The sequence below is a fragment of the Manis pentadactyla genome, chromosome 14 (genome assembly GCF_030020395.1).
Source record: "Manis pentadactyla isolate mManPen7 chromosome 14, mManPen7.hap1, whole genome shotgun sequence".
NCBI lineage: Eukaryota > Metazoa > Chordata > Mammalia > Pholidota > Manidae > Manis > Manis pentadactyla.
Genome location: NC_080032.1, coordinates 25,750,363 through 25,992,462, shown reverse-complemented (window position 1 = coordinate 25,992,462; position 242,100 = coordinate 25,750,363). Strand labels below are relative to the sequence as shown.

The window sequence follows — 242,100 nt, the reverse complement described above, 5'->3', positions numbered from 1 at the left end:
AGATGCTCCACATCGCTAATTATCAGAGAAATGCAAATTAAAACTACAATGAGGTATCACCTCACACCAGTAAGGATGGCTGCCATCCAAAAGACAAACAACAACAAATGTTGGCGAGGCTGTGGAGAAAGGGGAACCCTCCTACACTGCTGGTGGGAATGTAAATTAGTTCAACCATTGTGGAAAGCAGTATGGAGGTACATCAAAATGCTCAAAAGAGACTTACCATTTGACCCAGGAATTGCACTCCTAGGAATTTACCCTAAGAATGCAGCAATCAAGTTTGAGAAAGACCAATGCACACCTATGTTTATCGCAGCATTATTTACAATAGCCAAGAATTGGAAGCAACCTAAATGTCCATCGATAGATGAATGGATAAAGAAGATGTGGTACATATACACAATGGAATACTACTCAGCCATAAGAAAAGGGCAAATCCTACCATTTGCAGCAACATGGATGGAGCTGGAGGGTATTATGCTCAGTGAAACAAGCCAAGCGGAGAAAGAGAAATACCAAATGATTTCACTCATCTGTGGAATATAAGAACAAAGGAAGAACTGAAGGAACAAAACAGCAGCAGAATCACAGAACTCAAGAATGGACTAACGGGTATCAAAGGGAAAGGGACTGGGGAGGATGGGTGGGTAGGGAGGGATAAGGAGGGGGAGAAGAAGGGGGGTATTAAGATTAGCATGCATGGTGGGGTGGGAGAAAGGGGAGGGCTGTACAACACAGAGAAGGCAAGTAGGGATTCTACAACATTTGCTATGCTGATGGACAGTGACTGTAAAGGGGTTTATAGGGGGGACCTGGTATAGGGGAGAGCCTAGTAAACATAATATTCGTCATGTAAGTGTAGATTAATGATACCAAAAAAAAAAAAAGGCAGTTCCTGTGTGGAGACCTCCAATGAGTCCTACACAAGGGTATAAACGGCATATAAAAGTGTAGGCAAAGGGTCTGTTTGTGTTTATACAGAGGATCAAAGCCTAATTGGGCTACCCCGAAAATGAACTAAGATACGATATGAAAAAGAACTTCCAACATCTGCACTCTCTGGAAGACTCATGCCAGAAGGTGATCATCAAAAAACCCCAACAAAGATCCACGCACTGCTACAGGTGTAGATGCACTCATCCCACCAGTTCCTGGACTTGCCATGGGAATGAGGAAGGAGATATCTAAGCTGGCCTGTGCATACAGTAAAACAACAAATTTGACTGGATCTATACTGTTGGAACTCAACCAAGAATTAGGAGAAGTGCAAATTGTAGCACTCCAAAATCTTACAACTACAGACTATTTACTGTTAAGAGAACATATGGGATGTGAACATTCCCCAGGAATGGGTTGTTTTAATTTGTCTGATTTCTCTCAGACTGTTCAAGTTCAGTTGGACAATATCCACCATATCATAGATAAGTTTTCACAAATGCCTAAGGTGCCTAACTGGTTTTCTTGGTTTCACTGGAGATGGCTGGTAATTACAGGTATGCTTAGGTTATGTAACTATACTCCTATTATGTTAACGTGTGTGTGCAATTTAATTAGTAGTTTAAAACCTATACATGCTGAAGTTACTCTACAAGAAGATATGTCAAAGAAATAATCAATCTTCCCATGTTTTCTTCCGCCTGCTACTTCTATAGCTTTCCTTCTTCCTTCCTAATTACAACCCCTAAATAGAATTTGTGCCTCATATCGAATTTACCGAGTATCATAATTCTTCCAAGTGGTAAAGATACCTCAAGACAAATGCTGGGCATAGAAGCCACAGGGCATAAATATGCAAAGAAGTAAAAAGCTAACCATTTCAAACAATAAGGCTTCCCTCTCACTTACCAACTTTACATTTCTCTGTATGGCCCCTGAAGATGACTGGTTAGCCAGAGACGGGTAAGATTCCTCAAGGGAGGAACAACCTAAGACAGGCACAGTCGCAGGGGGGGGCCATCAGGTGAGAAATTGGGGATCAACAGAGGTGAGGCTTAGAACCTCACCCCCCCTGTTCTGAGAGAAATCTTCTGCATACATGGATGTTTTATTGCCCTGGTCTAGCTTGGATTAACACATAGTCTACAGGCACACACCTGATCATCTACATTTGCTCTCTTACAACACTAAACTATGTTTTCTACCTTTATCTTGTATCTACCTACCACTTCAGCATTTTATTAAAAATAATAATAATAAGGAGAGAAGTGTGGTATCCACATATAAATCAAGTATAAAAATCAAATGAGTATTCATATTTGAACTGACTGTTTATAGTTCATAATGCATGAGCAAAACAAAGTTTCTGTGATGACTGCCCTTGTAATGTTCACCATGTAACTTATTCATTAGGTAAGAATTTGTTCTCCATGTAAGAACTTGTTCGTTATGCTTCAGAAGATTGGAGACTGAAGAAAATTAGGCTTGGGGTGGATTAATGATTGTGCATTGAGCATTGACTCCCCTATACAGAATTTTATTGTTGTTAACAACCATTTGATCAATAAATATGAGAGATGCCCTCACAAAAAGAAAAAAATGTACACACTTCCAATTGTAAAATAAATAAGTAACCGGGATGTAATGTATAGCATAAGGAATATAGTCAAGATATTGTAACAGCTTGGTATGGTGATAGCTGGAACCTAGAATTATCATGTATATAAATGTTGAATCACTGTGTTGTACACCTGAAACTAATGTAATGTAATACTGTGTGTCAACTACCCTTCAGTAAAAAATAACTATCTACAAAAAAAAAAGTAAGTTTCCGTTGAGAGGTGGCTTTCCATCCATATAAACGCCCTGTTAGATTAAAAGAGAGTCCTCTACATCTTCCAGGACTTGGTACAAAATCTCTTCGTTCAATGTGTTTTCACCAGTTGACACGCCTGCTTCCTCCACTGGAGACCCAGGAGTAGAATACCACTCTGGACAGAACCATCTGATGAATCTCACCACTGACGGATGATAATCTCAGGCTAATCCTATTGTGGGAATCTTCCACCAAAGCTCCCTCCCTGAAAAACAAACCAACAGATTTCCCTGAGCCAACACTCAGGTCTGCTGTCCTCCAGATAGAGCCTACACTCATTCCCCTCTGCAGCCGGCTATCTGGTGCCCATCCCCACGTAGCTTGGAACTAGAAGTTGGCGGCTCATGAACTACCCAGAATCTCCAGCCAGTGCAGCACAGGGATGCAGAACTGGCCTGCGTGCTTCAGGTCACAGCACCCACTGCAGAACCAAACAGAGCTAAACAAATTAAGTTAACAACCTGCACCCTTACAGAGCAACTGGTTCCCTGGAGTGTGCCTTACAGCGACGATGGTCCTTTTCTTGGAATATGGCTAACTGGGGCACGACATATAAACATCTGATTTGGTTGATTTTCCTTCTGGGATATAGCATTATATGGCTACAAGAGATAGGAATTCCTGAAACAACTCCCTACTTGTCACAACTTCACAAAGGGGTGGAAAATGAACATGCTTTCAGGGTCAAGCAGAACCGTAAGTGTGAGAAAGGGGTGGGAAAGGGGGGATTGGTGAGCCCTGTAGTAATTGGGAGAGTTCAAACCCCACCAAAAATAATTCAGATTAATTTCAAACTGTGCAAACCAAACAAAACACACACCTGGTCCCTGACTGGGGTCCCTCTTTTTGACAGTTTCTAGGGGGAACCTCTTAACAGTGCTAAGGGGACACAGACATTCTAACCTCCGTCGATGTCACAACACCTTCAAGATTGTGCCTCGGGCTGCTGCATAACTTGACTCATCCTTCAAAATCTATGCACCAAGAATTAAGATCCTAAACCTTCTAGGTAAGATCCTATAGACTAGGAAAATCACCCATAAAGGAAAGTTCCTGGTTTTTTAGGAGTAGACCAGTTGACAGTGGTATAAGGTGCAGGTCAACAAATTAAGACTCATGGGTGAACAATGGCCCACCACCACTATTTAAAATGCTAAAGCAGAATAGTAGAAAAACCTAGAAAAATAGAAGAAAAATAACCCAGACACCCCCAAGGACAGAGCTCCTGTCTTTGAATCACTCCTGTCAGCTCACACTCCGCAGGTTCATTTATTTACAGGCGATAATGCAAAGAGGACTTACCCTGAGGCACCAAAGCAGGTGCCCTGGGCCCCCCTCTTCATCTCTAGGGTGTTGAATTCCGGGTGCCTGCCATGCCTGGCAGCCCTGGGCACCTGCTGCAGGGGCTGGATTTCTCCTGGAATGCATGCACTTTGGATTTAGTGGGAAGCAGCCTTGTAGAATGTGTTATCCTTTTCCCAGGGGAGGCACAGGATGAGTAATTCTCTTAAAACAAGGAAGGGGAGATGCTGAGGGTGGTACAAAGTTTGTTTTGGCACATACTGCTAATCCTTCCTAATATCCATTTGTCCTTTCTCTATACCAACACTGATTAATTTAGAGTGGTAATGCACCCAGACTTTGTTACAGCTGGAAGTAGTCATACTACACTATTCTGGCCAATGACCTGTGAGCAGAAGTCTGATGGGGATCAGGAAGGAAGAATTCTGGAAAAATGTTTGCTTTCCTCACAAAAGAGACTAGATAAGATTACTATTATCCATCATTCTCCTATTTCCTGTCTTGAACACAGATGTGATGGCTGGAGCTGTGGCAGCCATCTTATAATCATGAAAGGCCAAGAGAATCATAATGACAGCCCTGATATTGAGCCATTGAACCATTGCCAGCAGCTGCTTACATTCAAACTTTCCATGTGAGAAAAAATTAAGCTCTGCTTGTTTAAGACACTGTTAATTGTGCATTCTATTGCTTTTTTCAAACCCCTTTTTAATATAAAACCCATGTAAAATTGATATGACAATAATTATTTTCCTTTTTTATCTTTGGCTCCAGAAAAGAGCTGTGATAAAATATACTACAGTATTTTCTCAGGGTTCCTTTCTGTCCTCCCACAAAAAGATAATTTTCAGTTAAACTATAAACTTAATTCTTGAGTCCTGATTCAGGCAGAATTCCCATTGGAAGGGTTCTCTGCATAAAGCTAATGATTCTTACTTTCCTTCCCCAAACTGAACATTTCCCACTTCAGCTTAATTATTAGTACACTGCAGATATATTTGAGATATGACCCTAACATAAAGTATATCTAACACTCTAGCAAGAATTTCCATCACACTGATAAATAAAGGATGAGCTGCTCCAGCCTGCTTCCCCCCGACCGCTCAGCTGCTCTCCCATATGCGTCTCAGTTGGCTGGTGGCTCTCCTGCCTGCTCTGTTTGCCCAGCCAGCTGATAGGATCACACTCAGAAAAGTTATGAACCCAGGACTCAACAGAGAATAGCAAATGTTAATGCGAGCCAAAATGCTGTGCGTGAGGTTTGCTTGTCGAGACAGATCCAAAAAGGACGGCGAGTTCCTGAAACAGATTCTCTCAGCCTAACCCAATATGGGGCACAGAAAATAGTCAAAGCTGTGCTCGCTGCTCACACTAGAGCCCAATGCATGATCGAGAAGCAATAGTAATGAAAATGTGTGAGACTGGAGCTAAAGAAGCCAGTGGGCTCTCAGGAGCAGGAACAGCAAAGTACGACGGGGTATCTGTGAGAGCACCAGGGTGAAACACCATGTAAACATATCTCATTCCACAGTTGATTTTTTTGTGGTTCAAAAATTCTACCACTGAAAGCTATTCATCTGGGTTAAGATATTATGATTCCAAAATTCCCAAACTATTGGAAATTTCTCCAGATAGATTCCAGTGGGGAAAAGACCTCAGAATCTTCCTAGTTCTTATTATAGTATGCACAGAGCTAACCATGGAGGAATGGAGTACAAACAGGTAAATTATGGTGACTGTAGAAGTTCTGGTATATCACATAGAGGAGGTATTGCTGCTCAGATTCCTGAGGCCCAGGGGACAGGCATCCCTGAAAGAGATCTGGGGGCTGGGTGGGTGAGACACTGGAGGAGACCCCAGCTGAACCCTGGCTTGAAGCAGAGCCCTCTGTACTTGTTTGGCCGACTCTACTGACCTACAGTCGACCTCTACACCCACAATAGGAAAACTGATGCTCAGTCTGCCCTGACCCTGAAACCTGTGATTGTTTGTTACACAGCACTAGCTTTCTGTAGCTTCCCAAACCAGCCATGCTGTGGAAGGCAGGCAAAGGGGTTTTTGATCCATGCTCAAGAACAATGGTCAACACCTGCAGTCTAGGAGTGCCATCTGCCTTTGGAGAGAGAGAAAATCACTATGTGGCAATGTGGAGATTCACGCTTCATGTAAGAGGCTTCCCCAGGGTCTCCCATTATGCTTTCATTGACTAAATATCCATATGTACCACCAATATGTGTCAACGAATGTGAGTTAACACAGGGATGTGCTGCTCCCTGGTTTATTGCCACAGTGTGCAGAATGCATCTGAGGGACACCCCGCTTCCAGGTCTCTGGAAACATCTCATCCTGATATGTGGCCTTGATTGGTCTGTGTTTATTAATTCAGATGGACAACTTCCAAAACACGCACTCAGACATGTATACCTTATTTCCTTTATTTGATGCCAGGGGCTCAAGAATTTGCTGTCTTTTTTTACTCTAATATAAACTGCAGTCCATTGTACAGTATCTTTCACATAATGTCTCAGCTATCCTTTCCTGAAAAAGTCAAGCTTTGTGAGAAATTGTCCTGTGGGATCCCATTTTCTGTTATTTTACACTAGAAAAGTTATTGCATGTTGCATGTCAACCCAGACCCCCCACAATCAATTTCCTAAAATGTAACTAAAAACAGGGAACCTGCTCTATACACAGAGAAAATTACCATGTTAGTTCGAGAGTTCTAAAGCATGGCCTCCCGTCAGACAGTTGGTGGAACTGTTGTAACTGTTGTTTTGAACACAGTACCTTAGGGACAGCTGAGACTCTCAACACTCTTGCTGACACTAGGTGGCCTTTTCAAAATAGCTACACAGGACTTTGGGGTTCTACCAATTACATTTTGAATATAATTTGAGACTGTGTACACCTATTTTGTTTAAAAGGTCTTAAATTTGGGGATCGAAAATTTTCATTTCCTTGATATGCATTATCTGAGAAATGATGTATTTATAGCACATAGATCTATGTAAGATGAAATCCAGTATTAAAACCCAATGGGTGCACTTCTGGAAACATAAGTGAACCTTTGTGGGGTGTTGAGTTTCGAGAGTTGGGGTCTCAGCTCTACCAGAGCTGAGCTTGAATCCCACTCCTCCACCCAGGAGCAGGGTGACCTCACATATGCAGTGTAAACTGTTTCCTCTAGCATCAAGGTGCCTAACAGATAGCGCTGTAAGAGTTAAATTAAACAATGCCTATTTTTCACAATATCGGTTCTCTTTCTGACAAGAGGAATACATACGTATTTAAGAGCCACACTGGCTTTTCCATGATCTTTTCCTTGTCTCTCCATCCAACCACAGAAGCTTGCATTGAGATGGAGCTCCCTTGCATTGAGAAGGACTGTCCTTGCTGTCACTTCCTCTCATCTCCCCTCTGGGTGAGGGCCTGGACTGACAGGACTTGTCTTATTTCTCCCAGGTTGCTCTTCTTTCCCCTCAGAATACTGGCTACATAGAGTTCTTGGCAAAACTTTCCACTGTTTCTCCACCAACACCTTCGCCACATCTTGCATTTCCCTGGTTCTACTGTTTCCTATGTGCCTGAGATAGTGCAATTTTTAAGGGCAGGCTTTGTAAAGCCTTAGGTGGGCTTAAGTGCATGTGATGGTAGTAATTTTCCCCCCGTCCAGCTCAGCACTTCCCCCGTTCCTGCTGCAGAGAGCCGAGCCCCACGCAGAGACCACCCAGGACCTGGATGTCATCCGGGAGGGGCTGGCTCACACAGCACTCTTCGAGGCTCAGGCAATCACTGCCCACCAGCACCACCTACTGACGCTCTGCCTCTTCCTCCCAAAGCCTCTGCACTCAAAAATAAGAAAAAAGCAAAGACTTTAAGCTGGTTGCATTCCTCTGTAACAACTGTGGGAAGTGGAGGGATGGCATTCTGACTCCTGAGATGGTACATCCAGGCACACCTCCTGCAGAAAATACAAAAAGCCGCAAGATAAATACCAACTATAGACCCTCCCCGTGGAGCCCCACTTTGAAATAATATTGTTCATAGTTTGGTAACCTGACTTTCCTGTTTATTTTAGGGTATTACTTTATTATGTGTATTATATACAGATTATATTATACAAGCTTCATATACATGTGTAACATTGTGACTTTATTTTGTTTTTCCTAGATTCTATTTTGCAACCTCTTCCATAATAACACTTTTTTGTTAAATTGTGGTATTCAGATATTGTCATTATAGAAACACTCCATCACTTGCATCATTCACATCCCCCACAGATGTTTCACGAGACTCGGTGGTGACTATCCTTGGACATGAAGGATGTCACAGCTCAGCTTGCATTATGTCACAGAAGTTTGTTCCAAGGAGCAAAATATACCTGGATCAGCTGGCACAGGACTTTTATAGCCCTTGATTCAGGTTGCCAACTGCCTTCTGGGATTCCCACAGGCAGTGCTTCTTTCTCTACATCCTCAAAAGCATCTGGCATTGTCACTTTTTAAATATCACAGCCAAGTTGCCAAAAAAGGCACCTCTTTGCTTTAATATGTTTAGGAGGCAATACAGATCAGCCACTGGCCAGCTGTGTGTCCTCAGGCAAGTCGCCTAGCCTCTCTGCACCGATGTCCTCATCTGTAAAATGGGAATGATGCAAGCATGGATGCTCCACAAGTTCAGGTGTCCTGAAGGGGTTCACCATGCAGAAAGCCTGGGATCAGTGCCCAGAACTGTATGACTCTAACCGCTGCCCCTCGGTTAACTAATGAAATGCCAGCTGGCCAGGTGCCATCACCCTGGGCACCTAGTAGCTGTCTCAAAATGATATAATTTACTTGTGGGCAACATTGGTTTATCTGACATTTACCACAAGGAAGATTTGCTCTAAATGCTACCCAGTGAAGTAGAAATGATGTTAAGATTCAAACATGATCCAAAACATTCAATCATGCAACATTTTAGAAATTGAAAAGCTGTTTTTCATGTAAAAAAAATAGTGATGAGGAGGAGAGGATTAAAGATGGCAGTGTGAGAGGTGGGACAGAGGCTTTCTCCTAAAACTGCATATAATACAAAAATATAATTAATATGACTAATCCTGAAACAGCAACAGGGAAGAGGGCTGTGCCAAACTGCATACACCTGGAGAAAAAAATAAACCTCACAGAACAAGGTAATGTACCAAAGCTGTGGCCCGGTGGGACCCAAGCCCTTCCCCCACCCCAGCTCACTGGTGGGAGGAAGAGAAATGGAGCCGGGAGGGAGGGGAGGCCTGGGACTGCTGAACACCTGGCCCTGGAGATCTGCTTTGAGAGCAGAAACCTACATTTCATGGTGCTTTCATGGTACTCTTGTGATTAGGGGGTTGGAAAGCTAAGTCAGGCAGAATACCTGGAGAGACTGAGATTTCAGCTGCTTGTAGAAAGCAGGGTCCCATATCTGGCTGCTCTGGGACAAAAGAAAGGTAGGCAGTCTGAGAGACTTCCTAACAGCAAGAGGGCTACTAAAGAGGCAAGGATTTCACAGAGCTTACTGCTCAGGAGAAAGGATAGGTAGACAAAATTGTCCAGGTGCACTCTGCCCAGAAGGTTGGAAACTTTCTTGATCTTCAGGTGCTCCAGCTCCCTGGCTGGCTACACAGCTTGAAGGACCCCCTCCATGATATGCAGCCTACTATTCCTTTCTCCTGGCCAGCCCCGCCAGGCTCGCAAACCAGCAAACCCTATCCTGGCATTAGGCCAGCCAGAAGGAAGCCCCATCTACAGCAACTACAAATGCAAAGCATAGAGGCTTATACCTGTGTGCTCAGCCCACTGGTTCTGGCAGTGGAGGCAGGCATAGCAGCCAGGAAGCATGAAACAGCTCTTTCCTCCCCTCCAGGCGGCAATACCGCTCCCCTGTGACCCCCGAGATTGCTTCTGGGGCTGAGCAGCTCCACAGAGTAGAGCCTCTGGGGACTAGAAGGCGCCATATACAAATATAAAATGCCAAAGGAACCTGGTTCAAAGTAAAATTATGAATACAACACCTGAGAGAAATTCAAATGAAATCAACCTCATGAATCTTCCTGAAAGGAATTTCAAAATAAAATCATTAACATGCTCATGGAGGTACAGAAAAATATTCAAGAACTCAGGAATGAATTCCAGTTGGAGATCCAATCATTGAAGAGCACAATGGAGGGTATTAAAAGCAGATTAAATACAGTGGAGGAGACAATAAGTGAAATAGAAATTAGAGAAGAGGAATACAAAGAAGCTGAGGCACAGAGAGAAAAAAGGATCTCTAAGAATGAAAGAATATTGAGAGAAATATGTGACCAATCCAAACCAAACAATATTCTCATTATAGGGGTACTAGAAGAAGAAGAGAGAGAAAAAGGGATAGAAAGTGTCTCTGAGGAGGCAATTGCTGAAAACTTCCCCAATCTGGGGAAGGAGATAGTCTCTCAGGCCATGGAGGTGCACAGATCTCCCAACACAAGGGACCCAAGGAAGACAACACCAGGACATATAGAAATTAAAATGGCAAAGGTCAAGGATAAGGACAGACTATTAAAAGCAGCCAGAGAGAGAAATAAGATCATGTACAAAGGAAAGCCCATCAGGCTATCATCAAACTTCTCAGCAGAAACCTTACAGGCCAGCAGGGGGTGGCATGATGTATTTAATGCCATGAAGCAGAAGGGCCTGGAACCAAGATTACTTTATCCGGTAAGATTATCATCTAAATTTGAAGGAGGGATTAAACAATTTCCAGATAAGCAAAAGCTGAGAGAATTTACCTCCCACAAACCATCTCTACAGTGTATTTTAGAGGGACTGCTATACATGGACATGTTCCTAAGGTTTAATAGCTGTCACCCAGAGGTAATGAAACCACAGTAAAGAAAGTAGAACAGTTAATTATGAAGCAAATGCAAAATTAAATCAACTATCCCCAAAGTCAATCTAGGGATAGACAAAGAGCACAGAATATGATACCTAATATATAAAGAATGGAGGAAAAAGAAAAAGGAGGAGGAAAAAAGAACCTTTAGATTGCATTTGTAACAGCATACTAAGTGAGTTAAGTTAGACTCTTAGATAGTAAGGAAGTTACCTTTGAACCTTTGGTAACCACAAATCTAAAGTCTGCAATGAATAAGTACATACCTATCGATAATCACCCTAAATGTAAATGGGCTGAATGCACCAAACAAAAGACATAGAATCACTGAATGGATAAAAAAACAAGACCCATCTATATGTTGCCTACAAGAGACTCACTTTAAACCCAAAGAGATACACAGACTAAAAGTGAAGGGATGGAAAAAGATATTTCATGCAACTAATAGGGAAAAAAAAGCAGGAGTTGCAGTACTTGTATCAGACAAAATAGACTTCAAAACAAAGAAAGTTACAAGAGACAAAGAAGGACATTACATAATGATTAAGGGGTCAATCCAACAAGAATATATAACCATTATAAATATCTATGCTCCCAACACAGGAGCACCCACATATGTGAAACAAATGCTAACAGAATTAAAAGGGGAAATAGAATACAATGCATTCATTCTAGGAGACTTCAACACTCCACTCACTCTGAAGGACAGATCAACCAGACAGAAAACAAGGAAACAGAGGCACTGAACAACACATTAGAACAGATGGACCTAACAGACATCTACAGAACTCTACACCCAAAAGCAGCAGAGTACACATTCTTCTCAAGTGCACATGAAACATTTTCAAGAATAGATCATATACTAGGCCACAAAAAGAGCCTTGGTAAATTTAAAAAGATTGAAATTGTACCAACCAGTTTCTCAGACCACAAAAGTATGAAACTAGAAATAAATTATGCAAAGAAAATGAAAAATTCCACAAACACATGGAGGCTTCACAACATACTCCTAAATAACCAATAGATCAATGCCCAAATAAAAACAGAGATCAAGCAATATATGGAGACAAATGACAACAATAATTCAACACCACAAAATTGGTGGGATGCAGCAAAGGCCGTGCTAAGAGGAAAGAATATTGCAATACAGGCCTACCTCAGGAAAGAACAATCCCATGTGAACATTCTAAACTTACAATTAACGAAACTAGAAAAGGAAGAACAAATGAGGCCCAAAGTCAGTAGAAGGGGGGATGTAATAAAGATTAGAGTAGAAATAAATAAAATTGAGAAGAATAAAACAATAGAAAGAATCAATGGAAGCAAGAGCTGGTTCTTCAAGAAAATAAACAAAATAGATAATCCCCTAGCCAGACTTAACAAGAAAAAGAGAGAGTATACTCACATAAACAGAATCAGAATTGAGAAAGGAAAAATCACTACAAGTACCACAGAAATACAAAGAATTATGAGAGAATACTATGAAAAATTGTATGCTAATAAATTGGATAACCTAGAAGAAATGGACAACTTTCTTGAAAAATACAACCTTCCAAGGCTGACCCAGAAAGAAACAGAAAATCTAACAGACCAATTACTAGCAATGAAATTGAATTGGTAATCAAAAAACTACCTAAGAACAAAACTCCTGGACCAGATGGCCTCACCACTGAATTTTATCAAACATTTAGTGAAGACCTAATACCCATTCTCCTTAAAGTTTTCCAAAAAATAGACGAGGAGGGTATGCTTCCAAACTCATTCTATGAGGCCAGCATCACTCTAATACCAAAACCAGGCAAAGACACCACAAAAAAAGAAAATTACAGACCAATATCCCTGATGAACACCCCGGTGGGCAGCACCAGCCTTCACAGAGCCCCTGCGCCGTTCCCTTCGTCCACCCTGGGATCACCAGCCACACACGCCCGCCCCCGCCCAGCGCCACCTCCCACCGGTTGCCCAGGATCGCAAGGCCAGCACAGGGGTCCCACTGCGCTGTGCCAAGGAGAGGCTTCTGTGGAGGAGTGCAGACAGGTAGTGGGGCCAGAAGCTTCTCTGGGTTCCCACCGCCACGCTCTTTTCACAGACATACAGAGGTCACACCCCAGGCCTGTGCCCCCCGACTGTCCACGGCTCCTGGCTACCTGTCTGGAACTTACCCGTCTGCAGCCAAGGCCTTCACCACCTTCTAGGGGTCGGCAGTCTGCACTCCCATTCAAGGCTGCAAGTCAGGAGATGACCAAACGTGCCCTCGCTAGAAAGGAAGCCCCTGGGGCCGCCTGGTTGCCCCGATAGCTTGGCCCACTTGCCGGCTCTGCTGGCCGGGCGCTCTGCACCGCCGCATCTTCCAAGGGCCCCTGCTCCACTCAACTGCCCAGCTACGCCAGCCTCCCCATGCAGCGAACGTCAACCCCCGAGGCGCAGACTTGCCCAGGGCAGGCAGTGCACCGGCCTAGGCTACCACGTCAGGGCCAGCCGCACACCAGCCTCAGCCATTCTGGCCAGGGGGTCCTGCCCCGGCTGGCTGGAGCTGCAGCCCCCAGGGAACCTCCCATGCTCCCCAGCCCCATGCAAATTGTCCTTTTGAATTGCATCTTTAGTTTAGTTTTTAAACCCGTGGGAGGATGTGTTTAGATTAACTGAAAGAATAAAGACTTGGAGGAGGTCTCGGAGAGGGCGTGACCCCCGGCTGACCCGCGTGGGGCTGGCCAAGCGATTATCCTGTCCTTGGGGCCAGCGCTCCAGCCTGTCCCACTCAGGCCTTGAGAGCCCAACGCGACACGGTGCTGGGACCATCTGGGCACCAGAGGGACCGGGAGTGCAGCCTCTCTGAGAATTAGCTGGTGATGGTGAGCAGTGTTGAGGACAAGCCTGTAAAGAAATTCTCTGGCTTGTTAACCCCACAACCCGCCCACTTGCAGGGGCCCCTTTCCTGGGTCTCTCTCTGTCCTCCAGCGAGGGCGGTTCAAATTTCACACGAGCTCTTGAGGTTGCAAACCAAGGAAATCCATTGAGATGATAAACTTTTCTTTTAAAAGTACAAAGGAACTCAGTTATTGAACGTGCACAGTAAGACTGCAGTGGGAAAGAAAATTCACTGTGAAGAGACAGGAATAGGGAATGAAGTATGGGAATCTATCTCCATGAACTTTTTCTCCAGGATGGTTTTATTTTTCTTTCTTTTTAAAAAAATTCTGATTTTTGAACATCACTTCCCAACATGGCTAGAATTCAGTAAGGGTTATGGATTTTAAAAAGTCCACCTAATAAGAAGACAGGATAAATAACTCAGCACGTGAGGGGATAAATAACTGGTGAGGGTTTGTCAGATTGACATGAGCTTTCAAAACCAGGACTGTAAGATGCAGCCCAAATCCCTTGAATCAGCATTTCTGTAAACAACAAGAATTCAGGTGGGTTCCTTAGTATGTGCTCTGACACCTGAGACATGAACTGCAAAAGTTTATAACAGTAATAAAATTATCAAAATGTATCAAAAACCCAATTATTAACTCACATTATATAATGGCCACAGATAAGAGGAATTTTCTTAGAACAATTTTATTAATGGATATGTAATAAAACATCTCCCCAAAACTCCTACCAGAAATGACAAAGCAGAAGGCAACTTTTTTTTGGTTCTCTAGGAATTTTTTAATGTAAACATGACATATTTGAAGAAATGATAAAAAGTAACAAATGAACCTGGAAATATTTTTGTAAAATCTGATTTCAAATAGGTACATGAGGCTTAGACTTACAAATGTGTTATTTGATAGGTGACTTAAATATCTAAATAGAAATGAAAAACCATTTCCATAACTTTAACTATAAAACACAAATCCAGTTAAGTACTAACAGGATGATGTGCAGAAATACAGTAAGAGTCACTATAAAGGTGAGGGACTTGAAGAGGACACAGACAAGCAGAGACGGGTCACCACAGCACAAAGTTCTTCCATATTTGGACATAATTATACAGGAAAATAGATGTATGAACGAGATAGTAACACAAGCATGATCTCTAAATATTTAAATATCCTTCAAGACAAGTTGTATATTCAACATAAGTAATAGTCAGTGAGCTTATCCCACTTAAGGCTATTCAGATTTTTAAAAATATGTTAGAGCCAGAATACTATAGTAATTCTGAGTACACAGTGATGATCAGAAAAATGCACAAATTCAGACTTGAATCAAAGCTAAGCAGCTAGATGTTTAAATTATGAACAAGTGGAATTCGTTATATTAAATAAGGAACACAGTTTCTGAGCTATTCAATACAATTCATACTTATCATTTAGAATCAAGTATATCTATATTAGTTTTCAAACCAAACAATGTTAAAATACAGTCACATGCTTATACAATCACATACAGAAGTAAGAAGAGATAACTGTATTTTGGGTATCCTTCACATATCCATTTGAAATTCTGACTAGTTTTTTATACATGTCCATTCACTAGTAAGATTTCATACATTTTACAAGTCTAAAAATAAAGCACACTGTTACACTAAAACACTAATGAACAATAAATATGTTTGTCATAAATTCCAATAAACTTTGGGAGTTAACTTCTACATACTTAACAAGGACACTTAAGTGAACTGTACAACAGTTTAAATTTTTAAAAATCACTTAATGTCTAGGAATAATTTCCTTGAGTTTAGAAAGTCTGAATCTTGATTTTGTCACCATCTTAAATTCAGATTTTATTAATGTGAACAGGGAAACACAAACCTTATTTTTAATGAACAGAAGAGGCCATCTTTATAGTGCAGTAACTAATTTATTATCTTGTAATGGAACAAGGAGAAATGGAGCTTTTCTGGAGGGTGTTAGGTGCAGTTAAACCTTACAAATCAATCTTAACAGAAGGCACTTGAAAGGCTTTTTGGGGTTCTTTGCAACCAAAGTTTTCAATGCCAATGGCAAACTGTGAACCGTGCAAAGATGGCTCTAATATCATGAAACTTCCTATTCCTTTTAAAGGCAATGTCTCATATATAAAAACAGTAAGTTAAGATGTTAATATATTAAGCAATTACTTTATAAACATTTAAAAGTATAGATATCTTACAAAACAGCTCTTGATAATAAAAATTATTTTTGCAAACAACAAACACAAATTAAACATAGTTCAAAAATGTATCTGAATTAGCATGTTAGATGGGGAAGGAAGACTGAAATCTAATGGCTTCATAACATAAAATATTCCTAATTAAGCTTCACATATATTTTAACACTGAAATTTTTAAAAATTGAAATATTCAATAATTTCTTATTTAAGGCCATTGAAACAAGTTTCATATTGTTAGATTATTGTGCTGTGTTACTTAGAGTCCAAGGATGTTGGGGTTAACTCATCACACCCATTCTGCTTACGGTTTTTCACTGAACAATACATTCTGTTGTGTTTTCTCCTTGAATTCACTAATAAGCCAGCACTCCATGCCACATGTCACAGTGTCTAGGATTCATTCATGAAATGGGGGACGCTGATTGCTGCAGACGTGGTCTGACTCCAAGGATAAATGGCTCTTGGGATATGGCTGCTATGGTAACATTGTTGCTAGGATAATTCCAAGGATCACAAGCAAAATAATAACACAAAAAATAATGAACATCATTTTCTGTAAGATAAAAAATAATAATTAATTTGCAAGGTATCAAAGGAAAGAAATCACTAAGGTCAACAAATTTCTGGAATTTAAGATAGTTTAAAATACAAATCCATTATTAAGAAAGAGCCCTCACAGGTCACAGAAAAGCAGAGAAGGGAGAGGAAGGAAAGTTCCATAGGCAAAGCACTACGTTATAGATATATGCATATTAAATTAAGTGAATTTAATAAATTAAAACTATGTATTATTAGAATAACAGCAATTTGCTCCTGGAGGGAGAAGCATCATGCAGATTCTTAATAAACACTTTCCATTGATCATAATAAAATTCCAAACTACTATTTCTAAGATCAATTGTACAGCTTTTTAAGACTTTAAATGAACCTATTTTTCATTTGCTGAAAAATCTTACTTATACTTTTTTTACTGAGGTATGATACAACTAGCCATTAATCCAGTCTTCCTTTGCATCATGGCCCAGAACCATTTAAATTTTTTTGTTAACATGCACCCTTGTGCATTTGGAAGCTAAGTAACCTTTGGCTTAAGACCTCTACTCTCCTACAGGAAATTTTTCTGCAGGAGGAGGGAAAGAAGTCATAGCAGCCGTGTCTTTGAGTTTCTCTTTGCAAAAAGCAGAGATTCCAATTTCAAATCCTAGTGAGCAGATGCATGCCACATTTCATCTAAGAGGCCCTCCCTGTTGAGGTTGGGAGGCTCTGACCCCATGAGCATGGTTGGGCTCTATCGACTCGGGAACCATAGATGGAGGTGAGTGTGGCCTGGCCCCTCTGAGACTTCCATGCCACCTCCCAGAACCCAGGGAATGCGGCCTCAGAGAGCCCTCTCCTTCAGACCTGGTGCTGGTGAGTTCTGTGCACACTTCTGAGGAAGGACTCCGCCTGCACTAAGTCCTGGCCACCAGTGGGCTCCCAGAGTGTCTGGAGACAGCCCCTCCTGCACCTTCAGGCCCTCTCTCCCACCAACCCTCCAGTTCCAGGACCTGCCGGTCCTCGGCTACCTTGCTCCACTGGAAACCCCGTGCAGCAGTTCATGCAGCTGTGTGGCTATTGGCGTGTCAGACCACTAGCTGGTCGGTGTGGTAGCCACTCACGCAGACCAAGAGCTCTCAGAGCCTGAAAGCAGTGGTGAGGCTGGTGGTACAAGCGATGCCCTCCTCCCACCGCAGCTTGTTTTTAAACAAAGCGTCAAGTGTCCTTCGGGCCAGCAGTGGCTTTCACTAGTGAGGAAGGAATTCCTCAAGGACCACCTGTCACAACCCAGATGTCCTGGGACTCCAAAACAGCCATCATAGCGATTATGCCAAATACACACCTCCTGAGCAATAACTGGCGTGCCCAAAGTTAATGCACCAGGCAGCACACTAGCAAGGGTTAATGCAAGAAGGTGGTTCCAGACACACAGGAAAACCCATGGAAAACGAAATCTACTGAGGTTTGAAGAAAGGTGACACTCATGCAGTGAGCAAAAATAAAGATACTTTAAACAAATAATTGAGCTTTTCTATTCAGGATCCTTTAAGAATTAACAGCCATGCTGAAAAACACAGTTTTCATTTTAATAAGGAAATATTTCTAAGCAAACTAGATGCTGCCCAACGGGGCCAAGCTGGACAGAGGCACCCCACTGACTGCCCCTCACAGCTTGGCTGCCTTTCCCTCCACCACAGTAACATGATGAGACCTCGGCCCACAGAGCAGCTTCCAGTCCTGGCAATTATTCTCCTCCTGCTCGAGGAGCCACTGGTCGCTGTGCTGTCGCGCCCCTCAATACAAGGGCACCTGGAAGCTTAATGACTATGAAAAAGAAGGGGTTTAGAAGGATTTGCCACCATTTATTCTCAGTACATGGGGTGGTCAGGCACATGTGCCACTGGATGACGTTTTGACACTGCTCTGCTGGCCAGGCTCTTAAGTATGTTAAAGTGGGCAAGCACTGCTATTAGCTACTCAGGGAGGTTATTAAGGGGATTAGTTGATTAGTTACTTACTACTGCACTGGCAGAGAGGCATGCATGCGACGGGTCACATCATCATTTGCCAACTGATAAACCAATAATTAGAGCAATTACAGCAACCAGAATGGCTGACACGGCCACAATTATCCACTTTTTCTGTCAAAGAAGAGCAAGCTGATTACATCATGGTTAATTTCATATCACATTAGAAGACATCATTCATTTAAAATAAAACAATCCATGGGATTTGTTTTAAAGTTTGTTACAGGACAATTCTGGCTGACAATTTTTATTTATTAAAAAGAGTGATTTTTAATTTGATAGAGTCAGAGTATTTGGAAATAAACTGTTCTAGAACTCTTAGAATACTAGGCTTCATCAGTGAGAGAGCAATTTGATCACATTTTTTTGGTAAGTTTCGAGTGGACTAAGGCACAGCTGACCCTTTCATTGTATATGGAGATACACAGCTGGCTCGTCACACTAGGAAATCAGCGCTCTGTTTAATAAGCCCCACACTTTGGTCTCTCGTATGTTGTTGGCAGTTATATCCTGCCCTGCTCCTGCTATACCACGTGAAATAAATCACTCCACTAACGCTGTGTAGCCTTTTAGGGGCCACGCACACCTGCCCTGGGAATAAAACCAAGACACGAGGGGGCGGCCATATATGCGGCAGCTGAGCATCAGCGGTTATAGTGAGAAGGGAAATGTGCTGTGTGTGCAGATGTCAGGCACTTAACTACAAGATCACAAGAATTTTTAAATCACATGACTACATTTTGGACCAGCTGACACTCCAAGTAATGCACAGACCTGTGACATCTTCTAAGCAAGGCTTCCCACCAGGTTAAGATTGAAAATATATCACTCCACCACCTTTTATATTCATAAAAACCACAAACTTTTTTCACTGAGAGTTTCCTTGGACTGACATGCTGCTTAGGCCATGGAGAAAAAGAAGGGAACTGGCCTTTTCAATGAATTTTAAAGTAAAAGTCCACTTTGCTCCTGGAACTAAGCTAAGCACTTTCATATGCACCTCATCACCTCACTTTAAGGGTCAATATTTTAAAAAGTACTAACACTAATAATGCAAGAATCCATGTCCTAACATTCAAAGGTAAGGAACACATTCAGACCTGACTGAGAAAAAGCAGTGAAGTGCTCTGCAGGGAGTCAGCAAAGCCCAGTCCTGCTAATCTGAGCATGTCCTTTGCAATTTTCATGGATGAATCTGCACTCAAGATCTGTGACTCTTCATTTTTTCTGAACAGGTTAAAACTCTTTCTTTACAAAGCCTTTGCTGGCATCACTCGGGGAACCTTCTCCTGACAGGCCCTAAGCAGTCAGCCTCTGGGAAAAGGCGCTATAAGCCCAAAAGCCATCTTCCAGAATGCAGGAAACATGGAAAGCAGTGGTTTGGTGCTTGTGGGGGAAAGAAACCAAGGTCTCATTGGCAAGGATGCACAAGGAGACACACAGGCGGTTTCCTGGCCACTGAATCAGAACGGACGTGTGCCATTTTGTCATTTAATTGGAAGAGCTCACTCTCACATGGCACACTGAGATGCAGAGGAGGAAGTTAAGACTTATTTATAAAGCTTCCATGGAGGCCCGCATAGCACAAAGGGCCACAGTCTCAAATAACCAAACCAAAGGGTTACCAAGTAACCTAAATAAAGAATAAAGTGTTCATTTGCATAAACTGACTAACCTATGATTTTCAGGAGAATTTCCAATGCCTTTAAGTTTTGTATCTCCCTATAAATAATGACCCAAGAAACACAGAACTCTAGAATTTGAACCCATCAACCTAGGAAAGGAAATGGCCTGGCTTTTGGTTGTGAGGGCCTTTACTTACTTAAACACAAAAGGGTTCATAGTCAAAAAATCATTTCTCTAGTAAACTTCAAAATTTTTTAGCAAAAAAGAATTATTTCAGTTTTAAAATGAAACATTAAGAAATTCCTATTTCTTGGAATACTTCCTGAGTAGGCTTATGTCAAGGTATTATCATTTGAAACCAAGCAGAGAAAAATGCACTGTAATTCTTAACAACCAAACTCACCCTCCTTGCTTTGCTGTGGTATTTAATAGCTTTCTTTGTCTCCTCTTTAGCATGCTCTACGTAGTCTGCTGCGTTCATAACGTTCTTTTCTATGTTGTTGATCATTTCACCCTTAAAACAAAAAGTTTCAAACTTAGAAGACATTTTCAAATGACTTAATTATACATCTTAAGACAGCCCTATAGCATCAACAGTTTTCTCATGAACAAAATGCATACATGATGGATACTGAAGTGGAAGGTTTCTTTTCATGTTTACAAAAAGATGAGAACATTATAAATGTGCCAGTACAAGGTAATCAAAACTCAATTTATATTTTAAAGAGAACCAAAGGGATGGGCAACAATGCTGGTAACTAAAAGCACCTCAGTAGATTTTGAGATACGCTTGAATATGTGGACACTTTAAGGTGAACACGGGAAGGAGAGGCAGCTTTAGGCTAAATTGATGCTTGACTATCTCACACATACACACAACACAAAGAATGACATCTTTCTAGTGGGTAGAAAAGTGCTTCAAGTTCTTTAAAATATCAATAAACTAAGAATAGCTTATGTCTGACAATATGGTGACTAAATTAATAAGTAAAAATGGAAAGTGAGGTGAATCCAATGAAGTTTTAGGAAGAAAACACATTACCTGGCTCCCTGTCCACAGCAGACAGAGTCTGCAGCAGCGAAGGGCGAAGCGATGGAGAGTGACACACAAGTGACTTATTCAGATTTAAACTTACTGGTAAGTTGTGACTGTGCATACATTTTGAATCAGGTGAGTCAATATAATGCAATATTAATAGATTTCCAAAAGAAAATAGTGAAACAAAGCTATAAACACAGTGCTTTTTCTAATGGCGCTTAATACATTTGGTATAAAACAATATTAATTAAAATCAAAGGGACTCTAAAATCTTTTGTAATTGCAAAAATAATGTAATGTTATTATCTAACTGGTTTCCTTTGAAATACTTCCCGAAAAATAAGAAGCCGGTAGTAACCAGCCTCCCCACTCTCCATTCCTGTGCCGTGATCGGCACGGATCCCAACAAAATCACAAACGAGTAAGGCTCTCCTGTCCCCACCCACAGGTGGTGCTGGTTTCTCCTCTCAAATGTGTAGTACCTCAGCGGTCCCCACATGTTCTTATGTAATGTTCCTCAAAGTGAACAACGTTCTTCAAAAGAGAAGTGAAGCGTGTGAAGACTGAATGGCTGGATGGATTTCCTACTGCTTCTCACACAGTCCAGACAACCCCAGAAAAGGAGCCAGTCAGACCTGAGCCTCCTTAGAGGACCATTCCTGCAAACACCACCCTGAAACCGGTCTCCATAGGGGAGGGACGTGCTCTTTGAGACGCTCCTGAGTGACCCCATGGCATGTGGGGCTCAGCTGGACATGATGGTCTACTGACCAATGGGGGAGGGTCCACACCTCAGACCGCACTGGAGAAACCACAGGGCCTCACTCAGCATCACCAGGGCAAGGGCAACATACCCCCACACCTCACAGGCACTACATTTTGTATTTTCAGAAACTGTACACACTTCTCCAGCCCCTGGTAGGGGACACGCCCTGTGCCTCCTTGCCTGCATCACCACATACTACGCAGTTAAGGACCAGCTTTTATTTGTTCCATGGACTATATATCTCTTTGGCTTATTCTTTCAAACATTTCTCCCAATTATTACCCTAATATATGTTTCTTGTCAAAAACTTAAAAATACAAATATTTTACAAAAGAAAATTAGAATTCCCATAATTCCACTGTTATTATATTGTTTAGAATATTTCTTTCCTCTCTGAATATTGTTTTATGTGGCCAAGTTCATGCCATAAAATATGTTTTATACTATGAATATGTAGCTATGTACATATACAAATAAGGTTTTTATCTCTCTTTTAAATTAAAATCCAGCACATTTGTATATTTCACTAAAAATCATCCATGAACAAAAAGTTCCTGTTGCCTATGGCTGCCTAACAGGCTGTCCTACGGATACACTGCAACAGAACAAGCTGACCCTGTCCCTAACGGACACACTGTAACTAAACTAACTAACCAGGCCCTATGGGTACACCTAAATGGAACTAACTAACCAACCTCCCTTATGGACACACCATTACGTGAACTAACACAGTCCCTGCCTGTCCGAAATTTAAGCTGTCTCAGTATTTCAGTCTTACACTGTAACAACACTGCAATCCACTTTTGAATTTTGAGATGGGATCCAAAATAATGGCCTTCCAGGCTCACCAGATCGAACACAAGCCACACAAGCCAGTTCTGCATCCCAGCAGGAAGGTTGTGTGAGACTACCTGGGTCTCGACGAACATGGCCATGTCCATGAACATATCGTGCAGCTCCCGGATGCTGGTCTCCAGCTTCATGATGTCTTTGTGACGAGACTCAATTTCATTGAGAGCTTGTCTCGTGATCTGTGAATCTGATATAATCTTTAAAAAACAAAAACAAAAGAGAAATACTAATGAACTTAGGACTGCTTTGGAAGTTAGAGAAATACACACACGCATAAACGCACATGGCTGACGGCAGCTGCGCACTCACGTCAGAGGTGAAGATGGAAGGGTTCCCGCTCTCCAGCATCTCCTCCAGCTCGTCATCAGTGGTGGTTTTTCCGGCTGAAACATGAATAGCCAAAATTCCACTCAGAATGTGGTAATACTATACAGTGACTTCTTCAACCATAAGCTGGCAGCTAACATCTGAGTTGTTCACATTTCTTAACTGCTTTAATTGAAGCCTAGCTGACACGATGTTATGATAATTTCAGGTGTACAACATAGTGCTGGACAATTAATTATACACCTTCCGAACACTGGTTAAGTGCAGTTACCATCAGTCACCAGAGGTATTACAGTATTATTGACTATATTCCCTAGAGTTGTTCACATTTTTTTTATTTGAAAATGTCTTTATTCCAGATTTCTTTTTTTTTTTTTGTGAGGGCATCTCTCATATTTATTGATCAAATGGTTGTTAACAACAATAAAATTCTGTATAGGGGAGTCAATGCTCAATGCACAATCATTAATCCACCCCAAGCCTAATTTTCTTCAGTCTCCAATCTTCTGAAGCATAACAAACAAGTTCTTACATGGAGAACAAATTCTTACATAGTGAATAAGTTACATGGTGAACAGTACAAGGGCAGTCATCACAGAAACTTTCGGTTTTGCTCATGCATTATGAACTATAAACAGTCAGTTCAAATATGAATACTCATTTGATTTTTATACTTGATTTATATGTGGATACCACATTTTTCTCTTTATTATTATTATTTTTAATAAAATGCTGAAGTGGTAGGTAGATACAAGATAAAGGTAGAAAACATAGTTTAGTGTTGTAAGAGAGCAAATGTAGATGATCAGGTGTGTGCCTGTAGACTATGTGTTAATCCGAGCTAGACAAGGGCAATAAAACATCCACGTATGCAGAAGGTTTCTCTCAGAACGGGGGGGTGAGGTTCTAAGCCTCACCTCTGTTGATCCCCAATTTCTCACCTGATGGCCCCCCCCCTGCGACTGTGCCTGTCTTAGGTTGTTCCTCCCTTGAGGAATCTTACCCGTCTCTGGCTAACCAGTCATCTTCTGGGGCCATACAGGGAAATGTAAAGTTGGTAAGTGAGAGAGAAGCCTTATTGTTTGAAAAGGTTAGCTTTTTACTTCTTTGCATATTTATGCCCTGTGGCTTCTATGCCCAGCATTTGTCTTGAGGTATCTTTACCACTTGGAAGAATTATGATACTCGGTAAATTTGATATGAGGCACGAATTCTATTTAAGGGTTGTAATTAGGAAGGAGAGTTGTTCACATTTTTAAACAGAATTCCCAACCTTTTCACATGATTTTCTTAGGCAAGTGCTAATGATGAGCCAAATGAACAGACTGGAAAACTCATGGAGAACCTTGCAGTTGGAATGAATACTAGCCCGGGTTTAGTGTCAATGAGAAACACTATAAAAAGGAAATCAATGTAATTTTTAACACCTCAGTCTTCTTAAAGTTTTAACTCTGGCTTGTGGAGAAAAGGGGTAACTGAATACAGTGCACATTAAATGGACACTAATAAAGACTGCATCATCAGAACCAGGCGCTCTCATCCTCTCTCGGTTTTGTTCTTCATATATCCCCTTGAGTTAAATGTACGAATGTTCTCTACGAAACATGCTCACAGGCTTTTGGAAAAACATAATTGATAATCACTATTTTTCACAACTTGTGCCACAAAAGACAAAATTAAAGGATAAATGTCATTACAATTAAAATGACCATCCGTGGCACCAGTATTCATTATTCCCAAAAAGTAGAAACAGCCCGAATGTGCATTGCCCAATGAATGGAGAGACCGAACGTGACATATCCCCACAGTGGACTGTGACTCGGCTGTACAAAGGGTCAAAGTATGGACACAGGCTGCAATGTAGCTGAACCTAGAAAACTGTGTTTTCTAATGAAAGAGGCCAATCACAAAAGCCCATGCACTGAATGATTCTGTTTTTATGAAAATGTCCAAGACAGGCAAATTTATAGATGTGGCTGCCTGCTCAGGGGAGAGGAGCTGGCAAGTTACTGACACTGGGTATGGGGCTTCTTTTGGAGGGACGAAAATGTTCTACATTGTACTCACACACTAAACCCACTGAGTATCATTCACCTGGCACGTTAATCATACCTCAGTGAAGCTGCAGAAACACACTTCTCGAGTTCACGTTCATAGCCATCTCCCCACCCACCCATGACCGTGGGGAGACGCGGAGCCCCGCAGTTGTGACCCGCAGCCTGTGTCCTGGAGAGCCCTAACCTTTCACAGTGGCACACATCAAACCTGATAACTTCGCTAACCCAGCAAACTGCCTTCTGGTCAGAGGAGGCACAAGAGCCCTCTTCCAAGGCCCACACCACAGACGTCCTTGAGAGAGGACCTGGGCACAAGGCACCCAGAGAGGCTCGCAAGACCTCATGCAAACATCTCTCAGGATGGGCAGGAAGGACTGGCGGGCACAGAAAAACACGTGAACGAACAGTGGCCCGAATTTTTCCAAATCTGATGAACCCTCTTCCAGTAACATAATTTAAAGTCCACTCACCTAGAATTTTCTGTAGAATGTAAATAAACAACAGGTTTGGGTGATAGAAGCAGCAGGAAGCTCTGGAAGGGCTTTAGATTTTATAATAATGGCAAATAGGTGGAATTACTTTTTTATGTTATAGTACTTTGATGTCAGACCTTAAGGAAGAAAAATAAGTTTTTGGCAGCATTTTCATTTACTCACTTATTTCTAGCTGACGCTGTATACGTCCTTTGCTTCGCTCCCGAAACAGAGTCTGTGCTTCATTATATTCTGTCATAACTTCCACAAACTTTCGAGATAGTACTGAATGCTATTAACACAGAAAATATCAGATTAATATATAGTGGCTATTTCTTCTATTGAAAGTGATAAGCAAAAACATGTTATGGGATTCAAATGTAATGTAAGACTAACAGCAACTTCTCTCTAACAGAGTCTATGCGAGAACCCCATCTCTTACTAGGTTTCCACAGCAACCTCGCTATGCTATCATGACCCCCATTTTACACAGGTGAATCCATGACAGAGAGGGTGACTGGGTCAGGCCAGCACCAGGCAGGCTGTCCCGAGCCTGCCGATCACCATGTTGAACAGCGTTCAGCAGCCTGGATTCTACTCTGCTGCATCTGACCCTCCAGAAGGTGGGGCCTTACCATGAACACCAACATGATTCAGGTAACTCTTTGCTCTTCAGAACAGAATTCTGCTGATGGGCTGAATAGATTTTTTTCTATTAATAGAGAGAGGTAATCTATAAATACTATGTCCTTTTCATGCAGAAATGTTGTGAGGATTTAGATGACAGGGAAGCTGGACTAATTTTAAATTTCAGAGAAGAGAGTAAAAAGCCCTTCTCTGACATCCCTTCAATCTGGAACAAGGCTACCAATCAGACCTGGGTTCTTCGTATCCGGAGATCCACCGAAGTTCGGTTCCCACTCTCATTCTGATCAAAACTTTGTTCAATAGCTAGAAACAAACAGGAAAGAGTGTCTTAAACTAAAGAATGGAAGTTTTTCAAGCCAAACCTCAGGTTGCTTTTCTTATCTTTTCAACTCCCAATAAATTTATGGATTTTGGTAATAATCGTCAATTGTTGATAATATCATAAAATAAAACCAGATGTTGTATCTTAACATTTAAGAGAGAAGAGAAACACCTGAATCTGGTCAGGTTTGGAGAACTTAACGACCACGCCACAGGAAAAGCAGAGGATGGTGGTGCCTGTCAGACAGCACTGCAGGCAGCAATGAGCAAAACCCTGAGCTTGGCAGATGCTGATATACCAAAGGCCTGGCTTCTCCACCGGCAGGAAAAGGCGCTGGGGGAAGATGAATAGAAAATCTGATTTTAAAAAGCCTTAAGTAACGTATCAGCCCATCCCAGTGGATGGTCCTTATTTGGAACCCAAGTCAGATGGGGGAAGTGTTCTGACTGGGTATTTTATAATAAATAAATGGAACTAAGTGGACTTGAGCGACAGTATCATTGTTGTATTTTAGGAGGGGAATCCTTATGTTTTAGGAATAAACCCTGAAGTCCTCGATGTCTGTGATTGGCTTGGACATCATCAGGGTGAGGTGAAAGCCACTGAGAACAGCCAGCCAAAGGGTGCAGACGCCAGGCTTGTCGAGTAATCTCCCGGCTTCTATGTTATGTCTAAAATCTTCTGGAATGAAAGTTCTTTTTGATCTGCAGAAATTTTCTTGAATGATATTTTATAAACGTTAAACACAATGTGTCCTTCTAGCATGGCTCTCTAAGTCTGAAGTTGCTCTGAAGGCAACATCCAGTACCATTCAAAAACACCCACCAACAAAAAGATAACCATTCAAAAAGAACCTAACAATTCATTTTAAAGGCTACTTAAAATGTCATTAAGATACACTGCTCTAAGAGATTAGCAATTTATAAACTAGTGCTTAATCTTCTTGAATATGTATTACTGCTTCTCTCTTAATTTAAGGATTAACTACCATTGGCTTTAGCTCCTCATAGGAAATCCTCAGAGCTAGTAGTGTAAGAATTCTAGAGTAACGAATAACTTAAAGGCTTACTATTTTAAGTATGTACAAATAATTTATTTTAAAGAGCTCACAATTTTAACTTTTGAAAATGTACAAGAATAAAAAATTACACAGAAAATAATAATCACCCATATTCCCACCATCAATGATTAAACATAAAACTTTCAACTCACATTTTAACTTGGCTCGAATTTTATTAGCAGTTTTCTTGATTTCTTTGTTCAAATCTTCAAGCTCTTCTTTTATTTCTTTAAAAAAAATAAAAGGCAACTGAGCTATAATATCCAACATTGGTAATGTCCAATAGTCTCAAAAGGAACATATTCTTGGTAAATATTCAGGCTTGTTTCTTATGAAAAACTACTGGTCATGCCAGTGATCCTCAGAGTGTACTTTTGGGGCACAGCTCCATAGGGTGGGAGCTTAGAAGAAATGCAAATTGGGGCCCTACCCCAGACCTACTCAACAGCAAGTTGTGGTGAGTGGCGCCAGCCACCTGATTTAACAAGCCTCCAGGTGATTCTGATGCACAGGGAAGTTTGAGAATAGCTGGTTTATAGCAATTAATTGATGAAATAGTCCACTGAATCCCTGGTAACACTTCAACCTGTTCTAGAGGCCTTAAGCTTACACATTTTACAAGAGCCCTCTAAAAAAATACAAAAGTAGAAGGTGAATAGAGAAAAATGCACGTAAACGGCCCTATGGGATCTTGTCACTGGAGATTAACAAAATAAACTGTGCAAACGTGGCCGAAGCTGGACTCCGATTTGGTGCCACCTGGTGGCCACTGAGCTGAGGCACTATTCAGGGCCTGGGAGACAAAGCTCGGACCCAGCACCTCCAGGCCCCTAGGGGTCACTGTACCTACCCAGCACGCCCATCCAGGGACCAGAGCAGGGAGGGCACCAAGGAACTGGAGACCCAGCATCCCCCGTCTCCCTCCCCACCTCCCCGACCACCAGGACAAAAGGCTGGGGGTCAGCAGCCTGCCACCATCACCCTCATCCTGGACTCCTTATCGGAGGGCCCAGAATCTCTGGAAAGGAGGGACTGTGTTTTTCTCTTTAAAAACCAACTAAGCAAGCAGTTGGACATTGCTTCCTACATTTTGGTTCATACCATGTTGTGAAACAACAAAAGACAAAATGCAACAGTTTTATTCAGAGCTCAAAAGGGACTATTGCGAAGCACTGAGAGCTCTAAATTTATTCAAACAACAGTTTTAACTGCTATTACTTGGCGGCAAAAAGCTTTTGGAGGTAAATTATGCAAAAAATAAAACAACATTTATTCAAATTCAATTTCCCCAAGAATTAAGCAAGACGTTAATAGGTGTAGTAAAAACTTCTGTGGGCAAATAAATTTGTGAGACACTACACTAAGCAGCTGAATAGGTTTCTTGATTTCAGGACCTCTCACAGCCTCTGTTACTGTAAGTACACTATAATTTCCAAGAGAGAATGTGGTATAAAGAGGTCCCCAAATATACCTGGCTGCACAACTGCTTCATAGGCTGGCTAATGAGATTCATGTTCCAGGAACACACTTTGGGAAAAACTCTTATATATCATAAGATAGGGCATCTACAGAGGCTTGAAGGTTAATTTACAAGATGTGCAAAATCTTAAAATTAAAAATGTGTTCTTTTTCAATTAAAAACCAAGTTTTTACCCTCTTAATGTATCAAATAATCTTCTAACAAAAAGGTGCTTTCAACTTCCTCTGAAATTGAGAATAACAGTGTCACCATCACCCATTCCATTCAACACTGTATTGGATTTCAGTGAGACAAGCCAACTAAAAGGAAAAAGCTTAAGAACCAAAGGAAAACTGTCATTATTCACAAAGGACATGACAGGGTGCAGAGGCAGCCCAACAAGAGCTCCAGAGAAATTCACAGAATTAATAATTAGGCCAGACAACGGGATATATGGTCAACACACAAAACCCACTGTATTCCCATTTAGAGAAACAAACAGAAAATAAAACTTACAGCAGATACTATTTACATTGACATCAAACATAGACCACCTAGTTAAGAGACACAGTTAAAGTTGTGGGAGGCTATCCCCAGACTGACAGGACATGGACCAGAGACAGAAGATGGCCTAGAAAGCAGAGGAGACCAGCTGTGTGGATTAAGACTAAACCTTACAAAGACATCACTTCTCCCCAAAAATGGTGTGTGCATTCCAAATTACAATCTCTCTCATCCAGACTCATCTTACCTTTAGGTTTCAAAATTCATCACTCCAATCAGATGCAGGAAAAGTTCTAAGTACTACTCCCTGATGCTTGGTTACTTAAAGCCATTTGCTCACATGCTGAGCTCAACAGGCACAGAGCACAGCACAAGCCATCCCATCCGGACCCGGCCACCAACGACTCTGTTCCCACCTGTTAAGTCTGCCCTTACAAGTTCTGCTTTCCCAGCCAATCTCTTGTCATTCCTGTTTAACTGTAGACATGACACAGATCTAAGGCCCAGGTGTTGACGAAGTCCCAAAGCTCTACAAAGCCACCAGCATGCATTCATTTGGCCACTTTGTTAGCATCAGTGGCCCTCACCCCAGCTGAACACTGGAATCACACAGGCACTGTAAGAACCACAGCGACACCCACCCCGCCACCCCCCAATGCACTGGAGTCCCAAGGTGTGGCCTGTCAAGTGCAGCATGTTTCATAAGCTGCCAGCTTGACTCTCTGGGCAGCCAGGGCTGCGGCCTGTGTTACATCATGAGAGAGACACGCAGACAGACATGCTTCTTTTCATTGCCAACAAACTTACTTCCTTCTGGATTTGGTGCAGAAAGAATGATGCTGTGGTTTTTCTTTACATCTTCAACATATTGAGCTATCTTAGCTATACTGTTCCTGATCTCCTCAACCTAGGAGAGAAATAAATCATTTTATATGGCAAATTCAAATTTGTTACACTTTCCATTGCCTAAACAGAAAAGAATGAAAGAGGGAAATGAGTGAATGATTACCACATAAAGAAATAATAGCCTTTTACCAGTCACACATTGATAATCATTTAATTTAAAAAATAAAAGAAATGTACCATATTAACATACATATACATCCATGAATAAGGCAACACCCTTTAACACTCACCACCAAAACCTATCAGGCTGTAAACATTTTTACAACCAAGACCTACGGATTGCCACATAGGATGCCAAGCAGACCAGACTCACACCAGTACCCCTGCAGCCCACAGTATGCCCTGAAACACACACTGGTGACAGTCTTGTGTCGGAGGTATTTACAGTTGATAAGGCTGAGACTTCATGGTCACTGCTTTAATGGCTAATGAGCTAAACTATTCAGTATTTGTTTCAAAATCCAAGGTACTCATCAGCAAGATTTGTCCAGATACAGTCATAACACTATCTTCAATACCCTCTGTGGTAGGCTGGAAGGTGTCCACCCAAAATGTCCAGGTCCTACTCACCAGAACCTGTGACTGCCACATTATGTGGCAAAAGAAACTGCAGATTCGACTAGACATCTTGGTGGGGGGACTTCGACTAGACATCTTGGTGGGGGAACTGCAGCTGGTCTCACTATAGTCACGAGTGCCCCTCTAAGAGGCAGGTGGAGGTGTGGCTGCAGAGAGGCAGCATGACCGCTGAAACACTGGCCATGCAGCTGGCTCTAAAGGTGGACAAAGGAGCCACGAGCCCAGGCACACAGCTGTGGAGTGCAATGGGCAGGGATGCGCAATGGGTAGGGAAGCCGACTCTTCCTGAGCCTCTGGTGCGTGTGACCCAGTCAACACCATGGTTTCAGGGGAACCACTTCAGGATTCTGGCTCCAGAACTGTAGAGAATAAATCTGTCCTGTTCTACGTTTGCAGTGACTTGTTACAGCAGCCCCAGGGGCTAATACAATGTCTACACATACAGGGTTAGGAAAACCCTGAAGCCCACCCACAGGGCACTTGTTAGACTGCAGAATGAACATTCTGGAACTATCACAAAAGGTATGAAAAGATCCCCAGGATATTATTAAATTAAAAAAACACCTACAAGGTGCAGAACCATGTATTCAGCATGTAAACAATGATGTAAGAGGCCAATATAAGCTCAGATGAACACCTGTTCACAGATGTTAACTTTACATAACAAACACGAGGGTGTCTAAACCAGAAACTAAGGAGGAGTCCCTACTGAGCGGGAGAGGAGACGACAGAGCAGACAAGAACAGCAGCGGGAGTAAGGCTTGGAGGCGGGGCAGGGCGATGTCTTTTCATGTCATTCTGATTTTTGAAAAATGTGAATATATGTGCTAATCAAGAAATAAGGTAAAAACATTAAGGACCCTATGTACTAGAGCAGTTCTCAATTTTTTTGTCTCAGAACCTCTTTATCTTGACAGTTACTGAAGACCCCAGAGAGCTCTGGTTCGCAAAAGCTGTAGCCATTTATGATTACCACATGGAGAAATAGCTGACTTATTCATTTATTAATCCACCTGAAAGCAGTAATTACAAACCCACTAATGTTGTGATGGATGTCCACATCCTAATCCTGTGATGTTACCTTACAAAGAAAAATTGACATTGCAGTGGAGATTGAGAGTCAAAATGGGAAACTGTCCTGGACTGTTAGGATTGCTCCAATGTAACCATGAGAGCCCTTATAAAACACAGGCAAGAGGGTCACATTTAGGAAGAGGAGGTGTAGCAACAGCAGAGGGTGGAGTGATGGGCTTTAAGACGGAAGAGGGGCCCCAAGCCCAGACTGCAGGTGCCTCTGCAGGCAGAAAAGTCGGGGAGACACCTGCTCCCCAAAGCCTCCAGGAGGGCCAGCCCTGGCCTCCCTTTGACGAGAGCCCCAAAAGATTCAGTTCAGACTTCTGCCCTAACACAATTCTGCTTTCATAGAATGGTGAACAGCTGCTATTAGACCTGGGTGTTATTTCCATTTATACACAATTTCTATAGATCTTGATATTCTTTATGTAATTAAAGTTATTGTATTAATCAGTAAAAACAGCTCACAAGATAAAAATTGACTTCTTTCAAAATCTTGCTCTTAAGCACAAGGGACGTTATTTTGGTTTCAGCACACTGACCTGTATTTCAATTAGCCCTCTTTAATAAAAGTACCATTTCTGAAGTAAACTCAGTGGTGCACCTGTCACAAGGTAGAAAAGACAGTTTTAACTCCAGCAGAGTCCTGCCCTGTGCACCCCCACCATCTCCGTGGCAGAAGCCCCAGTGTGGCCCAAGAGAACAGGAAGCTGCTAGGCCGCCAACTGGTACCAGGAGGGAAGTGCCCTCCCCGACAGTGGTGCCAGCTCCACTTGAGTCTACGAATTACACGACACAGGGTCCTTTCTGCCCATTACAAACCATCTTCACAAAAAGCAGATGCCCTGGCCACTCAGAACACTATTTTAGTCTTTAATCAAACACTGCTCATGTGCAAAATTCCTCTTCCATAGCACTCTGTGTGATATTTAAGACTTGAATGCCATTTTCTAAAACTGAGTTTTTATCAATAATTCTCTGCTTCTCTACGTAAGAAGTCACCTCGCAGAAATTAACCGTAAAATAAACTAACAAATGAAACCTTAAGTTAGCATCAATCACTCACACCTTCCTAACACTAGTCACCTGTTTTGTATGTGTCCCTGCGACCCCCACATCTAAAATGGACTAGCACTAGGTTAGCAAAGACTATATAGCTGCATGACCGTCAGTGATTTAATCTATGTAATTCTTCTACCAAATATACAACAACATTTAATGCTAGGAGACTCCTTAAAATAAGAAATATGTTCTTATATAGAACTGGTATGGAAAAATTAAGCATCCAGGTAAAAGGGATAAAACCAGAAGAATAAAGATTTCATAAAATGGGTAGGTAAGCTCATAAAAAATCTCATTCCCAAAAAGAAAGCAGGAAATCCACTACCTTAATGCTTTTGTACCTTAAAGTAACTTGTATCTAACAATTTAATTTCAGTTTTTCCAGAAGGTAAGATTCAGAACTAACAAAAATACCTGAAACCCAGTGACTATGCTACACTAGGTATTCAATAAATTCTGGCTGAATCTGGAAAACTGATAACTTTTATTATTTTTATTAACATATCATTTATTTCCAAATCCATGCACTAACAGACCAGTTTAGACTGCCAATGGGTTTTAAGGGTCAGCTGAAACTATTAGACTAGATTCAGCATAATCAAAACAAATCCTGCAAAGGACATTTTCATCATTAAAAAATTACACTGGACACATGTCTTTTCTTGTTAAACAAAGTCAAAATATTCTGTGACTCAATATCAAAAATTGGAAATTATGCAAAATTTGGTCAAATATTACATAGGCTTAACATAGTGTGAACCTAAAAACGAGTGTGGGTAGCTGAGAGAGAGAGCAGGAGTCCTCGCTGCGAAGCCAGAGAGGGCAGACAGGTGGCAGGTCAAGTCCAGGACACAGCTCAGAGAAAGGCCAAACTGACCATCGCACAGTTCAGAGAAAGGCCAAACTGACCGCCGCAGCACAGCAGTGCTCCCAAAATCACAGATCTGCCTCTGTCCAAGACTGATCAGGACGATCAGGACAGGCATCCCCAGGACCCAGAGACTGGCATTCTGAAATGGGGAAGACTTCTCAGGAGAGGAATTTGAAATTCAATTAAAGATTTAAAAAAAAACACACAATACAAGTGCTTTGCTAGATCTCTGGGGCTGTGGGAGAAGCGTGCACGTGCACACTTGACTCGGCACGGACTTAGCACTGCTACGATGACATCCGCTCTCCAGGACCAACGGGCCAGGCCCTCCATCCGGAAGGCACCACTGGGCCAGCTCACAGAAGGTGTGGCAGGATCTCCCAGGGGTCCCACACACTCACTCAGAGGCAGTGCCATCCCCTGTCACCAACTAAAGTGACAGTGTACCCAAAGGCACTAGAGCCCTCCAGGTCCACCAGCTCCACTCCCAAAAGCCTCTCCCATGCCTCCTGCCAGGAAGAATGGCCCAATACTGTGCTGCCAGCATTAAAAGGTCTAGAGAACAGCAGCTCCTCAAACTGTTTGTTTAAGTGTTATTTCCAATACGACAAATGCAGTTATATAATATGTACAATACATAAAAGTCTGGCTGAGCTTCACTAATGACTCTTACCTGGTGGAAGAAATCATCCATAAAATGGTCCTTTTCAACCACAACCGTAGTGTCCCCATCATCATTTTTCCTACACTAAAATGGAAAAGATAAAATGTAAAATTCAGATTTAAAAATTTGTTATGTAGGTATAATCAATGAATTGAAAGACAAAAGCAATTCAGTCCCTCCAAGGTCACAGTCACTAGACCACCAAATCATAGGGCAGACCACACAACAGGACCAGCTGTGACTTACAGACCCCAAGGTGGAGGAGCCGGATACCCTGGAGGAGGCTGCAGCCACTTCTTCAGAAATGGGACAACAGCTGGATTGCTTATAGAGCTAAGCACTGTGGAACCACCCATTTTCACTAAGAAAGTCAATACAATACAAGCTAGTTTTATCTTCAAGAAGTGAAACTGCTTGTACTGCATATTTTCTATAAACATTAAAAATAATGACACCACCAGCTGACTTTTCTAGAGTACGTAATAATTTTCAAGGAAGTTTCACATATATTAGTTGGCATTCATCATTTCTCCTAAGTAACTCCAGGTCATGCCCACACTAATAATCAATAAACATTTAAATAAGGAAAAACCTAGCAAAGAAGACCTGAATAAGTAACCCTGAGGAAGAAAGTGACTATGATGGTCAGTGAGAGAGCCAGAGTGATGTACGGTATAGAAACCAGGCACTGTGAGTAAAAACTTCATGAACACAGAAAACAGGGAGGTGCTCTAGGCCAGTGGTTTTCAAACTGGAGTTGCTAGAGTCACCTGGAAGGCTGGGTCTCAGACTCGTCAGGTCTGGGGTGGGACGTTCTATGCATTCCTGAACACTCTAGAACACTGTTTCACTCTAACAAGTTCCAGGTGAGGCTGCTGGTCCAGAAACCCCACATGGAGAACCACCCTTGCAGACAGGTAAAATAAGGCAACAGTGAAACATCTGACTGGGAAAAAAGCAACTTCTGTCCACAGCTCCAGGAAGCAGAGACAGCAATGAGACCCAGGCACTGGCATCAGAATTATACAGTGTCTACCAAAACCATGTGACATGGCATCCATCAGTGAGATCAGAGAAACTGGGGAGAAGAAGGGGAGAGAAACCCAGCCACAGAGTACAGTGCTGGGAACCACTTTGAGCCATCTCCCCAAAGCCAACCTGGATGAGTCGGCTCAATCCCAACCTCGCAAAAAAGCTAAGGTGGCCTGCATTTTAGGAGTTCCCAGAATGCTTATGAAAGGCCAAGTCTTGACCCCTTTAAAGTCTAAGTGGAGCTTTATTGATCTGCAACCCAGGAATAATCTGGAAACAAAATTCCACTAAAATTTAGCTAAGGAAAATCTGCAAAATGTAGTGAAGCTGCTAAGGAAGCGCCTATGTCCTACCTCTGCACTGTCCTGGACCCCCACTGAGGCCAGTCAATTTAGCACCAAAATCCACTCTTTAATCACCCCCAGGGAGTCTCTAACCATCCAGGTCTCAGTCTGGCCTCCTCTGAGCCTAGGGACCAGGGATGGTTTCTCTAGAATGGAAGGGAAGAGCTCATTCAGAGGAAGGGGCTTTAGGAGAGAATGTAGAGTCCTTCGTCACCAGACTGACACTGAAGCTACCTGCAGGGCAAAGCAGCAATCCACCTGCAAAGGGTCACTGCAGATGCTCACTCCAAGAAGCAGGGTAAGTGGACACCCCTCAGGGATGTGTGTGGCTCCCTTCACACTGACCATTACTCTATTTATACTACACCCCAGGGCAGCCACTCTGAGTGATCTTCCCAGAGTGAGACTGAGTCACCACCCTCTGCTCACATGACACCAGCTGTGCAGGAAAATGCCCAGGATTAAGCAGCATTGCTACTGAGAATGTTTTATTTGTGCTGTGTTAACAGGACAAGTATTATGGATTGAACTGTGTCCCCTAAAAATAGACAAAGGCCTAACCCACAGTTCCTCACAAATATGTGAACCACTATTTAGGAAAAGGGTCAGTGCAGATGTGCTTAGTTAAATGAGGTCCTGCTGGAGCAGGGTGGGCCCTGACCCAACATGACTCATGCCCTATGAGAAGGCACAGATGCACAGGAGCAGCTGGCCAGGTGATGAGGCAGCAGAGACTGCAATGATGCAGCCACAAGCCAAGGATCGCCAAGAACTGCCTGCCATCCCTAGAAGCTGGAAGAGGCCAGGGAGGACACCCTGTATAGGTTGTCAGAGGGAGCAGGTCCTGCTGATATGTTGACCTCCGACTTCTGCCCTCAAGCACCAGTAGAAGCATCTGCTATCTCAGCACCCAGTTTGTGGCACTCTGGTACAACAGCCTAAGGACACTCACCCACCACATAAGGACTGAAGCATCCTGGCACTATCATCTCCATCACCACCTGTGCTCATGCACAAGATACCACCTTCTCACCATTTCAGCATGGAGACAGTATCACCTAAAGAGAGAACACTGTTCCAGGAGCTGGGGTCTGAGCAGCCCATCAGCCAGTCTGAGTCTCTGCTCCTGGTCTGTGACAGGAGACCACACCTCCTGCAGAGACAGTGGTGGAAAGAAAACTGCTTCCTGCATTCTTTTCAAAGGGAGATGTAAGCCAATAGAGGCTTTCAAAGTCGTCTCCAGCCCATGCTCTTAACTCAAAGCAAAGCAGCTCTTAAACACAAATTGCAGTCAGCTAACTCACAAGCGGCGAAACCAATGTTAAGGCAAACCCACAAAGACCTCAGCCCCCTTTCAGCATCCCCCACCACTTTTTTGCTTTAATTTTGTTCTGGAAAATTATAAATATACACAGAAGTAGAAGGAATACTAGAAGGAGTGCTCACTACCCATCACAGGGGTTCAACAATGATCTATCCACAGACTGTCCTGTTCCACCTGTGCCCCTGCCACCCCCCATGCCGAAGGCACCATCATCGCAAGGCAAATTCACACTGTTGTGGGAACAACACAGCCGAAAATCCAAGCTAACTGCTTCACCTGCCATTCCAGGCAAGAAACTGTTCTCTATTTCAGTGCTTAGGAGAGATGGCTTCCAACATAACTTTCCTTAAGGAAAGTGAGTCACTTAACTCCAACTTTTCACACTAGACACTGACCACACTCCACACAGGGGGCAGTAAATAAACTATTACTAAAGAAACAATTCCTCCTTGACTCTCTGAAACTCTTATGTCATACACGATCTTTATTCCCTTGCTGGTAAATAAACTGTTTCTCTAGTTGTAGACCATGAAAGAGCCAGATGACTAGGAATATATTTTCTCTATTATCTTTTGTTTACTCTTATTTTAAATCTTTACTTACATTTCTTATTTCTACTTGGAATTCTCAAAACTACTAGATATTAGGACATAGACCCAGTAATACTGCCTTAGCTTTTCCATTCATAAAAGAAACAAAGAAAATGACTACCAAAACAGTGCCATTTAACATAAGCTACATTCCTGCCATCTTCACTGAAGGCCCAAGTTCAGTCTTTCTGGCTGAGACAGACCTGCACTACAGTTTTCGTTTATGACAGTCTCTTTACTGGGCTAACAAAATGATTTGTGACACAGCATATACTAAAAGCAATGGGAATACTCTCCAACATGACATACTTGATTTCAAAGCATCAAGGTACAAGATCAACATTCAGATGTTAACATTCCACTTCAGTTAAATTTTAAAGGAATTATCTGTAAACACCGTATTATATTAAAAATACAATTCTCCCTATGTGAAAAGTACTATCAAGTTAGACAGCAAGTAGCTTCTGTATTTAGAGACTATTTAGCAGAGATGAATAATTTGTCATTGCAATGCTCACTGTTTAGATTTCAACCACAAATTAATAGAATCCAAAGTTGGATAAAACACTGGCATTTTTTCTCCACATACATGTACACTAGGACCTTGCACACAAATAACAGTTGTGGGGAAATAAATTCTCTTGACATATATGTACAGTGGTTGTGGTACCTTTACTGCTGGCATGCATTAATTTTTTTCAAAATTAAATCACTTGAGTAAAAAGAGGAGAGAATACTTGTAATTAAATCTAAGTAAAAGCTGACAGTGGCCAGTTTGTAATTATGGTGCCAGACATAACACCCTTTTCTCATATTTTTATATAATTATAGTTTTACATCCATGGTAGAATGGTATATTGTTCCATGTTTTATATTTTTTGCTACATACTCATCTCCATTATTAATATCTATAAACACTGTTTTTTACAGGTCCTTAGACTTTGCATAAACAGTACTATACTGCACAAATGCTTCTGCAATTTGCTTTTCCTCTCAATGGTATGTGCAGCAATTTCCTTTCTCCCCACTGTCACTCACCTTGACAATCAAACAGTGGTGTGTCTGTCTTCCACACCAGCCCGTGAGCCTCAGAGCATCCGGCAGAGGACACTTCCCCACACCTGTACACGCTGCAACTTCTCCTTATTCAGGGCTGAGCTCAGAGACTTTCCCCTGAGTGCCTTGGCCAAAGTAGGCACCCACACTCACTGTTTTATTTCCTCCATAGTACATACTACTAAAGATACATTATCACTCACTCACTTAGCTGTTTCTTGTCACTCCCCACCACAAGTTTCTTGGGAGCAAGGACTTCATCATCTTCCCACAACCCAGGCACCCACCACTCCTAAAACAGTGCCTGACATGTAGCAGACATTCAGTAAAAATCAGCTGAGCAAATGAACAAAGAGCAAAGGGATGAGGCCAAGATGAAGGGTGGAGAGAATGAGAAAGAGCAAAGTCAGAGACACACAACTAGGCTGCACAGGGGCCTGGTGGACAGAGGTCGTCTTGGTTGCTGGCTGGTCCCTAGTGCCACTCCCTCATGAGGTCTGACAGCAAATCCTACCCTCAGATTTTGTGGCTTGGCTTTTCCTTTTAATAAATCTCCCTTTCTGTTTTAATTAATGGGTTTCTGTCCCTTGCAACTGAAAGAGCCCTGAAGACAAGAGGTTTCACTGTCATCTACATTTTTGTTACCATGGGCACTTTCAAAGGGCAAGGCACCAACTCAGTAAATAACTAGCAGGTGCTCTGTGCAGAACACTGAGGCTTCAGAGCAAAACTGACAGCACACGTCTGGTGAAGGGCCTGGGGGAGGCGACAGGAAGAAAACAGGACTGCATCTGTACTTAGAGCCTGGAATATGGCCATATCTGGGGACGAAAGAGGGAAGGAGGGCCAGAAGACTTCCTAGTGCTGATGTCTGAACTAAAAGAAGGTGTGAGGCAGAGAGGGAAATTGGCAGAGAGGCCCCAGTGTGTCAGAGCCAGGGAGCAGCATGTGCAAAGGCCTGGAGGAGAGAGGGCATGTCAGGACCACAAGTAGTGCCCTTAAAATTATTCAATTTTAAGTATGTCAAATTCAATTTTAACTTAGTATTTTATACTAGGAAGTTGGCTTTAAAACTTTCTGAAAACATTTTTAAAAACTAACAAATGTTAATACTACGTATAATTACATAACATTTTCTCTCCTACCTTCTCCCAATGCACATAAGAGATAATTTTATATTTCACAACTCCCTCTATGAGCAATGAGAGATATATCTCCATTTCATATACAAGAAAATTGAAATTTTAAGAGTTTTAAAAATTATTTGACCAAGATAACTCCAGAAGTATACATATCCACTAATCTGCTCTACAACTGCTCCATCCCCTCATCTAGAGCAGAACAGTATTGCACCAGAGGAGGTCACCTCTAGTTCTAAAATTTTAGATCAAAACAGGTTGATGTGTGCTTACTAACACTGTTGCAGTAAGAGCTGGAATATACATGAACTTAGAGTAATAAATAATTGCCTTATTTAGTTTTTCCTTCAAGCCAAGAAAAGCTGCTTATATATTCTACTGACAGATCTTTCTTACTATTCCCCAGTATTACATACATTTGGCTATCTTTTGCTAAAACAGTTACAGTTCTCATGCTCATATACATTCAGCATTTCCTCATATAACAAATATTTGAGCTCCTGTCATGGCATGGAAAGACAATCTATGGGGTGAGATAACACAACAGAAATGTGCTACGTTTAACATGATGATGATCTGTGAACTGCAGAGGTCAAAATATTTGACCATTAATAAAAAAAGGACAGAAAAATCAGTATGAAGAAGCTTTCTTGTTAAGAGTGTAAAGCAGATTTCCATGATCCTGAGGATGAAATGCATTATTGCTTTTCTGAACCGAGGTTCTTCATGTGACAGACAGAGATGATTAGAGTGGTCATTTTGTCTGCTTTCCTAAGCATGGTGTATAACTAGCTCCATTCCAGAAGCAAAGGGGAAGTCAATTCATTACAAACAATGAATGCTTTAGGGTAGAGGATTTAGCACCTTGTTCTAAGGCTGCCAGCGATTCAGAGGGCAGAAGCTTTATCTGCATACTGGGGGGGAAATGTGAACACTCAGCATTAATTAGTACTTGTATTTTTAAATAAAAAAGTCTTATTTCTGTTGGCTTAAGTGTTTCAACACTTCTACATTCTTTAACACTCACTGCAGTGTCCCTGCCACCATGTCACTCGCGGCATGGTCATCTTTAACCCACTATAAAGAATCGACTGCTCACTCCTAGGGGAGCTGCTTCTTTCATACTGAGTAAACGGGGTCTTGCTGCAGTCACCGGGTGCCTGGGAGGAGAGGGGCGAGCGCAAACTGCTGCCGGCCGGCCAGGGGCTGCCCTCGCCTCCGAGACCCCGGCGCCCCAGGCACCCACATCTGCGGGCATCGCTGAGTTTACTCCGCACTATCCGGCGAGCTGCTGCCACGCGCGGGGCCGTGCCGGACCCAGGGGCGGGCCTATCCCGGGAGTGACATTCCACGTGAGCCCGCCGCCGCTCAACCACCTCTGGTTGCGGTGAGCGCGAGCAGGACGCGAGCAGGACGCAAACACGGTCTGCGAGGAGCGAGCGCGGGGTGGGCAGCACCTGGGGAGCAGGCGCCCTATGACCGCGGGTTCGAGGCCTGGGGCTCCCCACAGACCGCCCCTCCCGGACAGCTCTGGCCCGCGGACGCCAGGCCAGCGCGGCTACTGCTCCGCAGCCGGGGCCGGGGCAGGGGGCCGTGCGGAGAACTGCCAGAAGCGCGGCCCGCAGGCACCCAACTCCCGCCTGGACCCGCCCCGACTCCCGCCCGCAGTCGCCCCGACCCCCGGCTCCCGCCCTGACCCCCGGCCCGCCCACAGACCCGCGGCCCCGGGTTCCCGCCCTGCTTGGCCCCGGTCCTCCTGCAGGCCATCGGACACCCCACCCCGGCACCGCCCACCCCGCTCGCCCAGTCCCCGAGACCCTTTGACGTTGGCACTGCTGCAGCCGCTGGACCCCCACCCAAGGCCGGCCCCGCCCACTCCGCGTCCCTTGCCCCGCCAGGCCCCGCCCCGGCCGCCCAGCCAGAACCGCTATCCGCCGCTGCTCACCGCAGTTAGGTCAGGCAGGCGGTCCCGCATTCCCGCGGGCCGGGCGCCGCGCCCCGCCGCTCAGGTCTGCCCGCTGCCGCCTCCGCCCGGCCGCGGGCTCCGATAGCCGCACAGCAGTTTCAGCCCGCCGCTGCCGCCTGCTCAGCGCCGCGCCCCGCTGCCTCCCTGGGGCCGGTGCTGCCACGGCAACCGCGCCCGCGCTCTGCGCATGCCCGGCCCACCGCTCAGCGACAACGCAGGCTGCGGAGCCTTCCCGCGGGAACGCCGCGCCCGAGGGGCGGTGCCTGGAGGGGCGGAGCCGACTGGTGTGGTAGGGGGAATGGACGGGGCCTGGAGGGGCGGGGTCCGGCCGTGAAGAGGAGGGCCCAGATGAGTGGGCGGGGCCCGGTGGAGAGGTAGGGCGGGGCCTGCTGTGGGCAGGCCCTAGGGGGCGGGGCGAGACCGAGCAGGGAGTACCCTGACGGCTCTAACGCCGGGTCACCAGATGTGCCATGCGTCCCTTCTTGATTGGCTTTTCCTATTGGGTTTTCACATTCACCTTATTTATTTTTAAAAGTCGTGACAGATTCGACGACGAGCTGAGCGAGGCTACGTGAAGGAGCTGGTGGCGCAGGACTTGCACTTCAAGCGGGCCTGCCCGGGACTCCGCAGCCGCGGAGTGAGAGCGGGAGGTGGCCACGCGCGCTGGGGGCGCCGGCTCGGGCCTGGGTCCCCCTGCGGTGAGTGGACGCTCAGTGTCACCGAGCAGGGCACTCAGCGTGAGTGGCAGCAGACTCCAGCAGGCCTCCAATGGGAAACGCCTTCTTCAGGGTGCGTGTTGGTGTCAGTGTATCGTGCATCCCTGGGCCCCGATGGGCAGCTACGCCCAGTGGCTGCTCTGCTCACTCAGCGAATGGAGACGCAGTCAAGGCGACCGAAAATGATTCCAGTCTTTCCGGGGAATCTCAAAGAATACTGAAGGAGGTCTATGCCCCAAGGCTCTTCAGTCCTCTTTGTCCGTGTGCCCCACAGCCCCCGGAACACCAACGCCCTCTGCTCTGGGCAGGCAGCACACTCTCGACTTCCCACCAGGGACCACTACTCCCCAGCCCCCCACCGTGGACAGTGCGGGGACCAGCCCGAACTTCACAGCCTCGGCACTATTAACCTCCTATGTGGCTTCTCACCCCATCAACGTCCAAAATCTAGTGTGGATGCACCTGAATCAAGTTGAGTTGTCCACCAGAACTTTCTTATCCTGCCAGGGAGAGAATGGCCATGTGACTACTCATACATAACTTGACATTTTTGTCCCTATTACATACATATATATGTAATAAAGATGTTTTGGGGGTCAACATAGATCATCAAAGTGGGTTGGAAATACTAATAACAGCTCAGCAAGACCAAAAGCATTCTCCATTCCCAAGGGAGAGTGATTGCTCAGCTGTTAACCATTTCCATGACAGATGGGATGGTCCCCAGAGACCTGGGTCTCTGTGAGGTGGACCCACAGGTGGAAAAGTGTCCTCTCCCTCAGTAGGCCATCTCACAAAGGAGAGAAGGAACAGAGAGTAAGGGGGCACAAAATGTCATTTAGTCACAGGTGCCATTGTGATAGGCAGGATAATGGCCCCAATAGATGTCCACAGTCTAATAATCCCCAGAACACACAACGATGTTACCTTACCTAGCCAAAGGGATGTCTTGCCAATGGGTTTCAGCCCCGGGCAAGTTCACTATGGATTCACTGTGACCAAGGAAAATGACAGCAAAACATTCTTGGGATGAAAGGGTTATACCCAAGTTTATTTCCAGGTGGCAGGTCAGTCACTAGAATCCCATTCACTCAGAGCGAGTCTGCAGGCAGCAAGCAGGTCTCTGCCTCTGGGCCCCTCTGTCCACACAGCTGTCCTCTGGGCCTCTCTGCATAGTTGTCCCGCACAGCCGTCCTCCGGGCCTCTGTCCTCAGTGCTGCCACCACTCCAGTCTCTGCTCTGCTCTCCTGCAGCCTTGCAGCCCTGCCACCGTGTTGTGCCCAGAACACTGGGCAGAGCTCTTTTTATAGAGTCAACAGCCATGTATTGCCCACAGGTGTGCAGTGAGCTAGTCAACCACAGCCAGGAGAGAATCCTGGCCACAGAAACTCTCATTTTATTCACAAGGGACTTGGCAGGATATGGGCTTCCTTGAGTTGTTGGGGTGGGCCCAGTCTAATTCCCTGAGCCCAAGCAGAGAACTTTCCCCAGCTGCAAGAGAAACTGTGGCAGAAGGGAGGTCAGAGAGCTTCCAAGCATGAGAAGTATTTGATGCTCCATCCCTGGCCACAGGGGACATGTGCATGGCCTCATGAGAGACTTCAAGGAACTAAGGGTGGGTGCCAGCTGACAGCCATCAAGGCAGTGGGGACTTCAGTCCAAGAATTACAAGGACCTGGGTTCTGCCAACCACCTGCTTGAGCTTGAAGCAGATTCTTCCTGTGCCTCACAGCGAGCCCAGCCACTGACACCTGGGTTTCACCTTATAAAACCAGAAGCAGGGAATCCAGTCAAGCCAACCCAGACTTCAGACCTCCAGAACTGTGAGCAAAGATGTGTTGTTTGAAGCTAAGTTTTGGATAATTTGTTATGGATATGAAATAAGGATGACATGTTTATGATATTTAGAAATGCAATAGCCTGATTTAATTAATCACTAGGCTAAGTTTGGAAATGGGCTACACTTTAAAAGATGGGGCTGAATGCATTATCTGGAAATAGCTTTGTGATATCACATATGTATTAGTCTCCTATGGCCTCAAGCTTAGTGACTTAAAACAACACACATTTAATATCTTATCTTCATGGGGGCCATATGTCTCACTGGGCTACAACCAGCCTCTTCTGGAGGCTCTAGGAATCTGTTCTGTCCTCTTCCAGCTCACTGAGATGCCCCCACTCCTTGGGCCCTGCCCTTCCTCATGTCCAGAGCCAGCACATCTGCATCGCTCTGACCCCTCCTCCATCGTCACACTTTTGACTCACCACAACCAGTTCTCCACTTTGTGGGACTCATGTGATTAGACTTGGCCCACCTGGGAAGTTTCCCTATTTCAAAGCCCAGACTTGGCCCACCTGGGAAGTTTCCCTATTTCAAAGCCCACACCCACACCCTTAATCTCATCTGCAAATCCCTGTTGCTACAGAGGTTCCAGCACCACAGATTCCTGGAACTAGAGTGTGCATCTCTGGGGCCATTAGTCTGCCCACTGCACATACTCTTGGCTTATTTTTCAGAGAATTATTTAATGAATTCATTTATGTAAATGGAAAGGAAACAAGATAAAGTACTACATAGATCATAACAATATTATCCAGAAGAAAAATCCTGCAAGTACTGTAATCACATCACTCCGAGGGGCCACCTTCAAGCTCTAAACTGAAATGTCATACATGGGATGAAAAGATAACACACAACCCTGGTAACCAGGAAAAGCCAATTAAAACTACAGTGCAACACTATTTTCCCAACTTCCAGGAAGATAGAAATGGAAGATACATACCCCGTTGACCTAGCAATTCCTCTTGAGGAATCTAAAGTGCTGCAACAATCAAGGCCCCAGGATGCAGGTAATACATGCCTTAGGATATTAACTGCTGCATTGTGTTAGTGGGGAAAAAAGCTAAAATGCACCTGAATTGGTGTTGGGTTTGAATGACATGCAGTCACTAGTATAGGGACTATTCCATGAGACAGAGGGTAATGCAGGAAGGCACCCAGGTCAGCCTGCTTCCCCAGCCTCCATCCAAGTGAGGGTACACACCCAGGCAGTCCTCAGACACGCTGTCAGGATAGATAGAACAGACATCACACAACTTGAAGCTTATGCCCCGGTTCTGAACCATTCTGTCACTGCATACTATGGGTTTATATATCTTCTATATACCCTGTGGTATGGATCCCCCAGAAAGATACTTTGAAGTGCTAATCCCCATACCTGTGAATGTGACCATATTTGGGAATAGTCTTTGCAGATGTTATCAGGGTAAGATGCCATCCCTGGGTGGGTCCTCATGCAATATGGCTGGTATCCTTATCAGAAGAGGAGATTGGGATGCAGACACACAGAGGAAGTAGCATTTGAGGACGCAGAGAGAATGCTCTGTTATATCAGAGGAAGACATTGGGAGATGCATGACAAGCTGAGGAAGGCCAAATATTGCCAGCAATATCAGAGCTAAGAGAAAACCTCAGGACAAATTCTCTCCTGGAGGCTTCAGAAAGCATGGCTGTGCCCACATCTTGATTTCAGACCTCCAGAACTGTAAAAGAACACATTTCTGTTGTTCTAAGGCACCCAGTTTGAGGTATTTTGTTATGGTAGCTCTAGGTAACCAGTATACCCTGTCATTATCTTATAAATAGCACAGTTATTGCATGGGTGAATACTATGTCTTTTAAGAGTCAGTTTGTTATAAACAAGCAGTTGAAACATACTACAATGTTTGAAACCCTGAAAAAAATACATACTGAAAAAATTTAAATATATACATTTAAATACATTCTGGAAAATATATATACTAGAATTTTTCATATATGTACTTTAAAAATTATGTATCTATAAATCCATATATATAAATATCTATATGGATACTATATACAGAGAGATTCCATATGGATATTGTACCATTTTTATATAGATACTAGATCTGTATCTACCTATATTTCTGAAGATAAACATAAATACCTGGATATCTAGATAGATCCATCTAGAGTGTCCCAGGCCTGTCTCAGCCTCTGAAGTTCTGTTATGTCCTGTTCTATTCTGATTTCTAAGGGGATTTCCTATCCTCTTTTCTGAGTGTAGACTCCTCTAAAGTGACATCAACCCAGAATGAAAGTTTCTTTCACAGAGAGCGTTCTGGCCTACCATGGACTGCCAACAGTCTGCTTTTAAAGTTCCTCCTGCTGGAAAGAAGCAGTCATTAATACAAGAGACCCCTTGCACGCATCGTCTGAGTTTACACAGAAATGCAGTCAAAATGGGAACCCCTCGTAAGCTCTCGTCTGTTCCAGCCACATGCCTCCCTGCTGCCCTGACAGCTCCAGCCAGCCTTCCAAGGTCCCCAGCTTGCCATTCCCTCTCCTTGGAGTTCTCTTCCCTCACATCACCTCTTCCTGGAACATTCTGTATCTTCTCTCCCTGCTTTTTTTCAACTTAGCAACCATCACTATTGCATGTATTTTACTTGCTTACCAAGTCTGTCTCCTGGTCTTTCCTTGTAGGGTGAAAGCTCCATGAGATCAAGGCCTTTGGGTCCGTTTGTTCACTGCCCCAGGCCTCAGCAAGTGCCTGGCACGTAGTTGGTGCTCATTAGAGATTGTGAACTCAGACATTTCAGGGCTGGGGCAGATAAGTGAGTAGAGCAAGCTCAGTGCCAGATGATGGGAGCAAGTGACACCAGCCTCATGACTGAGGTATAATGGGGAATGGCAGGGCCTGAAGCAAATGGCAGCATCTGCCCCTTCCGTGAGGAGCAGTGACTATCTCCAGATGGGATGGCCGAGCAAGAAACCAGGCCCCATGACTCCCAAACTTGATTTAAAAAAAAACAGATATACAAATTTTTATGTAAAATACCCTTATTTTTTGTACTAGTTATTAATCACTGGATAGCAAATTACACTAAAAGTTAATGGCTTGAAACAACAATATGCAATTATCTCACCCTTTTCTGTGAACCAGAAATTCAGGAGTGGTTTAACTGAGTGGTTCTGACTCAGATCTTGTGAAATTGTAGGTAAGATGTAGGCAGGGACAGCAGCCATCACAGCTGGATGGGGGCCGAAGGTTCGCTCAGAGATGGTTCCTCTCATGGCTAGCTAGTTCCTGTGGGCTCTTTGCAGGGGCCTCAGCTCCTGGTCACATGATCCTATGCAGAGGGCTGCACTTGTCCCCACAATATGGTGACTGGCTTCCCCCAGTGACCCATCCCAGAGAGTAAGGCGGAAGCCACAGGCCTCTGTGACTTTAATAGTCACACACTGTCTATTCTGACATATCCCTTTGTTAGAAGCAAGTCACCAATCCAGCCCACACACAAGGAGAGGAGAGTTAGGTTGAACCTTTTGAAGGAGAGGAGAACCAAAGAATTTGCAGGTTTATTTTAAAGCCATCACATTTTAAAATACTGGCAACTCATTTCATATATGAAGCATGTAATCATCCACCACAGTATAGGACAAACAACACCTCCAAAGGTTGGATTAGTTCACGGGCCACCAAAGTGTAACCTCTGCACTATTCTGATGGTTAGATAAAAGAGATTGAATGGCCGTATGGCATGAATATATAACATGTCTCTCCATTTTGTTTTTAAGGAAAATGTCTGTGCTGATGCTGAGCTGCACCATGTAGTCTGCGCATTAACGTGCTCCCTAGGTAAAACATTGAGTGTCGGGTAAAGGAAATATCTCATTTGATTTGATAATTTACTGATATTCGTTAGCTAGACTGACAAATGAACTAGATAATGAAATCTTTAAGAATAATTTTCTTATTGGTTTGCTGAGTCAACAAAGTGGATGGAAACTACACAAATAGAAAAGCTTGACCCCATATTTGCTAAATGTTTAATTTATTTGCTTCATGACTCATCTTTGACATGAAATAGAACTATTAAAATTCTAACAAACTTCCATATCTGAGTCACTGTTATTTTTTTTAATTTTGTTATCATTAATCTACAATTACATGAAGAACATTATGTTTACTAGGCTCTCCTCTACCCCAAATCCCCCCCACACCCCATTAGTCACTGTCCATCAGCATAGTAAGATGTTGTAGAATCACTACTTAGTCACTATTATTTTTATTAGAATATGTGCTGCTACTTCTGATCACTTTTTCTGTATCCAGATGGGATTAAGAGTTATTTACCCAATAATTCAACAAATATTTACTGAGCACCCATATGTGCGGGCACTGTGCTGTATACCTGAATATCATGTCAAATATGGTACTTTGTTTATTCTAGTGAGGAAAAGATGAAAAAACAAGCATGTAAGCGATTAAGCAAGATATTTTCAGTCAGCATAAGTGCCATGAAGAAAATAAAACAGACTGAGATGGAGAATGGATGCTGTGGTAACCCTGTGATAGAAGGGATGGTCAGGGTGGGCTCCCTTGAGGAGGTGGCTTTTGAGCTGTTTCCTGAAGGGTGAGAAAGAGCCAGTCAGGCAAAAAAGTGAAGGGAGCACATTTTAGGCAGAAGGACTAGTAAGTGCAAAGGTCCTGGGGGCAGTAACAAACTTGGCCAATGGAAGATTCAGAAAGGCTTATGTGGCTACTGCAAAGTAACAGAGAGAGAAGCACAGATGGTGCAAGAGGGGAAGGTACAAGGTAGCTCCTGTAGGACCTGGCCAGTCTTAGAAAACCATGGCAGGGCTTAGGAGGGGGAGGATGGTCTGGTGTGTTTTAAGATCACTCTGTGCACCGAGAAGGATGGAACATTCTCTCTGCAATATCCCAACCCTTTCTAACTGGAATCTAATCCTGAAGAAATAGCAAATCCAAATGGAGGGACATTCTACAAAATAACTGGCCTACATTATACTCTGCAAAGTGTCAAGGTCAGGAAAGGAAAAGGCGTCATTCCAGATCAAAAGAGACTAATCAGGTGGGGCACCTACACGTAATGTGCCATCCTGGAGGATCCTGCATTGCATATAGGACAGTAGCAAGGCAGTAGGCAACTCAAGTATGTAGATTAGATAAAAGAACTGTGTGACAAGCCAATTTCCTGATTTGGGTAAATGTACAGTGGTTATGTAAGAGAATGTCCTTGGTTTTAGGAAATACACACTGAGGGTATCCTGTTTCCTACCTACTCTCTTAGACATCTCAAAGGAAAAAAGCCATATATATATATACGATATTTTAAAAAATCATATATGTATACTGAGAGACAAGGAAAGAATGATAAAGATGAATGATGAACGTTAACATTTGAGGATATCAGAGGTAATGGATACTCAAATTCTTTGTGTTATTTTTGCAACTTTTTTGGGTAATTCTGTTATTTGGCTTCAATTTTTTAAACTACAGGTTAAGCATGGGTTTGCAATCCATGCTGAATAGCAGAGACAAGTAAGTACCTCTGTCAACTGAAAGCTCTAGATAGTTGGAAGAGCTTGGGGAGTTTTACTGAGGAAAGGCATCAGCTATGTCTCCTTGAGTGTATTTTCCCATTGTTGTTCGCTGTACTCCTTAAAATGATCTTCAGAAGCCTGGGGTTGGGCCAGTTAAGGTATTTAACAAGCACTGCTTACAAGGCTGGGTGCTAGGACAACTAATACTCATGGTTTGACATATTTCTCCTTGGCTTTTTCCTGGAAAAAAATTTTTTTAATGTCGAAATGAAGGAACACTGGTGTTCTCACCACCCAAAATTATACAGTGATTAATATGTGATCATATATGCTTCCATGACCTTTTCATTTTTTATTTTCTTATCGTTAATGTACAATTACTTGAACATTATGGTTACTAGACTCCCCCCATTACCAAGTCCCCCCCACATACCCCATTACAGTCACTGTCTATCAGCGTAGTAAGATGCTAGAGTCATTACTTGTCTTCTCTGTATATACTGTTTTTCCCATGTCTCCCCCCACCCCACTACATTATGTGTGCTAATCATAATGCCCCGTTTTCCCCTTTATCACTCCCTTCCCACCCATCCTCCCCAGTCCCTTTCCTTTTGGTAACTGTTAGTCCATTCTTGGGTTCTGTGAGTCTGCTACTGTTTTGTTCCTTCAGTTTTTGCTTTGTTCTTATACTCCACAGATGAGTGAAATCATTTGGTATTTGTCTTTCTCCACCTGGCTTATTTCACTGAGCATAATACCCTCTAGCTCCATCCATGTTGTTGCAAATGGTAGGATTTGTTTTCTTCTTATGGCTGAATAATATTCCACTGTGTACATGTACTACCTCTTCTTTATCCATTCATCAACTCATAGACACTTAGGTTGCTTCCATTTCTTGGCTATTGTACATAGTGCTGCAATAAACAAACGGGTGCATATGTCTTTTTCAAACTAGGCTCCTGCATTCTTAGGGTAAATTCCTAGGAGTGGAATTCCCTGATCAAATGTTACTTCTATTTTGAGATTTTTTAGGAACCTCCATACTGCTTTCCACAATGATTGAACTAGTTTACATTTCCACCAGCAGTGGAGGGTTCCCCTTTCTCCACATCCTCGCCAACATTTGCTGTTGTTTGTCTTTTGGATGTTGGCCATCCTAACTGGTGTGAGGTGATATCTCATTGTGGTTTTAATTTGCATTTCTCTGATTAGTGATGTGGAGCATCTTTTCATGTGCCTGTTGGCCTTCTGAATTTCTTTGGAGAACTGTCTGTTCAGCTCCTCTGCCCATTTTAAAATTTTTAATCCATGACCTTTTTTAAAAAAGAAATAGAATATTGCAGATAAAGTGAAGGACTTCTATGACCCCTCTGCTCCATTGTGTCACACTTCCTGCTCTCTCCAGGCAACAGTGGTCTCAGTCTATATCCTTGCAATTAAAAAAAAATTTCGTACATACACCCAAGAATATGGTTTTATGTGTGTAAGAAAATAGTAATTTATCCTCCATTTGCCCCATGGTCCCAAGCACATAAGCCAGTGAGAATTATGCCTGGGCTTGCTCCACCTTATCCCTAAACATCCCGACCCTCCCCCAAGGCAACAGGCCGAGCGGATCCGCCACAATAAAAGGCTCCACGCTGCTCCCTCTCCCTCTCTCTCTCTCCCCACCCCCCTCTGGGGCAGCCACTCTCTCTTTTAGATAATAAAGTCTTGCGTGGGCCCGTGTCTCCTGAGTCGTTCTGGGTAAGGAGGGTCGCGGCGAGATACCCTTTCAATGTGTTTGTAAAAAACTTTCACATGTATTTCCTATATAATCTTATAAAATCATAATCATTGTAGACCATATAAAGCTATTATCACATCTTCCTGGAACTTTTCTCAACATTATCCTTTTGAGACATCGCTGGTGACAGAGATAACTTCATTCCTTTGAGATGAGGTTCAGTAACACAGATTTGCACATTTCTCTATTGATGGACGTTTACGTAAGTTGTTTTTTGTTCATTTGATAATGCCTCCTGAGAGTTTAACTCTGGGGCTTCTCCCTTGAAATGGAATTGGAAGCCTTGACTATGGTCATTTATCTGCCCTTCCAAGTTACACCTGGAGGCAGAGCTCTTGGTGCGACCTGTGGCCCTCTGGGACCCTCTGACTTGAGCTCCTCGCAGGCTGGGTCTCCACGGTTGTGACCACTTACGTCGGCGGTTGGGGTGGGGGGTTGATCCCGGGAGACTTGCACGTGCGCTAAGCCCTTGGCCGACCTTCCCTGAGGACTCGGCAGTACCATGGGGCCGGTGGCTGTCTGCTCTGGCTGCGCGTCCCGTATGCCCCTTGGGGAGGGTCCACACTGTGAGCTGACGGGAACCCAGCGGCCGGCACAGAAACCCGGGCCGAATAGAAGTTTCCCCATCCTGCCTGCAGGGCCCGTCCGAAAGCTGCCGACCCCTCAGATGATCTGGGAGAAGCGGCTTTCAGGACGGGGAAGCCCGTCCTTGCTTCTTTTACCCTCCGAGAGGTTCTGGTTGAGGCCGGGCACCCGGGAGTCTTGGGGGCCCGGGTAAAGACTCGGGGAGACAACGGGAACTCGGGTTCGGATCCCGGGGTCGTGGGAGTTGGGGGGGTCACAGGTGGGGTCCGCACACCCAACATGGCGCCTGCCAGAGCACTGTGAGACCCTGGTCAGCAGGAGCCGGAGCTTTGTGTGGGCCGCCCCCGCAGATTTCCCGCCCAAGGGCCCAGCCCACTCCGCCCAGTTCCGTTACTGAGGCCGCAGCAGAGCGCGCCGCCTCGCCGTCGGCGCATGCGCGCGCTGGAACCCGCCCTTCGGGCGGGCGCACGTGGCTCCGCTGCCGGCGTACGTGCGCGCGCTGGTCCTGCCTCCTGTGCCCGTCGCGCCGCAAACCTTTTGCTACGCTCCCGGCGGACGCGTACAGCCTCCGGAGCAACCGGCGTACGTGCGCGTGCGCGCGCGTCACGTGGGACGGCGCGGTGCCGTTGACCCGCCTTTCCGCGGCTCGCGCCGGCGTCGACTGCGTCTCCGGGCATTTGAATTGCGCTTCCGCCATCTTTCGAGCCCTCAGACGGGCCTGGAGACGCTTCTGGAAGGTAGTGGCGGATCGGGGCGGCTGGCCGGATTGGACCAGAGACTGGGGCCGGAGCCTGGGCCTGAGCCGGGTCGGGGCCGGGACAGGGCGCTCGGAGGCTGGGGAGGGAGGTGGACAGACTTCGCATCCCTGGCTATGGAGGCCGCGGGCGGGCGGGCGGGCCGGCGGCTAGATCCGAGCTGCTGTGGGCCGGGCGGGGACCAGGGACCAGGGACTGGGTTGGTGGCCTGGCTTGGGGCCGGCCCGGGGTCGGGGGTTGCGATGGGGGTCGGGGGACAGGTCGCGGGCGGCGTGACCAGGGCTTTCCGCGGCCCGGGCCTGGCCTCCCCGCGGCCTCCCCCCACCCACCCCCGAGCGGCCTCCCGGCGGGCGGGCGGGCGTGCAGCCAAGACCGGCTCTGATCCCCGGGTTGCAGCGCGGCCCGGCCCCGGCTCCCGGTCCCCTCTCCTCGGTCTTTAACCCCCATCGGGTGTGGGCGCGCGCGGGACTCTAGCCTTTGTGGCCCGGCACGTGGGGCGGGTCCGGCCATGTGGCCGCGGCAGCAGGCCTGACCGCCCTGTGCTTTGCAGGAACATCGCGATGGCTGCCCAAGGAGAACCCCAGGTCCAGTTCAAAGTACGTACCCCTCGAGTCGGGAGTGCGGGGGCCCGGGTCAGCCGTGTCTCCGCGGCCTGCGGGAACAGTTTCCGTCGCGGCCGCATTAGCGTCCTCGAGCTGCATCGTCACCCGAACCCGGCGCCGGGTGGGGTGTCCGCCTCGCCCTACAGACGAGAAAACGGCACCATTTCGTCCTGCCGGTTCTTGCCTTAGGTGGAAAGATAGGGCTGCTTCGGCGGGGCCTTTGTTTTAAGTGTGCTGCGGGACGGTTGAGGTTTTCTTTTTTTTACTCCAATGAAAGGGGCGTCCGGAAAATCGCGACAGCTATGTGATTCTGGGATCCTAAAATGTTAGGCGTTTGGGATTTAGTTCAAAACTTTCTTTTCCAACAGCTTGTATTGGTTGGTGATGGTGGTACTGGAAAGACTACGTTCGTGAAACGTCATCTGACTGGTGAATTTGAGAAGAAGTATGTAGGTATGTGGGGGAAAACCGTCTGAAAATCTCTGTGAAGTGGTTGAATTCGTTGGCTAATTGGAAATGCTTACGTTTCAGCTACCTTGGGTGTTGAGGTCCATCCCCTTGTGTTCCATACCAACAGAGGGCCAATTAAGTTCAATGTGTGGGATACAGCTGGTCAGGAAAAATTTGGAGGACTGAGAGACGGCTATTACATCCAAGGTAGGTATCTGATTTGTGGCTGATTTTAGGGGGTTTGCAGTTAGGTCTCCAACATGAGATCTGTTCCAATAAACTTAATATTTTGCTGGGAATTCTGTAATTTATACTTGCTGTCTCAGGGAATTGATCATCTCATGCAAGGAAAGGAAATGTGACATTTATCTTGTGACGTTACCTTGCTTGCTGTGTCACGACGGTCATTTGGGGAAAAAACTGGTTTATATTGGGACTCATAATCTAAAAAATTGACAAGCTGTTGTTGCAGCTCAGTATTTGAGAATTTATGTATCTTTTGGTGGTTGTCCGGGATTATTTCTCAGTGTCTCCATTCATGAGGCAATGAGCAGTTTGACCAGATACTGGATCAGAGGAGATGGGTTCTCTTATCTTAAAAATGTTATTTTCCTGCTGACTTCTTTTTAACTGTGCTCTTCTGCAGTCTTTTTTTTTCAACATGCTTGACAAAATTAAAATTATAAAGTAAATAAATGTTCTTTGTACCAAACAACAAAAAGATGAGTTTTAAAAATACTTTTTTGGGAATTTTACTGGCTTTTGCTTTGCTTAAGTATGTGCAAATACATGAACCCCTCCCCCAGCCCCATTCCTTTGCTAAAAAAATGAAATTTGTATATAAAATTCAGTACATGTTCTGTGGCTTGTTCTCTTATTTATCATGGTTTTTCTTGCAGGACAGTATATACATACACATATAGCCTTACCAGAGTTTTTAAAAACAGGCATAATTTATCCTGGTATATTTAGCCATTTAAGGACCTTTTAAGAAGTAGGTACTGAAACCTTCAGACTAGAGAAGACAAGTTCTCTGGAATGCCAGTTTGTCATTAATCTGCTTTTTCTGGGTTGAGGCAGAATTAGTAAAGCATTATGGGGGAGAGATTTGATATGGTAAGCTGCTCATATAAAATGGAGTTATATTATTTTATTTTATTTTTAAAATGGGGTTTTAAACAACACAGTTTATTACAATGACTTAAAGTTTTTGGAACTGGAGGAGTCCTTGAACTTGAGTAGAGAGAGCTAGATGACCTTGAATCGGGCCTGAGACTAAGTTCTCATCCACACTTCTCACCATTGCTCCTCTCTCCAGTAGATGCCTATGCATGTACTACTTACCATAATTTTTTTTTTCAGCCCAGTGTGCCATTATAATGTTTGATGTAACATCAAGGGTTACTTACAAGAATGTACCTAACTGGCATAGAGATCTGGTACGAGTATGTGAAAACATCCCCATTGTGTTGTGTGGCAACAAAGTGGATATAAAGGACAGGAAAGTTAAGGCAAAATCTATTGTCTTCCACCGAAAGAAGAATCTTCAGGTACGTTAGACATTTGCTGAATTACGACTTTTCAAGTTGCAGGTTCATTAAAATTATTTTCTTTTAGCTTGGAATGTCCCTTAGAATAATCATTGTTTGAGAAACAGACTTTTAAAATTAATTTTACTTTTCTTTTAAACAGTACTATGATATTTCTGCTAAAAGTAACTACAACTTTGAAAAGCCCTTCCTCTGGCTTGCTAGAAAACTAATTGGAGACCCTAACTTGGAGTTTGTTGCAATGCCTGCTCTTGCTCCCCCAGAGGTTGTCATGGACCCAGCTTTGGCAGCACAGTATGAGCATGATCTAGAGGTACGATGTTTAAAGTTTAGTTAAGGCTCTTAGGTTTGACGTGTTGCATTTCTGACAGCTTTAATGTGGACTGTTATAACTTCCATCTCTTTCTCTAGGTTGCTCAGACAACTGCTCTCCCTGATGAGGATGATGATCTGTGAGAAGAAAATGAAGCTGGAGCCCAGCGTCAGAAGTCTAGTTTTATAGGCAACTGTCCTGTGATGTCAGTGGTGCAGCGTGTTTGCCACTTTATTATATAGCTAAGCAGAACATGTGCTTAATCTTGGGGATGCTGAAGGAGATGGATGGGCTTCGGAGTGAATGTGGCAGTTTAAAAAAATCATTTCTTTGGACCTGCATATTTAGCTGTTTTGGAACGCAGTTGTTTCCTTCCTGAGTTTCAAATATAAGACTGCTACAGTCACAATATTCAGTGGTGAAGTCTTGTTTGTTGCTGTCATTCCCATTCCTTTTCATTTAGAATGAGAATAAAGTTGTATTTCAAATATCTAAGCCAGCGAACTCATCCCTTGTTTAAAAAGTATTTTCAGACCACTAACGGAGAATTGTGTCGTGTTAGTATTTAAATTGCTTTTACTATTACTTAGAAGTCTTATTAGGTTAAATAATTCAGTGTTTCTATATTTTGTATGTTTGACTCTAGCAAATGGTAAGGCAGGGTCAACAGTATTCTATTTGGTAAGTTGTTAAGAGGTGTGAATGTTGTCGGTACCCCTAAGCTGTATCTATCTACCCTGCCTGCATTTTGACTGCGTAGTGAGACCTAGGGAAGAACTTTATGTGATCTGTCAAAATAAAAGTGGAATGTGTTTTAGGCATCAGATATTTAAAGAATTAGTTACTTTTATTTTATGGCACAGGTAACCATGTTCTAACAGAGCTTTTCCAAGTTGGATGAAATACAAATGATTGCAGGAACTTGACAGGGGAATCTGTTTAAAATGAATATAAATTAATGTGTTTATTTGCATCTGTGTTACTGTTATATGCTTAATGTAAAGTTGATACTCCATGTTTACTCACTGCTTTCTCAATGCTTTAAACATGTTGAAGATGAAGGATTTAAGTTTAACACACCACAGCTTTGGTGGTTTTTTCCCTGAAGGGTTTTTGGGGGCAGTGGAAGAACAGACAAAGTCAGAAAGACAACAGGAAGATAGAGCTTAGAAAGGCATCTCAGTAAAGGTGAAGCAGACAGCAAGACATAGTTAAACTGTTGATCTTTGAATGGTTTCCACATTCAGTGAAGAATTAGCCTGTTTTACCCCACTGACACTACTGTGGCAATTAGAGCTATTCTGCTCATATAAGTACTGCTGTAGTTCACTTTACCAAAGTTCTTCCGATGTCCAATTATCCTTAAATGATTACTTTCTACTGGAGTCACTTTATAAGATATATGGAAAAATGGAATACAAAGGGTAGAATAAATTTCAGTTTAAGATTAAATAAATGTATGAATAGATTAATTTTCAGGCTTCAAATGCTGTGTATAGTACATACATGCTATATTCAGGTCAGAGCCAGATTAGCAGTCTGAAATGTGAAATATTCCCGTAACTGGGATGAAACCTTTTATTCAGGTGATTTAATGACAAGGCATGTGCATTTATGACCGTGTTAGACTGGTGAAAATAACAGTTAAGTTTTGGGAGCTACTTCACCTACCTGTTTAATATGGGATGGGAGAGAATAGTAACTCATTGGGAGAAAAAATGGCTGTAAAACATACGGCTGCTTTTTTGCCTGGATTTCCTATGTCATCTCTAGCACTTGCTATGGGGAAGCAGTAGTTAGCATTACGTGGGGCATGTGTTTCTACCCAAGTTTTACAAAAGAGGTTTTCCCCTTAATCTTGAGATCTTGGTGTCTTAATGGGGAAGCCTTGAATTGGAAGCCTTATTTTAAGTCATTCAGCTAATGTAAACTAGTAAGTGTATTACAGCAGATTGCAAGAATAAGCATTATTTGGTATACACAGATAAAATATGGAGCATTTGTTTCGTACCTGGATAGTATTTATCCTGTTGGTTGAAATACTTAATAATAAAGGAAAATACAGGGCCCTAGTAGTAGTTGGTAAGGGTAAAAATTTTTGAGAAGCATTTTGTGATGTGCTGTGTCAATGTAAAACCCTACAGAATGGGGTTTTGCTGCTACTAAAACACCTATGAAAGGGCAGGGAGTTCCAAAAGTTACATTTCCAAAGTTATGATTTCCTGGGTGATGACATGGCACCTAAAGTAACTATTGAAAATTTGTTTTTTGTGTGAAAATGCTGCCTTATTTTAGAAAATCATGTTGAGCACATGGAATGAAGGGTAAAATGTGTTTGGTAGTTGTACAGGTGGGAAAACGTCTTGATACCTTAAGCTGTGTTTGGCCTGCAGGTACCTGTCTGAAAATGAGTCTAACCTTAGTCTCCTGGGCAGGCAGACAGGTGGGCATGGTGCTAGCAAGGACAGTAACTTCTTTTCCCTTGCCTTTTAACCTCACTTGAAGCTGTATTGGGGAGGAAAGAGGGGTGCCTGGCCACTAACCCTTGCTGTTAAGGACCCTATTCAGAAGGCAGATCTGATCAGGTCTTGCTGGTGAGACCATTCAAGTGTGGCCAAGTCCTTCCAGAAGCAGTGCCATGCTGTGCTCACTGGGCATACTCACTGCAGCTGTGCATATGCTCAGAGTGCTTGCCTTCTACTGAAGGAAGTCCTACTTGTTAGATTCTTTAACTGTTTGAGGTCTTGTGTTGGTACTGGAGACAGTGCTGAATTTCCTCATCCCGGTCAGCCATGGGTGCATTTAGGGTTGTTTCCCTTACTAGTCTGATTGCCACAGGGCAGGAGCATGTCTTTTTGCTCACTCATGGCCCTAATTCTTAACGAAATTTTATGTGTAACCTTGAGGAGGGAAATAATTGGGTAGGAGAGGGGCAGAGAGTATTTATTACACCGTCATAGTCTATTTTGAAGTTGCAGTGTTTCCCTCCTGTAATCTAGTTTGCGCTGTCTTCCCCATTCAGATTGCTTTCTTTAGAGGAGTGTGGAGAGTGGACAGTTAGGACCTTGCTAGGTGTGTCACTGAAGTGAAGTGATGCTGTCAGGAGATCCTGGGTCTGTGATGCCGTAGGGTCAGCCCTGGGAAGTGGCAGCAGGACTTTGGCTTAGATTAGCTTTTCAGCTCCTGCCTTTAAGAAGCAAAATATAAACCATTCTGGTTAAGCTATCATTTCATAATAGTTTGTTCATAAATCCTGGACTGTGTTCAGGAGTGTTGTGCCCATGAAGCTTTCATCCTGGGAGATGCATGATGACCACAGAAGTGCCAAGACAGAGTTAGCACAGCTATGAAAGCTTGCCAGGAATCAAATCTGAGGTGCCTGGGAAGGACAGAATTGGAGGAGGAAGAATAAATGCAGGCAGAGACCTTGGGGTGAGAAGGCAGAGGGGTGGGGCATGGTGGGGTGCTGCCCGAGGGTCAGAGCAGCATTTTAGAGAATGGGCAGCACAGGTGCTTGGGGACAAGTAACAACCCAGCTTGGTTCCACTGAAGTCCATTGTCCATGCTACAATATTGCGGCAGAGGAAGGGTGACAGCACAGTTATGGCAAGCCCCCCTGTTCACTCAACACATCTTAGCAAAAGCTTGGCTGTGTGGATGTCCACTGAGTGCCAGGCAGCATCTTGCGTTCACCACTTCCCCCCTCATCTCATGAGGTGTAATCCACAACTCAAATGTGTGTACTTAGGTGTTCGACATGATGTTTTGATACATGTGAAATGGTAACTGCAGTCAAGCTATTCAACATATCTGTTACATCAGTTATTTTTGTGTAGTAAGAACGTTTTAAGATCTAAGATTTCAGGCACATGATAGTGCTCATAACTATAGACACGCTGAATGTTAGCCCCAGAACTGACTGGTCCTGCATCCCTGTAACTGACCAACATCCCCCTCTCCCCCTCTCCCAGCCCCTGGCAACCACTCCACTGCTATGAGTTCAGCTTTGTCTTTCTGTGTCAGCCTGAGCATACTGTCCCCAAGGCTCATCAGTAGTGGTGTGACAGGATTTCCTCCTTTTATGAGGCTGAGCACATGGATAACTATACAGCATTTTCCTTATCCATTCATCTGTTGATGGACACAGGCTGATTCCACATCTTGGCTGTTGTGAATAAGTTTGTGTCTCAGACAAGGGGTTAAAACATTCTGGTGCTCTGCGAAGGGCAGAGACTAAGCTGCATCGCCTCCAAGTTGACGTGTACATGGATCTAATGCTTAGTTACAACACTGTTCGGTAGGCGAGAGGTCACACTGGTGGTCCTCTAGGCATGAAGGTGGGAGACCATAATGTGAGGAAGCCTAGCCTGCAGAGTGAGTCAACGGGCAATCTTGGGGTAACATTTGCTTTTTGCTTTTTATTTTCTTACATTTTTTTCTTACTGTTTTCCCCCATAGTAAAAAAAAAAAAGTCACTTCATGTATTAAAGGTTCAGGGGTTTAGACAGTAAAACACATAGTCCTCACATTTTCCTAGCACGTAGAAGTACCCGTTGTTGATGTGTGTCATGTCCTCCAAATGTTTTCCCAGAGGGCGGGATTGTGCAGTGCAGCTTCAGCTTGGAGACGTGGGGGCCTCATGAGCTGGGAGAGGTCTGTGGGTCTTGTGCATCCTGATTTTGACAGTCTAAAAAAACTGACCGGACAACCCAAGACTTTGAGCATTGGTTGCATATCTGATGACACTAAGGAATTTTTGTTCATTGCTTTGGTGAGATAAGTTTTCAGAAGTTTCCTCTTGCATAGATACAAAAATGTCTGCAGTGAAAGGTTACTGATAGGATCCCACGCTTTAGCTGTCACCGAGGGCATCAGCTCCACCATTTCATTCGGGGATTGCAAAGTGGTGGCTTCCTAATCCTCTCGCTCCTCTGGAATTAGCTGTGAGTCTTTCATGAAGTGTCATCAACCACTTGGGTGCCCTAAAAAAATAGACCATATGGACCAGCAGAATAAGTACTAGATTCCTGTCCTCCGTTTTCTGAGTGGGTTGCTGCCCTAGCAACCTCAAGTGACCGCTGAGATCTTTTTCTTAGTCATAGTATTACATACACATATTTGGTATGCTTCAGTATATCTCATTATTTTCCTTTTTGATGGTTGAATTGTGCTCTAAGGAGCACAGACCCTCACATTAGTTTCCTGTGTCATTTTGATAGGACCCTTTTCTCTTTAAATGTTTTGCTTACAGACCTGACAAAATATCCTAGGGCCATCGCCTGCATTTCCTACTCAAGACCTAGTGTCAAGAGATCTCCCCAGGAAGGCCTAGAGAAATGCTACTGAGAGACCAGAATTTGGGTTGTTGGGGAATGCTGTTGGTTACTAGTTGTCATTGCTCCTAGCCTTCAGGTGACAGAGATCGGAAATAAGTATTTTCTGAAGAAAAAATAAATCAGCTTGTACTGTGACTGTTAATTACAATTTAAGAATATGCTGTTTTTACTTTGATTTCATATTTACATCTTGTTTATGCTGAAATTTTGTTTTTTAAGTTAATATGATTAATTGCTTTATCCTACTACATATCACAGATCTAGAATAGTGATACCAATATTACCACTTAGGACAAGAACACCGAATGCAGTTTATGATTTCAGTATGGCATGTGTTTTGTTTCACACTCAAAGTATGCAGTCAAAATACAAGGCTTTAAAAATCACTTGAAATAATTCTCCTTTCTGTAGTTATACCACCAATTTGGTACACAGTTTGGTTCATTTATTTCAGTCTCTTTAAAGGATCTTTTGATATCTTATGTCCTTTTTTTTTTTAAGGGTTCGTGAAACACAGCTCTAAAGCCGAAACTAGAAAAGGAATTAAATTGGTAAAGATCTTATTTCTGTTGCTTCCTCCTCCTCATAGAAAACTAGTTTATCAGTAATTAGTAGGTAACTAGTTTATTGTTTATCATTCCACTTTCTTTCAGAAGATAAAAACGCATCTTTTTATATATTTGAAAATGTAAGCATGTGTGTGTGTGGTTTGTGTGAGTGTGGGCAATGTATGTTTATATTCCCCTTACACAAAAGTTTTCCTACAATATATACTCTCCTGAGCTTTGATGTATCCTGGACACACTCCACAGCAATGTAAGATGTTTTGCATTTATTTTTATAACTCCCTAGGTAGGTATTATATTGTATAAAATAATTATTATGCTATAACACCAGTATAGTCAAGCAGACCTCTTAATGGATATGTTATTTCCAGTCTTTGGAAAGAAAGTCTTGTGCAGATATGATACTGGAGTGTTGTGCCCAAGCATCTGGAGCAGATAAGTAGAAAAGGTTTAGGGGCCAAAGGGTAAAGGCAAACTCAGTTTTGCTAGATACTGCCAAATTTCTCCCCTTTCAGAGCCAGCAAATTTCATTCTGTTCTGTATTGTACTCTGCATTGTATTTTGTTCTGACCTTTAGGATCATGGCAAATTTCATTCTGTTCTTTATTGTGTTCAGCATTGTATTCTGTTCTGGCTGCAGTTTTTAAAACGTTATACATCTTTAAAAATTTCACGCAAAAATGTAGATTCCACCTTGAGAAATGAACAGATCTGGAGACACCCCGTTCCCACATGGAGGGGATGGGTTCTCTGGGCTGTCTCAGCTCCCACTTCTGATGAGTTATGCGTATTTGCTTATCCCCGGCCCAGGCATTGGTGTGTAGGCATTTGAATTTGTGAATTCTGGGTTTAAGTTGTACTTCATGGTTTTAAACTTGCATTACCTGTGAATGAGACAGAAAATGTGTCTGCTCTAAAAGTACATCCATTTGGGGGGGGGGGAGGATGTACATAGAGAGGATCCAGCTCAGTTTATACAGTTTTATGTAACATAGAAATCAACCTATTGTTAAATTTGTAAATCTTTCTCCAGGTTTTTTTTTCTGTTATTTTCACTGTACAGAAATTGGGTGAGGTTTGAAATAGAACCGTCCCCTTTATTTTAGGACTTTTACCTGTATTTTAATAAGAAGCTAGCACAGAGGGAAAGGTATTTTCGTAAGTTAAGGCAGGAGTGTGTGGAGCCTGGGCCTGACCTGACCTTGGAATCCAAATCAAGAGTCTGGATTTTTACGACAAACACCTGAAAATTGTCGTAGGAGGGAGTCTGAAGAGGACAAGCATGGAATGGTGCTTTTGGTGGCACCGTTATCACTGAGATGTTGAGAAAGATGCAGATATGACTGATTAGTGACCCTTTTGAAATTAGATCATCAAATATTTTGTAACATTAAGTCCTTACAATACTCCAGTTTTAATAAAGCTCTTTAATGTATATCCTTATTATCTGAGGATGATTGGTATTAAAAGTAGCCACTTGAAATAAATCTGCTTAAACAAGGACCAGAATTTCAGATTAAGGAACAAGAAACAATTAGGACTTTATTTTGAAAAATGAAACAAAATTATGACAAGTTTTATATTTAATGACATTGAGCTTATGATTGAAATTGTATGCTACATCTTGTAACAACCAAAATAGAATTGCATTAATTTAGGAAGAACACAATTTGTATGGCAGAATTACAGTATCTGCTTCAATTCCACTTGATTTTCACAGATTAATCATACAGTTTTTCTATAAAAATGTCTGGGGCCTTCATTAGCCTTTCAGTATTCAAATAGGAACACTGGCCTTATTTGTTTCCTTCTTCAGTTTTGGGTGGTTAAATTCCAGATTCCTGTTTCTTCATATCTTTACATGAAATTTGGGCAGCTCATGACTTGTATCCGATTTATCAAGTCTCACAGGGCTTGCAGTCTCTGATTTTACTACAATTCCACCAATCAGAGAGCACCAGAATCAGACCAGAGATGTCTGACTCACAGACAGGCAATGACAGGTGCACATGTGAAGCAGGGAGATGTTTAGGTGTAACCTCACAAATGGTGGTTAGGAGTAATAATATACTTGGATGACTTTTGCCTCCTACTGCAACCTCAGGAATATCGGATGATGAAAACGTGCTATCCTTCATTAGATTCTCAGAATAATCCTGTTAGCCAGCCATGGCTACACAGCAGGTGCACGGTCGTGCACAGTGCGTCTGTTATACCTGCAGGCCCAGCGCTATGATCGGTGCTCTGGAGAGACTGATATTCTTAGATCTGTCGACAGTGTTAACATACGCACACCTTCTCTTTGCCTCTTAGGATTCAAATGGCTATTGCCTGGTGTTAGTGATTTCTTTCACCAAACTCAAGCAAATAAAACTCAGAAAGAGCAACCCAAGTGTGCAGTATTGGGACATGCCATATTTTAAAAATTGAGCCTGCAGTTTGTACAACTTGCTGCAGTAGCTATATCCTAAAGACTATAACTGTGATAAACTGGTTTTGATTTGAGTTAAAATTTAACTCAATTTCCTCATGGAAGGCATACCTTGGTGTTATGTATTAGTGGTGATACTAATAATATACATGTAATATACTAATATACAATAAAACAACTAGTTTTTAATAGCACATACCTTGCTGATATGTCACTTAATGTTTGTAACAATCCTAACTGATCCCTGCTCTTATTTCCTCGATAAATGGATGTATGGAAGATAGATACTAAATGGCATGTCTCAGCTATGCAGGAGTAGAGTCAGGACTTCAACTCAGGCAGTCTGCTAGATTTTGAATTATAATACACAAGGAGCAACCTTAACTTTGCCCCTGTTCATTGTCAATATGTGTTATTTGCTGATTCTAGGAATTTACTGTAAATCATTTTATGTTTGAGCTAATTTGGAGAAAGAGGAAAGAAAATACATTAGATCTAGAAAGACGTACATTGGAAACTACATGAAGTTAATGAGCTAAATTCTTTCTCCCATAAGTACTGATTTCTTCAAGATTTGTGTCAACATTCATTCAGGTTGCTGTGGTCACCAGAGGGGTGGGAGTGGCCAGATGGACAAAGGGTAAGTGCAGCCCTTCATCAAGAACCCACATGGTGGTGAATTTCCTTGGACATTTTACAATACCAGTTTAGCTGCCACAATGACTAGAGTTGACATACTTACTAATTTCCATTTTAAAATTCAACTGTGGACAATAACAAACGAATTGTATGTCATTTAGGTTTCAGGGAAGACCATCAGGAATTATTTTTAAAGAAACTGCTCTGGTGATGAGAGAAGTGAATTATCCTCTCGATCCCAAGTTACATGGAGCTTTAAGTCTTCAGAAAAGCGCCAGCAACCTTCGCTCTTAAGTCATTTTCATCAATCAACCCACCTTTTATTGTAAAATTGCAAACTTTTCATTATGGAAAATTTCCAAACCTACAGAAAAGAGACGAGCATGCTGAACCTTACTTAGCTTCATTTGAGTGTCAACAATTAACAAATACTCATATAAACCATTTTCACAGTAAATGTTACCTCATGACTGTATATCTAAATAATGTTTCACAAGCCTGGAAATTATATCTCAGGCATATGGCCTGTGGATTTCTTTACTGCTCTAAAACAGGGCTCTGTTTTTCTCTCCTCAGATGTCAAGAGGTTTTTTAAGAGAGTAAAAAAGCATAACAAGACAAATATACAACTGAACTTGAAATTCATTATTTCTACCTTAAGTGTACTTTCAATTTTAAAAATTCCCTTTTTAAAAGAGGATATCCACGTTTCTGATGTGTGTGCATTTTTCCTAGTAAAGGGCGAAATAAACATTTGTTTTTTTGAGAAATAAGTGGTATTTTTGACTTGCTGAGAATTTTCTTAAAAATGAAAATCACCATTTTTTTATTGTACAATAGTAGATGTCAAATATTTTTTTAAAGCCAGACCTTATATCAAATAATAAGAGCCCTTATAAATTCACACGCTCTGCAACAAGCACCTCTTGCACCTCATGGTTCGAGTCGTTCTGTGCATGCTTTCTCATGCACTTTGAGGAAGTTCCCTGTTTTATTTTCTTGCCAGCCTCGCACCCAGATAACCCAAAGTACCCAACTGGTAAAAAAAAGCTTCCTCCATTGTCATACTGTGTGTGTATATACAGATTTAATAAGATTCTGGTCCTTTGAGTTGTTTGAACAGGGGATGCATAATACATCATCTGGTCCCCAAAAGAAGAAGCACCAAAAGGGGTTTGGGAGCATCCACCCGCCACAGCACTAAGGTGTGGGCTATTATTATTAATTTCTTACTATCCTGCCATGAATTGTTTGTGTAAACAAACCAGATGGACTCTTATGTTTCTACCATTTAAAAAACCCTACAGAAGTTAGCTTCTTAAGGCAATATTCATTTTGCTTTTTCTGCATAGCAGCATATGTCAGATCACATTGTGTATTGGGTTTCATGCTCCATAAACGATTTCATGGCATGGCAGCTGTATGGATGCAGCAGTCCTCTGGCGAGGGAGTTGGGGTTGTTTACAGTAGTTCACTGTTCAAACAGTGCTACAAATATATACTCGTACATGTGTTATTTTGTGCATGTGCACTGTTACCTGCAGGATCTGTTTCTAAAAGTGGAATTGTGGGTTACAGACCGACTTTGGTAGTGATTGCTGGTGTGCCTACCACCGCCGTGCACCAGTCCACATCCCCAGGGGTGGGTCTGAGCCTTCCTGTCTGCCCATGGCTTCAGTAATTGCGTGTGTCGTTGAACTTGTGTGGTTTTCCCGTTGTGAGGACTGAAAAAGGGTAATTAGGTTTGTTTGTTTGCATTGCTCTTACTACCAGTGTAAGAAGGGACCGCTTCTGATGTATAGGTGGAATCGTACAGTGCGTTGCCTTTTCAGATGGCTTCTTTCACTTAGTGACACACTTCCAGCTTCCTCCTGTCATTTCATGGCTTCATGGCACATTTCCTTTTAGTGCTGACTGTCTGGAGGGACCACAGTTAATTGATCCATCCACCTACCGAAGGACATCTTGGTTGCTTCCAAGTTTAGGCAGTCATTGAATAAAGTTGCCCTTAACATCCATGTGCAGGTTTCATGTAGACACAAGTTTCCAACTCCTCTGAGTAAATAACCAAGAAATGTGATTGCTGGACTGTACGGTAACAGGTTTCGTTTTGTAGGAAACTGCCAAGCTGTCTTGCAAAGTGGCTGCACCATGTGCATCCCTACATCCATTGTAGGGGGATTTTCCTATCACTGTCTATGCTGATACATCAATCCTTATGAAAGCAGTGTTGTTAAATTACATTTTCTTTGAAAAATAAATATTTCACTTAAGTCTTCTAGTTTATGTTCTAGACTTAATCAAATTGTTCCCTCTAGTTTTCTTTAATTTTATTTTTCTGCAAGTAATTCTCTTTTAGCAGTCCTTATTTTACATTTGAACATTCTCTTAAAAATACAAGTTACTTAAAAATACAAGTTCTTGGACTTTAAAGATAGATCTCACATTCTGTTTCTTAAATGCTTGATGTTTAGTTTCCTTTTTATTAGTTCCTTTCTCCTTGCAATTATTCTGATATTTTTCTAATTCCTTTAATTTCAGCCTTAAGTCAAACACTAAAAAAAAATTCTTGTTAACAAACTATGTCAGACTAAATATATATATATATATATATATATATATATATATAATTGTATGATTCCATTTATATGGAATATCCAGAATAGGCAAATCCATAAAGACAGGGAGATTAGTGGTTGCCAAGTGCTGAGGGGGAGGCTGGGAATAGGGAGTGACTGCTAATGGGCACAGAGTTTCTTTTATTTATTTATTTATTTATTTTTATTTTGGTATCATTAATATACAATTACATGAGCAACATTATGGTTACTAGACTTCCCCCATTATCAAGTCCCCACCAGATATCCCATTACAGTCACTGTCCATCGGTGTAGTAAGATGGTAAAGAATCACTACTTGTCTTTACATTTGAACATTCCCCATGCCCCCCCCACATTATGTTAATCATAATGCCCCTTTTTCCCCCTTATCCCTCCCTCCCCACCCATCCTCCCCAATCCCTTTCCCTTTGGTAACTGTTAGTCCATTCTTGGGTTCTGTGAGTCTGCTGCTGCTCTGGTCCTTCAGTTTTTGCTTTGTTCTTATACTCCACAGATGAGTGAAATCATTTGATACTTGTCTTTCTCCACCTGGCTTATTTCACTGAGCATAATACCCTCTAGCTCCATCCATGTTGTTGCAAATGTTAGGATTTGTTTTCTTCTTATGGCTGAATAATATTCCATTGTGTATATGCACCACATCTTCTTTATCCATTCATCTACTGATGGACACTTAGGTTGCTTCCATTTCTTGGCTATTGTAAACAGTGCTGCAATAAACATAGGGGTACATGTCTTTTTCACACTGGGCTGCTGCATTCTTAGGGCAAATTCCTAGAAGTGGAATTTCTGGGTCAAATGGTATTTCTATTTTGAGCTTTTTGAGGAACCTCCATACTGCTTTCCACAATGGTTGAACTAATTTACATTCCCACCAGCAGTGGAGGAGGGTTCCCCTTTCTCCACAACCTCACCAACATTTGTTGTTATTTGTCTTTTGGATGGTGACGATCCTTACTGGTGTGAGGTGATATCTCATTGTGGTTTTAATTTGCATTTCTCTGACAACTAGCGATGTGGAGCATCTTTTCATGTGTCTGTTGGCCATCTGAATTTCTTCTTTGGAGAACTGTCTGTTCAGCGCCTCTGCCCATTTTTTAATTGGATTATTTGCTTTTTGTTTGTTGAGGTGCATGAACTCTTTATGTATTTTGGATGTCAACCCTTTATCGGATCTGTCATTTATGAATATATTCTCCCATACTGTAGGATGTCTTTTTGTTCTATTGATGGTGTCCTTTGCTGTACAGAAGCTTTTCAGCTTGATATAGTCCCTCTTGTTCATTTTTGCTTTGGTTCCCTTGCCTGGGGAGATATGTTCATGAAGAAGTCACTCATGTTTATGTCCAAGAGATTTTTTGCCTATGTTTTTTTCTAAGAGTTTTATGGTTTCATGACTTACATTCAAATCTTGGATCCATTTCGAGTTTACTTTTGTGTATGGGGTTAGACAGTGATCCAGTTTCATTCTCTTACATGTAGCTGTCCAGTTTTGCCAGCAGCATCTGTTGAAGAGGCTGTCATTTCCCCATTGTATATCCATAGCTCCTTTATCATGTTTTAACTGACCATATATGTTTGGGTTAATATCTGGATTCTAAATTCTGTTCCACTGGTCTATGGGTCTGTTCTTGTGCCAGTATCAAATTGTCTTGATTACTGTGGTTTTGTAGTAGAGCTTGAAGTTGGGAAGCAAGATCACCCATGCTTTATTCTTCCTTCTCAGGATTGCTTTGGCTATTTGGGGTCTTTTGTGGCTCTATATGAATTTTAGAACTATTTGTTCCAGTTCCTTGAAGAATGCTGTTGGTATTTTGATAGGTATTGCATTAAATATGTAGATTGCTTTAGGCAGGATGGCCATTTTGACAATATTACTTCTTTCTACCCAAGAGCATGGAACGAATTTCCATTTGTTAGTGTCTTCTTTAATTTCTCATAAGAGTTTCTTGAAGTTTTCAGCATATAGGTCTTTCACTTCCTTGGTTAGGTTTATTCCTAGGTATTTTATTCTTTTTGATGCAGTTGTGAATGGAATTGTTTTCCTGATTTCTCTTTATGCTAGTTCATTGTTAGTGTATAGGAATGCAACAGATTGCTGTGTATTAATTTTGTATCCTGCAACTTTGCTGAATTCAGATATTTGATCTAGTAGTTTTGGAGTAGATTCTTTAGGGTTTTTTATGTACAATATCATGTCATCTGCAAATAGTGACAGTTTGACTTCTTCCTTACCAATCTGAATGCCTTTTATTTCTTTGTTTTGTCTAATTGCTGTGGCTAGGACCTCCAGTACTATGTTAAATAAAAGTGGGGAGAGTGGGCATCCCTGTCTTGTTCCCGATCTTAAGTGAAAAGCTTTCAGCTTCTCACTGTTAAGTATGATGTTGGCTGTGGGGTTATCATATATGGCCTTTATTATGTTGAGGTACTTGCCCTCTATACCCATTTTGTTGAGAGTTTTTATCATGAATGGATGTTGAATTTTGTTGAATGCTTTTTCAGCATCTATGGAGATGATCATGTGCTTTTTGTCCTTTTTGTTGATGTGAATGATGTTGATGGATTTTCAAATGTTGTACCATTCTTGCATCCCTGAGATGAATCCCACTTGGTCATGGTGTATGATCCTCTTGATGTATTTTTGAATTTGGTTTGCTAATATTTTGTTGAGTATTTTTGCATCTATGTTCATCAAGGATACTGGTCTATAATTTTCCTTTTCTGTGGGGTCTTTGCCTGGTTTTGGTATTTGAGTGATGCTGGCTTCACAGAAAGAGTTTGGAAGTATTCCCTCCTCTTCTATTTTTTTGGAAAACTTTAAGGAGAATGGGTATTATGTCTTCTCTAATTTTCAGATAAAATTCAATGGTGAATCCATCTGGTCCAGGGGTTTTGTTCTTGGGTAGTTTTTGATTACCAATTCAATTTTGTTGCTGATAATTGGTCTGTTTATATTTTCTGTTTCTTCCTTGGTCAGCCTTGGAAGGTTGTATTTTTCTAGGAAGTAGTCCATTTCTTTTAGGTTATCCAGTTTGTTAACGTATATATTTCCATAGTATTCTCTAATAATTCTTTGTATTTCTGTGGTGTCCGTCGTGATTTTTCCTTTCTCGTTTCTGATTCTGTTTATGTGTGTAGATTCTCCTTCTCTTAATAAGTCTGGCTAGAGGCTTATCTATTTTGTTTATTTTCTCAAAGAACCAGCTCTTGATTTCATTGATTTTTTCTATTGTTTTATTCTTCTCAATTTTATTTATTTCTTCTCTGATCTTTCTTATGTCCCTCCTTCTGCTGACTTTGGGCCTCATTTGTTCTTCTTTTTCCGGTTTCAATAATTGTGACTTTAGACTATTCATTTGGGATTGTTCTTCCTTCTTTAAATAGGCCTGGATTGGTATATACTTTTCTCTTAGAATTGCCTTCTCTGCGTTCCACAGAAGTTGGGGCATTGTGCTGTTGTTTTCATTTGTCTTCATATATTGCTTGATCTCTGTTTTAATTTGGTTATTGATCCACTGATTATTTAGGAGCATGTTGTTAAGCCTCCATATGTTTGTGAGCCTTTTTGCTTTCTTTGTACAATTTATTTCTAGTTTTATACTTTTGTGATCTGAGAAGTTGGTTGGTAGAATTTCAATCTTTTTTAATTCACTGAGGCTCTTTTTGTGGCCTAGTATGTAGTCTATTCTGGAAAATGTTCCATGTGCACTTGAGAAGAATGTGTATCCTGCTGCTTTCAGGTATAGAGTTCTGTAGATGTCTGTTAGGTCCATCTGTTCTAGTGTGGTGCTCAGTGCTTCTGTGTCCTTACTTATTTTCTGTCGGGTTGATCTGTCCTTTGGAGTGACTGGTGTGTTGAAGTCTCCTAAAATGAACGCATTGCATTCTATTTCCTCCTTAATTCTGTTAGTATTTGTTTCACATATGTAGCTGTTCCTGTCTTGGGTGCATAGATATTTATAATGGTTATATCCTCTTCTTCAACTGACCCCTTTATCATTATGTAATGTCCTTCTTTATCTCTTGTTAATTTCTTTGTTTTGAAGTCCATTTTGTCTGATACAAGTACTGCAACACCTGCTTTTTTCTCCCTATTGTTTGTATGAAATATATTTTTCCATCTCTTCACTTTTAGTCTCTGTATGTCCTTGGGTTTGAGATGAGTCTCTTGTAAGCAGCATATAGATGGGTCTTGCTTTTTTATCCATCTATTACTCTGTGCCTTTTGATTGGTGCATTCAGTCCATTTACATTTAGGGTGATTATCGTTAGGTATGTACTTATTGCCATTGCAGGCTTTGGATTTGTGGTTACCAAAGGTTCAAGGGTAGCTTCTTTACTACCTAACCATCTAACTTTAACTCACTTATTATGCTATTATAGTCTAATGATTCTTTATTTCTCTCCCTTCTTATTCTTCCTCCTCCACTTTTTATATGTTAGGTGTTTTATTCTGTACTCTTTTGTGTTTCCCTTGAGTGCTTTTGTGGATAACTGATTTTATTTTTTGCCTTTAGTTAGTATTTGGTTGGTCTGCTTTCTTTGCTGTGATTTTATTTTCTCTGGTGACATCTATTTAGCCTTAGTAGTACTTCCATCTAGAGCAGTCCCTTTAAAATATTCTGTAGAGGTGGTCTGTGGGAGGTAAATTCCCTCAACTTTTGCTTATCTGGGAATTGTTTCATCCCTATTTCAAATTTAAATGATAATCTTGATGGATACAGTATTCTTGGTTCAAGGCCCTTCTGTTTCACTGCATTAAATATATCATGCCATTCTCTTCTGGCCTGTAAGGTTTCTGTTAAGAAACCTTAGCCTGATGAGTTTTCCTTTGTAGGTGATCTTTTTTCTCTCTCTGGCTGATTTTAATACCCTGTCCTTGTCTTTGATTTTTGCCATTTTAATTATTGTATGTCTTGGTGTTGTCCTCCTTGGGTTCCTTGTGTTGGGAGATCTATGGGCTTCCATGGTCTGAGAGACTGTTTCCTTCCCCAACCTGGGGAAGTTTTCATCAATTATTTCTTCAAAGACACTTTCTATCCCTTTTTCTCTCTCCTCTTTTCTGGTACCCCTATAATGAAAATATTGTTCCATTTGGATTGGTCACACAGTTCTCTTAATATTCTTTCATTCCTAGAGATCCTTTTATCTCTCTCTGCCTCAGCTTCTCTGTATTCCTGTTCTCTGATTTCTATTCCATTAACAGTCTCTTGCACCTCATCCAGTCTGCTCTTAAATCCTCCCATTGTTTGTTTCATTTCTGTTGTCTCCCTCCCTTAGCTCTTGCATATTTCTCTGCAGCCCCATCATCATGGTTATGACTTTTATTTTGAATTCTTTTTTAGGAAGATGGGTTATATTGGTCTCACTAGGCCCTCTCTCTGGCGTATGAGTGATTTTGGACTGGACCAGATTCTTCTGCCTTTTCATGGCAATAGAAGTGATTACCGGCGAGTGGCACATATGTCAGCTAGGAGAACAAAGTCCCTTCCTGCTTGCTGGTTGCCTTGCCCTTCTCCATGCTTGTGCCAGTTAACCACAGACAGGGAGCAGTCTCTGGGTTAATACCCTGTGCTGCCATGGCGGGGCGGCCCTCGGGATAGCCCAGGGCACTGCTGGGGGTCACAGATGCATGGTGTGTGTTCTCCTGTGAGAATGGTGCCCCTTTGTGCCTTCTGGACTTTGCGCCGGCTTCCTCTGCCTGTGCCAGGCAGCTGCATGCAGGGGGCAGCCTCTGGGTCTGGCCCGGTTAGCTACGTACTGGGAGAAGACTCTGTGTGGTTGCTGTGGGCATGGCTGCTCCCCAGCTGTTCTGCAGCAATGGCAGGTCAGCCAGTTTGCTTGCAGTGCTGGTGGGGAATGAACTTCCAGCTGCTTATTGCCGTGAGGAGCTTCCGAGCTGCTTTGCCACCTGGGCTGTTAGGGGCCTGAAGTTCCTTAAAATTCCCAGCCTGCTCGGCTGAGTGTGCCAGGACAATTTTGTCTACCTGTTAAGCCCTTGCTCCTTTGAGACTTTTAAAGCACCCACTCTTCTTTTGTCCCAGGGGAGCCAGCTGTGGGGACCTGCTCACAGTCTCCATATTGGATTTTACTTTTCCATTTCTCTCATATCCAGTACACCATGCAATGTGAGTCTGTGCTCCCCATGCAGATTACTAGGGCTGGTTATTTAGCAGTCTTGTGTTTCCACTCCCTCCCACTCTGATTCTTTTCCTCCCGCACATGAGCTGGGATGGGGGAGTGCTCGGGTCCCATTGGGTCACAGCTTTGTATCTTACCCTTTTCGTGAGATGCTGAATTCTCACAGATGTAGATGTTGCCTGGCTATTGTACTGTATCTTCTGGTCTCTTTTTTAGGAATAGTTGTATTTACTGTATTTTCAAAATATATATGGTTTTGGGAGATTTCTGCCACCCTACTCATGCCGCCATCTTGTGCACTATTTCTAAATATTTTTATTTAATGTTTTAGTTGGTTTCCATTGCTTCTTATGTTTTAGAGTTGTCATTTTCTATATAACATGCAAATTTATTTTGCATTAACTCTTAAATATTTATGAGCTATATTTGAACAGTTTCCAAGTGGTGATGTTTTTATTTCCCACTTTGAGATATAATCAATATATAACATTATATAAATTTAGGGTTTTGCTTTGATACACAGATATATTGCAAAATGACCACAATGATAGTAAATGCATCCATCACCCTATGTGGTTTGCATTATTGTTGTGGTGAGAAAACACTTAAGATCTACTCTCTTAGCAGATTCCAAGTACACAAGACAGTATTGTTAGCTATGTTCACTGCACTGTACATCAGGCCCCCTGAGCCCATTCATCTCATAACTGGGAATCCATACCCTCTGACTACCTCCCTGTTTCCCTCACCCCCAGCCTCACTTCTCTGAGTTCACAGTATTTATTTTCCTGTTTGTGAAGATGTTTCATGTCCAATAAGATACTACATTAAAAAATTCATCTTATACTTTTAACTTTATTTTTTAATTTTTAGACAAGTGGAATGTTTATTCTCAATTTTAAGTTTTAGCTGGTAATTGCTAATATACAGAAAAGAATTTCTTAATTATATTTATCTTTAATCCAACTGCTTTATTTATAAGTCTTTTGCATTTTCTGAGTATCCAATCACATTTAACAAAAAGATTGTATTATTATGTTTCTAATATCTATATTGATTATTTTCTCATATTTTTGAATATCCTGGAACCAATCAATTCAAATAATAATGGCAATTCTGGGCATCAATGTCTTGTTCCTGATTTTGAAGGAAAAAGCACGAGTAATTCCTGTTTTAAATGTTCTTTGGCAAATGGTCTTCGGCAAGTAATTTTTAACATGTTTAAGAACTTTATTTTTATTTAGGAATGGTTACTAAATTTTAACAGTTGCCTTTTCAGCATCTGTTCATAATTTGTTCCCTACATTGTTTGATGTAACTTTAATGTTGACAGATTTCCTACTATTATATAGATCATCGCAAAATTTCTGGAATAAACCCTGCTTGGCCAGTGTATTTATTTGATGCACTCTTTCTGTTAGTTTTTGTGTCTGTATTCATAAGGGAGATTGCTCAGTAGTTTTCTGGTTTTATATTACCATTATCAGGCTTTGGTGCCAGGGTCTGAGAGCAGACCTGTGCCACCCCCATGTGTGTCTGTGTGCCCGTGGACCAGTAATCTTTTCCTTTAGGTTGCCTCATCTGTGAAGTGAGAATTCTGGCGATACCTCCCAGGCCTGTTCTGAGGATCAGAGAGCTGATGCACGTAAAGCACATAGCATGGCTGACAGTGCACACAACATCAGAAAATGTTTTCTTTCTGGTGATGAGAAGTTTTAAGATCTCTTAGCTACTTTCAAATGTACAATGCAGTGTCATTAACTATAGTTGCTATGCCATACAGCACATGCCCTGGAAACCCACTTTAAATATGATCTCAAATAAGTTAAAAGGATGGAAAAGACACACCATACTGACACTAATCAAAACAAAGCTGGATTGACTATATTAATATCAGACAGAGAAGACTTTGTAGCAAAGACACCAGGGATGAAAGGGTCATTTCATAATTATCCAGGGGTCAGTCTATAAAGAGATGTGAACAATCATAACCACTCATATACTTAAGAAGAGCCTATCAAAGCACATGGAGCAAAATCTGATAGACATGCAAAGAGAAGTAGAAAAATCTACAATTATAGTCTGAGACCAACACCCTTCAGTAAGTGGTAGAAGAAATAGATACTCAGTAGAGATACAGAGAACATGAAAACATTATCATCAAGTTGACCCAGCTGACATGTAAAAAAACACTCTACCCAACAACACACGTTTCTCTTCAAGTGCACCCAGAACATTCACTGAGAAAAACCATATTCATAAAACAGGTCTTAGTAAATTTAAAAAGACTTCAATTCATACAAAATATGTCCTTCAACAACAAGGAATGAGAAATTGGAAAAATTGGAAACCAATAAGAAAAATCTCAGAAAAATGTCCAAGTATTTGGAAACTAAACATACTTCTACTCATGAGTCAAAAAATGAATCAAAAGAGAAAGTAGTTTAAGAATGAAAACAATATACCAAAACTGAGATGTATGTAAAACAGGTTTCTGAGTGAATTTGTAGCATTACATTTTACTGAAAGGGAAAATGATAGCACTATGCACCAATATTTGAGTAGGAAAAAAGTCTCTAATCAATGACCTCAGCCTTCACCTTAATAAACACCAGAGGAGCAAATGGAAGTCATGTAAGCAGAAGAAAGAAAATGGTTAAAGATCATAGTGGGAATTGACAATAGAAAACAGAAAGATCATAGGAAAAAACCTATGGAAACCAAAGCTGGTTCTTGGGATGATCAATAAAATTGATAAATCTGTAGCCAGGCAAAAAAAAAAAGATAATATTAGGAATGGGAGGTGGTTTCACTATAAATTCAGGTATTATAAGGATACCAACAGGAAATTACAATTTTATGCCATTTAATTCAACAAAACTTAGATGAATGGACACATTCCTTGAAAACCAAACTGCCAAAGCTCATTCTAGAAGATAGATTTTTTTTTTTGCTATTAAAGCTACATACTAAAGGTATTTATAGTTAAAATGCTTACAAAGAAAACTACATGGTCAGATGGCTTCAGGGGCAGATTCTATCAAATATCTTAATAAGGAGTAATACAAATTCTACAAAAATTATTTCAGAACATTAAAGAGGAGGAATTACTTCCCAACTCTGTGAACCCAGCGTCACCTTGGCACCAAAACCAAAGACAGTGTAAACCAAGAAAGCCACCAATCACTCTCTCTCATAAACATTTATACAAAAATTCTTAAAGGCTTGGCAAATCAAATCCAATAATACATACACAGGAGGATACATGTCATGACCAAGTAGGCATTATTTCAGAAACACAAGACCAGTTTAACATCCATTAATCAGTATAATTAAACACCACCATATGACCATCCCCATAGAATCGTAGTGAGCATTTGATAAAATCCAACATCCCTTCCTGATTAAAACTGTCATCAAATGTACTGGAAGGAAATATCCTTGGGTTTGTAATGTAAGGCCTGTATTATGTTGTGGTATGTTCCTCTACAGCCATTTCATTGAGTTTCTGTTGTGAAAGGATGTTGAATTTTATCAAATGCTTTTTTTGCATCTATCAAGGTGATAATGGGATTGTGGTTCCCTGTTTTCTTAATGGTGTGTTATACACACTGATCTGCATATGTTAAACCATCTTTGCACCCCTGGAATGAATCCCACTTGGTAGTGGTGGATGACCCTTTTAATGTACTGCTGAATTCCATTTGCTAATATTTTGTTAAGGACTTTTGCATCTGTGTTCATCAGGGTACTGGCCTATAATTTTATTTTCTTGCAATGTCCTTGTCTGGCTTTAATACCTGGGTAATGCTGGCCTTGGAAAAAGAGTTTGGAAGTAGTTCTTTTATTTTCTTTTAGGAGAGTTTGAGAAGGATTGGTGCTCGTTCTCCTTTAAATAGTTGGTAGAATTCACTAGGAAGTCAGCAAGGCCTAGCATTTTCTTTCTTGGGAGGTTTTTGATTACTGTTTCATTAATAACCAATCCTGTGATTGGTCTGTTCAGATTTCCTATTTCTGAATCATCTAGGGTGTCTGTTGAATGTAAACATCCCCAGACTCCATACTCAGTGAGACAGAATTGGAGGGAGTGGGTCTAGGAATCTATCATTTTAAGGAGTCCCCCAGAATTACCTATCATCGGTCAGTTTGGAAAATCACTCAGATGAGTCTCTTCCATCCACTATGATGAGTGTGCATGGTGCCTCTGGTCCAGCAGTTGTGCAAAATCAGCCCCCAGGCACAGCAGAGGTTGGAGGGCTGTGAGTACCTTCTCCTGTGCAAGGTTGAAACAGAATCCTGTGAAATGCAAATAAGACGTGGAAGTGATCTTGTTAAAGTTTAAATTATGTTCTAAAGGCACTATTTAAAGCCTCTGAAAATAAACCCACCTCTGGGTCTTGGCTGGGCCTGCACCTCCTCCCAGCCCTGTCCCTGTCCCCTTGGCTTCAGTCCCCAGCCTGCCTCTGGGAAACCCTGGGCTGTCGCTCCTGCTGTCCTCTCTGCCTAGTCTGCTTTCCCCACTATCTCTCTCCTTTTTCTGGTGGCTTAACACAAGTTTATTCTCTTACATTCCTGGAGGTGAGAAGCCAAACACCAGGGTGCCAGCCAGCTGGTTCCCTGGGCCTTAGGGGGGAATCCTTTCCTTGCCTTTTCCAGCTTCTCTAGACTCCCAGTTCCTGGCTCATTCCCCCCCACCCCAAACTCCCACCAAGCCCTCTGACCTCTGCTGTGTCCTTGCAGCTCCTGGGACTTGGGCCCTCCCCACTACAGGGATGCTGAGATGTCAACAGGCCCACCTGTGCCACCCAGGCCATACCTTATCACACCTGCACAGATGGCTGGGCCCCAGCAGTGGACGACATCCCTGGGCACCACTGTCTGGCTGGCCACAGCCAGCACCCGCTGATGCTCTCTCTGCTGGCTCATGTGCCTTGCTCTATTCCCACTCCAGAAGCCAGGCTTCCAGGCCATTCAAGTCTCAAGAGTTGTGCCTCCATGACTCTGGTACACCTGCGTGCCCTCTTGGTCTGCTCACCCTCTTTTATGATGGTTTTGCCAGCCTCCTTATCTTTTTAATTTTAATTTATCTGTTTAATATGTGCTACCATGTTTCATACACATATGCGTTGAGCACCTGTGTCAGGCCCTGGAGGGCTTGTCTTTCAAATGTACATTCTACTTAGCACATGTGTCTACTGTCCTGCCAGCTGCAGGCTCATAGGTGCAGGGCCCTGGGCTACCTGTTCACTGGTGCCCAGTGAGGGGACACGGGGTGGTGGGTGGGTGGTGAAGACATTGTGCACGTGTGGGCCTACTTCCTGCAGTAATTTAGTGTTCTCAGTCTAAATGAAATTGCATGTCTGACAGAACAATACTTGAAAATATGAGATGATGTCAGTAATGCACACCAAACTCAGTGGCAGCTCTTGAGGCCAGGGTGCCTCCTGAGGTCACTCACGCAGCGCAGGTAACTGTGGGCACCAAGTAAGTCACTGTGAGCTGGAAAAGTCCTTTGAGGCACCAGCACGGTTTGTAGGACTATACAGCTGAATCTCCAACAGGCCACGTGGGGGCACTCACGCTCCATGCTGTGTTACTGGGTACTCATTCTCGAAAAGGGCCCTGGTGATCACCAGCCAGCATTCTAAGCGGACATGGCCAGCCCCCACCCTATCACCCCTGTTAGTGACCGCTATCCGGTGGTAAGTTACCAGGTCAGGAGGCCGCACCGGGAGTGGGTGGTTGGAACAGGTGTGCCAAGCTGTGCTTGGTACCCAGGGACAGCGTGCCCTTCAGTGTCACTTGGGTCCCCGTGGAACTGCTGCTTATTCACCGTCTTGAGATGCACCTCAGGGCTCAGGCTCAGTCTCAGGAGCAAGGAAGGCCGGCGCGTCTGAAGTGCTGAGGAGGCGTGGACGACCACTTGGCCACTTGAGAGGAGGCCTTTCCATCTGGGAGCCTGGGCCCAGACAACGGCTGCTCCAGACACCGGCCGTGTGGCTAGGCACCCAGGGGCCTGTCTGCAGAAGTCAAATTTCAAGGTGGGGCAGGTGCTGCTCCTTCAAGCACTGAGCGCTGCTGCTCCACACCTCCTGTGGAGGTTTTCAGGTAGATCATTGTGCACGTGTGGGCCTACCTCCTGCAGTAATTTAGTGTTCTCAGCCTAAATGAAACTGCATGTCTGGCAGAACAATAGTTGAAAATATGAGATGATGTCAGTAATGCACACCAAACTCAGTGGCAGCTCCTGAGACCAGGGTGCCTCCTGAGGTCACTCAAGCAGTGCAGGTAACTGTGGGCACCAAGTAAGTCACTGTGAGCTGGAAAAGTCCTTTGAGGTACCAGCACGGTTTGTAGGACTATACAGCTCTGTCAAATGCTGTTGTTGTAGGGGTTGCTAAGATTTTAGAGGATGTTATGTCTTGACGCTCAAAAACAGCAAAGGGGCAAGCTTTCAGCAAAAGGATGCTGTTCCCTGCCTTTGTGCTTTTCAGAAGTGTGGACAGCAATGCTTCCCCAACCCGGAGAAGCACCAGAATCACCGGGGAGCATGTCAAGCTGCAGACCAATTCAGCGGCCTATGGCCAGCTCCCAGCTGATTCTGATGCCACAGGCTCTGGACACACTTAGTTTTAAGGTACAATAAGCACACATCTTGGAGACGAATTCTACAAGGAACTCGAGCACCCTCCCAGGGTGCGAGCCCCTGGAGGGCTCATCTGCATTCCTCACATGCCAGGGGGCCTGACCTGTGCTGGAGGTGGGGCTGGAGAGAAACAGTGAATAGAAGTGCCCTTGGCTCCTGTCCTGTGATTTCAGGCAGGAGGCAAATCACACAGGTGAAGAATTGTGAGCTGTTGGTGCCACGTGCAGTGGGCCTGGTGGAAGGCTGCAGGCGGGGAGCAGGTGTGAGCGGATCCAGGCATCGGCAGGGAGCTTGTGGGCTGAAGTTTACAGGATGGCCAGGGGTTGCTTGGCTGAGGGAGTCTTAGGTGGCGGGGGCCGAGGGAATAGTGTGTGTCAAGTCCCCTAGGCAGGGGATAAAGGTTTCTTGGGAGAACTGGAAGGTCCACGTAGTTGGAACAGAATGGACCTAGCAGGTCTGAGGCTTTTCTCACCTGCTGGCTGGTGGCGTGGGACATTGCACAGCCAGGGAGGAGGGCACAGCCCTCCCTGTGCGGTGAGGTAGGCTGTCTCCCTCTGGCAAACTCCCCTACAAATGATGAGCTCGGGTCACGGGCCTGATGGTGGCCAAGGACAGGAATCTCCACAAGAGGGCAGCAGAATCTGCGGAGGGCTGGCCGCTCTGAGGTGCAGTCCTGGGAATGCTAACCTAGCGCCGCTGAGACACGTTGCAGGTGTTCTGGCAGAAGGAGCCCTCACCACCAGCCCATGTGCTTGTTCCCACGGCTTGCTTGGCTTCCAGGTGAAATGGTGCACAGGGAGGCAGGGCACTGCCCCGCTTCTGCGGTGTCATCAGGACTGTGGCACGGCCCCTGGCGGCGCTACAAAGGAGCACCGTTCCCCATCAGGGTGTGCTGCAGACCAGCGGTTTGCCAGATGGTCAAGTGATGAAGTCCTGAATTAGCTCAGAGAGGCAGCACAGGGAGCCTTCTGCTCGAGGGGCAGGGTGCGGTTTGGGGGACAGGTGGCTATGGCCTCATCCCAGCTTGGAGGCGTAGGGGGGCCATTCTGGGCTCTGTGACTCTCCTACCCTTTCTATACCTGGGGATGGGAGTGAATGGCAATTGGCCCTCAGGAGTAGAGAATGGCCTTCGGGCAGGACAGCGTGTTGCCCGCCATGCCCGTGGCATTTGAAGGGGTACTTCCAGAACCAGGGCACTGGCAAGGCTGTTTCCTTCTTGCATTTTCCCCCATGTGCTTGTGTAGGTGGAGACAATGAGGAGGCTCAGATCTCCCGGGAGTCTGAGCATTGAGGGTCAGCCAGTCCCCAGAGGGTGCGAGATTGCTGTCTTATGTTTCTCTCTTTGGAGGTTGGGGCAGCCAGTTGAGGTCACAGTCTCTCAGCTTGTCCTGGACTTGGCTCCCAGGAGTGAACAGGCCACCCCAAATGCCAGTCTCCCCAGACAACGTGCTCTTCTGCAGCTCCCCTGATGGGTGGAATGGCTGCTTGCTGTGTGCTGCTCATTCCAGCCCATGGGCCTCTGTGGTCAGAGTGGCTGTGGGCCTCCGCTTTGCTTTCTTCCTGGGCACACAGTGTGACATCCTGGTCTCGCGGGGCACATAGGTGTGGGCAATGGAATGGGAGCAGAAGTGAAGCCATGGTCTCCTCCTGACCTGTAGGTCACTGCCAGCCTTTCCTCCTCCTTTCACTGGTTCCGTGGAGATGGGCAGGATGGAAGGCCCTGGGCCCAGGTCGCCACACCAGGAAGGCTGCCTGCTACACCCACGCGGCCACCCGGGGCCCTGTGGACAAGAACTCAGCCTCTGCTCTGTGTGGGCGTCATGCACTTGGATTTTGCTTGTTACAGCACTTGGCATGGCCATATCTAACACGGCCAGACTTTCTCTGGGATTCAGGAAGGCGTGAGAGGAGGAGCAGCAGCTGATATGGGGGAGGTGCCCAAGCTGCCTCGTGGCCTCTGGTGTTGGGGGCACCACCGCAAGGCGGGTCCCCCAGGGCTCAGCCGGGCCTTGTGTCTGGGACACTGTACTCAACGTGGAGGTGGGTGCTGCTCAGAACCTCTGAAGGAAGCCTTTCCTTGACCCTTCTCACAGTGGAACAGGTTTTATCACTTCTGCTTAGAAATTGGAGATCACTCTTGGAATTCAGCACTGCCTTTGTGAGACCCTCTTTGCCAACATGGATTTTATGGCCAAGTGGTGACCAGGCCTGGCTCTTTGGACAGTCATAAATTCACAAGACATGTTCATGGAGACCTTGCCAAGGGTGTGTCCATGGTTGCTGCGTCACAGCTCGCCATGGGGGAAGGGGTGGCAGCTTGGCTGAGAACAAAGCATGTGTAAACATTTCCCCACTGATGTAAGTGTCAGTCAGGGTCCTTGGCTGCAAGCTGTAGACTGACTCTTGGCTGTGTTCTGCAAAAAGGAAATTTTTGGAAGGCTCTCAAGGGGTCACAGAATCGCTGTGGAGCTGGAGGGTCAGGCTTGGAATGTGGAACCAGCCAGGGGCCTTGGGAAGGCTGGCTGGCAGGATCCATAGCTGAGGCCAGGATGTGAGTGCTGAGTGCCACCCCTCATCTGGGATGGGGTTGGGGGATGAGGACCCTCATTCACAGAGCCCACAAAAGGGCCTCCCCTACAGGGCCAAGTGGGGAAACAGAGGAAATTGGGCCTTTCAGCTTCCAGAGTGGGCATACATGTTGCCTCTGTCTGTGCCCACATGCAATGGCAAATTCCTCCAAAGGAAATTTTTTTTAAGTTTGTTTCTTTGGATTAAGTCTGGTACAAGAGTTCCTTGCTGGTGATGCTCTTCTGCGCAGCAATCAGCCTGAGGCCCCACTGAGGCTTGGGGTCCCCTAGTTTCAAGCAGAAAGAGTGGAGGCAGCTGGGGTACATGTTAAAGCCCTGGCCTGGCTGGGAACAGAGTGGGGTATGGGTGCCAGGCATCACCGTGCTCACATTCCCAGAACTGATGATGAGGCTGACATACTTTCAAGGGGTGCCAGGAAGCAGAAGCAAAGGGGAGCACACAGACCGTGCTGCCAGCTCCTGCCGGGGTGAAGGTGCTTGGCTCCTGGGCAGAAGTACTCCTGGGAGGGTCAGCTCCCAGGACAGACATGTGGCGGGGTCTTGGGAGCAGGGGTGGTTGCTAATATTTATGCATCAGGCACTTTGCAAACACAATCTCACCTAATCCTTAGCACCGCCCAGAGAGTAAATACTATTCTTCCCATTTTCCAAGTCAGTCAACAGGCTGCAGAGGGGTTTATTCAGCTAGCAAGCAGTGGAGCAGGGGTCACACCTTGTCCCATCCGTTCAAAGCCCTCTTCCCTTTCAGGCACCATGTGCTTGAAGGACCACCAGGCTCTGGCCTTGACTTGAAATATATTCTCCTTTTCACTGGGAGGGCTTGGAATGAACCTCTGCACTTTGGATCACAGTAACCCATAGGCGGTAAACGTAGCTGCAGCGGTCAGAGGGTGAATTTCCCCACGGGGAGGCAATTTCAGGAAAAGCTGGAAGGGTTGGAGTGGCCGGAGAGGTAGGAGGAAGGGAGAGGGGCAAAGGGAACAACCTGGCTCAAATGCAAGTAGTTATCATCAACGCATATTTTCTAATTGAAAAAAAAAAACTTAAGGGACTGAGGAATGCCAAGAAAATGAAGTCCAAGTGTACTAGGCGTTGGCTTTTTTGGCAAAGCAAGTTTGTCTGTAATCACTTTTAGGAAGATGCAAGAAGAATTGCCTCACACGATGTGGTCACTTAAGCCTGTCTTTCATCTGTTTCACCAGAAACATTGCATTTTGAAGGGAACCCCATTAGTTGAAGATGGTGAATTTGTTAATTGCTTTCTATTATAAATCTAAGCAACATTTAACAAACACCACGAGGAAATGCAAAATTATCAAGAAAGCTAAAAGTAGAGACAGTCTTTTTCTGAGTTGGGAGTTCCATTTCTCTAGTCAGAAATGAATGTTTTAATGTTCACCAAATATCATTTTGTATCACTTGGTTAGATTACGGCTAGACTGACTCTAAAGCTCCCAGGATCTCTGCTGGTTACCAGGTCTTGTAAGAGGCGTCCGTCAGGTCAGTTCACCTGCTCAGCTGGGTGGTTGGTGGTGCTCGGCAATGCTCAGCTCCAGTGATAATTATTTAATCATGAGCATGGACTGTGGGAAAGTGTCATGACTCTCATTGCCTTAGACATTTAAGCATCTCTGAGGATCTCTGACCAGGTGGTATTATTTTTTGTCCAATCCCTTTTGTACACTCATCGATACCACTCTCTTCGCAGAGGTTGAAACGTGCCTCCCTCAGGCCTTATTTGGCCTGCATGCACCCTTTCAGAATATCTGAATTAGTTGTCAATGTTGAAAAATCAAAAGTTCTTATACAACATGTAGAACTTCCGGGTTCTTCAAAAAGCCCAGAAAAATCAGAAGTTCTGGCAAAATGGAGCCCCCATTTCTGCCTGCCAGCAGGACTGTATTCCTAAGGTGCCATGTATGTAACCCCAGAGCAGAGGGATTACTTCGACTGCCCTCAGGCTGTTCTTCTGGGGACCCCTCCCGTGCTTCTGGCAATGCATGTGAGTTCAGACTCCTCCATGGCTCCACCAGTATTTGGGGTCATCAGGCTTTGAGTTTAGCCATTCTGGGTGTGTACAGTGGGGAATCACTATGGTTTTAATTTGCATTTTCCTAATGACTAACCCTGTGAAGCAATTATTCACGTGCTTATAGGCCATTTGCACCCCTTCTTTTTTGAAGTGTCCTTGTCCTGGAAGCAGCCTCCTCAGAGCCCTCTCATGGACACCAGGCCCTGATCCTTAGAAGGCTGACTCCCAGCTTGGGAACCAGCCGAAGCCAGGAGGTAGAATTCGTTGTTGACCTGGCCTCTGCAGGCTGGCTGCCTTATCCACAGAGCCCAGGGAAAAGCACCAGATGAAGCATTTGGGCTGTATTTTGATTTTCTGCCAGGTGACTCAAGCCTCTGTTTGTGGCTTGGGGCAGAGAGTGAGAGAGACTCTCATGGCATAGGTGAGCAGTCACAGGGCCAGTGGGGACAGCACCCAGATGAACGCATCACCCACAGCCTCTCTGATACTGAGGCTCACTTCTGAGCAATAAGAGCCCACTGCCCACCACCACTGCAGCATCCTGCCCTCCCGCCTTCAGAGAACACGTGATGAGGAGGGGACACCTGTCTGTTTGCTCGGGGCTCTTTACCATGGCTGCTAATCATGACCCCCTGCTGTGGTCTCACTCACTTTCCATTTTGTCCTTCCAGCAAGACTGAAATGTCAGGGTCAAGAGCCATCACTGTATCCGTCAATGCTTCTTCTAGCCCTCAACAAGGACCACGTCCCAGCCTCATGTGCGTTTCCAGGGCTAATTCCAACACGTGCCACCAAAGCAGTAAATATAGAGACTCGTGGTTTTCCAAACACAAGTTCCTTTCTTACTAAAGAAGGCAGACACCGCGACAAAGCTGCTGACATATCCCTAAACAAGCAGTTATTCATCTGAAGAACCTCTTGCTAAATATAGAAGGAAAGAGAGGTCAGGAGCTTTAGGAACGTATGGCATTCTTTCATTTGCTATTTTAAAGTCTTCAGATGGGTAAAGAGTATTCTTTGTTTCCTGCTCTGGGGTGACAGTGAGGGGGATGATTGGTTCATGTAGTTTGGGAGAAGAGACCGTTCGCCTGCCGTTGATCTCATTCAAAAACTCTTGAATGTTGGAAGCGTGGATTACATCTATTTGGAAAAACAAAAAAATGAGGGGAGACTTAATAAATGATAGAGTGCCACAGCAGTTTCTTACGATCAGAAGCCCTAAAGTGGGCTCTAACTTTTGTAAAGCGGGATTTTGCTTACTTAGCGTATGTGTTGGGTCTGTTCTTGTAAAGACGCGAAATGTTATTCCTATCCTTACGCAGGGCTGGGGCCTGACTTCAGGCCCTCCCTCAGTTTTCCAGAAGCATGTTCTCTTCTGCGTTTGCTGCCTACCTGCCCAGAACTTTCCCTGTGCCTTTGAGTATGTTGGTGTGTGCCAGAAAGAAACTAAAGTGTGTGTGTGTATGTGTTGTACATTAATGGTGTCACATGATATTGAGGGGTCTGCAGCTTGTTTTTTATGCAGCACATCTTGGACAGCTTCCCATACAGGACCTGTAGCCCTTACTCATTCTTTAGCTGCTGTCCGGTACCTCAGACTCTGAATGTACATCTGTTTACTTCTGAAGTATTTGGGACAGTTCCAGGGCCTCTATAATCCATACAATTTGACAGCTTGCCTCCATTACTCAGGAATAAGTAATCTTGGATTTCTTTAAGTTTACCCAAATCCCTGTCATTTTGAGGATTTTTTTCCCTTAAATGTCTGTAGCAAGTGAGGGTTCCTTTCTAGAAAAATGGCAGTACCCGCACCTGTGTGCCCTCTTCCTCCTGTGTACTCATTCACTTAAATTAATTTATTGCTTTTCTCTCCCTTTTCCTGGGTAAGTGAGATTTAAATAATCATGATTTCTCTATTATGTTTATCAGACACTGGTCTGAAGACACCATCACAGTGAGTTGAGAGGGAGCCCGGGTTTGGAGCTGCTAGTATCTTCCTACATCTTCCCACCACAAGGACAGGGGCTGAAAAGAGGGCCACTGTCAGGAGCCAGAGCTGCATGACAGAGCATCAGTCAAGTTCAACTGGGTTCCTGGATCCAGGTGTGCCTGTAGCTGGATCACCACTGGCTCTTCCTCTAGCAGGCCGATAGTACATCTTCTTTTGCTCCCCTCATATGGCTGGCAGCAGATGCAATCTTTGCTAACACAGCTTCAGTGTCAGGTTTTGTCACTATCGTGGTATGTTTCTCTCTGTTTCCACATCCTCCATGGGTTTGTTTTTCTCCTTGATAGGCTGTAATTTTCACTATTTATTTCAACCTTGCAAAAGACCAAAAAAGTCAACCATCTGTATACAGCTTAAATCATTACTTGTTTGACTACATAATGGTTACTATGTGTCCTTGTGTATTAGCTCATATTTGGCTTAAGTAACATGGCAAAAAAAACCCCACAAAACCAACCCAACCCAAAATCTAGCAAGAATTCTTTGCTAGGCAGTGATAGCCTAACCTATTTGGCAGCACATTTTCAGTCATCTTAGCTCAAGTGTGCTGGGACAGTGACATATGGGGAAGTTTGGCTGGCTCCTTGTCACATTTGTTTCCTTGTATTCCTCATTCTTGAATTCCTGCCAAAAGTTTACCTCTAATTGCCTCTATGTCATATTTTTCCCTTCAAATAGAAATAAAAAGGGGCCCTGAAAATTGTCATAAATACTCTCACTGTGCATTGATTTTGTTTTCTTGTTCCACGTGGACTCACGAATTTAAAATTCTTCATAAGGCGCCTCAGACTTTATTTCAGGCAAAGCAACGTGTGAGTGGCACCTTTATCTGTTAATGAGAATACTGCTGGCGTGTTGGTCAGCTATTAACTTGGTTCATTCTTATGAGGATGAGAAGGGTCTGTCGTTAACAGGCTCAAGCAGGGTGGAATAGGAGGGCTTTTTATAGGTTAAAGAAAAAGCATTCTCTCAAGAGAAAGATGCCATGAGACTGGAAAGGTTAATTGTCATACTTGGAACCACTACAAAAACTTAAAAATAATCTTCTCAGTCATGCTTGTGAGGAATGTGAGCCTGTGCATTCATCTGAGATGTGTGTGTGAGAGAACGCAGGTAGAGGCGACTGCAACTTGTGTATTGTGTATGTTGCTGTGATACCTATGCATTGTGCCTAACAGCATAGACTATCAAGGTAATGGTAACCTTTAAAAGTATACACTTCTTTTCTAAAATAGTTACTTTGGAATATTTAGGACACAGAGAGGCTATACAGTGCAGTGGTCAAGAGTGCAGGTGCTAGAGTAAGAATTCCTGGGTCTGAACATTTATTCCCCTACTCATAAACTGTGTGACCTTGGGGAAATTACTTCACCTCTCTGGGCTTTCATTACTTCATCTGCAAAGCTGAGATTAAAAGTAGCACATACCTCATTTGGGTCATTATAAGGATCCAGGGCATTGCTGTAAGTAGGCATGTAGAGCAAGGTCTGCACATGGCTGCTGCTCTGCAAGTGTTCACTTCAAGGAGGATGATGGAGATGGTGATGATGGAGATGGTGAAGAGAGAGATGGCTACAAAGAAGGTGTGATGGTCTAACCTATTTTTTACCAAGACTTTGCATGAGCTGTTACAACATGATTGAGGAGCTCCTTATTATAAATGTAGAGGCAAAATGTCTAAGAGCAAACTAAAAATATGTTTACATTAAAAAATCTCAAAAAAGGTCATGGTTCTGGGTCTATTTTTTCATCTTCAAGAATGAATGAAAACCTCACTACTCTGGTGCCTCTTCTGCAGCACCTAGAGGTCTAGATACTCAGTTCAGAGCAGCACAGAATCAAAGGAATTTTCCTGCAAGTAGTTATTTTGAAATATTTAAGACATAGAGAGGCTATACAGTAATATTTTTGGAGCAGGGGTGCACACAAGGGTTTTCTCATTAAAGGCATTTCCTGAAGGTCTGAATAAGGTGTGTGACAGTCTGTACAGTAAATGCTGGTTTGCTTTGCTGGATTTATAATCAATGGTTTCTCTTTTCCTACACATCCTTGCCAGTGCTTTGTACTCCTTAGAAGTCTTTTGTTCTGATCTTGCAAATGATTTTGGAAGAGTTTTCCTGAAATCATCAGTGTATAGCTTGGGAACCTTTTGCCCTGGGACACATCCCATTCTCAAAGGGACATTGTTCCCACTCCAGGATGTAACTGGGCAACAAAATACTCTCAGAAGAAGATATTGCTCAGTAGTTTAATATCATGGATTTAAATAGATTAGGAATCATATTACTTTCTACACTTCTAATTATTATTAGGCATGCTCTTTCATAATCTCTGAGTGTATGTATGAGGGAAATTTTTTCAAAAGGGTAGTTCTTGCCATTACAGGAATAATTTGATAAAGGGACAGAAAAGGCACGAAGCACATACACGATACCCCTGCAGCCAGCATGTTAGCATTAAGAACAGTAACTAACCTATTTAAAGTGACCTGTAAGTGACTGTGTTCAGAACTCAGGAAACAGGATCTGTGATGATAACATCATGGTGTATTTTTCTTTAATGATGTGAAATAACTTGCGATTGTGAAGTCTGAGGTAAACAGATTGAGTTCAGGATGTAAAAATTTTGTATTTTCAAAAATTCTCCTGATTCTGAGCTAGACAATTTCTTAAGTGTGATTTATAAATATTCAAACTTAAGGGTCAAGGATATAAGATAATTCAGGCGGAGACATCAACTATTTGGTGTCTTAGTTCTATGACCTAGATTATCCTACTCTGGGGTAAATGTGAAAATACCAAGTCATTGACATTAGCCGTCACTGCAGGTGTTTGTATGGCCCCTTTCCCTGAGGTGGGGGCAGGGCGCACTACCTGAGAAGCACAATCGGAGCACTGGGTATCTACACTCTTCTCCTCCTCTTCTCTCCTGCACTCCAAACCTGCATATGCACCCTGGGGGCATTTGGTCCTCTGAACCAAGCCCCCAACACAAAACCCTCATCAGCAAAATCATTCCTGTCACAGCATGTTTTTTATTCTCTTTGTAATGAGGGAAGTGTCAGACCCATTAAACAGTCAATGGCATGCAACACTTTATTTTAGAAACAGTACCATATGAGATAACCCCGCTTCTCTGGAATTTTTAGTGGGTGGTAAGCCTTTATGGGAAGTGAGGCCAGCCAGGAATGAACTCCAACAGCTGGGAGTTTGTTAAATTCTTTTCTCTCAGAATTTAGGACCAGTGATGCCTAGGGATGTCTTAGCTATATTATCACCTAAATTCCAAGTAAAATAACCCTTTTTGCTTTTTGAAAATGAAACTATAGATTATCTTCTTTGGGATAAAGCAGATTAAGAAAACACACCCTGGTAATATATCTGTCAGCTGGAAAGGGAGTTTTACTACATTCACCCACCCCCGCCTTTGTCCTAATAGCCAAAAATCCATCTTATCTATTGAATTCCAAGTGATATCATTAAAGAACAGAGTGTGGGTGGGATTGAGGGTTCTGAGATTTGGGTCTAATTGTGCTCTAGAGTCTCAGAAGAAAAGATAAAAAGAAGATACCTTTTTTCTGGAAAGATTGGTGATGCTGAGAAAGGCAGAGAAAGAGGGAGTGTCCTCGTTTTTTTAAAGTTACTTTTAAGGAATTGACGAGCATCAGCTGCCGGCTGCCCTGTTCTGTTCCAGCTGAGTTGGCGAGGGAGGCGCATTCCACCGATGCTTAGCAAAACACCACATTGAAAATAAGTAAATATGGGTGAGCTCCACGGGAGGACACTGGCAGGGTGTCTGTGGAGGAAGAGGCCCTCTTGTTAACGACTGCAGCTGCCGGGCAAGACGCAGTGGACCCCTCACCCAAGCAGAGGGAAACACACTTTGGAAGAGGAACAGAGAGGTAGTATTTCCGCTCCCTTTAAATCACAACCAGAGTCAACAGGACATTTTAGTTATGCAGACGGCTTCTGAAGTGGTTCCTGTGGGGAGCCTGTGAACCCTCCAAAGCTCCAGCAGCCGCAGCTGGGCCAGGTGGGTGCTGTTCCTGCAAGGAGCCTGAGGTCTCCGGGAGCCCTGCGCCCCTGCCCCTCCTCTACCTCACAGGAGAGCCGGCCTTGGGCCCCAGGTGGTGGCCTGTTCCCAAGGGCTTCGGCGCTTTCTGGTACCGTCCCAACCCCCAGTGAGTGTCCGGCGGCGGCACGGCCAAGATGGCTCCAGAGCAGGGCCTGCCTCGGAGCCCGGTCATCTGTTTAACTGGATTTCCCACGGGTTTAGCACCACCTTCCCCCGACGCTGGTCGCTGCTGCATCACCTGCCTGTTGCTCAAATACCAAAAACCTAGGAGTCAGTGTTGACTTCCTGGGTTCTCTCCATGGCCTCATCCAATTCACCGTTGAGTCCTACCGGCTTTCTTTCCAAAAGTGTAACTTGGATCGGCCTACTTCTCTTCATCCCACTGCCACCACCCTGGTCCAAGCCACCATCACCTCTTGGTTGGATGTCCCCAAAAGCTTCTAAACTAGATTTCCCTGCCTTCCAACGTCTATTATCTACCTAGCAGCCAGAGCATCTTTCACAAGTACCGATGAGCTCATACACCATCTCTCTGACCTTTCAGGGGCTCCCATTCCACACTGAACCCTGTCCAGCTCCTCCCACAGCTTGCAGAGCTGCTCACGGGCCCGCCCTCGCTGGGCCTCTCTCCCTTTGCTCGCTGTGTTCCGGCCCATCAGCTTTCCAAGTGCTCGTCGCCACCAGGCCCATTCAGTATACAGAACTGATGTTCTCTACCTAGCATGCTCTTCCCGCAGTGAGGGCACGCTTTTGCGTGCCCATTTCCATTTTGGGCTTAGGTCAAACATCACTTGTTCACGAAGAAAGGCCTCCCAGCTCGCCAGCTAGAGCACGCCTCCCTTCCTGGCCCAGGCACACACACCACACGATGTCTGGTTTACTTAAAGCACTTACCACAATTTTCAGTTTTCTTACTCTGGTTTACTCGGGTGCTGTGTGGTGCTCCTTCTCCCTCTGCTGGAGGACAAGCTCCCTGAGGGCAGACACCTGCATAAAGTTATGTCTGGTATACAGTGGAGGCATAGCAGATACTTAACGGTACACAGAGCCTCTGAAATGACGTGAGAGGTGGACCGCAGAGGTGGCAGGGTTGCAAGGGTGCTTGTCCAGGGTCCACTGCTCTGATGGGTTTGCAGATACACAGGCAGATACCCACAGATCACTGGTGCCCAGCCACAGCCGAAGCTTCTGTGGGGTATGGATGTAGTAAAAACGTACTCGTTGGGAGAACGGAGATGGTGGTTGCAAGAGAAAGAAGCTGATGCTGAGCTCTGTCTCATGGCTTCTCGCCTCCCACAGTCACGTGAGCCCGTTCCTCATGCTAAATCCCCCTCTGTCTCTCGGTCTCTCTCACATGTGCGTTTTCTCTCTTTCTCCCTCCACATACAAATATATATTAAACCTGATTTGACTCAATAGAAAGTCAACAGGACCTAGCCTGTGTGATCTGGGGACTAACAATCTAATAAGAAAAGTAAGATAAGGACACAAAAACTCAAAATTTGAGGCAGACTTTAATAAGTGCCATACAACAGGCATAAACACATTATGCTGGGAGATGGGAGTAGGGAGGCCGACCATGAAGTGGCTGGGAGCGTTAATCCAGGAGCCAGGCTGTCGGGGTCAGTAACCTGCTCTCCTTTGAATAACTTGTGTGATCTTTGGCAAGTTATTGAACGGTCTGTGCCTCAGTTTCCTTACTTGTGAAGTATAGAAGCTATTCTTACCTTGTAGAATTAGCAGAAGTATTAGACAAAATAATGCCTATAAGACACTTAAACAGCATATTCATATTAAGTACTTAATATGTAGGACTGAGAATGGAGATGCTTTATCCTAAAGCTGCGTAGGATTTGAATTTAGGTTGAGGAAAGGCAAGGAAATTCCATATAGAACCAGTGAACAAAGGGAGTGTGTGGGGGGGGGGCAAGGTCAGATTTCTGGAGGTTGTTGAAATATTTTGTTTGGACGAGAAAGGAGAAGGAGAAGATGGTGATATTGGGAAGTTGTGTGTGACCATATGGGGAGGGCCCTTTCAGTAACCCTTCTCTTTGGTGAGCCATTATATGTCACGCAAGATTCTAAGTAATTTGTTGAGAAGCCTTGATTTCTGCAACAATTTACCTGTTCCAAAATCTTAGGTGACATATAGACTTAGCAAAACTTCTTTCCTTCTTCTTGATTGGAGTTTATTTTGCTTTTTCTTTTCTAGTTTCTTAACATAGAATCTTTAATTATTAGTTCTTTTTTCCTTATGCACCCAATGCTATGCATCTCACCCTACATACTGCTTTAGCTGTATCCTGTGCATTTTGATGTTGTACTTTCATTTTCACTCAGTTGGTAATATTTTCTAAATCTTTTGAGTTACTCTTTTATCTATGGATTCGTTGGGAATTTGTTGTTTAATTGCCAAGAGATTAGACATTTACCTGCTATTTTTCTGTTATTGATTCTAGTTAAGTTTCATTATATCCAGAGGGCATACTTTGTATGACTTCACTTATCTGAATTAGTCAAGATTTGTTTTACGGCCTAGGATATGGTCTCTGCTGGTGAGCATTTCATGTACACTTGTGTATTCTGTTGTTGGGTGGAGTGTTCCATAAATGCCAATTAGATCCAGATGGGTGATCATGTTCATTTCTTCTAAATCCCTTACTAATTTTCTGTCTCCTGGCCGAGTCTGTTACTGAGAAAGGGGTGTTGAAGTCTCCCATCATAACTGCATTTGTCTCCTTTCAGTTGTGTCTGTTTTTCCTGCATGTGTTTGGAAGCTCTGCAGTTAGGTGCACACACATTTAGTGTTGTTGTATCTTCTTGGTAAATCGACTCTTTTATGTATGTATTATTCCTCTTTATTTTTGGTAATTTCTCTTCTGATATCTGACTTGTCTGATAGTAATTTAACCAGTCCAGCTTTTGTTTTTCTTTGATTGGTTTTCTCGTGGTATATCTTTCTCCATTATTTTACTTTTAACTTATCTATATCATGTTTGAAATGAGTGTCTTGTAGACAGTATATACTTAGGTCATCATATGAAATCTAATGTGACAATTTCAATCTTATAGTTGGTGTGTTGCATATTACTTAATTATTAAGTTTGGATTTACATCTACCATTTTTTATATAAATACATGTGTGTGTGTGTATATTGTATATATGTATATATATATATATTTTTTCTTTTTGTTCCTCTGTTCCTCTGTTTTCCATTTCCTGACTTCTTTTGTTGAGTGGAGTATATTTTAGCACTTCATTTTATGGATTATTTTATTTTGAATATATCTCTGCAGAATTTTTTAGTTGCTGTAAGAATTACAAAATACAGTCTCAACTTTTCAAAGCCTATCTAGAAACCATATTTTACTCCTTCAGTTTCAATGTAGACACCTGGTCACCTTCTATCAGCCCCTTTATCCTACCTCTGCCTCTCTTTATGCATACTTGTCTTACGTATTACATTTGCATACATTAAAAACTCCATCAGGTAATGTTATCACTATGTTTTGCTTTCAACTGTCAAAATGTTTAAAATAACATTGTAAGAGGGAGAATAGTACATTATATTTACCCATATATCTACTATTTTTGTTGCTCTTTCTCTATTCCTAGAGAATGCAGCCCAAAGAAAGGAAGCAAAAAAGGAGAAATAAGGAGAAATTAAATTCCTGATAACATTGACTAAGTCCTGGATAAGGCCGTACAACCCTCTGGACTTTTCACAACTTGAGTAAATATATAACGTTTTTTTCCATTTGTTTATGCCTGTTTTGAGTTAGATTTTCTGCCATCTGTAACAGCATCCTGATTGACACAGTCATAAAGGAGAAGGTTTTGGGTCAGGGTATTATGGTAATTTTTTGGTTGTGGCTGAAGTTAGAATTGGCTAATCAATGACAAAATTGTGGTGAAGTTCAATTGGATTTCAAATCCAAATATCTTACCTTTTTTGATTTCTACTTTAATTTCATTTGTAGTGTCTTCAAGAAATTAAGGATCAGAATATTTGTTATAGGCTTTCTTGGGAATAAATCCCTTGAAATGCAGCTCTGTCTTTGAAGGTTTTTATGGAGCTTGACTTTGTTTTGTTATTCCCTGAGCGAGTAATTAATTAATTGCTAGTTTTGCTGCAGTGGTTCAGCATAATTTTCCAAAAGGTGCAAGATGATAGATTGTCTTCTTCTCTGCAGCTGATTTCACTTCTAAATGGCAAATGTTTTCTGTATGATAATGTTCATCGCTCATCTGATGAGGGTGGTGGTGATAATGGATGATGACTTCTGGGTGCCTCACTGTCCCCTGAGATCCCATCTGTTTATGTCTAGTTGTTTATTCCTCAGTTGCAGGTAGGTGAAAATGAAAATGGACTTGTATGGAGATGCCCACGACTGTTTAAGTGGCTGAGTTCAGAGACAAAGAAAACTCACTCTGAAATCACTGAAATGAATAATCAAGATGAGGCCTAAAATAAGCTTGTCCCACCAGGTAAGTTGGAGATGGTTTTTAAGTACACGTAACGGAAACTAGACTACAGTGGCTTAGCGCAACAGAGGGACAGGCGTTGCAGTTCCACGAGGCCACCAAGGACCCAAGCTTTTTCTAACCTTTGGCTCTGCCATTCTTAGCCTATGAGACTTTTGGGGCAGGTTTATTTAGATATAATTCACGTGTAGGAAAAAAAAACCCACCCTTGTAAGTGTACAGTTCTATGAGTTTTGACAGACACATAGGATCATGTGACCATCACCATAACAAGTTACAGAACAGGCTCAACACCCCCAAATTTCCCTCCTGCACCGTGGTACTTAACACCTCCTTCTATCCTTCACCTTCTCCTTGGTTCCATCATACATGTTTAACTTTTCGTTAATCCACACTCTGCTGATGACGGTAGCTTTATAGAAAGTCTTAAAATCAGAAATTGAAGTGTTTCAATCTGTACATATTTTTCAAAATAGTCTTGGCTTATTCTAGTTTCTTTGCCTTTACACATACATTTTATAATTGGCTTGTTGGTTTCCATCAAAACTCCTGGTAGGATTTTGATTGGGATTTGAGTGAGATTATTTGGGAGAGAATTGACATCTTAATATTCAGTCATCAAATCCAAGAACACAGTACATTTTTCCATTTATGTAGGTCCTTTTTGCATATATTTTGTTTAATTTAGAACTATTTCATTTTGGGGTGCTATTATAAATGATATTTTTTAATATTTTAATTTGTAATCATTCATTGCTAGCATATCAAATTCAGTAAATTTTTATGTTGTGTTTTTTATGACCTTGGTAAGCTCCTGTGCTTATTCTAGTAACTTATATACTAAAGTTCATCCACTTAAAGTACACAATTCAATATTTTTTATTGTACTGATATAGTCATATAACCATCCTCATATAATCTAATTTTAGAGCATTTTTTTATCACCTCAAATCCAGAGATTTTTCTTTCATTTGGATTTCTGGTTAATTCCATTATGATTAGAGAACATATGTTATATGATTTCAATATTTCATATTTGTTGAGGCTTTTTTATAGGTCAGGATATGTACTAATTTGGTGAATATTTTATGAGCACTTAGCAAGGGTTTCTTCTCTCTGTTGTTAAGTGGAGTGTTTTATGTTTTTAAGCCAAGTAGGTTGATAGTGTTGTCCAGGTCTTCTATTGCCTTAATGATTTTCTGCCTATGTCCTTATTTTATTGATGACTGAGAGAAAAATTTCCAAATATAACTGTGTGTTTGTCTATTTTTCCTTTCAGTTCCAGCAGTTTTTGTATTATGTACTTTGTAGTTCTTGTGTTAGATGCACACATGATGTTGCTGAACCCATCCCATCACCCTTATGTAATGACCCTCTTTATCCCAGATAATATCCCATTCTCAAGACCACTTTGTCTGATAACATAACCACTTGTTTTCTTTTGTTTAGTCTTTGCAAGATACGTCTTTTCTGTCCACTTTCACTTTTAACCTAGCCAAGTATTTATATTTAAATGTGTTCACTGTAGACGGGGTGTAGTCGGGTCTTTCTATTTTATCTAATCTGGGAATTTCTGTTTTATCTGGCGGGTTCCGATCACTTGAGTTCAGTGCAATGATTGATATAACTGAGATGAAACCTACCATTCTTGTTGTTTTTTTGTCTTTGTTGTTCTATCTGTACTTTGTTTTCCCTTTATCCTTTTTTTTGCTGCTTTTAGATTCAGATTTGTTAAGGTTCCTTTTTATGTTTTATTACTAGCTTATTATTTACACCTCTGTCACTTTTTTTCCAGCAGTTGTCCTAAGGTTTATTAAATGTTTTTCAGTAGTTATTGTAGAATATATCCCTTTAATTAGTCACACGCTACCTTCCAATAATGTACCACTCCCCTTGCAGGGCGAACACGTGCTTATGTACCCCCGCTTTCTCCTTCCCATCTTTTGTGATATTTTTGTCTCACATTTTACTTTCAGATATGCTATCAATCCACAGTATATATTTTATTCTTATTTATTTAGACAATTTTCCTTTTATAGCAATTAAAAATAAGAAAAAAACGCCTTCTTATTCACCTCAAATGTACCCATTCCTGGATAGCTTCACTTCTGTGTGAACAGCCAAGTTTCTGTCGCATGTTCTGCCTAAAGAAATTCGTTTACATTTTTCTCAGGGCTGGTCTGCTGGTCATGGATTCTTCCAGTGTGTGTTTGTCTGAAAAAGTGTTTCTCTTTCTTTTTTATTGAGATGTAACTCACGTACTGTAACATTCACTTTTTTGAAGTGTAGAATTTGGTGATTTTTAGTACACTCACAAGGTTGTGTGACCGTCACCACCGTCTGATTCAGAGCATCCCCCGAGGAAAGTCTGCGCCCTGAGCAGCCCTCCTCAGCCCTGCTCCCAGCCCGTCCTTCCTGCGGGGAGATGTTGTCACCAGATGGCATCCTGGTTGCCAGGCAGCACTTGGGATATTTCAGCACCTTGCCCTTTGGCCTAAGTAGCCTGTGCTAGGGAGTTGACTCCAATGCTTGTCTTTGCTCTGTACGTGTTGTGTATTTTCCCTCTTGCTGCCTGTGTGATTTCTCTTTAACACCTGATTTTTAGCAGTTTGCTTGTCATGTATCTAGGGGTGTGTGTTTGGTATGTGTGTTGTGTGTGGTGTGGTGTGTGGTGTGTGTGTGTGTGTGTGTGTGTGTGTGTGTGTAGTATATGTGGTGTGGTGTGGGGTGTGTGTGGGGAGGGTGTGGGGGGTGTACGTGTGGGGGGGTGCGGTGTGCCGTGTGGTGTGTGTGTATGTGGTATGTGTGGTGTGGTGTGTGGTGTGTGTGTGTGGGGGTACTGTGTGGTGTGTGTGTGCTGTGTGGGGGTGTGTGTGCTGTGGGGGGGTGCTGTGTGGTGTGGTGTGGGGGGTAGGGTGTAGGGGGTATGCTGTGGTGTGTGTGTGTGGTGTGTAGTGTGTGTGTATGTAGTATGTGTGGTGTGTGTACGGGTATGTGCTGTGTGGTGTGTGTAGTGTGTGTGTATGCTGTGTGGTGTGTGGTGTGTAGTGTGTGTGTTTGGGTGTGTGCTGTGTGCTGTGTGTGTGTGTGGTATGTGGTGTGTGTGGTGTGTGTGTGTGTGTATGTGCTGTGTGGTGTGTGTAGTGTGTGTGTATGCTGTGTGGTGTGTGGTGTGTAGTGTGTGTGTGTGTGTGTGCTGTGTGGTGTATAGTGTGTGTGTGTATGTGGTATGTGTGGTATGTGGTGTGTGTGTGGTGTGTGGTGTGTAGTGTGTATGGGTGTATGTGCTGTGGTGTGTGGTGTGTGTGTGGGGGGTGCTGTGTGGTGTGCAATGTGTAGTGTGGTGTGTAATGTGTGTGTGTGTGGTGTATAGTGTGTGTGTGTATGTGGTATGTGTGGTATGTGGTGTGTGTATGCTGTGTGGTGTGTGTGTGTGTGGTGTATGGTGTGTAGTGTGTATGGGTGTATGTGCTGTGGTGTGTGGTGTGTGTGTGGGGGGGTGCTGTGTGGTGTGCGGTGTGTAGTGTGGTGTGTAATGTGTGTGTGGTGTGTGCTGTGTCATGTGTGTGCCCCTTGCCTCCTATTGTTTGAGCCTCTTGGGTTGATGGCTGAATGCGTGTTGTTATTTTTGCACATTCTTGGCTGTCACCTCTTCAAATATGTCTCATTTCTACTCTGCAGTTTCAATTACATGTCCGTTTGGTCCTTTGACATGTGGCTCTGCTCCTTCAGGCTCTGTCTTTGAAAAAAAAAGTTCTTTTAACTCTACATTGTGCTCCAGTTCGGATCATTTTAATTGGGCTCCCATGGGGTTCGTGATTCTTCCCTTGCCCAAGGTGAGCCTGGCGCGTTTGCCCCGTTACTGCTTTCCTGTTAGCGACCCCACTTCCATAGGCAGTGCATGCGCCTCACGTGGCGCCGCCTCTGCAGCAGTGTCCCCTAGACCCATGTGTGCACCGCCCTTCCTCTAAAGCATTTGACACACAAGCCCCATTATTTACAACTTGTCAACGGCTCTGTGCTTCGTGCTTTGACAGTGGGCTGGTTTTCTTGTTTTGTGTGTGTGTGTCATATAGAGCGAATACTGGGCACCCTGGGTGAGACAGTGGAGACCAAGGAGGGTAGTATTCATGCCAGGAAATGGGCAGAACTCTTCTGCTATGCCATTGGGGTGCGTGTGCATGTGTGGGCATGTGTGTGTGTGAGGTCAGTCCAGGTGGGCACGGAACTGGGTTTGGGCTCTGTTGCTGGTCTCTGCTGTGCACACTGGCCTCCGCATCTTGTACACAGGATGGGGTCTGGTTTGGCAGAGGGAGTTTTTCAGTGTTTCTGCCGCACGTGAGCTTTAGGCCTCTCTCAGTGCCAGAATGCCAGCTTCTCCGCACCTGCTCTGGCCTCAACCATCCCAGAATGCTGATTCCTGCTGGCAGTGGTAGGGATGTGGGAATTGTTTTCCTGGTCCAACTTCAGTGTGAGGCCGCTCATGCCCCTGTGTCTGGGGTGCACTTCCTCAGTGGCTCTGCCCTGTCCCAGTAGATGGAGAGTTTTCGGCCCTCCACTGGGAACAGAGGGTGCTTTTTCCTGTCCTCTGGCTGCAGAGGTCCTTCGTGTGTGAGCCAGGCTCATGTCCACTTTCTCCTTAGAGGTGTCTGAGTCCTTAAATGTCAGCCTGGGTGGTTTCCCTAACCTCTGCTCGCTGATGGGCTCCAGGAAGGTGAAGATTTTGTAGATTAGCTGGCTGCTCTTGGTTCTGTTGTGGAGGGGAGATGCTATTTCCAGCTTTCTGTTCCCAGGAGGAAAAGCTGGTGGTTCCATTCCCACAGTTGCAGGAGAGCCATTCCACTTTTACTCCATGTTCCAGCCAGGGAAGGGTCAAGGTCAGAGCCTTCAGGAAGAGCAAAGATGCAAAGGGACTTGCCCTTCAAAAGTGTTTTCTCAGAAGCCTGTGCCAGAGCATTGCGCCTGCATCTTGCCATGTATAGTCACATGGCCACCCTGGTGGAAAGGGAAATGGTCCTTTCTAAAGGAGCCTGTTGGCCCCAAGTACACTTGGGATTCTGCAAAAAAGGAAAGAAGGGGAGAAAGAGGAGAAGGAGGTAGGCTGCTAACAGCATCTGCCATGCAGATTTTTGCCTAAAACCCCCTTTGCCAACTTGATGGGATCTCCACACCCACCACCCTGCTTTTTGGAAACTGAATGAAAGCTGTGGACCCCCTCCTGCAAAAACTCATGTGTGCACATTCAAGCTAAGCTGTGCATGCGATTTTAAGACACTCACTGACTACTTGAAGCCTTGATGCCCACAGGGTCGATACCCCTGGTTGCTCGTCTGATCCTTGTTCTCAGAAGCAGAGCCCAAGGCAGAGACCTCTGTGCCAGCAGTTTACTGGGGAGTGCCATTCCAGGGACAGAGGTGCTTAGGGACAGGGAGACAGGTAGGTGGGCTGTCAGTAGGGGGTGTTGTAGAGTCCCTCCCATAGGGAGGCAGACTCATTCACGGGTCCTTAGCCTCACTGCTCAGGGCTGCTCCAGGGCATAAGTCCCCACTTCTGGATGCTTACACATGTAGTGGGGGCACCCCTGGACACCCCATCTGCTGAGGGAGAAGCCCCAGGGCAAGGCACCCTGCTGTCAGGAGTGAAGCTGGTGGAAGGTGGTATGGACTCGCCATCCTCACACAGAGGGAATAGGAAGAGAGGCTGAGAGGGCACAGTGGTGAATGTGAAGAGGCCAGCATGGAGGCCAGCCGGGGCATGTGGCTTACTCTCCAGCCCCTTCACACCAGCCACAGCCCCTCCTGTGCAAGTGCTTCCTTCAACACCACATTACTTGCAGTTCCTCAAATGCACTGCATTGACCAGGACTCTTAATTGCGAGGGCCAGAAAGCTCCTAGCTGCCTGAGCCCAAGCATGAATTCATCGATGCCCATCAGTGTCTGGCTGTAGGTATAGCAGGATCCAGGAGCTCAATGTGCATCATCAGCTCTGTCTCTATTTCTGTTTACCCATTTTTTCACTGTGGGTGATTATTTTCTTTTTGGTGAGAAAAATGGGCATCAACAAACAGCCTTAATTTAAGATCATCTCATTTGGCAGCTCCAGCAGGGGAGGGGCCCTTCCCTCCCAGGGTCAATATATTAACCCCAGGGGAGATGCCGGTGGGCACCCAGTAGGAGGCATGTACTCCTCCGCACAGTCACAGGGCCTGTGGCACAGAGGCGCAGCCACTCTGCAGCATGCTTCCTGAGGTCCCCGGGTGGCCTCCTGCAGGGCACGAGGGAACGTGCCCATTTGGCACATGCCACCAACTGTGTGAATATCACGCCAGGTCACCACTTCCAGCCACTTCACGCTTTTGCTTCATCCCTGTGAAAACTGTTGAGTAAGCCTAATTGGGACTTAAGGTCACTTTTCTCTGTTTTCAGCTTTATTAAGGGATGATTGACAAAATTGCTAAGATAGAGCTTTGGGGATGGAACGTACAGCATGGTGACACGGCTGCTGCAGGATACATAGGGGAGCGATTAACAGAGTCGATCCCTAGAGGCTGGCTTTCTTTATATCCATGTGAGTTGGTGCATGTTGACTAAACTTACTGTGGCCATCATTTCCCAACATGTGTACATCCAGCCATTACACCGCACACCTTAATCTTAGTTACATGCTGTCTGTCAATAGTTATCTCAGTAAAACTGAGGAAGGAAAAGTGCTGAGCCCTGTTCCAGGGGCTGGGGGTGCTTTCCCTGCTCGTGTGGTCTTATGTGTAGATATTCAAGATATAAAGGGCATCATGGGAGGAAAGCGGATCTGGGGAAAAGTGGGAAGGCCTCAGTGTCAGGATGTGTTTAGGACTGCCTGGAGGAGGTGGTAATGGTTGGCTCCTAAGGATCCAGGGTGAAACTGTCCAAGACCTATGTACTGAGCTTCCTTCCCCAAATCTCCAGCTTTGGGAAGAGCTGCTCTAGGTGAAGGTGGGCCCACCTGAACAAGGGGTCAAAGTGAGCCAGGAATTGGCACAAACTCGTAGTCTAGGACTGAGACCAGGGCCTCAAAAACCTGAGTGCAGACACCTTGGTGGAGGGTCTGTGTGATTCACTTTATATCCCATTCTTATGGCTGTCATTAATCGGGGTGCATATCTCATTTTCTGAGGAATAACAGTGGTTAAAAGAGGAACACATCGGGTTTGTTCGGTCTCAGAAATGGAAGTAGTCTGACTCATCAGCAATCTGCTTACTTCTTCTTGAATTGAGACCTGGACCAAGAAAAATCTGCATCTGCCTGCCGCTTTACACACCTTTCACTTTCTTTCAGAGGGAGGCAGCAAACTGGATGAAATGCACAGATAAAGGTTGTAAATTAGTTTTACAACTAATCAGCCTAGGCAACAGGATAAAGGTCATTATTATAAACAGCACTATATATTCGGAATTCACCGTTTTTCAAGGGCCTTGAGATAGGGAAGTGTTCATAGGAATTATCTGGAATCCTACTGCAGGGAGGTGGGGAACCTCAGGCTGTGGGGTCACCCAAGAGGCTGTGGGCTGCAGGCACGAGTTAAAATAATCACCTCATGTTTGGATAGCATGTGTTTTTCTCTCTCATGGAGGCTGGAAGTCATTTTTTTATCCCCATTAGGATGTACTTTAGGATTTAGGGCTGTATTCCCATTTTAAGTCAAGACAAAGGAGATAATGTGATTAGCTAACATTTAATGGGTGTTATTTTCTACTTTATAACAATAATCACAGCTAACATTTATTGAGTGATATTTTTTCTTTGCAATAAATAGCTAGCGTTTATGGAGTGGGACATATTTCCCAAGCTCTGCTCTAAGGGCCTTATATGTATTCTCTCATTTCTATCACAACCCCCCAGAGAAGGAACTATTAGCTCCATTTTCCAGGCAAGGAATCCAAAACAGAGAGATTCAGCGATTTGCCTAAGAGCACGCAGCTAAGAAGTTGGAGATGGCACAGAGAGGAGAGTGTTAGACCACATCTCAGCTGCAGCTGATTGTCATGACTAAGACTGTGTGTGTGCACATGCACTTGGAGAAGACTGTGGGCAAATGTTTGATCTTGAGTAAACTGAGGCTGGCGAAGGGTTGGGCTGTTGTCCACAGAGAACACCCTTCTGGTGCTGTGCAGGATCCGGGCTGGTGTCATTACACCGTGTGCCTCATGTATAGTCCCTTGGCTTTCACTCACTTTGGGAAGGGTTAGAAAGACAAGTGGTCTGCACTTGGTGGAGCCCCTGGGTGTGATTCACTTTCTTTTCTATCCATATGTCACCTTCTTTCTTTCTAGAAAGCTCTAGAGTTGATGGCTTGTTGTCCATTTTGTCGGTGTTGATATTTATGCTGACTTACTTATGTGTCATCTATATATACACTCCATGTCTGTTTGGTCGGCTTCTGAAATGAAGGTCCTGAAACTGTCCCAGTTGTTCTGAGCAGACTGGAGTTAGGACCCAGCAGGGACGCAACAGGACGGGATATAAATAGAGAAACAGACCAGAACAAAGTTTGAGGCACAGCCTTACATCACTCACCCTCCTCCCGAATTGCTGGAACTGCTGGGGGATGGCCGAGGTGCAAGGCTGAGTCAGCCCAGAGGATCTGGCCAGCGAGCCGCCAGCCCCCGTGCTGGAGACCAGAGTCCCTGGAAGCCTGCTCTCCCCACTCCAAGGAGCAAGAGAAGCTTGTGACTCCACCAAGGCAGGGACAGCGAGGGCTCCTGAAGCGGCATCCGTGACCTCGAGCAGCCCTAGGGGGCTGCAGACAGGACTTGGGTCTCTCTGCCCGGCCGGCTCATCGTGATGCATTCATTGATCGCTGAAGCCTCTCAAGTTTGGAGACAAGGAAGAAACACCCACTGACTCTCCAGGACAGCTGCGTTTCACAGACCCTGGAGAGCAGCTCTTCTCCCTCAGAGCCTGTGAAAATGTCCCTCTCCCAAGGAGATGGGAGCTGAAGAGGACGCTTTGTCACAGACCCTCAGGACTTGGACGCACACACGCTGTAACCGCTAAGAAAGCCATGAGGAAGCTGCTGCCTCTTTGCTGCTGGCACTCCTGGCTGCTGTTATTTTATGGAGAGTTTCAGGTAATGTCCCAAAGTTGCTCTTGCTGGTTGGACTACATAGATGTCTGCAGGTGGGCTTTGCAAGCGTGTCTCACAATGTGGTGTTTTGCGTGCAGGTGTGTGGAGCCCACTCCAGGTCCGGTGCCCATCCAGGTAAGGGAACGGTCTTATCCATCTCACACGCCTGCCCTCCCTGCCTCGTGGGGACCTGGGGCAGTGTGTCTGCTTCCTGCCAAGGCTGTGGGTGCCTGATTCCCCTCCAGCCCCTCTGCCCTGCTGCCCACCCCTCAGTGCTCTGCCCTCCTGCTGTCTCGAGGTGTGGCTGGAGCAGCAGGTGTCCCTGTGCCGAAGCCTTTTGATCCTGGTCATTTGAAAGCCTCTTGCTCCTTGCTCCCTAATTTGAAAAATTAAGGATGAGTAATGTTCTCAGGGCTGTGTCTTTCCTTGGCCACTCTTAACACATGTTGCGTGTCTCTGTGCCGTTCACTTGAGCTGACTTAGGACGCCAGTCCTTCCGGCTCACGGTGCCCATTCTGTCTCTGTTCTGTGGCTGGGAGCTTGGCCCCTCAGCCCACTGAGATCACCAGGCACCGAGGCCCTTGCCAACAGCTGGCCCACCTTCCCATGGACATCACAAGCCCTCGGTCGACAAGAGTTGTGGGGAGGTTTTCCACTACGAGGACAGAGGAGGCATCAGGCTGTCCCTGGGAAGTGCGTGGGCTCGCAGGGAGGAGAGGAGCCCGTGTGAGCAGCAGGAGACCCCTGGGTGCCCTTCCCCTTTGCTTCCTGCCGACTTGTGCTGGAGCTGGAGAGCCCATGCCAGCATCCCTAAACCTGTGCCCAGAAGCTGTGAGCACAAACGCTGACTCTCAGGAGCATGCCCCTGACTCAGAGCTGCAGTGGCCGGTGGGTGCCCGGGAATGGTGATCATGGGCAGTTGGCCACCTTCCCAGGCACCCACTGGATCTATGGGCACAGCCAGCACTCCTGGGCCAGCACAGGACAAAGCAGGGCTGGGCTGAGGTCCGACATAGGGCTGGACTTTGTCTCCTTGCTGATGTGACACAGTACAGGGTGAGACATCCCGGCCACGGTCCCACTTGCCTGGCCAGCTTCAAGGGCCCAGGTGTTGCCACTTCCCTTCACCCTCTGGTCCAAGTTCAGTCTTCTGCTGAGCAGGTGTGAAGGCTGTGAAGTTCTATGGGCTCCCGTCTCTTCAACCAAAATACTGACAGAGAACAGGACTTCTGGGGCCCGGGGAGGAATCAGGTGGCCAGCATCTTGTGAAAGGGAGGGCATGTCTGCACAAGATGCTTCCCACCTCCCAGGCCATGCCTGGAGCTGTGTCCTGGTCCCCCTCGAGACAAGAGGTGGGTGGCCAGGACACCAGGCAGGGACCAGGCAGCCTAAGAACCCCGCCCGGTATTAGAAGGGAGCCCAGAGGCTGGTTCCCAGGCGGAGCGGCAGCCACACGCGGCCACATGCAGCACTTGCCTTCCCAACCTCGCTTCAGGAAGCGGTTTGACTTCACAGAGAAACTGCGCTCCTCTGGTGTCCTGAGGGTGGGAAAACGGTCTCCTGATCAACTGCGACTTTAGGGAATGACGTGATACTGGCAGTGATAGAAATATTACTCAAGGGATGGCAGCTGGAGATGGAGCCCCAGGGGTGCGATGCCCAAGCTTCTGCTCCGCCCAGGGCTCTGCTCCCAGCCTGCCTGCTGGTCTGTTCAGTGCCCCCTTCCTTGCCCCACCTGCATCTAACCTCACACCCCCTTCTCTCCCTCCTCCAACCTCTCACTCCCTCCTCCATGCAGTCTTCTTCTCATCTGCTCTCCCTGTGCCTTGGGCTCTGTCCAGCCTCCTCTACTGGGCCAGGGGGCCTGCATCTGGGCTGAGGCTGTTCAGGCCCCCCTGCCCTCGGAGGGGTCCCATGGAGAAAACGTGACTGGATAAACGTGCAGAGCCAGTTCCTAACAGGAAGCATGTGGAAACAAGCTGAATGCCCACCAGGGTGGGAAGAGCTACATGAATTGTAGCATTTTGTCCTAAGGAACTCTAAGCAGTAATTAAAAATGCCAACATGGCAGCATGTTCGGAGCTTAGATGTAAATTCCATGTAACCTCACAACCCTTTGAAGTCATGTGATTACAACCCTGCTGCAGACAGGAAGGGAGCAAATGGCTTGCCCAGGGCCACACTGCTAATAGTGGATCTCCCACGTGGAGGGCCCTGGGGAAAGCAGGCACAGAGGTCCCGAGACCAGCTGGGAGGGCTGAATGTCCCAGGACGCTAGCTGGGCCTTAAGGACGCCCCGAATAGGCTAGAGCTCTACTCTTCTGGCTGCCAGCCTATTTCCCACTGCAGCCACACCAGGCTTTTCTTTTTAGGGTTCAGGAAGGTAAGCTCTTCCTGTGTCTCATAGGGCACCTCACCCACTGCTGTTCATAGTAGATGCCCAGCAAATGCCTGTGGGCTCAGCTGTGCCTCGTCCCTTGAACTAGTTGTCATCAGGAGGCTGGATCAATGAAGACAACCAGCCTGCATGATTTTAACTCCCAGGTGGATGTCTTGCTTGATTATCTGGTTTGTCTGTCTACACTAGACCAGGAAGCTAGGTATTTGCCAGATCTTTCTCTCCACCATGTAAATAGCTGTTTAGTAAGTAATTGAAAATCAATTTCCAATTGTTTTGAGCCTCTGCACTGCTCTGTGGCCATGTACTCCTGTCTGTTCAGAGAGAGCCTAACGTGCTGGGGTTGGAGGGGCAGCCGAGGCTTCTGGCCTCTCCCACGTGACAGCTGATGAAGGTGAGGCCGGAGAGGGGCGCCCGGGCCCTGCCCTCTGAGCATCCCCTCTGGCCCCAGTGTCCCATTTCTCGCTCTGCTCCCAGTGCTGGGAAGCTGTGATGGTGGATAAATCTAAATCCACCAATGGCCCCAGCCAAGAAATTTCAAATCATTCTTGAAAAGCTTATAAACATGCCCTTTATAGATAACTTTTGTAATGAAGAAAAAGGATCATTATCTGGAGTTTCCTGGTCCTGGGACACTCAGGCAGCTCACCTCTGAGCTCTGTTTAGAGGTCTGGAGGCCAAAGAAGATGGTTGTAGTCATTCCAATTCCCTCCACGTACATGGTATTCTTTTCTTTGTGAACCAATAGTTTGTTCCATTTCTGTTTTTGCAAGGTGATCTATAATTGACATATCACAGTGTGTTAGTTTCAAGTGTACAACATAATGACTCGCTATTTGTACATACGGTGAGGTGACCCTCCAGTGAGTCCGCTTACCATCCATTCCCAACAGAGTGTGGCCCAGTTTAAGAAGGGCTGTCAGGATCACTAAGTCATGGCCAAACCTCATTCTTCCTAGGGCAAAAAAAGTGTTTATGATGGATTTTAAAGAATAATGTTTGTACCCCATTGCACAAATGGAAATTTGGCAGCTAGAAAGTTCTGGGGGCATCAGAATTATATGTATAGTCTTTCAGTGTTTAGCCATCTACTTATTTATTATTGCATTTCATCATTCATTCTGCCTATGTAGTTTTCTTAAATTGCTAACATTATCATTTGAGGAGATTTCAAATGTAAAACTCTGGATTTCACACACACACACCCTGTTTTAGACCTGGGGATTTGATGCCAATAGAACAAAGTCTCTCCACTCACATAAAGGGCATGATACAGGAGACAGACACCAAACAAATACTACAACTTCTGATAATGGTGAGCACCATGAGGAAACAGACTGAGGCCCTGGGAGAAATGGTGGACGGTGGTGGTGACAAGGGGCAGGCAGGAAGGGGTGTTGTTGGGCTGAGGCTTGAATTAGAGTCGGTTATACACAATCTGAGCACCGCATCCCGGCAGTAGGGCAGGGCAGCGGTGAGCCCCGCCGGGGGCAGTGAGCTCAGTGTGTGGGAAAGACGGAGTCAGAGCCGGTCCCCTGGTCGGCAGGGGCCGGTTTTCCTCTGTGTGGTGTGGATTTCAGTTGAATAAAGTCAGTGGAACACTGAGATGTATTTCCCCCTACAAATTCAAGGGATAAGGTTTCCCCTTTATACTGACAGAAAGAATAAGTGATACAGAAGGGATGAGGGTAGAGGAATCTGGAAGATAATCTGAAAAGGAAAAATTAAAGGTTTTATTACTTTTCTTTCTGAGTATTGATTCTCTCCTGCCAAACTGAGTCAAGGAAACATTAAATATGGGTGAGAAATTGTTCCTGAAGAACTGATTTATAATGTGGTGAAGTAGGCTGAAAATCTCTCTCTTACCTTTTTAGGTCCGAGGTCCGTTTTGAGGTCCCGAGTGAGCCATGTTATCACGTGGCTTACTGTCTTGAGTAAGCATCTCTGAGAGTTTATCTGGTGAAACCCTAGGGGTCTGTGTAACTGGAGACCTCATGTCGCCTTCTTTTTGGGAAAACAGCCCCAGCATCTCTTCCTCCCCAAAGAATGTGAGTTTCTTGTGCTGATGACACTCTCCGGGCTTTCAGTTATTTATTCCTTTGGCTGTCAGCAGCAATCAGGGCGTTGAATTTAGATCTTTGGCACGTCTCGTCAGCACCACACAATGTTCTAATTTTGAAAAAGCCCTTAATTGCTGACATTAATGTTTTGGGAGATTTCAAATAAAAAAATCTGGACCTCTGACTTCTCTTTAAAAGCAGAGGCCTGGCAGTCCTGGCAGGCCTTCCTACAGAACCACAGTGCTTGGGCCCCAGAAGCAGCCACCTTTAGACAGGACATGTGTTTTGCAATAAGCCTCAGCCTCCAAGGCCCTTGGATGTGGTGGTGCACCAGGCAGGCAGGGATGCTGGTTGCTGGTTCCGGTTCCTCTGTGCCCGTGCCTTCTAGGTTGGCAGCCATCCTGGCCTCATCCAGGTGTTCCCTCAGCCCCGGCCCTGTGCCCAGTTCAGTTCAGCCCCTCCAGCCTGTTGGGCTGTCTCAGTGTTGCTAGTTATGAGGCATCCAGGCGGTTTAGCAGGCAGTTACCCTGGTCTGAGGTGTGATGAGTCGGAATGGCAGGCATCTACTGACACCCCCTCTCTTCTCATCACTGACTTAGGGACGCTGGCCAGTCTGGGGGCCCATTTTCTGTGTGAACAAGACCTGATCCCCTTACTCCATCAGCCTTTCTGCCCAGGCCATTTGTAAGTGGAGATAGTAGGAAAGGGTTTATTATTCACAGGGCTTATTTTATGATGAGGAGGATTCTGAAGATATAACATCTGTTCTTAGCACAACAGATGTTACTTCCTTTTCTGAGATTTTCCCCCCAGATGAATTGAATAAAAAGTCAAAGATGCTTTTCCCTCTTCAGAATGAATATCCTGGGTTTTAGGAAAAAAGCGTGGTAGAAATGAAAATGAACGCTCTTGACTTGAACGTTTCAGATTCTCCATATTGCACTGCCAGAGTGGAACCATTCCCAGGGGACGGCGTGAAGTCATGTGTCACGCTGACACGTACCAGAGCCGGGTGCACGGCTACTTCTCTTTAGCCCCTATTATAGAACTGATTTTGTTCTTGGCTTACATTTTGGACTCACATACATAACACTGAAAGGACATTGCCTCACAGATACAAACAGAAGAAAGGAGCCGATGACCTAGACATGTGCCGAGTTTGGTACCCTATAGACAAAAAGCCGGATGTTGGATGGGGTACTTCAGTCCTCATCTGAAAATGCAGTGTAGACATTGTCTATGGTCATGTTCATCATGAAAGTAAATCTTAAAATGCTTCTTAAAAGAATACAGGTCCCAACATTCCACTAGAATAGAAAGCTGATGAAATATAAATCATCTTCTTGTGTCTTACATTTACTTCCTCAATTTCTCCAGCCCCAAAATACTATCACCAGTTTCTAGGACATCCATCCAAACATACTCTCTCTCTTTCTTCTTCCCTCCTTCCCTGCCCACTGAGCGACTCTACTTGACCCAGATATTTCATAGTCCATACGTTTTTTTCCTACCGTGATTTTTTTTAACTTAACAATAGAACTTAAAAAACATTCCATATCAGTACTTGTATCTCAGTCTCATTATTTATCCCAGCCCTACACTAGCCTGTTCATAGATGCTCTGTATTTATGTAGCCAGTCCTCTGTCAGTGTGCATGTAGACTGTTCACTGGCCATTGACACTGTAAAAAAACATTGTGCAAGAAACACCCTGTATAGCTCTTTGATCATAAACTCCCAAGAGTGGATCTACTAGATCAAGGGAATGACCTTGAAATTTGGGTAGAGACTGCCATATTGCCCTCCAGAAAGGCTGTACTGATTTGAACTGCCACCAAAAAACTGGTAGAACTGGCCAACTTAGTGGATCTCACTTTGTCAATCTGGTAGATGAACTGGGATAGGCTAGCTCGTGGTAGTTTTAACCTGCTTTTAACAATTGTGAGCAAGGTGGAATCTTTTTTTTACTATCCTTAAAACTTATTTGCATTTCTTTGAGCTATGTCCTTTGCCCCAGTATTCTGTTGGTTTAAAATTTCTTAGTAGTAGGAGTTTCATTAGTATAATATATTTAATACATTTTTAAAAATCAGTACATTTTTTGTCCTATGTATTATATAAATATCAGCCTCCAGTTCAGATTAGCTTGACTTATTTTCTGTATGGAAATTTTAAATCTTTGGGTAGTCACATTTATAACCTGATTTCCTCAGAAGCTCTTATAGTTTATTTTATTACATTAAAATTTTGACCCATCTGGAAATTGCTAGTGGTATGAATGGTTAGGTAGGGATCTTCATGTCTTGTGCACGGTGAACTGGTTCTAATACCTTTTGTTGAATAATGTTTCTCCTCTGATTTAAAATACCACCTTTATCATAAACTCAAATCTCATACATGCTTGGGAATATTTATGGATTTTTTTTCCCCACTGAACTGTTCTTATTAGTACCAAATCATCTTTATTATTGTGGCTTTATGATAGGGCTTAATATTTGCTGGTGCTAACCTCCCTCATTATCCTTTGCCTTCCTCTCTCTGTATTTGGTTGGTTATTCTTGCTATTTTCCTTCCTATAGGTGTTCCATAATCAACTTTCTCTCCACAAAAATTTCAGCATTTTTACAACAGACTTCCTAATATTTGTAAGTTAATTAAAGGATGGTTGATATTTTTACGATTTTGAGTTTTCTAAGTCCTTCATATATTCAAGTGTTCTCTTATGTCACTCAGTGTTACCTTACTGTTTTCTTCATGAGAATTTTGTGCAGTTCCTATTCTTTTGTTCTCAAATGACTTCTCTTTATTGACAGCATTTATAAATGAGAACTTTTCTTCTATTATTTTTTAGTATTATTGTTTGAATACAGGGAAGCCATTGACATTTGCATATTAAATCTGTATAAATCTCCTTATTAAATTCTCTGTTGTAACAGTTCTTCATTTACCAAATTCTTTTCTTATTTGTAATAGTTTTTCATTTTCATTATCAGGCATACATCATTTGAAAATAATGATCATATCTCCTCTTTAAAAATTTTTTTATAATGAATAGCACAAAGATTACTCTATTAGTTTTTACTCTTCTATGATCTGGCAGACAGATGGTTTATTATTTAGTCATTTCAGCCATTACTTCCACTTCTGGGAACTAATCACAGAGAACTAATCCAAGATAAGATTAAAGCTAGAGGAATGGCTCAGAATGTGGTAGTGCAGCCCTCTGGGGACTATTACCCAAACCGGATTGTGAAGACTGGATAGGAGTAAATAAATGAAACAACTCATATGGTATTAAGTTAGAAGAGCAGAATAGAAAACAATTTATCTGCACAAAATCATGTCTACTCAGAGTACAAGGATCATAAAGGAAATTTTGAAACGATTGATTTTTAGTATAATAGAATGCTCCCACGCTGAGGGAGACTTGTATGTGAGCATTGCGTCTAAAACTAGCCAGCTGGGTGATTTCTCAGGAAGCATTTTATTCCTGGTCTTTACAAATCAGTTAAGAATGCAATTGTCTTAGAGATCATTGTCAGAATGAAATGAGAACATGTTTGTAAAGCACAAAATGGGTCTTGGTTTCCTCCTCTTTTTAAGTTATTTTAACCTTATTTCTCTTGTCTGATAGCATAAGCTAATTTTTCTTCAACAGTATTAAGTGATAATGGGATAATGGATATTCTTGTCTTTTCCCTGACACGAATGGGCATGCTTCTAGTGTTGCACCATTAAGCACAGGTGGCTTTGTTTTCTTTGGGTCAGAGTTATTTGTCTATTGCTACTTGTATTTTATCCTGTTAAGGATATATTCATTGATTTATAATTTATGAAGTGATTTTTAAAACCAGGAGGGTGTGTTGAATTCAAATGCTTTTCTATTATGTCCCATAGTCACTCTGATGCTTTTCTCTTCCCCTAATTCATGACGTGGACAGTAAACAGTCCCTTTCTTCCCAGTGTGATTTAACATTTTTATTCTTTATCCCCCACAAGGGTTTGAGGTCTTGGCTTCGGCTTCCCATTACTGGCCATTGGAAAATGTGGATGGGATCCATGAACTTCAGGATACAACCGGAGGTAGACGCGGGTGGAGGGAGTAATGGGTCGCGGGCGTGGGTGGCTCTTGGGAGTCAAGGGCCGTGAGCAGCAGCTGCTTTGAAGCCAGTTGATGGAGATTAATAAACATTTGTGCAGCTTTCCCTAATCATTGCTATTCCAAAGTACTTTACTAGAGCTTTTATATCTTTTTTTTTATTAAAGGATGGAATTTATGATAAAACTATTATGAAAATGTCCATTTCCCCCAACAAAAGCAGCTGCTTTAAGCATCAAGCTGTAGACGATGAATCAGTGTGCATATGAGTCCAAGTGTATGTTTTCTAGGTGATAAAAGTGGCAGAATGTACATGCTGGTCAAGACAGGGGCCCATTTGAACCAAGTAGCTGAACAGCTGGAACAGGTTGTTCCAGATGAGGCAGACTCCCACGTTTGGGGGGTCAGAGTTTCACTCGAAAGGCACCCCCCAATCAGCTCCACCCCCACTGGCAGCTCCCCTTTGAAAAGACCGAATGTCACCTCCGATACCTCCATGGCCCCTGTTCTGTGGAAAATAGGTGAGCCTCTCTCTGAGTCGGTTCAGACATGTGCCAGCAGAAGCCCCAGATAGCCCTGAGCTTCCTTCCATTCCAGTAAGATCCTCTCTTAAAGCATAAGTTTTGAGTGATTTGGGATTCCTTGACACTCTGTCATTTCCTTATTGCTCTTGATTATGTCACAAGCTGACATACACATGTTCACCTGGTGTTTATTCTGGTTCTGTTCCTTGGATTTTTTTTTAAAAACCCACATATTGATGATTATTATGCTTTTATTGTGATTATAACAGCACACTGGTATTTTCCTTATTCCTGCAACTTAATGTGCTGCCATAAATAGCCACCTAAATTCTGAAATATTTCCCTTAAAATCTGCAAATCAGGAAGTGTTACAGCACAAGCCTGGGTTGCTGGCATCCTTGAGCAGGCGCACGGTCCAAGGGTGAGTCCCTGTGAAGGGCTCCATATCCACTGCAGGGCCCTGTCCCTTGTTCAGCATGGCCTCTCACTTTCCCACAGGCCGGGCGGCAACAGGGGCCGCCGTGGAAACCGTCCTGTGGCTCGATGCTCTCTCCAAATAGTCTGAGCTGTCAGGATGAAAAAGCACCTGTGGAAGCTGTAATCTGACTAGCACAAGTTAGAATAAACTGGTTCCCTTTGTTATAATACAAGTTTCTTTTCTTAGGGCCTTAATTTGAAAGCCTGGAAAGGAGATCATTCCACCAAGTGGAAATGGCACTGTCGAAATAGCTCATTGTTTAGGACATGGAAACCAAAATCTTAGGAGTCATTTCAAACAAGAGCACAAACGACAGAGCATTCCCCTCCTCCACACCTCCTGCTACACCCTGTGATTATATCAGCAGCTTGTGGTGTTTTGAACACCTTTATCTATGACAAATTCTTATAAGGTAATACAATTCCTGAGATACAGTTCATCGTGGTTGAATTCTGTTCGCCAAATGTATTAATTTCCATAAAACTCTACATATATTAATGTTTGTCCCGAAACACTCCAATGATGAAGGTCTCACAGCAATTTTTCCATTTCATTCTTTATGTTACAGTGCTATGCTGGCATATTTCAATTTGATTACAGGCTTCTTAAGCAAAAAAAAAAAAGAGAGAGAGAGAGTGCCCATGAGCACATTTTGCTAGATGGCTTTGAAATCATTCCATGGACGTGTGGCTGTGTTACTTGTTGCTGAATTCTCTGTTGTTTTGTCCATTGTCACAATGCCATGTAGTCATTGTCATGCTGTGTCTCTATTTCATCAGTTCTTGTGACATCACAGCCATTAATCCTTTTGTTAAGACTATTTTGTGGCCATGTTCAATTTCGTATCTCTCAACTGAGCCCCTGGATGGGAACTGGAGCCAGAAATTGGAGCCATTGTTTGTGGCAACATTCAGCAGCAATCGGGCACTGGCTTTAAAGCAGGACAGGGCCACCGAATTAGGACTGACTTGCTGAGGGCCACGGGGTGGGAGGGAGCCGTCAGAAGAGAAAACCCGCTGCCTTTTCGTGAGGAGCATTTCTCAGCATGTGTTAAGTTGAGAGATATGTCGTTTCCATTCGTTTTTTGTGCCACTCATTTGCTGTGCCTTCTCTTTTGTCATTTCTCCTGGCATTAGGAACCTACGACCTAACTGTGCTTCCTTCCCATGACTCTACCTTTGTGTATACCAATGGCCCTACCTACTCAAATCTCTCTGCAACTGTGGGTGAGCACCTGTACTCGTGGTCTGCGTTCTGTCGAGTCTGGATCTGCGGTGAACTTAAAGGCCAATTCAGTTTAGTTCTATGTGAATTCACTATGTTGTCACCAGCAAAAGCGAGCAGATATCCAAGAAAACAGCCCAGATCCAGGGCACTGTAAATAACTAAGTGTTGTCTACGGCAAGTGTCATAGATTACAATATGTCAGAAGGAGTCTATAAGCTCAGAAGTGACTAGGCTCTTCCACACCAGATGCCTGTTTTCAGAACAAAACAGACATAAGATGAGGTGTTTTCTAAAAATAGAAATTGTTTGGATTTTTTAATGGATTATATTCTTTGGGGGAGGAAAAGCGTACCCTTTTAATGGAAAATTAAAGTTAATTTAAAAATATCGCATCAAAAATTTGATGTCTTATAAACATTGAAATCAGCATTTCTCCTGTAGTTAGAGTTTTTTTTTTTAATCATTAAAAGCTGTTTTACAAAACACCCATGAGAGTCATGGTTATTATCTTATTTACTGATAACATTTCCTGTTTTTCCCACATGGCTCAAAGCTAACAAGGTAGTGGCGGCCATGCACCCATCCAAAGTGCGCAGAGAGCCGGTCCCTAACTTAGGTGTAACACCCTTCATCCTTCCTCAGCACGGAAGCCGACTGCTCTTTCAACTGTTAGATATTTAGCTCCCAAAATTAATTTCTCCAAACAAACTGGTTTTTACAGCCTAACTCAGTTGTGCAACTGCTAGCTTAGTTTGGTAATACATTTAATTTGTAATGTAAAGATTCCTCCCAACAACAAATAAGATAGATACAAAAATAATGAGTTTAAAAACAGTAAGGAAAGAATATGGAGCCCTCTGGGTGGGTCGTCCCCATGACTCGGTTGTTAGAAAGCCTGAGCTGGGCTCACAGTAGGGTTCAAAGACCCAGTGACTCTTCCTGCATCTTCAGCTGGGTTGACAGCTCCAAGGGCAGTAGGCTCCCGGTGCCAGAGGAGGAATCCAGGCGACTTTGACCCCAGTGGACAATAAATGCCTAATCACTCTTGATTTTTATAATCTGCGCTTACCCATCCTGTAAACCATTTACTACACACACACACCGTCAGATATATTTGCTACGGGAATGGGCCCAAACCAACGGTGCACAGAGCAGCACGTCTCCACTGGGGCTCGTGCCCACGCGGCCCTGCAGTCGGCAGCTCTTCTGGGACTATGCAGAACGCACCTCTGGCTTTTCCTCCTATAGTCTGAAAATGGATTCTTTTAAAATCATGCGTTCCCACTTCTAGGATTAGGGGCTTTCAATTACAACTCAGACATCGTTTTATGTTCACACTTGTGTCTGTTTCCCTTAGAAAGTTTAGTGTGAAGGTGGCAGAGAAGGACTCATGAAGCATGTTGAAGGAATTAAAGTTTAGGAAGTAGATTATAATCATATTGCTCCTGGTAGCTCAATTGTTGGCAAATATAATAATTATAATATCCTAGTATAGTATATATTATATACTAATATAGCATTAATATGACACAATATTAATATGATGGTAATTTATTTAATATTTGCATTAATGTATACATTACTTAAAACTTAATTATTCATATTAGATATTAAACATTTTCATTTTAGTAGTAGACCATAACATATAATATTATACATATAAATAACACAGTATATTTATATGTTAGTTGCTTGTAAATCTGTGTCTTTAGACTTTGAATCTCATAAGATTACTAACATTTGATGTCATTCTTCTTACTTAGATATTGTAGAAGGAAAGATCAACAAAGGCATTTACCTCAAAGAGGAAAAGGGAGTCACACTTCTCTATTACGGAAGGTACAAAACTTCTTGCATCAGTAACCCGGCACAGTGTGGCCCTGAAGGTAAGTGAGGCGCCCCCCTCGGTTTCAGGGGCAGATGCCAACAGGAGGTTTTCATCGGCTGCAGAACGCCTGAAAACATACGGGTTTGAGAGGAGGGGAGGGATGGGGGTGCGGGCACGCGGAATTCCAACATGAGGTTTGTCCCGGAGACTAAGAATTAAAATGCTGTCTCACAGAGATGTGAGAGCAAAATATTTAAACTTTTAAAGCAAAACAAACAACAAAAACCAAAATAAAAACCCTTCATAAAAACAGACACAGTGATGTCACAGTGGGATTTGGACAGGGCCATGGCATTTATGGGAGGCAAATTGACGGTGTGGCTCACACAATGCTATTTCTGGCTCCTGGATGTTGATGACGGGTCTGGGCGGGCGTGCCTCTGACGACCTGTGGCGTGGCTCTGCTTCTTTTATGTTCGAGAATCGGGAGGGAGCCGGGGTGGGGACTGCCTCAGAAAGGGGTTGCAGGCCTGTGGTTAAAATAATGCCACAGACAAAAAGCACACATGCAAAGGAAACATTAGGACCCATCATTTGTTTTCCAGTGAAAACAAAGTAGCCTGCTCTCTGGTAGCTGAGCTTCAGGCCACATTTCAAAAACTCATGGGAAATTGTTCTCTGCCACCCAAGTCAGCTTCAAACGATAAGTTCCATTATCCTAGGCCAAATGAACATTTTGATTTCTAAGGACATTAAACTTATACAAATAGGAGTTTAAGGCAAGCCCGTGTGAGAGTGCTAACATATTTTAGACAGCCAGTGGCTCATCGCGACAGAGCTGTGTTCCTCCTGCATGATTCTCAGACATACAGACCACATTTCAGTAAAAATAAACAAAGGCTTAGCTAGGCGAAAACGTGGGAGGATATGTTTTGGACGTTGCGGAACCCAGAATTTTGAGAAGTGCTTTTGAGGTCCAAAACCACGGCCAGGTTTACAAATCCGTGGTGAGAGCCCTTCTGAGTTCAAACGGTTGTGTAAACACACCAGACTTGTTTATTTCTCGAAATTAAAAACAACCCCAGGCTGAGCTACATGATGCTGGGGGCCAGGCAGGGGTGGTGTGCCTGCTCCGCAGGGAGGCTCTGTGCCCTGGCATTTGGGTCTGGGAAACAGCCTCCCTCTGGAGGAAAGTTGTCCAGCTCCAGCTCCCACCTGGAGTTTATGAGATTCCAATGGTGTAGGACCCAGAAATTCCAGGGACTGGGGATCATTATGATCACCAGCCTTGTGGGGAGATGGTTGGGGTGCTAGGGGTCAGGGCTGCAGGAAGCCAGAACTATTGCACAGTTTTACCTGAATTCCAAGTCCAAGCTCCTGATCTGCACACGGGGTCCAGAGTGTGCCTGCCTCGGGTGGCTGTCGTGAGCTAGCACATCCCGGGCACTTGCTGGCCCAGCGTCTGAGAGGCCTCAGGGTCTCAGCCCCTGCACGACTGCTCCCAAACTTCTCTCAATAGGACATTGGTCATTGATGGGGAGCCACCTGCCTGCCAGAGTGTCACCCCTCCCAGAGGCACTACCCATTCTCATGACCCACAGTTGTTAATTGCTGACTGTGTGCCCATCACTGGTCTATCTCATGATGCATTAACTCACTTCATCGTCAAACACACTAAGGCAGACAAGAGCTCGGGTGGTGGAAACTGCTGGGAGCCCTGGCATCCTGTCCCTCTCTGTTAACAACTTCCTGCATCGTAATGAACTGGCCCCTTTAAGGTATTTTACACGTGGCCGTTTTGTTACACCGTGGCCAGATATGAAATGAAGCCAGGAAGTTGGAGATCTGCGGTGGCTTCCTGACATGGTACCAGAGGAGGCTTAATGCCGGAATAGATTCGGCTGTGTTTTCTCAGTTGTCTCCCTTTGTCTGGACTTCGGCTTCATCAAGTGGCAGAGTCCCTGAGCATGTGAGACATCCTAAGGGCACCGAAGCATTCCCCAGTTTTATTTATCATATCCTTTGCTCAGGTGGGTTTCCCTGGAGCCTAACTGAGCTCATATTTCTGGCTTCAGGAAGAACAAGAGGTGAACAGGGAGTTCTGTCCAGCATTTTCTGAATCAAGGGCTGAATAGCGCCTGGAGTATGTTATATAATTACAGCTGGCACTTGGGCAATTAAAAAAATTAATGGTGACATATCTATTTTAGCAAAAATAGCTCATCAGAATAGTGATTTCATAGATATTATTTAGGCAGAGAATCCAGTGATTAGTGAACCTAAAAAATGAGTTGACTTAAAGGAAAATGTTGCATAATAACAATAAGGGTGGGATTCAATATGATGAAAATTGCAAGGGATTAAAATGTGAGAGACAGGGATTCACCTGATCTCCTTCTTCACATTTTCTTGGTGGTGATGGTGGGCATACTCTTGTACCCACTACTTTTGTAACAAAACCCAACATTTAAATAAAGAGAGAATTGTTCCCCATGCCCAGTCTAACAGGCCAACTATTTTTATACTTATTTCCAACTTCTCTCATAGTCTTTTTTCATATATTTTGTGAACTTTTTATTTAAAAATAAGAGTGTTTTAGGAGACAGAGTTGGAAGTCTGAGCTTTTCACAAAGGAATGAGACCTCTGGGCGGGTTCGCTGCTTCCCTGCGCCTGGCACCCACCACCTCCTCCTGCCAGTCCTGCCTTTCTCAGAGTGCTCCCCTACTCCCACCCCACCCCCTGCCAGATCTAGCACCTTCCTCCATTTCCACAAGCTGACTCTGGTCTTGCTTCTGGGCCAGTGTGCCTTCCAGGGACTTTCTTCACCGGCGCAGGGTGCCTAGAGCAGGAAGTTTTTCAGGATCTTTTGAGAGGAAAAGGCTATGGGTCGCTGGGCTGTTCTGGCATGTCACCCTGAGGAAACACAGCCCGTGTCCCCTAAAATACTGAGGCATCTCTCCTGCGGCTGACCCCACAGCCAGCAGGCAACAAGCGGACACTCAAAGCAGGGAGGCGCCCTTGGGGAATGGCCTGCCCCTCATTTCACTCACGCGGACCTGGAGGGCTCAGCTTTCACCGGGATGAGTCCCAGGCCAGGCGAGCCCTCGGGGCCCCTGCACGCTTCCCCTCCGGCACTGGTACAGCTGACAGCGGCCTGTCCCTGCTGCACCCCTGGCTCTGTGAGGGCAGGGACTGTCCGCCTTAGTCATGGCTGTATTTTCAGTGTTGTTGATGTCTGCTGCCTGTCACTGAGCAGATACAGCTGGACTGTCCTTCTGATGCCTAGGTCCTTCTGATCGCTTCTCCATCAAATGCTGGATGGCCTGCTGCCCCCTCCTGAAGGCGCCTGTTCCATTTCTGCACTCCTCTGACTTTCAGGAGGTTGTTTCTGATATTGAACTCAATTCCATTTTGAGTGACTTCCACCCATTGCTTCTAATTCTAGTTCAGTTCTAAATCATGCCGGCTCCTCCTGTTTCCTGGTTGACTTTACCGTTCCTTAAGCAAATGCACCCTTATTTTCTCCTCTTGTGTGTTAGAACTACCTCTGCTTGTAAACACCAAAAAGGCTGCTAACACACTGTAGCCACAGCTGGCAAATCTCAACATTTGCATTCCAACTTCCCAGCCCTCACAGGACTTTCCCCTTTGTTAAATTCAGAAGGCTGTCAACAACATGCTAAAATATTTGCAGGAAGGAGTTTCATGGTAGAAAGTTCCAGAGGGGTCTGGTGGATACAGGCTGGGCATGGATCCAACAGCAGTCTTCCCCAGATGACCTGGGGTTACAGGTCACTGGAAAGCACAGGGGGTGGGTGGCCCTCAGCGAAGCGTTCATTCAGTACACTCATTCACAAATGGGGAAACTGAGGCCCAGAGGAGGGAACAGAGCATGCTTAGAGCTACTTGATGATTTTGTACAGTGAATCTCAGAATACCATGTAGAGACCATGGGCAGCAGGATCAGTTGCAGAGATTGTTAAAAAAAGTTCTCAGACTCCAAGCTGGGACCTACTGAACCCCAGCCTCTGTGGATGCAGCCCGGAAACCTGTATTGCTAGCCAAGAGCTCCAGGTGGATCTCGTGGACCATATCTCAAAACCAGCCAAGGCCAATCCAATCCCCAGAATGTGTCCTTTGGTGGCATTATGTCGATCCTCTCAGTTTTTGTATTTTCATTAGTTTTCTAAATTGTTTTGATGAGTCCAAATATCCTAGCTCATATATTTCCAGAAACAGGGCCTCTCATAGTGCTTTCAATGTTTAAAAAAAATTAATATACCGACTCCTGTGTAAGAGAAAATTTCATTTAAAAACATCTATACTTCTGACTGCCCTTAAAAAATCAGAAAATCCAATGATATTCCTGCCCAGCAGCAGGTGAGTGGAGCTGGGGCCAGCCCTTCCTTTCAGACAGGTCCCATGTCTGGTTTCTGCAGCCTCCAGCGCTGTTACTCGCATTGAGACTGAGGGGCAGCTGCCACTCACTGACGACAGTGATGCGAGAAATGGGAGTGTAGGAGAGAGTCCTACGGCACCTCAAAAGAGGGCAGAGAGCCTTTTGGGAGGAGGGTAGAAATGAGCATTTGATATGAAAACGCCTTGAAAATGTATGCACACATGTTTGAAAGAATACAGGCTGAGCTGCCTTCTGGAGACAGGCTGGCCATCTTACTTGTAGGCACAGTCCTCTTGACTACATGGGCTTTTGAGTTTATGGCCTCTTTTGTGCACACTGAGGAACACTATCCCTTTGTGTTCCTACTCTCTCAGGGCATTCTCTAGACTGTATGTTCTCCTACTATTTCAAACTCAAATAAGGCTGAACGTGGAACTCCTCATCACTGACTCAGTGTCCTGTCTGTTATGCAGATTCTCCATCACTATGACCTTCAGCTCTTCTTCTTTCCAAATTTTGTGCTTTGCAATCTCATTTCTCCCACCTTATTTGGTTGTTGTTTCATCTTCTAATCATGGAGCTGGAAAAAAAAATCTAAAGATACAGTGTTAAAGCTTCACTACCTACACAGCTTTTCCTCAGCCACTCTAAGAGTTAGATCTTGTGTATTCAGGACAACCATATATAGTTTAACTTTTTGCTTCTCAATTGTTCTGTGTTTTTTTAGAATAAGTAAGAAAGTCTTATGAGCCATTCTCTTTGTGTTTTTCTGGCACCTGGGTCTTCACAGTATTAAGAAGGGCAATAGTGGATCACTTGAAAATTATACCAAGGGCACTTGTATAACCAGACAATTCTATCCTCACAGTCTTAATGTGGACAAAAAAAAGAAATGGCATGTCATCCCCTTAACTCAACTTACACAACACAGACTGTCAAGACAGTGAGGTAGATGGTGTTTATGCCAAAGAATAAGTCCAAGAAGGGTCCTTTACTATAAATGGTTTAGGTTGAATGATGCAGTTATCTGCATTTCCAATAATAGTAGAATGTTTTTTAAGAGTAGTGATTCTTAAATTTTACTTCCTTTTAAATCTCATTTACAATTTTTACATGTACCACCTGATTATAATATTTTCATTTTTCTTTAAATTTTACCCACTTAGAATTAACTGGGTACAAAACTTTATATACTCCCTTGAATGAAAACCAATGGTAATTCGCGTGAGTAGAAGTTACCTGCATTATTGAATTCTACTTGGGTACCATTGCCGACCCAAGGCTCTAAATTTGAAACACAACATTTTTTTGTGAAAATACAGAATAGTAATTGTTACTTAAGTGCACATGGACTTCCTCTTTGTGGCAATCAGAAGAACAGAAAGACCGTGGAGAAAGGATTAGCTTTTCACATGGTGATTTGTATTAAAGTCGTGTCCGTATGATTAGATTCTCTTGGAGAAAGTGTTCTATATCACAGGGCTTGGAATTATGGACTCTTAAAAATGTGTAGGTAGAAATTGTCATGTCAGCCAGCACTTCTAAAACGGGCAGGGGCGAGGGATTACATTTTAGTGTCTTGCATAATCAGAGTTTGGGCCGTAAGGCAGCAGCTCTGCTAGTTGACTGCCACCAAGTGTCTGGAGCTTTTCTCAGTTTAGCCAGGAAGCCCAAGCCTCCCAAGCTCACTCGGCTCCCACTCTGTGCTCTTTGGAAGCTCATGGTGGTGATTCCCTGGAGGAGATGCCATGTTCTCTGAGCCCTGCACGCTGGCTTCTCTTCTGCACCGTGGCCCCACTGCATGGAAAACCCACTTGGAATCCTACGGCTGGGAGGCTCCCTCTGTTCATTTTATAAGACACCAAGGCCCCAGTTCTGTTCCCAGAGTTGGCCTCTCTTAACCAAAAACCAGGAGAAGGTCCAACTTCCAGGCCTGAGATGCACTGTAAAAATGGGAATTTGAACCAGCCAGATCAGATTACAGGCCTCACAACAGAGAAAAGCCTCTTCTTTTCTAAAAACCTTCTTATTTGGAGATGATTGTAGACAAACAAGCAGCTGTTAAGAACAATACAAAGAGATCCTATAAACCCTTTACCCACAGTTACTGTGCTCTGGGAAGTTGCCCTTGACCTTCAGGTTAGATAGTCCAGTGTGTCTTCTTAACACTTACCCAGATGTCATTGGGAGGCTCCAGTGTGACTACTTGTTCAATATCTGCTTCCCGGCCCTGCACAACAGTCAGTCCCAGTACCCAGGGACCTGTGGGTCTCTTCCTCTTTCTGTCTCCAGACCCTTGCTCATAAATATTCACTGAACAAACAGGTAGATGAATGAGTGAAGGTATGGCTGTGGACAGAATGTTGGTGTCTCCCAAATTCATATGGTGCAACCTTATCCTGAATGTGATGGCATCTGGAGGTGGGGTCTTCAGGAGGTGGTCAGGATTAGATGAGGTTGCAAAGGTGAGGCCCCCTTGATGGGATTAGTGCCCTGGGAGGAGGAGTCAGGATCTCTGTGCACTCACCAGGGAAGGCGGGGTGAGCATATAACCAGGGAGAGGCCACCTGACCACATACTTGAGCCTCCAGCACTGTGAGCATCAATATCTGCTGTTGAAGCCCTAAGCCTGTGCGTCCTATTAGGGCAGCCTGAGCCATCTGAGACCAGACCTCAGACCTGAAGTGAAATGGATGACTTTGGTCTTTGATGGCTTTGGTCTCCCACTCCAGAACATTCCTGAGCCTGCTCTGGCTCTGGAAAACGGTTGACAAGGATGGGTGACATCCTGTCCTCGCAAGTCATCACGTTGCAGGTGGACACACATCTCGCAGCAGCTGGGGCCGCCTCTGGCTTGAACCATGCATATTTGGAGGCAGCAAAGGAAGGGGAGTCTCCTTGTTCTCCCTCCTCACCTGCAGCAGCCACTGCAGGAGCCTCCCCTGGGCCCTCTACCCAGAGAAGTGGTCAGGAAAGAAGGAGGGAGCCCCATACACCCCCCTGTGGTGGCCTTTGGGGGGACACTGGGGTCCGGAAGGGAATTCTCTGGCAATTGCCACATGTCAGCAGAAGAGTTATAAGCAGCAGGACCTCAAGACAGTTGGGCTGAAGCAAAAAGGAGAACTTACTGGCTCATGGAGCTAAATGGCCTTAGTTATCTATTGCTGTGCAATGAACACCCCCAAACTCAGCAACTCAAAACACCACCCATGGTCCTCTGTCACAGATCTGTGGGCTGGCTGGGCTTGGCCGGGCACTCTCAGCTGGGGCTCTCCCACAGCTGCAGTCAGACGGGGCCAAGACGGGCCATTTGAAGGCTTCCCCAAATGGCTTTCTTCACCCACATTCCAGCACCTCTGTGTTTGGCTGTGTGGCTTCCCTCTCCATCCCTTCTTCCGTGTTGGTTTAGAATTCCAAGAGGCAGAAAGCAGAAGCAGCTAAACAACTAATAATTCGCCTGGGACTTGGCTGGTGTCACTACTGTGTCTCCTCTTTGTCAAGTCAGGCAGAGGGCAGGTGAAGAAACTGGCTCTGAGTCTTGCTGGGGGGTGGCCAGGCCACCCGGCATGCCTTTGAAGGCGGATAGGATGGTTGATGATATGGTTGTCTTTGAAGAATGCAGTCGGCCACAAGCTGAGTCCAGGTGCTCAAATAGTGTCATCAGAAATATGTATCATTCTGCTGCTCTGACTTTATTCTCAAGAAGACTTTCCAAGTGTGATAGCAATATCGGACCAGATGCTGCAGGTTTCCATTCTGTCAGCTGGGCCTGTCCATCCCCGAGCCAGTCCCTGGGATTCTGACTGGCGCAGGCTGGGTTAGCCTGGGGTGGGTGCTCAGCCCCGTCAAAACCAGAGCACAGTGGAGGGTTGGCTCTCCCAAGGGACATGAGGTGCTGTTACTGGGTGAGGAAGGGTGGGTGCCAGGCCAGTCACCACACCAGCAGGCAGCCTCGCCCTCTCCAACTGCTGCTGCTTGGTCTGTTCTGAGTCACCAGTGTGCAGGACACAGTGCCGGGTCTGTGGGCCTGAGCTATTCCTCTGCCTACTCGGATTCCCCGCCCACCCTTGCCTGCCACCCTCCCACCCACCGCAGAGACACGAGGCAGTGCCTTTCACGAGACTTCATCACTTGGCCCAACTCTTTATTGCACATTTTTTTTTTTGCTTTCTGAAATTCTTGTGACTCTTTTGTGCCTGATGCATATGAGATGAGCCCCCTCCCACACACTGCCTCCCAGGGAAGCGTAGCCCGGCATCATGATTACAAGTGCACACTGGGAGCCAGGCTGCCGGATCAAATCCTGACGGTTGCTCAGGCCAGGTGGCCTTGAGCATGTTTTCACCTGTGTTTCTTTCTCACCTGTAACACGGGACAAAAATAACACCTGCTTCACAGGGTTGTTGGGAAAACTGAAGGGGTTAATAGTGTACAAGTCTTAGGACGGTCCACCTTGCTCATAGTAAGCTCTCACTGAATGCTAGTGATCACATTTTCTTTGTAAAACATTCTTTATGTAGCAAGGACATTAATTTATTGACAGTTAAGTGTATTACAAATCTTTTTTCCTGGATTTGCCGTTTGTCTTCTGACTTGTTATGGTAGATTTTTTTTTTGTCTCGCAGAAATTTACATTCATGCACTCAAATTTACCCATCTTTTCTTATGTCATCTGGATATTAGTCTTTTCTATTTTTTTTTTTTTTTGGTCTTGTTGAGAAAGACCTTTCCTCACACTTATTTTGGATGTATTAGGATTTAAAGGTCATTAGAAGAAAAAAATTACTGAGTCAATTTGTCAATAGGGTGCTTATTTCTTTTTCTTTCATATTTTTTCTTCTTTGTATTATGATCCTAAGCACATGAAGCAAATTCCCTCAAAATGTGAATATTGAAAGCTCATTGATAATCTTATTAAACTCTATGTAAATTGGTATTTAAATATAAGCTGTTTCCCAGATAGTAATGACTGTTGTGCAGGCTGACCTAAAAAGGAGAAGCTCACCTAATAGGGACCGTTGTTTGCCTCCAGTCCAGTCTTACCTAACACTAAAGCAGACGTCTTATTTTTATTTCTCCTCCTGGACAGAAAGACATTTGGCTAAGGCAGGATTGAAAGAAAGGAATTTTTAAATTCAGCAAAGTGTCTGGAAAAAATAGACTTCCATGAATCCCACTGGGAAATCGTTTCATAACCAACATTTCACAATGCTCTGTGCTGGTTTCCCTGTGAAACTGGTTGTTTCTGAGAACAGAGAGGCACTGGAGGAAGGCTCCGGGGAGGCGATTCTGGACTGTGCTCCACCACGGTGCAAGGCAGAGTGGGAGGCCTGGTCCCACCGAGTCCCCTCCACTGGCCGCCTTGCAGGTGGAGGGCCTCGGAGGGGGCAGTGGGGGAGCGCAGCTGCTTCAGCACCCTTCCCGAGTCCCAGCCTCCTGTGCTGACCTGCATCACAGGGTCACTGAGGATGCTTTTGTCAATAGCACCAAGAACATACCCCTTACACTGTGGAGCTCCTCAGAGGTCTATAAGGTACAGGTGACTTCCATTTTTTGAGGTTCCTCTTATATTTAAAAAAAAAAATGGAGAAATTCCAAACCAGGGCTGTAAAATTATGCTAAGTTTTCTGAGCTTATGTTAATAATATTAGGGCTTTGAACCAACAAAAGTATAATGCAGTATAATTGTCAAAATTGCCACAAGACACTTGAACGGCTTGTAACAAATATGTCAATTCATAAAGCATGCAGGAAGGATGGTTGGTAATGGGACACAAGTTTATACTTGATGGCAAAACAGCTTTTATAAATTCAGTGACTTCCTAAGACTGCATCCATACTCTCATATGAGGATAAGGACTGAAGTCCAACTTTGGTGCCCTTTGTATAAATAAGGCCCAAGCAAATGGCCCTCCACCCATTTCCTCCCACTCCATCGCCGGGCTGTTTTGATGAGCTCCAGGCACCGTCCTTGCCAGCACTGAAGTCCTCTCAACTGCAGACCCCTGGCCAGAGGGATGAGGCAGCCAGATTTATTTCCAGCTTTCACCACCAAGTCCAGGAAGGTTGCTAGCTTAGCACAAGCACATATGCATGTGCATGCGTGCACACGCATACACACACAGTTTACTCACATGTAAAGAAAGATAAATGTGTCTGAAGTCAGAGAAGCAGAATAGAGGCAAAACAGAGCCCCAAAAGGTGATAGTGGGCAGCCTCTCACCCAGCCAAGCCTCCAGCCAGGGCTGACCGCAGTTGTGCCCCCAGGTCCCAGCAGGGCCTTCACCGCCAGGAGCTCAACTTGCTGTCCAGGCAACACATCAGCTAGAATACCGGCGCCTCCACGGCCCCCTCTAAGCAAAGATGTCTAGTCCACATGGAACCCCCCTTCATCCTGGGCCTGTGTGCAGGGCTTGGTAAGAATCTATAGCCTGAGTGTCTTGAGACAAATGTCAGCTGCAGGGCCTCTGTGGCTGTACCATTTCCATGTTGGAACCAAACGAGGCATAGACGTAAAAGCCTTCAGACTAGAAATCTCCTACTAGGTATTTGATATGAGATTTGCAAAAAGGGTTAGCTTCCAGTAATGTTTGGAGGAAAAAGACTGGCAACAGGGGCTATTGTTCAAGAAAAATTACAGTACCTGTCTGGAATATAAGGCTGTGCAGATGTAAAAATGACAATGTGAGGTGTATTTATGGACACCGGAGGAAGTTCATAGTGTGGTAATACTTTTTAAAATGTGATTTATAAACCAATATGCATGAGCTGGCTCCCTTCTTGGTAAAGTGTACTTATAGAAGGGGTTTTGGAAGGACTGTAGTAGAGACGCCTCTGGATGCACAGGAGGAGTGGAAATGGGATGGGGTAGGTTATCCACCTTTGTGGGCTCGGGGGTCAGACTTCCTGAGTCTGAATCTAATCTGAATGTCACAAGCTAGTGGCCTCCGGCAGACTTCCTCTGGCACTTCATCTGCATAATGGGGATGACAGCAGGGTTTTGGTAATATTTAAGGACATAATTCATTTAAAACTCCTGGAAGAGTGCCTGGTACTTAGTGCTTAATAAATATTGCCTATAATTATTATCTGTACTTTCTGAATTGAATGTGCAGTCTCTAGAATGATGACAAAATAGATTTTTAATGGAAAATAAAGAGCTGGGGAAGGGCAGGCTGCTGAGAGGGCAGGCCCTTCCATCTTCCATCAGCAGTGACCCAGGGCCTCTCCTTTCCCCAGGTGTCACCTTCTCTTTCTTCTGGAAGACACAAGAACAGTCCAGACCAAGCCCCTCTGCTTATGGGGGGCAGGTCATTTCCAGCGGATTCAAAGTCTGCTCCAGCGGCGGCAAGGGCTTGGTGGAGCTGTACATGCGTGAGAATTCCATGACCTGGGAGGCCAGCTTCAGCCCCCCAGGTAAGGCTGCCTTTGGCCCAAGCGGCCTGCTATGGGGTGCTGGGGGCCAGGCTCTCCTAAGGACTGGGGCCAGTGAGCCTACTCGGCCAGTAGGGGCCCAGAGAGTGTGCCAAGGGCCAGCGGCTCTGTCTGACCACCCCTGCTCCCTCTGCAGTGGGGTCAGAGGTGCTGGGCAGGAGGCAAGGAGGCCACGGGCCTTAAGTGGGGAGTTGAATGGGGCCTTTGTGTTGTGGGTGATGTTGCTGGGGTCGTGGTCAAGGCTGGAAACTATAAAGGGAAGCGCAGAGGTTGGGGGGGCGACCAAATGAGGCTTGGAATGGTCCCCTCCAGTAGAAAATGACATCTTTGAGACATTTAAGGAAGTTTCATTTTCTGGCCCATTTAAAGGAGACCATGTGTCTCAGCTGTTAGAAAACATGTACTCTGGGGCCAAATAGCCTGCATCAAACCCCTCCCTACACCATGCTAGCTGTGAAACTGGGGGCTTTCTTACTTGCCTGGTGCCTCAGTTTCCCCATTCATAATATGAGCCCAACCACAGTGCTATGTCACATGGTGAGAACTGTGGGGTAAACATATACAGGGCCCAGAATGGCACACAGTGAACACTGAGCACCTTTGTCTTGTTCTCTAGGTGTTCTGTGTGCTCAGACCAAGCTCATACCTCTGCTTCCTTAAAAGTGGAAAACAGAGAACGTAGAGTTTGAGAGAATCTTGCATACTTACCCTGTCTGATCTCTAAGGCCAGAAGTCGTCTCCCTCCATGCCCCAGAACTGCCTGTACCATGTCCGTGGCTCTTACCCTGTCCTGCCTCTGTTGGGCTTGCGGGTAACAGTCTCGTCCCCTGCTTCTCTGGGATGGCGCGGCATTAGGCATCTAGCAGGACGCTGGAACACATTTTAAGGTAAAGTCTGCTGAACTCCGGCTCTTCCCCACCCCCCACAGGAAAGCAGGAGAATTATAAACATTTTTCCCTGGCAATACACTCTTTATTTGCTTGCCAAGGGCATTTGTTATTCCTGCTCCAAACTCAAAGGCAATAATAGTTTGGGCCTATGCAGGATTCAAGAACTTTTCAGAGACAGATTAGAAAGTTGCACAGTCCTGAGCAAGAAGCCCTGATGTGATGGCTGGGTGCCTCGAGGTGACACCTGGTTCAAGGTGATGTGTGTCCTGTGGAGGACTGCCCTGCCCCTCCCCAGCAAGTCCAGGGGATGTCAGCACAGCACTCGCAAAATGAGGGGCCCTTCATGGGGTAAGCTGTTGCCAAAGCTGATGAACACCAAAGACGCTGCCTTGTTGGTGAACGTGGTTCTCATGCTAGAGAACAGCCACAGCACGCAGCCATCAAGGGGCCTGAACGAGCGGCCCACCTATCAGGTGCTGCCACGTTGGTTAATGCCCCTCATCCTTGGCAGCGCAGAGGCCGATGCCAAGGCAGTGGGCTGAACCAGGCTCTCAGGCAGGCCTACTGACCTGTGCTGTGATGGCTAGGCAGGGTTTAAAAAATATTTTTGAACAAGTTATGATCATTAATTAATATTTAATTTTCACTTAAAATAGCAAGTTTTCTCTGAACTGCTTTTGGAATTTGGGGGAATAGAGCTTACTTTCCAAAAGCCTGAGGAGAGTCAGGCCTGTGTCGTGACCTACACTAGGATGCACCACTAAGGGCGCCACGGTCCTAGAACAGGGATGTGCTTGGCAACCGTAAGTGGCTGCTGGGGGAGTCAAACGACCCCCCCACCCCGCCCATCAGGATGGACACCTTTTCTCTTTCCCAGGTCCCTACTGGACGCACGTCCTTTTTACATGGAAATCCAAGGAGGGCCTGAAAGTCTATGTCAACGGGACCCTCAGCACCTCGGACCCAAGTGGAAAGGTGGCCCATGCCTACGGGGAGCCCGGTGGCAGCCTCGTGATGGGGCCCGAGCAGGAGCAGACCCAGCGGCACGAGAGCAGGGCTTTTGACGAGTTCATCGTCTGGGAACGGGCCCTGACTCCGGATGAGATCGCCATGTACTTCACAGCCGCCGTCGGTCAGTGATGGGGAGGGTGGGGGCAGATCTGTGCCTGTCCCTGGGGACACTGTCTCTGCTCCCCACTCCTGACACAGCGCCAGCTCCACAGCTGAGGTGTCTGTCCTACAGTGTCTCATGAACACACTCATTTTTCTAGAACCCCTGTTCCCTGGGGTGGAGAGGTTGACCACTTAGCAGAGACAGAACGAGATGAGTGTTCTCCCGCTGAGTATGGGCCTCCGAGGTGCACCTGACGGCTGTAGACAGCTCTGGAAGCAACCATTCCAGATCCATTAGTGCATTTGATGAGCAAATGTTCACTGTGAGCCTCTGGCATGTGGACTCCCTGCTCGGTCCTGGTGAGGCCGAGGGTGCCCCTCCCGCTCAGCACAGAGTGGCTGTCCCGGGCAGGGGCCTGTGGGACACGTGCGCCTGGGTTCTGGGCCTCCTCCCGCCAGGAGGAGCCATGGGGCTTGGGATGTCACTTTTTCTTTATTGAGATAAATTCCTGAAATAGAACTAAACCATTTAAAAGTGTATGCAATTTGGGGGTACCTACTACATTCACAATGTGGTGCAACCATCACCTCTGGTTTCAAAACATTCTCACGACCCTCTGCAGTCACTCCATCCCCCTGTCCCCCACCCCTGCGGCCACTAATCTGCTTCTGCCTCTATGGATTTACCTGTTCTGGACATTCCACACAGGTGGAATTGTGTAGAATATGACTTCTGTGTCTTCATCTCTCCCATCCGTTTTCTCCTCTGTAAAATGGATGAAAACAATACCACCCCTGTCCCGGAAGGTGGGTAGGAAGGTAAAATATGACACAGATGTGAGGCTTCAGTAGGGTGCCTGCATATGGCAATTTTTCAATACATTTTGGCTGCTTTTAGATTGATATTTACTTTCCCCCTATAATTCCATTTTCATTCTGCCCACAAGTGAATACATTTTATTTTTACATAAAATCATCTGCCAAAAAAATGACTCACCTCATAGCTATTTCTCGGATGGCTGCTGCACTGCCCCAGAGCAGCAGGGCGTTTGGCACCAGGCAGTGAAGGCCTGGGTCCTGGCTCAGGTGTGGACTCTGAGTCCCTCAGTTGTTAGGGTCCTTCTGATTGTGTGACAGAAAGCACAACTAAAGTGACTTAAGTCACAAAGGAGATTTTTTAAATCTCACACAACGGAAACTATAGGGAGAAGTTTGTTTCAGATCTGGTTTGACCCAGGTGCTCAATGATATCTCAAGGAATCTGTTTTTGACTCTGCTTTCCTGGGCATTAGCCCTTTTGTGGTGCCAGGATGGCCACCATATCCTCCAGGGCTGCATCCTCATTCTCCTGCACCCTCAGCAGAAAGCAAGGAGCTCTCTTTCTGTCGTCTCTGAAAGCAAGGCTGGCTATGACTCGGTTCATGTATTTCCCACGAGCCAATCACAGTGGCTGGTGGCACAGAATATGCTGACTGCCCTAAGCCTGGGTCACAGTCTGCTTCTGACACAGCAGTGGGGTCAGTCTCATCCAAAACACACAGGCGAGAGGACCTGCCCCCCAAAAGAGGATCAGGGCTGGTGGTCTCAGAAGCAGGGGAACAGCCTCTGTGGATGCAAAATGAGTCTGTGACCATCACAACCTTTGACATTTCCATCTTCCTTTGAGAAAATGGAATTCATTCCCTTTTTACAGAGGTGACATAGGAGAAAATATAGAACCCTTCAGAAGAGAAAAGGCTATCAATCTCCTGGGTTTCATTGGCTGGGATTCAGAGATTTGTCACTTGGGGACTGAGATGTCATATGTATTTGTTATTGAATGCCTCAAATAAGTGCTACTGTCCTGACAGTTTGCTCTTTTTCTAACACTGGAAGGAGGTGTTGGTGTTGCTGGTTCTTGCAGCTATCCCAGCAAGCCCTCGTCATCGGGACATTTCTGGGCCCAGGGATGTGGCACATCAGCCCCCCTAGGCAGTGCAGCATCTCGGGAAGGCTCTGCTATGGAGTCATGGGGGTGTGCCTCCCGCCTCCCTCCACCAGCACCAGGGTGACGTCTGATTCTTTGTGGGATTCGGGAGAGGTGTTCTTTGTCCTTCACTTGATTTTGTGGGCTCACATGAGCTAAGTGTGTATTCCATGTGACTCCTCTAACTTGCTGGCACTGGGAGAAGGAACATTGCTGTGACGGGGAGCCGAGTGCATTCTGGGGACTCCAGCTCTCCCTGCAGCAACCCCAGCTACCCAGCCCACCCCAGCCCAAGAAGCAACTTACTCCTGGGGATAACTATGGCTGACGAGTTCATTTCCTCAGGTCACCCAGAGCACCTGGGGGAATTTTCCAGAAATGAGGTAGAGTGTCCAGTTAAGTCTGTGTTCCCACTAGGAAATACCAAGATTAGACATAGCTGGTGGCAGACATTCTGGACATTCACTGGAGGCTCTACTTAATTCATAACTTAATTAAATAGAGTCTGGGGCACAGGAGGACAGCCCCCCTTTGTGGGGTCTTGCTTCACGTGTCTGGGAGGGAAGGTTAGAAGAGAATTGTTGGGGTGAGCCAGTGATTAACAGCACTTCCTCTAACTAGTCCAGATGCTGTTGACGTCTCTTGCTTTTGGTTCTTTATTTGAAATTGGTAAAAGCTTGTAAAAAATCATCTTTTTACATAATGACTTGCATGAAGGATTTCAAAAGCAATTTAGAATATAAATGGAAAAATGATTCAACCTGGGAAAATCCATACCACCCACCCTTTAAGCTGACTCACTAGCTCTTATCTTTCCAGCACCGTTCCTACTCAAAACATCCTCAGGCTGAGCTGGTAGATTTTTGAATAAGCCTTCCTTGGGGTACATGAGATGACCGTGTTTTCATCCTTCATTAAGCACTATCAATGTTTTCCAGGAAAGCATGCTTTCTTATCTTCAACACCACCAAGCTTCTTCATGACACTCCCAGCAAATGCCATGGTGAGCACATGCATTTATCTTTTGCCCCCCTCTTATTAGTGGCTTTTTGCATGGCCTGTATGCTAGTGGAAATGCCATTGGACAGCCTGGCTTTCTCTTACTGGCAGTATAATATTTGGGAAGTAATAGCCAGCAGGGGAGAAGCCAACACTGCTGCCAATTCTTGATGTTCAGAGTGACTGAAGGGAAGCCCTTTGCCTCCTGTGGCCCGTAACCCCAGTGCTAAAGGCAGTAAACAAGACCACAGGGCGAGCAGACCCAAGGCTGGCTCCTGGGGTGGTTGGCAGTTTGCAAGGGGCTTGCCTTTCGTTCCCATGTCTGCCATGAGGAAACATTCACATGGAAATGGAAGCGCCCCCCTCGAGAACTAATATTTGTAGTCATGCAGCTCTCCTAATGTAGCAGAGGGTGCACAGACTCCTGGACCACCTGCTCGGGTTCCAATCCCAGTCTAGCATGTCTCTCTGGGCAAGCCTCTCTGTGCTTAGCTTCACCCACCGTGAGACTGCTGTGAGGAAGAAATGTTAATATATGAGAAATGGTCACAGTGGTGCCTGGGGTGAGTAGGCACCTGGGGTGAGTAGGAGTGCCTACTATCGCGGTGTGAGCAGCAGTACCGAACTCTGACAGAGCTGCTTGGCTTTAGTCCCTAGCAGGGACTCACGCTGGCGACTTTGCTCATTTCTTGTAGATGCCCACCAACGCCTACCATCCCATCATAGCCAACCTAACAGAGGAGAGGAAAAACTTCCAGAGTCCTGACATTGCACTGAATTACCTTCAAAATGTGTCTCTCAGCTTACCCAATAAATGCCTCTCTGAGGAAACAGCGCTGAATCTCACCGAGGTAAAGCTATTTGAGTTCTGTGCTGGGAGCATCAGGGATGGCAAACTGCCAGATGTGCCATGGTCCACAAATGCGTTTTGTTTGTCCTGCAGACAGTTACAGAAAAATCAGGAACTTTTACATAAAAGTCCGGATTTCAGACTTGTCATGAACAATTAGATGGGGGAGCCCCCTCTCAACACACAGCTCAGTGGGGCCTCCTTCAGGTGAGACTCCGCTAACTTCACTTACATTTTCCCACTGCCCAGCCAGCCCCCATCCTGCATCTCCCTGGCCCTGTAGGCACTTGGGTTTGCAGCTCCTGCTCCAAACTCTGCTGCCTCCACTGGCAACAGGGAGAAGGTGGGGTCTTTGGCAGATTTAGCTATGGGACCTTAGACCACAGTCGGCACGGTGTGACCCTAGTGCTGTGACGTAGCTCAGTGGGAATTCCCAGTTACCTGGAGCACCTAGTGAACACGCAGGTTATGGCACTGGAATCAAGGTGCTTTCTCTTTCCAGGTTAGGGTAAAGGTGGTTCCTGGGCTTCTGTGGACCTGGTAACTTCTGTCTCTGCACCAGGGCCCAGCTGGTGGGGAGAGAAGGGATGTTCGAGGCCATTTCACCTTGAAAGTCCAGCATGCGGGTAAAGAGCAGGGTGTGTGAGCCTGGCTGCAGGTTGGTTCCCCCCTGCTGGTTCCTGAGCGTGAGCCCTCAGTCATCTCTCTGCCTCTCCTGGCTGGTCTGAGATGGGGGACCGTGGGCAGCAGCGCTCCCCTCATTGGGGACTAAGTGGGTTCCTCCCTACATAAAACAGTGTCAACACTTGGTGAGTGCCATTTAAGAGTTCTTAAATATTACCAGGCTCCTTATGAAGACCCAGAGAAGCAGTTGAAGGCACGTGCTCAGGAACCAAGAGGTCCTGAAGTGGAGGGAGGCTCTCAGTCATCTTGCCCAGGGCAGAGGGCAGGTGCTGCCCTCGGAGATCTTTCCACTCCTTCCCAGGGCACTCTAGGTTCTGGGGACCGAGGACGACCCGAACCACTTTCCGTGTCCCAGAAGCTCAGGAGGGAGGAAGGATGCAGTCTGAAGAGTGCCCCAAGATGGGGCCCTGGGCAAGAGACTCAGGTTCTGGAGCTGATGACCAGGTTTGGCCGCAGCTTCATGTTCCCGGGCCAGGCACGACTCTCAAGCCTCAGCTTCTCCACCCACGATGTGGGGATAATCCCAGCGCCTGAGTCTCTCCATCGGTGTGGCTTTGGCTGCAAGTAGCTGGTAATATCACCAAGTGCCTGTAAAACGATCAGAGCTATGGGCAGCTTCACTCCTGGGCTGAGCGCCTGGTCTTCGTGTTGGTAGCAGCCGCTGGGGGCAGCGCCACGGTCCTCTAGTGATCCGCCCTGTTCCAGGCAGGAAAGGAAGACAGCTCTCCCACCCTCCTCACTCACAGGGAAAAAACAGTTCCCAGTGCAGTATCCCCTCATAGCTTACTGGGTGGACCTGGGTCACATGACCACTCTTAACCCAGTCACTGGCCAAGGGGAGCAGAAGTGACAATGGCTCAACCAATCACAAGGAGGTATGGGCAGGGTGAGGCTGCTGTGCCTGAACACTTCCAGGCTGTGCACAGGAAGTACTTCCGGCCTTCCCACGTGAGCCGGAGAGTGGTAGTGTGAGGTACCCAGAGGGGAGACTGCCCGATTGGGTGAATGAGAGGCTGGGGCCTCTCTGTAGGCTTGAGGGGTATCTCAGTCAGAACCTGGAATCTGATTCAGGTCTACATAGGACATCCTTTTAGGCTTGGCGATTTCAATTTCCTCTTTCCTTGTGACTCCATTTCTCCCCTCAGCTAGATGGGACAGTGCCAGAGATGGCAAATTCCAATGCATTCAGGGGTCCAGACATGTAATAGGGAGGAGGGTAGACTATGACAAACTGGAGGGCACCTAGCTTATCTGAAGGGAGTAGCAGCAAGCTGCCCAAAGCCCCCTGATGTCAATCTTTGGGGTCACCTCTTCTGATTTTGCAAGGGAAGCCCCATACTTGGATTTTTTAAAAATGGAAAATCCTATTTCAAAAGTGGACAACTAACTGAAATCTCAAAGCAATTATATGCAGACCAAACACAAGACATTTACAAGGCAGATTCAGCCTGTGGCCATCAGTTTGAGACCTCTGGTGGGCCCATGTGGAGATCAGCCTGTGGCCATCAGTTTGAGACCTCTGGTGGGCCCATGTGGAGATACCTGACTCTGGGTATCCTGAGACGAAACATGCAGATTTACCCAAAACCCACTGATCTCTGATTGGATGAGAAATAAAAATCCTTGGTATCCTTCATCCAATTTTCCACAACGTCCTGGCTTCTCACCACTAGCAGTTGGACCAGAAAAAGACAAGAAGTCATTTCCTATGCTGAGTGATAAGGTGGCTATCAGCCAGGTATAACTCGAGCACTTGAACTGTGGCTAGTTCAAACCAAGATGTGCTTTAAATATAAATGCGCACTGGATGTCTAAAACTTAGTGCAAAGAAAAAGAATGTAAAATATCAAATTGATAATTTTTATATTGATTATATGTATGTTATTTTAGATATATTGGGCTAAGCAAAATATATTACTGAAATTAATTTCACCTGTTTTCTTTTTACTTTTTAAAATATAGCTGCAAGAGATTTTAAAATTAGAAATGTGATTTGCATTATTTACTATTCAGTTGAACTGCTCTAGACAAGAGTCGGCAAATTGTAGCTCTTGCGCCAAATCGGGCCTGTTGCCTGTTATTGTGATAAAGTTTTATTGGAACACACCCATTCAGGAATGCATCATCCGTGGCTGCTTTTGCACTGCAGTGGCAGAGTTGAGTATTCATAATAGAACTATAGGACAGTTACATTTTTTACATGGCCTAAATTATTATTTTTTTAAGTAGTTTTATGTAACTTAGTTTCACAACTAGGTTACTAAAAAAAGTTTCATTTTTTTTAGAACAGTAGTGAGCCAAACCAAACATGGTTTTAAGGTGATTTGACCAAGGGACCTCAAGTGACTTCTGCTTTAAAAAGGGGTTCTTTCCAGTTAGCAGCGGCAGAACTGAAGGGCAGAACTGTGTAAAACCAAAATGCGTTACCAGATGATCCTTTAACAAAAAATGCTGACACGGAGAATGCAGTTAATGATTCTGTAACATCTTACTATGTTGATGGATAGTGACCACAGTGGATAGGGTGAGGGCTTAATAATATGGGTAAATATTGTTGTGTATTTGAAACCAACATAAGATTGTATATCAATGATACTTTAATAAAAAAAAATGCTGACCCCTGCTCTAGATTATAAACTCTGCACACTAGATGTCAAGCCCAGCAAGGGCAGGGAGAGTAATTATTGTGTTTCTCCTTAATTTCAAAGGGTCTTGCGCTTTAGTGTCTTAATAAGTATTTGTCAAACTAAGATAAATAAAAAGGACTTTTGATGATGTATTCTTTAAATACTTAAATGTATAAAAGTGTGAGGAATAATGTAATTTTTCTGGAGATAGTTTCGTGGAAATAAGGAAGATTTAGATCAGGCTGTAAGTTTAATTCTGGCTTCTATAGCAGGAAGCAAACATTTAAAAGGTTATCTGAGTAATGTCAATGAGTGGAACAAACTAGGCATAAGGCAATAGGGAGTGGTGAGGACTGGGATGAACTGGTGCCACATACCTGCCTGAGGAATAGCTGCTGTTCAGCTTTGCTCAATCGTGGCCATATGAGACTGTGGACCAGGGGTTGTCTACGCTTCTGCTCTTTTCAAAAGGAGCAGAAAATTCACATATTTTCATTTAAATCTCTCAATTTGAAAATGTTAGAAACTAATTTCATTTTTTTTAAACAATAATGAACCAAACCAAACATGGTTTTAAGGTGATTTGACGAAAGGACCCCAACTGACTTCTGCTTTATAGAAGCAGTAACGTAAATACTTTCCGGTGAGCAGAAATGGCTTTATGTCAGTCAGCTTGGCTTCTCGTCCCAAGAAAAGTATGTTCAGCAAGCTATGATTCATTCATTTGTTCCTTCTTTCATTCATTCAAGAGTCATTGGCTGAGGGCCGATTATATCTCCCCAGGGACTATACCTAGAGCTTCTGCCAAAACTAAGCTGTGTTCATTCTGACATCTAAATGTTTGTCATTGAGTAAGGGGTTATGGCAGGGAGCAAATGAGATAACATCTCTACAAAGGCTTGTAAGTGATAACCGGATTCACTAACATAAGCTGTTTTTGTTATTACTAAAAGCAAAACCCAGCTAGTGGTCTACAGGGGAGGGGAAAATCGAACGTTTTAAGATTTTGGGGCTTAAGGATATTTGCTAAATGGTTTCATTTTGTCTGCCTTTAGACTTTCTTAAAAACCGTGGGAAAGGTTCTTCAACTACCCAGTTGGATTCATGTGTCAGAGGTAAGAAAAAAGAACATTTTGATCTTCAAAATATATGTACCTTGGGAACCATTCTGTCTTCCTAGAAGAGACATAAATATGGCCCATTTTCTCATCTGCATAAGACAGATGATGTTTCCCTCAGTCCTGAAATCTGGAATATTAGAGTTCATTTTAACTGGATATACAACTGCTTTGAAATGCCTTGTCTTCTGAATGGCTTAAGAGTTGTGTGAGCATCAGTAACGTCTCACTGTTCTCAACACTCAGCAGGGAAACAGTTGTATTTCTTCATGAGGAATGTACCCTTGGTTAACCAATTCAGCATTTAATAGTATATTTTTGGCCACACATTATTTTTTATTTATTTTTTTTTTTGGTTGTTGTTGTTAGGGCATCTCTCATATTTATTGATCAAATGGTTGTTAACAACAATAAAATTCTGTATAGGGGAGTCAATGCTCAATGCACAATCATTAATCCACCCCAAGCCTAATTTTCGTCAGTCTCCAATCTTCTGAAGCATAGCGAACAAGTTCTTACATGGAGAACAAATTCTTACATAGTGAATAAGTTACATGGTGAACAGTACAAGGGCAGTCATCACAGAAACTTTTGGTTTTGCTCATGCATTATGAACTATAAACAGTCAGTTCAAATATGAATACACATTTGATTTTTATACTTGATTTATATGTGGATACCACATTTCTCTCTTTATTATTTTTAATAAGATGCTGAAGTGGTAGGTAGATACAACATAAAGGTAGAAAACATAGTTTAGTGTTGTAAGAGAGCAAATGTAGATGATCAGGTGTGTGCCTGTAGACTATGTGTTAATCCAAGCTAGACAAGGGCAATAAAACATCCACATATGCAGAAGATTTCTCTCAGAACAGGGGGGGTGAGGTTCTAAGCCTCACCTCTGTTGATCCCCAATTTCTCACCTGATGACCCCCCTGCGACTGTGCCTGTCTTAGGTTGTTCCTCCCTTGAGGAATCTTACCCGTCTCTGGCTAACCAGTCATCTTCCGGGGCCACACAGGGAAATGTTAAGTTGGTAAGTGAGAGAGAAGCCTTATTGTTTGAAATGGTTAGCTTTTTATTTCTTTGCATATTTATGCCCTGTGGCTTCTATGCCCAGCATTTGTCTTGAGGTATCTTTACCACTTGGAGGAGTTATGATACTCGGTAAATTTGATATGAGGCACGAATTCTATTTAAGAATTCGTTGTAATTAGGAAGGAAGAAGAAAAGCTATAGAAGTAGCAGGCGGGAGAAAACATGGGAAGATTGATTATTTCTTTTTTTTTTTTTTTTTTTTTTTTAGATAATTATTTTTTATTGAAGGGTAGTTGACACACAGTATTACATTACATTAGTTTCAGGTGTACAACACAGTGATTCAACATTTATATACATGATAATTCTAAGTACCAGCTATCACCCTACCAAGTTGTTACAATATTTTGACTATATTCCTTATGCTATACATTACATCCCGGTTGCTTATTTATTTTACAATTGGAAGTGTGTACTTTTTCTTGGTTGTTGTTGTTAGGGCATCTCTCATTTTTATTGATCAAATGGTTGTTAACAACAATAAAATTCTGTATAGGGGAGTCAATGCTCAATGCACAATCATTAATCCACCCCAAGCCTAATTTTCGTCAGTCTCCAATCTTCTGAAGCATAGCGAACAAGTTCTTACATGGAGAACAAATTCTTACATAGTGAATAAGTTACATGGTGAACAGTACAAGGGCAGTCATCACAGAAACTTTTGGTTTTGCTCATGCATTATGAACTATAAACAGTCAGTTCAAATATGAATACACATTTGATTTTTATACTTGATTTATATGTGGATACCACATTTCTCTCTTTATTATTTTTAATAAGATGCTGAAGTGGTAGGTAGATACAACATAAAGGTAGAAAACATAGTTTAGTGTTGTAAGAGAGCAAATGTAGATGATCAGGTGTGTGCCTGTAGACTATGTGTTAATCCAAGCTAGACAAGGGCAATAAAACATCCACATATGCAGAAGATTTCTCTCAGAACAGGGGGGGTGAGGTTCTAAGCCTCACCTCTGTTGATCCCCAATTTCTCACCTGATGACCCCCCTGCGACTGTGCCTGTCTTAGGTTGTTCCTCCCTTGAGGAATCTTACCCGTCTCTGGCTAACCAGTCATCTTCCGGGGCCACACAGGGAAATGTTAAGTTGGTAAGTGAGAGAGAAGCCTTATTGTTTGAAATGGTTAGCTTTTTATTTCTTTGCATATTTATGCCCTGTGGCTTCTATGCCCAGCATTTGTCTTGAGGTATCTTTACCACTTGGAGGAGTTATGATACTCGGTAAATTTGATATGAGGCACGAATTCTATTTAAGAATTCGTTGTAATTAGGAAGGAAGAAGAAAAGCTATAGAAGTAGCAGGCGGGAGAAAACATGGGAAGATTGATTATTTCTTTGACATATCTTCTTGTAGAGTAACTTCAGCATGTATATATTTTAAGCTACTACTTAAATTGCGCACACACATTAACATAATAGGAGTATAGTTACATAACCAAAGCATACCTGTAATTACCAGCCATCTCCAGTGAAACCAAGAAAACCAGTTAGGCACCCTAGGCATTTGTGAAAACTTATCAATGATATGATGGTTATTATCTAACTGAATTTGAATAGTTTGAGAAAAATCAGACAAATTAAAACAACCCATTCCTGGGCACTGTTCACATCCCATATGTTCTTTTAACAGTAAATAGTCTGTAGTTGTAAGATTTTGGAGCGCTACAATTTGCACTTCTCCTAATTCTTGGTTGAGTTCCAACAGTATAGATCCAGTCAAATTTGTTGTTTTACTGTATGCACAGGCCAGCTTAGATATCTCCTTCATTCCCATGGCAAGTCCAGGAGCTGGTGGGATGAGTGCATCTACAGCTGTAGCAGTGCGTGGATCTTTGTTGGGGTTTTTTGATGATCATCTTCTGGCATGAGTCTTCCCGAGAGTGCTGATGTTGGAAGTTCTCTTTCATATCGTTTCTTAGTTCATTTTCGGGGTAGCCAAATTAGGCTTTGATCCTCTGTATAAACACAAACAGACCCTTTGCCTACACTTTTATATGTCCTTTATATCATTGTGTAGAACTCATTAGAGGTCACCACATAGGAACTGCATTTTTTTTTTTTAATCATTAATCTACACTTACATGACGAATACTTTGTTTACTAGGCTCTCCCCTATACCAGGTCCCCCCTATATACTCCTTTACAGTCACTGTCCATCAGCGTAGCAACCTGTTGTAGAATCACTACTTGTCTTCTCTGTGTTGTACAGCCCTCCCCTTTCTCCCACCCCGCTATGGATGCTAATCTTAATACCCCCCTACTTCTCCCCCCCTTATCCCTCCCTACCCACCCATCCTCCCCAGTCCCTTTCCCTTTGGTACCTGTTAGTCCATTCTTGAGTTCTGTGATTCTGCTGCTGTTTTGTTCCTTCAGTTTTTCCTTTGTTCTTATATTCCACAGATGAGTGAAATCATTTGGTATTTCTCTTTCTCTGCTTGGCTTGTTTCACTGAGCAAAATACCCTCCAGCTCCATCCATGTTGCTGCAAATGGTTGGATTTGCCCTTTTCTTATGGCTGAGTAGTATTCCATTGTGTATATGTACCACATCTTCTTTATCCATTCATCTATCGATGGACATTTAGGTTGCTTCCAATTCTTGGCTATTGTAAATAGTGCTGCGATAAACATAGGGGTGCACTGATCTTTCTCATACTTGATTGCTGCATTCTTAGGGTAAATTCCTAGGAGTGCAATTCCTGGGTCAAATGGTAAGTCTGTTTTGAGCATTTTGATGTACCTCCATACTGCTTTCCACAATGGTTGAACAAGTTTACATTCCCACCAGCAGTGTAGGAGGGTTCCCCTTTCTCCACAGCCTCGCCAACATTTGTTGTTGTTTGTCTTTTGGATGGCAGCCATCCTTACTGGTGTGAGGTGATACCTCATTGTAGTTTTAATTTGCATTTCTCTGATAATTAGCGATGTGGAGCATCTTTTCATGTGTCTGTTGGCCATCTGTATTTCTTTTTTGGAGAACCGTCTGTTCAGTTCCTTTGCCCATTTTTTAATTGGGTTATTTGTTTTTTGTTTGTTGAGGCGTGTGAGCTCTTTATATATTCTGGACGTCAAGCCTTTATCGGATGTGTCATTTTCAAAGATATTCTCCCATACTGTAGGGTTTCTTTTTGTTCTATTGATGGTGTCTTTTGCTGTACAGAAGCTTTTCAGCTTAATATAGTCCCACTTACTCATTTTTGCTGTTGTTTTCCTTGCCCGGGGAGATATGTTCAAGAAGAGGTCACTCATGTTTATGTCTAAGAGGTTTGTGCCTATGTTTTCTTCCAAGAGTTTAATGGTTTCATGACTTACATTCAGGTCTTTGATCCATTTTGAGTTTACTTTTGTATATGGGGTTAGACGATGGTCCAGTTTCATTCTCCTACATGTAGCTGTCCAGTTTTGCCAGCACCATCTGTTGAAGAGACTGTCATTTCGCCATTGTATGTCCATGGCTCCTTTATCAAATATTAATTGACCATATATGTCTGAGTTAATGTCTGGATTCTCTAGTCTGTTCCATTGGTCTGTGGCTCTGTTCTTGTGCCAGTACCAAATTGTCTTGATTACTATGGCTTTATAGTAGAGCTGGAAGTTGGGGAGTGAGATCCCCCCTACTTTATTCTTCTTTCTCAGGATTGCTTTGGCTATTCGGGGTCTTTGGTGTTTCCATATGAATTTTTGAATTATTTGTTCCAGTTCATTGAAGAATGTTGCTGGTAGTTTCATAGGGATTGCATCAAATCTGTATATTGCTTTGGGCAGGATGGCCATTTTGACGATATTAATTCTTCCTAGCCATGAGCATGGGATGCGTTTCCATCTGTTAGTGTCCCCTTTAATTTCTTTTAAGAGTGACTTGTAGTTTTCAGAATATAAGTCTTTCACTTCTTTGGTTAGGTTTATTCCTAGGTATTTTATTTTTTTTGATGCAATTGTGAATGGAGTTGTTTTCCTGATTTCTCTTTCTGTTGGTTCATTGTTGGTATATAGGAAAGCCACAGATTTCTGTGTGTTGATTTTGTATCCTGCAACTTTGCTGTATTCCGATATCAGTTCTAGTAGTTCTGGGGTGGAGTCTTTAGGGTTTTTTATGTACAGTATCATGTCATCTGCAAATAGTGACAGTTTGACTTCTTCTTTGCCAATCTGGATTCCTTGTATTTTTTTGTTTTGTCTGATTGCCGTGGCTAGGACCTCTAGTACAATGTTAAATAACAGTGGGGAGAGTGGGCATCCCTGTCTAGTTCCCGATCTCAGCGGAAATGCTTTCAGCTTCTCGCTATTCAATATAATGTTGGCTGTGGGTTTTTCATAGATGGCCTTTATTATGTTGAGGTACTTGCCCTCTATTCCCATTTTGCTGAGAGTTTTTATCATGAATGGATGTTGAACTTTGTCAAATGCTTTTTCAGCATCTATGGAGATGATCATGTGGTTTTTGTCTTTCTTTTTGTTGATGTGGTGGATGATATTGATGGACTTTCGAATGTTGTGCCATCCTTGCATCCCTGGGATGAATCCCACTTGGTCATGGTGTACGATGGTTTTGATGTATTTTTGAATTCGGTTTGCTAAAATTTTGTTGAGTATTTTTGCGTCTACGTTCATCAGGGATATTGGTCTATAGTTTTCTTTTTTGGTGGTGTCTTTGCCTGGTTTTGGTATTAGGGTGATGTTAGCTTCATAGAATGAGTTTGGGAGTATCCCCTCCTCTTCTATTTCTTGGAAAACTTTAAGGAGAATGGGTATTATGTCTTCCCTGTATGTCTGATAAAATTCCGAGGTAAATCCATCTGGCCCGGGGGTTTTGTTCTTTGGTAGTTTTTTGATTACCGCTTCAATTTCGTTGCTGGTAATTGGTCTGTTTAGATTTTCTGTTTCTTTTTGGGTCAGTCTTGGAAGGTTGTATTTTTCTAGGAAGTTGTCCATTTCTCCTAGGTTTCCCAGCTTGTTAGCATATAGGTTTTCATAGTAGTCTCTAATAATTCTTTGTATTTCTGCGGGATCTGTTGTGATTTTTCCTTTCTCATTTCTGATACTGTTGATTTGTGTTGACTCTCTTTTCCTCTTAATAAGTCTGGCTAGAGGCTTATCTATTTTGTTTATTTTCTCGAAGAACCAGCTCTTGGTTTCATTGATTTTTGCTATTGTTTTATTCTTCTCCATTTTATTTATTTCTTCTCTGATCTTTATTATGTCCCTCCTTCTGCTGACCTTAGGCCTCATTTGTTCTTCTTTTTCCAATTTTGATAGTTGTGACATTAGACTGTTCATTTGGGATTGCTCTTCCTTTTTTAAATATGCTTGGAGTGCTATATACTTTCCTCTTAAGACTGCTTTTGCTGCGTCCCACAGAAGTTGGGGCTTAGTGTTGTTGTTGTCATTTGTTTCCATATATTGCTGGATCTCCATTTTGATTTGGTCATTGATCCATTGATTATTTAGGAGCGTGTTGTTTAGCCTCCATGTGTTTGTGAGCCTTTTTGCTTTCTTTGAACAGTTTATTTCTAGTTTAATGCCTTTGTGGTCTGAAAAGTTGGTTGGTAGGATTTCAATCTTTTGGAATTTACTGAGGCTCTTTTTGTGTCCTAGTATGTGGTCTATTCTGGAGAATGTTCCATGTGCACTTGAGAAGAACGTGTATCCTGTTGCTTTTGGATGTAGAGTTCTGTAGATGTCTATTAGGTCCATCTGTTCTAGTGTGTTGTTCAGTGCCTCTGTGTCCTTACTTATTTTCTGTCTGGTGGATCTGTCCTTTGGAGTGAGTGGTGTGTTGAAGTCTCCTAGAATGAATGCATTGCATTCTATTTCCTCCTTTAGTTCTGTTAATATTTGTTTCAGGTATGTTGGTGCTCCTGTATTGGGTGCATATATATTTATAATGGTTATATCCTCTTGATGGACTGAGCCCTTTATCATTATGTAATGTCCTTCTTTGTCTTTTTTTACTTTCTTTATTTTGAAGTCTGTTTTGTCTGATACCAGAATTGCAACACCTGCTTTCTTCTCTCTGTTGTTTGCTTGAAATATCTTTTTCCATCCCTTGACTTTAAGTCTGTGCGCGTCTTTGGGTTTGAGGTGAGTCTCTTGTAAGCAGCATATGGATGGATCTTGCTTTTTTATCCATTCTATTACTCTGTGTCTTTTGATTGGTGCATTCAGTCCATTTACATTTAGGGTGATTATTGAAAGGTATGAATTTATTGCCATTGCAGGCTTTAAGTTTGTGGTTACCAAAGGTTTAGGGTTAGCTTCTTTACTGTCTTACTGTCTAACTTAACTCGCTTGTTGAGCTATTATAAACACAATCTGATGATTCTTTATTTCTCTCCCTTCTTATTCCTCCTCCTCCCTTCTTCATATGTTGGGTGTTTTGTTGTGTGCTCTTTTTAGGAGTGCTCCCATCTAGAGCAGTCCCTGTAGGATGCCCTGTAGAGGTGGTTTGTGGGAGGCAAATTCCCTCAACTTTTGCTTGTCTGGGAATTGTTTAATCCCTCCTTCATATTTAAATGATATTCGTGCTGGATACAGTAGTCTTGGTTCGAGGCCCTTCTGTTTCATTGCATTAAGTATATCATGCCATTCTCTTCTGGCCTGTAGGGTTTCTGTTGAGAAGTCTGATGATAGCCTGATGGGTTTTCCTTTGTAGGTAACCTTTTTTTTCTCTCTGGCTGCTTGTAATACTTTGTCCTTGTCTTTGATCTTTGCCATTTTAATTATTATGTGTCTTGGTGTTGCCCTCCTTGGATCCCTTGTCATGGGAGTTCTGTGTACCTCTGTGGTCTGAGAGGCCATTTCTTCCCCTAGTTTGGGGAAATTTTCAGCAATTATTTCTTCAAAGACATTTTCTATCCCCTTTTCTCTCTCTACTTCTTCTGGAATGCCTATGATTCTTATATTATTTCTTTTATATTGATCACTCAGCTCTCTTAAAATTCTTTCATTCCTGGAGATCCTTTTATCTCTCTCTGCATCAGCTTCTCTGCGTTCCTGTTCTCTGTTTTCTAGTCCATTAATGGTCTCTTGCATCTCGTCCATTCTGTTTTGAAGTCCTTCCAGAGCTTGTTTTATTTCTGAATTCTCCTTCCTTAGTTCTTGCATATTTCTCTGCAAGTCCATCAGCATGGTTATGACTTTTGTTTTGAATTCTTTTTCAGGTAGACTGGCTAAATCTATCTCCCCAGATTCCTTCTCAGGGGAAGATGTAGCAGATGCTGAAGCTGTCTGGGTTAGTCTTGTCTGAATCATATTTTTTTGCCTTTTCATGTTGACAGGTGCTATTGACTGTCAGCTGGGAGGGCCAAAATTTTCACTTACTACTGGCCTTTCTTTACTGGGGCAACTGCGACCCCTAGTGGCTTGTGTTGGGTAATTGCGTGTAGAGTGGGTCTTTGTGTCTTGCCTGGCCGGGAGGGAGAAATTTCCCTTTCTGTGGGCGGAATTTGTCTCAGGCTGCTTCTCTGCTTTCGCAGCGCCCGGTGGGGTGATGGATGGGGGAGCTGCTTGACTGTTTGCCTCCGTGAGGGGTCTCAGAGCTGTTGCCCAGGGGGTTAGTGCACCCGGTTTTCCCTGTAATTTCCAGCTGCTATACTGTGACCTGGGTTGTTTCCGTCAAGCTGTTAAGTCCCTGTCCCTTTAAGACTTTCAAAAAGCCCCCGCTTTTCTTTGTCACAGGGGCATCAGCTTCAGCACCCGCTCTGAGGTCTTACCCCCTGTTCTCCCAGTATCCAGGGCCCCCTGGGCATATACTGTGTCTGCGCTCTGGCCCGGATGGCTGGGGCTGGGTGTTCGGCAGTCCTGGGCTCCGTCTCCCTCCCGCTCTGCCTATTGTTCTCCCGCCGGGAGCTGGGGGGAGGGGCGCTCGGGTCCCGCAGGGCCGGGGCTTGTATCTCACCCCTTTCACCAGTCGCTGGGTTCTCGCTGGTGTAGCTGCAGTCTGGCCACTGTCCTGCGTCTTCTGGTCTCTCTTTTAGGGCTAGTTGTGTTTGTTGTATTTTCAAAAGTATATATGTTTTTGGGAGGAGATTCCCACTGTCCTACTCACGCCGCCATGTTGGCTCCGCCTCCACACACATTATTTTTGAATGGTATAAAAATATGTTTGGTGCTTGGAGACCATTTGATTAAGTGAAAAAAGTAGAATTTATAAGTGTAAAATACAAAAAGCTCTTTTTCTCTGAACTCCAGATAATTATAAAAGAGAATGGAATAATTTCACTTTTATTTTTAGGAATAGCATCATTGATTTTACTTCCTTAAACAGTAAAACAAGTGAATATGTTGTTGAGAAGTTAGAAAATGCAGGTCATAAAAATATATATGAAATAAAAATCACCTGTACTAAGACTGAGAGGTAACAATTGTGGACACTCTTGTATGTATCCCTTACAAACTGGTTGTCAAGGCATATATATGCATATGTTTCTACAAATACACTGTATATCTCATTTAATCTGTTTTTCCTTAACTATGTCACAAACATGTTAAGTATTCTTCTGCAATGCTGTATTAGTCAGGCCAGGCTAGACTACGCTGCAGTATCAAATAGAGCCCTACATCGCAGTGGTTTGGCACAGCAGACATTTACTTCTCACTCATGCAAAATCCAGTGTGAGTTGGAGGAGCTCTTCTCAACCCCTTGACTTAGGGATCCTGCCTCTGTCTATTTTCTGAAGCTGCCATCTCAACATGTGACTTGCAAGGTTGTTCAACAGGGTTGGGAAAAGGTGGGGAGGACTCGTAACTGCCTCCTTAGAAGGGCCACACCACACCAGTAATACTGAAGTCTCATTCTCCTGAAGCTCTGTAATGTTTGAAAAATGTTTGCCAGTTTGAGGCAGAAATGACATTTCCTTCTCTTGTTATTAACGAGATTGGTCTAGGGTTTACATTTAATGAACTTTTTACTTGAACACTTTCAAACTGAATGAGATTGGGCTTAACATTGACAAAAGAGAAAAAAACAGGTCATGAATTTAAGATCGATATAATCTTACCTAGAAACAAATTTTTTTTTAATTTTATTAAGGTATTATTGATATATACTCTTATGAAGGTTTCACATGAGAAAACAATGGTTATTACATTCACCCATATTATCATGTCACCCCCATACCCCATTGCAGTCACTACCCATCAGTGTAGTAAGATGCCACAGAATCACTATTTGCCTTCTCTGTGCTACACTGTTTTCCCCATGATGCCCCACACACAACGTGTGCCAATCATAATACCCCTCAGTCCCCTTCTCCCTCCCTCCTCCCCCGCCCTCCCCCACCCCTCCCCTTTGGTAACTGCTAGTCCCTTCTTGGAGTCTGTGAGTCTGTTGCTGTTTTGTTCCTTCTGTTTTGCTTCATCGTTATACTCCACAAATGAGGGAAATCATTTGGCACTTGTCTTTCTCCGCCTGGCGTATTTCACTGAGCATAATATTCTCCGGCTTCATCCATGTTGTTGCAAATGGTAGGATTTGTTTTTTATAGCTGAATACTATCCATTGTGTATGTGTACCACATCTTCTTTATCCATTCATCTACTGATGGACACTTAGGTTGCTTCCATATCTTGGCTATAATAAATAGTGCTGTGATAAACATAGGGGTGCATATTTTTTTTTGAACCTGAGAAATTATATTCTTTGTGTAAATTCTTAGGAGTGGGATTCCCTAGTCAAATGGTATTTCTATTTTTAGTTTTTTGAGGAACTTCCATATTGCTTTCCACAATGGTTGAACTAGCTTACATTCCCACCAGCAGTGTAGGACGGTTCCCCTTTCTCCGCATCCTCATCAGCATTTGTTGTTCTTAGTCTTTTCAATGCTGGCCATCCTTAACTGGTGTGAGGTGATATCTCATTGTGGTTTTTATTTGCATTTCCCTGATAATTAGTGATGTAGAGCATCTTTTCATGTGCCTGTTGGCCATTGGATTTTTTTTTTTTTTTTTTTTTGGTGGTTTCCTCTTTTATTGATGTGCCTCCTACCTTCCTGGACAATTCAGTCCCTTCCATCTACCCACAAAAAAGAAGACAGTAAGAAGAAGAGATTGTTGGGGATTTGAGCCCTTTGGGCAGTTAGAAGGGGAACAGAAACCAAAAGACTCACTGGATGTGACAGAGACTGACAATCAAGAAGTCTAAAGCAGAGTGGGAAAAGTGGCAGAGTAAGGGGAAGAAGAGAGAAAGGAGAGGTACTAGAGGCCATCTCCCCCATTAGCCCCTCCTGCTGAGAGGCTGGAGGAGGGCCTCAAGCATTAAGAAGTGCAGGTCCTGAGGAAGGGAGGTGGTGTTTGAACCTGAAGGAGTAGTAGGTCAAGGAAGGAAGATTTAAAAATCTACAGCCCTCCAGAAATTACTTGAGGTCCCTTCATGATTTCCAGGAGGACTTTGTGTCCAGGGCTGCAGTCTAGGAAATACCCAGAGGATGGCCAGTGGGGAACCTGAGCAGTTACATATTCTGCATCATTCTAAATTAACTTTTTCCGAATGCTCTGCCACAAAATATGAATAATCATGAAACTATTCATACTTAGGCAGGCTCTAATATACGTTAAAGAAAAGGTATGAATCAGCCACTACCCAACAGAGCTGCATGCCAGAAACAGATTTTCATGTGCTGAACGGTGTTTGGTTGATTGAAATCAGGCCATAGGCCTGAAGGGAAGTGTTTAAAATTGGCCTCTGTGTTCTATTTCCAGCTCGTTAGACTCTTGCAGAGTGTGTGTTTATGAGATAATGCTGAGGATGCTTAACAGCAGACAGATGCTTTTTCAGAAAGGCAGGAAGGAGAGAAGGGGTGTGATGGCAGAGATGAACAGCCGTGGCTCCCCTGGGGGATTCAGGGTCTGATGAGGAGGGACAGTCATGCCAGGCTGAACTGGCTGCAGGGACACTGGGTGACGAGCAGGGAGCCATGCCTTCGTGCCATGCCTCTGCCTTGGGGGCACAGGCCCTTGAAGGGGAAGGGACATTCCAGGCAGGCCAAGGAGGCCAGAGGTGTTACCGGAAGCTGGCACCTCTGAAGCACCCCACCCCTTTGCAGAGAATAGGATGAAACTGTGGGAGGACGGGGTGGGCAGAGTTGCTGAGCTCAGACTGGAGCCAGAAGTGGGTGTCAGTCACCCATGCCTAAGCACAGAAGCCTTGGAGCAGACGGCCTGGGTGAGCAGGGTCACCTTGGCCCAGGTCCACTTTCTACAAGCTTGGCTGGGTTGAGTAACCTCACTGGTCGCCTCCATGTCTGTGAAATGGGGAAACAGTGTGGCTGTCTGTCTTGCTCCTCTCATCTAGTCGTTGTGAGGACAGAGGCTGGCCGGCAAGGACACGCGGCAGCCACAGGGTATACTTCCTCTGGAGGAAGGCTGGCAGAGTGTTCACAAAGCTTAGTTTGTGTGTTTGAGGCACCTGTCTCATGCGGTCACTGAGCAAGTTCCCTTCTGTTTTCAGGACAACACTGTGGTGCTGGGCTTGATAGACACAGTCGACACTGTCATGGGCCACATCGCTTACAACCTGCACACCAGCGAGCCCCAAGTCACCATCGCGGGCTCTTCTTCCATAGCAGGTAGCTTGGCGGCAACAGGTGGGGAGTGTGGGTAGCCGCTTGGCAGGCAAGGCCGGGTCAGGCGGGGCAGCTTGCTCGCGGAAATTTGCGCCGTCTCCACCTGCGTTCTCCCACACACATGGAACGCAGCGCCTCCCATGCTAGCTCAGCCAGGCCTCTCTACTTTCCTAAACTATGTTGCTTTATGCAAAATTACATTGTGCAGGAAGACAGAGTCACATCAGGGCAGCTGTGTTCAGCCATGATGCGTTCACAGGACCCCATGAGCATCTGGTGGTGATGGGAGCCAAGCCCATTGCGTGTGTCAGTCACCTCAGTGAGGGGCAGGAGTCAGGAAGCAGAGTTCCCTTGAATGCTTGGGATAAAAAGCACAAAACTGGGTTTCCCAGAGCTGGGTGGGGGCTAGCCCCAAATCTGCTTTTCCAAGATAACTGGCAAACAGTCTCAGGTAAGCCGCTGTCATGGCGCTCCTGCTTGAGGTCTTTACGGAGGGGGAGTTCTGCTAAGGCTCTGCACGAGAGCCGAACTTGACAGCGAGCTCAGCTGACCCACATGGGTCAGTTCTGGTGGGAGTTTGCCAGCCGAATAGCCACCTCCTGCCACGAACCATTTCCCTGATGTTTCAAAGGTGAGTGTCTGCAGTATTTTCATTCTGCTGTGGCACAGGGGACCCCCCCAGGGCGTGGCAAGTAGCCTCCCAGTGCACGGGTGTCACTGCATAACTGCGTGCGGGTGGGGGCAGGCACTGAGCACTGAGGGCTGCCTCCAGGGGCCAGGGGTCACCTGAGGCCTAGATCCCCCAGGGCAGCCAGGCAGACATGTCAGCCACGTGGTCACAGTTACTTCCCTGGACTCATTTCTTCAGGGCCTCATTTTCTAAAGGTAATTCCATTCCCCAGGGTACCTGCTCTGTTAGAAAAAGCAGAGGCAGGTGGGTTTCCAGCCCAGCGTCCTGTGCCGTGCAGTTCACTGACTACCTTCCTCTCTGGTTTTTGCCGTCAGAGTTTTCACTGGCCAAAGTCCTTCCGAAGACCATGAATTCCACCCACTACCGCTTCCCAGCCCAGGGCCAGAGCTACATCGAGATTCCCCATGAGGCTTTCCACAGCCAAGGTGAGTGCGCTGTTGTCTGGGGATACTCCCAGGGAGCTCCCCTCCGTGTGTCCCCAGGAGCAGTGTCACCAGAAGCCCCCGGGTGTCCCCTCATAAGGCTGACCGTGAGCCCACTCCACCTCGCGGCCAAGTTGGGAAGGGGGCTGGGAATCCACAGTAGACTAGTGTTCCCCATGATTCTGGCCGTCTGTGAAGGACACTGTGTGTCCCCATGTCCTAGATGTGGCCATCCCCTCCCCCACTCAGGGGGCCTCGGGCTCCATGGGGGATTTGTCTGCTCAGGGAACCTGGGTTCTATTCTCCTGGGGGTCGAGGTAGGTCTCATAATGAACAAGCAGCCAAGGGGAACCGATGACTCCCTCTGACCTGGGAACATTGTGGGGTCCAGGTGGCTCCCGCCATTTTTGCTGCAATGACTATCCCCTCTGGTCCCCAAAAAGTGAATGTGCCTCCCCAGGCATGTTCGTCCCTCCCAGTAGGATGCGTAGTCATGGAGAGTGCAGATCCTCAGCTCCTGAAGGTCTGGTCAGGGCACTGGTGGTCCCCAGGGTTCTGTCTTAGAGACTGGGTACTGAGGCCAGCCTGGGTGGTGAGGGCCCATGGTGCCCCTGCCCAGCAAGGAGCCCTCTGTGTCTGTGAGGTGGGCATCTCCTGCTCCTGGGGCCTGTCCCCACGCTCGGGGTGAACCACAGGGATGAGTGTCCAGGGGTGACACTGCAGTCCACCAATGGCACGCATAACCTTCCCCTGTCCCACATCACCTGCGCCGCGACTGCTTAGAAGCCCTCAGTGTTCCCAAGCCGGCAGGGCCACGGCCTCGCTGTGCAAGGTCTTCCAACTTGGCAGCAGAACCAGCTCTATGGCCGGAACTTCTGGTTCGGCTACATACGGCAGCGCAGCCTTGGGCAGGTCACCAACCCACCCATGCTTCAGTTTCCTTACCTGTAAAATGGGAACAATATTAGTACCTACCTCATACATGTTTGAGATTAAATGAGATTTCTACTGACCCCTGCACACAATAAGAGTAATGTCAACTCTTAAGTGTAATCCTGAGATGTTAAACAAACTCAACAAACATCCCCAGAGTCCTCAGGAAGCCAGTGATGGCTTGCTCTTCCCAGCCTGCTCGGTTAAGCTGGGAGAGGGAAATGAAGGGACAAATGACTCCCTCCTCAGAGTTGAGGTGGCACAGAGAGGAGGGGCCCCAGGAAGCCTGAGGGCCCTCCAGGTGACTGCTGCTCCTCACAAATCTGCATCTGTGTCTTGCTCAAGCACTGGTGTTGCCATACACACTCCATGTGCAGAAGCAGACCAGACACACTCACAGCCACACCACAGGGCCACAGGCTGGCATCACATCCATAGCTGGGGCTCAGCTGTGCCCCCCGCAAGCTTGGCCTTCCCTGGGTTTACAGCATCAGCCAGACTTGAGTGGGCTTCAAGGAGCCGCAACAGTCACGGTTGTGCTCTTGGTTGAAGAGTCAGTCTCTGTGCAGATTGCCCGTGGCAGATTTGACCATGAGTGTCCCTCATTTCCTTCCCCTGGCAATCTGCTGCCATTCCTGGGGGAGAGGGTCTATGTTGTGCACTGCTGGGCCAGTGGGATTGGCTGGGGACTTTGTGTATCTCTGCTTGTCATCTGGAGTGGTGACAGATGTCTGTGACCCTCTGCTTCCTCCCCAGCCTGGACCACCATTGTGGGCCTTCTCTACCGCACAGTGCACGGCTACTTGAACAACATCCAGCCGGCCAACACTAGGTGAGTCTCTGGGCCACTCAGCACAGAGGGGGCGGGCTTGGCGCTGGTTTGCTGAGTGGCTGACCACTATGACACCTGCCTTCCCCACCATCACAGGCACATACAACACTGTGTCAGAACTCCCCAATGCCTGGCACTTCACTTTGAGAGGAGGGAGGTGCCCCAGCCCTGATAGCACAGGGGTCAGGGGCACAGGCTGGACGATCCTATCAGCCCTGCCTGGAACTCATTGTGTGACCTTGGGCAAGTGACTGAATTACTCTGGGCCTCAGTATCCACCTCTGCAGAGAGGGGGGATAGCAGCACGTGCCTACAGTAGTCAGAATGCGCTGGACACCTCAGCTTAGGCTGGGGACCCAGGTCTCGTAGGACTAAATTGCAGGAGTGTGTTGGCTTCAGGCATGGCTGGAGCCAGGAACCCAGAGGATGCTGTCTCAACCTGGGCTCTCTGTCTCCTGCCTCTGCTCTTCTCTGCACTGGCTCACTTTCCAGGCAGGCCCCTCCACAGAGGCATGGATGGCTCCAGAAGCCTGGGGCATGTGGGTTTGGGTCCTGTGATCTTAGAAGGGGAGGAGCCTTGAACATGGCCATGAACACCCAGCGAGGGCTGTGATGGGCCATTTGGGTCACGTGCCATCCTGTTCCCCACCCCTGCCCCATCATGGTGACCAGAGGATCCTGCTCTCTCATTGGCTAGTGCTGTTCCCATGACCCTCTGGGGCTTAGGAGTGTTGGCCCTACTCAGACCACAGGGAGGGGCTGGCTTCTCCACATGACAATAGGGAAGAGACCCACTCCTCCTTTCATGGGGTCCCTGGGACAGAGCAGGGAGGCAGAGCTCAGGGCCTGCACAGGGGGTAGTACCAAGGTGTGCACTGAGGGGCCTGTTTCTGTAGCCAGTGTTTGGGGGTGAAGCCATGTCTGATGGCAGCAGGCCTGTCCCCACTGGGGGCTCCTGTCTACCTCTGTCCCCATGTCTGGCCCAGAGCAGGGGCTGGGAGAAGGTGCCTGAAGAGAGAGCCACACGGCACCTCCAGGCCTGGCCTTGGTGAGGTGCCTTCCTCTGTGGGACCATCGGTGGTGGGAGGAAGGGCATCCTTGAAAGGTCCCCGTCACCTGCCCATGTGGAGGAACACAGACACTGGCGCTGCAGCTGGGCACTTTGTTCATCTGTGGGGGAGAGCAGGTGGCAATTTAACTGCCTGCAGACAATGAGAATGGTTTAATACCTTGTAATGTTACAAGTGGCTGAGCCCTCCAATCCTGCATCTCTGGGAAAGATCCTCTCCCACCGCCTCAGTGGGAGCGACAGCCCCTTGCGCAGAACCTCTGGGGAGTGGCAGGGTGGGGATGAAGCCAGCCGTGACCTTGCTGTAGACCTGGAGGAAACACCATTTTCTGCCCCAGTCGCTGGGAAAGTGTGCATGTGGAGAAGTTTCCTTGTATCTAGAGAAAGGGGCCTGTCACTCTTTGAGTGAGATTTCCAGAATTCTTCAGGAGAATTGTAAAGAAAAAATGCAATCTCTTTTCCTCAAAAATATGCCTTCTTAACTATTTGGGGAAAATTTCTCCAAACACAAGATTATGAAGGAAAAATGGCCCTATCCTGGGCTCCCTTTATTTACACCTCTCCCTGCCAAAGGTTCAGATTGGAACTGATTTTTCACTGAAATGCATGCAGTGTGGACTTATGAGGCACAGCTGGGCTCTTCTGTGGGCCAAGGGTAAGAGCTTGCAGGGGAGTGTTACTTGGACCACATCTGAAACTCCCCTCCTTCTCCACATGGGTAAAAAAGGAAAAGGCAAATTGGCAGGTCAGGACATTTAATAGAATCCTGGCTCCAGCCAGGTGCTGGCAAACTTTTTTATAAAGAAACAAACAGTAAATATTTTCAGCTTGGGGGGCTCCAATGTCTTTGTCACAACCACTCAGACAATATAAGGGATGGAGCGGCTGCGTGCCCATAACTCTTTTTTATGGAACTAGGCGGCATCCAGGCCTGTTTGCACACCCTTGCCAGACAGACATGCTCCTCTGTCAGTGCCAGCAGCAGTGGGCAGGCAAGGGGCTGAGTTTGCCCTCACTGGGGGGTCCACAGCCCTGTGGGAAGCTTGGCCAATGAGGTACCATGCCTTCCTTGGGGCCAGGCGTTCACAGAGAGGACTCTTGGAAGCCTCAGGACCTGATCCGCCAGGACCCAGGTCATCATGGGCAGCTCCCAGTTGTCGCTGCAAATCTTGGGCTCTGAGCTCCACCCAGGCAGTCCATCCCCCTGCAGCCCTGTCCCCACTGGCAGCAGCCCCCACTCCCGACTGCATCACAGAGTAGTGAATCAGTGATGAGCTGTTTTCCTGAAGTCAAACATTATTATTTTCGGGAATCATTTTGGAAATATGAGACCAGAAATGAGAACATGTTTTTTTCACATGTTGAATCTTCAACCTGGATGAAGTTCTGAAGTCAGCACTTAAAGCAAATGTGTCCAAATTAACGGTGAAAAAACCCATCCAAGTGGCTCAGGGAGGACTGCCTCCACCTTCGTTGTGTCCTGTCCTCAGCGTCAGAGGGCAGAGAGGAGCAGAGGTGCTGCTGACAGTTGTGAGCAGCACAGACGTGGGTGCTGGGGCCTGGCTTTCTTCTCCCAGCTGGGGGCCCTCAGAGGCTGCGTGGACCTGGGCAAATGCCTGGCCATCTCCACTTGTCCTGTCCCCATGGAATAGAGACAGCGGCAGTACGGCCATCTGAGGGTCACTGTCAACACCCAGTGACTCTCTTAATGAAATGGTTGCCCTTAGACATGACAGGCAAGCGTTTGCTTCCACCAGGTCCCAGGATGATTGGGTGCCCTCGCTACTCTGCCTTTAAGATAATCATCATCAAATCCACACGTGATTAGGGCTGACATGTAGCTCTGATTAATTCAGGCCTGCACAGAAGGGTTCAGTACTGAGCTGAGGCTGGGCCGGCAGCAGAGCACATGGGCCAGATGTGAGGAAGGGGGTGGTCCCCCAGACCGTGATCAGGAGAATGAGTGGATAACGATGGCAGCCAGACAACAGGTGTCCACCCCACTGCTATTGATCACACTTCATAGGTAGGGAGATTGGAGCTCAGACAGGACGAGTGACACAGTCACACAGCCGAGCAGGCAGGATTCCTGAGGTCCAAACCCATCATTCTGGCCTGTGTTCACACCCTGTGCCATGGCACTGCTGGATAGTGAACTGAGATCAAGACCCCGTCTCAGGTGAGTGACATCAAACCTTCAAGAAACAGTGGGTACTGAAGGGTAGAAATCAAAGTTCCATCCAGATAAGATTTGTCTCGAAAATGTCAGCAGTCCCCAAGTTCCAGTTGTGTGCCCACCCCATTTCCTGCTTTGTAACGATTGTTCCTTTATTTCCAAGGATTGCTGAGGCGGCAAAGTACAAACACTGCTCACTGTCTGCCACCAGCCACCTGATTTCCCTGGAGGTCTCCCCAGCGCCCACCCTCTCCCAAAACCTGTCTGACTCTCCTCTTATCACCGTCCACCTCAGGCACAAACGGGTGAGTTAAGTGAATTCGCCTCATTTCCGCTCTCTGGTTTGGTGTTGCACTGAGGAATACTTGGTTGCCTGTATGACTGTATAAAGAATCTTAGATGGTGCTGGTACTGGCTGCAATTGGCCTTGTGCCCTCCTCAAGCTCCGTTCTTGGACTGGTTTTGAACGTTTGACTGGCAGTGGCTCGGCCCTGGGACAACATGGGGCTGGTCCCACAGGACGTGCTGGGGGAGAAGGCCTTGGGGACCACAGGCCACTTTCCCAGATGTGTGTGGATGGATTTCTGATTTTCAGTGAGTGTCCTTCTTGGACAAGGGGGCAAACTGGCCACTTCTCACATGTGGATAATGGCTGTTAACAAGGTGAAGAACATTCTGTCTGAGAGACACACTGAGAGCTTTGGGCAGGCCAGTTTGCACGCTCAGTTTTGAGTGATGAGCTGTCTGTCCAGCTGTATCGTAACTATAGTTCTCTCTACGTTCACTTATGTTTCACAGTGGGTAAGAATGACGTGACAGATGGCATGGGGGACAGATGTGTCACTGTCCATTACGAAAGCGCAGCTTTTCTTGTGCCAGGAGAGGGTCCTGACATTGTGGTGTTGATTCAGCACCCGAGGGTCATGATTTCTTGAGGTGTGAACTAAAGAGCTCAAAACATTTTGGGTCATTTGAGGTCATCCCAGATGGTTCCCTCCAGGACTTTGTATCCCATTCCACTCCACCTTGTCACACCCTGTTCCACTGGCATTAACTGAACACTCACTATGTGCCACCACAGCGCTTGGTCCCTTTTGTTGGCCGCATGTGAAGTCAAGCCAGGACGCCATCACTGTCCTGGCACCCGCCTTGCTCCCCCCGGCAGCCCCAGGCCTTTCTGGTTCCTGGGGAGCCCCACCATGTCCAGGCCGTCCTGGTGTCGGATCATCCCTCAGCAGCTGACTTGCCTCCAGACAGCATGGTTTCTGCGCTTGCCGTCCTAGGGTGTCCTACCTACTCCCATTTGCCCCCACGCTCTCAGGGCAGACTTCTGGCTCTGCCTCAGAGAAAACCTTATTCCAGAGCCTTTTCCCCCCTCCTCCTCCAGGCCCCAAGCCCTCCTCCACAAACCTACAGGCCCAACCCTGACCTGAGGTTGCCCACCGCCGACCTCACTCTCTTTCTTCATCACAAATCATTTTAAATAATTTTAAACTGTGGTAAAGTTTACATAACATAGAAGTTACCATCATAACCACTTTAAGTGCAATCTGCTGGGGCATTAGCACGTTCACCCTGTAGGGCAGCCTCCCCACCTCCGTCTCTAGGACTTGTTCATCTTCCCAGCCTGAACTCGGTCCCCATGAAACACGAGCCCCTCCCTCCCCTGGCTCCTGGCCTCTACCATCCCAGTCTTTCTGTCTGTGGATGTGACGACTCAAGGGACCTCATGTAAGTGGGATCACACAGGATTGGTCCCTTGTCTGGATGATCTTACAGAGCAGTGTCCTCAGCGTACAGCACGTTTTGTCCAGCTGTCTGTCCACGATGGACACGGGGGGTGCTCCCACATTCCGGCCATCATGTGTGACGCCACCAGGAGCATGTCCCCTCACACCCTGCTCTCTGCCCGCTGCCAGGCACCTGGAAGTGTGCTGCATCACAGGCCCTACAGGTCTGCCATTCAGCATGTGCCTCTGCTCTCCTCAAACTGCCTAAAGTTGTTTTTCAGACTGCAGAAATGTTCTCAGACGTCTCGAAATGGCACCCGGTCCAGGGGCCTATCTGTCTCTATTGTCACTGATGTGTGGATGGCATCAGACCCCACCTTCCGCCCAAGTCTTTTCTCCAACCACATGGAGATGCTTTCCTTTGGAGTCCCAACCCTCTCCATCTGGTGTGGGCCCCCCCTTTATCCGGGAGGGCTTCCTCCCACATCTCAGAGGCCCAGTCCCAGCTCCACCCCTGTGCCCCCCGATCTTCCCAGGGCATCACCCCAGCATGCTCTTAGCTGCATGGCTGAGGACGGTGTTTCACAATTATTTATACAAACAGACACTCTCTTAAGCTAGCCTGTATTTCCTGAGAAGCTGCCCTTGACCCATGGAATCACAGGTTCCCTCCCCACAATGCCTGGCATTGAGCTCCGGCTCCGAGCCGCTGCTCAGTGAGCGTTTGCTGAGTGACCGCAGGGCTGAAAGTCAGCCCTGTGCTGTGAGAACCTCGTCTCAGGCAGTGCTGGTATGTGTGTGGCTTGCGTGACTACTCACCCCATGGAGAGCATGCTCACCCCTCTGCTGCCACGAGAAGGCCTCCACCAGGCCCGCCCACCTGGAAGATTGGTCCCCCAGGAAATAGAGGCATTTTCGGCCCTTCTGCTGTTGTGGAGGTCACGATGCAGCTTTGACGTGCCACAATCTGTGGCCAGGAGCCCATGAAAGCAGAGAGGTGTGTTGTGAGACTGGAGCCCATGTGTTTGAGGGTGAACCTGTCCTAGCAAAGGGAGCCAGGCCCACAGCAGGTGTCTGGGGTGTGCCGGACGGAGGCTGCAGAGCAGAATTAGGGGTCAGGCCCAGGACTAAGGTAGGGAGGCGGGCTGCCTGGCAGGCAAGGGAGAAGACGGGCCAAATACTGGGCTTCGTGGTGCCCGAATGCCTGGTGAGCTCACACGGCACATGTGCCTCATGCGCACACATGTGTACACACCAGACCCAACACACATGTGGACTTGTGCACACCCAGACCCAGCACACACATGGACACACACATACCCAGATCCAGCACACACAGACATACACACACAGAGACCCAGCATAGACACACACACACATACATACACACAGAATCAATACACACATGGGTACACACACTCAGACCCAGCACATACATCGTGGATACATGCACACCCAGACCCAGCACACACACATGCACACACACAAACTCCACACCCACCATCCCTATTAGATCAGGTTAGTGTGAGCCTGGAATTGGAGGAGTGGGCAGTGCTCTATTTATCAGGCTCCCTCCTTCCCTGGAACAGTGCCATCCCTAGGGCACTGTCCCACAGGACCCCATGCCTCTGTCTGCTTGCTCCCACCCCCCTGTGGACCCCAACCTCCCGCCTTCCCTGCTTCACAATGCAGCTGCCCCACTTTCCCATCCCCAGAACCCTGCGCTCACCAGCTTCCAGAGAGGCAGCACAGTGGTAAACTGAGTCACTAGATTGTAGTCCTGACATTTCCATTTCCCTTGGGGAGCCTGCCCTGCAGTCTGAAGGATTCTGGTTACTTCCCTCCATGTCCTGCTGCAGACACCCTCCCCTGCCACACTGCCTGATCCAAGCTACTTTTAGAGGATGGCTCATTCTAGAGTTTTTGCAAAGAGACTTTTCAGCTAGTAAGACAAAGACAGAAAGGTTGCACTGGTCAGCTGGCCCCTCTGCCAGTATGTCTTCCCAGCCAACTTCTTTCGTGATGTTCTGCCATCAATTTACTTCATCTCACAAGGATCCCTACGTTAAAAAAATTATCTCTGTATTTTCTTAGGACACCAACTCGGGTCAGTCACTGGTCTCAAAGACCTCAGAGCCCACTTCCCTGATATCCAGGGGCTTCACTTTGAGACCCAGTGCTCACTGTGGGTCCGTGTGGGCCTGTGAGCAGGGATGCGGGTCACAGACCTTGACAGCCAGTGTGGCTGGGGCCCCTGCTCTGTGTCCTGGAAGCACCATGAGTGGCCGGGCCTGGAGCTGAGTGTACAATTCAGAGCCCCCATTCCAACTCCACTGAGGAGTTCTGCTCCCCAAACCATGAGATAACCCAGATCCAGCCCCCTGTCAGCCAGCCCCCCTTGTGCCAGTTTGCAGGGGACTCTGCCAACAGGCTCCCACTGCCCCTTGGAGGGCCACTCCAGAGAGTGGCCCCTCAGCTCAGACTGGGCAGCCGGGAGCTGGGCTGACGGAGGCTGTTTCAGTGATGGTCCAGGTGAGGGGGACCAAGACAAACACCACTCCTGAACTGGTAGCCAGGGTGCCCGCTGAACCCACAGGCAGCTCCTGACTGTCAGCTCTCCCAAGAGCAAGCATCCAAAGTCTTTTGACTTAAAGATGGATCCAAAATCGTGGTGCTCATGTCAGTTAAAAGCTCTCACAGCATTTGATCAGAATCTTGATTTGTAAACCAAGGCTGAACTGCCACCTTTCCCTGCCAGTGGGGATGAAAACTTGCCGCCTCAGAAGCAAGGCCTGACAGAATTCAATTCCTTGGAAACCCAGGATTCTACACCAAAAATAAGCCTCTCAAAGAGCTAGGTGTGTCGGTTTTAATGGCTGTTGTCTAATCTTAATGGGCTTGCAATCTGCCTGGCTGTCGCCAAAGATAGGTTGCCAACCAGGATTGTCATGGAGTTGGAGTGGGTGAGTCCGGCGACAGCCCTGGGCCTGGCAGCAGGACCCTGAGAACGGGCCGGCCTGGGAGGCCTGCTGCAGTGCACGTTCTGACATCACCCCCTGAGGACCAAGCCATGCTCAGTGATAGGCTGTGGCCAGACAGGAATGTGCCCTTTGCAGAGACGCTTGGCGGCTCTGACTTGCAGCCACCATGCACCTCTCAGCAGCACACTGGGGCACCCCAGAGGTGCCTCTGTGTCGTGTCCCCATCTCAAGATGTGAAGCCCCAGGGGATAGCAGGAGAAGGGTCACACGCCCTGGGCCAGGTGGTGTCCATTTGGAGGGGCTGGCGGGAGGAACATACCCAGCACTAACGTGGAAACACTGACCGCGTACCCCTTGACAACTGCCCCATTTGAATGGTGAGAGGCGGTCCCCCCCCACCGCTGTGGGCCACATGCTGGGAGCTCCTGTGAGTTGCAGAACCCGGGCTTTCACCTGGTCTGAGGTGGGGCCCAGTGGGGAGCCTCGGCTCTCTCCCACCCACTGGGGCTATGTGCCCTCAGGGTCTGGAACCTTCTCAAAACCAGGCACGGTGGTGAGGTCAGAGCCCAGCAGCCAGCCTGAGCTGTGAGCATGGGAATGGGGCATCACACCCCACTGCCTTTGTCCTGCGGTTCAGAGGGTGTGACTTGGCTTCTTGTATAGCCACAGCTTCTCAGTTTTGAAGAGAAGCCATAAATCTGGACTTAAATGATATCTCTGGATGTATATTTTTGGCAGTTAATTAAATTTGCTTTTCATTTTGTTGACCAAAATACATCTGTGGGTTGAATTCAGCCAGTAGGTCACTGGCTTATGCTCTTTTTGTTCTTTAGTTTTTTATTTGAAATTATTAGAAACTTACAGAAAATTACAAAATATTAATTTTGTAGAGTCCCCAGATACCTCCCACCCATCTTACCCCAGTGTTGAATTTTAAAGCATCATTACTGATACCTGGAAATGCACTGTGATATAACTGACCTGCCAGTTTGCTGGTTTGGGCCTTTTTCTTTCCACGCCTTCCCTGGCTCATGGCTTCTCAGCCTCTGTGTTCATGACCTCTGGAGTCCAGGCCAGGTTTTTGCAGAACATCCCTCAGGGTGAGGCTGTCTGGTGTTTTCTCATGATCAGGAGGCATTTGGGCATTTTGACAGGAACACTACAGAGGTGAGATGGGACGCTCCATGTGGCTCCACATCAGACTGTGTGAGCTCCTGGGGCTGCGGGGTGGCTGAGACCGCAGACCGTGTTCTCTCACACCCTGCAGGCTGGGACTGGGTCCCCCAGGCGTGGGGACGCCCTCTCTCCACAGCCTCACGTGGCCGCCCCTCTGCACGTGTCTGTGTTCTCATCTCCTCTCACGAGGATGCCAGTCTTGTGGGATCAGAGCCGCCCATATGGACCTGTCTCCAGATACAGTCACATCCTGAGATACTGGGGGTCTGGACTCCAACATGTGGCTTTGCGGGTGCTGGGCGTGCCCTTTTCTCCTGGGGTGTTATTGCTTCTTGATCCCCCAATGTGTGACTCATACAAGCAGACATGCACAGATGCATTAACTATGTCTACCCACCTGTATGTGTGTGTGTTAAAAACATGAGTTCCTTTGATGACTGTTTCCAATCAGAGACCACAGGACTCACCCAAGCCTTTCCTTACATCCCTCTTTCTCCAAAAGGAGCAACCTGGCTCTCATGGTTCTCAGTCTTTTTACTTATTAGATGAAGCCCAGCACACACACAGAGTGGTTCCAGAATTGCTAACCCTTACCCTGTGGGGAGCAAAGTGCAGCCAGGACGCATCTACTCACGTTCTCTTTGTCACTGGCCCTCACCTGCAGCCGGCTCTCTCCTCCCCTGAGGTGGTTTACTATTCCCGCCCATGTGGCTAGGCTCCCCCGTGTGGTGTGCATTCCGCTGCAGATGAGTCCTGTTCTGGTCTGCGGCAGGCACTGATCTCTCTGGGGTGAGTCGGGTCTGACCGTGGTCCTGAGACGCACCCAGGCCGCTGTGCTTCACCTCCTCCACGCCCCCTACATGAGCAGCTCTCTTAATTTCTGATTTATCCTTTCTGCATTTCATTTGTGCCAAACGAAGCAGTACACACACGTCTCTCCCCTCTCTGTCTGTCTCCCATAAGGGCAGTGTGCCGTGGAACTTCTGTGCACTACAGTTTTTTACTTCACCGTGTATCCTGGGAATCAGCAACTGGCTTACACACCTTCCCTCTCTGTTTTCACGGCTGTGTAGTACCCCGTTGGGGGACTGAGACAACTGCCATATGGTCTGTTTGCCTCCTCTGCTGTGTACAGGCACTTGAGTTACTCCCAGTATTCTGCTGTCGCCCTTTGTGGGGTGAATGACCCAAGGGTCTGCATCTCCCTGTTGTGGGAAGTGCAGGCTCTCTGGGAAGTTTGTGCCCACTTGTAATGGCCCCCTCCCCAGGCCTGAGCCCCTCTCTAGTTTGGTTCCTGGAAGTTCAGGGGCAGCAGAGTGACAAGTGGCAGAGGGAGGGGGAAGAGCATCAGGCTCTACAGATGCGACAACTAAGAAGGAAGGCTTCCAGCTAGACTCCTTGCCCACCTCTTCTGTGACTGGTGTGTGTTTAGTTCATTTCTGAAGATACAGTGTTATGCACTGTCACCACAGATGTGGGATTGGTCTTTCAGATTAAACCTTGTGCATTTTTCATCCAGCTGACCCAGATGAGCAGCCATTTGGGGAACAGCAAAGCCTAGAATTAGCTGCTCCATCAACAGCATGTCCCAGCCCCACAGCAGAGAGGCTGGGAGAACTGGCACAGGCTCATGTTCTGTGTGCCCTGGCTCCTGGCTGGGTGGAGTGGACGGTGGCTTCAGGTGGATTGACTGGCAAAGCCACAGCAGCTACAATGGAGTGTTGCTATGTTTGGGGGAAACACAATCTTTTCCTTTAGGGACACCATTCAGCCTTCCAGAAGCGAGAAGCTAAGGGGAGTGTGCTTGGAGAGGCATCTCTTTGTTCTAGAAGCTCTGGGCAGGGCCTCCCTGTAATGCTGCCTTTCATTGGCCCTAATTGGCTTTCTGGTCACGAGAGCATCTCAGTGGGTCCAGAGGACGGTGTGAGAGCTGGGCGAAGCCAGTCTTCCAAAAATGCTCCCAGCCTCCCTGCAGCAGCCTGAATTCTGGGTTCTGCCGGCCTGGATGTTCCTGGGTGTTTGTAGAAGCTTTTTGCCTTCTGTGAAGTCAGAAAGGTGCCAGTTTAGAAACCAGAGAAAAAGAAAGGGTAAATTAAAATGCAATCCCTGCTTTAATGGTAGGTTGCTACAGTTTTTTTTTTTAAAAAGAAAGTTTTTGAGTAAAGACCCAAAGAGAGGCAGAGAGGAATTTTTACCATACAACAGAGGGTGGTAATTGAGGCCTGTCTTAGCCAAATGTTCTCTAGGGTTTGGGGAGTCTTTCTTTTGAAGGTTGCTTTTACATTTCTGAAGACTCTTTTGGAGGCATGCGTTCTGAATTGAGGTGGTCTGTCCAGCAGGAAGCATCCTCCAGGGAGGCCCTCACCTTCTCAGCGGGCTGTGTGCGGTGGCTTCAGAAGACTCATGGCACGGTAGCCGGTCTCCCTGTCTTTGTCAAGGGAGGTGTGGCAGAAGCTGCAGCATTTTTATTCTAGAAACAGGGCCGAGGCTGTGAGGCACCTTCTTTCCCAGGTACAGAATAGGGAGTGGGCTCTGAGCCTTGAGGGGCCATGGCATCAGGCCTGTCCCCAGGCTGTCCTGGAAGTCCCTCCGGGGAACCTCGTTAAACCCTAGTAAAACTATTGCTGCCCCTTCCCCTATACCAAGGAAAGCCAACAAGTGCTGGGCCCAGGTTTCTGGGACCCGGGACCATGTTCAGCTCCTTTCCAGAGATGTGGGGTGCTTTAATCTGGCCAGTGAGGATTGTCTCCTTGCAGAGGACAAGTCGGAACAGGATGTCCTTGAGCCCAGGATAGGCTCTGGAACTTTCACTGTGAGGGGACTGCTGAGGGCCGAGGCAATTGCAGGCCTTGTGGAGCCATGAGGTGACTTGTCTTGGAGCCCTGGTCCCTGTCCCGCGCCTTTCCTGGCACCCTCTGAGGGGAGGTTTTATTAAGCTTTCCCTTCTGAGCCCAACAGAATTTCTTCTCCTTCCAAAGTGCCTCCTTTAATGCCCTGGGGCACTTTGGTCGCTGGAAGTGGGCCGCCTGTGTCTCATCAACAGGGTGGATCCCTTTTGGGACTCCAGAGTGGCCCCAGAGCTGAGTGGTGGCTCAGTGCGTTACTCAGGCACGCTGCGGAGCCCATCTGCCCAGTCTCCAAGCGTTCAGCCCCCGACCAAGGCAGCTCCGGCTTTTCTCTTGCTCACCACTCTGTTGGTGGGATTCACTAGCCAGGATCTCCCCACAGCACTGTTGTTGGGGGCCATCCTGTGCATTGGGGGACTGAATGGCATACCCCCTCCACCAACTTAATGCCAGTAGCAGCCTTGGCACAGCATGGCAATCAAACCTGTCTCCAGACTATGCCAGGATTCCCAGGGAGTCCTGCTGAGAGGCCCTGAGTATGTCACTGCAAGAGCCAGCCCATCCTCATGGCCATATGGCAGACCCTGATGAATACACCATCTTACCCATAATTTGGTTGTTCCCAGTTTCAGGCTATTAAAAATAGTCACTTTTCTATGCTTCTTGAATGATAATGTTCAGAGCCAGATTTAAGAGAGATGCAAGCAGGTGAGTTGGTTTTGTTGAAGTCATGAGTCCTCCTGGCAGGGGATGAGGCAACTGTTATTCCTCTAGGATTTGTTGTGGATCAAAAAAGTTTTATTTTCTTTATATGGTCATTCTTGGGTACACTACGGACCTAGAATATCCCTGTTCTGCAGACTACTATGCAAACCATGATGCTCACATATGGCTAGTTACAAAAATACACATCACACACACACACACATGCCCACCACACATGCACACACACACATCCATACAAGCCCAACATAATTTGAAATCCCAGCAGCCAGACACCCAGTATTAGCGTTGTGATGAGCTTCGTCCAGGTGTTTCTGCAGGTGCACATGTGGGCTGCAACACACAGTCCCACATCAGTGAAGCTGTGTTCTCTGAGCCGGAATGCAGCCTCCACTCTTTGCTTACCATCTGTATTTCTACCCAACAACTATAAACTGTGTAATCATTCTCATGGCTGCACCCTAGTCTGTTTATCACCCTCCTGTTGTTCACATTTGGTGTGTTTCATGTCTGCGTTACAAATGGCATTGTAGGGAGCCTTCATGTTCTTCTTCAGTTATCTCTTCAGGATGACTTCTTAAAAGTAGAATTGCTCTATTAGAAGTCCACACTTTATTCTTCTCATTTTAAATTTATTTTGGATGTTTAAGGCAGATCTCCATTTCCTTACCAAGGGAGCACATTGAAACAGAATGAGAATGTTAGCGCTAGTTCACGTGCTCCAGACCAAAGTCCTCATTTCCCCAGTTTTCAAAACAGGCATGCTGTCAAAGCCCTCCGCCCACCCCAATCACAAAACAGACCGTGAAGCATCCCAGAGACCCTTCCCAGACCAGCCCCATCACTCAGCTTTGGGTATTACAGACAATCGGCTGGAACATGTACACGACACTTGACGACTGTTTACAGTTGATCTTTGAACCCAGGGTTAGGGGCGCTGACCTCCTGCACAAACATCTGAGTATAACTGTTGACGCCCCCAGAACTTAACTTCCAATACCTACTCTTGCCCAGAAGCCTTCCAAGAACATAAGCAGTCCACTCACACATATTGTGTGTGTTCTATGTATTAAATACTGCATTCTTACAGTCAAGTAAACTAGAGAAAAGAAAATGTTATTGAGAAAATAATAAGGAAGAGAAAGTACATTTACAGTTCTGTACCGTATCTATTGAAAATGATCTATGTGGAAGTGGACCCATGCAGTTCAAAGCCGAGGTGTTCAACGGTTGGCTGTACGTGCATTCCTGTATGTCATCAGCTTGGGTCCCGGGGTATGCACATGCTCAACTTGAACAGACAGTGCCTAGAAGCTTTCGCACAGCAGATACCCATGTACACTCCTGTGCTGGCATGGGAGATTCCAGCTCCAGCACGTGGTGGTGTGTGTCGCTCCCAGTTGAGCCATTCCGGAGGCTCAAGGCACCCGTTCTGGTTTTTGTTTGCCTTTTGCTGATGGCTAAAGAAGTTGGTCACCCATTATATTTGTTGAACATTCTGATATCCTTTTTTGTCTACCCTATTCTAGGCTTTTCCCCATTTTTCCATTGTGTTCTCTGCTTTTTTTTTTCTTACTGGATTTTTCAGGAGCTCTTTATGTATTTTGGATATGAGTCATTTGTTGATATACGAATTGCAAATATCTTTTCAACTGGGTCTTGCCTTTTTACTCTCAGGGTTCGTCCGGTGAACTGTGGTTCCTTCTCTAATTCTTTCTGGGTGTGCTACAACACTGGGGTCAAGATTTATTTACTTTCCCATATGGGCATCTGATCTTCCCCACTCTGTTTGTTGGTAAGATAAGCCTCCCTCTTGCACTGCTGCGCCATGCTTGTCATAAGTCTAGGGGCTGTTCTCACGTGGCTCCGCTTGTGGGCTCTGTTCCTTTATCCGGTGTTTATTCGGGTGGCGAGGCCCCGCTGTCACACCTGCCACAGCTTTCTAACAGGTCCCAAGATCCCCTTGGGTCCCTGCTGGGCTCTTCCAAGATGCCTTAGCTGCTTTTGCTTAGCTACACATTCTGACAGTTGATACACATAGAGAAACTGCCCTTGGAAAGGTGGTAACAGTTTCTATTGTCACCACAGGGACTTGATGGCACTGACCTTCCCGAACACTGAGGCCACCAGACACTGAGGCGGAGCGTTGTTATTTGCATTTCTGTGGTTGCTGCTGAGGCAGGCATCTTCTCCCGTGTTTTATGCTGTTTGTTTCCTTGCCGGCTCCCAGCGCTCCCTGTATATTACAGAGATTAACTTTTTCCAAGAGGCAGTCACCACACTTATGTGTATTTTGGCCATTTCAGCCATGTGCCAGTTAAACGTTTTTATGTTGTGAGATGCGTCCCCCGTTTTCCCCAGGAGGAGGCGTGTGGGTGCCCTGTTGCTGCGGCAGACCAGGGGCTAAAGCACACAGCTTTATCACTGCTCAGCTGTGGTGGTGAGCGTCACCGGCGTCCACAGGGCTGCGTCCTCTCGGGCCTCCTGGGGGAACTTGGCTTTTGCAGCTTCTGGCAACACTGGCTTCCTCGGCTGCCTCCCTCTTCTGAGAACCTGGTGGACACACTGGACCTGGATGGATGCCCCGTGGTTAATCTCCCCATGGCAAGGTGTTTAATCCATCCCATCCACACCACCTTTTGCCTGTAAAGTAACATTCACGGTTCTGGGATTAGGGTGTGAGTGTCTCTGGGGGGCATTTTTGTCTCAGAATCTGTAGCAAGCCCCTTCGAGATCAGCGCTGCTATGTGCCCTGCGAGGGTGACCAGATCACCAAGACTTGGCTTCCAGGATCCTCCCTCAGTTAGTGGATTTTCCGTAGGCAGACCTTTTGCTCTGCTGGGTGTGATGGAGCGCAGAGGCAGATCCGTACTTGTTGCATGTTATCCCTCCTGCAGAGGACAGGACTGACCCGGAGCCCATTGGGCCGTGTGTCAGGCTGGGCCGGCAGAGTACTCTCCCTGGCTGGTGTGGCTGTGCACGGATACCCACTAATTCAGCATGTGATGCCTGCTGTGTGCAACAATTAAACCAAAGAGAAATGGAAGGGACTGCCATTTAACACTTGCCTGGAGGTCCACCCCCTAAACGGCAGGACCACTGCTGTGCACAAGCAAAGCTGAGGACATTCGGTGATAGCATCCTAACATGCCACTGTCCCCTGTGAGGCAGCCCAGACCACTGGTTCAGAGGGGACACCGTGTCTCACTCAGTGTTTCTGAAATTGCTCCCTGGACGCCCCAGCCTGATGCCAGGCAAGGCAGAGCTCCCATCAGCTATAGTGCTGCGTTAATGCCAGTGGGGAGCTCTGGGCCACCTGTTGTTACCCCATGGCTGTTAGCTCAGGGCTTTTCCTTGGAGAAGACTGCCCAGGGTCAGCATCACAGGTGGTCTGTGTGTCTTTCCAGCCCTCTTTGCAGGGTGTGGGGTTGAGGCCTCTGAAGGCAGAGGTCAGTGATCTACAAGGGCCTATGTCCTTTCCCTGCATTGGCCTCTTCTGGGCCCCCTGTCCACAGTGCTCAGTGATTTGGAACCTCTGACAGAGGCATGGGTGCCAAAACCCTGTCTCCTGAGACTCGGCTCCTTACCCGAGGTCACCTGGCTCTTTCTGAGAACCAGCTCTGCAAACCAGAGTGGGGAAGACTGCCACCATTCAAAAACCCAGAAGATGCCATCACCCCCTGTATCCAGGGTGTCCACCTGCCTTACCCATGTGCAAGCTGGTGGAGCTGTTCCCACAACTGCTCTGTGAGATGACCCCAGACTGGCCCTTCCCTAGGACAGCTTCCACTAGAGGCCCTGGTCTCCTGCCACTTTGACTCACACACAGGGAGTGACATTTCCTTCCAAAGGCAGCCTGAGCTCCTCAAACATGCTGTGGAGCCAGGCACCCCATGGGGACCCCACCCCACCTGCAGGAGCCCCTCACCAGGCTGCCTGCCAGCACCCCTCCTCAAAGAAAATCTCACCAGCTCACCTTCACAGTCACTCCTTTCTGATCCTGCCTGTGCATGAGGCACCTCATGGCGTCCAATACTCTGAAATTCACCTGGCGGCAAGTTTCACGGCTCAGGTTCCCTCAAAATATATTTGATGCCTCTGTTGAAACTTCCAGCCACCTCTGTGACTATTTTGTGGGGGGAACGGTCTCTGTGGGGCTCATCAGGGATGTATGTAGGCTGTCCCAGTCCCCTGGAGGACGGCAGTGGGCAGTGGTGTGACCCCACAGCTCCCCATAACAGCTCTCTAGGGTTTCTTCTTTGGCCTTCCTTCCACCTTCCCACAACAACTACATTTATTAGACAAATGGCAAGACCACAACTCTTCTCCCCGAACAGTGACAGTGTCAGTAACCCTCGCTCCTGAGTGTCCGACGGGCTTGGTTTGTGCAGAGCGATGTGCCATCTGCAGGAGCAGTGCTGGCAAGGCTAAAGTCTCCTGTTTGTGTGGGTGGGTGCCAGGTGGGCCCCCCACAGCCGCGTCCACATGGAGCTGAGTTCTGGTTTTGTGGGGCAGGGAGTGGGGTGGGGGTGCTGGGGAGGCAGAGGTTTCCAAAGCTGGCCGCGCCCTCACGCGATTTCGTCTTGGCCGGGAGTCACACGAACGGGTGAAGTAGGTTCTGTTACTCATTCGGCAAATGCTGATTTAGGCCCTCTTGTGTTCTTTGCTGGGCTTGGGGACAGAGAGATGGAGGACAGCCTTGTGCGCATATGGCTTTCTCATCCCCACTGGGCAGTGGGTGTGCACTGTGGCATTATTTATCTTTGCTCTTTCAAGATTGGCCTGGACTCTGTCCCAGCTGGGCTTGGAGCATGTGTAGTGACAGGGAACTGATTTCAAAGGCCATGTGCAGTCCCTGCCTTGGCTAACGGGCACTGGGCCTGTGGGGGCAGGCCCTGGTGAGGGGTGAGGGTTGAGGAGAAATGGGGTGTCACCATGGTCATGAGAAAAGTTCTGGGTGCGTTGATGGTGGGGGTATGAGTATGCTGCGTGTGTGTGCATTGAGCTAAGGTCAGATGGGGCCCACGCTCTGCAGGCCCCGCACACTGATCATGCCAAGCCATGAGAAGAGACGGTGGGCTGCCGGCCTGACTTGCAGCTTGCATCCCTGTCCCCCACGTCTCCGTCTTCCCTGTCCTCTCCCTGGAACGTCCTCTCCCACTGCTCGCCTGCACACAGTGGTGCTTCATTTGGTTGTTGTTTGTTGTCTCCGCTAAGCTGGGCATTTCTTGCATTTTTACCTGCCCTGCTGTATGTGCACACATGGTGCACAGTAGGGCTGTGTGGTGATGGGGAAACTGAGCTTGGAAAAGCAGATGACTTTCCTGGATCCCACATGTGGACTTCTGGCTGCAGGTGTGGCAGCATCTGTCCCTACCCTGTGGGGCAGCTGGGAGGACAGGTCACGTGAAAAGTCACTGAGAAGCTACAAAGTCAGGTCCACTCTTGCATCTGAGCTTGTTGAACTGGGGCCTCCTGCCATGTTCCGGCAGCAAAATGACCTGGACGATGTTTCAAATAGTTGTGACACAGTTGCCAACATTCAAAATCAAGGGATCAAGGGATTTTAACTTTAGCATGTTAAATTCTGGCTTATCTCCAGAAATCAGAGTTTTGGGTGCTGCATGTCTTACTGTGCACAGCAGGGTGGTTGGGACAGAGTGGTGACTGTCCCCAGAAAGGGGCCATCATCCCACCTGGCTTTCTATGCACGCCTGGGGGCAGCTCTTCTGGTGAGCTGTACTAGGAGGCGGACAACACAGGAAATGGGGAGAGGGGTGTGGGAATCAGGCCGTGTGGAGCCCCCCAGGGACCAGCTAAGGAGCCTCCTTCCTGTTGAGAGCCTTGGGCCCATGCACATCTGGAGCCAGCTGTGCTCGCTGCCTACCCTCTGAGGCAGTCGGGGGGCGCAGAGGGGGACCCAGGGCCACAGGGGCTGTCTCACCGAGGATGCCACAGGGCCCAAGGAGACAGACATGCAGGCCTGAGGCGTCTGCAATGGGGAGGGAAGAGCTCCTGGAATGAAGGCCTCCTTCGAGAGGTGAGCCGCCACCTACGCTTTCTGCTCCCTCCTTCCGCCCCGGCCCAGGGAAGGCAGCCCGACCCTGGGGCCCTATGCCGCTTTGCCCCCTGGCTGGCCGCTGAGGCTGGGCGTGGCTAGCCAGAGAAACAGAAGCCAAGTCTGAACGTCTACAGAAGTGACACATGGGTCAGTGACTCACACAGAGACCAAAGGTCCTCTCGGGCACCAGGGGTCAAGTGGCCATGTCATGCTGAAGCATTCCTCAACTCCACCTGGTCTGTTTGTGCCCCGTGGGACTCTCTGGTTAACAGCCAGTGGTGCCCTTCCTTTTCCAGGTGAGGGGACAAAGAGCAGAGAGCACAGGCGCCCCCAGGTCTTCCCAGGTACCCGGCTCCCTCCTGTCTCACTCAGGTAGGAGCTGGGGAAGGTGGGACCTGCCGTTTGCTCCTCAGTGGCCTGTCAGCCTGGATTCTGGGAACTCCTCCTTCCCTTAGGGCTGGGGACACCCTAAACCTAAGGATGTGGGCCGAGAGGGTGCAGCTGGGGACAGAGTGGGTGGAAGGTGAGGACACAGCAGCGCTGAGGGGAGGGCATGAGGCAGAGCAGAGGGTGCATCCAGGGCGTCAGGGCCCAATACCAGGACACCTCTGGGGCCAGGGAGCCGATGCCTGGGGAAGTGAACAGGCATGCTGTGACACATGGCAGCAGTGGTGTTGGGGACCCGGGGAGGTAACCCGGAGCACACGGCCTGTCCGAACACCCCCAACCTGGCTCCACGTGGCCGGCGTCTTATCGGGACAGGGCCTGGAGCTGCCAGGAATCCCATTTTTCAGCAGAGGAGGCATCGCCTAAGGTTTATGTGGCATCATTTTAGTTTCGAATGTCGGCAGTCAACCCTTGCCAGGTTGGTTCGTTTTTTCCATAACACAGTGTGAGTATTATGTGTTTTGCACATTTGTCTGGCTGACTGTCCATCTCTCTGTATTAGGAAACCCACTCCATAGAGGCAGCAGACGTCAATCTGCTCACACACACCCGGCTCACAGGACACACTGGGTGCCTGTGGGTGAATGAATGTGTGGGCTCAGGAAAAAGTCCATCATAGTTACTCTATACGTTGTCCATTTGAAAAAAATCTTCACAATGAACCACTTTCCAGACTGAAGACGTGTGTTTGTAGGGAACGCCCCACGTTCTGTGTTAGCAGGGCACGCGTCCACGCCCTGTTGTTTCCAGGGTTGCGTGTGGTGTCTCCTGTGGGATGCAGGCCAGAGGAGCTGGGAAGGATGCGGGTCATCAGGCTGCAGCACTTGTGTGATTTCTGCAGCTCGACTCATGGAGATTGTCTCTTCTGAGGGTTTGTGGAGCAGCATTCAAGTCAGAGGTTGACATTTATGGCTTTTGGCCAGATCGATAGTTTTATTTAGCTGGCAACAGTTAAACTTGGTTAATCACACATAGTCCAGACTTGAGGCCTGTTGGGGAAAATCTAGGGGCCGGGCGTCGCATTCCATGCTGGTAACGAGTGTCTGCAGCTGAGGTGGCCGCTCCCGTCACAGGGTCCACCCTGCCCATCCTGGGGGACCCTGCCCAACCCTGGGGGCTCTGCCTAGGAGCTGGGGGAAGGGGCAGGGCCTGGCCAACAGGCTTAATCAGATGGAGCTGCTGGGCAGCCTTAGTACGCCTGGAAGCAGCTGGTCAGCATTTATATCAACCAGTTCCCCACTGCCGCTTGCTATCCCCCCCTGCTCTGGAAAGGAGGTGGGGAGGGGCCTTGAATCCTTAGGCTGATGAGGAAATGATTTGCTGACATCAGTGGGTCAAGCCCCAGGGTCTGAGCACTGGCAAGTAGGAAGAGAACCCAGGCCCTGGGCACTCAGGCATGGGCGGCCGTGCAGCACTAGCTGCATACTGCTGCCCAACCTGCACACACATATGCACGTGCGGTCACTGGTGCAGAATCTGCTCAGTAGGCTTTTCGCCTTAACAGCTGAGTGGGATAGGGTGCTCTGCCTGCCTCCTGGTCTCCCTGCTGGTGAGGGCAGGCCCCTAGTCTAGGGCTTTGGGAATGGCCAGACTCCACTGGATGGAAGACACTAGCAGACTTCGTCAAATGCACACACAGCACCCTGGCCACACAGGGCTTGAGCTCGGGAGTGGAGTGAGAGCTGGGGTCCCAGGAGTTGGGCCTGCAGTAACAAGGGTGGGGTGGCCCTGAGTTCCCAGGAGTAATCCTGTGGGCTGGCAGAGACCCCGCAGCCCCGGAGCACTGGCTTCTCACGGGTTCCCCTGAGGGGTGAAAGGCAAGTGACCCACTGGAGACCCTTCTGGGCCAAGTGACCCTTCCCTGCCCAATTCCAGGGCATCCCGCATCCAGACACAGACAGTGGGGTGTCCTGGGAACCCTTGGCCTCCTTTTGGCATCCCCATCCCCTCTGCTGGGGGCCAGTGGTAGAGGGGTCTCTGTTCCTGGCTCAGGTCAGGGGCCCTGACAGGTTTAGTCAGAAACAGCCAACACCACCTTTATTTGATGGCGGTGCTTCCTTCTGCCTGCTGGGATGGGATGCCCGTCCTTGGCTGCCACCTTTCCAGGCAAGTCAGTCAGCCGCAGCAGGGACACTCACCCCATCCTGCATCTGGGTGCAGTGGTGACACCATCAGCGCCCCCTGTGCTTCATGGAAGGCATGACTCAGTGGGAGGGGTTGACTTCACGTAAAGTGCTGTCATCTACACCCCCAAACTGTGGACAGCCCAGCAGGCTGTGTGACCATGGGATAGGCCCCAGGGAGCAGCCCTTTCCAGGATGTGCTTCCTGATCACCAAGCCCTGGATGGCTCCCCCTGGTCACCTCGTATCACTTGCAGAGGAGGGCATGGGGCTGAAGTCTCATGGCCACACCAACTCCAAGCAGGGAATCCCGGTCTCTCCTGGTGGCCAGTCAGAGGCCCTTTCACTCTGGAAGCTGAGGACAGATGTCTGTCTGTCCTGCCCCCCCATGGGTACCCAGGGCTCTGTTTTCACAGTGGAGGCAAAGGATGCAGGAGTCGTCCAGGCCAGCAGCCCTTCTGGACCCACACATGGGGTAGAGGGCAGTGTGTGGGTGGGGTCCAGCTGGCCTCCGAGTCCCCTGCCCCAGGGACTGTGCAGGCCTGTCCCGTAGCTGGCTGGGAACCCCACAGTCCCACGCTCTACCAGGAGCTGCCTCATCTTCCTGCACAGCTTGATGTGACCCAGATGTGTTGGGGGGGCCACCCCATTTTCCTGGGCTTGAACCCCCGCCTTTGGGACGAGCTGAGACAGGTGGCACCTGGGGCACGACCCTGGAGGGAGGTCCTGGTGACTTGGGTCCTCAGATTCTCAGGACAGAGGGCCGGGACAGGCGCCAACCCCACTGATGTTCAGATCAGTAATTTGTTCCTTGATGATAATAGGTTGTTGATCCAGCAACTTTTTATAGTTCACATAAAAGGCTCTTGTCCTCTGAGAAACCGTTCCTTATTTCTGGGCAGGACAGGATCATTTTCAGATGTCAGCATGTCCCCCCCATACACTACAGGGAAGACTCCCCCGTACACCATGAGGCAGCCCCCCTGTATACCATGGGCCAGTTCCCCCATATACCATGGGACAGGTCCCCTGTACACCATGGGGCAGCCCCCCATACGCCATGGGGCAGACACTCTGTACACCACAGAGCAACCCCCCTTACACCATGGGGCAGACACCCTGTACACCACAGGCCAGGCCCCCCTATATACCATGAGACAGGCCCCCTGTACACCAAAGGGGAGCCCCCCCATACCCCATGGGGCTGACACCCTATATACCGTGACAGGCCCCCTGTATACCATGGGGCAGCCCCCCGTACCCCATGGGGCAGACACACTGTACACTGTGACAGGCCCCCTGTACACCACAGGGCAGGCCCTCTGGACAGCAAGGCCCCAGCGTCGGGAACTGTCTGCTTTGCCTTCTGCACAGCCCTCTCTTCTGCTTCATGCTACTGAGCGGTTCCTGGTGCTCAGAGGTCCAGTCTCTGTGGCTAACCCAGGCATGACTTTCCGACTGGCAGGCCTGGAACAGGGGAAGGACAGGCAGCATGAGAGAAGGCCAGTGTTAGGGGGTGGGAAGGACAGCCCAGCAAACAGGAGATAAATAAGGCACAAGTGCAGAAAAGCAGACACAACCTTAAATGGGGCAGAGTGCAAGCTCTGGCGCTGACCTGCTGGGGTCATGTGTTAGCTGAGTGGCCCTAGGCTAGTCGCTGGAGGTCTCTGGTCTTGCTTGGGCCCGCCTCTAGACAGTGAGGCCTGTGATGCTGTCTGCAGACAGGCAGGAGGGCTACGTCAGCTGGCAGGTGTAAAGTGCATGCAACAGTGTGGGTCCCTGGCTGCTGGCTCTTGTTAGAGCCCGGTACCCTAGGCTTCACTAGGGCCCCACCCTCATGGATTTGCACACTCACAGCCCATGCACACACTCCCCTGCCTTTACAGTGACAAATGCCTTTCTACCTAAATGCTCTCTTCTCTCACCCTGAGTAGTCAGAGCCAGCAATTCTGGGAATGAAATGTTTATCACAGTATTTCCCAGACTGCATTAAGATGCCAACCTAACTAAAATAAAGGGTTCATCATGTACCACCTAAAATGACCTTGTACATCGGGAGGGGTTGAACGAGCTGTCTTCTGGTGCATGCTGGCTATGGGATCAGCAGCCTTTCCAGCTGAGCCACATGACATCGCCAGGAGTCACTAACTGTGTGCTCCGTGGGTGGTTGATAGCAGGGACACCAGTGTAGGCTGCAGAGTAGGGGAAGGTGAGGCTGGTGCCCAACTTTTAGGAACAGGCTTTGCTGGGTGGAGAGAGTGTGAGCCACCCACCAAGCACTGGCCATGCCTCTCCGAGGGACCAGGCAGGAAGCCCACCAAAGTAGAGGTCTCTGGTGGAGGTAGGAGGATCATGTGGTACAACAGGGGGAGATCTGAACCAAGCACTGGAAGCCTGGAGAAGTAAGACAGTTGTTTGTGGCTTACGCATATCACCCTGGGTGGTCCAGGAAGTCATGTTTCCTCTGCTTTGGTTTGGTCTTGTCCCTGTGAAACTGGGTGAGAATACTTGTTTGCAAGTTTTTGGAGCATATATTGGATAGATGAGGTTCCAGGAATTTGTCCAGGAATTTGGCCTGTTTTGATCGTAAACTCGTTTTTCACACGTACATTAGAGGTTTTACTTTAGTTTGTCACTGCTGGGATGGCACTTCATCACTGCATGTTGGTGGCCCATTGCATAATAGGGTCCCTGTCCTTTAATGAGAATCACCATCACCACCGTCACCATCTCCATCATCAGGGCATTTCTCCAGACACACCACAGCACCATGCGTGGCTAGGAAGTGCTACGAGGTGGGTAGGCTAGGTGTTTGGAGTTGCACAAACTAAAATCTGACTTGTATTTTTCCAAATTTCCAGAGATCATGAACCACCCCCATTATTGCCCTGCTTCAGATATTTACTTCATGTGTCCACCAGGAGGGATGAAGACGGCATGATTTTCTTGGTGATTTTCATATGGGTATGAGGTTTAGGATTATGCTGACATCCCCCAGGAAGCAACAAGAATTCTTTATCTCCTTTGATTGATACCAACAATAGCCAATGGCATACTTCATTCTCTTTTGTTATTTCATTTGAAACAGAAGTTGGGTGTTTGTATTTACATAGTAGATCTCCATCAGAATTTCTCTGTTTAAACAAACTGGAAATTTTCAGTGACGATATACAATTTTCTCAAGTATAAGATCTTTGGGCCAACAGTGGATATCTGATTTCCTAAAATTCCCTTTATGTTTCTTAACCAATGGGTAAGTATTTAAAGGACAAGAGGGCATTCTCTGTCCCAGGGTGGCTGAGGCAATGGGTGGGAGCTTTCTCTCGGCTCCTCTCTCTCATTTTTTTGTGCTCACATCTGCACCTTCCTTTTCTTCATATTTGTGCCATTGCATGTTACAAATGTTTTTTGTTTTTTTTTAACTGGAAACCCTTCTTTGTTCAAGGCTGCCAAATCTGCTGAAGGGCTCTGCCGGATCAGGAAAATGTGTATCTTTAAGTCACAGCTTTTCCATAAAAGCAAACTTCATGGTTTGGAAAGTCCCTGATATGGTTTTTGCATCCTGAGAGCGACACGTGTTCATTTCAGAAGTCATCGACCATGCACATCTTTCATGACCTATCGGGTCTGGCTTGGCTTAGGAAATCATTTTCTCCCAGGGGAAGGACGCATTTTCCTACATCTTCTATCACCTGATAATTCTGTTCTCACTTAAATCTTTAATTCTGTCCATTGAAATGTAAATTTTGTCTGGCAGAGATGGAAACCTGTTGAGTATTATTTCCCTGTGGCTATTGGTCGGTTTCGCCAGTTTTGTTTCTATTTAGCGAGTTTGTTTCAACATTCCCGATGGCCTCATATGTGTATGATTATTTGAATTTTCCTTTCAAGTGATACTAATATCTTAATGCTTGCTTTTCATTAATGGGTTAAATAATACCTTTAACATCTGTTCATTTTATATCTGTTTGAGAGTCGTGATTTTCGTTCTACCTTTTTAAAAATTGTCTTTTAATATGTAGGAAAATCATTTCAAGGGAAAGGCTTCATATATTCCCTATTGTCTTAAGAAAAGTTCTTTTTTTTCCCTTTTTTGCATGTGTGTGTTTAAAGCCCAGGAGTATTTGGGTTAAACTCTTTTACTTATGAACTTATGGAGTAACAGACAAGGGAAAATGGGAAACAAAGGAGATGAACAAAAATATGTATCAGAGAACATATTGGTGAGAGTCATGGGGTTCACTTAGCAGTCCTTAGCCAGTTCTAGAATGCAGATAAATGGTGGGCTTCCAAATTCCTACTTTCTTTTCTAAGTAAAATTGCTCACCTTTCATGGAATATACCATCATTTTTAATGTGGTTTATAAGAGGGTTCTAGACCACAAATCATTATTACTAACAGCCTCAGAACTAGGCTGTAAATAGATCAGAATCCTGTGGCCCGTTAAACTCATACTGTTACTGGCATAGAAATAAAAGTATCACCCTCGGGACATTCTGATACGGCCTCCTGGGACATACCTGTAGTTGAAATTTGCTGATTCTCTGAAAATCCTCCAACCTAAAAGTTTGCATTGTGATTTCTGCTCTGTAGTTTGTGTTATGAGAACAATATATTTTCCTTCACGTGGAGGCTCACCAATACACATATAGGCAGTGTTGGCCTGTTTTGATCGTAAACCCGTTTTTCACACGTACATTAGAGGTTTTACTTGAGTTTGTAATCCAGGAAGGTTTTCTGGCTGTAGGAAAACTTCCAGCCAAGTGGCACTGGAGACAGGAAGCGATTAGGATGATTGACTGAGGGAGCTCTGCTGGTTCCTCTTGCCTTTACAGGATCACCTCTGTGAGGCAGGCCCGGCCCACTGCAGTCCTGGCTCAGTGGTGATGCAGGCAAATGGGGACAAAGTAGAGAATTTGTCTGGGAAAGATCAAGCAGATCATCGTGGAAGCTGTATTTTAAGTTTAGCCTCTTTTTTCTTCTGCTGTCACAGTTCAGATAACATTAAAATGAACTTTGTGGGACATCTTGAAAAAGTCGAGCCAGGTGTCTAGGGAAAACTAATTTACAAGTATTCTGTGAGCAAGAGGAAGGGAAACCATCCGGAAGGTGGCCCAGAGGGGAAAGCTGACCACTTAGACGTGGGCGGAAGATGGAATCTGATGCAGGGTGGAGGGCGGTGGCCGCCCCTCCACGGAATGACCGCCTCCTTCTCCTGGCCCAGACCACACACACACACTGTGCTTCACTCTGAGAACAAATGACACACCTCAGGGTGCAAGTGCGTCATCATTACAGCAACCAGGGCCCAGAGGAAGTGAGGCTGGTCCATCCTAGGGGCCGGCAGTGGGCTGTGGATCTGCCTGGGTTGTCTGGGACTCTCACTTGTGACGCAAACACACAGCTGAGATTCAAGGCACTGGGGACGAGGGGGGATGATCCTGATGGTGGTGGTATTGTCTCAGGCTGAGAGTGCAGTCTGTTACCTGTGGTCCCCTTAGCGGGCTTGCCAGTGGATTCCACATCCCTGTGGAGAGCTCAGCTGGTGAGAATGAGCCCAAATGACCACACCCCTGCTTCGTGTGAAGAGCTTTTCTCCCCGTCCAAGCTGTGTTCCCTTCAGCCGGGACAGTTGGCCCGGTTACCATTGATCTGATGCTGGTCTAACTCTTTTTAAAATCTTTTATTTTGGAATAATGATAGATTCACAGGAAGTTTCAAACTTAGTAGGAAGGGGCCATATGGGCCTGCATCCAGCCCTCCGGTGGGTACAGTTGGTGGGACCATATGCGACATCAGAACCAGGACACCGACCCTGGCACAATGTGTGTGCACTTCTGTGCCATCTTAGCACAGGCGCAGACTCCTGCAGCCACCACGGAAACCAAGATACCGGCCAGGTTACCACCAAAAACGTCTCCCTCTTATTGCGCCTCCTGCCCTCCACCTTCCCTGACTCCTGGCCATCATCAATCTCTTTTACATCTTTAGGATTCTGTCCTGAGAGTGGTACCTACAGACAGTTGTTCCGTATGTCACCTTGTGAGACTTTCACTCAACCCAGCGCCCATGAGATCCATCCACGCTGCATGTGTGTCAGTAGCTCGTCCCTTTGTGTTGCTGAGCAGGCCCGTGGCCCTGGGGAAGCAGGGTGTTAACTGCTCACCCCTGAAGAATGGTTTGGGTGTTTCCAGGTTTGGGCGATGACAAATAAGGTGCTGTAAACACTCGTGTTCAGGTTTTTGTGTGGATATAGTTTATGCTTCTCTGGGGTACATGCCCAAGAGCAATTACAGGGTAACAGGGTGTTTTTAATATTTAAAAAAAAACCCCGAACTGTTTCCCAGAGCGGCTGTCCCCTTTCACATTCCCCCCAGCAATATGTGAACAATTTAGTTTCTCCTCATGCTGGCAGCACTCAGTATAGGCACTATGTTTTATTTTAGTTCTTGTGTGGTCTTGATTTGAATTGCCTAAATGGTTAGTGATGTTGAGAATCTTTTCTGGTGCTTATTTGCCATCTGTACATCCTTTGCTGTGAAAATGTCTTTTTATGTCCTTTGCCCATTTTCTCACTGGATTCTTCATGGGTTTTGCAGTTGAGTTTTGAGAATTCTTCCTGTATCCTAGAGATGACCCCTGTGTCAGATGCATGGTTTGTACACCTTTTCTCCAGGTCTGCAGTTGTCTCTTTATCCTCTTAGCATGTAGATAATGTTCACAGAGCTGGGATGTTTCATTTTTATGAAGTCCAATTTACTGATTTTTCTATTTTATGGATTATGTTTTTGATGCCATAGCTAAGTACTCTTCATTAAGCTCTAGGTCCTGAAGACTTTCTCCTGTGTTATCGCCTAAAAGTTTTATGTTTAATATTTAATGTAGGATCCATTTCCATTAATTTTCATATATGGCATGAGATTTACGCTGAGTTGTTTATTTCTCTATCTATGCCTCTGGATGTCTGATTGCTCCAACACTATCTGTTGGAAGAACTACCATTCCTTCATTGAATTGCTTTTGCTGGTGGTGGGGGAGCCAGCTCGGACAGGAGGGCAGGAGACAGGCACTGCTCAACCTGCCAAGGATCCCTGTGCTCACCGGCCACAGGGCAGCAAGGGGGCACTTTGACCCTCCATTGCTGTACTCAGAGTTCAAATGAAGGACCACGGTGCATTTACATGTTTGCTTGGGGCAGTGATAAGCCAGTGTCTTCCCAGTTTATTTATAGGAAAAACCATCTACTTGAATAAAAAGCAAGCACATTTCTGAGCGAGGACATTAATGGCTGTTATTGGTGGATTTTCTTCCTCGTGATGTGCACCCTTTCTGTACCTCAGGGATGAGCAGCAGGCAGTAAACACTTGATTACTCGCATGTGCTTCTCCCCAAATGGAAAACCCTTTGGGTTGTTGGAGGAAGTCACAGCACAGAAGATGCTCCTGGGGGCCCATGGGGCCCTGCAGTGATGGGGCACGTGAATTTGAGCAGGTCCAGCACTCCTTGGAGGTCAGCCGTATGGACCACAGAGATCTGTGGGGTCCCTGGCTTCTGGATCAGGAGGGCTTCGAGGTGAATGTTGCTTCCTCCTCCCCTGATGAGGACACACCATTTCCTAGTGCTGGCCACCAGGTGACTCACAGAATGGTTTTTGCATGCCACCCAGGCACCAGGGAGGCCAACAGGCCACAGACACCTCCTGCATTTCTCCAGGAAAGTGACAGAGACGATTCACCTTCCCACTCTGTCAGCACCACCCTCCCCACCCCACCACATGCCGACAGCTCCAGTTCCAGATCATGCCTTGGGGAACTTTCTAGGCCTCCCTGCTTGTTGGAGCCCAGCTGAGGACCTCCGCAGCGGACTGTTGCAAACCCCACATGTATTAGGAGGCCGTCTGCCTTTCCACTCCAGGAGCTGAGCCAGAGGAGCCTCAGACTTCAAAGGACAGGAGTTTCCGGATTTAGGGTGTGATCCTGGTCCAGGGCCGAGTGAACTCTGTCTGCCCCTGCACCCTCCCGACCACACATGTGCTTGGCTGGCCACAGCTGTGGCTGAGTTCAATGCCTCTTGCAGAGATCTGGGACTACTGTCGAGGGTCTGACTGGCAGGTCAGCTGGAGGCCAGGAGAGCAGGGCTCTTTCTGGGAAGCCTGCTGCCTCAGAGGCGGGCTCAGCCTATTTGCACTGCCCCCTCTAACTCAGCTTGCTTTAAGCCTCTCCTTCACATGCACAAGGGACACGCACATACTTTGTTAAAAATGGCCCTTCACAGCTGTCCTGGAGGGCTGAGGCGGGGCCCCCAGGTGTGGGTTCTTATTTGTATTTTTGATGTGGTTTTTCATGTCATGTTCTCCTGCTGTTAACTTACTGTGTTCCTAGGCAGCTGCAGGGCTCTGTCTGAGCAGCTAAAACAGTTTAGAGGGAGAGAGGGAGACGTGTCTTCCTAGCTTTCCATGGGTCTCAGATGCACGTGAACCATGTGAAGGGCTTATGGACACCCAGGGGTCTGGCCCTGATCCCTGGTTTCTGATTCTGTGGTGGGGCCCTAGGATCCAGGTTCCTGGGTGCCATGGAGGCTGCCTGTAGCCACACTTGGAAAACCATAGTCCGCAGTGAATGTGGGAAGGGGCACCCACGGGGGGCCGGGGGCCACGCGCGCTCTCAGAGGGGACTACCCACTGTCCTCTGGCTCACTGTCCTCTGGCTCACTGTCCTCCTGGAAGCCAGGAATCACTCCCGCCTGCCTGCAAACGCGTGTCTCCAGTAACTCACACAGCATGTGCCTGTGAGCAGCCTATGTGTGCCAGCCACAGCTGGGCTCAGCATTCGCTGGCAGGGTCCCACTCTGATTCTGATGGACACAGTGATAAAGTGGCTAACATAACTAAGGATGTCTCGCTAGTGTTGAGTGCAGTGGAAGAAAGGAAACAGGTCAAGGGAGGTAGTGGTGGCCAGGACAGGCCTCCCCGAGGAGGAGCCATTAGCGGAGCAGCGTCTCTCTTGGGGGCCAGGCTCTACCTTTTCTCTCTCTCTCCTGGGAACAAGGTCACTGACTGGTCTGGTCGTGTGTTTGTTTCTTTGTTTACTCATGCAGCCAACATGTAGTAAGTACCTGCTGTATGCCAGGCAGAGGGCTAGGTGCTTGGCACAGCAGTAACAGGACAGAGGCTCACTGTGCATGTTTCAGAGGGAAAGCCAGCAAACAAATAAATAAGCAAATATGTGACCTGTGTGTGCTGGTCAATGTTAGGAAAAAGTAGAGGAAGCTGCAGGGAAAGCAGGACTGGGTGTTGCTCTGACCAGGCAGGGAAAGCCTCTCTGAGGAGTTAACATGTAGCAGGGACTGTGGAGAGGGAAGTGAGGAGGGTGCCATGTGGAAGAGCAAAGGAGGACACAGCAGGTGCAAAGGCCCTGGGGCAGGAGCTCTGGTGGATGCCACGGCCCCTCTGACCATGATGGATGCAGTGGAAAGTCAGTGGCTGGTGGGCCAGGGTGGGGCTCTCACGCCAATGTTGGGAACTGTGTCATGAAGCATATCTGCTCTTTCATTTCAGACTGGCCAGCAGTACAGCAAGGCCTCCAATGCAAGCAGCCGGACCCTCCTGTACTGTGCCTTCCTGGACTTCAGGTACCATCTGGGCAGGAGGCTGCCAGTGGGGGTGGGGGAGGGAAATGAGGAGGGTGTTGCCAGATGGGTGGGAGGTGTCCAGGCCATGCTCCATCACACGCCAGCCTGGGTTACACTCCAGGTCACCCATTTCTGGAGGCAGCATGGTTGCCAATACTGGTGACAACTTGGGACATAGGCAGGATCCAGAGCAGATGCTGGGTGAGGTCCCCTCCAGGCTGCATTAGGGTTGTAGCACAGGGTCTCTAAAGCCCTGGGTGATCTCTAGCTCCCTCACCAGCTCAGCAGAGGAACCGTGGCTGTGCAGGAAGTTAGCCACTGTCCTGGGGGTCCTGGGGCAGGGCTGGGCAAGCAGCCATCCTCTGGCGGCCATGTCAATGTTTTAACATTTTAAATCCATGATGGCCACACTGGAGCATGCTGACTGTCAGCCCTGTGGAAACTGAGGTCTGTGCCAGCCCATGCGGACCCAGGGCCTCTTACCTGCACCCCGCACTTCCCATGGGTACCTCAGGAGGAAAGGCATATATGAAACAAACATCCCCTCAGACTTTACACCTCTTATCCTGACCTCCCCTGCCACCAGTAGCCACAGTGGACATGTGTGTGTTTTCTCAATAATTTATGTAAGATTTATATTTACATTCAAACAGAATATGTGGCATTGTTAGTTCCACGTTTCTTGCATCATTCCACCACCCTCTGTTTTTGTGTCCCACCTGCGTCTCTCTTAACGGTGGTATGACATTTTATCATATTATAATTTATGCAGGTGAGCAAACACTTTTCTGCTTGGGTGCTCACTCCCTGGGTCACAGGGTTATGCCCGTTCATACCATTATTCGACGTTAGTTGGCCCGGCTTTCATGGCAGGCTTCCTTGTGCACAAGCCGGAAGTGGGTCCTTCACATCCACTCAGAGGTATTGCCATTTAGGACTCAGCTCCCTGGCGAATGAAGGCACCAGCACACCTTCTTGGCTCTGTTTGGGAAAACATGACCCTCATGGGTTCTAATTCTCTGTCACTGTGAGTAAGAGGGGTCATCTCTGTGACCGTGTTCACCTGCTCCAATGCCTGCTTGCTGTCGGTCACCCTCTAGTAGTATGGCATTCATGCATTCAGGAAAGGACAAAGGTGCTGTATAAACACAACAGCCCATGTTGCTGGCTCTCCTCGAGGTCCTGGGAAAATTAGACAGAAACAAGCGGTGCGGTGGGGGACAGGGATTTGACCCATATCAGTGCGGCCTCACTCCTGGGAACGGATAGGTTCAAGCCACCCTGGCTGTGCTCTCTGGTCTCTGCTAAATGCCCCCCACTCCCTGAGGAGAGCAGCCCACTCCTCATGAAACCCCCTCCACAGCCGCCAAACCCATGCTCAACGCCCACCCCAAGTCACCTCCAGACGACCCTTCCCGTGCCCACCCGCGGGCCCCCGTTCTCACAGCACACATCCTGCCTTGGGGTGCACATAGCTGTGTGGCCTGTGGTGCTTCATCCACAGAGCAGTGTGTACGGTGCAGCCCAGGTGTTCATCATCACCCTGCCGTTGGCCACATTTCTTATCTACATTCACCGCTGACATTGCAGTTCAAAGTGAGCAGAAGGCAAAGAGAAACCTTTTAATTTCTTCAACTTCATAAGAGCCTCCCCAAGGGCCCTTGCCTTTGGCTGAAACAAAAATGTATCTTGGCTGATAACTCAAAGTTGCAGCTTCTGGGAAGTTTAAATGAAAAGCCATTTAAACATCGTTTCTGGAATTTGGAAATATGCAGAGATACATGGAAGACATGGATATTCTCACCGTGAGATTTAGCCTCAGTTCGCTTCTCAGTGTAATGCCTTCACGTCATTTTTGTCCAGGTTTATACTTTACAAAATGATACAAGCAATAAATCGGTACATTATTTGTCAAAAGAGCAAAAAGCAAGCATCCTGACTTGGTCATCTTGCCCTGAGCTCTGCCCCTCTCCCGGGGGGCAGCCAGTGTTTTATGGGCAGTAGATCTGCTTGTCTGGTTTCATGCTCCATCACTGTCTCATTGCACATGGTACATGGCACATGAGTCTTTGTGTTCTACCCAGCCACCTACCCCTTCCCCTGCCTGATGGGTAGCATTGTATCACACTGTGTCATATGTCATACTTGCACCCAGTATATTTACCCACCTCCCCACAGGGGACACTGGGTCACTCATATTCTCTAGCATCACCGTCACTCAGGGAACACCCCTGGATGCGTCCCCTGTGCATCCAGCTTAAAATTGTCTGGAAGCAAGATTGCTGGGTTGCAGGACTTGCACATGTGTCATGCCTAAGAGGAGACATGGCCTTCCTCTTCATCTCCCGTAGCCTGACTCATCCCCTCTTGTCAGCCTGGTGGGTTTGACACTCCCCGTGCACTGGCCCTGGTGGGCTGTTGCTTCCACTGAATACTCCTCCTGTGCCCTCAGCTCCGGAGAAGGGGTCTGGTCGGACCGGGGCTGTGCGCTCATAGCAGGGAACCTCAGCTACTCTGTCTGCCGCTGTACTCACCTCACCAACTTCGCCATCCTCATGCAGGTGGTCCCATTGGAGGTAAGAGCCAGGCCCAAGGGCCCCGGACTGCAGGCAAAGCAGACGGGAGCCCTCCGTTCTCAGGAAGGCCCTGGGGTGCTGTTCATGGGGCTCTGCTTCTTTGGCAAAAAGTACTTTTGTTTCAGGTTATGTCAGGCAGCATCTATGCAGACCCTGGGTCCTTCCTCGAGGACCTGGTGCAGACAGGAAGGCAGTCTGTTGGGACTTTCTGCCTTGGTCACTGTGCTGTAAAACCCTTGCATGGCGGGGGCGTGGGTACCCAGTCCAGCCTGTAACCTATCTTTGCCATAACCAGTGGGTGGGAATGTCCAGAGAGATGTCACTCAGTGACACACAGGTGGCTGCACCATGTCCTCTGAGCATTTCTGCCAATAAGACAGGAGATTCTGGGCTGTGTGGCGGATGCTGGAGCTGTGTCTGAGGCACCTAGATTCTAGCTCCAGAGTTAGCAAGTCCTAGAGAAGGGGTTTTCACCTGTCCTCCAAACAGGGTCCTGGCATCCTCCCTGGAGCCTCAGGGGAAGTAAGGGGAGGCCCCTCCTGGTTGGGTTTCTCTGCTTCAGAATGTTTCATCGTTGTCTCCTGCTGGGCTCCCTGGTCGGTCCTAAGTGCTAGAGATTCATTTCTTTGGTTTAAGGTGACCATAGCTTGGAAGAGAAAAAAAAGGGGTCCTCCTAAGTGCAGCCGGCCCTGACTGGCTCCCTGAACTATTATCAGTCCCTGACACCTGTGTGAATGACTTCCTTGGCTTCTAGGTCCCCAGGGGAAATTGAATGTCTGTGATGGGGGCAGAGAAACAGCGGGTCCTAGGCGTCTCCTGGGGAGCTCCATGCTGGAGCCAAGTTCTTCCTCAGGACACCGAGGCGCAGCTGAGCAGAGGCCCCTCCTTCTGCAGAGCTGTGCACTCCCCCTGCTCAGCACACCGGCCCTGGCTTGTTGAGGCCCCCAAATGCATGACCGCAGAGAGGAGGCTGCACGGGCGACGTGTGGGGCTAAGGATGCCGCTCCCTGTCATGGCCTGCTCTCCAGTGGCAAACCCACCTCCTGTTACAGGGCCTGCCTGCCCTCGGCACGTCCACCACACGGGCCTGCCTGTGTGTTAGCAGACTCCATTCTGTTGGGTCCTGCAGTCCAGGGACTACATACTTTGTGTATCAGCAATCCTTTGATGAGTGTACAGCTGTCTACATTTTGTTTGGTGGGGTGTGATTCACATGGGCTGGGAGCGCCCAAGCCTCCATCTTTTCTCCACATCACCTGCTCTTTCCCCCCTTGCCAGGGCTTCGGCCCATGTGGCTCATTCAGATTCCATCTTGGGGTCCTGTGGGAGTCCAGCCACTCACCTGAGCTGCAGCAGCAGAAATGCACAAAGCTGCCACCACACAAAACACATGTCTGAGTGGCCAGGTCCCATCCTTTGCAAGTGGAGAAAATGAGGCCCAGGGTTGGGGGCAGTCCAGTGCTCACTCACTCACTCAACAGTGAATGATTGCTTTCCGGGGAAGACCCTTGGCTTTTTGGGCATTCCTCTGGGCCCTGGGAACACAGCAGGGGGAAACTCCCACCACGTGTGTCTAAGCCTGTCCCTGGGGACAGACACGCCGCCTAGGAAAGTATGCTCTGCCTGTGGCCAGAGGGAGACGGTGAAAATAATGTGGGGGTGGCAGGGAGAGGTGGCGCTGGTGACAGTGCTGCACCAAAGGGAAGGTGCTCTTGCTGGAGCCTGTTCTCTCCTTGGGTCCTTGCTGTGTGAGTCGGGGCTGTGGTCAGCACCGTTACAGAGGAGGGTGGCAGGTGGGGACTTCCCTAAAGTCACCTTAGGGGGCAAAGCCTGGACTTGAACTCTGCCCTCAAATCCCCAACTCAGGCTGCCGTCCTGGGTGGCTGCGGGCAGGACATCCTTTACATGTGGAGAACGAAATACTATCTATCCTCTGCCACCCGGGAGGGTCTGCAGCGCAGCAGGCGCGGTGGCGGGTGCGGACGTTCAGCAGGAGGTCAGTTTGTGAGTCCTGGTCGGTCAGGGAGGCAGCGCAGTCCAGGAAGCTAAAAAACCGAGTCACAGAGCATTTATGATGACAAACCTGTCACTGCTCCATGTAGGTGACACCAGATTTAGACTGTCTGTGGGTGTCTTTGTGGAAGCAAATGACATCCACTCATTGCCAAGAAAGGTTGATTTGAAATGGTTTAAAATTATCCATGCTAAAAATGAGCATTTTCAGGAACATTTAAAAAATTAAGGCAGTTAGCACAGGGGATTCCAGATCTGTAGCACATTCAGAGTGGAAACAGCATGAATGGCCTTCAGTCCTGAACACCAAGCCATGTCCTGAGCTCTGCCCCCAGGCCATGGGCTCCCAGCCCAGGTCCCTCCTGGGAACCCATGCCTGCCTGTGCCCCTCCTGTGCCCACCCTCCTCCCTGGCCCAGCTGCCCCCACAGGCCCTTCTCCCTGCATGTGTGGCTCTGCTGTGGATGTCCTGTTCACACAGGGTCCCCTGAGTGGTGCCCAGGACAGAGGGGGTGCAGCTGGGAAGGATCCCCAGGCTCCTGGGGAGTGCCTTGGGCACTGGCCTGCTCATCAGCAGTCAGGGACTCTGCCAACCCGAGGACTCCAGGGGCCAATGGGAACAAGGGATGGGCTGCGCCAGCCTCTGCTCCTGCCAAGGTGAATGGGAAGCAGTCCTTCCCCCCTCAGCCGGCTCTGATCCTAGAGTCAATATCCAGGGCCCCAGTGCAGCCCCCATTGGCTGCTTCCCAGGGGCCCCCTGCTCCGGAGCACCTGTCACCCCACTGACTGGCTGGCTTAATCTGTCCTTACATTCTTGTATTAGAAATATTTGTAGTTAATATTATATCTCATAGATGCATATGTTTTGTAAAGTCCAGGAGTGCAAAGTCCGTCTCCCACCATCTCCTGGTCTCCTAACTCCACTCCCGTTGCCGAGGTCTTAGGTCTCCTTCTGGAAATGTTCTCGTCTCCAAACGTGGGTGTGTGTCCCTCACTCAGGGCAGCCCTGTGAACCGGCCTTGTGCCGCATCCTGCACCCACACCCTGGCCTATGGTGTGTCCCCCTGCACACCCACACCTCTGCCTCACTCTTGTCCTGCCTGCAGCTCACCAGCCATTAGGAGCCCGGCTCTGGGATGCTTGTCCAGTCACCTGCCGACAGGCCCTGAGCCGGCTGTAGGTCTCCAGCCGATCCCACAAGCACTAACTGCATGTGCTTCTCTGGGATGAGTTCCTGGCAGGTGACTCTGTGGGCAGAGGGCATGGAGCACAGGCACTTAAATTCTGAAAGGTGCTGCCTCCTTGCCTGGGGGTCCTGCACCAGCTTATACCTTCTCCACGCGTGGTCACTGTTTTAAATGTGAATCACAAACACATCTGGGGCTTCTAATTTCCCTGTGTAAGTGTGTTTCGAGCCAGGGGAAGGAGCCCTTGCCCTGGTGCCTGTAGATCTCGGTCCAAGTCCCTCGCTAGCTGAGCCAGCTGGGCTGCTCCCTTAAATTCTTTTTCTGTTACTTTACCATTAGTGAGTGGGGACCCCAAGAAATTAATTTTTTTTGTATTGGATCAAATTATCTTAAAGTTAATTTGGAAAAATAAGTTCTAAGAGTGGCTAAGAAAATTAAGGAAAAGGGTAGAAACAGGGGCTTGCCCAGATACAGGTCAGAGCACCCTGTAAAGCTGCTGCGACCCAAACAGGGAGGTCGACCGGAGCACAGGAGGGTGGGCCCCTGGGACGAGCAGGTTCCAGAACACACCCTGTGGCTTACCAGTAAGCCCCTGAGAAAGAGAGCAAGCTAATGTGTCAGAATAAGGTAAAATAATAGTTCCAACCTTATTTGTAGTGGAAATAAATAACAGAATAATGGAAACATTGGTGAACATAACACTAATGGTTATGTAAATTCTGATACATCAATGCCAAGGAAGATTACGCACCTCCATGTTAGTATCTCTTGATCAAATAAAAAAATGATATGCCATTATTAAAGAATGAATTACAATTATGCCACCTGATTTGGAGGGATCTCCAAGGTATCATTATGTGAAAAGGTCAAGATGCAGAATAGACTATAAATAGCTCATTTTTATAAGGCAGTGGCAGATGTGTGTGTGCATGCATATGTTCACGTATGTGGATTCAGTCTAGCAATGTTATTAGAAGGAAGGGTAGAAAGTGCATTCTGGGCTGTTAGCAGGGTTGGAGGGCAGTGTGGGTCCAGCGGGGGCAGGAGGCAGGAGGAGAGCCAAAGGAGGGTCAGGAGGGTCTGGACTCAGACCCCCACCGGTATGATGTGCATTTGTGCAAAATTATATAAAATAATTGAATAAGGAAATTAGCAACTTGAAGAGGCGGTTTCTAAGATCTTCTCCTGAGTGTGGGGTTTTCGAGAACACGTCTCACTCTTGGCTGTTTCCTGACACTCAGTGGCTTAATGTGGCTGACAGCCAGCACAGCTGAGGCCTCGTATGTGTGGTATGATCAAGTGCATGCACAGTAAGCCAGTTCCCCGGGGCGAGGAGCTCAGGGAAGTAAGCAAGCATCTGCCCTGGACGCCAGATGCCAAGTGCACACTGGCTTGACCCATGACCCTGACACCTGCTGGCACAACTGGCTGAGCACTGGACCTGTTCACCCGGTGTGCAAGTGCAGGTAGATGGGCGTCTCTAAGGACTGGCCCACAGGGGGCGCCGGGGAGGGAGGAAGAGAGATCCTGGTGAGATGCTGCCTTGGGCGGGCGGGCAGGATCCCTGGAAGGGGTCAGGTGTGTAACACCGGATTTCCTGTTGAAGCAGTAGTAACCCCAGTGGTGGACTTATAACCAGAATTTGAAGAGGGGATGGGTACAGTCAGGATGTGAGAAGGTGAGAGGACAAGAGGCTCTGGGAGCTGACACTACAGAGGCCTTAGGGATAGTTCAGCCCCACCTGTTCCTGGGACCCTCACCCAAGGTTCCAGGGTGACCCTCTGGTTGTCTAATGAAAGCTCTGCCAAAACATGGTCCCACCAAGGCTGCACCGGTGGGGTGGGCAGTGCCACAGGACAGTGGTGGCAGGCATGGCCCCTGAGCCAGCAGAGCACCAGAGGCCCACACCGTGCGGCTCCTACTTCCTGTGGGCACCTGGCCCTCCACACCGGTCACTCCCCCGCACCACTCCTCAAGGCCCCCTGCCTGCCCCTCGGCTCCTCCAGCGGGTCCCCTGGGGGCAGCCTGGACATGGGCCTCTGCCCTCTGAGGGGCAGGACACTGTGCCAGGACAGGAACACCCTGGGTTTGCCATCAGGCACAGACCACGCAGGGAGCCTGGGGGCAAAGTGGCCTGGCATTCAGGGAAGGAGCCATTTAGAGTCACAAACTGTGTTCTGACTTTGGCCAGTGGACATGTTTTCATTTAGTTTGTTTGTCAGTATTTCAGAACTCAGATACATTGTTTGAGATTTTGGATTTGTGGCTTTCTTAAAAAAAAAAGGGGGGTGTCTGGCCAAGCGGAGTGTCCATTCCTGGACCCAGCAGCCACTGCTCCCAAAGGCTGGGTGTGCGCTCGCTCACCACAGTCCCCGCCGCTCCCTACTGCCTCCCTCCAGCAGGGCCCAGCTGCCACTGTCAGGTCTCTGCTTTGCTGTTCTGCTCTCAGGGAAGCAGTAGCATGTTTCCGCCTCTTTCCTAGGGCAGAAAAATGACATACCTTATAAGACAGACTTGGAAAACAGGGAAGATAAGGATATTTCTTACCAGAACACTAGTCCCACTTGCTGATTATGTGTGCAGGCTCCCAGCTGGCCTCATGGATGTGCCCAAGTGCCTCTTGGGAGGCTTTGAGTTTGTGGTCTCTGACTCAGAGGCACCCATGTCCTGAAGGAAACTCTAGGTTTTTCTGAGCATTTCTAAATCTGGTCACAGGGAGGGAAGGAAGGGCAGCGCTGGGGCAGAGCATGCCCCCTGAGGCTAGAGCTGCTGGTGGGGTCTGGCAGCACCCCAACCCCTCAGGGCCCATGTCCACTCTGGGCTGGTGGCCATAAAGCCTGCCAGGTGGGGGCCTGGCTACAAGGTAGTACAAGGGCTGCTGACATGCCTGCCCTCGGGCTGTATCTGTGGTCCCGGTGGGCATATAATGAACAGACTTTGAATCGAGCTGGCAGAGGGTATGACTCTCCGGCGGGAGACAGGTTCCTGCCTCAGGGGTCTCCTTACTCAGGCATCTTCTGACGAGCACCTTCTGTGTGCAGCTCTGTCCCCTTCAGCAACAGCCCCGCTCTGCCTCCTGGTCAGTCAGACGCTGGGAGTCCCTCCCGGACACCCGGCATGGCCTTGGGCAAGTGCCCACTCTGATCTCAGCTTCCCCATCTGTGACATGGGTGAGGTGGCTGTGGTGGGGTCAACTGCCTCCCAGCCCTGAGAACTGAGCTCTGAGTACCCGGCCTGAGTACTGAGCTCCAAGCATCCAGGCTGGAGTCCTAACCCCTCCCTCTCCCTCCCCCTCCCATCTCACTCCTACCCCTCGCTCTCTCCTCCCTTCTCTCTCCCACTGTCGCTCATCCCTGGCTCCCAAGGCCCTTCCCTGCACCGCGGCCTTGCTGCCTCTCTGGGATGGGTGTGCTGGCTGAGCTCTGAGACAGGTCAGCTGCCTGCCATCCCACCTGCCCCTCAGAGCCCCGTGCAGGCAGGCGGGGCCCAGCTCACCCAGGGCCTGTGGAAGCAGGCCTGGGAGGTGGATCAGATCATCGGGGGCGCACAGCAGCGCTCTGGGTGCTGTTGGGAGCGGGCTTTTCCACCAGCCCTCCCCTGGGTCCTGGAGACAGTGACTCACCATGGGGGTCAGTATCCCCTCCCCTAGCCAGACCCAGTCTGCTACTTTAGAGGAAAAGTAGCCATTGCTTTATTTATTCTGGAATCTTCCAGAAGTGCTGCCCTGGAGCTGGGGTGGAAGGCAGACTTTAGCTGCTCTGCAGAGGAAGCTGACAGCAGGGTTCCATCTCCAGGCTCAAAACAGAGATCTCGTTCCTTGGGCTTGGGTGAGGATGGCGCACAGCAATGGGGTCACAGGGCAATGAGCTGGGGTGGGGCAGGGTTGTCTCCCCCTGAGAGGGTCCAAGGGCAGCGTTGGGTGCAGGCCCAGCCTCTGCAGGACACGGAGGCCAGGGCCTGGCATGGGGTCAGGGTGCTCAGCTCTGGGCTGGAAGCCAAGCTTAGGGATGGAGGCGTGCTGAGATCCAGCTACGTTGCAAGTTCCACATTTTTGTCAGAGGCATTATGAATCTGCACTGTGGTGGAAGCTAGGGTGGAAAGGTGAGGCCACCTCTGAAAAGCTGCCTCTGCCTTAACCCAGGTAAGGAGCGAGGGGTTGTCCAGCGTGACAGGACACCCGTGGATTCTGTTTGTGAAGATGGTGTGGCATGTGGGAGCATGCACAGTGCAGAGGGCAGAGGGCAGAGGGCTCTGCAGGCATGCATCCTAGGCCCTGGTCAGCTGGGTCTCTGGCAGGAGATGAGACAGAAGGGGGTTGGGGCTGGGCCCTCCCTGCCCACCTCGCCACAGGGGCTTCCCAGCAGGGGCCACGCTGTGCAGCCTCCAGTTCCTACTGGGGACCACGGGCTCGGGACCCTGCCCTCCACAGGGGAGGGGGCTTTCTGTGACAAAAAAAGGCCCAGGTGGCCTCCTCCCTGAACATCCCAGGCCCCCCTCCCCTTTGTGAATACTTCCCTGATTAAGTTTCCACTCTTGGAAAGGCTGATGTGACTTCTGTTTTACCAGAGGGCACCAGGCTGAGCACAGCCGTGTGCTGAGGGGTGGTGGTCTGGGGGCCAGGGGTGAAGGTGCCCCAGCTGGGTCCTTTAACAGGAACGTGGCTGATGAAGGCAAGTCACTGACATGTTTTTAAAAGACATTGGAGCCAAGTCTTTGTGCATCCCAGGAAGGGCCTACGTGGTGTGCCAGTCCTGGCCCCGACAGAGGCTCGTTCTCCTGTTCCTGAGGCTGCTGACTCATTTCCGCTATTGGGATGTGAGTGCACCTGCCGCCTGGATTCAGGGCTGGTGGTGGGTTGCTGGCAAAAGCTACAGCTGGTTAAGCCCAGACATTTGCCAAGCCTGGGCTGCCCACAGGTGAAGGAAGATGTGGGCTCAGCTACAGGAAGAGCTGCCTTGAATGGGAGGCAGACCCACCAGAACTTGGACCCCAGCAGCTGGGAGGCCAGAATCAGGAAGGAGCCGGCCTTGCAAAGAGCAGGGTTGGCAGTGGAGGCAGAGAAGACCACGCAGGGTCCAGGAGCACCGCCAGGCGAGTTCCCAGCAGCCACCCAGCGAGTGGGCCACTCTGCTCCTCTGCCCTGCCTGCGGTCCCTTGATACCTGGCTCCTGCCGGGTCCAGCCCGTGTGAGGTGGCACCGAGGTGTGCCCCTCTGCGCTCTGCCCGTGGCCCCTGCCTCTTCTGACCCCACTGCCGCATGCCTGCTGTGGGTCCAGCTGGGTCAGGCAGCGGCGCTGCACACCAGCCCTTATGTCCTCCCAGAATGGAGCCTCTTGTTGGAGCTGCTACGTCGGTGCCTCACCGTCACCACTTGGCTTTTCCCCGGTTCCTACACCTTGGAAACCAGCTTCCTTGATTCAGTCCCCTCCACTGCATTCCTGGGAAGATTTTCTGTCCCTCTGGGCTCCGAACACAGTGACAAGGTGGTGGGTGAGGCAGAGACATAAGCAGGGTGGATCGTAAGGAACCTTGGGGGCCAGGGGAGGGATGTGGACTTCATCACTCGAGGTGCTGGGTGATATCCCCGCTGAGCGGAGACTGGAGTGAGGGTGGGCAGAACGGTACACACCCGCAGAGGAGCCAGCAGGCCTGGGCGCTGGGGGGCCTCGGAGGGGAGAGGGCACCCTTGCCATCCTCTGTAGGTCACTCCCACTATGGCGCCTGCCTGACCCACTGTGTCTGCGCCCAGGCCGCCTTTCCCTCTGCAGTGTAAGCTCCGTGCTGGGCACGCAGTGGGTGCCTAACCACTTGCTACAGATGGACGTGCCGGCCATGGGGTCAGCCCCGTGGTGCCTCCCTCCAGCTGTGGGTGCAGGCCGTCACTTGCCCATGCTATTCCCATCTGTGAAGAAGAACATGATGCCCGCTTGCAGGGCGCCTGAGGACGCAACACCTGCAGGCAGCAGGGGCCCAGTAAAGGCAGTCATGCTCTTCCTGTCCTACCATCCACTCTGCTCTGACAGCTCCACTACCCCAGCCTGGCGTTCTGATCTGTGGTTCACCTACTGAGAGTCTGCCGGGGGCTCTGTCAGATGCTGGGAACGCAGACTCAAGCGAGGCAGATGCCTCGACCTCCTGGAACTCATCCCGGTGCACATTGCTTCCCATCTCGGAGCCCTCTCCTGTCCCCTCTGTCGGCTTCCTGCTGCAGGGTGAGGCCTGTGTGAAGCCCACTCCCTCCCCACCACACTCATCTCCCCTTATTTCATAGAGTGTGCACAGGCTGTGTGCAGGTTGCAGTGAGGTTGCTGTTAACACAGGATGAAATCACTTGTCACACTGGCGAACCTGTGGGCTGAGCATGTGAACGCAGTGGAGCCCCTACATAGAGCAGGGAGCAAACCCTCTGTGCAGGCAGGGCCTCTCCGACGGCACCCCTGCACCAGTCTTCTCTGTGGGGCTGTTGCCTGCAGGCTCCTCCTGGTCCCTCAGTGTTGTTGACTTATGTGCAGAAGAAGAATGTACAAGGCGACACCCATAAACCATGGACACTCCAGTTGTGGGGGACCTTTGGGATGTTCAAAGTTCCTTTCATCACCTGTGGCTTCCACCTATGGGCTCCCTTCCAATTTGGCTTGTTCGTGCTTTGTAGAAGCATTTCCAGGCTGCCTGTCCAGGCTGTTAGCTCTGTTCGGGGGTCATATCTCATTCTTTTTGGTGCTCCCTATTGTGCCTGGCATGAGGTTGGCTCTGTCTGGTTTGATAAAAGTTGTAATGAGGACTTGGTTGATGGTGTGTTCCCTTGATAATAGGGTTGGTTAAGGGTAAGGTTGGTTGATGGTAAGGTTGGTTGATGGTGGGTTGGTTGACAGTAAGTTTGGTTGATGGGGTTGGTTGGTGATTGGTTCATGGGGCATATGGTACAGGGTTGGGTAGGTGTGGGTCTGAGGCTAGGGCTGCACTCACCTTTATCAGGAGCTCCAGACAAGTGGGTGATTAGAAAACAGGTATGATTTCGGTGTGTGGCTGACAGGCTGCTGCTCTCACACCTGGGAAGCTTCTACATTGGGCAGTGAACCCTTTCCCATGGGCCCACGGGAACCTCTCTCAAGTCTGTGAATGGAGGAGCAAAGTCTCATTATCTCCATAAGAGCCATGTGAACAGTGATGAAGATTAAGTACATCTTTGATGGTGCGTCAGTGATGGAGTCAGGGAGCAGACTGAGGAATGTTCTACTCTGAAGCCTTCAGCACACAGCCCTGGACACCTCCATTCTCAGAGCCCCGTTGACATGGTCTCTGTCCTCCAAGAGCTTACCCTCTCTCTGGGAGAAAGGCCCCCACAAAGTGTGTCAGTGCTATCCAAGAGGAGGATGCATTCCACTGGGGTCGGGGGGTGTCGGTGGTCGAGGCAAACACAAGGACAGGCTGAGGACTCGTGGTGTGGAGGACTCTGTGGAGCTTGTGGGCTCAGTGCCACATTGGGGAGAGGACTCCCCAGTGGCAAGGGGAGAGGATGTCCTTGGAGCCAGGCTGCTCTTGGGCACAGGCCCTGCTGTGGTCCTCCCTACGCTGACATTTCTTTTGGTTATTTAAATAAACCGCAATGTAGTGGGTCTGCAAAGGCAGACCTCAGTTTCCAAGAGCCGCTGATAGTCTGCTGATGTCCATAAACCTCATGACTGACACTTCCCTATGTCTGGAGCAGAGACCACTGTAATGCCAACCAGACTTCTCAATTCTCTTATGAGACAGCAAAGAAAGATGACATCTTCATATATTAGTGTTTCTGGTATTTGGTTTTATCCTCAGTTTCTGAAAACTATCACTTCCTCTTTAATAGCACTTCCAAAACTGTATCCTGGATTATCATTGGATTTCTCTTCTCCTTCCCCATAGAGTTTGAGAAATGCAAGTTAAACATAGTTAAATATTTTGTTTTTACCTAAAGGATTTATCAGAAGACTTAGACTGCTTATATTCACCAACAGTCTTTAAAGGGAGATAGAGAATGCTACTTTTCCTAAACTTATCTAAAATTGGAAGCCTCATTTTCACAGAAGGCCTGCTAATGTGTGGTGGAAACTAGAGTGTCAAGCAGTGGAGAATGGGCGTGTGGCCCTAGGGATGTACTTCCATGGCCACCCGGGCTGTTTGATTAATTGGAACACCTCTTGGCCTGTCTATCTGCAGATAAGAGATCTGGGGCCCAGATCTTGGGCTATTGCTAAGAATGTGGCTGTGGGAACTTTCTGGTGGCCCCCAAAACACTTCAGGCAACTTGTTTAGGGACACAGACACAGGGAAGATGCTGGATGGTTGGAGAGATCTGAGTGATTGGCGGAGTCATTTGGAGTGTTAGAAGTGTGCCAAGCCAAGGGCTAATACCAAGAGACAGGAACTCTACCAGGGCAAAAGCGGGGTATCTGAGGAAAGGGCAGGACGAGGCAGTCACCACGTTCCCGACGGGACAGTGGCTGCCTGATATTCAGCTCTGCATCACCCTGGGACCCTTTCCCGCCAAAGCACCCCACCGCGCTCCGGCCGCTAGAACCACAGGCCAGGCCCCTGGTGGCGCTGACCTGCTGCTTTGCTCCTGCACAGCTCACAGTCGGACACCAGGTGGCGCTGTCGTCCATCAGTTACGTCGGCTGCTCCCTGTCTGTACTCTGCCTGGCGGTCACGCTGGTCACCTTCGCCATGCTCTCGTGAGTCATCTTGCTCTCTCTCCTGCATGTCCTGGGGGTTGGTGGCCTCGTGTAAAGGTTAATGCAACCCTGCCAGCCTTGATTTCCCTTCTGGCTTTGTACCGGTGAGGGCGCCAATGCCAGGCCCCATGTCCTGTGCTACAGCTGGATGGCTCTTCCTCAGTTACTTTTCATTCTGAGATCTGGGGGCAGGGGCCACCTGTGGGGTGCTGGAAAAGAGGGAGGAGCAGCTGGAAAGCTCTGGCAAGGTTACCAGCCCATGGGGCTATCTGGCCCTTGGACTGGCCAATGAGGGCTTGAACTGAGAAGCCCTCCCCCCATCCATATCAGAGCGGCTGGCTCTGTGCATGGGGCAGACAGCCCTGAGGCCGCCCCTCCCTCAGTGGGGCCAGGTGCCCCCCACAGGGTGGGGCCTCCCAGTTTGCCCCCTCACCTGGGCAGTGATACCTGCGGGGTGTTCCTCCTGGAGTCCAGACCCCTCCCAGAGGGCGTGTCCCTGAGGACACCAGTCTCCGGGCAGTGCTGACTGTGGGTCCCAGGTCTGGCTGGGCGCCTGGGCACTCTGGGGCAGGGGCAGGGGTGCTCGGGGCCCTGGGAGAGGTTTCTGGTGGGCGAGAGGAGCAGGTGTGGGCTCGGAGGCAGCGGTGGTGCTTGGATGTTCCTGGGCCTGTGGCTCCCTCCTCCCTCAGCTGTTAGCTGGGAGAGCCCACCACCCCCAGGTGGTCAGCTGGGCGGTGAGGACAGTTCGGGGGCAGGCGCCCAGCTAGCACGGAGCGCAGGGACAGGCCCTGGCGCCGTGGCAGTGGGCAAGGCAGCAGTTGGGGCGTGGGGCTACTTCTTGGCCAGGAAGTTCTGTCGAGGGCAGAGTGCCAGCGAGTGGCCCAGTGGAGCAGGGGGGCTTCCCCGGGGCCTCACCCTGCCGCCTCGCTGCCCTCAGCTCCGTCAGCACCATCCGGAACCAGCGCTACCACATCCACGCCAACCTGTCATTCGCTGTGCTCGTGGCGCAGGTCCTGCTGCTCCTCAGCTCCCACTTCAAGCGGGGCACTGTGAGTGGCCCCGTCCTGCTCTTCTCCCTCCCCTCGCCCTCTGATTCCTTGCTGGGTTGTCCGACAGACTGGGGGCGGGGCCGCATGCCCAGGGGCCAGGCTGCAGTGCCCCAGGTGTGAGCCGTGTCCCTGTGGACCCAGGTCCCCTGCCGGGCGCTGGCCGTGCTCCTGCACTACTTCTTCCTTGGGACCTTCGCTTGGATGCTGGTGGAAGGGCTGCATCTCTACAGCATGGTGATCAAGGTCTTCGGCTCAGAGGACAGCAAGCACCTCTACTACTATGGGATAGGATGGGGTAGGTGTGGGGGGGGCAGGTGAGAGGGAGGAGGGGGAGGGGGGAGGGGAGAGCCGTGGGGATGGGAATGGAGAGGGCAGGTGAGGATAGGCTGGGGTAGGTGGGGAGAGGGCAGGTGGAGGGGAGGGCAAGGGGGGGAGGGAAGGGAAGGGAGGGAGCAGTGGGCACCCAGGGTCCCTGTCTCTAGGCCACAGCACCTGGAGTGGAACAGGCTGTGACTCTGTTCTTACAAGACTTAGTAGGTTTCCTCCACAACTTTTCTTGACTTACTGTATGCCCTTAGGAAAACGTTTAGAGACTTTAAGGGGCTGGGTGTTTTTGAGCCAGTTTTCAGGAGTGATGGCTGTCTCACTGGGTCTGTGGGGCAGCCCACTCTCTCATTCTGGAGGTCACCCTCCCACCACTGCACATTGCCTGTTAAACTATCCCTTTGCCTCTGGAGGAGCTGGGAGCGCAGGAGGCCCTGCTTCCCGCCGAGTGGCAGAGGCAGCGACCCCAGGCACTTGCTGATCCCACATCAGGGACCTGCTGCTTGTTTCTGCTGCTCTTCAAGTGGATTGAATTTTCTCATTGTGCAAGGCGCAGATGCATGTTTGTCTTCGAACCAACTAATGTAATTTGTTTGGAGATGCAGTGGGGGTGAATTATGCTCCCCTCCTAATGCACTCTGGGGATACCAGAGAAAAGAGACTCAACAGCCACCTCCCAGCTGCTGTGGCCTTGCAGGGAACGTCTGTGCATCCCCACCTCCCGCCCCATGCCCTGGGTCCAGCCTGTGAACAGGCTCCCTGCATGTGCTGTGCATCTCTATGCTGGTAGCTTTGCTCTCAGAACCAGCATCCTCTCCTCTCCATCCTCCCCAGAGTAAGCTGGGGACCTGCTCCTTTAATCCTTCTGTGACCCCCAATAGAAGGGCTGCTCCCACCTATGACATCTGACTTCATTTAATAAGGACTCATAGGATGGTATGGGGCTTACACTATACTTACTTGTACCTATTGATTTCTTTATTACACAGTCCTACAACAGAGAGATGTGTGGGTGCATGTGCATGCACACACACACACACACACACACACACACACACACACACACACACACACACACACACACACACACACACACACACACACACACACACCATAAGCCACAGCAAAGGCAATTGGAAGGAAAAGTGTGGGACTTGTCTCTACAGTGATGGGAGCCCAGAGGGCGGAGTTCCTATGTGGTTTTAAGATGAGGTGTGTGTGTCATGATCCAGTCCAGCCGGCAAGGATGTCTTCTTGGTCTGCCCGATGTTGGAGAAAAAGAACGAATGATTTGCCAATATTTAAAAACTGAGAGATTTCATATAAAATGGTTGAGTTCTTTTGAAAAACAGGGCATCTGGGACCTGTGCATTTAGGTTCCTACATGACAACATTGGCTGGACCGTGTGGGTCCTGGCGCATGAGGTCCGTGTGACTCTCTGGGCCTGCAGGCCAGATGCGACTCTCTGCAGGCAGAGCACAGACAGGCTCCCAGTGGCAACACTGCATCCATCTTCCTGCCATGTTCCCTAACTGACTGCACCAGGGCTCCGGAACCCTCTCTCATTCTGAGGGGGTTAGAACTGGCTTTGGGCCTGAGAAAAGACAGGCTGCAGACGGCGGGGCACCGTCCTCCTTCCGTTATTAGGAAAGGAGCTGAGGCTGCCCCAGGGGTGCTGAAGTCGCCTGCCAGGAGGGTCCCTGGGCAGGCATCTTCCCAGTGGGCTACCCCCGCCTCCCCTACACCCCTCTCCTCTGAACGTCAAACAGGATCATTGTCTGAAAGCCCAGGGAGGTGATTTGAACCTGAGTCGGGGGTTGCAGGTGTGAAGTGAGCACCTCCCTTGAGGCTTTGTTGGCTGTCATGTGGATGCTAGGACTTGGCACAGAGAGTGAAATAGACTCTCTTGCCTCAAGGAGCCCCTGCGGGAGCCCAGGGGAAGCAAGTGATAAATGTTTGAGAGTTTACACATTGGCGCAGCAGATCTGAATCCCTGATCACACAGAGTTAAAGCAGCTGGCTTTATTTTTCTCTATTACAACTACAGTTTCTCTTGTGAGCTCCCATTCTTCTGGGGCTTACAAAGTGTGACCACAGTTCATTCCAGACCCCACCTTTCTCTGGAGTTGCATCTGAGTTCAGAGGGATGACACGGTGCCGAAATCTGGGGAGATGGACCTGATGGAGTTGGCCTGGTAGTGCTTAGACCCCAAGTGTCTAGTTTCTCACTGGTTTAAAACAACTAAACTGACCTGTTCAAGCTGCGTGTCCAGGGTCAGCAGTGGTAGGGCTCTGCTCATACAGGAATCCAGGGGGTGGAGAAGTCACTGCTCAACCATTGCTGGAGAGAGACGTCCCACTGGGAATTAACAACTGCCCCGGTAGAGCCACATCCCTCCTGTCCATATGCCATTGCCCAGGACCAGCCTGGTGGCCTCCCCAGCCCCACGGTGCAGGGTACAAGCCTCCCACATGCCAGAGTGAAGCAGGCAGAAGCATATGCAGACCGCAGTGGTGTTCCCCGGGGGGCCATCTGTCTTCCACGTCCCCTTCTCTGTGGAGATGTCCCTGCCCCATGTCGGTGTTGTAGCATCCATCTGCCTGGGAGGCTTTGCCCATCTGATCACAGATTATGATTGCACAGACCGTGCCCCTCCCACCTCCCTCCTGATCTGTAGAGGCAGGGGCAGGGCAGCACTCATGTGGTTCCTCTGCAAGGGCTTCACATTCCAGACAGCACATGCTCACACCATCAAGTAGATGTCCATATGACAGGGCCAGAGGGGCCCCAACTGTCTGCAGAAGCAGGTCCCACATCTGCATGGGTTATCAGGGCATGAGTTTCCGATGACAGCAACAGTGGGAAAGGTTCCTAACCCTGAGGACATACAGGGATAAGCATCATGCAGCACTAGCCCTGTTATTCACATATGTGGCCGCATTGCCTGTGATCCTCATGACAGCCCAGAGAGGTTCAACCAGTGCCCTACAGCTGTGCAGCTGGTCCAGGTGGTCCTGAAGAGAATCAGGTGCCTGCTGGCTCCAGGTCCACCCTTGCCTCTGGCTGTTTTCTCTGTCTTGCTGCATAGCTCCTCATCCCTTCCTCTGGGACCTTTCCTCTTGAGAACATCAGTCTCTGGCTCCTGCAGACAGCCCTCTTCTCAGACAGACCGTCTGGTCACTGCCCTCAGCCCAGCCTCTGTTGGACCCAGGATAACATGGGGAAGAAATGGGAAAGGAGCTTCAGTGCTGCCTTTGGGGTCAGACGAGAACGTGTCAGCTGTGAGTGCAGAAAAAGCATCTTCAACTCCTCGTGTAACTGAGCAGCAAAGAGGCACCAGCCCTGACTTGGGCCCCTCCTCCTGCCCAGGATTGGGGAAGAGGGTGCAGGCGTTGGCTCAGTATGGAGGCCTCAACCTCCCAACTTGAAAATCTGCCCTTGAGACACCTCTGGTCCTTGCCTTCCAGAACCCACCAGGATGGGCCCCAGCTCTGCGTGAAGCGCCACTCCTGCACACGGCCTGTGCTGCCTCCGTGAACACTGGGCCTTCAGTGGTGGCGCCTCTGGGGCACCAGGTGGCTGACAGTGCCCTGAACTTGTGGCCCCCAGGGCCCCTCACCATGTCAGGTGCCCTGTGATATTTCCACACCCATGAGCAGGCAGCAAGGACTATGTGAGGCCCTCAGTGAGTGGCCAGGGCCCACACTGGGCCCCAGTGTGCCATCCTGGTAGCGTGTGGCCCCAATTCTCCCAGGCAGGGCCCGCAGCAGAGGCTGCAACAACAGCAGGTGCATCAGGCTGTGTTTGTTTGCCCTGGAAAGCACAAATGTGACAAGGGGGCACAGGGCCCCCTCTCCCCAGCAGCCAACTGGCAGCCATGTGGGTCTGGTGGCTTCCTGGCCCAGAAGTCCTGTAATGCATACAACTGGTTGGACATCACAGCAATGACAGGACAACTGTGCAGGAGGCTTCCTTTTCAAGATTATTTTAAACTGGTGCTTAGAGCAGCCCTGGAGGTTGTGGGAGAGTAGCAGCTTTGAGGCCTGGGGCCAAGAGCAAGCACCTCTGGAGACCCTGCCGCCAGGCACTCGGGGGCAGGCAGGCAGGCGGGTGGCCCAAAGAGCCTGAGTTCTGAAAGTGCCTTCACCCAACCCTTTATTCTAGGAGCATGCAAAACATAGTTTGCCTCATAGGAGCTGGTTCCCTCAAAGGCCCTGAGGATCTGCTCAGTGTGTGGGTCAGGGAGTGGCCCTTTGCCGTCTCTCCTCCACACCCGCTGTCACTGCAGGGGAGCACAGGGAGGGGGTGCTGATTGTACCTGGGCCTGTAGAGGCACTGCTTTCCCAGCAGCCACAGTGGGCTGTTTACAGATTTAGAGCTAGATTCACAACAGATGGTCCTTGAGATTCACGTGCATGTGTGCGTGTAGGAGCATGTGTGTGTGTGTGCATGTGCATGCGTGTGAGTGTATGGTCTCTGTTTAGACTGAGCTTCTTGGGGCTGGGGCTGGTGTGTGCCCGGCACCTTGAACGCATCAGGTGGGAGTGATTCGGGGGCTGAAGGAGCTGCTAATGGACTTCCTGACTCCCTCTGCAGGTCTCCCCCTTCTGATCTGCACTGTGTCCATCTCGTTTGCCATGGACAGTTATGGGACAAGTAACAAGTAAGTGAGGGACCATCCCTTGTGTTTGGCAGTCATCCACAGGCAAAGGCCACTGTGAGGGCCTTGGCCTCAGCCCTTTGTCTTGCAGCGGCTGCTGTATGAGGCAAGCTTCCCTGCCCCACAGGACGAACTGGATAGAGCGGGACCTGCAGCCATAACATGCCCACACTCCCACCTTACCTCTGGCAGTGGGGGGTTCCTGAGGGAACCTTTTCATCCCCGTGTCTACCAAGACCCACAGGCCAGTCCCCTGACCCTCAGCCCTCTGGGGTGGTCAGTGAGTGGCTTGTATGCACTAGTGCCCAAGAATCTTCAGCTGAGTGAGTGCGTGAACATAAGCATGCCTGATGTGCACAAGGCAGGCGGGCCTCGAGGTTCGCATGGTGGGGAGAAGCATTGGGGCTTTACGATGTTCCAGACCTCGTTCCAGCACTTTGGAGCTGCAGCCCCTGGTCCATAGCCGAATGAGAAAAAGGCCAGGCATTCAAGTTCCAGAAATAACATTTCCTTTCCTTGCAAGAGAAATTGGCTTTTCCTCAGATGTCTTCAGGAAGCCAATTGAGTGAAAACACCAAAGGAGAACATCACCTGGAAGAGAAAGGGACTTAAACGTTCCTACAGCCTCAGGAGGAGGCGATTTTTCAGCTGACTCGCTAAGCTGGGAGGAATCTAGCCTCTTCTACTTTAGGGCAACAAGTTACAGAAGAGGAGGCATTTAGAAAAGCATTGTCTGAGTGCACATGAAACAAGAATGAGTAAGCAGCCCGTTGTTCTGGCCCCTGGAGGCTTTCAGATGTTGAGACACTAATTTAAAAATAGAGACTTCTCAGACCCATTTCCATGGCCTCCGTGCAGTTTTATTCTTTCTGGAGCCTGTGGGTGCTGGGCCACGTGTCCATGTCTAACACAAACCTCTGTCCCACTCCCATGCTGAGAGTGGGGCGGCCCAGCCGAGGTTCGGGAGCTCCAGGAGGTTGGCAACAGGACGGGATATTAGAAAATCCTCAACTTAAAATCCGCACGGGCTTTCTCTGCAGAATCATCACTGTCATGGGAGCTAGGCTGGGCCTGCACCTGTGCAGGGGACCCCTCAGATCAGCTGTGTGTTTTCATTTAAACGCTGCCTCCTCAGACAAGAGCTTTCTACTCTCTGTGCTCTGGGTATCCAGACAGGAGCCAGCCTCCTCCAAGTGCTGTTACCTGTTTGGGGCATTTAGTGTCTCCTGGACCAGGAGGTCTCAGGGGAGGCATGGGGCAGAAAGGCAGGGCACCTGGGGATTGGCCTTGGCTCACCTAACCTCTCTGGGCTTCAGTTTGCTTGTCCACAGGTAGGGAGGTTATGTGAGGTGATGCAGTTGGTGGGTGCCAATGTTCTGTGGGGCCCCCTGCAGCTCAGTGAGTGTCACTGACAGAGGGATGAGGCCATTGCGAGGACGTCCCCGAAACGTGGTAGTGAGGACTGTGCCCTGCGCCTGCAGGGGCTGATGGGCCCGGGCCCAGGGTGGACCCCAGATCAGGGCAATGGGATCCCTGTACAGGAAACCCCAGGCTCTCGACAGTTCTAATGCCCTGGAAAAAAATGAAATAGCAATAAACTAGTTTCTTGCCCAAGTTCCTGGTGTCACATCTGGGAAGCCAGGAGGAATTTTACATCATCAGACTGGACCCCACATCTGAGATGAGGCTTCTCCAGAAACCAGAGCAATTGCTGGGACCCACTGTGACCTTTAAGGGGGCAGTGCTGGGAGGTGTAGCTGTCCAGCAGTGAGTGAGCAGGTGGAAGGGTGGGCACTGTGCCCATAATGCCTGCCCACCCCCTTGCAGAAGGAACTAGTTAGGTCAGTGTTTGAGTCTCTTTGGAGGAAAGTCAGTGCCTGGCAAAGGTCAATTTCTTTATTTTTCATAGTAAAACCTAAACTATTTGGCTTTTACACTATCCAGAGGTTATGAATGCTCCTTCAAACCCAGGGCTTGTAAAAGCCTTCTCTTGACTGAGCTGGTCTGCAAACCAGGAACACTCTTTCCAAGAATGAGAGATGGGAGATCATGGTAGACAGAATACAAAAGGGCCTGTTGGGGATTAACAATGTTATTACGGGTGTGCCCTGGGTTGACCCTGTAGAAAAGATACTGTGCCCAGAGCCCGGGCACGTGGACAATGGTGAAGTAATGCTCTGCTTCCCTCCACAGCTGCTGGCTGTCGCTCGAGAGCGGTGCCATCTGGGCCTTCGTGGGCCCTGCCCTGGCCGTCATCGTGGTATGTTCCCTGTGGTGTGAGCACACATCGGGCTGGGGTGGGACTGCAGGAGAGGGCCTGGGCCTGAGGTCACGTGGTAAGCTCATGCAGCCCCTCTGGGGGATGATGGGGTCGCATTTCCCCAGATGGTGCTCAGGAGACAGGGCATGTTTTCAGGTTAACTAGACCCGGATACGGCCAGGGCTGCTCCCACTGGGCAGCAAGCACAGACGCAGGCCCCCAGGAGGTTCTTCCATGGCTCCCCCCGCACACCCTCTCCAGGGTCCGGGCTCCGGATCCCACAGCTGCATAAGGAGTGTTAGTGGAGGCTCCCAGGAGCCATAGGCAGAATCCCTGTGGTCACAAGAGAGAGGAAACCTACCCACAGAGGCCGCGCAGAGCCCAAGTCCAGACAGGTCCGGTCCCTCAGCTGCTCCCCAGGAGGGCTCCGTCCTCAGACAGGTGGGCCTAGTGCAGGTGAGAGATCCTGGGACCACAGAATATCCTAGCAACAATGTCCTGGGAACACACCCTTGTAGTTCTACTGACATTTCCCCCCAAATTCCCGGGATTGCATTTCATCCTTTCTGATGAGCCATCTCTTAGACCAGAGGGGCAGAATGCTCTGATTGGCCAGGCCAGGCCACAGGGTGGCCCTCTGGTCGAGGAGCGCCCCAGGGGTCCCCGTGGCCTCCCTGCACCACCATCATGGGGGCTCTGGATGCAGGCTGTGGCCCTCACTGAGCCCACCAGCCACTTCAGGCCACCTCCCTGCTGTTCAGGGAAACTTCTAATATGTTCTTAACATTACAGTATATATAAGGCATGAGTTTACAGGGTGTCCATTTTTAAGTGGCGAGGTGTTTTCACATTAAGTCTCTCTTTTACTGGCCTCTAAATAGCTGCTTGAAGAGATGGTACTTTCTATGTTATAGAGAAAAAATTGAGGGACAGGGGACAGGTACAATGACATGTGCTCTGGGGTGTCCACAGGGACAAGCAGGTGGTAGGGAGCCTCTGGGCACCTGTGGCTGCCACACCTGGCCTCTGTGTGAGAGGAGAGCTGGGCTGGGCTCCCAGCTTGGGGCTCTGTGGCCCAGCCACTCCCTGCAGGATCCTAGGGGCCCGGTGGGGGTGCTGGGTCACAGGGACACGGGGGCTTTGTGTTGGTCTGTGGAGGCTCTGGCAGGAGACCAGAGGGCGGGAGGGGAGTGAGGCCCAGTGTTCACCTGCAGGCTCCCTCAAGCATGGCTGTGGGTGGCTGTGGCTATCTGTCATCCGCCATAGGCCACAGCCCAGACCACGGCCACAGCCACAGCCACAGCCCCCAACCACAGTCCCAGCCACGTCCCAGACCACAGCTCAGACCGCAGTGCAGCCACAGCACTCCCGTGTGCCTGGTTCCTGACACTGACCCTCCCTCCGCCTTCAGCTCCTTCAGTGTCCCAGGCAGGAAACCTACCTCTCTGGGCTTCAGTTTTCTTGTCCACAGGTAGGGAGGTTATGTGAGGTGACGCAGTTCATCTGGCTGCTGGCCCCCATGTGGTGCCGTGCCTGCAGGTTTTCCTTTCTTGTCTATCACGGAAGGTCAGAATCACCTGTGAGGGGAGGGGGTCCAGCAGCCTCTGCTCCTGTGGGCACTGACCCTCAGTCCTTCTGTCTCTAGGAGGGACATCAGTGCTGCTGGGACCACCTGCCCTGCAGGCCTGCCAGCTCCGGCCCCCCAGGGGTGCTGTCCCCAAGGCCCTGCCCTCTAGGCTCCACACTGGCCCAGGAACAGAGGCACTGGAGTCCATTCTGGCCACTGTCTGCCCAGAGTCCCCCTGCCCGGAGTGGCCTTTCCCAGGAAGGGACAACACATCCTGAACAGGATGAATGAGGGGTGGGGTGTAGAGGCAGCGGGACCACGTGTGAGATGTTGCGGAGACCCCATAATGAAGGGGTGAAGACCCTTCCTCAGGCAGGCCCTGTAGGGAAGGGAGGGCTTGGTTGAAGGCCAGCTGGGGTGTCTGGATAGAGGGTGGGGGCAGCAACCCCAAGGCTGAGAGCTGGGTTTAAAGGGGAGAAGGAGTTTTATTTATGACACAACTTGCAGACTGCTCAGAGGGGTGAGGCCACCTATTGGGTTCATTGCTGTTTAAATTGAACTGGGTGCTAGCATTGAATGTCTGGCGATCTTGTGTAAATGCAACTTTTCAGGCAATCTGGCCGTGGTCTATTTCTGGCGGGATCTGTGGTGAGGCCTGCATAACCTGGGCCATCCCCGTGCGGCTGACCGTGGAGGCTGAGCCTCGGTCTCAGATGGATCATTGCTGGTTCACAGCCTCCTGGGCACGGGGTCCAGCACCAGGATCCCAGCATCCCCGTGCCCCCCGGGGCTTGCTCCAGTCCCCACTGTCACTCCGAAGGGGGCACCGCCTCCAGGCGCACCCCACCCCACCCCTCAGGTCAGCACCCACTCTGGAGAGCAGCTTTCAGACTTGTTACATGGAATTACCAGGGGCTGGAAACCAACTCCCACCAGAGCCCCACCTCCAGAGGTTCTGGTTCTTTCGGACCTGGGCTGCAGGGCCTTTCAAAGCTCCCAGGCAGTTCCCGTTACACCAAAGTGAGGTCCATGGTGCTCACCGGGGACATGAAGAGCAGTGAGGCGGCAGGGAGGGAGGCCGGGGCTGGAAAGGTACGTGATTTCATAGTGAGGCCTGCCGCCCACTTTGCAAATCAAGTTTCCCGGCACATGGCCACAGCCATGTATTTACAAAGTGCATGTGCAGTGCTCATGCTAGAGCCGCAGGGCTGAGTCATTGCAGTAGAGATGATATGGCCACAGAGCCAAATGGGCAGAAAAGGCCTGGGACTCAGGGCTGGAGTGAGGCAGTGGTCCTGCCAGCCCCACTCTCCAACTTTGTCAGGCCTCACACTGGCCTGGGGAGGGGGGACTGTGGGGGCTCTTATTTCCTCAAGGACCCAGGGCCGTGTCATCTTGATTCACCTTCCCATTTTCCCAGAGGTTCTCAGACTAATTTCCAAATGAAGAACACCAATTTCAGAATGACATTCATGCCTTGACCCCATTTATGTAAATGTGAAAAGCTCTGTCAGGGTGCGTGTTCACGGAGAAGGAGATGTCTGGCCAGCGCAGATGATGTGGTGGTCCCCTAGTGGGGCTCAGCTCTGGGGAGTGTGTGCCTTAACTCTATGCATTTAAAAACACCCCATATGTCACCTGCTAATTTTAAACTAAACACAGGAGAACAGTGCATATTTGTGCTGGGACATGTGGTTTCTGTGTGTCCTGCAAGGTGACCTGCAGGGGCAGGCATCTGGGGGCAGCAGGGGCTGCTGCCGGCCTGCTGGGCCGACTGCTGGGAGAATAGGGCAGAGCCTGCTGGTCCTCACAGGTGTCCCCGCAATTACAAAGGAAAGTGGCATCACTCCCTGGGTGGCTCCGTTAGGCTCTGGTTAGGCAAACACGCCAATGGGACCAGCAGCTTTTACAGAAGCCACAGAGTCTGGACCCCGAGAGCAGGGACCCTGTGGGTGGCAGGGTCAAGCATGAGTCCCAAGGGCCTTGTTCTGTGCTGGCTCCGCCAGGGAGAGGACCCCCCCAGTTTGGGGAAGAGGAAGAGTCCCTGGAGTTTTAAAACCATCCTCTCAGCTGAGGAGAAGTCAGTGACACAGTGTCTCTGGAGGTGGGGTGTGGGTGCAGGTATACGGACACAGTCACAGACTCATAGGCGCAGTTACAGACCTGGATACGAGCACAGCTAGCAACAGTTACAGACATAGATGCAGCAATAGACACACAAGCAAAGTAGATACAGACACTCATGGTACACATGCATGTGTGCACACATGACCCTTTCACTGTGAAGAACTCCCAGGGCTTTCTCACAAATGCACATGTGTGGCCTTGGGCCAGGCCTAGAAACACCGTGGTAGTCAGGCTCAGCCCTGTCCCATACCCCACCGAGGTCCCCACTGTGTTAAATGTCCCCCTTCCCGCCTTGTCTTTGCTGGAATGCAGCCCATGGTTATTCCTATGCGTCTGTCAGAAGTAGGCTGTTGGCCGCTCTAAGCAGAGATGCTTGGTTGATGAAACGCCCTGTATTCCTGCTGTGTGTGCCTCTCCCCAGCCTTTTCCAGTTGGAAGCAGGCATAAGGCAGGACAAGCGAAGTGGAGGGCAGGCCCGTGTCTGCTGTGGATTTCCTCAAGATGCTGAATTTGCTTCCCCCTTGTGCACAGATGGGACCGGATATCAGCTGCTTCTCCACTAGGTGCCACGGCAAATGTGACTGTCTCATTAAGGAGAAGTGTGTGCGCCAGAGGAAACCAGACAGATCCCGCAGAGGGGCGGAAAAATAAATAAATCCTTGCACATCTTTGGGAGACAGGAACAATGATGAACTGTCCCCATCAATAAGGGGAGCAGCTTGTCCAGTACTAACATGCTGCCTTCTGGGTCTCAGTAGGGAGGCCAGGAAATAACAAAAGACCCCAAAGCTAATCAATCACTTATCGCGTTTCCATGTTTGTGAAGCAGTTAGCCACCCAGGGCCCACATCTCCAAAGTCTGTGTCTGCCTAGGCTTCTCACCCGAGGGGGTGGGGCAGAACCACAGTCATCATCGTCCAGCAGTGAAGAGGGGCTTGTGATGAGGCCCCTGGGCTCTCCTGTTCCCTGGACCTGGATTCCTCACCAAGTCTGGGATTGACCTCAGAGTTTTCCCAAAATAAGGTCACTGGCCACAGCCAGCCCCTGAGTTCAGCTGTGGGCCTTACTTCCCCAGCTTGTCAGCCTCCTGTTCAGGCCCTGGGACCTGTCCACCAGAGGGGACAGACTGTGCTGGAGCCTCTGCCAGGGACTCCCTCAGCCCCTAGACCACCAGTGGGGCCTTCTGGCAGGCTCCTAGCCAGGAGGGGATGCTGGGCAGAAGAGGAGGGTCCCTCTGCTGTGGCCCATGGCTCCCACAGCCATAGGCTCGGCAGGGGCTGGCCTGAGGGCCAGGCAGTGTGCTGGGGCTCACAGATTTTATTTCTTCTGCTTTCAATGATCAGTGTGCACTGTGGGCATCATTACTTTTTCTCATCAGATGGGGAAACTGAGGTTCAGGGGACTTAGGTAAATCACCCAGGGTCACCCACAGTGAGCAAATGCTGAGATGAAGTGTGCACCCAAGGACTTTCTTTGATGTGCTCCTGGGGATGGGAGCTGGGTGTGCACTCTCTTCTCTCGGCAGCACTGAGGTCAGCTCCAGAGGGCACTCTGGCATGCTGGCATGTGTAGGAGAATGCCCACAGGTGTGCACTAGATTTCCCGCCAAGGTGCCACCAGTTTGCTCCGGAGATCTGACTGGGACGTGGGCAGCTGCCAGGAAGAAGCAAGTACTGTGCAGGTGGGAGCAGGTACCCCACAGGTGGAAACAGGACTGTGCAGGTGCCACAGGTACTCTGCAGGTGAAGCTGCACTGTGCAGAGAAAGCCCATATTCTGGTAGCAGTGGCCCCTCCCTCATCTCCCGCTGCGTCTCCTTGTGCAGGTCAACACTGGCATCCTCATTGCCGTGACCAGGGTCATTTCACAGATCAGTGCCGACAACTACAAGATGCATGGAGATCCCAACGCCTTCAGGTAAGCGGGCCTCTCGGCTGGCAGCTCTGGGCAGCAGGAGGGGCGGGCCACGCCTGCCCTCCAGGGCCAGCAGTGCACCAGCGCACTCCATGCCTCCTGCTCTCATACAGGAGCCCTGGGCTCACGTCCCTGCTTGGCTCCTTATTCACTCCCTGTGACCAGGACCAGTCCCCTTTCCCAGACTCGGTGTCTCCATTTGTCAAAAGGGGGGGGTCTCCTAGGGGAGAGGCAGCTTGTGGTAGAGTGAAGAGAAGGGTTCTAGGGCCCAGCAGGCACGCAGCGAGTGCACCGTGGTAAGGGAGTGGTGGTTGCTGGGCTGCCAGCACAGCCCGCCTCGGTCTTGGAACTTTTCTCTGAAACTCGCATGCAGCAAGGCCCCTGCGAAGAGCTGAGCTGCGTCAGAAGTCAGCGTGGGCCGGACTTCAGTGGGCACTCATGATCTGCATGGGACGTCAAAAACGGCCTGCAGTCAGGCGGCTCATGAGCACTGCCTCCTTTGTTTAACTGAGGCTCACTGGGAGCTGGCTCTGCCAGCTCTGTTCTGGGCCCTGGCATGGGGGGCTTGGTGGGGACCAGGACCCTCCTCTCATGGAACTCACTGTCTGAGGGTGGGCCTGCGAGGCTGGGGCTCAGGTGTCCGGTGCTGGGAGACCCACCCCACTCTACTCCCTGGCTATGCTCTCCTCTGTGGGTGCCTGGGAGTCAGCATGTCCACCCAGCATCACCAGCTAGATCAGAGAGGCTGACCTGAGTGTGCCTAGAGGGTGTGCAGGCTCCTGGGGCGTGGTGCCGGCTGCCCCAGAGCAGAAGCAGAACTGTTTACTCGGCCCAGGTCTGCCTTGGTGGGGACACTGTCTCCTAGCGTGCCGGTGGTCAGCTCCTCACCTACAGTCATCTGTGGGGAGGGGCCCAGGGCTTGCTGCCGGCAGGGGCTGTGTCTGCCCCCATCCAGAAGCCTCCCACCTGGGGGCCCATCCTCTAGGCCCACCTTGCCTGCTCACTACCCAGAATGGCTATTCCCTCACTTTCAGGCTGACTGCAAAAGCCGTGGCTGTGTTGCTGCCCCTCCTGGGAACCTCGTGGGGCTTTGGCGTGCTTGCTGTCAACAGCCAGGCTGTGGTCTTCCAGTACGTGTTTGCCATACTCAACTCCTCACAGGTAAGGGCCTGATGGGGCCGTCAGGTAGGTGAGTTGGCCATCAGCTCTGTGACGGGTGTCCTTGAAGCAGGCAGCCAGAAGGGCAGGAGGGAGACGTGTCTCTGTCCCCTCACACAGCTCAGCAGACCCAGCATGAGGGCATCCCCAAGGCCCAAGGACAGAGGCATGAGCAGAACACACACCATACTCTCTCTGGGCAAACAGCCTGCGGGGTCATAACCCACGATACTCGTCCTCCCGGCCAGCATCCATGGGAGGTGCCTCCAGGCCTGAAAAGACGGTCAGCAAAGGGAGCCGGCCTTGGGAAAGTGGTGGTGGGGAGCACCCCAGGTCCTGAGGCCGCGTCTGTCCTCTGCCAGGAGGGGCAGGGAAGGGTCACCAGCCTGGAAACCAGAGAAAGGGATGCTGAGTCTGAGTCCCCAGGCCCACAAGCCCTCCAAGGAAGGGTGGAGGTGGTACCCCTCACCATCCACAGCCCCCATTGCTAACCTAAGGCTGAGTCCTCACGAACATCAGTGTGGCCCACCCCAGCCCTCACCACTCCGTCCTTGGTGTGCACAGGTCCTCGTGGCCAGGGGCCACACCTCATAGCAGTGTGCCAGCCTTCTGACTTGAAATAAGTCCCCGTGCATACTGTCCCTCTGGCTGTTTTCAGTGAAGCAGCAATGATCGTCCTGGCTGTGGCCCTTACGCACTCCATCTTCTGAGGTTCCTCATTTATCCTGTCTAGGTCCCAGTTTCCTCCTCCATAAAATGGAAACAATACTAGGACCCACTTCATAGGTCTGCTTTTAGCACTAAGTGAGACAACTCACACAAAATGTTTGCTTAGTGCCTGACACACAGTGTTTGGTGACATCCTCATTCTTGGGCCTGTTTTCATTATCATCATCCTCTGCCTGAAGATGAGGATGCCAAGGCTCGGTTTACATGATAGCCTGACGTCCCCACCTTTGCCCATTCCCAGCATGCTCGCTCCTTTCCCAGGTCAGCCTTGTCTGGGAATCCGCCTGTCTTTGTATCTTTGCCCGAGCAGCACAGCCACCTCTGAACTCTGATCGTAGTGGCTGCCTGCATCCAGGCTGGATGACAGGTGGGACCTGGGATGCCCTGCTGTGCTCACAGACTCCAGACCGTAGGATCTGGCATCACAGCTCATCCCCGAGCTGCCAACAGCAAGCTGTGCCAGTGCCGTCCTCAGAGCCCGTGTGTGGCATAGGGAAAAGCCCTCAGGATGTGTTTGTCACAAGATGCAAGTCTTCCTAATGCTGCATTTTCCTCCCTTTCCTTCCCAGGGCTTTTTCATCTTCCTCTTTCACTGTCTCCTGAATTCAGAGGTATGTCTGCTCTACTTCCTGACATATACAAGGGTACCTGGAGCAGGAACAGTGCTGCCCTGTCAGGCTCTTCTCCCAGATAAGCCTTGGCACTGGTGACAGGTCGTGTGCAGGGACGCTGCTTCCCGTCAGGTCCTTCTCTCCCTTCCTGGTTGCCAGGCAACATGCAAGCATCCTCCCTCACTGATAACACACAAGCACTCCTGGCTGTGTGGACGACTAGGGAGAGGGAGATGGTGGGGAGCAGCTGAACTGGGGAGTCAGGCCCTTACTTGGTGTCTGGCCTCTTAGGGAGAGTCAGATGTAGTTGTGACCAGTGGAGGAGGGAGCACCTCTGCAGAGACCAGGGGGCCGCCCCAGCAGGGATGAGATTGTGACCCACACAGCAGAAAGGGGCTGTGCCTGGGAACCTGGCTTGGCCCACCCCATGTGCACATTGGTTTATTTACTTCTGTCTCTCTGCTGCCCGTCACATCCCCCACCCCCACGCCATTCCTCAGTGTCCTGTCTCCCTGTTCAGAATGGTGAGGAAGCCAGCTAAGCCCAAGCCAGACGCAGCCGCTCCACACGCAGGGCCTGGGGCCGTGGTGGAGACGCAAGCTGCCGAGTGAGTCAGAGACACACAGCTCAGCTTGGGAGCCGCTGGCTATTGGGGTCTGACGTTTGCACATCCTGATCTTCCCCTACCTTCGCTCTCTGGGGCCTTTACAGTGCAAGTTCCCAGAGGCTCTTGGAACGATATCTGACTGTTTCTCTGTCAACCTGTGAAATTGCTTCTGATGATCCCCTTTCTGCCCTGAAGGTGAGAGCCGCCTTCAAGCACAAGACCAAGGTCTGGTCCCTGGCGAGCAGCTCTGCCCGGAACACCAACGTGAAGCCCTTCAACTCTGACCTCGTGAGTGCAGAGTGAGGTCCCATCTACATCCCCCTCCCCTTTGCCTGCCTCTGTCCTGGACACCCTCAGGCTCGGGGTCTGGCCTCCCCACCTGGGAAGCCAGGCCTCATCAGGTCTGATGGGCCTTACCCCGGGCCGCGTGGCGCTCTCAGCCTCTCCAGCCCAGAGCCTCCTGCGGGTCCTCTCCCTCCTTCCCTGAGCTCAGCCTCTGCGGGGTCCAGGTGTGCAGGCAGCTGCCAGGAGCCACAGAGACAAGGCTTACTCAGGGTTTCCCTACTGAGTGCAGGCCTGCAGGCCACAGTGCTCTGGGCTGACATTACCCCATAGCAGGGTCGCGGTCCTGACGAAACCACCGCCACCCTCTCTCTGCCCCATTTCCCATAGTCAGGACTTCCAGGGACAGCGTAGGTGGTGGAAGGGTCACTTGACCAAGAAACACACACTAGACATGCTGATGGACCCACTGGAGGCACCCAAGCCACCAGACAGCCCAGCCAGGAGGAGCTGTTCCTCTGCATGGGGTCTCCTCCCCTTGCAATGCCGAGAAACCGGGTCTCCATGCTCAGGGGTCTAAACAAGCATCTCATCCTTCAGGGCTGATGGGGCAATCACCTTCTTCCTGAGGGTGATCTGAGCCCCAAGCCCCTGGGAAGCATCCCAGGCAGGGCCCCCAGGCTCATCCCTATCACTAGGATCTCAGCAGGTGTCACAGCCCAGGCTGCCCCTCCTGGTCAGCCCCGCATAAATGTGCCACTTTCAAGCGTTCCCCCCGCCACTCTGTAGCTGCTTTGCTCAAGGCCATTGTCTGTCTTGCCTCTGGAACATAACACTGTGGGGCCGGCATCCATCCACCTTTTTACTACTGTGACCCCACAGCCTGCCACCAGTATCTTTATGCGCAACAGAGGATCATAGGGGAATGTGTGGGTGAGCAGGCAGCCCTGAAAGAGTGTGTGAACAGATGGATGAATGAATGCATGAGTGAGCTCCCACTAGAGCCTGAACGTGAGGAGGAGCTGGAACTGCACAGCGGGTGGGTGGGCACTCCTTGGGGTACAGAGCCCCCTCACCCCCGAGGGCCTCATGCAGCCACCTGGCCCCTTGCCATCCGCACTTGTGGGGTCCCACCCTTCGTCTCAGAGCAGGGTCTTCAGTCCTCACTCCTTGGTTTGCAGATGAACGGGACCCGGCCAGGCATGGCCTCCACCAAGCTCAGCCCTTGGGACACAAGTAGCCACTCAGTGCAGCGCGTGGACCTGTCCGCTGTGTGAGCCCAGAGGCTGCTACCCAGCCGGCCTGCTGCTCAGAACAGCCCCAACAAACATTCAAACACTCTGCCTTCACCAGTGGGACCTGCTCCTCATTGCTGTCTGGACATGGGGGTCATGGCTCCTGACAGCTGTCCTCCCCCATGACCCTGCAGCTGTGACACAGCCTGCTGCACAGTGATGGGTGGCTGCTCCTAGCAGGGCACCCTGCTTTGAGCACACAGGACCCAGGACCCAGGACCCAGCACAGAAATCTTGCCTCTGCACCATGATGAGGACTTGGGACCAAGAGGTGGGGTTCTCTAGGAAGGTCAAGGTCCCCACGCACCCCCAGAGGGTCAGGCAGAGGCAGACAGGGTGGGGCAGAGCATGAGAACTTTCAGCCTGCAGGGTTCACAGGCTCTGAGGGTTCTTGCTCCCAGCAGCCCTAGGCCAGGCCCTGGCTGTGCAGGGTGGCTAGCTGCTCTGACCCTGTCGTGGGCCACTGCTGGGATCCTGCTCAGCTGGTCCCGTGGTGTCTGCTCTGGGGACCCATGGCCGGCCTCACTCTACCCCCTTTCGGAGCACCTGTGCCTCCTCAGCTATCCATGCACCGCCAGGTTCCCCGTGTCTAGGGCTCTGTCTTCCGAGGCCTGGCCTCTGCAGGGAGTTGCCCCTCATCACTTCTCAAGGCTGTTCTGTGGTGTCAGGCAGCACAGACCACTGTTGGGGCTTCGCCAGGACTTGCCCTGCTGCGTCTTCCTTGGTCTCGCCCGGGGCCCAGGAGGTGAGCCAGGTGCCCCAGCTCCACGAGGGCCAGGCCCTGGGACGCCAGGGCCTGTGGTCACAGGCGGGAACCAGACGTGCAATGCCTGGATACAGGCTGGGCAAGACTGCGCTAAGTGTTTGTGAGACGTGTGGATAGACGTTCAGACCTGCTTCTGATACTGGAAACTCTCCCTTTAAAACTGTGACCATGATAACATTAAGCCTCTTGCCCGTCCCCTCATGTCTGCTCAGCTTCTGGCAAGTTTTACATGGTCTGAGGACCTTTCCCATCTTCTGCTGGTACCCTCTTGACCCTGCACCCCCCCTGGAGTCCGCCAGGGGAGGGCCAGACCTCAGTCGTGCTGTGATGGGGGTTCATCGCCATCCTCCCATCCAGGTGAGGTCCCGAACGCTCCAGCCCACTCAGCACTGTGACACGCACCTGCCCCCTGTGCTGATGCTAACCCAGCTGAGGCCCATGGGGCCTCTGCACAGACCCATGTCTGGTGGAAAATCTGAGTGTGTGTAGCACCTCCCCCCCGCCCTGGGGCTCTTGCAATTCCAGAAGCCAGGTCACTTGTAACGTGCTGTTGGACCCTTGCCATACCCACAGCCCCTAGAAGTGAGAACACTGTATTCCTAAGACTTACACTTGGGTTGTTTACTTCTGTTTAGTTTCTGGCAAAGCAAAGCACATGAGGGAGGAACTGTCTTTATTTCAGATGAAAGTGTCTTAACTCTCAGCATTCTTGCCCTACACAGCTAACATAGCAACAGAAGTCGTGAGGCAAACATCTTACTTCTAATGAACGAAAGTACTGCACTTTATTTATAGGCTACGTATTTTGGCTTCTGCGGTACTTTGTTGTCTACACGTAATTTGGACAGGGTTGTATGTTTGGAGTAGTTTATTGTACAGGAAAGATGACAAATGCCACTAAGTAGTGAAACTGCTGTGACTTTTATGAAATAAAATCTCAGTGTCCTTAAAATATGGCTTTTAAAGTCTTTTGCTAGTCAAAGGTGAGCAGGATGGTGTCTTCACAAAAGTCTAAAGAGAAGCTGGTAGATAAAACCGGACTGTGGGATTTACTCAGTCATTTATGCAGTGCCTGCTGTGTACCCAGCACGTTCCAGGTGGGGGACCCACCTGGACCATGCCCCACCCTCTTAGGGGCCATGCTCCTGTGTGGATATGAACACTTACGGGAATGGGGAGGAAGCGAAGCAGACAGAGGGACTGTGCTGCCTGCTGCCTCTTCACATCCTGTCCTGCATGGGCACTGGTGCTTTGTCACAGACGGTAGGAACTTGTCACACATCAGCTAACCGCAAAGGATGGCCGTGGGGAGGGTGGGGAGCTGGGGACCCTGAGGGCAGATAGAGCTGCCTTATGGACCAGCTAGGGCTGCTACTGGGGGAGAACAGTTTCCTCTCCCTTAGAGCCAGCTTGGGGTTTCCTGTCATTCATAGCCAGGGCCCTGAGTGTCCCCAAATGGCAGGAAGGGCCCGTGTGCCTGCTGCCACTTGCTTGGAGCTGGGGGAATTGGGAGGCTGTGAGGGCCGGTCCTGGGGGCACCCCTGCTGCCCTCACACTTCCCCTAGCCCTCAGGTGGCCGTCCCCTCTGCCCACCCAGGCATCCTTAGGGAGGTTTCATCAGGAAGAGTAATGGCCTAAGGAGTCTGTCCTGATAAATCATGTGCTGGTTGCAGCTGTCCACATAAGTGGATGGTCTGGAGCCTCCCTGCTTCCATTAGGTTAACGAGCTGTGTTGGCAGATCACAAACAGCTCCGTCCCTCAGCTCCAGGCCGGGTTTTACAGACCTCCTGGGTTTTGAGAGGTTTTTCCCAAGTGTATATTCTCTCTCTTCTCCTCATGCGTCCCATAGATGGACACCAGGTGGCCCTTCCCATGTGGGGCACACAGAATGCTCATGCCTGACCCGGCCTGGGGGAGCACTGACTTTCCCAGCACCCATCCCAGGAGGCAGGCTGAGGCGGCCTTGGCTTTGTGGGAAGCTGGTCCCCAAGCCTGGAGGTGGCCAGAGAACGTCGGGAGAGCTGTGTCAGATATGGACAGTGGCCTGCCTGTCTCAGACAGCTGGAATGTGGTTGTGGGGGCTGGGGCTCAGGCAGCTACTTGAACATAAGGAGGAATCAGATATTGAAGAATTCCTAGAAACACCAGAGGGGGGCCTCCTTCGCTTACAACAACCATCAAGCCAGCCCTGGGCAACATATCTCCACACTTGGCTTTTGTGGACACAAGTAATCTCCATCCTGTCTGATCGCCTATGGATGGTGGTTTCCAGTCACTCACAGTTCACCCGCTCCCTCTGTGCTGAGCTGATCAGAGAGAGCAGCTGCCTTCCAACCAGGGCTCAACCCATGCTCTGCAGAGTGCTGGGCGCCATGAGTACCCTGGGACTGGACACGCCCAGATGCTGATTCCAAGGCTGAGCGGGGGGCCTGGCACATTCCTGACAGGCTCCCAGGGGATGCCTGCTGCAGGTCCCGCAACCCCACCTGGGGTAGCAGGGGCTTAGAACTCCCTGCCTGCGGGAGTCCCAGCCCCACCCAGGCAGCCAATGCCCAGCCCCTACCCACAGGGCAGCTGCCGGAGAGGAGCACCAGCAGAGAGACTGTAATGTGAAGGCCCAGGGGTGAGGGCCCTGCAGTGAGTGGGGTCCTGGAGGCTGCTCATTACTCTCCAGCCACAGGTGACCCCCCTCAGCCCCTTGTTGCCCCTTGCAGCTTCATTCCACAGCACACCCTTGCACCTGTAAGACAGGAAGCTAGGGCTTCAATGGGAGACATCTCCCAGCAGCCCAGGGAGGACCCAGTGGATGCATCACCAGTCTGGCAGGGGGGTTCTTGGGTTGCTGGTTTGAAGTGGGCATCATTTGTCTTTTCTGATGCATGGCAGAACCTGGAGGCTGTGGACTGGGAGCCTGACATACCTCACACCTGAGGATGCCAGGGCCCTCTAGGCAGTGGGTCTGACTCAGCTCAGGGGCCTCCCTGGGCTCCTGCATGGGCTTTCCCTAAAGGCTGATGGCATAGACAGGTCCTGGCCTGAGGACTGAGCTAGAGGAGCATCACCAAAGCCTGCCTCCAGGTCCTCAGTCCTCACTGTCACCTCGCCCCACCCCACTGCCCTGCACTGTGCATTTTCTTGGCTGGCTTGAAGATTCTGCTGCTTTGTGAGTGAAACATCACATATTATTTTTTTAACAGAGAATCAGGTTTTAGGGAGCCCACCTCTTTGTGAGCATTTATGCACTTTTAAGCAGCAGCTTCTAGAGCAACTTTATAGGGAAAAAAGTAACCAGTGAATATTCAGGTCTACAAATTTATTTAAATTAATCTCCAATTCTCACAATTTGCATAGCTGTAATCAGTGTTCAAATTGCTCTCTTGGGTTCTGCTCCTTTCCATTTTGTGATCCTTTTATTATTCTTACCTTATATGTCCATCTCCAAGCATCCATGTGCTAACAACTGTGCTTGGAAGACTAGAAGCATTTTTTTTAATGGTACCCTTTTTTATTATAAAATTATTGTAGAAAATGTGCAAAAGGCAGGCAAACAATCACCTATAACTGTGCCACTGAGAACTGTGGTAAACATTTAAGGGTATGGGTGTGTGAGACTGTGCATGTGCAGTACGTGTGTGTGCCTTCTATCTTCCTAAGAATGGGACTGTCAGAGGATTTCCTTCATTCCCGCGTCTGGGTGGTGGCCTCCCTGCCTGGTCACGGGATTGCTGAGTGGAGGCATCATGAGGCACTTCTGACCAGGGCATCCATTTCTGGGGTGACTCCACCAGAGGCCCTCCTCCCAGGGACGTGGGGTTGGCAGGAGCTGCCTGGGTCCTGGGCGGCTGTGCTGAGAGCAGCTCCCCTGCCCGGCCACGGCCTGTGTGCGGCTCAGGTAGGAAGCCTCTGGGATGTGGGGCTGTGTGATGCCCCAGCCTGTGTGCATCGGCCAGAACAGCTCTTGCCACAGGTGGGAAGCGTGGGCAGCTGGTGGAGGAACCACCGTTCACCATGCATGCAGCGTGTCTGCTGCCCACTGAGCCGCTGCCTTGTTCTCTCGCACCCGGGGCTCAGCCAGCACCCATGTCTCCTACAGCCTCCTCTGCAAAGATTAGGGTTCGCTTCGTATTTGCTGCTGGCACGTCTCTTTCATTAGTTCTAATTGGTTTATCCTTACCATGTCCAATAGCTCTTTTGAAATCATTCTTATGTATTTATTTGTGCCTCACTGTTCACTCTTCACTGCAGAGATGTGGAATTTCATTCAGCTCCATCTTCCATTTATCCCGTCCTCTGGGCTCTCAGAGGCATTTCTTCTGTGTTTTTCAGAGCTGATGAGCACGGCTCAGAGTTGCCCCTGAGTGTTCTCACCTCCGAGTGGAGAGTTCACGGTTTGTAAACAAGGGATCTGAGGCTCGGAGCACGTGCTCCTAAACACGGTTACACCACAGTGAGGTCAGTCGGGGGGAGCACAGCTATGTAATCAAGTTCAATGCTCAGAAACATGCTCTTAATGTAAGCATTTGTTGGCACCTTCCTTAAGGACACACATGCTTAAAGGCATGTACTATAGAGTAAATTTAGGGAAGATTAAGTGAAACAAACAGAATCACATGGGGACTTTACATGGAACCACCCCACGTCTGCCCCGGGTCAGTGTCTCAGTTTATAAATTAATGCAGGTGGTTTCCCTTGCCCGTGAGGATGGTGCACCTTCCCTGCCTGGACTGATCCCATGAAAACTCTCCCCACAGACCCTGGGGGACAGGTGTCAGGGTGAGGTGTGGAAACAGCCAGCACTGGTGAGAGCCAGCTATGTGTCAGGGGCACCAAGCACTCAGATGCCGGGTCTCTGTCCCCACACCTGTGTAGGAGACAGGTATGACCTTTCCTGTTATGTCTGTCAGGAAACGGAGACCCAGAATTGGCTTTGGCTTTGCATTTATGGGGATGTAGGACAGGTGGACAGGTCTATACTAACTCATTCTACCAGGGTGCAGACCTGGAGAAGGACGGGACAGGACAGGCACTGAGTGGGGATGGCAAGGCTGGTGTTCAGTGGGTCACTGCTGTAGCCTCGACCTTGTTGAAGATGAAACCTCACCCACCATCCAGCAAATGTTCACTAAGGACCTGCTACATGATAAGGAAAGTTCTAGAAGTTGTGGAAGAGACACTGAGCAGGAGAGCCAAATTCTTGCCCCAGTGGAGTTGATGTTCCAGTGAGGGGAGAGGCTGACAGTCACCCAGACACAGTGCCCCCAGGCGGTGAGGTGCATTCTGAGGATCTGAGGACATGATGCAGAGCAGTGTAAGGACTGTGTGTGTGCATAGTGTGCACGAGTGTGTATGTGTAAGTGTGTGGATGCATGTAAGTGGGTGTGTGAGTAGTGTACGATCTGTGTGTGTGTGTGTGTAACTGTGTAAGTGTGTATGTTCTGTGTGTTGTAAATATGTAGAAGTGTGTGTGTGCCTACGCAGAACAAGGGTCAGTTTCTGGAAAGCCTGTCTGAGGGGTGACAGTTAAGCCGAGGTTGTGAGGAAAAGTGATCCAGGAAGAAGGAACAGCAGCAGCAGGTGCAGAGGACAGTGGCCTCACAGGAGGGCCTGGGAGACAGGCTGAGGCTACCGGGTGCCCACAGAGCTGCAGGACAGATGCTAAGATGGCCTGTTCTGGGGGGACCTCCAGGACTTACAAGGTGTTGGATGGAATGTGAGGCTCAGAGGGAAACTGGGGATGAAGACTGAACTTCTGGCCTGAATGCAAAGGCAGCTCTTTATGGAGATGTGGATCGAATGACAGAGACATTCCAGAATTGGGGAAATGCAGTAACATCTTGACGGGCTCACTATCCATCTTAACTGTCCCTCAGCAGTCCCAGGAAGAGGGCTGCGAATGTGACCCAGCCTATTAGAGCAACTCCAGATGTCCCCACCAGTCTTTCCAAGTCTGCTTGAGCAATAGAGAATTCCCCTTTCAGCACCTGTCAATAGTCAGGCCTCTTCCAGTGGGCGCCACACATTCTGTGTAAGATACCCAGACACTGTCCCAGAAGTAACTTCATTAGCTGCCTCATTTCCAGCCGCACTCGACTTATTGAAGGTCTCTCTTAAGAATTAAAAATTTCATACCAGTCAAGGAGGCACTGGGCAGGTTTATCAAACACAGAATTTCCTGGGGCAGAGACTAAATGCAGGACCACTGCTGGGCAGTCTCCAGGTGCTTGCTAACCTGGTCACTCTTACACAGTTTGGATCAGTGGCCAAAGCCTAAACATTGCGGCATTTTGCCTGCTGTTCTGATTTCTGATGTTCCTGAGCAGCTGGGGCTCAGGCAGTAGAGACAGGTCCCCAGTTGCAGACGCCCCCACCCAGTCTGCTGTGTCTTGTAACCACTGCCTGAGGGCGTCCCAAGGAGGAGCCTTTACATTCATTCACATTTACTGAAAGGACCTTTGGAAATTTGAGACCGTTCTTGACCTAGAGAAGAAGGTCTGACCCTCAAGTCAGAGGAAGGGACAGAGAGCAGTTCAGCAAATCACAGTACAACAGCCTGGCAGGGACATGGAGCAGGCAGCCTTGATTCAAGTCTCTGACGGTGTGGCCGGCCACCCCTGACCCCAGACCCTATGCACAAGAGGAACTTGGCTGCTATTAAAGATGGGGGAGGGAGCCAAGGTGTCTGGTGGCTTCTAGAGGTTGGAATGGCTGCCAGCCTCCAGGAAGGGAATGGGAGGTTTTAGCCCTACCACTGGGAAGCACTGGATTCTGCCAACAACCCCAACAAGCCCTGATATTAGCCCAGAACCTCCATCAGACTCCTGGCTTACATGCTGAGACCATCAAGTTGTATTTCTAAGCCATGAGCTTGTGGTCACTTTTAGGACAGCAAAGGGACACGAATATAGGTGGTGGTGGTCCTGGAAGTAAACAAAAGCTGCTCTTCCATTTGTAGGCACGGGAGAGTGGTTCCACCCGAGGCCAGGAGCGTGCATACCTGCTGGGGCGGACCTGACCTTGAATGGTGGGTTGAAACAAGAGGCGGTGGGAATGTGGCTTACCAGCCTGGAGATAAGGTTGAAAGCATTGCTAGTTCCCTGAAGGTAGGACAGGGTGAGGCAGCCCCAAACCACCACCAGGAGCCAATCCTGCAAGATAATTACCTGCTGCCTGTGTGGACGCTGCCTTGCTTAGCAGATTTGGCAAAGGATCCACAGACTGACCCCCTAGAAATGGTCTCAGAAAAGCAGACTATAAAACTCCCTCTGGCCCAAAGTCCTGGGGATGTGTGTTCCCAGCTGTGAGGCTCTGTCCCTCTGTTGCTTCCCTCAAACAAAAGACAGCAAACTCTTTACTAAATTGTTTCAGTTTTTCATTTACAAAGGGATGTCCTGGTTGTTAGCCAATGTCAGTTTCCACAGACTTCTGAAAAATCATGAGTATCCAATGAACCACATGTGAGCACACGGTTTACACACACCCATGTGCTGAGCAACCGGTGGCAGCTGCATTTATGGTGGCATTTATTTATAGGTGCTAGGACAGCCAAAACCACAGTAATTTTCCTCATGTGGTCATTACCCAGAGTGTTAAGCAGCCTCATCATGGCCCCAGCTGTGGTTAGTTAGGAAGGACAGTGTCCCTACTGCAGAAGGCTGTAGAGTCAAAGCAGGAATGGGTGTATGACAAAGGCAGCCACACTTCCCATTATAAATTATTGGGCCTGACTGCTGGATGGAGGGTCCCAGCCCTCAGAGGGCCGTGGCCCCGATTACTGAGCAAGAATCCTGGCGGGACACCCATCCAACCCGAGCTGCTGGGAAGGGCCTCCAGCCGAGGCCATTTCTCCTACCAACACCGAGCTCATGCCTAGCCAGCAGGCAATGTCTACTCACACAAGGAAGTACCAGACATGGTCCCCATCCACCCTGAGCTGTGGCTGTGCTCTTCCTCCCAGACCGGATTATGGAGACAGGCTCAGACGCAGGTCTGCTGGCACCGGTCAGCCCAGGCCACTCACCAGACCGCGAACCCACTTCACCAAAGCCTCACACCTCAGTGAAGGGCCCAGTGTGCACCACTGGGGACACTGCTAGCTGGCGCTGCAGGTACCTAGACCACAGGGGGCACGGGGCAATCCCTCTGAACTGCTCTGTCTACCTGAGACCCATCCTCCCCAGGAGCACAGTGCCGACATTACCAGAGAAGTTCATCCACCAGGAGAGGAGACCCCACATCCCGATGCTGCTGGTCACCATGGTTAGACCTCCCACCTGCTGTCCAGGGGCCCAGCCCTTCCCCAAATCACGTACTCTCCCTGGAGGCCTGCCGCCCCCTCCCCTTCCCTTGATTAGGACCTGCCCCCACTGCCCTGATGGGGATGTGCCCCCTGGAAGGCTGGCTCTGCTCCCGTCAGCTGTCAGCGGGAAGCCCAGCCTGGGTCTGTGGCACACACGATTCTGATTCCACGTCCTGATCTTCCTACAGCAGATAAGTTGTGTCATTTGGAAAGACGATGGGTTCTCTGTGAGAAAAGATAAAGGTGTCTCCAGCAGGCGAACTGCAAGAGCGTGGGCTCCCTGGGCCAGGAGGTGTGAGCACATCGCCCAGAGGGGAGACGGGCTCTCTTGGTTTCAATCTCATTCAAAGTCAGAGTCACTCAGCTGCACACACATCACATGCTCACATCCAGAGTGGAGGGCAGCTAGTAAGTGTCACACCAGGATGTCACCATGGCTTCTGTGGGCTATGGTGTGAGGACCTCGAGAGACCAGGATTTGGGGCAATGGGCACCTCCTCCTCCTCCCTGGCCTGGAACCCTACCACCCATCATCAGAGCCACTGCTGGCTCCTGGACAGAAGCTGTGGCATGAGGATGGGTGAGTCCACTTCTGGGGGACCACCTCCTGGCCCCTCGGACAGGCTGCAGGGGCCTGGTGTATGGAGGGGACAGCAGCAGTGTTGTGAGCTTTGGAGTTGGATGGGAGAAGATGCTGGGAGGAGGGGAACCAGTTGGGGTGGGAAAGCTGACAAAGGCTGGGGAGGGGAGGCAGCACTCCAGGGACAGCGGAGGTGAGGACACAATCCCAAGGATGGGAGAAAAGGCTGTCCAGGGAGTTGGGGGTGTGCTGCGCAATGCGGAGAATGGCTAATGGCATAGACTTGAGGCCAGGCTGCCAGGTGTGAGTTTGGCTTCTGTTTCTCACTAGCTACACATTAGGTGAGTCTCTAAGCCTGTCTGTGCCTCAAATTCATCATTAAAATGGGGGTGTGATGATGACAAAAGAGTGACAGATTGAAAGCACTTAAAGCAGTGCCTGGGACGTGCTCTGAATGTGGGACATGAATAGAAGCATCATATTCAGCGATGGCATGATGGGGTTGGTGATGAGGGTGATGATGGTGGCGATGACAATAGTGCTGGTGACAATGTGCTGATCGTAATACTGATGATGGTGGTGGTGATAACACCAGGATCACCCTCCAGGCCACACCCCGAGACTCCCAGCAACTTCTAGAAGCCCCTGATAGTGTTGCCAAATTCCAGATGCAACATCAGAAAAACCCTTTTGAATGAGAGAGCCTTTAGAAAAACAGCATTCCTCATAAGAGCAACAGGAAATGTAGTTAAATAACCAAAACTCAATTTCTTAGTCTAGACAAAAATAATGAGATTTCAAAGAATTATAATTTCAAGTGCAGTATACTGCACAGTGACTCTGAACCTGATTTTCTTCCTTTGAAATGGATTAGTGGGGTAGATCTGGCCTGGGTGTGAATAGTGCTCACAGCTGATGGTGGACAGAAGCTGGTGTCCCCATCTCTCAATGCCGAGCTCCTCTGCTGATGCACAAATGACACATGTCACATCACCAACCCGGGGTCACGGCACGCGGTGGGCCCGCCCTGCCCTGTGGAGGACAAAGGGGCCTACTGCCAGCACACATGCTGCTTGGGTTCCATGCTGGTCCCCACCAGCCTCAGCTGAAAAGCCATTGCCGTTTGATCCACATTGCTCTGCACCGTGGGGAGCGTCCTCTGGAGCCAGGGACACGGCATTTCATGTGGCCCGGGGCTCGTTACAGGACTCAGGCTCCCAAACTCAGCTCCCCTCAGCTCGAGGGTATTTCATTCTGTTGCAAGGTTTTGTGCCACAGGAGAGGAGCAACGCCTGGCTGGCTCGGCTCCTACAGTTCCTGGGACACGAGGAACGAGCAGTTCTGGGGCCAAGTCTCCCCAGCCATGCCTCCGTGGTTCAGCGTCCCATGACTGTGGGATGCTTCTGGGTTTGCACTCGTCTGAGTTTGCAGATGTGTCTGGGTCTCCGCAGGGCATGTGTCTGCGTGCATACATGTACGTATCCCGCATCAAGGACCTGTTTTCTCTGGACATGTCCTGGCCTCCTGGAGTCCAGTGGCAGGACGGACACTTGAAGGACCAGCCGGGCCACCCGCTGCCTGGTGGACCCCTCGCTGGGCTCCTCCATCAGCAGGTCCCTAATTTCGAGGACAGGCGGCACTGCAGCTGGAGTGAAGGAACACCCGGAGCCCTGCCCCACATCAGCGCGCCCCTCCCCGTGGTCCCCAGCTCGGGTCTGGGCAGGTCACCAGTGCTGGTGGCAGTGCCCTCTGGAGTCGCTGGGGAACTGGTGACCCTTCAGCGGGTCTGTCCTAGGAAGGACCTGGGGCTCTGGCAAGACGGGTCTTGGGGGCCTGGAGCCCACTCCCTCCCTTGTGCGGGGTGAGGGAGAGGAGGAAGAGGTGCCCCGGCCCTGGGTGCTGTGTACACCTGCCGCAGGGCCCTCCCTGCACTCAGCCTGCACATCGCTTCCTCAGTGGGAACGGTTTGTGGCTCTATCTCAGGACAGGGAGGCTGGCGCTGGGACTGGAGTGGGGTGAGGCGGGAGGGCAGAGCTTGGGGTCATGGAGGTGGGAGTGAGCATCAAGGCATAAAGGAGAAAAGTCTGTTTTCAAAGCCAGGAGCCCTCTTTCAGGCCTGTGAGCTTCTGTGAGAGCAGATGGCTCTGGTTGGAGTCATCATCTGAACAAAGGCGGGGGAGCTGGGGGATCAAGCTAAAAACAAGGTGTATACTTTGGAAATACGCTTTCAACAAAGCATGTAACTGTACACTTGTTTGCTAACATTTGGAGTTTGGGTTTGATAGCTGGGTATTCACTTCCTTTCCCTTCCCTCAGCACGGCCACAGTACAGTTCTTAGCAGGTATAAAGGCTTTGTAGTTTTCGCCTTCCCCTCTTTCTTGGGGGACCTCACACAATGGGACTCCCCTCCGCAATGAAACCTACAAATACAGTGAAAAATCCTTCAAGGTTTTTACCCAGTGCTATATCGTCGCTCCAACCACACTTAACACAAAAGTATTTTTTAGCATTTCTCTTTATGAAGTAAAGCTAGTAATTTCTTTCAGGTTCCATGGATTGGAACACACTGTGGGAACTCTGGCCCACCCGTCACTGGATGTGTGGCCTTTTTCAACTGGGTAACCTCTCTGTGTCTCAGTTTCCTCCCCAGTAAGTGTGGGGAGAGCACTACCTACCTCAGTGGGGGAGGACTGGCTGGGATAGCCCATGCCAGGTTCTTAGCACAAGGCCTGTGGCACAGTGGGTGTTCAATAAATGCTGTAGTTACTAAGTTCACATTTGCAAGATGGCTTTGCAGTAAAGGGTTCAGGAATAATTGTGAAATGTGTGACGCTGTATCTCTGGGCATTTGTGAGCAATGCACGAAGTCTAAAAAGCCTTGTCACATACGTACGTGCGCATCTTTCTCATAAATAGAACCTTGGATGCGGCACTGCATGTTAAATGCACATTTATGCTCCCCGCCTGGCTGTCCCAACTCATGTGTCTTCTCACCTCGGTCCTAATGCTTCAGCCTAGACTTTAGGGAATAGCAGGACTTGGAACTGCCACTATCATTTTTTCTCTCAGATTAAATCCATTTTCTGGTTCCCTGCAGTCTTGCCCGTCATGCCTGCCTGCAGGCTATTAGTATTTACCCAGAGCATCCCATTCCTTTCCTCCAGCGTCCTGCCTCCCGCCTGCATCTGGAAGGACAGGGTCTCCCAGAGTTCACAGCCAGCTCCCCTGAGAGCACAGTTAATTTCCACCCACGGCAGAGGGGACATGGCTTAGCCTTTCCCAGGTGCCCACAGGCTCCTGCATCACATCTCTCTCCCCAGCACTCCCCCTTTTACTTCTGCTCACACTCACTCACACAGGCACAATAACTGCACCCAGGTACAGCCCAACGCCACGGGAATCCTCCAGCAGCGGCTCACAGCGGCGGCTTCCCTCACCCTCTCTGGGGCTCCAAACACCTACTCTTCTTCCACATCCAGCCCCTGCCCTCTGAGGCTGTACATCTCTCAGGAATATCTGTCTCCTCCAACCCACAGGACCACCTTTGGCTTCTCCCAGACTCAGAGAGATGCCAGGTGGGCTCTGTAGCTATGGGACACAGCAGAGGTTTGTCACATCAGTGAGAAGGCAGCCACTTTCTGGGAATCCCACTATGAAAGTTTAGGGCCAAGTCAGAATACTCTCCCTCCTGGAATTCAGGTGAGGCGACTTCATCTCTCTGCCCCTTGCTGTCTCCACCCCCCAAAATCTGTGACACAGGAGCAGACCTACAGCACTTGATCTTCCCACTGTTGTTCACTCCCAGCACCCACAGAGGGCCTGACACATACAAGGCCAACAAACATCACAGGAGTGAAAGTAGGGGAACTCAGGAGGGGGCCAAGGCCTGGGTCCACCCAGCCAGTCCTGTGCCAGTCCCTCAGACCCAGGCTTGGCTGACCCCAAGAACTGGCTGTGGGCCTTTAGAGGAAGCTGTCACCTGCCACCTGCCACAGGCCACAGAGGATATCCTGGGTCAACTCTAGAGTTGGCACAGCTGGTCATGACCAGGGAAAGGCCATCCTGGTTTCAGGGCCACGGATTGGGTTGGGTCACCTGAGCAATCCAGCTGCTCTCGAGCTCAGGAGCCAGGACCTAATCGCCTCGGCAAAGTCCCTTTCCATGGAGCGAACAGTCTCAGGTCTGGGGTCAGGTGTGGCCGTCTCTGGGGCCGTTACTCTACCTGCCACACCGACAGAGACTTGAACCAGGTTCCCGCTCCATGTCCCTGATGATGGGCTGTTGTGCTATGATTTGCTAAAGTGCTCTCTGTCCCCTCATCTGACTTGAGGGTCAGACCTCAAGGATAAGAACGGTCTCAAATTCCCGAAAGTCCTTTCTGTCTTGGTCTTCTTCATGCCCTGGCTGCAATGATTGGCTCAGGTGTGGGCACATGACCCCGCTGGGGCCAGTCAGTGAGTGTCAGGGTCTGTACGGTGCCCTGGCTGCACTCATTGGCTCAGGGCCGCTCACATGGGCGCATCCAATCCAGTCGCAGTGTCGTGTGCCCCGCCCCACCCAGAGGAAAGCCTCGCCTCCAACGGAGGAAAGGAAGGGCACTGCTGCCATCCTGTCACTATGGGGAGCCTGATGGCGTCAGAAGACGGAGCTGCACCCTGTTTGTGAGGCCAGACCTGCGAAGACCCAGACTTGAGATGAACGAAAAGCAGACTGCGTTCTGAGGCCTCACGGAGCCCTGGGTCCCAGCGGCCTGAAGCTGGTCTGCACCGGGAGTCCAAGTCAGGTCTGCCCACCCATCCATGTCTTCCTGGGCACGTGGGGGTTTCTGACACTGCGAACTGGGCACCACGGTGACCCGGAGTGGCGTTAGTCAGGATGTAGAACCCCCTGCGACCCCCTGCTAGCCCCTGCCCTGCCAGGTGGTCCGCAGAGGGCTGGTTCTGGAGGATGCGGCCGGCAGCTCCACCCGCCCAGGGGACCAGGGACAGGACGCCAGGACGAGGGTCCCACAGCAGAGCTGGGGCTGGAGGGCCTGTCCTCAGCGGTGAGTGGGGCTCCTGGACACCCTGGTCAGAGCCAGCAGGAGCCTGGTGTTCAGAGACCAGTGGGCGGCCCAAGGGTCCCTGCCCGGCAATGGGGGCTCCAGGAGGGTGACCCTGCAGTTGGGCTCAAGGTGACCAAGCAGTTCTGCTATCACCTGCTGGCCTGCAGGCAGCAGCTTGGGGTCTGGGGCATCTCTGTATTTTATGCCACCTAATCTCTCCTATCCCCCAAAGTGGAGGATGGTGTGACAAAGGATAGCAGCTCTTGGATGACATTCCCAGAGGTGACAATCTGAGTTACAAGCACCCAGAGGCTTGTGGAGGTGGTCATTGTATCAACCCCAGGAGAGTGGCATCTATAAGCATCTCCTGCAGGTGTCATGCAGGAAGGAGCACAGACCCCGAGAGCAGATTGGTGTCACACTTGGGCAGCAGCACCACACAGGCAGTAATGCAGAAATTGCAATGTGAGCCCGTAGGCAGCACACATGGGAGGGAGTGCAGCGCTGACACACACAGTGCCAGCCCTAGATGACATAAAGAAGGCACAGGCACGTAGCAGGCCCTGCGTAGATGTTGACGGACAAGCAGGACAGAGAACATGCAGGGCATCATGCATAAGCAACCACATGCACGAGACACATACAGGGAACATGAGATGGAAGTGCTCAGCAAACAGAAAATGTGGAGAGCATATCACAGACAGCACAGGGCATCCCACAGCAGCAGCTCATGGTGCAGCGCACCCCCGCCCAAGTGAGTGCTGGCACACAGGGAGCACAGGTAGCACACACACAGAAACCCCGAAAGACTCACACCCAGTGCTCATGTGGAGATGACACGTGCACAGCAGAGAGGTACTCAAGCAGCGTGCAGGGAGCTCTGGGTCAGGCAGCAGGATGCACACGGCAGTGTGAACGTGGCGCTCGGGCCGCCTGTGCAGAGCATGGCAGCAGGGCAGGGGCTGCACCCTCAGATGATCGCTTGGTGGGAACACTTGTACCAAGCGCCTGGGACAAAGAAACAGCACATGGGACACCCGGGTGGCACACAGCATTACAGTACAGGACAGAATGGGTAACACACACAGGCAGTTCATGTGGGACGGAGACGGCGCAGGCAGCTCACGCGGTAACGCAGACACCACCACCGACCCGGCAGCCACCTGTGACGTGCCCGCAGGCCTGCTCCAGCCCGCACTCGGTCGTGGGGGATGGGATATGGGCCCAGTGTTCCTTCCAGCTCTGGGAGTCACAGCTTGCTGGGAGCCAGGTGGCCGCTGGAGAAGGCAGCCGGCTCATCTTCAGGGCTTCATCCTGAGAGGGAGACGGGGTGGCTGAGACCTCCTACGGGCAGCGGGGCACACGTCCAAATCACTGTCCTTCCATCTTCGCAGAGAAGAGCAGCAAGATGTTTAAACAAAGTGATGCTCCCGAGTCCCTTCCTGCTGCAGCGCCTCAGGGGCAGTAAATACCTTGCAGTGGAGCCTTTATCTCTGAGATGAAGAGAGCTTATGCGGAGGCTCCTGCTGACTTGCTGCATAAATCTTCAGCGGTTCCCTCCTGCTGCCGAGGCCTGCCTGGTGCCCCCCATTATCGGAAGTGGGGCATGATGGGGTGTTGCAGGTGCCAAGCTGGGGTGTGGAGAAGCCCAATCGGTGCTGCTTGGGCACCTCCAGAATCGTGGGGAGCCAGGGATGGGGAGGACATGCCCCTGTTCATGGCATCCACACCAAGGGCTGGAGAGCAGGCGAGGCCAGGCCCTGAGGACACAGCTATGAAATGATGGGGTGCGTGCTGTCCTTGGACTGTCTGTGTTGGGAACGTTTTTCCGTTCTTCCTTTTGGGGTGCCTGGGGAACACTCTCCCTGCCTGGGGTCAGCACTCATGGAGCTGTGGGTAACACAGTGGGGCCGAGGCGGGGCCGATGGAGGAGGCCGCCCCTGGGAGGCGGTGTCATCTGCCCAGTCCCCGAAGGGCACTCTCACCCAGGATGAGCAAGCTCCCCTCTCCTTTCCTTCATGTGTGCCCAGAGCAGCAGAACAAGGGGAAACCTTCTTACGTTCTGGGGGAAGATCCGTTCAATTTCCAAGGCTTCCCAAGTTGCTGATGCTTGGCTCTGGCCAGAGTCCAGGTCTGCAGCTCGGACCCAGAGAACCGTGGCCCGTCCCTGGCAGAGACCATGACCTGTGGGTGCCGCTCAGCCTGGGACTCGGGAAGTGAGCAGCCCCTCTGCACACCTCATGACGGTCACAGCTCAGCCGTGGCAGGACAGGATCCCTCCCCCATTGCACCCTGACTCCAGACGCCCCCAGGGATGCCCACCATGGCACGGGCTTGGGAGCCAGAGCATCTCATCGTGACACTTGTGCCCAAGCCCACCCTCAGCTCTGCTCCCGGGATGTCACTGGTCCCCAGTGCTCTCGGCAGAGAACTGAGAAGGCCTGTGTGGATCAAAACGCATCAAGGCTTCGAAAGACATCAGAGTCAATTCTAGTTTATAAGAACAAAAGGATTTCATGGAACACATTGCAGTCAGCTTGGATGAGCAACACCCGAAGCCTCTGAGCACCCTGTCCATCGTCTCATTTCTCATGTGTGATCTCAGCACAGTGACACCTCCTTTAGTTTTAATTAAAAGTTCATAACGTTTGAATGTATTGAGAAGGAAAAAGGACACGGTTCTCCTTTGAGGATAATTATGTGCTTATGACAGCCCGTTGGCTGCCCCAGTGGGTGTCTGCCTCTGCCTGCGTGCCCAGTGCGGACCTTGCTGGGGTTTGTCTCTGGCTGCAGGTGCTGAGCACCCTGCCCATCAGGCGGTGAGTATGGACCATGTATGGCGGAGGCTGCTGCTGGGTCACGGTGTGGCTGCGGGCCTCCCTGCCGCAGCCTTGGGGGCTTAGGCCGCTCCTTCCAGCCTGTGCACCAGGGTGTTCCTCAGCCCTGGAAGCTGGGATGTCGGCCAGAGTTGGGCACGTTTTCCCAGTGAAGAAGCTGCCCTGAGTTACAAGACCATTTGACTCATTCCTTTGTTCATTCATTTGTTCACTCATTCGTTCATTTCAAATGTATTTTCTGAGAGGCCAGGTTCTATCCTTGGTATTGAAGATACAAAATCATAGCAAAGCAGGTTCCTCTCCTGCCCTCAAGTTCACAGTCTAGGGAGGGGCAGAGGAAAGGAGCAAGCACTTTGAAGACAGCATCGCCAACGGGGGGATGGACAGCAATTACAGAGAGCTCTAGGGACACGTGACATAGAGGCCTGGGAGGTGGTGAGGGGAAGAGGTGCACCCAAATGCTCCAAGGTGGGAGGAAGCAGTCAGCTTGGATGAGCAACACCCGAAGCCTCTGAGCACCTTAGATACAAAGGTCATTGTCACAACAGCAGCTGGCACTAACACAGGCTCCCTGCTTTAATACACCTCCCATTTAATTCTCAAATCAGCCTTAGAAGTATAGACAACTTAATGAGTGCAGTAATACCAGTGTCCCCATGCTATAGATGGGGCTGTGGAAGCCCATGGGGATAAGGAACTTGCGTAAGGTTCCCTAGCTCACGAGGAGCAGGACCAGGATCTGAGCCAGGCCATCCGGCTCCCAGTGTCAAGCTTCTGTAAGATCTCTGAGTGTCTTAAGCACCAAGCGGAGCTGGAGCATCGTGTGCGCAGAGATGGGGTGGCAGGGCCTGCGGGCCGTTGCATCTGGTAGGATCCTTTCTGTCACAAGCAACAAAAGCGAACCAGCACTAAACCAGTTTAGTGAAAGGTATTGGAGCACTCGCCTTCAGCATCTGGGGTGGGTTTCAAATGTGGCTTCAGCAGGGGCACAAGTAACATCACCCGGGCCCATTTGTCCTCCTCCTCCCTGTTGGCTTTATTTTCAGAGTAGCAGGTCCAACAACCCAGACCATACCTGCCCACCCCCATCTCTGCCCACACAGTTCAACATTCAAAAGCCTGCAGAGAGAGTGACCTGTGACTTCCCAGCCATAAGCGTACTGTCAGGGTTTTCCTCTGGGCTGAAAGTCCTGGCTGGAGTCATGTGCCCATCACTGATGTTGTCTCTGTGGTCCAGGCGGAAGCTCTCACTGGCCCAGGCCAGGTGTGTGACCTGCCCTAGGATACCAGGCATGAAGGCAGTCCTGGAGCAGAGTCCTGGGCTGTGCAAGGGAGAGGCCCCAGAAGGTAACAGGCCTACTATGGAAGAAGGCCGAATGCCCAGCAATCATGTCGCTCCTCAGGCTCAGCCCGAAGAAGAGGGTGTGTGTGTGCTTTGGGCTCTGATGCTGGAGACCCCTGCTCTGGGGAAGGAGAAGAACACAGCAGCTCTAGGAAGGAACAGGGGAGCTTGAGCTTGGCCCAGAGCTCTGCTCACTCCCACTCCACCTGCAGTTAGCTTTGGGTGGAAGAGCACCCTCCAGAGCCCACGTGGGATTGAGGGGCCCCTGCCAGTCGTTCTCCAAATAGCTGCCCACTGGGGGGTATTTGGAGGCTTTGACCAGAGGCTTTGGAATGACTGGGTCCTGCTCCCACCTTCGGAGATTCTGTTACAGTTGGTCTGATGTGCAGATTGGAAATTCAGATTGTTGACTCTCTCAGGTGACGTGGCGGAAGCTGATCCAGACCAGCCATTCTCTGCATTAACCAACAGTGTCGACCTTCCCCAAATACCACCCAGGGCTCCCATTCTATTTTATTTTGTCTCATTTTGATCCATTTTGTAAGAAAACCATCAATTTCTGCTCACTTAAGACTGTTGATTTTTCACATACTCCCTGGGGCTTCTTCAGGGCAATGAGGAGAAACCAACGTGTGGCCTGGAAGCCTCTTTTTCCTTTTGCTGTGCTGATTTGCACAAGATTATTTTGGTGGTGATGAAGCTGTGGTTGGAGCCAGGTCAGTTCTTATCTTTCTAAGGCTGGCCAGCCAGGAAGTGACTGAGAAAGATGTTCACAAAAATAGTCTCCACAGGTGCAGCTGTGTGGGGCTGGGACCCCTGCAGGCCAGTGAGTTCTAAGCTCCTGTTACCTCATATGTGGTTCCAGGACCTGCAGCCAATACCCTTTGGGAGCCTGTCAGAAATTTACCAGGCCCCAGCCAAGCCTTGAATTGCCATCTGGGTATGTCCAGCCCCAGGGGACTTGTGGCACCTGGCACTGAGGAGTGCAGGTTCTCTCCCATCAGCACAGTACAGGTGGTGGGTGAGCTGTGAGCAACTGGAAGTTGCCGTCCATAGGAGCTTAGACTGGTTACTTCTGTCCACAAAAACTGAGTGTGGAGATAGTTGCCCAGGGGTGGCTTGATGGTTGTTGTAAGTGAAGGAGGCCTCTCTCTGGTGTTTCTAGGAATTCTTCAATATCTGATTCCTCCTTATGTTCAAACAGCTGCCTGAGCCCCAGCCCCCACAACCACATTCCAGCTGTCTGAGACAGGCAGGCCACTGTCTTTATCTGACTCTATTGTCCTTATCTGACTCAGCTCTCCCAACCTTCTCTGGTCACCTCCAAGCTTGAGGACAAGCTTCCCACAAAGCCAACGCAGTCTCAGCCTGCATCCTGGGATGGGTGCTGGGAAAGTCAGTGATCCCCACAGCCAGCCCAGGCATGAGCATTCTGTGTGTCCCTCATGGCAAGGGCCCGCCTGGCATCCATCTATGGGACCCATGGGGAGAGAAGAGAGAAAGTCATACACTTTCTCAGAACTCAGGAGATCTGTAAAACCAGGCCTGGAGCCGAAGGAGAGAGCTCTTTGTGATCTAGCAACAAATCTTGTTAACTTAATACAAGCAGAGGAAGCTCCAGACCATCCAATTATTTGAACAGCTGCAGCCAACAGGAGTCAGGGCACTGTTATTTATCTGGACAGACTCCATTAGGCCATTACTCTTCCTGATGAAATCTCTTAAGGATGCCTGGTTTCCCCCCTTCTCCAGCCACCTCTTAGCTTAGGGACCAGCTTCACACAAAGCCATGGCAGCCATGAAGAGGCCTCAGATGAATGCTGGGAAAATCAGAGCAAGTCTCATTTCCTGGCAAGGTGTTCAGAGTCACCAGTACAACCGCAGGGTGATACAGTGTCAGACGCCCCCTGGCGCCCAGGCTGCTGTGATCTGACCTGCAGAGGCCCCAAGGGCCGGGTAGCCCGGCAAGGTCAGACATTCTTTGTGAGCATTCTTTTGCTGTGGGCCCCACACCCCCAGAAACTGAGATGGGCAGACAGTAGTATAGCACTCGACCTACTGTCATTAGAATAAAGTTTGGCATGAGCCCCTTTTTACCCACAACATTCCCTTGTCACTATTCAGTCTCAGCAAATTCCTAGTGAACTTGCCCAGAGCGGGGAACGCCCTCCTCCTGGAGCAACAAGAGCTGTAAAACCAAGAAAAGAGCAGAGGACCAGGACATCTTGCAGTCTGACAGACAGAGCTGTTACACTCCTGGAAGCAGAGGTGGCTCAGAATATCCAGTGGGCTCGGCAGCATGCAGGGCAAAGCCCTTATCTCCTCCATTGGCACGATTCCGATAGGCTCATTCATTCTTGACCAAGTCTTCTGCAGGGATGTCTGTTCAGTGAGGAAGAGGACAGCCACCCCTGTGGCCCACTGCTCTGGCTGCAGCAAGGAGCCAGGTTGCTCTAAGCCGCTCCCTCCCACGGCTTGTCTTCAGTCGTGTCTTCATTCTTTTGACCAGTTCTTCCATTGTGGAAATTGTTGTGGACTTTTGTACCAAGCACTGCATTCTTAGTTTTCTCCCTGTCCGATTCCTTAGATTCCTTATCTGCATCCTCCATCATCTCTTCCCTGCATGACCCCTAAATGCAGGCATTCCCCAGGACTCAATGATTGCCACATTCTCCTTGTAAACTCTGCCTGGGGACCCCATCTGCGTCCCCGCCAACCATGGTGCAAGAATCACGTGACTAGCTCTCACCCCTGAGTCTCCTCCACAGCAGCCATCTCTTACTGAAGATCCCCTGCAGCTAAGGAGGAGTCATGGTCTAGAACATGCCAAGCCAGGCCAACGTTTGGATTGGTCATTCAGTGCATGGCCCTCCCTCAGTCGCTAGGGCCCGCATCCACACGTGCTGGAGATGGTAACTGGCCGCCTGCACTGATGGCTGTGGCCCCCCTCCCCCACCCCACCCCACCCCAGAAATAAGCCACTCAGAACTGCACACAGAGGATAAAGCCATTTGTAGCAGAGTGGAGCCTTGTACCTCAACCAAGGGGATTTACTGGTTTCCTCTGGGCATAATGTTTATTTCCTCATCATAGTGCTGTTCCCTCATTAAGAACCAAAGTTGAAATTGTTTCCAAGATAGAAGGCACATACCCCATCTCACTGATGGTGGCTGAGGACTGCCCAGGGGTTCCATCTGTGGTAGAAGACGTCAGCAGCATCTCAGAGCATGGGTTTCTCTTTCTCTGATGAGACAAGATGTTGTCAGGATAGAGGGATCCTTCTAGAGACGTACTGTGAGGAAACCTCCCAGGACTTAACACCAGAGCGCATCAACTGGCAGCCTATTAAGCCATTGGCCAACAAGCCCACCCCCAGCAGGCTGGAGGTTGGGATTGAACCTGTATTTCCAGCAAATTCCCAGGGGATGCTGGTGTTGCCCACCTGGGGCCCCACTTGACAGTTGCTGGATTTAATGCTAGAGGAGCCACATTACAAGAACACAGAGGTCCCAGACTCTACATCTCCCCACTTACTGTGGACCCAAAGAGCAGGCCCTCCTGGCTGGTCACAGACCTGAGGCTTTAGTGAAGGGAACACCGCAGGGTCCCTGGGAGAGGTGGCCCTGCTTAACCTTGGTCAGAGACAGCCTGCCCCTGCCCCTCTTGCATCCCGACCCAGGGCCTTTCACTGGCTTAGACACAGGGCTTAACTGTCTGAAGCACTCAGCCCAAGCTGCCATTAGCTTTCTTTAGATCCTGT

At 48.0% G+C, this 242,100-nt stretch overlaps 3 protein-coding genes and 1 long non-coding RNA gene across 10 annotated transcripts; 2 read left to right on the top strand and 2 right to left on the bottom strand.

Annotated features, from left to right (window-relative positions):
• Window positions 1–14,578: 14,578 nt before the first annotated feature.
• STX2 (syntaxin 2) lies at window positions 14,579–42,623 on the bottom strand. 5 transcript variants are annotated; one of them, XM_036921837.2, is made up of 12 exons: window positions 42,374–42,621; window positions 37,272–37,377; window positions 34,953–35,027; window positions 30,595–30,694; window positions 27,977–28,051; window positions 26,672–26,745; window positions 25,978–26,086; window positions 23,247–23,320; window positions 22,997–23,134; window positions 20,684–20,794; window positions 18,646–18,768; window positions 14,580–16,643 (listed from the first exon to the last, which is right to left on the bottom strand). In XM_036921837.2, exons 2-11 carry the CDS (start codon window positions 37,278–37,280, stop codon window positions 18,688–18,690), a joined length of 846 nt encoding a protein of 281 aa, XP_036777732.1. In that variant the 5' UTR covers window positions 37,281–37,377; window positions 42,374–42,621; the 3' UTR covers window positions 14,580–16,643; window positions 18,646–18,687. The 5 variants fall into 5 exon arrangements, with proteins under 5 accessions (XP_036777733.1, XP_036777732.1, XP_036777730.1 ...); XM_036921835.2 differs by lacking the exon at window positions 37,272–37,377 and having other exon boundaries at window positions 42,374–42,622; XM_057491470.1 differs by lacking the exons at window positions 37,272–37,377; window positions 42,374–42,621 and adding an exon at window positions 35,190–35,208.
• Window positions 42,624–53,472: 10,849 nt separating this feature from the next.
• RAN (RAN, member RAS oncogene family) lies at window positions 53,473–57,018 on the top strand. The gene is made up of 7 exons (XM_036921839.2): window positions 53,473–53,590; window positions 54,159–54,204; window positions 54,579–54,663; window positions 54,742–54,867; window positions 56,023–56,210; window positions 56,353–56,523; window positions 56,622–57,018. Exons 2-7 carry the CDS (start codon window positions 54,169–54,171, stop codon window positions 56,664–56,666), a joined length of 651 nt encoding a protein of 216 aa, XP_036777734.1. The 5' UTR covers window positions 53,473–53,590; window positions 54,159–54,168; the 3' UTR covers window positions 56,667–57,018.
• Window positions 57,019–104,610: 47,592 nt separating this feature from the next.
• Window positions 104,611–221,191, top strand: ADGRD1 (adhesion G protein-coupled receptor D1). 3 transcript variants are annotated; one of them, XM_036921841.2, is made up of 27 exons: window positions 104,611–105,201; window positions 105,297–105,333; window positions 113,655–113,738; window positions 115,893–115,982; window positions 117,747–117,869; window positions 129,451–129,627; window positions 131,413–131,667; window positions 134,553–134,617; window positions 135,309–135,464; window positions 139,830–139,889; window positions 152,452–152,569; window positions 153,572–153,682; window positions 155,369–155,444; window positions 158,853–158,994; window positions 186,333–186,406; window positions 188,859–188,982; window positions 200,786–200,889; window positions 201,827–201,938; window positions 202,080–202,233; window positions 206,861–206,927; window positions 207,965–208,028; window positions 209,118–209,184; window positions 214,703–214,794; window positions 215,826–215,952; window positions 217,248–217,289; window positions 218,092–218,184; window positions 219,360–221,191. In XM_036921841.2, exons 1-26 carry the CDS (start codon window positions 105,136–105,138, stop codon window positions 218,178–218,180), a joined length of 2,676 nt encoding a protein of 891 aa, XP_036777736.2. In that variant the 5' UTR covers window positions 104,611–105,135; the 3' UTR covers window positions 218,181–218,184; window positions 219,360–221,191. The 3 variants fall into 3 exon arrangements, with proteins under 3 accessions (XP_036777736.2, XP_036777735.2, XP_036777739.2); XM_036921840.2 differs by lacking the exon at window positions 207,965–208,028 and having other exon boundaries at window positions 104,612–105,201; XM_036921844.2 differs by lacking the exons at window positions 115,893–115,982; window positions 207,965–208,028 and having other exon boundaries at window positions 104,612–105,201.
• On the bottom strand, window positions 107,407–109,641 carry LOC130680875 (uncharacterized). Its single transcript, XR_008993902.1, has 3 exons — window positions 109,463–109,641; window positions 108,474–108,551; window positions 107,407–108,374 (listed from the first exon to the last, which is right to left on the bottom strand). It is a non-coding gene; the product is annotated as an uncharacterized LOC130680875 (long non-coding RNA).
• Window positions 221,192–242,100: the final 20,909 nt, after the last annotated feature.

Bases quoted from the DNA above. Each gene is read 5' to 3' on its own strand.
- STX2 (XM_036921835.2), bottom strand. From the start codon at position 42,403: ATGCGGGACCGCCTGCCTGACCTAACTGCG. The intron at 28,052-30,594 runs GTAAGTTTGTTG...TTTTTTTTAAAG, and splicing joins TGCACCAAATCCAGAAGGAA to AAATAAAAGAAGAGCTTGAA. The intron at 23,135-23,246 runs GTGAGTGCGCAG...TGTTTTTTAAAG, and splicing joins CTTCCATCTTCACCTCTGAC to ATTATATCAGATTCACAGAT.
- RAN (XM_036921839.2), top strand. From the start codon at position 54,169: ATGGCTGCCCAAGGAGAACCCCAGGTCCAGTTCAAA. The intron at 54,868-56,022 runs GTAGGTATCTGA...TTTTTTTTTCAG, and splicing joins AGACGGCTATTACATCCAAG to CCCAGTGTGCCATTATAATG. The intron at 56,524-56,621 runs GTACGATGTTTA...CTCTTTCTCTAG, and splicing joins AGTATGAGCATGATCTAGAG to GTTGCTCAGACAACTGCTCT.
- ADGRD1 (XM_036921840.2), top strand. From the start codon at position 105,136: ATGAGGAAGCTGCTGCCTCTTTGCTGCTGGCACTCCTGGCTGCTGTTA. The intron at 153,683-155,368 runs GTGAGTGCGCTG...CTTCCTCCCCAG, and splicing joins TGAGGCTTTCCACAGCCAAG to CCTGGACCACCATTGTGGGC. The intron at 206,928-209,117 runs GTAAGTGAGGGA...TTCCCTCCACAG, and splicing joins AGTTATGGGACAAGTAACAA to CTGCTGGCTGTCGCTCGAGA.